The 208,188-nt window shown below is 45.1% G+C and overlaps 10 protein-coding genes across 17 annotated transcripts; 4 read left to right on the forward strand and 6 right to left on the reverse strand.

The window, feature by feature from the left end:
• The first annotated feature begins 43,404 nt into the window (after positions 1–43,404).
• On the forward strand, positions 43,405–57,001 carry ptpn23a (protein tyrosine phosphatase, non-receptor type 23, a). Of its 3 annotated transcripts, none has more exons than XM_029505339.1 (25): positions 43,405–43,633; positions 45,569–45,643; positions 46,376–46,503; positions 46,952–47,028; positions 47,224–47,273; positions 47,370–47,501; positions 47,581–47,661; positions 47,746–47,877; positions 47,993–48,040; positions 48,701–48,757; positions 48,845–48,903; positions 48,994–49,073; positions 49,634–49,748; positions 49,830–49,895; positions 50,464–50,609; positions 50,689–51,009; positions 51,095–51,249; positions 51,337–51,668; positions 51,769–54,283; positions 54,363–54,547; positions 54,634–54,738; positions 54,824–54,962; positions 55,050–55,163; positions 55,722–55,748; positions 55,865–57,001. In XM_029505339.1, the coding sequence occupies exons 1-25, from the start codon at positions 43,550–43,552 to the stop codon at positions 56,423–56,425; spliced, it is 5,784 nt and encodes a 1,927-aa protein (XP_029361199.1). In that variant the 5' UTR covers positions 43,405–43,549; the 3' UTR covers positions 56,426–57,001. The 3 variants fall into 3 exon arrangements, with proteins under 3 accessions (XP_029361199.1, XP_029361200.1, XP_029361201.1); XM_029505341.1 differs by having other exon boundaries at positions 43,492–45,479; XM_029505340.1 differs by lacking the exon at positions 55,722–55,748.
• A 9-nt stretch (positions 57,002–57,010) lies between these two features.
• Positions 57,011–80,714, reverse strand: scap (SREBF chaperone). Of its 2 annotated transcripts, XM_029505342.1 has the most exons (23): positions 80,534–80,714; positions 75,179–75,379; positions 72,204–72,324; positions 71,720–71,877; positions 70,016–70,236; positions 68,827–68,932; positions 68,542–68,714; positions 67,637–67,763; positions 66,265–66,377; positions 66,014–66,108; positions 65,697–65,795; positions 65,095–65,307; positions 64,622–65,007; positions 64,380–64,529; positions 61,994–62,195; positions 61,788–61,903; positions 60,859–61,405; positions 60,578–60,663; positions 60,402–60,484; positions 60,148–60,314; positions 59,816–59,896; positions 59,529–59,735; positions 57,011–59,346 (listed from the first exon to the last, which is right to left on the reverse strand). In XM_029505342.1, the coding sequence occupies exons 2-23, from the start codon at positions 75,298–75,300 to the stop codon at positions 59,101–59,103; spliced, it is 3,819 nt and encodes a 1,272-aa protein (XP_029361202.1). In that variant the 5' UTR covers positions 75,301–75,379; positions 80,534–80,714; the 3' UTR covers positions 57,011–59,100. The 2 variants fall into 2 exon arrangements, with proteins under 2 accessions (XP_029361202.1, XP_029361203.1); XM_029505343.1 differs by lacking the exon at positions 80,534–80,714 and having other exon boundaries at positions 70,016–70,227; positions 75,179–75,375.
• Positions 80,715–81,007: 293 nt separating this feature from the next.
• Positions 81,008–84,186, reverse strand: elp6 (elongator acetyltransferase complex subunit 6). Its single transcript, XM_029504991.1, has 7 exons — positions 83,925–84,186; positions 83,704–83,782; positions 83,553–83,623; positions 83,123–83,247; positions 82,642–82,852; positions 82,343–82,504; positions 81,008–81,845 (listed from the first exon to the last, which is right to left on the reverse strand). The coding sequence occupies exons 1-7, from the start codon at positions 83,976–83,978 to the stop codon at positions 81,720–81,722; spliced, it is 828 nt and encodes a 275-aa protein (XP_029360851.1). The 5' UTR covers positions 83,979–84,186; the 3' UTR covers positions 81,008–81,719.
• An 8,188-nt stretch (positions 84,187–92,374) lies between these two features.
• Positions 92,375–121,186, reverse strand: cspg5a (chondroitin sulfate proteoglycan 5a). Of its 3 annotated transcripts, XM_029504793.1 has the most exons (6): positions 120,779–121,186; positions 111,194–112,154; positions 102,094–102,282; positions 98,713–98,869; positions 96,470–96,526; positions 92,375–93,446 (listed from the first exon to the last, which is right to left on the reverse strand). In XM_029504793.1, the coding sequence occupies exons 1-6, from the start codon at positions 120,873–120,875 to the stop codon at positions 93,279–93,281; spliced, it is 1,629 nt and encodes a 542-aa protein (XP_029360653.1). In that variant the 5' UTR covers positions 120,876–121,186; the 3' UTR covers positions 92,375–93,278. The 3 variants fall into 3 exon arrangements, with proteins under 3 accessions (XP_029360653.1, XP_029360655.1, XP_029360654.1); XM_029504795.1 differs by lacking the exon at positions 96,470–96,526 and having other exon boundaries at positions 98,791–98,866; XM_029504794.1 differs by lacking the exon at positions 96,470–96,526 and having other exon boundaries at positions 98,791–98,869.
• A 6,807-nt stretch (positions 121,187–127,993) lies between these two features.
• Positions 127,994–148,810, reverse strand: smarcc1a (SWI/SNF related BAF chromatin remodeling complex subunit C1a). 3 transcript variants are annotated; one of them, XM_029503481.1, is made up of 28 exons: positions 148,557–148,810; positions 146,980–147,099; positions 146,758–146,843; positions 146,528–146,609; positions 146,073–146,165; positions 145,871–145,940; positions 145,701–145,770; positions 145,286–145,361; positions 144,155–144,280; positions 143,230–143,345; positions 142,564–142,694; positions 141,306–141,365; positions 141,170–141,207; positions 140,636–140,757; positions 140,351–140,422; positions 140,113–140,226; positions 139,823–139,976; positions 138,985–139,092; positions 138,746–138,805; positions 138,234–138,492; positions 137,559–137,720; positions 135,872–135,927; positions 134,180–134,333; positions 133,423–133,601; positions 133,176–133,310; positions 131,229–131,589; positions 130,929–131,054; positions 127,994–130,772 (listed from the first exon to the last, which is right to left on the reverse strand). In XM_029503481.1, exons 1-28 carry the CDS (start codon positions 148,740–148,742, stop codon positions 130,681–130,683), a joined length of 3,408 nt encoding a protein of 1,135 aa, XP_029359341.1. In that variant the 5' UTR covers positions 148,743–148,810; the 3' UTR covers positions 127,994–130,680. The 3 variants fall into 3 exon arrangements, with proteins under 3 accessions (XP_029359341.1, XP_029359342.1, XP_029359343.1); XM_029503482.1 differs by having other exon boundaries at positions 130,631–130,772; positions 141,306–141,362; XM_029503483.1 differs by lacking the exon at positions 141,306–141,365 and having other exon boundaries at positions 130,631–130,772.
• Positions 148,811–149,016: 206 nt separating this feature from the next.
• Positions 149,017–154,962, reverse strand: LOC115044467 (NLR family CARD domain-containing protein 3-like). Its single transcript, XM_029503484.1, has 10 exons — positions 154,948–154,962; positions 154,284–154,374; positions 154,013–154,120; positions 153,684–153,773; positions 153,386–153,438; positions 151,360–153,151; positions 151,113–151,286; positions 150,788–150,940; positions 150,556–150,602; positions 149,017–150,229 (listed from the first exon to the last, which is right to left on the reverse strand). Exons 2-10 carry the CDS (start codon positions 154,358–154,360, stop codon positions 149,706–149,708), a joined length of 3,018 nt encoding a protein of 1,005 aa, XP_029359344.1. The 5' UTR covers positions 154,361–154,374; positions 154,948–154,962; the 3' UTR covers positions 149,017–149,705.
• A 4,640-nt stretch (positions 154,963–159,602) lies between these two features.
• On the reverse strand, positions 159,603–160,533 carry gbp (glycogen synthase kinase binding protein). The gene has a single exon (XM_029504650.1). The coding sequence runs from the start codon at positions 160,425–160,427 to the stop codon at positions 159,933–159,935; it is 495 nt and encodes a 164-aa protein (XP_029360510.1). The 5' UTR covers positions 160,428–160,533; the 3' UTR covers positions 159,603–159,932.
• Positions 160,534–175,589: 15,056 nt separating this feature from the next.
• Positions 175,590–176,357, forward strand: LOC115044695 (vegetative cell wall protein gp1-like; the record flags this gene model as incomplete). The annotated part of the gene is made up of 1 exon (XM_029503852.1): positions 175,590–176,357. A coding segment is annotated over one exon (768 nt), but the record flags the coding sequence as incomplete, so codon positions are not given.
• A 4,434-nt stretch (positions 176,358–180,791) lies between these two features.
• On the forward strand, positions 180,792–190,441 carry LOC115044696 (uncharacterized). The gene is made up of 6 exons (XM_029503853.1): positions 180,792–182,512; positions 185,117–185,198; positions 185,270–185,490; positions 185,596–185,726; positions 186,920–187,009; positions 187,070–190,441. The coding sequence occupies exons 1-6, from the start codon at positions 180,841–180,843 to the stop codon at positions 188,873–188,875; spliced, it is 4,002 nt and encodes a 1,333-aa protein (XP_029359713.1). The 5' UTR covers positions 180,792–180,840; the 3' UTR covers positions 188,876–190,441.
• Positions 190,442–192,184: 1,743 nt separating this feature from the next.
• LOC115045129 (tripartite motif-containing protein 16-like) lies at positions 192,185–195,693 on the forward strand. Its single transcript, XM_029504648.1, has one exon. The coding sequence runs from the start codon at positions 192,212–192,214 to the stop codon at positions 193,895–193,897; it is 1,686 nt and encodes a 561-aa protein (XP_029360508.1). The 5' UTR covers positions 192,185–192,211; the 3' UTR covers positions 193,898–195,693.
• Positions 195,694–208,188: the final 12,495 nt, after the last annotated feature.

Consider the following 208,188-nt stretch of genomic DNA (forward strand, 5'->3'; position numbering starts at 1 on the left):
TAAATGGTAAACCTGACAGGTTCCAGTTGTTGTAATCAGATTACTTTAATCTCATTACGTGTCTTGTGTCGGTGTGGAGCTCCACCCAGCTGGCAGACAGGGAGGGTGACCCCACCTGATGGATGAAGCGCCTCAGTCCTAAATGCTGGAGGTGTACAGAGGATTTGTCTACGATGTGAACACTCACACACGCACACACACAGACACACAAACACAGTTAAATAACAACCTCTTAAGTATCTCTAACTTCCCCTTTCACGCACATTCATTTGTTTTTCCAAAACCGAGTGGAAAAACTTTAATTTGCCAACGGAGAGGACGGAGAAAAATGGGAAAAATGTGACATGGAAACACTGAGACATCAGAGATCCTCTGGAAAACATGTGGGTTTTTTTTATCTCTGAGGTTTCTACATTAAATTATATACACTTATGGAACTGGAGGTTTTCTGCAGCTCTCTCTCCGAGTACGTTCATGTGTAGAGGAATATTCACACTGCTGAGCCAAACTGCCTCTAAAAGGGACCATCGAGCCGCCGATCTTTTTTTTTTATTTCACCTTTATTTAGCCAGACAAAAGACACAATGAGATCAAGACACTGCCAAGATGTGTTGTGTTGGAGGCCAATGCATTTAAAAATGTCTGATAAATGCATTTTATTTATCATGAATAAAGACAACAATGATGGTGTCAGCTTTAGGCAGTGTGGATTTGGTGCAGGTGAGGTGGAATTCAATTTTGCTGCTGTTTAATTTTATGAAGTTTGAGGTGAACCAGGATTCTATTTCAGATATACAGAAGGTGAGGGAGGAAGGAGGAGACGGGACTCCGGTTTGCAGGATAAGCAGAGCTGGGTGTCATCTGCGAAGCCATGGAAAAGAATAACCCTAACCCATGTGATGAAGGGAAGGGGCAGCAGGACAGAACCCTGGGGCGCACCTGAAGTGACAGGACAGCGGTTGGATTTGAGTGACAGAACGTTGTCGTATGTTATGATCAGTCACTTCCTGTAAAAAGAAATCGTGGTGATTGTGCATGTCTGCAGCTGCATGAACGTAATTTATCGCCTTCCGGTCAGTCTGGTTGCAAAATCTCCCAACTTCCTGATTCAGTTTGACGTTATGAAATAAAAAAAAAAAAAAAGTTGTGATTTAACACAAAATAGTTTGGATTATGTGAGTGATCAGTTATGAGCTGTTCTTTTTCCCCCTCAAAGTGAAAGTCAGACGTTCCCATGATGAAGATGGAGTTTGTGTGGGAAAATGACCCCTCGTGGGATCTGCAGCTTCGATGTGACCTGGCGTGTCAGATGACTTCTACTGTGACCACAAAGATATGACTTATCAGCCCAACGTTGTGTTTCATGAACAATGAAGTTTCTGATAAGTGGGACTCATTAAAGTGGGTTCGCTGTGAGTCAGAAGGGAACGAAATCTAAAGTTTGACTGGAAAATGAACAGAATCAGAGCAGGAAACTGGAAACTGGAAAAGACACAAACCAATTCATAAAATACATTCATCATTCATCATGTGTGTATTTGTGTGTCTGTTCAGTTTAAGTGCAGCCATTTTGGCTTTTGTGTGTGTGTGTGTGCGTCCTCTGGCACTTTCCTGCTCCGTTCTGATCCGTGACCAGCTAACTTTCCCTTCTGAGGCACGACGATCTGTGAACTCTTCACCTGACTGTGAAGGAAGACACACAAAAACACACACCTGCTCTGAACCATCACACACAAACGCACACAGTGTCTCACACTCCAAGGCCAAACCGGCTGTAAATCTAGCCTGACATAGCACTGCATGCCACACACACACACACACACACACACAAACACCCAATCTGGCATCAGCATGTCTGTACAAAGGCAAAGCTGCAGAAGAGAAGAGTTTTATTTCTGTCTCTTTGTCTTCTTGACCTCTTTTGTTTCTGCCTCTCAGCATTTCTCCAGCTGCCGCGCTCGAATGAAATGAAATCTTATTTAAATGTTGTTTACATGCTGAAATACACAATTAAGTCATAAACACACAAAACAGGAGCGAACAAATCTCAGAGATGGACGTGATGTGCCATCATGCAGATAATCGAGGTGATGGGACGAAGGCTGGGTGAGAAATTACACTTTGCAGGTTTCGTGCTGAGGAAACACACAACTCCAAGGAACGGTGTCAGGAGAGTGTTAGCTGTTAGCCGCGGTGCTAACTCATCCTGCAGGTTGTCACTTCCTGTAACACTGTCAGAGCCTCCAGGTGAGACATTTCACCTGCTGGTCTGTAAGCTGCCATTTTTAGGCCTTCAGTTTGGTGATGCATTTTTTCTCTATCCTCACTGGGTGGTCCAGTCTGTCAGTCACACAGTAGCACAGTAGGAGGGACATTTTCCCATAGACTTCAAGGCAATCTGACTTCTTTTGAAGCAGGAGAAGTGGAAAAGGTTTTGTGTTTGCATGAACAGGAACAACAAATCTTGCAACGACTTGAACGGACGCCAGAAGCAGAATGCTGATTGACAGCTGAACCAGGAAGGACCTGAAACTATTTCACACTCCGTACAGTCGTCACGCATCATCGACGCCGGCGAAGAAGAAAGTTCGGTCCAGCAGGCGTCGAGGAAACGTTTGTGTTTCATTTAACAGCAGCCGAGCCGTCAGTTTGTGTGGCTGTGAAAACAGTAACACAGCAGCCGCAACAGGACGACACTGTTGTGCCTCATCAGAGCTGCCACACACAAACGAGACGACAATGACACCAAAGTGACATGTTGCTACAAAAGGGCCTGCTGTCGCCGGCAGGGTGGCCTCCGGGTTGGGCCGAGGGTCGCGTGGTAGGGAGGAGGCGGTCTGATGTGATCTCGCTGTGTGTTGTGTTGATGTAGAGCCGGACACACACGGTGAAACAGAACTGGGGATGTTTTAACATGCAGAACGAATCCAATTCAAAGAGACCCGTGGTCTCCTCAGGGAGCCCGTTTAAAGCTGGCAGAATCAGATCCTGAGCTGACACCGCATTTCTGATTGATTTCTGCTAATAATTTCATTGTTTTTTCCAAATCCTGTCCTTTCTGTCTCCTCGAAGTTTCAAGAAATCCCCTCAAAGAAAGTTCAAAAATTGCACTTAACTGTTTTTTATGATAAACACTGAGCTGATTTTAGTCACCACCACGTTGGGAAAATTTCACAATGTGCCATGAGGACATTGGGGTGACTGGGTTTATGGGTTTGCCTTAAAGTTCTGATTTGTTATTAGTATTATTTGTGTCCTTCATCCCAGTTTATGTTCTTTCCTGTAGAGCTCCAGAGTTGTCAGATCCAAATACACGATCCTAAAAAGTGCTCCAAATATTAATTTAGAAATAATGAGATTTGAACACGTGTTGCTGGGTCAGGTCGGGGGGTCGCTGGTCTTTCTGATGAGGCCTGTGGAAACTGTGCTGTTATGATCGTGTTTCCTCTGGAACAAATCTGACACACACAGTTTTATGGTTTATTTTCCTCTAAATTAAAAAAAATGGACATCATGTTGTATTGTAGACTTGAAACTAGAGACTGAGAACATAAACTCATCAGGAAAACGTTTACTGACACACGCAGACGCTCAAAATAGACTTCAGTCCAGCAGTTGCATCTTTCATGATTTGACGTTTTTCTTTCAAAACGCTGAAGCTGGAATGCCCCCCCTCCTCCCCCCCGCTTGGCGGCGGTGGGCAGATGTCATGACGATAATCGTCCCATGAAAGACGGCCTTCGTGTCGTGGGCCTTAAAAGCGTAAATCATCAGCCAGTCGTCTTCTCTCCTCGACAACTGCGCTCCAGCCCGACACCGAGCTCGGCCTGTCCGGACATTCCTGACATTGTGGAGAGGGACGAGGTAGAATGTCCCGGCCGTCTCCTCGTCTTGCTGTCCCACCTGGAGTCTTCTGCAGCTTTGAGGGCTTAAGCAGCAGAAACACACACCGGCTCTTTAAAATAGGCTCCGACTCGTCCCTGCTGTCTGTGTTATGATAAGGCGTGTGTCTAAGATGTCCCGACAGACACACACTCCACAAGGTGTGGAGCGGCGGCCTGAATAAGCAGAGTGTGGAGGGCCGACCGATCAGGAATGTCGGCATGTCATTTACAGTAACACACACAAAGACACGCACGGCAACCTGAACCGGCATTGTCCCGTAACAGTGACGAGACACTGACAGCTGGAGGAGGGAAAACAAAAGGAGAGGAAGAAGAAGAAGAAAGATGTGAAACTGGAGACACCCACTGATTCCACGCCAATTTAGGAAATGGACTCAAACAAAAGACACAACATCCATTTATGGAAACTTTATTTATTGAAACTTCAGAGACAAAATTATACGGTGCCATATCTGACTCTTCTTCTGTGTTCCCCCTTCCTGATTGATGTCATAAAGAAATCTAGCAGATCTCAGGAAAACACTCAAAGAAGCCAAATGGAATCCTGCAGGGTTTGGATGGTGGGTCCAGGTGTGAGCGGCTGAGGGCGGAGTCTGTTTTGTTGTGACATCACAAAGTTCCAGAAGTCCTGACGGCTGGTTTTCAGGTTCAGCTTCTGAATCCACATAGAGGTCTACCTGTAGACCATCTGGAACTTTAAAGTAACTATAAAAATCTAACATTTTGAGTTGAACAAACAAAAGAGAAAAGAGTTTATTTTTATTTGTTCTTATCATCATTCTTTCTAAAGCTTCTCTAAAAATGGACAGATGAACACTTCTGAATTCTAATGTTGGTTTTGGATTGAAGGGGAAGTGACAGTGTGCAGAGGTTTGTATGAAGGAGATCTGGAGCCCAGACTTGACCCTGAGACCTCTTCCAGCAGCCAGCAACAGGAAGTGACCCGTAAATTTGAGAGTGAACCAACGCAGTTTATTGTTTTGCTTCTTTTTTCAGATGACTGAGTGTTATTATTATTATTATTATAATTATTGCACAGATCCAAATGTTAAAGCTCAGTTTTGGAAAGAGAGAGGGGGATTAACACTGAGGAGGAGGACGAGGGCACGCAGTTTCACAGCTCGAGGTGTCAGCTGTGAATATTTCGTTTCACGCCGTCGTCAGCTCCGTTTACACTGAAAGGCCACACACAGCAGCGGAGTCACAGTCGAGTGTGACGGCATCATTTTGGGATTAGAGCTGAGGAACAGGTTATTGAAAATGTGGAGTAGCATCGATGTGTTTATGTTGTTTCCTGTTTCCTAGGCAGCAGGCGTCACCGTGCATCTCTCTGGTTCCACCTTAAAAAGAAGTCCTATCGGTTATTGTGTTGGCCTCAAATCTACTTTTTCTGTACACACACACAGACACACACAGACACACACAGACATACAAGCCCTGTTGAAGAGCATCTTTGAAGTGACAGCTTCCTGAATCTCATGTGAGATCATCACTGAGCTGACTGAAGTCACACACACACACTCTGAAAGACTAACAAGCATCAAATACGTTTGTGTGTGTGATTTCTGTGTGCATAAATACAACCCTGTCTCAGGCACGCACGTACACACACACACAGACACACACATCGCTGACAATGGCTGCAGTTTGAGCGAATCTCATGTTTCACTGAAGCCTTTTATCTGACACCCAGAGCGAGAGTATCGGGAGCATCGTCCTGGTAACAGACAGAAGAGATGACAGAGTGTGTGTGTGTGTGTGTGTGTGTGTGTGTGTGTGCGTGGGTAAAAGGAGACATTCATTCATTTACAGATCATTAAACAGAGAGTTTGTATTATTATTATCGAGTATTGTGCTAAATAAAAAAAAAACGCATCAGTAATAATAATTTGTGTGCATCAGAAAAATGTTGCATTGATTGTTGAGTTTGTTTTTACTTTTGCGTGTGTGTATCTTTTACAATGGACTGCAGGCTCAGAGGTCAAAGTTCACGCTCCACAATGAGCACCTGGTCAGACCAGGTTTTACCATCCGCCTCAGTTCAGGTGTGGACCAACCAAAGATGTGTTCAGGACAAATTAGACATTCCATCACTGCGGCCCCATTCAGCGAACAAAGCGACGGGTTTTTATACGTTGGGCTCGAAACACATCAGGAGCTTCATGGCGACGCATCCTGCTGAAAGTTTGGAAAGCTTCTTTTTCCGTCGCTGCGCTGACAGATTTTCCTGAAAAGTCCAGAACTGAAGGCCTTTTCAGCTCTCGAGCTCTTTCCAAACTGCAGATTTTCAGTCCAGTTTGACTCACAGCCAGCTCATCAGATGTGTTCGGGGACTTTTGTTAAAGTCGCATCGCCGGTCCTGCAGGAAAAAACTGACCAGCAGCAGAGAAGAAGAAATGGTAACACATAATGGTCATGTGTGTGTTAAACTGCTATATTGGGGCTGAGACACTGTTTTCAGTTCCCTGCTGGATGGTGGACACGTGCACAGACGCCCACATGCTCACACATTTCTAACACTAAAATTAGGTAAGACAAACTTTCAGCTGTTTCCCAATAATGGACCACAACACATACAAGCATGTCACATGTAAACACACATCCACTACAGTGTGACGTCCGTTATTCTTTGAGAGCACACACAGTGTAAGCTCTGTGTGTCGGTATTTTTTCGAGTGATGAAGTAAGACGTGTGCATGTTGAGTGATGACAGAGTGCACGGTGACGGGCGTCAGCGGTAGATGTGGTACTTTCCTGTTCTATATATTAGTCAATCTGACCTACGAAAAAAAAGACAGAAGTGAGCTTGTGTTTGTGGGTCACCGCTTGTGTGTTTGTTTGTGTTTGTTAGTCACCAGCTGACCGGCTCATCCTGGAACAGTACATGCAAAATAAAATAAAATAATCATAAAGAAAAATGTAAAAATCCAAATGTCGACATGAGCTGTTTATTTGATCATACGTGCCGTGTCATCGGCTGGCAGAGTGAATGATGGGAACCGAGCGGTGTGCATTATACAATATTTGATGTGATGAGTCAGATGATGTGGAAATGAAAAGCTGAAACTCATTCACTTATCTCATTCCCTCTTACCGACATCCTGCTCACTCATTATTTTGCAGTAAATGAAAGTTAAGTTAACTTAATTTAGAATTTCTGCTTTCGATAAACGGCATCAAAGACAAAGATTAAATAAGAAAAATTAAGGAAAATGTAAGAAAATTAAGCAAAGGATTTATAGGCAAATATGGAAATATTTTAACCCCTTTAGAGCCACAATAAGGCTCCTCTGTCTTTTCATCCTTTTGTGTTTTTCTCTGCAAACTCAGAATCAGCTTAACCTCAGCTAATTATTTCAGTGACTCAGTAGAGTTCAGCCTGATGGGGGATAGAAGCTCAGAAAACAGAAAACACACATCTTTCTTTATTTTCTAGATAAACCAAAGAAAAGTTCATCTCATGTGTTTGGCTGGTTTCTATCTTTATCTGATCAGGAGTTCTGCTCATTAACAATGAAGCATCAGCTCCAAATGTCTGATTGTCAACACAATAAACTCACAAACACACAGGTTTCAGTCAGACGCAGCCGTCAGGACGGACAAAGGATTTCCAATATGAAGTCCAACTGAAACATCACAGAAGATATTTAAGGTTTTTTTTTTTTCCTATATTGTGAAATCAGTATCCGCACTTAGATTTGCATGAAGTGTCCATTTCACAGACACGATGTGGGAAATCAGCTGCAGCTTTTCATTTCCTGCTAATTTTGGTGTAGAAAACTGGCCTGATTCTAACAGAGAGCAGAAAATTAATGCTCATTTTCTCTCTATATATATTCTGCATGTCGTTTTTTGTTAGTTTGTTTATTTTTGTTGTAAATAATGAATCAAAACTAGTGAACATAAAATAAACACAAAATTTAAGAAGGGGCTTCAGCTTCCGACCAGCACGCCTCCTCAGATCTACACCTACACACTGTACTGGATACAATGACCACAACAGATGGGACCCACACACACACACACACACACACACACACACAGTCATACTAACGACACTAGCACATGTTACTTCTTTTTATCAGGGTGGCTTTAGACCTTCAGTCAATTAGGCCATCTGACTGGAATAATCACACACACACACACAAAAGGACCGTTACGTAAGTCCTGTGGTACCAAGAGAAGGCCCGCTGCATGAGCAGAAGCTGATTTATGTTCGTTTGTGTACATGAAAAGGAAAATCAAAGTGTGACGTCTCCGTCAGCGCACACGTCCTTAACGTCCTGGTGGTGCAGGAACACATGGAGGCAGAAGAGGAAGTGGGATTATTGGAGCAAAAAAACCTGAAACACATATGTGACGATCCGGCTATTAAAGCTGGATATAAATAACTGCAGCCCTTTTCAGGCTGAAATCTGATGCTCATTATCGTGCAGGTGCACAAAGACGGAGCAGCTCAAGGTGTGTTCAGCATTTACAGATTAAAATGAGAAGAGATCAACAACTTTACAGGATTTTTAAACATAGTAATAATTGATATTTAACTCCCACTTTACTTTATGAAGCTTTGAAGTTACTCCTGTTTCCAATGTGGTCAACTTCCTGTGCATTGTTTGAATTAACTTCACATAAAGTGAAGTTTTCTTTTAGTCATTGGTTGTTGTGTTTTTCTTAATTTCCTTAATATCTGTGACTTCGTCATCAAACTGTCGAGACAAGCTGATTTCAGTTTGACTGAGAAAAGGAAATTTGTCGACAGAGTTAAATGAGAATAGAACTCCTCCCTCTTCATCAGCACTGTGATTGTTATCAGCTGCTGACGGGCCTTTACACGCTCCATCCAGCCTCAGATCGGCAGCAGCGCTACCAACCAGACCCAGATCTGTTCCTCCTGGTCTTTTTTCAGAGAGAGAGAGAGAGATTCTCCTGGAGGGAAAATGGTTTTGGCCCATCAGGCTGCTCAGTCTTTGTCACTTAGTGTCTGAATCAGTGAGGGCAGCGGAGCGACTCCCTGAAACGCTGACGACATCTTCCCATCCGTCCGCTGCGTCCCGTTTTGTCAGAAAACTCATCGACAGCATCAAACTGCAGCTTCACGTGTCGCCTCCTCGGAGACTCAGCTTTATCAGCGTTTCATGCATCTGCTTGTGTTAATCTTGCAAACCCACATGAGGCAATGAGTGTTGTTTAATTTACAGTTTTTCAAACATGTTACACAACATAACGTTTTAGTGTTGAAACGTTCCTGAAGTCTATTGAAGCTCTGTTAAAAAGATCTCCACCCACATTTTTATAAAAGCAACACACTGAGCTGTTTCTAATCAGGTTTAGCCACCGCAGCCTGTAAAGTGGCTCAGTCTCAGTGAAAGGGCTCAGTCAGCACTCAGACCACACACACACAACGACCTGACTTCCTCTGTCTCTCTCGGCTTCCTATGTGTCTGACAGCACAAGTGAAAAACATTCACTTTCAACACACTTTCACTTCGTCTTCCTGCCGGCTCGTGTGCTGATATGGGAGGCAGTGAGAGGGGGCCTGGGAAAGAGGAATAACCAGAGCGGACAATTCATCGACACCCAAACAACAATTCCTCATACTGACCTGAGACGAGTTCAAGCTCAGCTCTGTTTGTGTTTGTGTCCACGGATTCTCTTCAGTGAAGGAATGACTGAATTATACTGATGATAATCTAATAATCTTTTTATTGAGAGCCCTGTCGGTTTCACAAGCTTTTATTGTGAAATGCTCAAACTTACCATCCCGTTGGTCTGCAAGGACGATGTTCATCTTCATAAATTGGCTTTTACAACATCATATATAAATTCAGATCCCATCGTGTTCGTACGAGCAGATCAGAATCCATCCAGTCTGGTCTCGTCCTGTCAAATCTGCCAGCTCACATTAAAAGCTTAAAATTTAAGAATAAAAACCTCAAAAAGTCAAATGAACCCGTTGGCTTCTTTTTCACAGCTGTGAATGGTTCTTTGACTTTTAGGAAAGTTGTCACCAGTGTGTGTGCATCGTGTGTGTTTTGTCATGACGGCACTGTCAGTGTGCTTGAACTTGATGTAGCCCACCAAAAGGACTGCGCCGGGTAGATTTGCATATAATCTGAGGCAGAAACAAAAAAAATAACAACTTATGTACACAAAGGGGTGTATTTTTGGTGTCGATTTCATCCTCCTTCTGAAACGCAGCTGATGTTTTTAATTTAGTTTTTTTTTTTTTTTATGATGATACATTTTTGTGATCATGAAACACTATCTGTTTGTGCAACCCGAGTTTGATTCCCGACTGAAGCATCATATTTGGCAAGAAGATGAGGGAGTGACGGTGTTCCTCTTTTGTTCGGGTGTCATTGCATTCATTTGTTGGCCTTTGTGTTTTATTGCAATAGGAACATGGGGGGGGGGTAAGGCAGGAAACCTGGGAGATGGGATGACATGCAGGCCGGCTCTGCAGTCAGAGCTGCATGCATTTTAATTTTCTGAAACTCAGTCTGCATTATCAATATTTCATCCTGAGTTTTAAGGATCTGGTTTAACGCCGACACCGAACTGAGATACATGGCAGCCTCTCTCTGAGATCTAATTATCCATAGATCAAATCCAGCCAGCTCCATGAGGTGTGCGACAGCGAGCACGTGCAGCACGACGGCGGGACCCCACACTCAGAGCTAAATGACAGTGCAGCACATAACACACAGAGAAGACTATACATACATGTACAAACATATGTTGGAAGGCGTCAGCGAGCGAGGCAGCGAGGCTGGTAAACAGCCGGAGGAACAATGAGAGCGACTGCAACCGCCCGACCACACGGTTGTTGTCACAATGAGATCCATATGACTCCGACATGCCACTCATGATCAGCCCAAAGAAAAGAGGAAAGAAAATAATGCAACATCTTTTTTCCAGTGTTGGTTTGATCGTCGAGGTTTTCTGCACATCCAGCGTGACTTCGGCTGGTTCTCTTTAATGATTTCCAAGAAAGTGCTTCTGTGTTTTCAGTTTGTTTTTAGTTTTACTAAAAATTTTAGAAGTTTTGCAAAAAACAAAAAACAAAAAAAAGAGCAAGTTGACCGTTGATTGGATGAAAACAATGATTTTTAGAAATCAGCTGAAATGACCGAATATTTAGAATCTGGACTTTAATTTTAGTGTTAATGTTCATAAGATGATTAATTTTTTGGACATTTTACACATTTTGTCTGATTGTGTAAAGAGTTTCCCCGGCTGGGACTCAAACTAGGAGAACTTTGGCATCCACGCGGCGCATCAGGAAAATCAGGCAGATCTTTCAGTCCTGACGGCTCGTCTGTCTTTGGACCAACCCTAACCCACTGTTGGGCATTAAAAAGAAGTGAGGCCCCGGACTTGATTTACAGATCAACCAAACGGCACCTTTAACGTGTTGCACAAATGGATCAGCAGACATTTGCATTGAGGAAAATCGTTTCACTTTGTCATGATCTGGGTAAAACACGCAGCAACAGTTGGTAATGAAACTGCTCCTGGGCAGCAAACAAAGGCCCTGAGGGGAAGTGATTGGCAAACGTTATGCAAAAGTGAAAAGTGTTGGATTGCAGGTCTGTGAGGCTGCAGGTTGGCCAACAGTGTGTTGAAAGTGAATGAAGACACAACGAGAAGGACGTGTGAAAGACAACACAACCTGGACTACATCGTTGACACACACAGAGTCCACTTACACAAACATCATTTGATTCCTCGGTGCTTCCTGCTCAAGGCGCTCAGGAAGTGGTTCGCTCGTCTGCTTTTGCGTGAGAAGAAGAGGGAACTATTTTCGGTGACGTTATTCTCATGCAGACAAACTGAAATAACTCAGTTTGTATTTTTGCCTTTTTCTCGTTCTCACACTCCCATGTCCTCCTCAAACTGCAGAAGAAAAAAAAAAGCAGAAGTGTTTTTAAGAAGGTTGATGGTGACTCAACGGCTGTTAGCGTCTAGAAAATCTGCTTTGATTAGTCAGAGAGCGTTATTGTTATTTTCATATTTTGCTGTTTCTACGGAAAACTAATGACCACAGAGGAGCAAGAATAGAGAACACTAGCTCCAAAGCTCCTTGTCCATATTGTACGGGGGGGAAACGTGGATTTTAAGATTATGAAGCACCAAATGTGACCTCATCTGTGCAGCAGTTAAAGCTTTGCTAATTTTGCTAACAGGGCTGAATGCTAAACTTATGCTAATCCATGGTTTATGAGTCACTGCTCAGATTGATGCTCTGCTAGCTGCTAATCGAGCTAACTCGTGCTAATCCCCGTGCAGTGAGTCATTAGGGCAGCTTATGCCTCGCTAATTGCTAATTGAGCTAAATGCTAAATTAATGCTAATCCTCATCAGAAAGCTCAATGAGTCATCGTGAGACGCTTCATACAGGCAGCTTCGCTCATCTGCCATAAGCAAAGTAAGAAATTTCTCCGAAGCTGTTCTGTGAATCTTAGTTTGTCTTTGTGTTGTGAAATTATCAACGAATGATTCATGTCATCGATGGTTGACATGAATCATTTTCAGCGCTGATCAGCGTCAGATTCTTTCCCATCACTGTGAAAATGGGTTAGGGTTAGGGCCAGATGGTCCGGTCCAAACGCGACACGCCTCAGTGACAGCAGCGCCGAGGAAGACTTCTCTGGAGCGCCGGCATCGTAATCCTGATGCTCAGGAGATTCACTGATGTCATCATGACAGCGACCAAGAAGACGACACTCTGTCTGTAAGGGGACCTGGACTGTGCTGAGGTCTGCACAGTGAAATCAAAAAAAGACTGCGTTGAAATCTATGGGAAAATATCCCTGCTCCTCCTCAGTAAACGTTTTCCTGATGAGTTTCTGGTCTCAGTCTGAAATACAACATGATGTTCATTTTTTAAATGATGCTCCATTTAGAGGGAAAGGGGAGGGGTTAGGGGGCGGGGCTACTGAGTGATCGATAGACCACTATCACCACCAATCAGGAGAGAGAACAGAGCATCTTCTCCTCCGAAGATGCTTTGTACTGGTTCGAAAAAACAAAGATGGCTGACAGACTGATTCCGAACCTGAGCCAGCTCGGTGTGACGGCAGATTTCTGTTCGGCCTCTCCGACCGACTGAAGTCAGTTCCTCCTCAAACAAACACACAACGATTTGCAGCTTTGTTGTCTGTGTGGTTTTATTCAGCCGGAAAGTTTCTCACCTCCAACATTTCTCCTTGAACACAGATGTGTCGGTGTTGTGGGGTCAAAGCTGTAATGTGTGACACAGATGTCCGGTGTTCGGTTCATTCTGCGTTGGCGACAAAGTTTAAAAAATGAACCGAAATAGTTTCAGAAAAGTTTGGATCAGGACGATGATTATGATTTATATTGTTCTTATGAAAGAGCAGAGACACCGTGTGTGTTATCATTTCTGCCACTTTTTATCTGCAACACACACACATACACACAAAAAACACGACAGAGTAGATAGATGATGATTTAAACTTTCATTTTGCAGATTCTCAAGAACCTGAACGGCCTCTGTGTTCTTCTTTCTTTTGAATTTTTTTTTCCAACGTACATCCTTTTATCTTCTTTCATTCTTCCTGTCTGTCTCTCTCTCTCACTCTCTCTCCCTCTGTCTCTCTCTCTCCCCCTGTCTGTCTCTCTCTCTCTGTCTCTCTCCCCCTGTCTGTCTCTCTCCCTCTGTCTGTCTCTCTCTCTCTCTCTCTCTCCCTCTCTCTCTCTCTCTCCCCCTGTCTGTCTCTCTCCCTCTGTCTGTCTCTCTCTCTCGCTCTCTCTCCCTCTGTCTCTCTCTCTCCCCCTGTCTGTCTCTCTCTCTCTCTCTGTCTCTCTCCCCCTGTCTGTCTCTCTCCCTCTGTCTGTCTCTCTCTTCTCCTCTCTCTCCCTCTGTCTCTCTCTCTCCCCCTGTCTGTCTCTCTCCCTCTGTCTCTCTCCCTCTGTCTGTCTGTCTCTCTCTCTCTCTCTCTCCCCCTGTCTGTCTCTCTCCCCCTGTCTGTCTCTCTCTCTCTCTCTCTCTCTCTCTCTCCCCTGTCTGTCTGTCTCTCTCTCTCGCTCTCTCTCCCCCTGTCTGTCTCTCTCTCTTTCTCTCTCTCTCTCTCCCCTGTCTCTCTCTCTCTCTGTCTCTCTCTCCCTCTCTCTCTCTCTCTCTCTCTCTCTCTCTCTCCCCCTGTCTGTCTCTCTCTCTGTCTTTCTCTCTCTCCTCTGTCTGTCTCTCTCTCTCTCTCTCTCCTCCTCTGTCTCTCTCTCTCTCTCTCCCCCTGTCTGTCTCTCCTCTCTCTCTCTCCTCCCCTGTCTCTGTCTCTCTCTCTCTCTCTCTCCCCCTGTCTGTCTCTCTCCCTCTGCTTCTCTCTCTCTCCCTCTCCCCCCGTCTGTCTCTCTCTCTCTCTCTCTCTCTCTCTCCCCCTGTCTGTCTGTCTCTCTCTCTCGCTCTCTCTCCCCCTGTCTGTCTCTCTCTCTCTCTCCTCTCCTCCCCCCTGTCCTGTCTCCATCTCTCTCCACTCCTCCTCCCCCCCTGGTCTGTCTGTCTCTCTCTCTCCTCTGTCTCTCCTGGTACCCCCTGTGTCCTCTGCTCTCTTTCTCTCTCTCTCTCTCTCCCCCTGTCTGTCTCTCTCCCCCTGTCTGTCTCTCTCTCTCGCTCTCTCTCTCCCCCTGTCTGTCTCTCTCCCCCTGTCTGTCTCTCTCCCCCTGTCTGTCTCTCTCCCTCTGTCTGTCTCTCTCCCCCTGTCTGTCTCTCCCTCTCTCTCTGTCTGTCTCTCTCTCTCGCTCTCTCTCCCCCTGTCTCTCTCTCTCTCTCTCTGTCTCTCTCCCTCTGTCTGTCTCTCTCTGGGTGGTCTGTGGTCGAGCAGCCTCCTCTTCTCCCTCCGGTGGTTGTGTGAGGGTGTTTTTAAAGGAGGGGCTTCAGGGTACGGGGGTACATGTTGGGTATTGGAGGGGGCTGTTACTTCCTCACCCACCCCCCTCATCTGCCCCTCACTTCCGCCCCTCCTGGTTGTTCCTGGCTCATAAAGAACACAACATGCCCACACACCAGAGCTGATATTCAGATGCCATCATGACCCCCCCACCCTGACCAATCTCCAACTCCTCCAAAAAATAAAAAGTTTAGGGTTAACCACTTAAACCCAATGACTGCTGACACCCCTGGCCCCCTCACACACAGACACACACAGACACACACAGTGCCACCCTGCTCAGTTTTGTGTATGTAAACAGCGGTCGCTCACGGGCAGAATGACAGACAACAAGGCGTGCAAACACACACACGTATACAATATGGTCACACTCACCCACACGGATGCACGCACACGCGCACACACACACACACACACACACACACAGACAGACATATACATGCCACACGCAGAGACTCTCCTCAGCACCGCCATCACAGAGCGACACGCCGCTTCCTCTCCTCTCCGGTCTGCCAGCCATTTTACCATCAAATGTTAAAAGCTGGATTTTCCCCCCGCCACCCTTCAGATCTGGCAACCACAGCAGCCAAGGAGAAAGTAGTGAGTGATTGGCAGGTTGTGTGTGCAACACTGCTTCGTTCCTTTCTGAAATGCAGATTACAACACAGCCAGCAGTTAAATCACTCTCACACGGCTCACTGTCAGCTCCTTGTTGACTCTAATCTCGCGCTAAGAGATGGCTGAAGGCGAAGTCTCACCTGTTCGGATTTGCTGCAGCACCAGTTCATCCTGATCTTTGTCACACTGCAGTCACAAATGTAGAATAGTTTCACATTTTGGCTGGTGTGAAAGGAAACGTTAGCAAAAGAGCAAAACATGAAGATTTAGAATGTGCTATGAGTTATTAACCACAGAAGAGAAACAGCTCATTTATAACCAGAAAAGTTTATTAACGTGCACAAATACTGAAAAACTTCACCCAGACTGAAGCTGCAGGTGGAGAAATGTTGCACCAAAGCTAATCTGGCTCGGTCCTGATCTGGGTTTGGGCCGGGTTCAGGTTTGGGCCGGCCTTGCAGCCCTTCGCAAACATGCAAACAAAAGTTATTACAACATCCAAAAGTTAACTCAACAAGTTGTCACTTAAAGTAAGATTCAAAACAAGATGTTCTTGAATGTTACCAACTGAGAAGGAAGAATAAAGAAAAAGAAATTATTTAAAAGACAAAGAGACAGAAATCAGACGGACAAACAGGCTGTCAGGTTGAATCAATGAATCAGTGCTGCTCGTCCCAGGAGGGGGGGCAAAAAAAAACTCCACGCTGTTGTCTTTTATTTCAAACATGTCAGGAAACAATAGAGGTCTGTCTGTCCGCCGGGGCCTGTTTTCATTCCCGGCTCGTTCCGGACAAGAGCTTCGATTCAGAGACCAGACAGAAGTTCAGGAAGGAGGAAGAGACGAGTGCAGGAACTTTGCATCATTTAATAACGAGCATTAAAGGGCCACTTCACATTCAGGCTCGCTCGTTTTGCTCCACCGGCAGCGCGGCGATGACGTCATGAGGATAGTTCAGTTTTATTTATTTCATAGGAAATAAATATTTAGTCGGACAAAGAGTTTCTATATATTCTATATTTGTGTGTTCATGTGTGCATGAAAGGCCCCCTTGTTGTCTGTGTGAGACTGTATATAGACATCAGGGCACACAAGAACCGCAGCCATGTACATTCAGTGTCGATGCAGTGTGCGTATATAAGGTTGTGTGTGGGCAGATGACAGAGTTTTGTGTTCACCACATCAGTGATGGTTGTGTGTGTGTGGTTTCCTTCACCTCACCGCTGCCTCCTCCTCCTCGCAGCGTCGCTGCTGCTCTCCTCTCTGTCTCGTGCTCTGACAGTGTCAGAGCCATTTTGTTGTTGTTGTTGTTGTTGTGTTGTTTTGTTGGTGAACTTTCTGAAGGTCGGACTTTGTCTGACGATGTGTTTTAAATCCAGGTGTGCTAAAATGCTCACATTAAAAATTCCTCCATTTCTGGTCCATAAACCAGAAACTCTCCAGGCGTGTGGAGTCCAACAGCTTTGTGAGAACTTCAGTGCTTCACAGGTTTTAAGAGCTGTTTGTGAAGAAACACATTTTTTTACATCTTTTTCTTTATCGATGGAAGCATTTTGCAAAACTTAAAGTAACGGCTCGATCACAAAATATATTCCCGAAACACAGCCGCAATACTTCAGTTTGTGACACACACACGCTTTGTCATGCAGCAACACTCACATCCAACTGTGGATGTGCAGACGACACACTGACGTTTCCCAGGAACATGATCAACCGCTTTGTGCAACTTTTTTTCCTGACAACAGAATGATGTGAGTGGCAGAAAATGATTCGTGCTCTTGAATGTGTTATGACACCTAAAGTTGGTGCCAGCTGCGTGTTTCAGTCGTGCTTCCTCCAAATCAGACCCCAAAAAGGCCCCACAAGAAGAATCTTCTTCTCTGCATGCTTTAATTGTATTGATGTCATTTGGTGAACTTTTTTTTCAAAAATATTTGGAGAAAGTCCTTTGCCCCTCTCTGCTGCAGTTCAACAGACTTGATGGGGTCTGAACTTTGGGTACAAGACCTGATTTGATCATCATGAACACTCGACCTGCCTGAAGAGGCAGAAAAGGTGACTTCTTTTAAATCTCATTTTTATAGACTTAATTTTTTGTGATGCTGCCTTTTTATAGTTTTTATCTGTGTGTGTGTATATATATGTATATATGAAGGTCTTTGAAAAAGGTTTTATATGAATAGAGTTAATATCATTATTACTTGTCTTTGGCATTGTGGCTTTTGAAGATACAGCCGAGGTTTTAGGGGTAAAATTGGACATATTTGAGGACATGTAGGGAACTTTAGAAGTGAGTCACAGAACAGAAATAAGGTAGGATGTGTTTGATCAAGGTTTTTTTTTTCTTCTTTTTTCTTGCAGATTGTTTCCAGATGGAAAAAAAAATCATATTCAAATGGAAAAAAGTCAAATTTTTTGAGGCAATTAAAAATGGCAAACAACAACAACAAAAAAAAAAAAACAAGAACACACAAATCATGGAAAACTCTCAGCCTTAGCTTAGACGTCTTAACACCTTTTCCCAACTTTCGTCTCACTCTTCCCTGTCAGACGTGCAGAAAGCAGAAATGTTTTTTCTTTGTATTTCTTATTTTTTCCCCAGAGAAGAAGGAGGAAGAATTGAGGGAGAAAAAGGAGAGGTGGAAAGTCCCTCTTTAGATCCAGGTCAGTTACTTCCACATGTCCATCTGTCTGGCTGACTGAGTCATGTTGTGATCATACCAGTCAAGTGATGCACATGGCTGTAAAACGTATGGAACCATATTCTGGGGTTTTCCTGCTGCCTCCCTCCCCGCCGACGGGTCAGCAGAACGAAGCAGACTTTCGCTGTGCAGCTCCGACTCTCTGACTCCTTCTGTGTGTTCATCCGTCCAGTCTCATCCTCCATCTTTGATAGTGACGTCCAGAGTCACGTCTGTACGTCAGACGCTCTCATTGGCTGCGCTGGGTGATGTCACAGCCAATCAGAGCGTCTCCGGATCAGTCCTGTGAGTTTCTGGGTTTATTGTGTTGACAGAATAAAGAGCTGATTTTTCATCATTGATGAGCAGAACTCCTGATCAGATAAAGATAGAAACGACCCAAACACGAGGTCATTCTGATTTATTCAGTTTTTATCAGGAGCAGAAGGAAACATTCGCTCTACTTCTTTTTTACTTTGTACTTTGAGTCTGTAGAGTCTGAACTGAGTCACAGATCCAATCAACTGAATATTTGGAGCAGTTTGTGTGGAAAAACATTCCGACATGAAAAAAACAGAAATCAACACCATCAACTGTGAACAATTCTGAACGATTTGTCTTTGACAGACTCAGCAGGTGACGGAGTATAACAGATGTGTTAAATGAAACTGCTCCGGGCTGCTGCGATCAAAGATTCCCTTCGGTGAAGGTCGGGTCATAATTCCTGATACATGTGGTCAAATTCCCAGTTGAGGTTTTTTTCTGGTCATGATGGCGGATTCTGTCATTATTTGGACTTTGTTGCATTATGATGATGAGTTTGCATTGTGAGTGCACATTAGCTTTAACGTGGGAAAACATCTCAGCCGCAGATTTAAAGGCCAAGGCCCGCTTTTAAGGTAGGTGTCTACTGTCTTGGTTTTAGAGTTAAAATGAACTTTTTGATTAAGGGGCTCGGACATGCACGAGAACAAGTGTCGTCCCCAAAAGTAGGACAAAAATGTGTGTGCTTTTGTTTGTACGTGTGTGTTGATGAGGTTATGGGTGTGTTTCTCTTCCTGTGTATATACGTGTGTGTGTCTGTGGTTTTTCTGACTGTGTGGGCTGGAAGTCACCGTTGCTGTGACGGAGACATCAACTCTCTCTGCTCCTTTCAGCTCCTCTTTAATTTGGTTTCTGCTTTTGCTGAACATTTCAGCAGTCGGGGATGAAGACCTCGCTTCTCTCAGATGATATCAGCTGGATTTTCTTACAGACACTTCGTTCTGCCCCAGTCGGCGGGCTGCCAACATGGCATCTGATGGTTTGGTGTGTTTTTGATGTGTTGCGTGCTGAGACATTGATGCACCGCTCTGTCACCAGCTGTGGTCCCCAACAGACATAATTAATGGAGACCAGCAAAGGGAAGAAGAAGAAGAAGAGGAAGAAGGGGGGGGTTCACATCAATCCTTCTTGGATTGTGCAGACTGTGATTATTTCGGGTCAAGATGAATGTGCAGGGACTTTGATGTGTTTAGATATTTCTCCAGATTAAGCAGAAAATGGCAGTTTGTGGACTTTGATAATTGCCTCCAGGTTGGTCATAATGATGTTTAAAAGTTGAATTTGAGGTTCCGGCTCTTATTCTTCTGGTTGATGTTGTTTTTCTCCTTCCTGCTTCACGCTGTTGTATCAGAAATTCTGAGGTTGTGCATTCTTGACGTGCAAAGAAACACAGATTGGAGCCTTTAGGTTCGATAAAAATCCTTCCTGGGGGCAGGAGGTCTTTAACTCCATTGACATGAATGAGAAACCATAAAATGGCATAAAATTGATTAAAAAAAAGTTCATATCTTCGGGTAGCTCTGGTGGCGCAGTGGTTAGAGAACACCCACAACAGGAAGTCCCAGGTTTGAGTCCCGACTGTTTATCTCTCCTGTCTTAGAGGAAATAAAGATGTGAAATGAGCAGACAGCTGTAAGACATCGACCTGTCGATCATGCTGTGATCTTGATGAGCCTGGTCTGTGTCCTGAATTCAGGCCCTCTTTGACAACGTAACGTTTCTTGTTTTTGTCCACAGAACGCTGCAGTTATATAATTAGATTTAAAGGTTTAATCTTCATTGGTAGCTTTTGCTGCCATTACGGATCCACCTGCTGGCTCCGTGGTCTCCCAGGAAAAGGAGGATGCATTTGCCCACCGCGTGCGAAGGAGTCCTTGAAATGGGAAAGCTGAGTCACAGTTTGATGTCTGGTATTTTTAATCTGTCTGCTGCTTCCTCTTGATCAGCGTTGCTGTCTGTTGCACGTGTTGTATGTTCTTAATGATGCTTTTTTAGAGACAGCTCAAAGTGTCCGTTTGTGATCAGGAGGCAGAAGATAAACCGTGACTTTGTCGGGGACGTTGTGTTGTTGGTGGTGTTTTGTTTTTGTTTTTTTTGTTCAGACCTCATTTTGTTTTTAAATGAAATGGTGGTTGGCAAAAGTTGGCAGCAAGTTTCTGAAGTGTTGACTGATCAGATTTCATATCAGTTGCTGCACAGTCTGTGTGTGTGTGGCATGTTTGTGTACATTTGTCTCAGTCAGTGTGTGTTAGCTTGTCTTTGCCTGTCTGTCTGAATCTGTTTTTCCTCTTATGTTCTTAACACCAACACACACACAGACACACACACACACACACCTACTCAGGGTGTGTGCGCTCTGTTCTGTTTGTCCTTACTCATTCCATTTCTCCCTCTCCGCTGTATGTCAGTCAGTGTGTGTCTGTGTGTGTGTGTGTAGGCTGGAGATCAGGTTATTGGCGTTGAATCCCCTCTTGCTTTCAATTGTGTCTGTCTGAGTGTGAGTCACGGCTGTACCCGGCTAATCGCTGCAGCATTAACTGTCATTAGGGCCCATTGTTGCTCTGGTTGGGTAACAGACGATGGTTTTGATAGGGAAAGGAGAGGCAGAGAGCCAGACAGTTGGCTGCCGGGCTGAGGTCATAGAAAAAAATTCATTTTTTTGTTTTTGTAACCTCGTCTGACTCTCGTCTCAATATTTCCCAACCAGTCTGCAGACTTGCTCAGGTGTGATGGGTGCCGTCACGTACTGTACGCCCACAGCAGGTGGAAAGAGCTGAGAGAGAGAGAGAGAAGGAGACTTTGTTTTAGTATAAATAGTTTGAGTCGTTGTCGTTATTCGTGGTTTCTAACGATTTTAGCACAAAGAGAACATTTCAAGCTTTAAGAAATGCGAGCCGTCCAACTTCAGCTTCAGTCTTCGTCCATGCGGGACTTTCTGGACAACCAGAGGGAATAAAAATACAGCAAACCAAATGCTCCTGCGATCTTATCACAGTTCGACATTGACTGAACATACTCGCCGTCACTCATCCATCTGAGTCTTCAGTCGCTGATTGTTTCAGATGTTGTAGAAATAAAGTTACTGTCAGAAAAACAAAAAGAAACAACATGTTAAACACACAGAATTCACCATCAGCGTTTAACTTGTCATTTTCTGGGGGTGAAACATTGTGGGAGTTCCCCCATAATTTAGATTTGACTTCTTGGTTGTGCAGCAGAAACTAGAAGGATTAGAGATGAGCAGCGTGTGTGTCTGTTTGGTGTCTAAAACAACAGCAGGGATTTGATGAGGTGGATGAAGAAGAGGGGGATCTGCCTGAAGGGAGCGTCTGAGTGACACAGCACAGTTTATATTTCCAGGAGGATTAATTCCACATTAACACAGCTCCCACACCCAAACATGGAGCAAGATTCACGTGTGTGGAGGCAAGTTTGTTTGTCTGGTGTTCATCTGAAATTTAGCCGGAACAAACCAACAAAACAACAACTTTCTGGAGTGGCTTGTTTTTTGTTTTTTTCTTTATTCTCTTTATTTCTTCATCATCAAACACAAGACGAACAAGTTTGTTGTCTGTTTTTTGCTCCAATTTTGTGTTTTTGATGTCGAAGCTGGAGCTTCGGAGGTCCTGATGAATGGCAAAAGATTCTCCACATTATAAAACATTCAGTCCTGTGCGTTTGTGAGTTTGTTGTGTTGACAGAATAAAGAGCTGAATTTTCATCCTTCCTGAGCCGAACTCCTGATCAGATAAAGACAGAAACGATCCAAACAGAGAGGAACTTTTCTTTGGAGAAGAAGGAAACATTCACAGCGAGTTTTTAGTGTTTTGAGTTTTAACTGAGTCGGACAGAATCAGCTGATTCTGAATATTTGAAATAAAACACACACACACAGGAGATCCAGGTCTTCCTGTTATTTTCGAACATCGATCTTTTCTCCTGTCTTCCGATTTTCATTTCCTTCCGTTCTTCTTTCTTTCAGTTCCGCCCCCCCTTTCTGTCTTTGTGTCTCTCCGTCTCTGTTTTGTCTTCCTGGTTCGTCCTTTCATCTGTAAAGTGGGTGAAGAGGAGGAAGACGACGGCGAAGGCCTGTTTGAAGTTGGCGTCTGTCCCAAAAATCAGTGGGCACACCTGGAGGCCAAATTGGTGGTGTTGTCCTGCAGTGACACACACACACACACACACAGAAAGCACCACACTCATTTTCTCACACGCTCTCTGACACACACACACATTTCCATCCTCACATCAAAGGTTTGTGACTACAGGGCTGAAAAAGGCTAAACACCGTTTACCTTCAACTCCACTGACTGATCGGCTTCCTCCGCACGCACACACCACCGGAAAAACACACACACACAGACAGACATACGCAGTGCACTTGTTTCTCATGGCTGGAAGAATTTGTGCGTGTTTGTGTGTGTTTACACCTGTCTCAGGGTCACCTCACGCAGCAGGGTGTCCAGTTCCTGAGGTCAAAGGTCAGACTGTAGGTGTTGTGTACCTCCGACTGCGCTCAGCTCACCTTTGTTAACACGAGTGTGTCTGATCCTTCACTTCACAAACACAATGAGTGACACAAAAAAAAAACACAACAACAACAACACAATCACACCAGAGAGCAAACAGACTGAACTCCACAACATCGTGATTATTGATCCTGATTACAGTGAAAGCACAATTTATTTTAAAAATGACGAGATAAATTCAATGTGTTTCATATTTTCGGGCTTTAACGTTGCGTGACGTGAATACGGCGCCTCACAAAGGAATAATGAAGCTCTGATAATATTCAGAATGACTGAATCACCTGCGAGCAAAGTTAAGGTGTGGTCATTTAACTTTAATGAAGAACTGATTATGGGGGAAAAATAATTGTGTAATTATAAATGATAATTATTGAGTTATTCGTGCGATGGCCAAATATGAATTAGGAATCAAACTGCATCACCAGAACCAGCAGTTTGTCTGTTGTGTAGATTCAGTTTTCTAAGATGTGTGTTGTGTGTCCCGGGGGCCTCGCCTGTCATCTCTTTGTGATCGAGTTTGATTTCTGGGAACAACCAGCTGCTGTTTGAACATGTGTGTGTCTGTCTATGTGTGTGTGTGGCTCACGGTGTGTATATTTGTAAATATGAAATATTAGAATGGGCTGACAGATTTGTGTTCAGGTCAGCAAACGTTTGTATGTGCCATTTTATTTGTCTTTATTATTGTGTATGTGTGTTGGTGTGTGTGTGCGACACTATACCAAGAAAGGACTTGCCTGTGTGTATGTGACAGTGATATTCCTGCACTCTGATTGGACGGTGGAACGTCAACGTGTTTACAAAATAAAAGTCAGTCAGTAGCCATTTCCTACAGCGCTGTCTGTTCTCAGTGTGTCTGTCTGGTTGTGTGTGTGTGTGTAGAGACACTCAACAGACACAAACATCCCATGTGACTCACAGCATACACACTTCGCTGTCTGCGTTTTAATGCGACGTCACGTGTCTTCTGGCAGCCATGTTGGACGTCTTTGTCTCTGATCTTTTTATCACATCCGGTCTGTTTGGAAGCTCCCACACAGGAAATGAACCGCTGTTACACCAAAATAGCTTTAAAAACACACAATCACCCATCAACACTTCTGCAGGAGCTGCTGGAGGTTTTAGTTGTTTCTAACTGTGACTAAAAACATTTCTGCCATCAGCTGGTTGATGTTCGCTTCGCTTTCGTCAGCTTTCATCCTCAGGGTTCAAATTCAGGCCACAATTAAATTTCTCTTTTCACTGATACAAATTGAATCGCTGAATTTGTATGTGAATGAATGAATGGTTCATCCCATCTGTGCATTTTCATATGATTGAGAGAGAAAGTGAAAGAGAGAGGGATGATGGGAAACGCTCTGGAATGTGACAGAGGTCATGAGTTAGACACAAACTTGTGACGATGTGGTGAAACTGAGTGACTGTAATCCACGATGATGTTGACGGCGGTGGAGCCGGCCTCACGGTCTGTGGGTTCACCGAGTCCAGGTCATGTGACCCGCAGCAGCACTGTGACACAACAGAGGTGTGAGTCTGTACTTCAAATGATGAACCGATCAAAGGTGGTGAGACTTTTGACCTGTTGAATTCACCAGATTCAAATAATAAAGATAATAATAATAATAAATACCCAGAAAATTCACTGATGAGCACTACAATGTAATTATAAATACATTGAGTCTTATATAATATTATATAGAAATATTACGCTTCATCATTTTAGTGCAATTCATAATAATATTTAATTCCCATTAAAGTCAGAATGAATGCAGAATGACTTTGGCTTCATTATCTGGGTCAGTCAGACTGAAAACCTTTTAATTATTGTAATTATTTTATTTCAGGGTGCCATTTTTTAACTTTTGTAATTAATGTCTGCAGACACTCTCAACGCATTGAGTTAAAAATGTTCTAACTTCAGTAACTACCGTTGTTATTTTTAGAGTTCTGAGGAAGGAGTTGAACTTCAATCAAAGAAGTTTTATTGTCTGGTGTGAACCAAAATAAAAACATTTCTCAACAACCCACACCAACGACTTCCTCTACGGCTCCATGGTGATGTTATCCCCTGTAAACCTGTGTGTGTGTGTGTGTGTGTTACCGCCCTTCTGTACCTGTAAATTATAGGGAACGTGTGTGTCTGCCATAACAAACAGCACACCGGTGTGTCATGTGTTGTTATGTAAGTGGTTTCGCCTTGTTGGTTCTCGGCTCCTCGGGCCTGTTCGGGTTCTCCGGTTCTTCTTCACGACTCAGGTTATCAGATGTTCAAAGCTTTAATCTTCTCAGCACCTTCTCCTCTTTTCTGTGTGCTGTTCATCTTGTCAGAGTGACAAGTCGGACATATAAATGATTTACTGTTTAACCTTTTCGTTTCTTTTTTTTTCTTTCCTGTTTTCTTGCGGTGGAAACGACACCGACGTGTCATCATCAGCAGAAAACCATTTACACAACTATATATATATATATAAACAACATATGTGGAGCCTCTCCGTCCATTTAATGAATCTGAGGCCATTCCTCTCTCACAGCTCTGTTTTTGGTCTCCTCCACCTCCTTGGAGAAATATTAGACTTTTCAGCTGCTAAATGCTCAGCTATGTTCGCTTTTTTTATTGAATCCTTGAAACCTTGAATCCTTCCCTGCAGTTTGCCTGACGTCTTTTGTGTGTATCTCCTTGTGTGCGATTGCGTTACTTAATTTGGTGTTTGTGGATTTGTGTGTGTGTCAGATTGAGTTGTGTCACAGCAGAGAGTTATGTCCGTCAGTGTGTGTCCTTGGTGGGTGATGAGTTGTGTGAAAAGGGGGATTTCAGCCCAATCCTGCTCATGACCAGCAACCCTTAAATCACTCGGCCGTTTTGGCCCCCGGGGTCACGGTGAGATGTGGACGGCCAGATTAGATGCCCCCCCCCCCCCTCGCTCTCTCTCTTTCTCAGCATCTGATTGGACACAGAGGAGATGGGCGAGTGAGAGAGGGAGAGAGAAGAACAAACTGAAGATAAAATAATACAAAAATAATCCTTCATTAGTCCCTCAAATGTGGAAATTCACATTTACATGTTGCAGCCAAACTTAAAAGAAAAATAAGGACACAATAAACGAAATAAAGCAAAATAAAGTGTGACTGATGAAACTGACCAGGAAGTAATTACAGTATGACAGAGAAGAAGAAGAAGAAGGTGAAGAATAACAGAGTCGACGTGGAGGACCTTTATTCTCATCTAAACCTGAAACCAACAGTGAAGCTTGGTATTAATATCCTCATTCTGCACGCAGAGTCGGCTGCAGTAACAACTGACGGGCTGATTTAGCATCGGAGCATTTTTTAAGTTGAAATAAAATCATTTATTCAGCGCTCGCTCCAAAATCATCACTTTGTTTTTGGTTGTTTGGACGCTGCTGAACCTGCCAATCTTAAATTGGTGCATGAAATCATAAACTCAAATAAAGAACTTAAAAGTAAACACAGAAATGTTAAATGCAGAGTTATAAAGGGATGAACTTCCGTTGGGGATCTTCTGATGGCGGACCAGCAGCTCAGTTCAGTTCAGTTAGTTTTTTGTGTTTTTCTGTCAGATGTTTCAGTTCGACCTGATCGACGGAGCTTAGGCGTTCTCCTGCTGGTGGCTTGTTTACACCTTCAGCCGTCGGTGTGTCTCCAGGTGTGGCGAGCGGGGAAAGCTCCATTGATGGCTGTAGCCCGTGGCGGTCAATATCAGCTGTCAGACTGGCTGACTCACCTGATGCATGTCTGGCTATTAATGACTCACACACACTCGTACAGAACACACACCGCTGCACCCACACATTATTAGCTAATTGTATTATGCTGAAGGACGCACACACGGTGGGATCGAAGGCCTTCCCACATGTGAGTGACTCAGCGTCTGTGATCGACAGACATAGACTGAGAAATGGAGCTGCTGGTTCAAATCCCTGCAGAATGTGGGAGGGTTGTGGCTTTCACCATGTGTGCACACGCTCCTGTTTACGCTTCGATCACCTCGTGACCTCGCTTTAACGCCAAACAACAACCAATCAGGTGTGAATGCAACTCTGTTTTACAGAGTTTGTGGTTTCCTGGAAAGACCCGGAGTGTATAAATTGGAAAATACACACAATACCCCAACAGAGTGTGCCTATGCAATGAACTCACACTTATTAATTTGTGTTCTTTAGAAAGAGGAAGTTATGTAGTCAGGACAACAAACATTAAGGAGGAGCCTGGAGTGCTGCTGACCATCTTAGTCATGCTCAGTTGTTTTCAAAAACAGCTTCAGCCACTTCTTCTTCACAGTGAATGTGAAATATTACATGCAAAGGGACCTTTGTAAGGTGAATTCCAGACAAGTGAAGCAGGAACTTGGTTAAAAAGTATTCACACAGATTGCATCTGCTACAGCAGCAACTTCCAGTGAAGTGTGCAGGTAACGCAGAACTGAATTCATCTGATAGGACGAAGGAAACGAGATGTTCTTCATGAGTAAAAGTCAAAGTTTTGAACTTTCCCTTAAAAACAGAACTCACGTCTGAGCTGGGAATCCTGGGAAATTTTACAAAGCATTGATAGATAGTTTGTTTTGTTTTGGGCTTCTTTTTTTTTGCCACTTAATTTCCATGTATATTTTTATTGTAAGATTTATTGTAAAAATAATCTACATCAAATAAAACTAATCGTAAACAATGTTCAACTAAATGGAATTATGTGGGAAGTTGAAAATAAAAAAATAAATAAAATCAGTCATCCAATGAACATCCTGAAATCTAAATATAAAAATATGTAGGTCACCCGTCGGCGCCGTCATGGTTACAACAATAAGTGTGGTTTATGTTGTGGTTTGGTTTGGTTTCGATACAAAAACAAAGTGATTAAGTTCAGGAAAAGGTTTGGCTTTGTGTTACAGAACATCTTTTATTGTCGTTGATTTTCTCATGTTTTGCCTTTTAAATCTGTTTTATTGCATCTCATTGTCAGTTTTTCGAAGGTCGGCGGTTCGATTCCTGACTGTTCTTTCCTCCACTGAGCACCAGGGGGAGCTATGAACGGATCGAGAGTCAAGAAAAAAATCAGGTTTGGTCGATCGTGGAAAAGAAGCAGCAACAGTTTTCAACTCTTCGGGGTCAAAGTTCATAATTTGGAGGGAATAACATTGTAAAAATAAATGTACAAATCTTTGTTCTCTTCTGCAACGAAACTCACCCTGAACTGTGTGAGCGTCGCAGTAAAAAGTGTGAATGTGACGAGACGCTCTCCTGGAGTTCTCCTTCTCTTTAATCTCATCCGTCGTGTGTGAAGCATTATAAGGGTAGTTCACTGTGTTGGAGCTGAACAGGAGTAACAACAGTATCTTTCATGTGGGGGGGGGCAGCTTAATTGTTTTGGCCCAGTTCCTGCCTGTTTATAGCCAAACACCTGTGTGTGTGTGTGTGTGTGTGTGTGTGTTCCCACTCACTCACTCATTCATCCATTCATCCAGCTGCTGCAGGTGCTTCAGCAGCCCCCGAGCCTCATTCATAAAAACGGGGTTAGGCTTGGGAGGAAAAACAAAGGGAAGGATGTCGCACTCCAGCCGGCCAAAGAATGGACGCATTGTTGTCGTCACGGCTCCACATCCACCGCACATTTCTCACACTTTTCATTTTTTAAAGTGGGCTGGAGGTGCGAGCGCACAATGTTGGGAAACGATGGCGGAGCTCATTTCCACGTCAGCAGCTGGAGACGGATGAGCCGTCCAGTTTTCACTCCAGTTTTCATTGTTGTCGTTGTGTTGCGTCGACTTCTGATGAGTGTGAGTTTCATTACGTAACCCAAAAAAATGGTTATGAAGTGACAGTTTGTGGGTCAGTGCAAACGTAAAACAGGTCAACATCCTGAACAACTGACACCAACACAGCTGATCTTTTTAGTTTCCAAAGTTTGTTTTCCTTCCAATCAGCAGAGCGCTGAAACCTCCTTTCCTTTCGCTTCAACACTCTTTTTAAATTCATTATTTTTTCTGATGATCGAAATATGGGCCGATGGTCGGAGGTTTTAATATCCTCTTCAATATTAACCAGTTTCATGGCAGAGCAACGACAAACAGACAGCAAAAGGAGAAATATGTCTAAATACAAAAGGACACCGACGATGTATTCGCTATGTTGTTGAAAAGGACAAAAATCATTGTTCGCTCTAAGAGACGCGGAGCTGCACGATAATTTATCTTTTCACATCAAAACAGAGACATTTATGTAACATGTGCATGTCCGTCCACGCCCGGATCTGTTGGGAAAGACGTGGTGGCGAACAGAAAACAGCTCTGTGGGCTTTAAGTGTTAATGTGTCAGTAATGACTCCGACATTGAGCCACACAGAGGGATACGGCTGACTCACAAACACACACAGTGCAGCACTTACCTAAGAAGACCTGAGTATATTTACCTTCACCCTCCATTCTGAAGAAATGACTCGCTAATGCCCCAATCGGAGTCTAATCCCCGTCCGGCCCGGCTCCGTCCACACGGTCCGGGACAGTCATGACCACCGGCCTGAGTCAGCTCGCCCTGCACCGACCACCTACAGCCACATGCATGCCAACCTAATCTGCGCTAAGCTAACCACAGCCCCGGGCATTACGCTGTGATGAAACTGTGGTTTGAGGGGGGTATTAGGGCATTTCTGCTGTATTTACCCACCCCTTTCTTTTTGATCCTGCAGGATTGTTTTGGCATGACGGTGTGCAGACAGCACTATCTGGGCCTTTTTTTTGTTGTTGTTGTTGTCCTTGTTGTTGTTGTCATTGCTTGAGTCTTGTCTCGGCGGTGTGGTGTGTGTTTGTATCTGTGCACGTCTGACGAGCACAGATACAAACACAAAGATTATATTCTTCGTGCGGTATTTAAAGAAGCAGTCGGTCGGCAGGATTTTCTGGTCGCTCGTCACATTTTACAGACGATTCAGCACCTTGTTACCACGGCAACTGAACGCCAGCACAAGCTGAAAGATACTGAGAATGTTTAAAACTTTATTTCCTATTATATGCATGTATTATTAAGTTTTTATATCATATTTGATATTTTTATATTATTTATATTTTATATAAAAAAGTTTTCTGCCATCACGGTCTCTTGAACACACGTTGTGATTTTATTGAAATTCTTTCAAAGCTTTGTTATTAAGTTGATGTTTCAGGTATCTTTATTACAAATCTCATTTTATTCAATATGATATGAATAAATAATAAACACAAATACAGCCAAATATAAATGAAATGCTAAGATTTGTATAGAATTTGTAGATTGGGTTTCATTTAGTTATATCTTCATATTTACATTTATTTATGTATTTTTTCAGTCATTGCTCCATCAAAAGTTCATTTTAGGTGAAAGTGAACGATCTGATATTTTTTCCCTTTTACATGAAAAATCTGATTCCCTTCAGTTATGTCACCACTTCAACATTGTTCAAACTTCCAGTGAATTCAAATGTGATGATCCCTCAATGATTCATGTAAATGCACATTTGAGCCGAATGATTTACGGTGACATAAATCTGAGAAGGCTGACAGATGTGTGGAAGGATGGACACAGACACACACAGCAGGTCTGTGTAATGACAGAGCAGTTGGTAACCAGGATCTTTCCTGTCCGGCCCGACATTTTTAGAACGGAACGACATTTAGTCCGGTCCTGGTCTCTTCAAAGAACCCGTCTGAGCACTCAGACCTGGTCCTCGGGGGTTAAGGGCACAGTTATGGGGGAGGTCAAGGCACAAATGTGTTTCCGTGTCGTGCGGCGGGAAGTCTGATTTTTGCTTTCTACTTTTTGGCTTTGAAGTTTCAGTAAAATTATCCCAACAACACACACACACACACACACGTTGTGAATATCCTCATTCAAAAAACATGCATACACAGACACACACATACATGCACAAAACTCATCCAACGTGTAATAGGAGACACACACAGACACACACAACAGAAACTGTGTGTGTGTTTCTAATAAACAGACCTATAAATAACATGAGAGGAGGAGACACTGCATTTCTGTTGTGGTTTGATGTTTTGTCGCTGGAGGATCCTGCAGACACACAAACATCCCCAGCAGTAATTACCGTCTCTGCGGACACTGACGACTGATGGGACGCACTCTCAGCCAATCACAGGCCGGGGATCCTCTTCCTCTTCCTGCCAGCTGTGGAGCGGCATCCTGAACAGTCTTTGGGCCGCTGGTGAAGTCAGGTGAGAGTCGAGTCCGTAGCCATGACAACAAGACGTGATTCCCACTTTGAATCCGTCATCTTGATGTTGGTCCCACAAACACAACAAATCAAAATCCTCCTTTCAAATGAACCAGATCAGCTTTTGGTCTGAAGTGGTCCACATTTCACTCTCCAGTCTTTCATTTTGAATTGTTGAGCTCCATTAGAGGAAATATTTCTGGTTTTACATCTCCTCTCTCAGGCTTCTCTCTGGAGCTCCAGTGACATCAGGTGGACCTTCAACATCCACCTTCAGACCTTCAGACCTTCAGACCTTCAGACTGTTTGGACCTTCAGACCTTCAGACCGTTTGGACCTTCAGACCTTCAGACTATCTGGACCTTCAGACCTTCAGACCTTCAGACCATTTGGACCTTCAGACCTTCAGACCTTCAGATCTTTTGGACCTTCAGACCTTCAGACCTTCAGACCATTTGGACCTTCAGACCTTCAGACCTTCAGACCTTCAGACCATTTGGACCTTCAGACCTTCAGACCTTCAGACCTTCAGACTTTCAGACCATTTGGACCTTCAGACCTTCAGACCTTCAGACCTTCAGACCTTCAGACCATTTGGACCTTCAGACCTTCAGACTGTCTGGACCTTCAGACCTTCAGATCTTTTGGACCTTGAAAGTCCACCTCTTCATACCTTCCTTCCACTTTGTTTTAGGGGGCGGAGTCAGGCAATGCCACGATGACAACAACGGAGCAGTCAACTTTTTGACTCTTTGGAGGTTCTTTGTCGTGGAGGCCACGCCGCGGAGCTTCAAAAACAGAACGTGGGCCCATCGTCCAATCATCATGGCAACAAACAAGGAAAACAAACATCGCCTGCCTGTTTGCACTCACATGCGAACAATAAAACGAGGGCCGGGCCGCAAATCTGTGACTAACAACAAACCAACGATTTCAATATTTCGACACCAGAAGATATTTAAAACAAACATATCTGAGGAGAATGACTCAGAACAGATGTGACCTGTCCCTGAGGGTCTCCAAACAGGACTGGGTTTATTTTAGAGTGCATGTTTGATGCTGAAGAAATCGGCCCTTAATGAACTGACGTCAGCGCCCCTGAAACCCTCTGATTCTGTCCCAGAAGGTGGACCCAGGAGGGCTGGATGATGGTGGCCGAGGCCTCATATTGTTGGTCTGTGTGAAGGGGAGAGTGACCCTGGGACGGGGGAGGTGGGGGGGCAAACAGGAAACGCACACACAATCCTTTTGACTGTCTGTGAGAAAAATCTGGCTTTGAGTTTGTGTGCGTGTCGTGGTCGGCGCCGTGAGACACCTGCTGCTTTTCCTCAATTCCAGCGTCGTTTTGATTATTTAAATTTTCGTGTGATGACACAGACGCATGAGGAGGATGAGGAGGAGGAAGCGGCGATCATGGACACAGATTTACGAGACTGTGAATGTACGTGTGTGAGTGTGTGTCTGTGCTCTGAATAGCTTCGGAAAGGAAGTCTAAATTCAGCCTGGACCAGGAAGAAAAGTGTGTGAGAGGAGCAAACAATCAGGAAATCCTCCCCGAGCCGCCACATCACACACACACACACATTTCATGGATACACACTAAACCCATCTCTGCTCACGTTTACCTCACCCTTCGTTGATTTAGTGTTTTTTAAAACTAAAACTCAGCGAGATAAAAAAAAGCAAAAACAAAAGAGGCCAAAAACATGTTGCTGCAATTTGGGATTTATCATGTGCGCGTTAACGTTTTGTTATTTCCTCCCTTTGTTCCCCGCTAAAAGTCAACTGTAATTTTTTTTATCATGATTGGTGAAAGCAGATTTGGAATTAATCATCATGCCGTCACACGTTGCTGACCTTCATTCACAGTAATGATCTATATTTCATGATTACAGCATATGATAGCTGGTTGTTTTTAATCTTAGCTGCCGTCACGTTACTGCATATCTACCTGTGCAAAGCTGTCTACGTAACCCAGAGTGGCGTTCCTACCTCCGTTGCCATGGTTACTGTCATAACAGTTGTGTCAGTTTGGTTTGGGAGAAGTTTATGGAAACACCAGCTCATCCTCAACGCTGATTGACATTTGTTGTCGTGGTGACGATGGATAATATAATTGGATAACAGAAGCAACAACTCTTCCGACCTCGTCACTACGCCCACTAGATGTCGCCTGGCAACAGGAGGACCTGGCAATGATGTCATTGGAACGGACGAGCCAATGGGCTTGTTTCTTACTGGCTGTTCATCGGTGCAATTTAAAGCCAAGGGGCATTGTGTTGTGTAGAGTCTACACAACGTGATGATGTTTTGTGTTTCTCTGATATAAGCAGTTAAATAAAACCGACTTGACTGTTTGTTGTGTTTTTTTTCCTCATTAGGTGAAAATCTAACCCACAAACTCGCTCGATTTGTTTGACAAAGACTAACACAAATTATACAACTCCAGCGAGTTTTAGGAGTCAGCAAACATGTTTGTGTTTGGCAGAGAACTGAATAATAAACTACAGCGAACGGATCACAGATATGAACAATAATGAGCCACATCTGGACTCAACTAACTTTGAATTTCATTTCACCATCAGATACTCAAAAAATAATGTTGTTGATAAAAGAAAAACTATTGTGACCTTGTTTTCATTCCATCACACACACACAGGTTTAAGAATCTAATCATTATAGTTGACAGATAGAGAAGATTTATTATTTTTGTGTGCTGTACAAAAACATTTGTCAGATCAACCTGACGCTCTAATGTGTGAGTCATTGATGAGATGTGTTGTGTTGTGACACACACACCTGCTGGTAAAAGCACACACACACACACACAAATGCAGACTTCCTCAGTGAAAAACTGAACCCTACTTCCTCCTGTGTGTGTGACAGGTTCTCAGGGTAGCCGGTACTTCCTCCTCTTCCTCCTCCTCCTCTTCTTTTGTCATTTGTTCCTCCTCCAGCTGGACCCCAGACAGGAAACAGATGCTCTCTCTCCCTTTTCTCTTCCTCCTCTCCTTTTTCATGACCCTTCCTCCCTTTCTCTCCTCTCCTTCTCGCCCCCTTCCTTCCCTTCCTTCTTCCCTCCCCTACCTGTTGTTGTTGTTATGAAGATACATTAATTCTGTACAAAATAAAGCACAGTCAGTCCTGTTGATGATATTATATAAAACTAAATGAAAAACTTCTACAGGAAAGCGTGCAGTGAAATGTCTTAATGTGTTAGTTCTGATGGTGATGCAGCTGGACCGAGAACACGGAGTTGAGTTAAAAACAACATAAAAATGTGTGTGTGTCACAGACACAGTTTCTGGCATTGTGTCTCCACCTAGTGTTGATGCTCAAACTGCTCTGGTGTCAGTTCACTTCACTTCATACCGTCTCCTGCTCTTGTCATGATTTAGTGCTGCATGAAGTTCATAGAAATGATGCTGTATGGAGTTCAGAGTCCTCCGTCTGTCCAAAGACAGACCTGTCCGTAGGTCTGAATGAGAGCGTGAGTGGTTGTTTGTCTCTGTGTGTCTTTGTGTGTTGGCCCTGTGATGGACGGCGACCTGTTCAGCCCGGAACGGCGGCTGGGATTGACTCCAGTGGTAGAAGATGGACGGACGGAGCTCACAGACTTCAATGCAGTCTGACTGCCTTTGACAACCACAGAGTCCAGGCCCAGTTTTAAATAAAGGCGCGAAAACAGCAGCTGCAGTGTTTGAAGACTTTTTGCTCTTTAAATCAAAAATGGAGAAGAACTTTCTCCACATCCAGATCTGTGCTGATGAGCCAGGCAGCCTTTCTCCCTCCGAGAAGGTAAACTGAGGTCAGGTAATCTCTGTTTGTTTACAGCTGCACGTTGCCTGAAGTGAACACAGAACACAGAGTTCAGCGATGTTCTGAGATGTGGGGGGTGATTTCTGGTTTTATGGCGCCGTGTAATCCTTCCAGTAAAACCGGTCCACTCTAACTACTACAGCCCAGCTTAAACTGAGTGAATCAGAGTTTCCAAGCATCCTGCTGCAAATGACCCCCCCCCCCAACCCCCACACCCTCCGACTTACTGCTCTCACACACATATACAGAGTCACGTCCTCTCCTGAAGCCACCGTCGCTTTTTCAAAGGAAGCGGCCCGGAGCTGGAGGCTGCAGAAAATTATCATCCGGCTCTCTGCAGGGATGTTGCTCTGCTTCTGTCTCCCCAAACTTTCCTCTACCTTTAATTAATATTTTCCATTTTCCCCCCACCTCTCCCTCATTGCACCACATTTTCCATTTCATAATATTAAATCTCTGCAGGAATCAAGCAAAAGCCCCCTTGCTGCCGCTAAATCTTGTTGCAGACGCATCAACACAAAAAACACGAGAATGAGAGGGAGAAAAGAAAAGAGAAAAAACAAAACAACAAAACTTCAGTCTCACCGTCATCTGGTCTTCTTGTAAGACATTCAGCCCTTCTGTGTTCCTGTTGTCTGGTTTCACGTTGCACCGGTTCAGTTAAAGGACACGAAGCAAACGAAGAAGCCTCGAGCCGTTTACCTTCATTAGCTGCAGGTTAGAGCAGGACCTCAGGACTCACTGGGGTCGAGGTTCACTTTAAACTTTTTATTTTGAATTGGATTCAATAACCCAAAAATTCACCTCAGTGTGGTTTCATACCTCTCTGAACGACAGCTCAGCCTGATCCTCTCTTCTGATTGCGTCTGAGGGCGGTGTCTTCTTTGTTGTGACATCACAGCGGCTCGTTTTCTGAATACAAGCTGTGAGTATTTCTTTGTTTACTGAGAGACTGTCAGGATTCATGACCACGTCCTGTGGACCTCAGATATATTTTGAATTTATCGTCCACCGATGAGATGAGGTTTTCTCTCTGTGTCCTGGTGTCGGGGTTACCTGCTGGTCATCACAGCGCTCATACATCACGTCTTTATTAGGAGGAAGTCATTAGGTTCCCACTGCGACCCAGCCTTGACCCTGCCCAGGCCGCATTAAAAACCCAGAGCCAGGGGTCAGGACGGGGAGCTCCAGGCTTCAGCCAATCACAGCTGACCTGGGCACCCAGCCAGCGCCACGGGACAGGTTCCAAGGTCTGGTGTGTGTGTGTTGTCGTCCTCTGCAGCTGCATTATTGCTGTGATGTTATGTCATAAAAGTTGAACTAATTGCAGTTATTTTGTTTTCTCTGCCAGTAAAAACTGCCAGTCACAACATTCTGCCCACAAAAACACCCCGTCTGTGCCCACTGCGCCGCTTTGATCACACAATAAAACAATCACTTTTCAACATGCTCATGCTGAGCTGGAATAAGGTCTGAACCAGGTTTAGGTCCGCATTGTGCCTCGACCAGCTGGTCTTCCTCCCATAATGCACCCTGGTGCCGTGTCTTCCTCGGGTCAGAGAAGCACACACACACCAAACCGTCATGAAAACCCGACCCATCCACCGTTCAGTTCGGTGGTGGACAGCATAGGGAGCTGAGACTGACCCTCTCTGGACCCTGACCTTTGACCTCTGGGCTCCTCAGTGGACCGTTGATGTTGAACGGCGCTCACTTTCAGCCAGTGATGCGGCTGGGCGTCTCACCCGTTGGTGTCCGTTTGACTGACGGGCAGCATAATGTGGCGCCAGGCGTCCCCCTTACCCTCCATGTCCCCTCTTCACCTCCCCTTTCAACTTCCTCTGCCCAGATCCCCTTTCTGGAGTTCAAAGGTCGTTCATTAGGATGCCCCCTTCCATTGCAGATAATACACACATGCAGACGCACAGAGTGTGTGTGTGTGTGTGTGTGTGTGAGGGTCATAACCCACACAGGACTGTGCCGGAGGTTGAGAGGGCCGGAGAGGGCTGACAGCTCCCATCAGTCTTTATGCAGCCCCCCGCCACCCCAAAACCATCTCTGTCCCACACATACACATTTCACCCCCAGGGGCATTAGTGTCCTCATTTTGCCCTGATAGAGAGTTCCACTGACCGGTCACAGCGACGACAGAAAAGGTGCCGCACCAATCAGCTGTTTCAGAAACAGGACGTTAGATTATTGTCACAGTAAAAATCAATTATTGATCTTTTGTTATGAAATATATCAGCGATAGTTGATGTTTTAATTCATTCATTTATCTTTCACTTCGTATCAGGTTTAACAGCCTCAGACGTGTTTTTCCTGTTTAATCGTGAATGTGAGCTCCGGCTGCCGCTTGGTGGCACCGTGCCGCTCCAAGTAAGAACAACGGAGGGCATTCACCGTTTGCCCTCCGTGATAGCAGCCTCGAAAAAAATGCTGATTTACTTCCAGAAAGGGTCCTAAAAAACGCTTTCCTGCGAAACTGGTCTGTGGACCACACACCCACACCGGCCACACAGCTTTCTTCAGAATTGCACACGCAATTCACAGACTAAATGAAATCAGGTAAAGGTTTCATTATTGGTGTTTTCTCTGAAGGGGAGGAACATCAGGAAACCATACAGACAAATATTTTCAGATTGACAAAAACTGACTCAGTCTCTACTTTCAAGCATGCTCAAAGAAAGATGAATGTTTTCAAATTTTATTCATTTATTTACTTATTTTCCAAATTCAAAAATCTTTGAAAAAACTTTCCCAGATCATAATGACTCATCACATCCCGCCTTACTTCCTGTCCACTTCCAGTCCCGGATGACTCTTTGGTTACGCCTGGTGTAATTTTCCGTGAATTGGTTCGGGATCTAAAAATCATCGCTCGTCCCGTCATCAGAGGATGGTTTGTGCTTTTATTGACAAACACAGATTGGCGTTCGTGTCCGTCTGGCTTAACGCTCAAAGTGTCCTCGAAGAGGGATGGAAACTGTTTATGCCTATCTCGTTTACATCGAGTAAACATTTCAATGAGCCCACACACAAACAACACGTACACTGCTGTTTGGATCAGTACTCAGATTGAAACTTTCTCTTTCGTATGCACACAAACACAAATCTATTTATAATGAGGACATTCACTGGAATAAGTCCCAGTTTAAGTTCCAGCGAAAATCCATCCACTTCATGACTTTTGTCTGAACTTAAAGAGCAAAAATATGAAAAGCAATTCCGCAGAAGTCTGACCAGGTGTCATCTTGGTTTTCGTGTACGAAAAGGAAATTGAAAGTGTTAACGTTCAGGCACTCAAAGAGTTGTTGGTGCTTCTCAAAACCTTCCACTAGTTGTGCTTTTTATTGGCCTTAGATAAACACTCACACACATTAATCACAGGACATGTACAGGTTGTCTGGTTGTGCAACCCTGAGTGCCGTCCCACATCCGACACTTAAAGTATAGCCTTCCTGCTTGTGTCGTCCTCTCTGCCTGTGGCTGTGCAGAGCTTTGTGCATTGTCTGGGAGCAGCGTGACAGTTTGATGAGCCATTAGTTGATATAATTTATCTGTGTGTTCGCTCTGCCTGCAGACTCTCTGTCTGCTGTGGGACGACATGCCTTTGTCCTGACTGCTGCGCGGGGCAGGGCCGGGGATGATGCAGACAAACACTGAGGCGCACATGCGTACATGTCATGTGCTGCTGACGCTGAAATGTGTTACCTTGTTTTGTAAGAAGGATGAGCGGCGGAGTTGCAAAGCACTGAAAGTTCACAGATGATGAAAGGTGATGAGGAGTCAGGTCTGTCAAACGTGCATCAGCGTTAACATGAAGTCTGACTGAAACAGGCGGGGCAGTAACTTCATTTTTGTTCTTTAGATCTGGGTCTGAATCACCGAATAAAAAGAAAATAAATTACAGACATACGACTGCTACAATAAGATTTATATATACACCTCTATTTTTTATGGACTCATTTATGAAAATAGGCCATAACAAACAGCAACATTTACTTTAAGTTGTGCTTGTGGCTTCCTGAATGATGAATGATAGACTGAATGACAAACACACACTCACGCACACACTCTTTACACCGTGATTTGGTCTCCACCAACTCCTGAGAAGAGTGGAGGATTAATTTGTCCGCTGCTTGGTGGTGAAGTTTTATGATGTAAATACAAAAACAGTTATTTTGAAGATGCAGAACACTGGATGGGAACTTCTCCTTCTACATCCACAGTATAAAGAGCGAGTTGTGATGAAAGACAGAAGGCAGCAGTGAGTTTTGTGCCTGACCTCTGACCTTTAGGGGGATACCAAGCAGGGTTCACGGCGACGATAGGTTGTATCTCCTCCAAAATGTGGCGGCAGCTGTCTTCTACCCAAAGTGGAAAAAAAGGGACCACAAGATTCTGTGGTGTTTGTAAATCTTCACTGTTCGCCTCTGCTGAGCTGAGATGAATGATGAAGGCGAAATACGCCGTATTGACTGTTTCTCTGTTTGAAAGAAGAAAGGAAGAGGGACGCCGAAGTCAGAGGAGATAACAGGCATTCAGTCGGTGGTAGTTGGGTTGCTAACTCATTAACTCCTCCAACTAACTCTAACTAAGGTTAACGGGCAGCAACATAATGTTCAATCCTTCAAGTTCATAACACACATTCCTCCACAGGTGTTGCCCTTTAGTCTGCCCTCCGTCTGCCGGGGAATTAAACCAAACGCCATCTTGTGGTTTTGCGGTTTCGGCTCTCACTTTGCTGCTGTTGTAACTGGCGTGTTGCTCAACAGCTGAAGAGAAGGGGGGAAACAAGTACTTTCTGTCTGCGCGGAGGGCAAACCCTCCAGCTCGATAAGAAAGGTGAGAGGTAAACATTGACCCGGGTTCTATCGCCGCTTGTGCAGGTCCATCTTTCACTGCAGAAACTATGCAAACAGCAGGGATGCACTGATAACTCTCTTTCACTCCAAGCAGTAAACTTTAAGTATCGTCTGATAACACGGACCAGAGAGCAGGCGCCACAGTTTCTACCTTCGTTTAACGTTGTGAGGTTGAAAATTATCCACATGGAACATTTTCTTTTAGATTTTATTATCAAACATTAAATCAAGTCGAGGTTTAAATCCTCCGCGCAGACGCTGGAGACAGTTTGCGTCTCGTCCCATCACTCAGTCAGTGATGTTTCCTTGAGCAATAACTTTGGCTTCCTTACCAACAGGATTTTTTGGCAGCAGCTCAGCTTGACTGACTTTTGGTACCTGATACTTCCGCTGCAGTTTCTGCCTCTTCAATGCTGAGCTGTAACTTCAGCATGAAGCTGTCATAACATTATTTTTAACGCAACATGTGCAATGAATTATGGGGGATATCAAAGGGATAGCAACCATAGAAACATCTGCATCTTCTCAAGTGACCAATGTTTTCCTCAGCACAGTAACAGAAATCTGAAAGGCTGCAGGGAGCCGGTTTGTTCACAACATTTCCCTCTGATGGCCTGAAATGATGATCAGTAGTTCCAGCTCTAAATTTAGTCCAACAGAAAACCAAAAAACTGTTGTGTTGATTCAACACTGCAGACCGATCAGACCGCAAGAAGTCATTAATCTAAATCCAGGAATAGTGACGCTCACGGCACATCTGCCAAATTTCAGATGAATCCTCGTCACTTCGGGGATTTTTATTCTCTTTTATTTGCTAAACGGGTTCACTGTGCTTCCAAACTACACTTTGAGGGGACTCTTTTAAACAGCGTGTCTGAAACAGACGATCTGACCTTCACGTCCGCTCGCTGCACTTGGTGACCGGCCAGCAGTGAGAGAGAAGTCAGGCCTTTTTTTTATTTGCTCACTACTATTTATTATTATTTTTACAGTCAGGACAGACCGTCCTCAGACCTCTCCAGATCTCCATGCATCACTCTCACTGCTGCCTGTCATGGGGAATAAAACGAACAGCCCGGAGCTGGAGCTGGTTTCTTCCCAGAAAAGCAGCGAGCAGGGAGTGGGGAAACAAAGACGAGAGTTTGGAGCAGTAAAACCACAGAATAAGGTTTTACTTCATTTCAAACAAAAGAGGGGAGGTAATACAAACTGACCTGATGGCTCTGTTAATGGCTAACTGGATCAGTACACATGTACACACCCACTTACCCCCCTACGTGGGCTTCATGTAAACCTGTAAGCAAACACACGGATGTGCACATAAAAAGACATTTGTACACAAAATGTTACTAGCAGAGCATCAATTGCGTCTGCTGACATTTCTTCCGAACAAAAAAACCTTTCCTCGAAGACGACAGATTGCATCTCAGCACTCACATTTTCCAGATGACATTTGATTTATTTCCGCAAACAGAAACAACTAGACCAAAAAATGGACAGAATTGGTGTTTAAGTATGCGTGTAGGTAATGTTTACAGCCTTGTTACAAGCCTCATGGTTGGTTTCACATACACACACACACACACAACTCTTTAAATAAGACTTTATTACGCCGTGATGTCGACCACACACTCATGCATGCGTGTGTAAACACTTTTCAGCAACTGCTGAAAGCTCCAAACAGAAAGTCAGGATATTGAATTTCTCTGTGACTCTCACTGTTAATAAGACCCATACAACACATTTCCTGTCCGTCTCAGATGTAAACAGGCTGTTATCCTGGTAACATGTGGCACCGTAATGTTTGACAAGGAGGCACATGATGCCAGCTGTTTGGTTTAAAGACGTGAAACAAACAGGGAGAGACGGACAGCGTTTAACAGAAATGAGAATCATGTGGGGGCTGAGAGCTGGTCAGGACTGGGGGGCATGAAGACGGGTGCAGAAATGAATCTGATGCGTGAAAGAAAAACTTGTGAAAAAGGGAATGTTGATGTTAACAAAGCTATCAGATGGACGTTAATGTAATTTATCCAGAAAGCCAAATGAAGAGAACATGTTGAATTTATTCAGGCAAGAGAAAGACAATGTTTCTGCAATTAAACTGAACGTTATTTTTAGTTTAGTTTGAGGAAGATGGAATTTTATTTCATCACGTCTCCGTCTCTGCCTTTGTTTGTCGCCTGCCCAATCCTGGTGGTGGATCTACGTGGATGCTCTTCCCCCAGACCTGTCTCCTGAAGCCAGACCTTTGTTCCCCAGCTCCATGTCACTTCATTCACTGGGGGCTTTAGCTCACCTTCTACCTCAGGGCACAAATTGCTGGAGGGATGACGTATCCCATCTGGCCTGAGATCTTCTTCGAGTCCCAGAGGAGGAACTGGAAAGTGTTGCTAGAGATGTTGAGATTTCCCTTCTTGGAAGATGGATGGATGTTTTCCGATGGGAAAGGATCCCTGTCTTATCTGTCTTAATATAACTGGAAATGTTTTGGTTTTCTTTGTGCATGTGTGTTGGTGTCATTAATGATTTGAGAGGAATGATTTCTGTTTAGTGATGATTTGTATGTTTTTTGTTGATCAGCGTCATTTATTCCTATGTGATCCTGTGTGATCACAGTGATAACTGGGAGGCAGGTCACATGGATCTGAGTGATGACACTAAAAGTTCTTCAACTCAGTTTAAACCAACAGTGAATATTTTTTGGTGAGTAAACCATATTAGATATTATATTGCATAAAAAAAGCTGCACCCCTGTCCATGTTCAGGACAAAGGACCAAGATTAGCTGTGGCAACATCATTACCTTAATTGTCCATGAGAGGGAACTGGTCCAAATATTCAGTGTGGATAGACAGAATGATCTACATGAACCTGCATCCATCAAAATAAATAAATAAATCAAATAAATAAAAAAATAAACCAGCAGATTCAGATTCAGGCTTCGGGCAGAAACAGGCTTTCATTGTTGAGTCTGCACCTCCATCTGCTGGTCAGTTGTTGTTCTGCACACAATATCCAATTCTGGTCATCAGCAAACCTTTATGTGGCCTTTATTTATGGAGAAATAACAAAACAAAATTTAATGCACTTTAATAGTTTTATTCAACTGACTTAAAATATATATGTATTCAGGGATTGTGTCATGTGTAAAAAAAGAGTATCAAGCAGCACTTTGTAGTTAGAAGTCTTAATAGAAACTCTGCTCCATGTTGGTATGACTGCATCACATTATTTCCTATCATATTTCTTTATTTATATATTACTATTACACAGTTAGTTACTAACAAACTTTATATTTTAATCTTAGTTCTATATTTTTATGTATTTTTATTATTTTGCTGTTTTTATTTTTTATCATTATTTACTTATATACTGAGAGCTGATATCAATGGCAGATAAAAGTAATCTGTTTTCATTTTAATAATTTCTTATCAATTAAAAAAACACACACGCTGTTTTCGCGTTATAGACTACATTTCCCACAAGCCCGGGCGGCACGTAAGCGTCTACGTCACGACGGCCCCGAACTTCCGGTTGGAGTGTAAATGGATCCATGACGCGGTTGTTTGGAAGAAAAAGGCTTCTCCGGTAAAATCCGTTAACGTCCCCGGAAAACCACCGACGACCTCTGGACACCAGAGCCCCCGACAGCGCGGCGCACAGCCGGCCAGGATGGAGGCCGTGCCCCGGATGCCGATGATCTGGCTGGACCTGAAGGAGGCAGGGGAGTTCCAGTTCAGCCCGTCCGTCCGCCAGGTGAGCTGGGCGGGGAAAGGAAGGCGACGGGAGCTGGGGTCGAAAGTCAGCCGCGGAGGGATCACGGAGCACCGGGCGGATCGGCCGGTGGCCGCCGTTAGCCGCCGTTAGCCGCCTCACTCCGGCCGGCAGCCGCCGCCGTGTCCCCGGGGAGGCGGAATGTTCCAGAACGGGTCGGACCGTAAATCCCTTTTGTTTGCTAACGTTAGCTCGCTGCTAGCTCCGTAACGAGCCCGGAGCTCGGCTTAAAGTTTCTCCTTTTGTCCCGTCGGCCGACCGATTATCTCCGTTAAACCAGCCAAAGCCGGAGGTTCTGACGGTGTTTGTCAGAAACACAGCCGGATCTTCAGGGCCCGTCGGCCCGGTACAGACCTCACTGTCACAGGCACCTGAACGGAAGTAAAACACTTGAAATGAAGTTCGGGACACACACCCTGAACGGCTGAAATGTGGAAACGGGAACAGAAACTACAGCTTTTCCTTCACACTTCAGTCTGTCAGGTTTGAGCAGTAATAACATCACATTGGATCAGAAGATAAAAACAGCTATATTTGGTATATTCTTCCTTCATTCACGAGAAATTCTTCACCCATAAATGGAAAATTCATTAAAATTCCTTAAGTCAGGAATTGTTCTGAGAGAACCAGCCTGTACTGCAAATCTGAAAGAAAGCAAGAAAACCTCCAAAATAATTAAAGCGTCACTTATTAAAATGTCTCCTCTATTGTTTGTTGTCTGAAGAGCCTTGTGTTCATATTTAAACTGTGTAGCTGTACTTGTTTCAAAAAACCAAACTACAGGAAGTACCTTTACTTTGGTACTGTACCTATGTGATGCATCTTAAACAAACGCTTTCAGAAAACACACTCTGGACACAACATCTGTACAACTCATGACTTGAAGTCACTGAGGAAATTAAAATGCTGTCATAAGGTCTGAGCTGAATTAGTAAAAGCTGGTATTTAATAGAAAACATGCAGAAGTATAAAGTGTACATAGAAGTTAGCAGTACACATGAGGAGGATAATTAAGTGAATTGTATTGAATGCAGTCAGGTGTAAATCAAACCAATTAGGTTTCTGTCATGAATAAAAACACCACCCTTTTCCCAAAGCGCATGTCCGATGTTCCTAAGGACAACTTGGATAATTCAAACCCTTCTTAGTTTTTATTGATTTGCACTTTTTAATCTGATGACCTAGTTCCCAGCTCCGCCCTGAAGCAGATAAAAACAGATCTTTGCCCTCCTGTGTTACTGTAAATCTCCTCAGTAATTATTTTATTTTTCGTTGGACCGTCAACATCAGCATCTTACTTCGAAAAGTCGCTTTTCTTGGGTGAAAAATGTTTTAGGGAGCAATTTGTCTCACTGACTCCTAATCCTAATAGTGACCTTCAGTCCACCACACAACAATATGTTAAGATAAAATATGCTGAAAATCAGATTACTATCTAAGACTGTGTCTAACCTGCCATTTACCTTCTGATAAAAAGAAGAACAGCATGTATTTGTCTAGTGGAGGACGAAGCCCGTTCTGCTGCTGCGTCACTGGGCGTCTTATACTTCGATTTCACTATAAAGGAGTCGGAGAGGCATTTGTAGGATAGTCAGCATCTCTGCAGGGATTTCTACCTCCTGGCCGGTTCGATGATGAGGTCACTTGCTAAAACGTATATATTTTTTGGGTATTTATCTTGTATGTTAAATGTGATGCTGATATTTAAGCCAAAACCTAAAAACGTCCAGCATTCCAGTCCGATTTCCTTCAGATCCAAATAGAGTTCTATCATCTGACGTGGTGAAGGAATCATTATCCATCCATGAAGCATCTGCTCCGATTGTTGGTGTGTGTCTTCACAGAGTCAGGGAACAAGTCTGATTTTTAAAACGCACCACATTTACCTGCTTGTTCTCTCCACCTCTGCTCATCTAGTTCATCTTGAAGAACTATGGAGAGAATCCAGACAACTACAACGAACAGCTGAAGAAACTGGAAACGCTGCGGCAGGTAGGTCCTCCTTTGGGTTCCTTTTTAAAGCTGCTTGGGAATGTAACTAAATCTGAAGCAGCTTTATTGGTCACGTACGCTCACACATACAGGATGCATCGTTCTCAGCTACTTATGTATTAAGTGACATAAAATGAATTAAATTAATATAATAATATTAATATAATAATATAATAATTAATATAATAATATATGCTGTCTGGCTAATAATAGCCAGACAGCATATAATGATTACAAGATTTCTTCATTAATTCCACCGTCTACCATCCATCAGAACAACAAAGCAGCTCCATTCATTCCTGTCAACACGACTTCAAATATATATATAACAGGAAATGCTATACATTTTCTAAATGTCTTTTAAATCGATGTTTGGTTTAGTTGGTTTTGGAAAAGATGAGAAAATCAGATAACACAACAGATAACACAAGATGCTAACTGAGAAAACAAGGTTTTCAAACAGCGGAGAACCTTCAGAGCTGGACAGAACTGTACAGACCGGACAGCCGCTCTAAATGAAACAGAATCTAGCTTTACCGCTACAGAGCGCACTCACAGATGATGTGATGATGATGATGTGGTTTGTCTGTTTCCCATGGGACGCTCTAAAAAGTCCAATCTAACAGCTGTTGATCCGATCCAGGTTCACACTCTGCCCAGAAATGAGCGTTTAAGGAACCTTGCAGGTCCAGATGAGTTCAGTCACGGTTAACCCCAGAGTCTGTTCCACAGAGTGCGGTGAACGTGACCAGGGACTTCGAGGGATGCAGCACCCTGAGGAAGTACTTCGGCCAGCTGCATTACCTCCAGAGCCGAGTGCCCATGGGGGTGAGCCAGGAGGCCGCCGTGCCCATCTCATGGTAATACAATAAACACAAGATAACAATCCGTCAGGTTTCATGAACAGAACAGGACTAAACTGTACAATATGGCTTTTTTAAAGAAAGTTATTTAGTATCAGTGCAGTGTACATTTACATTTTGTTCCCTTGAACAAACACATCACACTGCTTTAAAAGTCACTTGACATTTTAAAGTATCAATACCTCAAGTTTGATGTAACCGACAAATGAATACAACGGAAGCACAAGTCAAGAGTTCTAAGTTTATTCAATTTTGGTAAGACTGAAGCCGTGTAGTTTTGTGTTTCTCAGTGTGACGCCAGAGGGAGGACTTTATTAATGAAGATTTTATTTTCAGATCAGATCCTACAGCTTCAGAGAAGACAGGAAATGGATTGGAGAGAAGTCCTGATGTGGTTGCTCTATGTCCTTTATTTTGATCAGATACAATACTTGTTTTTGCACAGGACTGAAATTTTCTCTGGGAAAACAGTCACCCACGATGACATCAGCTATGAGCAAGCCTGCATCCTCTACAATCTTGGTGAGCGAAGTCATGTGGAGCCATTTATAGACGCTGATTTAAGCAGCACGGCTGCGTTAGCTTGACAGGACGCTTTGTGAAATTATGTGACAGGTCAGACTGACATCCATCAGCTGTTCTATCAGTTCTGTCTCAGTGAAAAGTTCATTTATAAGGAAGCTGTAAATCCCACTGACTGCTCTGTGGACTCTGTAGGGGCCCTGCATTCCATGTTGGGAGCTATGGACAACAGGGTGTCTGAGGAGGTGAGAGACACACACACACACACACACACAAAACCAGGATGAACACAAAGTGTGTGTGTTGGAAACTGTCCTCCTGACGCTCTGCTCTGCGTTCAGGGGATGAAGGTGTCGTGCACACACTTCCAGTGCTCGGCCGGGGCCTTCTCCTACCTGAGAGATCACTTCAGCCACAACTTCAGCGTGGACATGAGCCACCAGATCCTCAACCTCAACATCAACCTGATGCTGGTAGGTTCTGCAAGTGTGGAAACACAAACACAGACACACTCAGGGGAAAATGTCTGATCAGCCCGTGTCTCCCTCCCAGGGCCAGGCTCAGGAGTGTCTGCTGGAAAAGTCCATGTTGGACAACAGGAAGAGTTTCCTGGTTGCCCGTATCAGCGCTCAGGTCAGTTCCTATGAAATATTCATGATGTGTAATAAAATCTCACCAGTCCACATCAGAGGGGAATAACTGGCTGTGGCGCTGCAGGTGGTGGATTATTACAAAGAGGCCTGCAGGGCTCTGGAGAACTCAGAGACTGCCTCCATGCTGGGAAAGATCCAGAAGGACTGGAAGAAACTGGTCCAGATGAAGATCTACTACTTTGCTGCCATTGCACATGTGAGTGTAACGGCACAGAGGGAGTGCTTTTGTGTGTCTTTGTGTGTGTAGTAATTGAGTGCATGTGTGTTTGTTGGCCTCTGGTTACTCTGATGATGGTTCTTTCCCTCCACAGCTTCATATGGGGAAACAGGCTGAGGAGCAGCAGAAGTACGGAGAGCGGGTAGGGCCACATTTCACGGTGAACTGTCCGTCAGCTGGAGTTTTTACTGCAACAGTCCAAATAGTTACTGAAGTCATAGCAGCGTTCATGCAGCGTCTTCAGCTGCAGTTAAGGTTTCTACGTCAGAAATAATCGGCTGACTTTAGAGAGGAATGTGGACGGAGCTAACAGTTAGCCAACAGGTAGCCTATCAAAAGATATCAACAGGAAGGGATGAGTTTTATTATGACATCATGGCCATGACCGGCACTTGTGGTGCATTCAATGACGTCTGGATGGTGTTTGTGAGCGGCCTGCTGTCACACAAAGAGGGGATTAAAGTGCACACTGTTTTATTTTAGGACCTTGGTTCGAGTCACAGTTTGTCGGATTCTTTGTTGCCCTGCTTTTCTAATTTAGTATTTCCTGATTAGTAGATGACTTAAATGAAACGTATAATAATACTACGTTCAGTGATATTTCGCAGTAGCTTCGCCTTCCCGTCCAAATGTGGCGGAGGGCCAAATTACACCATGCTGTCATCTCAATCTTTGCAGCACAGAGAAGGGCAAATTTGACCTTTTAGACCAAAGTCTGGGTTATTAGAACGAGGCAGTCCCCAGTTTTGCTTCCGCTAAATGTGTGAAATGTCTCCACCTCAGTCTGTTCCTTCTGTTTCAGCTGGCGTATCTGCAGAGCTCCCTGGATAAACTCAGCGAGGCCATCAAGCTGGCCAAGGTAGATCAGAGCACATGATCCAGATCTTCCTCCAGCATCAGTATGTGTTCACTGAATCATCTCTCCTTTTTGTCTCGGTACAATCAGGGTCAACCTGACAGCGTGCAGGAGGCCTTGAGGTTCACCATGGATGTTATTGGTGGAAAGTGAGTGACACAGTTGTTGCTGTTTTCATGTAGCTGCCTCAGGTGATCGAATCTTACGTCAATGTTTTCTTTTTTTTTTTTCACGTCCAGGTTTAATTCAGCCAAAAAGGACAACGACTTCATCTACCATGAGACAGTTCCTTCTCTGGAGACTCTGGCCTCGGTCAAAGGTAACAAGAGGCTTCGCTGTGTCCGCTCACTTTGTTTATGCAAAGTTACATTTACATGTGTGTCTGCTGATGGATGATTAACACCTGCATGCACCTGCAGGAGTCACATCATGTTCCGAGCTGAACTTTTTTGGTGTTACTAAATAACAATAACTAATTATGATTAAGGTCAGAATATTTAAATTATCTTTAAGCTCCATATGGTCTAAAGGTAGACCTCTAGGTTCTATATTCAGTCTCAGTTCAGAAACTGAACCTTAAAACCAGCCATCAGGACTTCTGGAACTTTGTGATGTCACGTTGTGTATAATTTTATTCACAATTTCACCATGACCAATATATTCAAAATGTATATCCACTTATGGACGTGAACACTGAAAATAAAACCACAGAAGAAGAGTCAAGATAATTTTGGAATGAATTCGTCTGTTACCAAAACGACTGATCATCTCAGCTGTTGAATCGACTCCCTCTGAGTATTTTGCCGCCTCACATCAAACGAGCTGCTGTTGACACGAATCTTGTTTTTCTGTTTGTGTTGTTGTCACTTACCCCTCCAGGTGCACCGCTGGTGAAAGCTCTACCCGTCAACCCCACCGACCCCAGTGTCACCGGACCAGACCTGTTCGCCAAGCTGGTGCCGATGGCCGCCCATGAAGCCTCTTCTCTGTACAGGTAGGAATCCTCGGTGAAGCGTCCGGTCGGCATTTCGTGCTTAAAGACGCCTCATTAATTCCTGTTTGTGTTTCTGTCCAGTGAGGAGAAAGCCAAACTGCTGAGGGACGTCATGGCCAAGATCGAAAGCAAGAACGAAACACTAGAGTGAGTACGAGATCCAGATTTACTGATAGTTATGATAAATCAAAGTTCTGAATATACGTGGACGAAAAATCTCTACATGCAAAACCAGGAATTCCTAAAAACACACGGATGACTAAACGTTTTTGTCGTTCCTGTCTGCCACCACTAGCCTGTGCTGTTCCCTCGTTATGAGGATGAATGTGCATGTGACTTTTTTCAAGCTGCTGCTTTTTAAAGCATGAACACATAAATAAAGACAAACAAATTAAACTACAGATCAAGTTAGAGATTTGCATTTAGTTTTGTCTTTAAGTGGCTCAAACTTCACAAACCTACACACTGCAAACGAACGGAGAACACAAATCAGAGGCCATATTTGGACCTGGACCTGGACCTGGGAGTACAGAGCAGCTCAGATTCTCCTCAGCTCCACCTTCTCTGTTTCTGGTTTCAGGTCACAGAGACCAACTGAAGCTAATTCAGAAACCAAATACATGTGCAGCTGCGGTGCGTTGACTGCTCAGGGTCACTGTAGTACTGAGAGGAGAAGATCTGTGCTTTACCAAGCTGATGGTTTCTCACCCTGTAGGCAGTTCATGGACTCTCTTGGTTTGGAGCCAGAGTCTGTGGACAACCTGGACATGTACAGTCACATCCCTCCGGTCCTGATGGAGAAATGTGCTGCGCTCAGCGTCCGGCCTGACACCGTGAAGAGCCTCATCCAGTCCATGCAAGGTAAACAGAGTTTGTTTGCTTTGGGAACTTCCTGTGTGTGTCCATGTAAATGACACCCAGCGCATCCCGGCCCATGCAGTGCTTTCTGGTGTCTTCACCGACGTGGAGTCCTCGCTGAAGGAGATCAGAGACGTTCTGGAGGCCGACGAGGCAAGTGAGAGAGCCCTCCAGGAAGTTATTGGTGCGGCGGCTGCAGGTGAGCCGCACCTCGCAGCGCAGAGCCAGGCTTTGGCCGAGATCCGCAGGGACCTGGAGAAGTACATGGAGGCCCACGAGAAGGCCAGTTTCACCAACACGGAGCTCCACCGAGCCATGAACCTACACATCAGCAACCTGCGTCTGCTGGGGGGGCCGCTGGAGAGCCTGAGAGAGGCCCTGCCCCGGCCCCAGCTCTCTGAAGGTAAAGGGCGTGTTTCACAAACAAATTCATTTTATCCCATTATGTTTTCGAGCGTAACCTACCGTGTGTGCTCACTTTCACGCAGAGGAAGTAGCGGGGCTGCAGTGTATGAAGCGGATCCTGGGGAAGGTGCAGGAAATGAGGGAACAGAGAGGCTCTTTGGAGAAGCAGCTCCGGGACCTGATCCAACAGGACGACATCACCTCCACCCTCGTCACCACAGACCGGGCTGACATGAAGGTAACTTATATTTAGGATCTTCCCTGTGTGTTTTGTGATATCTTGTGGTTGAATTCTCTATCGTTGCTTTAACTTGTGTCCTTCCAGCATATATTCGAGGACCAGCTGAAGAAGTACGAGCAGGTGAAGGTCTATATTGACCAGAATCTGGCAGCTCAGGAGAACATCCTGAAGGCGCTGACCGAGGCTAACGTTCAGTACGCCACGATTCGCAAAGGCCTGACCCAGACGGAGCAGCAGTGGAACAGCACTGTCCAGGGACTGGTGGGCTCGTATGAGGCCTATGAGGATCTGATGAAGAAGTCGCAGGAGGGGAAGGAATTCTACGATGACCTGGAGGCAAAGGCGTCCCGTCTGCTGGAGAGAGCAAAGGCCCTGTGTCAGACGAGGGCCGAGGAGAGAAGGCCCGTCCTGGAAAAGTAAGGGAGGTATTTAAAAGGTGAAGGTTCATTAACTGCAGGAACTATGTTTGGTTTGAGTCCTTAACGTTTTTCGTGTTCTACTTTCCTTCTTCCTCAGGGAGACGCAGAAAAAGCCGCCAGCACGGCCAACAGCAGCCAAGCCCTCCCTGAAGCCAAAGGCTCCAGATGCAGACTCTGCCTGCTCCAGCTTGGAGGACCCAGAGTTGGCTCAGCTCAGTGCGGCCATCTTGGCCTTGGGGGGAGACCTCCCAGAGGATCTCCGCAGCCTCCCCCCTGACATGTCTGCACTCCCTGCTGCCCGTCAGCCTGGCCCTGAAGCTTTTCTGCCTCCTGGTGCGAACCGAGGAGGCAGCAGCTCACTGCCTTGGCCTGGTGCTCCAGCTGCTGGTCTTCCTCGCTTCCCTGCCAACCTGCCACCACCAGAACTTTTGGCACGGATAGCTCAGTTTCCTGTTGCAGGGGGTCTCGCAGCACAGGGCCCCCTGCCTCGTGGGCCCCTCCCTCAGATCACTCCACAGATGCCTCCACAAATGCCAGCTCAGGCAACAGTGTCAGGTTATGGGCCACCCCCACCTCAGGCTCCCCACCCCGGCCCTGTTGCCCCTACACCGGTTCGGCCCTCGACCACCACTGTGGACAGCATCCAAGCCCCGATCCCCAGCTACGCCCCCACTCCTCACCAGCCTGTCCTGCCTCCAGCCTCAACAGGCTATTCTGTACCCCCACAGATAGGGTCCTATCCTCATTTTATGCCTCAACCAGGGATGCCCATTCAAGGCCCAGGGCAGCCTGCTGCACCCCAACCACAGCAGCAGAAACATCTGCAGCCGTACCCCCATCCTATTGGGCAGCCTCTGCCTCAAGGTTACCAGCCTGGCCCCCACCCTCCTCTCCAGACACAACAATCCTACCCACATGGATATATGCCCCCGCGGCCTGGTGTTCCTCCCCAGTACCAGCAGCCGTTCCCAGGTCAGCTGCAGCCACATCAGCAGAATGGCTTCCAGCCCCAGCCTCAGATACCCCAGGGCTATCAGACTTCACGGGGGTTTGCACCCCAGCAGCACTCTCAGATGATGCCAAGGGCTCCTCAGCCCCAGATACCACCTCAAGCTGCACACCCTCAAATGCCCTCAACGTCTCAGCCAGGCCCCCCTGTATCTCAGCCCTACCTGCCCCATTCCAACCAACAGATGCCCCCTCGCCTTCCCCACCCACACATGTTACCACCACAGCAACAGATCTCAATGGCCCCCCAGCAGATTCCACCCCACCCACAGATGCAGATACCAGGTTGTCCTAGAGGGCAGATGCCTCCCACAAGTCAGCCAATGCCACCGGTTTCACAGAACTACTTGCCCCCCGCTAGCCAGCCCATTCACCCCACCCTTCAGCCCCAGGTGCCTCCTGCATCTCAACCTCATATGGTTCCTGGTCCTCAGGTCCACATGGCAAGGGGCCCTGTGCCTCAAATACCCCCCAGTGCACTTCCCCAACAGCATCACTCACATCCTGGGCAGCCGGCTGTACCAAACATTCCTCAGCAGCCCGTGCGGATGCCGAGCCAACCTTCGGCTCAACCCCCTCATTCTGGGGGAGTGTGCTACCCGGGGGGGCCTCCGATGCTGCCTCAGCAGACCCTGGCACCGCAGCCCCCAGCTCCCCAACAGCCCCAGGCACCTCTGCCCATGACCCATCCACAGTCTGCCACAATGTACCCCCCCACACCAGGACCTAATGTACCCCCAAGTGCCCCGCAGCAGCAGCAGCCCACTCCGATTGGCCCACATGGTTCGCACATTTCACCGGCTCAGCACATGATCCAGCCCCCTTCTGGCGGTCCTTCAACACCTCAGCCGCCAAACGCCGTCCCACCTTCCGCTTCTCCTTCCCCCTCTCCTGCCCCCTCCCCGGGGCTGATCCCCCAACAGAGACCCACGCCAACCCCCACTCCTGGAGGCACAGCCCCACCCACTGTTCCCTCTCCCTCCGCTGTGTCTCCCTCCACATCACTTTTTCAACGCCAGAACTCGAGCACAGACGACCTCCTCTCCTCAAGCCCAGAGAGTCAACCTGGAGGCACCAAGGCCCCCACCAATGTCCTCCAACCCACTAAAGCTGACCCTCAGGATGGGGAACGTCGAAAGAAGAGCTCCCAGGGAGTTCTCCTGATCCAGGGTGACCCATACCAAGCTCCTGAGCGCGTTGCCCGGCTGCACAGTGAACTGGGTCGTTACAGAGCCCAGGTCGACTCTCTGGAGCACCCCTCAGAGACGGAGGGCGGCCTGTCGGTGCTGGACGCCCGCTGGAAAGAGCTTCAGGATCAGCAAGAGAAGGACGCCCGCCAGCTCTCCATCGCCATCGCCCGCTGCTACACCATGAAGAACCGGCATCAGGATGTGATGCCCTACGACCTCAACCGTGTGGTACTGCAATCAGGCAAAGACGACTACATCAACGCCAGCTACGTGGAGGACCTGTCGCCATATTGCCCGCGCCTCATCGCCACACAGGCTCCGCTCACTGGCACAGCGGCAGACTTCTGGCTGATGGTGTACGAGCAGAAGGTGTCACTCATCGTCATGCTGGTTTCAGAGCTGGAACTAGACAAGGTACCGAATCGGGACATACTGAAGCCCGCCACGGCTGAAAAGATTTTGTCTTTAACTGTGTCATCTCATTGCCTCTCAGGGAAAAGTTCTGCGCTACTTTCCTACTGAGCGTGGCCAGCAACTCTCTCAGGGACCAATCACACTCAGCCTGACCACACAGAAGACCACGCCCACACACGTGGAGCACATGATCAGCCTGCAGTACCGCGACCAAAGCCTGAAGCGGACTGTTGTACACCTCCAGTTCACCTCCTGGCCCGAGCTGTGAGTCGCCTCTTTTTACTCCAAATGCAAACGATTCTGAGTGTTTCACAATGAGGAGTTGTCATTTCTCCGTTTTTTCCCATCAGGGGTCTTCCTGACAGCAAGAGCAACCTGCTGCGGTTCATTCAGGAGGTTCATGGACACTACCTCCACCAGAGGCCCTTACACACACCTGTCGTGGTGCACTGCAGGTGAGTGTGTGAGTGATTGAAACGCTCTGGTCTTCGGTATTAAGGGTCAGTGTGGTTGAATCAGTGTGTCTGCTTCCCGCCTCAGCTCGGGAGTCGGACGCACCGGCGCCTTCTGTCTGCTGTACGCCGCCTTGCAGGAGCTGGAGGCAGGAAATGGGATCCCAGATCTGCCGCTGCTGGTGAAGAAGATGAGGCAGCAGAGGAAGAACATGCTGCAGGAGAAGGTCAGACAGACATCTGCACTTCCTGTTTCCTGTCCGTTTCACAGATGTCCTGTCATACTAACGTCCTCTTCTGCGTCTCGTCTCCAGCTCCACCTGAAGTTCTGCTACGAGGCCGTGTTGAAACACGCCGAGCACGTCCTCCAGCGCCACGGCATCACTACTGCCACCTGCAGCAAGAACACCAACGCTGCAGCCACCAAGGTTTGTCCCCAGTCCAGGTCCACTGGACAGGAACAGTCCTCGCAAGGACTCACCCAGTCCCGGTGACTCGTCTGAAATGGATATATGGACATTTATTGAAATACATTTTCCCATATTTGATTTATTGGTTTATTTGGTTAAGTCCGTCTGTCCATCCATGAACATGACATCTCAGCGATACCTCGGGTTGTTTGGTCGCCCACTGCTGGGCGACTCGACCTCGGGGTCAGGTCCAGACTCAGGAGTTTGTTGTGACAGAAGTTTGTGTAGTTGGTTTTGTTGTTTGTTCTAGCAGGTGTTTCATTTTAAAAAGTCCACAGTTGTTATATTTCTCACCTGCAGTCAGATTCAGACTTAACACAAACTAAAGGTTACAGACGTTCTGTTGTCATGGTAACCCAATGAAAAAAATGGGGATCATCAGGTTTGTGTGAACTGACCCTTTAATGCCATTTATACTTGTTCATCACTGTCGTGTCGTGTTTGAGAGCTCCAGTTTGTTTGTTGTTTTCATCTGAGTTTTAATGTTTACTTCGTTTTTCTCTGATTGTTCCAAAGGAGTTCCACGAGTCCTGGTCTGACGAGGTACTGGTGTCACTTGAGTAGAAAAAGGCTCTTTCATTTGCCCGAATGTCGCCTCTGGTCTCCGTCTCACCTCTCTTCTCTCTCTCTCTCTCTCTCTCTGAACTTTGTCCCTGCAGCCTTACTCCAGACAGGAGTCCCAGCAGGACATCGTCCTCGGCGGCGACATGCCAATCAGCTCCATCCAAGCCACCATCGCCAAGCTCAGCATCCGGCCCCCCAGTGCCACGGACCCGGCCATGGAGGCCCAGTGTGGCGTGGAGGAGCAGGCGGGCACCTTCCCACCAGACCTGGACTCTCTGGGAGACATTCAGCCGCTCCAGGACGCCTCCTTCAGCCCTCCTGTGTCCTCCCCCGCACATTCCCCACCCCCACCCAACGGCCTGGAGGCCTTGTCCCCCTCCCCTCCGGCGGCCAACCACCAGCCGGTCCAAGACGCCACGTTCAGCGCGAGTCTGCCGCCTGATTCGTCCGCTCCGGCTCCTTCATCCCTCGAGCTGTTGGCCTCGCTGACACCCGAGGCCTTCTCCATGGAGGGAGGGGGGCGGGGCAAGCAGCGAGTAACAAAGCAGAGCTTCCTGCAGCCGGCTGAGGGTCAGGGTCTCCACGGGACTCGAGAGAACCAAGCCGACGACCCGCTCAGCAGCCTGGACCCGCTCTGGAGCCTCAACAAGCGCTGAGGCGAGCCGGCAGGTCGCCGCCTTTCTCTCACAGAGGCCTGTAGCTTTCTAATCCTGCTTTTAAGAAAAAAGATCACACTGAGTCCTGGGAGCGGCCGAGACGTGACACCTGAAACGCTTCTGGGAGCAGATCACTATGCACTCGTCTTGTATCTGTTCATTCCTTCTGTCGCTCTTCGCTGCTCTTCTTTACACCTTTGTGATGGAAGGAACCTGCTCCGCACTTCCTGTACAAGATCTGGGCACAACAACTCCCAGCATGCACTCCATTTTCAAAGCCTCGTCCAGGCATCATCAGGCTGCGACTCTGCTGGTGCATGGAGGTGAAGCTGAAGCTGGGTGGAGCTATTTTTAAATAACACCGAGCCCCCTCCACCAATTCAATCAGTACGCACACTCAGTTGTCATGGTAACACAGAGCATCATACCAATCAGCACGTCTTAACAAGTTTGATTATTTTTCTTCTTCTGTAACACTGTAAATATCTTAATAAATAAAATTAGATTATTCAAAAACCAACCAAAACATCACTAACCGTCGATTGTAAAAATCGAAAATAAACGCAGTAGACAGACTGTCTGGTATCAAAGCCTCTTTATTTCAAAATTAGTACAAAGTCTTGCGTTTTTGTTTTGTGTTACAAAATAGGAAATAAGTTACCTCCACTACTACAGCCTGTGTAGATTGTAGCCAGCCAGGAGGGTGGGGGCTGCTGAGGTCTAAACCCTGAGAACAGATGATCACACCAGACTACGTTTCCACTTCGACAGACTCGAAGGACAAACGAGCTGAGTTCAGCTGCTGTGAAGTAAACTGAGTCAGTTCATCCATCTCCTAAAGAATCACCGCCAACCAGCTCAGAAACTTTGACCTTTTGGATGTTTAAAGACTGAAAAAGGTGCCAAGTACTCAATTGTTGCTCAGAACTAATAAGGTGGACTAAATGATTTAAAATGAGTTTTAGGTGAATGAAGTGATTCAGTTTAGCTTGTTGAACTGAATCAACCAGAAAGTGAAAAAAATTTTATTTCTCCAAAGAGTCAAAATTTAGTCATTTTTAAAATAAAATGTTTTTCAATGTTTTTGCATTTTAAAGGTTGTCAACTGCCGTTAGTAAGAAGAGACACGAAGCTAAAGCATGAGCACAGTTAAAGGTCAAAGGGTGTAAATACTGACTGGTGGTGGTTTTGGACCTGGAGTCTGGGCTGATCATGGTGTTGGTGTCAGACCGGACCAAGGCGTTTGGTTCCGTTACAGAAACTGTTCAAACATTCATAATGTTATTACATTTATTAATTACACAGCTCCTTCTGGTGGACTGAAGAGTGTCACCACCAATGGAACTCACTGAAAATCCCAATTTTCCTGATAAATATATTTGGAAGACGATTCATGATCGAAGGCGGTTTTATTTTTAATAAAGAAAAAAAAAACGGTGCTCATAATGTTTGCTGGCTGCTCTGTAGTCAGTTTGAAGGCATCACATTGAAAAACAATCACTATAAGCAGTTATCTCCTTCACACATAAAAAAAAACTGCTTATTGTCATCGTTTTTAATGAGTTTGACGTTTCCCCTGAAATAAATCAGACAGATCTACGTTATCATCATCCACTCATCAGCTGATGATGACCAACAACAGAGCAGGTCAACAAACATTCTGAGTCGGTTCTTCACGTCTTCACTGTCTGACAGCGCCGCACAAGTCTGCACCAACAACACGACAACAATCAGAAAACGCTCGCAAGGTCCGACTGGACATGATGTCCGAAATGGAAACTGTCAAAGTCGATCCAGTTAACTGTGTTTTTTTAAAGGTTTATTAAAAATACAGTGGCTCATGTAAACACGTCGCCATCAGTAACCCCACAGTCAGAGGCCAAGGCTGCCCCTTCAGCCCCCGGCCCCCCAACAACAAATACCCCACTGCGATGAATCATCATCTGATACCCAGAGCCCGACCAGGACAATCAGCCGCCACCTCGCGTTTCTCTCCACGTTAATAAAAGAGCCAGAATTAGAATTCATAAACAAACTGTTACTCAAAAATGTACCGCTAATAAATAATAGATTTATACATATAAAAACAGGTTTGTACAGTAATCACCGCCCTCAAGCACACACACACACACACTTTTTTTGCTCTCAGCAGTGTTTCACCATAAAAAGCGTCCAGATTCATTCATCTCTCACACACACACACACACACACACACACACACACACACACACACACACAGCTCACCGTTGCTGCATTCGTGCCAACGAGGCAGCAGGAATATTAAAAAATAAGGAGACAGTTTTATCTTCCTCTCTGGGCGGGTGGGGGTTGGGGTCACCGTGAAGCCCCACCCGTGTCAGCAGCATAGAGGGCAGAGCCACAAAAACAAACGTGCCTGCTCACACACACAGGAAAAAAAAAAAAAAAAAGCACAAACCGGTGAGAAACATCCAGCTTTTCTTGAATAAAGTTCATGACCCTCGTAAGCGTTGGGGGGGCGCAGCAGGTTGCACAGTGTTCAGCTTTTACATCCAGGCGTGACTTCAGAGCATCTCACTCTCATATAGAGTCTGAATTGAGAAGCCGGTCTAAGAATCAGGTCTCGTTCTGGAGTCAGAAACAACTACCAAAAAAAAATAAAACACGATGTTGTGACTGCGGCGCGGTCGACTCCATCAGTCCAGTTTCTCCAGCACTGACGGCACGTAGACCAAGCTGAGCTCGCTGCCGAAGTCGCAGACGATGGCGGCGTTGTCCAGCACCAGCAGCTGCCGGACTCCTTGGCCGTCGCTGCTCTGGCCCAGGTAGACCGTCTGCAGCAGGTCCCCAAAGTTCAGGTCCCAGAAGGAGACGCAGCCCTGGCCCCCCGTCACCAGGAGGGACTCAGAGATCACCCCAAGGCTGGCCCCACAGCCCACCTCCTGTTGAGGAAGAGGAAACATCATTACTGATGGGCACAGACGTCTGTCCGTCTCTTCTTCTCTAAAAGTTTTAAATGGTTTGTGGATTGAAGTCAGAACAAACATGGCTGCTTTTCTTTTTCAGTCAATGACCTGCACAGAGAAATAAATCAGCAGCTGGACAACAGAGGCGAAAACAGAACCTGCTGGATGGAGTAGAGTTTGATCCCCGTGCTGCGGTCCCAGATACAGATGAGGTCGTCCAGTCCGGAGCTGATGACGCAGGAGTTGGTGCAGACCAGCGAGGTGACGTCGCCACGGTGACCGTAAACGTGGCTGACCCGGCTCCCTGTCAGGACGTCCCACAGGCAGATGGCGCCATCCTGACCGCCACTCGCCAGAACCATCGTCTGAGGGAGGTCCAGAGAAAAGTGGAGCTAACAGGAAGCTGGGGGGGACAACAGGAAGGGCTTGGGGGGTAAATACTGACCTGGTCTATGTAGATGGCTGTGATCCCTCCAGAGTGACCCTGCAGGGTGAAGAGGCAGCACGAGTCCTCCAGACGATAAACCTGATGGAGCAGCACACTGAATTAAACTCTCCTGTTCTGGTCGTTGTGGCCGAAACAAAATAAAAGTTCATATCGGTGATTGACTTTGATCTGGCAACACTTTTTTCTAAAGCGTTTAAAGATCTTTTTTTAATTTTAAATGCATTAGCTGATCAAAAACAGTTTGGACTGTAGGGAGCCTGGAGGTTGGACACCACTGACCTCGGCATGAATGAAATGTGTGTGTTGTTGTAATAAAAGCAGTCTGTTACCCGGACTGTGTGGTCCTGGCTGCCGGTGACGACCCGCCCGGCGGCGGCCCGCAGCACCGTGATGGGCTTCTGGTGGGCGCACTGTATGGAGCGTGTGAGCTGGAGGCTGATCACGTCCTCACTGCTGTAACAGGGAGACGGGGGCATGCTGCCTCGGCCGGGGGGGCCTGCAGGAGGACAGATTCCATCAGGAATATTCATGTCTGACTTAAATTCAGTGGAATCGTCTGGGTTAATGAGATGTGCAGTCTCACCTCTGTACTGCAGCAGGCCCAGAGGTTTCTTTATCTCAACAGTGAAGAAGTCTAGAGACCCGTTCAGTCGAGCCGCCACGATCCTGAAGAGGAGGAGAAACATGAGACGGAGCTGCCCCCCTTGGACCCATCACAGAAAAGGTCAATTTCATCCCAGGTGCATTTGTGCGTCTAACCTGTTGTTAAGAAAAGCCAGAGCTGTGATCCCCGAGACGCCATCTTCGTTTCTGCAGCGCAGCGACCCCTCCACGGCGTCCCACAGCTGAAAACACAACAGACTCAGCTAGCAGATGGAAAGTTAAGATGAACACGATCATTTTTGCATTTTAATTTTATTATTAGTCATCTCTCTCCCACAGGAAAATATTTTTCTGTTTTTGGCAAGTAACCATCAAATCGGAGCCCCATCAGTGAAAAACATCAGGTTATTTGAATGTAAGCTGCTTCTGTTCCTCACCTCCAGTTTCCCGCTGCTCCTCCCCGCAGCTATCAGATTTCCTCTCAGCTCCATCGCCCAGACTGAGCTTTCCCAGTCTGCCGCCGCCTGCCCCCCCGCCGCAGAGGCCCTGTCCTGGATCAAGGGGCCAGCTGCATCCCCTAAGCTGGGGCTTCTTTGGAGTTTAGCTCCTGAGGGTGGCGAGGATGAGGCTGAGGAAGGGGCGGGGTATGCGGAGGGCGAGGGGGGCTCGTGCTCCATGTAGGCGCGCTCCACCAGACCGCCGAAGTCAAACCCACCCCTGGGTGGGGTGGAGAGGTGGGAGGGCGGCTGGCAGGTGAAGTTGGTGTCGATGAGCGGGGTGAGGTCGGGCTGGTCGGTGAACAGAGTGGGCCAGGGGAGAGCTGTGCGCCGCCTCACCGGGTAGGCCTCGTCCTCCGACAGGCTGTCGCGGCCGATGGCACAGTCGCAGCCCTCGGAGCCGAAACCTTCTGGCTCCGTGGCGCTGCTCATGCCGTCCCAGCCGTCCCGCTGCTCCCAGCAGCCACTGCTGCTGCTCCGCCTCAATCTGGAAGCAACAACAACAATAACAAAAAAAAAAAAAATCTCATATGACATGAACATCAGATAACGCTGACAGGTTTATTTTTTTTACATATAAAGTCCCACTCAGTTCAGATCTAAATGAAAAAACTCAACAAATATAATATCATCTGATTTATTTTAAAAATGAGAACAGATGACAACGGTCCAGTATGTGCTTCAGTTTTTGTCTTATGTCTCTTAATTTCTCCACCCTGTAGTTATATCGTTTGTCTTTCTGTAACGCTCTGAAACATCAGTATTCCTGAAAATATAAAAACCTATAAAACAATATGATGTGGAGGGAATCAGCAGCCAAAATGAGCTTTAGCGTTCCCTTTGGTTTGTACGATGACAGGCGCTCTCACCCGTGGTTTGGGATGACGGTCAGGCAGTCCCCAGTCTGGGCGTCCCAGACTCGGATCTGTCCGGCCAGGCAGCAGCTCGCCAGCAGCATGCCGTCACTGGCCAAACACTCGATATCCTGCGGGACAAAACAGGCCCCTCCGGTGAAACATTCACACAAGTGCACAACTGGACACAAAGCGGTGTGTTCTTGCTTTTCTGTTCTCACCATACTGTGGCCCCTCAGCAGCAGCGGAGAGATCTCGCTGATGGGGGGGGAGTAGCCGTAGTCGTCGCAGGGCAGGTCGCCTCGCCGCCGGCGCCCGTGAGCTACACCGTTCTGTCCGTAGTTACGTGGGCAGAGGACGCGGTAGAGGCAGAAGAGCAGCAGAACCAGGAGGACTCCGGCCGCCAGCCCCAGAGCCGCCACCCTGGATAGGGAAGAGGAGGAGGACAACCCTAACCTTTTAAACCAACATTCAGCATTGGAGCTAAAGAAAAGAGACTTTCGGATTCTGGTTGGAAACTGAACGCCGTCTCCGACTGTCCGGACTTTGGCTCTCCGTTCATTCGCCCTCATGATTTTTCGGGCCGTTCTCTCTGGTTGTGGTCGCGACTCCTCTTGCCTCTCTTTGGTTTTAACTAAAACTCTTCTAGGAAAAATAAACCTTCATACACATTTGAACTCGTTCTCTCTCACAGTGTTGCAACCCAGTTTATCACACCAACCTGATCTGTGTTTCAGGGTCAAAACCTGATTCGCTGCAGTGGTCATGACCCTGACCTCCAGCTGATAACCTTGGTATCTGCTGTTCAAGGCAAGGCAAAGAACTCCGCCTTCAACTTGGCGGTCATGGTGACAACAATCAGCACTTGCACAACGCTGATGTGGTGATAAATGTGTTAAAATCCTGCACTCAGATGAATTTCCTCCTGAAGTGAATACAGAATGTTCTGCTGGTTCACGAGCTTTTTACAGGAAATAACAATTAAATCAAAACTGAAACAGCAGTCACACTTTTTATTTTCCATTGTATTGTATTGCAGCTTTGCATTGTCTGAAGACGTTTTTATGTTTTGTTGTGACGTTGCTGAAATGTGCTACATAAATAAACTTTCCTAGCAATACCTGTCATTGAAACTAACAAGGACATGTTATGGTGCATTAACGGGCCAATCGGGCCGGACTGTGTCCACCTGAGGATGTTTGGCCTCAGCAACAAAAGAATAAAACTTGTTCAGCAGCTGATATTTATCTCCACAGGATTAACCCTCTTCCTCTCCTTTGTGAAGCCAAAGGTTGCTGGTGTTTTTAGAAGAAACCGGCCCGTCAGGCCGGTCCAGTCGGTGAGGCTTTGACGTCGCTGAAGCCCCTCCCCATTCCGTCTTAGTTGGTTCAGATAACACAAAAATCCCAACAATGACACTTCATGTCACCTCTGAGGCTGAACATATTGATGTTTAAAACCATGTTGAATTGAGAAAAACATTTTAGACTAAAAATGCAATCAAAGAAAAGAAATGCAAGTTTCCAACAAATTCTGTAGAAATGTAATGAAAGTAGAAAACTGGGGACAAATTAGGAACAAACGTCCTTGATAATGATGATAATGAGTCCTTCAGTCTGCGCTGGTTATAAACGTGACCTTGGACTATACTTGACTTTACTACTCCGGCTCCAGCTGTGGATCTGACTTCAATGTCCTCTGTGTTCTGTGCCTGGTGTCCCATCAATTCCAACAGTTCCCCGTCTCTAATCTTTACACTTTGGAAAGGAGGACTCCTGGTCCACTATAAACAGTTTAGCAAACCCTGAGCAACTTGTAACTGTCAATCCAAGGTCTTCTCTTATCGACTACCAACATCCACAGAAAGCCACAGCTGTTACTGGTGAGCCACCAGTAATTCCTTCCACAGGACTTTCACTGACCTTTGACCTGATGTCCCTCAATCACTTACAATCTTACAATCAGTTTGGCAACACCCTGCTGAGTCCTGACACCAAAGTCTCTGGCCTTTTTACAAACAATAAAACCAGGTTGTAAAGATACATTTTCAATTCAACATAGTTTTGATTTGATATTGTAACATCAGATTAGATAATTTATTGTCATTGTAAAAGCAAATAACTAATACGGAGGTGCAACTCAAGTTGTTGCATGAAAAGAGAATTCCATAATAGACTCAGAACAAACTATTCAAATTGAATGAGTTTATAACAGTTATAAAAACTGTGCCGACCCATCGCTACTTCGCTGCCACAGCAAACAGATCACTACAGAAGTGACATTTCAATGCCTGCCTTATGCAACTATTAGATTCATCCAGGACAAGAAGGTCTGCACCTCCTCCTGTTTGGAAAGCACCTTACAACCAAGTCAAGTAAATCATTCTCAAAAGGAGTTATCTCACGGCACTTTCCAAAGGGAGCAGAGAAGGAGAGCTGATAATAATACCAGCAACAATAACAACTGTGATACTGAAACACACAAACAAATCCTTTTCAGCAGGATTTGTTGGGAACTGGTGCAAACAAAAACGTCAGCTCGAAGGCAGTTTGACCTTCTTTGAAAGGTCACATCCAAAAACTTGTTTGTGTGTGTGTGAACACTAACTTGTAGAGAGTGAGGTCAGTCTGTAGATCTGCAGACACTTTGGGAACAGGTAGCGGAGGATGTCTCGTGTCCTGAGGGTGACGGGTCTCGATGGCCTCCTGGGGGCTCAGGTGAACAGTGACGGGGATGACAGGCAGGATGCTGATGTACCTGATGATGACACGGACATACAGGATATAAAGTCACATGACAGCGGCTTCCTGTTCAAAAGTGGCCGAACCACTTCGGAGTAGTTAACTCACCTCTTGGCTAAAGTGATGTTGTAGTAGCTGAAGAGTGAAGGCCAGTGCCGGAAGGACAGCCTCCTCCAGCCCTCCTCGTCCTCCGCCCCCCAGGTGATCTGAGGGACCGCAGGCGGGGCCTGGGGGAGGGGCCCTGACCTCCCTGAGCCATGGTGGCCCTGTGATTGGTTCTCGGGTAGAGGAGTTGGATCCGGAGCTGCGTGGATACTGAGGGTGCTGGTGGGATCTCCACCGCGGAAGACGGGGGCCACGGCCAGGTGAGGAGGCAGGCCAGCCCCTCCCGAGTCTCCCAGAGGGCTTTGCTCAGATACCTGTGCAGCCAGGTAGGTACGGATCCCGGCTGGGTCGGTATAGACGAGGATGCCGATCCAGATCACCGTGCCCGCCTGGAAATGGAGCAAATGAATGTTGATGATTAGATTGTGATTCATCTGAGGTGAGATTTCTAACCGGATTTGAAGCCGTCCTCTCACCATGATGATCCGCTGAGCCAGCCGCGTGCGAGCCAGGAAGTAGACCACGCGCAGCCTCTTGGGGAGCCTCAGGTTCCTGAAGGCCGGCGTCTGCAGGGTGATTGTGTGGGGGGAGGGTCGTGGCGGAGGGGGGACCTCCCGTGGACGCAGCGGGCCCGGTTTGGGAGGGGGCAATCCCGCCTCAGCGGGCAGGCGGCGGTTCAAGTCAGCCAGCTGGAGGCAAATAAAAAAGGTTTGGTCTTTTGTTTACACTCAGGCAGTGTAAACACTTTGTAAACACTTTGATCAGCGGTTCAACTGTGGGTGGAGTTTGATTCCTGCCAAAAACAGCAGCAGCTGATTTCCCTGATTTAACCTACTACCCACATTCCTCTGCCCTTATGGGATCCCTCTGTATCTTTCCCCAGGAGGGTCACTTTTTAAAAATGTCTCCAAGTCTCTGCATATTCAGAGTCAGCTAATTAAATATGTCACACAATTAAGACTCTTTTCTAGATAAAAACTGTGTAAAGCAGAATAACCAAAGAAAAGTTCTTCTCACGTTGTTGTTCTAGTGCTGATCTGAAGTTTCTATTGTGTGTATTCTTTGTGTGTGTTGTTACCTCCATGCGGCGGATGTCTATGGACAGGACTGTGGTGAAGAAGAACATCTGCAGGAAGAAGTCAGACACCAGCCCCACAACAGCAAACAAACAGAACTCCTGCAGAAACACAGAGAACAGGGGAGACTTCAGACAGCTGCACAAGCTAGCAGGCTAATCAGGTATTTGCATGGAGGCATGGCAACCAGCTAGACGTAGCAAACCCCAAACTTATCATAAAAGAAATTTTATAGACGCGTCAATAAAAATGAAGAGCCTTCTTTTTAATAGTTCAGTCGTGTCTCTTTATTTCCCATCGTTGTTTCTGGTGATGTTACCTGGATAGCTGGCACCAGAGTGAAATATCCAATCAGGATGATGCACAGTTCAGTGGCCATGTTCTTCATGATAGACCAGCTCTCATTGCTAAGGCCTGCAGGGCAACCATTAAAAAAAATGTTTATTATGTGTGCCAGTATCAACAGTACCATGCTCTGAAGATACAGGAAGCCAAGTTCACTAATATTTGACTGATAAAAAACAAAGACAAGGTGAGCTGAAAAAAAAAAAAAGCACACACTATCCTCACCCTGAGCGATGCGGAGTTTGACCTCGAGGTCAACAGGCGTGGAGACCACAGACTTGGTGAGGACCAGCACGTTCTCCAGGCCGATCACCACCACCAGGTAAGGAAATATCTCCCTGCAGAGAGCAGACAGCTTCAAACCTAAACTCAACTGCACAGCTGAGCTCATTTTAAGTAATCTTCCTTTCTGTCTCATTTGTTGTTGTTTTTTCACTGCCTCCAATTGTGCAGATAATTTTTCAATGAACTCAAAAGGTCGAGTGAACTTTCTCTTTTCTTTGAATAAAACAATGGCTGCTCAGTTCAGATGATGAATATGAGCTATGTGGCCTGAACCAGAGCAGAAGATTCATGAATATTGTGATAATTATGAATTCATCTGTGGTAACCGCGTGCTGGGAAAGTGGCTGTGATGAGGTGTAGAGAGATTAGTCAGAGGAGAGATAAGCTCGTGCTTTAAAAGTGAGTGTATAACTGGGTCAGAGAGGAGTCGGCAGCTCTGCAGGTTACATCAGATGCACTCAGTAACACACACACACACTTTTATACAAACACGTGTGGACTTGTGTGGATCTCAGTCAATGGTTAAACAGTTTGCCGTTATCACGCCACGATGTCTGCTTTCCAGTAGTCCTAAATGATTGGACGACCATCAAATGTCAACACAGTTATGTCCCCACCCCCCTTGTACAGCCCCTCTCACATCCACACCGCACTCACTGACTTTTTGTCAAATTGCTGTACACATTGACGCAAATGGAATTAAGTCGATGCAAAGGGAATGTGCTTGTGTGTGTGTCTATGTCCTGGCCTGTCTGTGAATGAGATAAGAGGTAAAACACTGACCACCTATTGGGGCTGTAAATATTAACAGGATACATTTGAATGCCAACTAAATAGTACACAGTGGTGTCGACATAGAAGCGTCAGAAACCTTTACAGGAAACTGCATTGTCACGGTGGCTTCACCATCTAAAACACGGCATAACAAGCACGTCAAATATAATTAAAAATAGCAGTCATGGCATGCAAAATAAAAATAAAAAACAATGTGCAGCGGTAGTCATGAGCTGACACAAAAGCCTAAAAATATCAAGTCTGAGTCACCAAAGTCACCGTGCAAGCCACGCTGCTGACAAGGAAGATAAGTTCAGACGTTACACCTAACTACACATCATCTCTCTCACTCTCACTGATTTCTTTGTGTTTTTAAGATGGGAAGCAAAAAATAATGATCAATCTAACAAGCCAACTTTCAGTATTTTTCAGCTGCTTCAAAGGTTTTACAGCTGACAGTCTAAGAAACTCATGAACAACCGGGACTTCAAATTTCTCAAGTTATGGACCAAAATGTGGGAACAGTGTGGAGTCCTACCCTCCGTTGAGTGTTGGTGTGAGTCCAAACAGTGTGCACAGTCCCACAGACATGAGCAGAGAGCTGAGGACGGTGACCACAGCAGCCAGAGCCAGGCCCCACTTCGACTTCACCATGTCAATTTTACCTGCAGGAAGCAAAGGAGCCACATGGTGAGCAAGACAATGTGATTCTACGTACATTACTGTTGAATTAACTACAGGAAGAATCACAACACTGTCTTTTTTACCACAAACACATAAAGGCCCAATGATCTCCCACTAAGCTGGACATCCTTGGACTCTTTATTTGTTGAAAGAGCAACTAAAACCCATCTTTTAGGCAGAAAGGGACACTTCTCTTTATATTTTATTTGTTAGTTTGTTTTCAACTCTTCATTTTGTGAATACACTTTACTTTGCTATGTGACCATTCATTATTAAATATTTTAACAAATCCTGCATCCACCAAAAAGTCTGAGAATATTTTGCATTCTGATTTAAATCCGATAATCTCTGCATTGCAAACAAAGTCGAGCTAAACAATGGTCTTTACAGCCGATTAACATGAGGGGATTGTGATTTATATCTGTGGAGGGGGGAAAGGAGAGAAAGTTTTGTTTTTGCTATTTTAGAAAGTTACAAATGTCCTGAAGTTGGTGCCAAATGTAAATTGACTAATCAGCTTTACTGTGAATGTGAATTTTGTGGACTTGCGTGTGTGGCAGGCTGCATTCTTGCAGCGGAGTACAATGTTCCAGTGTGAGGATTATCCCTGCACCAGACTGGATCAACCTTGGCACACTAACACACATGGACGCACAAAAGGTGCAGCGGAGCCGGCCTTTGATGAGTTGGAGAAAGAAGAAAGAGAGTAATAGGCAAAGAGTGGAAGAGGTGGAAGAGCAAAATGAGATCTGGACTGACGTGTGGAGAAGTAGATGTAGGCAAAGAGGATGATGTATGTGGTGACGAGGGGGATGAGCTCAGCGATGCCGATCTCCTCCTTGAAGTGGACGTGAACCATGTGGTCATCTCTGAGGCTGCAGTTGGCTGACGGGTGGAGCTGCTTCAGACGCGCCCGCAGGCTGCCCAGGAACCTGGACGCACAGCCGACCAATCAGACTTCATTTCTATTGCACTTTTTATTTTATTCTCTTTTCATTCAAATAAAAATATTAAAACTGAACTTTTGTTGCGTGCGTAACTCACCTGGCATCGTAGCTGGACAACACTACAGTGATTGTGTATGTCACCACCCTCTTCCTGTTGTAATGACTGACGCCGGTGTACTTCCCAGGGACGCCAAACAATAAGTCTGAAACACACAAACACAACTGGTTACCAACTGACCACAACATTTTTTGCTTTTCATCAGCAGCCGTTCCTGCAGTGGCTCCTGTTGGGGAGTGACCTTAATGTGTTTAATTTTCTTTAATTTTATATTTACAAAAACCTTAAATCCAGCTGTTGGAGGACACACTTGCCGGCTGCTTGTGAGTGAACCTTCAAACTGGTTGCACCAGCTGTGACGGAACAGGAGAGCGTCCCTGAGGTGGTTATAGCTTGGACTTATCTACTTTTGGTACTTTTGGTACATTTTTGCTCTGACATCAGGTAAACTGTAAAAACAATGTGTGTGTGTGTTCACACCCACACCCAAAAAAAAAAAACCTCAGTATGACTCACACTGGGCACCCTGTTGAGGTTTTGCTGTACTCTGTTGCTTTCCCATGGCAATGTGATGGCCCTGACTGGCCCTCCATCAGCTCAGTGCGAACAAGAGCACCGGCCTGACAGTATCTGGCAGCCCGGCTCCAGAATAAGCCTCCCACATCTAAATCACTGTGGGGTGGGGGCGGAGGGCAAAAATGCTGAGCTGGCTTTGTGCAGCCACGGACATGGACTTGGTTCAGTGTGTCAGTGGGTAAAGTTTTTAAGGGACTTCAATAAGTTCCCAAGGAATCAACCTGCATGTTCTCCGTTAACATGAAAACCTCGTAGTTTGCTGATACCACTATTCTGTCATCTCTGTTTTTTACAATAACTCTCTTCCAGTTCTGGCCAGTTCAGGCCAGATTTTTATTTTTATTTTGGGGTGGGGTGGGGGGACTTCTGGCACAAGACAGAAAGAAAGCCGCAGAATTTCTAGAAATTAAAAATAAGAATAAAAATAAAAATAATAAGAACACTTGAATTGGACAGTGAAAGAAATGCACCTTTATATTTATTTATTTATTTATTTTTAAATGGAAGCACAAAAACATCAACTTCACTTTTCTGAAATTCAATTCATTATTGACTGTGGTTGTTTTTGAGAAAAAGAAATCACATTGAATCAATATCCCAGAATGCTTTGTTTTGTGCATTAGCATGCGCGCAGACTCGTGTTCGTCCGTACCTCGTAGTGTGGCCGAGGTGTGCAGGCCTTTGGGCTCATGTTTCTGGATGGTCTTGAGGAGGTCGGGGTCCGAGTCAAACAGCTCTCGCTGGTTCTGCCAGTAGTTGCCAGGAGAGACAAGCAGGCAGCCGTGCTCTGGAAGCACCGACTGCATCCGCCGTAACCCTGGAAACAGGCCCGTCACCTGGAGACACAACGATTCCAGACTGCGACTCCCGGAGCTGAGAGGGGAGACACACGGGGGAGACGGAGGTGAGAATGAGTTGTTATCAACAGAGCTCACAGATAGCAAAAGTAATTATCGCCTGAGCATGAGGCAACGTTGCTAATTAAGTTTCAATTTTAATTCGGGCTGCACAATTTATCGAAATAGCAACATAACCTGTGAGATGTTTGGTTGGGACATTCCCAGCCCCCACCATAACATTCAACACAAAAGCATCACATACCCAGATTCCACATTTAGAAATGGAGGGTTTATATTTATAGAAGACAAAAATGACCATTTCAATTGACTTTCTAAAGCACAGTTTAATGATAATTTCACAGGAAGTAGCAAAATAGTAATCTGAGATTCTTTCACAGCTCGGTGCAGAACAGAGCAGCTGCTGCACACCACGTGCTCAACAGAGTCACGGACCTTTAGGATTTACAATATTTACAGTCAATATTTGCTGGAAGTCCACTTTTCTTTCTAATAACTCAAGGTCATGGATGTTTTCCTTTTTTTCTTCTCCTCACACACAAAACAGTTGTGGGTTCATGGGTTCACTCGTGATGGAGGACAGACACCAATTGGTCTTCAGAAACAATTTATTTTATGTCTCCAATAATGGTAATTAATGAATTTGATAATTAACTTATTTTATATTCTTTTCGCAGATTTTCTGCATGAACAGTAGATTAAAACGCAAAATTATATCAGCAGATTATTGTCATAACATAAAAACAAACTCACATCTCTTTTAATGTTGACAAACCAAATGAAAATGGCACTGGGATCAGTATATAAATGAGACGACAACAAAAAAAAGCAGCTGAGATGGATAGAGACAGAGAAAGTGGAGTTGTTTGCAGGAAATTAATCAAACATAGATTGATTTGTATCATTAATTTTTTTTGTCTTTACACAACTTAGGAACTCAGACTCTGAAAATACAATGTCACGGGAGCTCTCGGTCTTACTGTGTATCCGATATCACTGGCTTATCTTTGCAACATACACTTACAATTAAAACACAAAGAAAAAAGAGGAAAAAAAAGATTCCAAATAAATGTGACACATTAAGGCAAAATCAAGTATTCAGAAACAGACTCATCTGGGTTATGGATGAAAATTTTGTTGAGCCTTCAGCTTGACAATGCAGGATTTTAAATATATTTAAATATGTCACCGAGGAGGTAAAACTGAGCACATTTACAGGGTATTTTCTGGAATTTTGTACAATCATGATGTATTAACCTAGAATTTCCACTGACTTACTAATTGCCTCTAATATTTTTTTATATAGAAAACATAAGATTTGAATATGTAGTTTTTACAAATAAATAAATCAGTGATAAGATGAATTAGTCACAAAACTTTTTTTTTTTTTTTTCCACTTGTACATATCCCTTATACTTAAAGTGGATTCTGTTGATAAACTGATGAGCTCAGTCATTCCATCTACCACTGTGTGTGTGTGTGTGTGTGTGTGTACACACCTGTCAGAGTGGACATGGTTACGGATCTCCTCCAGCAGGCTAAAGACTCGGCCCAAAGGTGAGCGAAACACGTCCACCGGCACCAGGCTGCTGTCCCACGGAGACACCGCTGCCTTGACCAAGACCTGCTGGATGTAGGCCACCGGAGGGCCGCGGTACTGCAGCATGCCAACAGACACACAACATTGTTCAATTACTATTTTTATTGTGCAATGTCGTCCTGCCTCAAAAATACAGCTGTTAGCTAAATGAGCTGCTCCTTCCTTTTCACCTTCAGCTTCCATTCTCTATGAGCCACCATCTCTAAAGTGAGACTTGTCTGCACCTGAAACAGTTTTAGACTCTCAGACTGAGGCCAATTTTTCGTCAGATGTCAGGATGAAAATTTTAGGATCAGAATCAGGATTCAAGTTGTCAAAAAAAAATTGTCAGCAAAAATAACTGGGATGTGTGTTAATGTGCACATCATTTTCTCTCATCCTACCCAGTCTGGCCGTTCTCCGAGGTCTCCATGGGGCTCATGGGAAGGGACGCTGTAGTCTCGCACCCCTGTGGTGAACTCCACAGGACCCGTCCCAGGGAGGGGAAGCCTCAATAACGGATAGCTGGAGGGGAGGGGGCAGAGTAAAACAGAGCAAAAAAAATTTTACATTGAAGGGTGACACTGATTGAGAGTGTTGGTCTGTTTTGTTTTTTTTTTTTTAAACTGCTGTGTACATTCATGACGTTTCATACCTAAATTAATATATTACACATTACAGCCTCAAAATATGAGGCATAGAAGAACAAAGGACATCTGAAGCTTGGAGCAAAAATAGATGCTTTTCAATAAAAACTAATATTGTGCATATTAACTTTTATGAGGGACTATCAATGTCAAATAAAAATGAATGCTTGTATTCAAAGAAATAAGGAGAAATACCTGACACACTAGCTACTGCTTGGTTATACAATGATGTGGGAGGTGGGTGTTTCAGATTGAGCAATCACTGCTACGTATGTGGTTTGCAACATATCTGAGAACTTGAAACTGGAGCCTCCGGCTTTTCTTGCCACATCGAGTGCTACCTGGAGAGAGGCCCGCTGTGACTTTCTCCTGGAAATGGGCAGGTCTTCATTGTAACAAGTTAAGCACTTGTGCCCTTACAACCTTTTGTGCACTTGTGTGATTCATACACGGTGTTCCCACGCTTCTGGGTGCTGACTGAACAAGTATAACTCCATTGCAGATTAACAAAAACATAGATTATTCCAGACAAAACCAACAATGGGAGAGAAAACTTTTAGCGCTCAAGCATCACTAAGCCCACAGGTCAGACTGAAACTATCGAGGTATGACTCCATACTGGCCTTTATAGCCGGCATTCGAGATGGGACAGAGAACCTCAAGAAAAGCTGAGGGAGACAAGTCAAAGAGAGAGCAGCATGAACGGTCCGCCGACAGTCCGCTGCAGGGTGCTGTGGGAAAACCAAGCAAGGTTTTCCACCGTGTACAACTTTTGGAGCAATCCAACATGACATCATCTGGCAAGGCACCATCTTGTCCAAAAGAAAAACATGGTGCTTTGAATCAGTTACACAAACTCACATTGTACCACTGAGGTACAATAGTTAAATTACCAGGAAAAACTTGGGTGACAAAAATCCCAAGTAGTTTGGGCACACCTGGGAATTTTAGGGAATTTTAGGAGACTAAGACCATAAACTCATCAGGAAAATGTGCAACGAAAACGAGTAACATCAGAAAGGAAAAGATGGTGATGCAAACTGAAAACCCTTCATGAATCAGACCAGGTGGTCTACAGCAGTTTCAAAGAACCACACCTTGTTGACCCGTGTGTCGACCCATTCAGGCTTTGACGAATAACAGACATCTGGCATCCACCAGGAAGTGACATGACAAAACAATGGGAGAGATATTGGAGCTCTTTGTGCCCCCCCCAAGAGGAGCCAGCTTTAGGTTGTCTGTTTGTTGTCTGTTGTCAGTGGCAGCAGTAAATGACCAAACCTGGAAACTGCATTGGTCCACTTACATCACAGCACAGAGAGTGGACACTGACAAAAAAGAGCTTTTGTGTATTGTGTGATGTGACAGTGAATTAATCCCTGAACTGGGGAGGAGGGGGGGGGTCACTGGGTGTAGCACGAAAACAAAACGGTGTGGATGAATTTATGCAGATAAAGATGATAGTGAAATGATCGAGTATTTGTACACAGCAGTCATTGGTGTTGATCAATAACTTTATCAGGGCACAGTGTGACATTACTGATTTCCCTTTTGGAAATTTGCTGGTCATTGTTTGGATAGAAAACTACTTTCCCTTTGCTTTTCTCTTCCTCCCACCGCCTCACCCTCTCCTCCAAGGTCACTGTACCGCCACAAAGGCTTCTTTTGTGCAGCGCCAGCCCCCCTCCTGACGGACAGATGGAGGGACAGGCCTCCCATTCTCACAGGGCCATTTTCTCACAGCCCTTTGCTCCTGCCTTTGACATCCCTGCTCTCCGGCTCTTTTCTTTCACATCGCCCTTCAGGTGGCGGTGGCTCACCCGCTTGTCCTGCGTCCCCGCTGTACAATACTCTGAGAACGGCACGCAGCAGGTGCACCAATGTGCTTCACAGCCAGGCCAACTCTCCGACCTCTGTTCTCTCTTTTGACCGGCGGTCTAGCGAGAGTGGATGTGTGCGTGTTTGGAAAGTGTTTGTGTGCTGGGTTCGGCAGGGGGGCTGTTGTGTGAGTGCAGATGGTCAGTTCAAATAAGTTGAGCCTGACCGCAAAACTTTCTACGATTCAAAAAGTGGCTCTAAAGCTGCAGTCACACCAGTTTCAGCAGATTTCTTGGTGCCAGATTATGCTACAATAGGAAAAGACGCTTGCTTGAATAACAGTGACACTTGAAAGAGAAGCTTTCTTTTGAAAGTGGGGATAATTTGCACATTTTTAGGCTTTCCTCGGGGATATTCAGTGTGTTGTGAACAGAAAAAAAATGCTAATTCTTACAAACAAACTGAGGAGAAAAATAAAGCTTTAGTGAGTAGGTCACCTCTGCATAGGTGGCCATTCCGGATGTGAATGTTTTCTACTAAAATTAGGTCTTCCTGGATCTGCCATACCTGATACTAAGAGACCATATGATCATTCTGTTCAAACTGAGGACACACAACGAGGTGTCATTGAACTTAGAGACACACAGACACAGTGTAGAAAGAGTGAGCTGCTGTGCAAACTGATAAAGCGTCTCATCTCAGGTGGGTTGTGTGATGGTGGATTGTAAAACTTTGTAGCCTCAGCTCACTGAGAGATGTTACAGCAGAAAAAGGGAAAAAATATCAGTGTGCTCAGTCCAGCCTGGATATTTATGCACTTCTGATTAAGTCGCAGAGAAACTTTGTTAGTTTTTAATCATGACTAAAATCCACATTTTGAGAAACACAAACACAAAGCCTCAGATGCCACCTACCAGCAGGTGAGGATGCTGGCGGAGGTGAAGAGGATTATGGGTACTGGGTAGGAGGCACACAGCAGCCCGTGGCGGTAGAAGGCTGCCGAGATCTTCTCTCTTAGCTGCTCTCGCAGCGTCATCCTGGTGGGCGGGGTCAACTTCCAGCCATCAGGAAGCACTGGGCGGCGGAGGGTGGTGCGCCGCGGGGCATCCAGGGACCTGGAGTGAGACAACACATTGAACCAAACATCACATACAAATGGGCAGCAAGCGAGCTGGCGTAATGTTGTGTTCTTACAGTGACTGAAAAAATAATGATTTCTTTGTATTTATCTTAAATTTAAGTCTAATAATTTTTTTAAGAGATATTTTTTGATGGTCATTAAATTCAGCAATCAATAAATTAAAGAAGTATCAATCAATAGCTGAAACAGAAAATTTTTCTGCAACTGTTCACAGTCACTCTGATCACAATCCATTTATTTCAAGTGTCATTTATCTTGATCTGCAATAAAAACATACAATGACCCACAACATTGTTGTGCCCTGAAGCATAATAAGCATTACAGTGCTACAGAGATGTCCTGGTCTGCAGAGGGGAACAGTGTTTATGGAAAAAAAAATAAATAAAAACTCCTTTTTTTGCTCTTGGAAACAAAATGAAAAAACAATTAAAAGCCAAATAAATTTAGAATTGCCAAAATAATCAAAATCTGTGCATCTGCATAATGTGCAGCCCTACTTTTGATTATTTGAAAGAGCAGATGTTTTAAATGAACATCCAATAAAAAAAAAAAAAAAGAACGCTGGCCTTTAATAGATGTCATTTTTGCAACAGCCACGAAGAGAAACACAGACGCCGCTCTGTCCTAAAACACCCAATTAGCTGCACACGCTGAGCTTTGGTACACGTGTTGTCAAATACAGAGCATAAATGTGTGTTTTTCCTTCAGCTCATACGGAGGGTCACGTGATAGTCAGCACTTAAAACACACAGTTCATTCACTAGTCAGGAAGGTGTGGATACATTCCTCTTGCTAGAAAACATGTAACTCTGGCTGAGCAGCCAGAGCTGTTAAACCGATGTACAAGACTGCAATCGCACCTGGACAAAAAGGAATAAAACCCAGATAAAGGCCTTTTTTCAGAGGACAATGGGTAGACTCTACTTTAATTCAGGTGGAAAGACAAGAAGGAAGAGCAGCAAAAGGAAGAAGACCAAAGAATTTCCTTGTGCTGAAATCCTTTGTTTTTTATTGAATAAAGCAGCCAACTTCAACACTGAACGCGTAATTCAGTAACATGAGTATTTACACAGCTAGTAGGAACTGAAGAAACCAGATGCTACAAGGATATTAATTTTAAATGAGGATGCCCGGAAGTAAAGCTAATAACACTTGTCCCATTTCCTCATCAACAGGAACACCTGAGTGACAACAGTCCCCTACAGTCACAATTTAAATACTAAGAGACCATGGTCCATTCAGGGATGTACTAATTCCTGATGGGTCAACACCAAACCAAACCCATATGTCATCACCCCTCAAGGTATTGCAGACACCACTTAGATCAGCTTTCAAATGATCTTTGATTTTAGCTCCCTCTGTGCTACATTAGCTCGTCTTCTGGCAAAATTTATCAGAGTTTAATGGCAACTGATGTGGAACACCCACATACACAAATGTCATTAGTCATTAGAGTCATTAGAGGCAGGGTTGATCATCATCACTTCATAAAAACCCAGGGTCCATCCATCCAACATAAACAGCCGTTATGTTAATGTTCACATTTCACAGTCACCAGTGAACCTAATGATGATGTCTTTGGGGTATGAGAGGAAGCTGGAGAACCTGGAGGGAACCAACGCCGCCAAATGAGAAAATGCCAATTTCAAATAAAAAGTCATCACTAGAGATAAGCACAAATATTCAAATATTTTGAGCTGGAACTGATTATCAATATATCCACCTATTGTCCAAAGGAGAATGATTTATTGAATATTTATTACTATCTGGGAAATGTACACAAAATCAGACCTGTAAAAACACAATTTATGTTGGTTTTTAATTCTTAAAATGAATAAATGCAAATGTATTTCTAATAATTTCATGTGAGCACAAGCAGAAGAAATGTGTCAAGCCTTTGCCCCATGGGTGGTACACCTCCCTTCAACAGAGTCGACTCGGTTTCTCATCGACCTGCCGGCTCAATCTCGGCTTGTCTCTGTGTTTGCTCAGCACAGGTTCGGCTCTGTCCATCCTGTTTTCATAGTTCCACGCTGCTCTGTTACAATATTTAACTAGTGGCCCCAGCAAATATATGAATAGCCTGAGCTTATTGCATCATGTGCATATGTGCAGCACTGTATAGCTTGTTCACAACATCAAAACACAATATCCCAGTTCTGCCATTCCACCTTTTACCACACTGGGTCCACCACACAAGCCAGGCACACTCTGGAGACCGTACCTGCTAATGGGCGACCAGGTTATCTCTCTGGCTTGCGTCCGTTTGTGTCCAGGTTTTTTTAGCTTAAGTGACGCCTTGTGGTTAATGCAGTGACTCTTTCTTGATTCAGGCAGAGTGTGTGGCTGCTCGCCTCGGCCCCCTGGGAGCCACGGAAACATTCCCCGGGAGGAATTCTCCTGAAGAGTCCCTTGATCTGCTGTTATAAATACACTATACTGTAAACACAGCAATGTCCCAGCAAGCTTGCACAATGGGTTGTGTAGAGGTCAAAAGAGAGCTCTGAAGTGAAGCCTCTCTGCTTTCGAGTCTCTGACACGTTCTGATCCTGTTCGGTGTCTCGCAAGGGGAACATTTCAGCAAATTCCTCCATTTCTCAGCTGTCTGTCCAGTTCGCTGCATGCTGTGGAGTTATGTGGGTGTAGCAGCGAGGACTGAATAGGCAAAGGCTCAGCAACATCTCCGTCAGTGAACTAATCCGGGATTTAGCCGATCGGAAACTCAACAAGCAGGGCTCAGGGCCTATGGCCACCCCTCCTCTGCTTCCCTTCTTCTCTAGTCACAGCCCATCCAGCAGTGTAATACAGACTTTGTGGCATACTGGAAGATTCACATCCCATAAGCATGTAAATAATGGAGGCAGGCTTTAAAACCAAATGTTCTCATCCTGGGCAGAAAGTTAATACCCGCTGCTGTTGGACTGCTGGTAAACTTCAGTCACTTTGGCAGGTGACCAGCAATTGTTTGAAAATCCTATTCTGTCTGGTGTTGATCGGGCTACTCCAGCTACTATGGCCGAGGGAAAAAAAAATACCATCCGACTAAAATCCAGCAAACCTTAAATAACTGTTCGTGACAAGCCCATGGAAAGCGTGTCAGTTCAAGAAGCCCTTGTATTCCCACATATGTGCTAGGCAACTAACAATCTAACAAAGAACAGTCTATATAGCTCCCACGTGAGAAGCCAGCACACTTCTCAAAACAAAAACACAGCTATGGACATGACAGAGGCACAGTGTTTCACATTGCAATCGCAAATTCAGTTAGGCAGATCATTGTGGGTCTCTGCAGATTAATTGGGTGGCTTGCAGATTAAAATAGATTTAAAAAGCCACATGCCAACAGTATTACTGTGAGTAAAGTAGTTCCAAACTTTATCAAAGGCATTTCACTACTAACTTGCACATTCAAACTCACACTTGCTATGAAAGATTTGGTGAACATCTTACCTCTTCTCAACACTTCCTAAAATGCCCATCTTGAAGGCATCGCTGGGGTTTACCGACTCCAGTGACATGATAAGCATCTGCCTGTTTCATGCAATATATTTACACACTTTTGTCTATATCCACATGTGAACACCAAATAACCACAAACATTCCAGAAAGCTTCAGGCTCCATTGGCTCCCCCGAAGATGACCGTTTTCTGTGACATGATTGCATAACGCTGAAGCGTTCTCCTCTGATCAGAGAAGCCCATCAGTTTGCACTCGACAGGGATGAGCAAATTACTGCACCACAGCCTTTTACAACCAGAGCTGATGGTAAAAAAAGGAACTGCCCTGTCAATCAGTAACCATACTGTAACAGGTTGAGATGTGCAACAAACTCTTCAATTTCCTTTTCAAATAAAACTCTTCTGAGAAAGATGATGAGATTGGGGCAGCTGGAGTTTATTGTCCACATGTTGGTGTCACAGATTTCAAACACTCGTACAGTTTCGCAAGTCTTTTTTTTTTTTTTCTTTTTCCCTGTCACATGTAACTGCCTTTACAGTCTTGAGCCCAACTATCCAAAATGGTGAAATAGCTATCACAACACAATGAAACCAAGGCTGGTGGGGCTGATGCAACCATGTGGCAACATAAACTGCCAGGAAAAACTGTAGCCCTAAACCAGGGGCCAAGGAAGCCCCAGGGTCCCAAACAAGGCTTTGGGATGCTCCTAACTAATTCATGTGTGATTTGAGCTTTAAAAAGTGGGTGAGAATTGTGTTACAGAACAAACCATCCAGGCTTACGCATTATCGGAAATTCAGTAAGTGTACATTATGTAGCCCAAAAAATGTTTGTAACTGAATCTCTTTCCAATGTACCTGCTGTCAGACTTGTTACAAATATCTATAAGGAGGTCCTCAACTTTCGCAACACCAATCTCATGCAAACCTTCTTGTTAATATTATCCGAGATAAGATGTTAATATCACAGATTTCCACATCTGTAAATAAATTTTATTTAACAGTACAACCTGACGACAAACACACCAATCCTTGTGTGCTAACGTTAGCTCAACAGCCTGATCTTTTTCACAACGCATTAAAAAAAATAGGAAGCCAAATATCAAAAATATTTTACAATTTCTCGTGTTTACCGTGTTAACACAACCAAGCATCCCGTTTCTACAAACTGTTACAGCCTGCGTTAGCCTCAAGCTAAATGCTAACAAGGCTAGCAAGCGGCTAGCTATAAGAGAACCCAGTGAACCCGAGTCCCGAATGAATTTCACGACATAAATCAGCCAGGAAAGTTTTTGATGAAGACAAATATAGTTGTAAATTTCATAAGGAGCTTACGTTACCAACACCTGACTTACATGGCTGTCACGGTGAACGTGTGGGAGTAGTTTGAAGCTAACGCTAACAACGCAGCCCCAAAAACAAACATACATAAATACATAAAAACAAATTAGCGCTAAAATTAGCTTGAGTTCAACTGTGAAGTTCGGGACCTTCAGGTCTTCACAAAACCCGAATTTGTGTGTTTGTGAGCTCATGGTGCTGTGACAGTCATCATGGAGGGGATTACACCTTCCTGCAGCTCCCATGCTTTCCACCATCGGAAAGCTAACTTATCACGTCGCTAATTTGCTAACGCTAGCTGTTTAAAGCGCGAGTGTTCGCCTACTTGCCTTCACAAAGTTCGGAAATCCTCAAGTGCAGCTCTTTCCTGGATCCTCCCGAGCAAACCGACGAGCGACCACCCGGTTCTTCCCGTTTCGGCTACCTCGCATTCCCCGGACCTGACGCTGACATGCAAGGTGCAGCGTTTCCAAACTGCCGGTTGTCAAGTCCGGTCTCGACCTCTGCACTTCGACCTCTGACCCCGGCAGCCGGAAGAGCGGAGTGGAGGCGCCCTCTAGCGTGGGCTCACGCGTGGCTACAGGTGAGTGGCTTCCGTTGACGTGACCAGGAGACACTTGGACGGCCTCCATTATGTTATTAACGTGTAAGTTTATGGATTTTAATCAGAACAAACAGAATAAAACTGCTCATTTCCCTGGACTGTTAGGAGGAGTCACCCAGCTCTGTGATAACCTCTCATTCACCTCAGAGGAATCTTTTACTGTCAATGTACACACAACAGAATTAATTACACTCTGACATACACATTTATATATATACAGGCCCCTAAACACACACAGGGGACCCATATTAAGCAAACGTGGAGAGGTTCCAGAGCGAAGGTGTACCTGGAGGTGGATCCATCCACCAGTCCACATTCCAGATTTCGTTGTCGCTGAGATGTGAACCGGTGACCCTCTGGTCATGTGCAATAATTGTCTTGTGTCTTTTGTGACGTGTTTCATAATGCATCTTCAGTTGTGGCTCTGGTGTCTGTACAATGATAATAAAGACCTGTTTTATCTCTTCAACTTATGAACAACATATGTTGTGTTTACATACAATTAGCGAATGAATCAGTGCAGATGGACAGAAACAGTAAATATTACTGTGTTATCCTAAAATCGGTTTTTGGGAATAGTGCTGCATTACAATCTGTAATCAGATTGGGATAAATTACTAAATTCTCTGTAATATTACAGCAGAGTATCAAAATGTCATCACACAAATACTGATTCATCCACTTCTTTTATTTGAATGACCAGCTCTCAGCTGAGGGCATCACTTCGCCCTCCACACAGCCTGGAGACCAGCCGGAGTCACTGACACCGACACCAAACCTGAAGCTTGGCTACAGGCATGTAAATTTGTCTGCCTCACCAACTGCTTGGGCAGCTCACCAGCAAATATTTGTTTGGTCTGGTGGCATCAAAACATGACAGTCTTTTGTCCAAAAGTACAGTAAGGTAGTAGCTAGAGAACAGCGCTGGATGTCCCTCGAGCAAAGAAGGAAGCTCCTTTATCGTTGACCTTGTACTGGAAGAGTTTTCTCTGTGTGTTCTGCGCATCACCTTGTCTCCTCCTCCAACACACCTCCACCTGAAAACAGAGGAATTTACAATAGAATTTCATTGTGTTATGTACATGTAGCAATTTTTATACCCTGTGCCGTGTGTGTTGATTTTATTAAAGGAACTGCCCCCCCACCAAATCTGTCGTAGGGTACAGCAAAACTCTCAAAAGCGAATCATTTCCAGCTTTTCAAATGTTACTTTTCAGTCTTCTTTTCATCTTCTTCTATAGTAAACAGATTCAGTTTGAAATGTGAGCTAAACTTGGTTCAAAAAATAAAAAACATATTATGGATTTGAGAAATAATCACCCTATTTGAAAAAGTGCTGCAAAACTTTAAACTGAAATGGTTTTAGTTCCAGACTTGTGAATTTGAAACATAAATCAAATACAGGTGAAATATAGATAATACACTAGATAGACTAAAACATTAACTGAAAAAATACTTTCCAGTCAGTCTCAGTCTCATTCTACAATATTTATATACTGTTGCACACTATAACACTATAGGAACACACACACACCTGTCCGTGTATGTCCCTGCAGTAGCCAGTTGGGAGACCCTGAACATGAAGAGTGAGACTACACCGATGGGTCAGGCCTCTCAGGAGCCGCTCTGAGCCTTCATCATCTCCATCATCCACCTCTTCTTCCTCACTGCAGCGAACCAGCATCACCATGTTACCCTGCAGCCAAAGTCAAAGGGACACACTTTTTTTTGTTAAACTCTGTCAATGGTTCAACAATAAACAATGTGTTAGTGCGCTAAGCCATTCCAACTTTGCATGGTTTAAACCCAGCAGCTGATAACAAATACACAAACCTGTAACTGGGAGCAGACTGTCGCGTGGCAGTAGTGGCTGAAGTCAAGCACTGCCCCAGTGCTCACCCCCAGGCTCAGCAGCACACTGAGGTCATCCACCATCAGCACCGGGGGTCCCCATTCCTCCGCCCCTCCCTCTCCACCACCACCAGAGCTGCTCACGCTTGTCCGAATGAACTCGTACAAATGTCGAAGGCTGACTGTCGGATCCCTGGAGACAGAGAAATGTGGGAGATGGAGATAATGAGAAACTGGTAACAAGCTGTCAGACGGTTGACTGATTTGTTGATGCCTCTGAGTTTGGATTAATTTGATTATTGCTTTTATCTTTCTTTATAGTACTCTCTATTGAGTCAGTTTTTATGTTATTTGCTATTTTTTAGAATAAACTGTTTTTATGTTTTAACTAACTAAATGTGACAATGTAAAGATCATTGAAACCGCACTGTATCATAACAAAGAAAAGTGATCTTTTTTGTACCTGAGGAAGTCCATGGCTTGACTTTCTGTGCTGGTTTCTTGAGGAATCAGAAATGACAATGACTCTGTCAGTCCTTCCAGGAATATCAGCTGACCTTTCTCCTTCGCTTGTGCGAGACTTACACCCTAGGAACACACAACACACACACACAAATTCCCTCAAATGAAAAGTATATGAAAAGTAGTTTCTGCCACCATTCAATGGTTGATAAGCGAAAATAAAGATATTATTTGACTGAATGTGGTGCAAACAATTGAAGTGATTCAAAACAATATTTCTTTTTGTCTGCAGAATTAGGAACATCCCACAGAACTGCAGTGACAATATAACCTTAAGATGAGAAACCCTGGTAGTACTGGGGGAGAAAATATGAAGTAATTGTGAAGGTAGACGGATTATTGAAACAACTCTGGGTCCAGTGAAGACTCACCAGTCTCTGGCTCACTGCATTGTAGTGACTGAAGGACTGAACCAGGCCCAGGAAACACACTCTGCATCGGGCTAAATAAAGAAAACACACCGGTCAGTGACGTGTTCCTCCTGTGGTGACGACACTGACAGGTGACACAGGTGATGCTCACCTCGCAGGTAAAAAGACAGAAAGTGGTGGATGAGGAATGAGGCATCACTCTGTCTGTCTGACACCAGGATGAATTCCCCCTGTGGATCCAAACATTACAGGCGTGATCAGAAAAAGAGGCTGCTAACCCGCGTTAGCACACACAACAGGAAGCAGCACATATTATGTTAGCATGGAGCCCACAGCAGGATTTGGTGACTTTTATTAAAATGATATTATTACCTGAGTGAAACTGTCCGGAGTGGAGCTTAGGATGCTGTTCAGCTCAGTATACATAGCTAACCTAGCTAACACACGCTAGCCTGCTTTAGACCTCACGGGCAGCAAGCTTTTGTTGTTGTTGTTGTTGTTAGTGAAAGTTTTTGGATTGTAAATAAACATGTGTAACAGAAACATAAAATCCCACTTTAATCGCTGATTCGGCAGCTTTTACATCAGTTAGCTGCTGAGCTAACGCCAGGGAACATGCTACAAACGAAGAGGGAAAAGCGAAGAAGAACACTCACTCTGCGCTTACTTCCTGCTTCCGGTTACAGAGCAGCTGCAGCTAGCTCCGTTAGCCGTTAGCGTTGTTTCCGGTTGGTGACGCTCCAGAAGAATTTGTGTGAATTTTTATATTATATTTCAGGACAAAATAACAGTTTTTTTTTTTAAAGCAACCAACAAAAAAGAGATCAGTGATTTAACCGTCTCCATGGCAACGAGTGCAGTCGCGTCTCCATAGACGATCTTTGATTTCTTCTTCGTCGTTTCCGCCCTCGTTGAGTTCCCAGCAGCGCCTCCTGCAGGTGAGGCTGCGGCACAGCGGCAGTTTCCATTCAAATAGTTCAATTAATTATAATTAATTAACATTTAATTTGTGTCAAATGTAAAATAAAAACATATGAATAGTGGAGGGGTTTTTATGGGGGGGTTAACGTTTAACAGCACTAACAATGTTGAATAAAGTCTTCTGGTGGTTGATCCATTGAAATGGATATTATCATTTATTTTTTATAATCACCCACATTTTTCCATTTTTATTTTCATCGTTTCATGTAACGAGTCATGTCTCAGCCAGTTCATGTTCCTTTCCTGTCAAAGGTCTTGATAAATTATCTAATATGGTGACGTAACAAAGCGGAAAATCTCATCTTTGAATCTATCTGTCTATTGTTAGCACAGGAGCATCTGCAGATCAAAATTTTAAATGCAGGATGTTTCTGCACCACAATTTCTTTTACCTGCTTCAAACTAAGATAAAAATCTATATTACACTCTGCTTTCTTCAGTCTAGATGTGCTCATAGTCCAAATTTTTTAAACTGAATAAAGGAATATTTTCCAGACGGTTGTTAACCATCAATATTAGTTGTTAAATTAAGCAAAAAAGAACAAACTTACAGGAAATAGTGATTAAACTCAAAGCAGAGTTTTGGTTCCTGATTTTCTGTTCCAGTGAACAAATGTTCATAATCAGGTAAAGCTGCAAATTAAACATATGTTTTGTTTTTATTCATCGAGCGTATGAGGCAGAATATTTGGCTCTGTCTGCAGTGGAATCAGACACATCTTGGGCCAAGGCCAGTGCCTCAGACGCAGCCATGCAGATGCCTGTTGTCATATAAACACTCAGATCATTCCCGACACCGTGTGTGTGTTTGAGATGCACAAACCCTGCATGGAATCTAATGTGGTCGAATGCAGTCTGCTTCATGTACGTCATCCATCTTGCACACACGGTTCACACTGACACAGTAAAATGGGAGATAAAGCAGGACCATCAGATCATGTCTGGAATCAGCAGATGGCAGTGTGTCGCTCCCAAACACAGTCAATCTGCATTTTACTCCAACATGTTGAACATTACCTCCATATTGCACTTCTTCCTCAAGGTCCCAGACAAAGGAGCTGGCCCAGAGAAGCTCAGGTCCCACTTTGGAACCTGATTACATCCCGTCTCTGCTGTCTCTGCTGCAGTTGTTTTCAAACCTCACGTTTACTCTTTTCTGTCAGCCTTCTGGATTTGTGTCTGTTTTAGAGAGTCAGTCATCTGTTAGTTGCTTTAAATTCCACTAACCTGGAGCGCAGTAAAAGTAAAGTTAGATTCAGAATTCTATTAAAATTTTATTTATTTATTTATTTATCTGATCACATGTGGCCTTTTGAACAAGCTGCATATGTTATCATGTCATCATCAAGAAACCGTGATGGGAGAACGGGGAGTGAACTGTTAGCGCTCTGTGGCGCCACGTCAGTTTGTCCGTCAGCCATCTTGGTTTATTGAGACCAGAAGAAACCGTACATGGAGATTTTCCTCTAAATGGGAGCATCATTTAAAATAATGGACATCATCAAAGTAGAGAGTGAGACAATAAACTCATCAGGAAAACATTTACTGAGCTAATAAATCAGGGACATTTTCATCTTCCAGGTTAGGATACATACTTTGCTCCACGTTGTTTTCTTCGATGTTCACAACCATCAGCACCATGAAGAATCAGGTCAGGGGCAAAGACCTGCTAAATGTGGAGCAGAACCCCTGAACTCTAAAAATACATCAATGAAGTATCGCGTCATTTATATTCCGCACATGCACTTCACTATGATTTTACGCTGCTGAGTCACACGCCATCGGCTTGATGGCCGTACAAACACCGTGTCACGTGACAGGAGTAAAACAGAGCAATCCATTGGGAGCTCATTGACTCGGCATTTGGCAAACTGCCGGCCCATTTTGGTGTAACTGCTGGCACAGATATATAAATAAAGCAGCGTGCTCCGGCCTCTGTGGACGCTGTACCCAAAAGTTCACAGGGTTCGAGTCCTATTGTCACAACACAGGATGATGCAATGATGTTACAAATGCATTAAAAGGGGACTTTATTTTCTAGACATACAACATGTAAGAAGTTTTAAAAGAATAAACTTTTTTTGTTGTTTTTTACAGTTTTTATGTGAACATCTGTAAACTCCTTCAACATTGGTTAGATAATTGCCATACAAATGAATCAGGTGTGTAATTTTTAGGATTATTCTGTTAATAATCTAAAGAAGTTTACTGCTGCCATGAAAAAAAAGATGATAAATATTATTATTCACATGTGGGCTCAGAATAGCAACAACAAATGAAGTTAAACTGAGAAGAATCACCGTTAGTTTTCAGTTTAACAGCTAATTTGGTATTTACTTTATCAGACACATTTTCTAATATTTCTTATTTTCTTTATATTTTCCCGTTGATGGCATTCGCTGATGTTTAGGAAGGCAGAATTTTTCGCTGGAGGAAGCTGATGGTCGTCCTCAACAAAACAGAAGTAAGCATCAATCTCCTGTGAGTCACGTTTCACGTCCACGACGAACGCTTTCGATTCCTCCGACCTGTTTCGGCCTGAGACACATTCGGTGAACTTTGGGTGAGTGTGAGGTTCCCTGAATTAGAGCTTCGGCTGACAACGACGAACCGTAGACGTACATTCACAGAACCATTTCCAAGATGGTTGTCGGGACAGTGAGGTGTATCGGGGGGCAGGGGCTGTTGGTCAGGGGGTGTGGGGGCTCAGAGTCCACAGCTCCGGCTGCTGAAGCCCGTTCATCATGGAGGCGGGAAGCGAGCGGGTGCTGCTGGGGCTGCAGATGGAGCACGGGGGAGAAGGCGGGTAATTGTCGTCCTCCCAGCGCAGGACTCGGTCCTTGGCTCTGCCGGGGCCGTTAGGAGTCTTAGCTCGGGGCCCGTTGGGGGTTCGGGGTTTGGCTTTGGGCACCCTGTAGAGATAGATGTCGTAGTGGGCTAAAGGGCTTTTGGAAGGCTTCAACTTGGGCTTCTTGGCGAGGTGGAGCTCCAAGTCGATGGTCACCTTTCAACGCAGGAAGAGACCGGTTATCAACACAAAGACAAGGAAGCCAACAGAAACAGGAAGAAACACACAAACAAATCATCATCAGAGCGAGTTCCTGTTGTGCCGTCATAACACACAACTACGGCCTTCTGTCGTCGGGTGTCCAGACACATTTCAGAAAATGCTCCATAATCACACGATGGTCAGATGAGGACGAGACAGTTTGGCTTCTCTGTGACATCACATTCAGACCTGCCAGTTTGTCTCACCAAAATAAAGCTCAGGCCTTTTGGCTCAGGAACCTCAACAAGGCGACGAACACGTGACGTGCTGGATGTGTTCTGATTGGACCTGGACCTGGACTCTGGGTCTGAACAGTGAAGCTTTAAACCTTCATTCAGACTCTGCTGGTTGTAGAAAGAAGTCAGAGTGAACTGAAGTGTGGGGGGTTAATCTGCTGTATAACCGGTAATGCATTGCCAGATTTCCATCAGAAAAGAAGCCAAAGGGTCGTTCTGATCGGCAGCATTCCTCAGAGCCTCATTAGTAAACTAGACGGTGCCAGAGTGATTCATTTAGACCCCCGACCCCCCCACGCTGCTCTACTCTTTCCTTTAGGTTTCAATCCCTTCTTTTCAGGCTGCTTTGTAAAGCACACTGTGCGCTCATGTGTGTGCATGTAGATATAATTTAAGTGCCGCTGTGCAGTTTTTCTTCGAGTGAGTACATATGTGCATTTGTTGTGTGTGTGTGTGTGTAAATTATGTGTTCATCCATGCATGTGTGTCTCTCCATACATGAATTCATGTGTGTGCTCGTGTGTGTGCCTGCGTCGGCCAATCGGGACGGCCCCTTCAGGATCCTAACACCATCATTCCACCGCACCGCAGCCAATCACAGGCCGCTGATGAATCCCAAGTCCCAGCAGGTTTGACTTGGAACAGCAGAGACAGAAAAAAAAGCCAGAAAATCTTCACATGTTGTCTGTTTTCAGTATTTTTGAGCCTGAGTGCCCTCCGCTGGACCCCGGAGAGGTTTTCCTCCTCCGCTGTGAGCTGCTCAGACAACAGGACTGCTAAACTAGGACAAATTTAAAGTAACTCAGCGACTGTGAAACACTCATCTGAGGTTTTTGTGGTTTACTGCTCGTGCTTTCTACGTCAGCTGCGCCACCAAACTCCTGAGGGGAAAGCTTTTACTCCGACAAAATCTGTCCTTTGCTGTTATTTGAATCTAAATCCATTTGTACATAAATGTTGGCACGTCATCATCACGTTATGGGCAGCTGTCAACCCTCCATGATGTCACCTGTCAGTCTGGGAGTTGCTGGTTTCAAGCCTCCAGTTTGTCATTTTGCCAGCAGCCATCTTGTTTTTTTGAGACCAGAAAAAAATAAAGACACATTTTGAAATTTTCCCTCATCATCTAAAAAATGAGCTTCATGTTGTATTTCAGACTGAAACATTATACTCATTTTCCCATAGACTTCAATACTTTGACTTCTTTACAAATGGTCAGAAAGAGAAAGCTGAGCGAGCTCAGACTGAAACACAACTGTTTTAGTCTGCTGGTGCAAAAGTATGAAACTGAAGTGCGAGTAATACTGTGGTAGGTGTGTGTGTCTTTTTTGTGTGCACAGATGTTAGGAGACAACTGAAAGTGACAGCTGGACGGCTGTGTGGGCGAGGATTAGGGTCGACAGTGACCTCCGACCTGCAGCGGCGTTTTAATGCTCTGATATTCTACAGTTCATCTACTCAACGGCAGCAAGAGTCACTTAATCCACCTCATCCATCCACCCGCCTCTTTCTGTGTGTGTGTGTGTGTGTGTGAGACTGCAGATGAGGTCACTGAGTTTGGATTTCGAAAACGGCGGCATCAGAACAAGTTTCCATGGCAACGACGCTCTCCCTGTCTGAAGATGCGGCAGAAAAGTGTGATAGAGACAGAGAGGCATGAAGTGAGAGTGTTACAAAGGTCAGGCTACGGATATCTCACACACACACACACACACACACACACACACACACACACACAGGTGGTTAATTTGCCCTTTTAACTGATGTGACAAATAAAGATCAAGCGTTTTCTTGGAGGCGTCAGACGTCGCTCTCGCCGTCAAACTGAAATTCCTGTTCTTTTAATAATTTAATAATTATTATCTGACCTTTGACCTCGTTATCTAACAGCGTGTAAAACTACATTTGCATATTACCTAATATCACAGTGGAAAAAATATTTGTAAGTTCTGAGCCAAAGTGATTTATTTACCATCGTTTCATACTGAAGTATTTTATTAATGTAGAAAAAAATTTAATTTATTGCTGCTATATAAATAGACATGTAATTATGAATACACAATTACATGAATATTATCAATAAATTATATAAAATATACAATTGTAATTTAATGAAGAATAATTTATTATAATTATTTTAGTTGCTCTAGTAAATAAAGTTTCCTTTTCTCACAGTTGAACAGAGAAATCATGAAATAAGAATTCAGTTTGAGTGATTTTCTTATAGAATAATGAGAAAAATGTGTTTCCTGGCTGACTGATTAAACTGCCTCCCCCACGCTCCTTCAGTCGCCTCTAATGCGATGCCCACTTGTTGCCATGACGTCGGCTGGTACTTCTGGCTTTGCTTCATGCGACCGTCCTTTGCTGCGTATGTGTGTCTGAGTGTGTGCTGACGTCCACAAGTGTGATAATCGCTGCTGCTGTTTTTGTAGCTCACCAAATCCTGTTTGTTACTCTGGATTTTTAAAAAGTCCTTTCTTCTACCTTTCAGGGGTGGAGGTGTTGGGGGGTGAAACGCTCCCTCGCCCCCACCCGCTCTTTATTTATTCAAAGAAAGAGAAGGGCACCCAGACCTTCCCCCACCCGTCAGCGGCCCTCCTTCCTGGGAAGGATCCCCCACAATGCCGCTGTTTAACCCGCCGCCTTCTCAGGATCCAAAGGAGATGCCCAACAAAGGGCCGGCGGCGGTGTGGCCTCATCTGAGCCCCATTCAGGCCTGTTCATCACACGGCTGAGAGTGTGTGTCTGTGTGTGCCGTGTTGTACTTCCCTCCTTGTGGGAACCCATTTGAGCTTCGTCCTTATGAAGGCCCACAAAAAGGGCTCAGAGAATTAGAGCTGTGGAAACCGGGAATGCAGACTTAACTGTAAATTTAAACCTGACCTGGATTTGGATTTTTGACTCGCCTTCGAATAAATCCAGACTTTTCTCAAATATCTTCAAACATCTATCGAGCTAATCTGTGACGCCTCCACAGAACAGGACTGACCAGCTGACCTGGACTCATGTCAGAGGACTTTAGACTCGCCTGAGACTCGATTATTCATTCAGAATTCTGGATTTAGCTCAAAGGCCTGATTTACTCAAGACAAAACTTGAATGTGTCCAAATCTTGGGATCAGTCTTTGCTCTAAATATCTGTTTGGACAGTTACTTGAATCACTCAAGAAAAGACCTGAACGTGTCCAAGTCTTAAGATTGGACTTGTGCTTTAGTCTCAAATAACTTGGAATGTAACATAAATTAATTTAGCTCGACTCCAAAGTTAAACGACGACTTGAGACTTGAGCAAAGACGACTCTTGAAAAATTAAAATTGGGGTTTGAATTAGTTTTGAACCACTTGAACTCATCACGACTGACCTGAAGGTGAACTCCCAAGTCAACACTTGATTTTGCCCCAGAAAGCTTTTTAAAAAAAAAAAAAAAAAAAAAAAAAAAAAAACTGCCCCGGTTTGGAGTTAACAAGTTTGCAAGTTAATGCAATACCAGTTTGGGTCTTCACAAGTGTGGAGGTAAAAATGTGCATCAGAGAGGAAGAGTGGGAGTGAGCATGGGAAGCTGACAGATGCTTTGTGCGCATATGAATGTAAGTGTGTGTGTGTGTTTGTGTGTGTGTGTGCGATCTTTTGTGCCTGTTGAGCCTGAATGGAACAAAACGCTGCTCAGAGCGGAGCTGCAGTGTGTGTGTGTGTGTGTGTGTGTGTGTGTGTGAGCTGGATGTAAATATGAGCTCTCCACGATGTGTTTGTGTCGTCCCCTCTGAGGATGTTTGCAGCTAAACTTTGTGTCGTTGTGTGTCTCTGTAAGCGGCATTCATGTGTATTCATGCGCAGGTGTGTGTCCAGTTGGAAGGGGAAGGGTGTTCCTTTATGCTCAGCTTCCAGGCCACCGTACAGTCCGGCCCGGTTACCTTCTGGATGTATGACGGCTGAAATCCTCCGGTGGTGACCGTCGTCTTTATGGGCCGAAACACAAAAATCATCCAAATCTTTGACTTTTGGCCGCCGCCGACTTTCAAAGTTGAAGTTGAAAATGTTATTTTAGTTTTAGACCCATTTTTATCACTTCTTACCAAATATTCTTGAAGCTGCAGATTATTTATTTTAAGATCAGCGTAAACTAACGTCTGTTTGTTTTTGTCTGAGTTTGATCAGCAGTGATGTCACCAACTGTTGCCACAGTAACTGCGGGGCCATTTTCTGACCTCACACAAACCGGGCCCTTCGTCATGGGAAGTCAAGAAGAGTCAATTATCTCCATGGCAACAGAGCCAGGTCCATCTGCAGATGAAGGCCATTAGACGCGGCTGAAAGCTCCGGGGAAAATGGATCCAGGTGAAGGACGCAGCGAAAAACTAAGCCCGATTGCATTTGTGCGTTTTTTTGTGTGTCAGCAGGGAGCCACATGTGTGACAAGGATTTATGAAGCTGCATTCAAAGCCATGCAGAGCATTAGAGTTCGAGGTGAAGGGGTGGGGGGACAGGGGGTATGGGGGGGGGTGACGCTGAGGAAAACACCGGATCCACAGAGGTTCATGTTAAAAAGGTTTATTTCAACAACTGTCTGAATCTTATTTGTTTGTTTTTCTGTTCGAAGTCCCAGAAAAGTACAAAAAAAAAAGAAAACATAAAAAAACAAGTACATCAGAGGATTAGAAATCACATCAATGAAAACCAAGACACATCGTGTTTCTGCTTTTTAAATCAATCCAAGCAGTTTTTTCCCAATATTTATACATACTCACTGGATTAGTCAGACAAACATCAAAACCTCTCAGTAGCTTTAAATTCACGTTTTTCTTTTCTGTTTTCTTTTAGTTTTTTGTTTTTTTGTACAATGACGTTTTACGTACGTTTTAAACTTCTGTATGATTTTCTTTCTTTTTACAAAATACACCAATGCAGGCAGGGGAAGGTGTGTGTGTGTGTGTGTGTTTACATATAAATGTGTTTTCATCTTTTCACTGTGTGTATGTTCACTATGTGTGTGTGTGTGCAGGTAAGAGATAAGGGAGAGTGACAGCAACGCAGCAACGAGGGGGCAGGTTTTGGGGGAGTGAGTGGATGTCAGAAGGGGGCGGGGCGGTTCGAGGCGGCAGCGGGGGGCGGGGTCTCAGCTTGGGCAGTGGCGGCGGTTGGTGGTGTAAGTTTTTTTTTTTCTTTTTTTGTTTTCCTCTTTTTTTGCGGCGGCCTGAGCCGCTTGGTGGCAGTGTCGCCGTGTCAGAGACGGTTGCAGACTGTTGATTGGTTGGCTGGTATGTTGACAGGCTGGTTGGTTGGTTGGTTGGTTGGTCGGTTGGTCGCGCTCGGCAGCGGGTTGGTTGGTTGGTTGGAGAGCAGGGAGGGGATTGGTTGGTTGGGGTCGGGGAGGTGGGGGATCCCATTGCCGGCGCGCCTTGTGGGTTTCTTTGTGGTGTTGTTGTCGGGTTGCTGGAGTGTTGTGTTGTTTTTGTTTTTCACATCATGTTGTTCTGCAGTGAGTTTACCTCCGAGGAGTTGTCCTCGCCCAGGACTTTGTGGTTCTCGTGTTTGGGGGTCAGGGAGTTGTGGATGTTGAGGGAGTCGTCCTCTTTGGGCGAGGCCTTCACCGGGTCCTCCAGCTTGTTCTGGGAGTTAGGATCGTCCTGCCCGGGGGGGGGGGGTGAAAAAAATAATGTTAGAACCACAACGACACACGTCAGCTTTATCATTCAGTCGTCACTTCGACTTTTAAAAATGGATTTTATCTCCTCGGAGCCAAATTCTGACCAAACCACAAAGACTGAAGCTCCTCAGAGACAAAGTTCATCTTCACTGAAATCGGAGACAAAGACGTCTCCAAAATTCAGGGTCAGTTCAGGAAGTAGTGTCCTTTATGTGGGAATTTGTGTTGTTGCTAACATTAATTTCAGCCGGGCCCGGGAATCAAACTTCCAGACTCTTATGATTGAACAGTATACGATGCTGTCGCCTATCGGGGGTTATTATCTTCACACCTCTGAATCCACTGAATATATGAAGTTTATAACATAGTCAAGACATTCGCACTAAAATCTGTAGAATAACACTGAGGATTGATGGAGGAGACTAAAATTAGTTTTTCCATGAAATTGGTTTCATTTGGAATCTGTAGCATAAATTTCCATAACGTTACCACGATATTTCCCTTCGTTTCCAACGTCCAGTGTTTCAGATTAACCCAAACTGAGTCTGTAAAAAGTGATTTGAATTCAGCAGAATTGTTCAGTCTCTGAAAAACTCTCCCATTTACATGCAAGGCGAAAGATTTCACTTTAAAGAACCAAACCAGCAGACTTTTAGCTCCATAACTACAAATCTTTACAATTTCTTTTTTTTTTTCATCAAATTTCTTTCCGCTCATTTCTGTTTAACGTAAAAAAAAAAAAATGTTGTATCGTCCGTTACAGTGAAGATCAGTAAGAGGCAGCTGATAGATTTTCAAAAGGCACACAAATGAATAGAAACTAATGAACGTTTTCCTGGTTTATCTCCATAAAGTACTTTAGATCTGAAGCAAAAGAGCTAAAATATGTCAAATAAAGACATTTAAAAAAACTGGATTGATCCTTTAGAGTCTGCTCGGCATCATCCTGCTCACTGTTTGACTGCAGTCATGCTCGGCTGGCATGTTGTGTTTGGTTGAGGAGACAATGAGGTGAACTGCATGAGCGATGCTTCCCCCCCCCCCAACCCCCCACACACCTTCAGGCCAACCCAGGAAGCACATGCACATGCAACCCCCCCCCAAAAAAGATAGCTGCTCATTAGTCGCTCATGCAGAATGTCACATCTCCTCCAACGTTTTTGTCCCAAATCGAAACAAAAAAAGAACACAAATGAGCGCTCCATCTGTGTGTACCACCGTCACACCTGCCAACACAAACTCGTTTATTCAATGTGGACTTCATTCAGCTCGGGGGGGGGGAGCGGGGGTTGATGGAAGCCTCCATTTTGGTTGTGTTTGCTCATCCCCATTAACATAGCACGGCGACTTCCGTCTTCCGTCAGCGCTGTCTTTGTCCACACATCACGTTCCTCACACACACACACACACACACACACTTCAGATTCCAGACCCTGAGGCCCATGTTGTGTACAAACACACCCTGATGTGTTTGTGTTGGTGAGCAGTGAGACATTTACCGGCTGGCCGTTGGCCTAGATAGTAACTTCGGGCAGGACGTGTGGATACGTCACTTCCATGGTTACGGGAAACGGGCCGTCTGTCCTCCCGTCAGCGTGAAACTGGAAAATGTTTGTGTTTTGGTTTGTCTTTGGAGTTGATTGTTGTTGATGTTGTTGCGTATGGGGAAGGGTTGTGGGGGGGGGGGGGACTTTAGAGGGGTTGTTGTTTTGGGGGAACAGAGATAAACAGGGTTCTGATGATGATGACGACGGTGATGATGAGGATGATGGACGTGGACCGTGATGTCGCTGATTAATCCTCCGTTTTATTGTCATCATCACTTTTACATTATTGTGTTGTTTTTCTTTTCTCTTTGTCAGAATGAAACATTTTTGACTCTAAGGACGTCATTGTGTTGATCTCTTCACTTCTGTGAGAAGCGTTAGCACGAGCAGCTTCCCTCCAGAGGGGGTTGATGGGAAATGTGGTCCTAAATCTGAGGTTCACAGTTCATAGAAATGATATTGCAGTGCATAAACTACAGGTTGAACATTGGTGTTATTTATGTTTGTGTTCTGTGTGTGTGTTTGTGCGATGCACAGGAGCAAGAAGATGCTGCATATCTTTTTTTTTTATCCTGCAGTAATCTACAGACGCTGTTTTCTTTTTCACCTGATTATTTTTTGAATGAAACACAAAACGCATGTGTGTGTGTCCGTTTTGGTTGTATCTTGAGTGTCTGTGTGCGTGTGTGGTTCAATTTCTCTGTAAATTCAATGTTAGTTGAAGAGCTTATTCTTCAGTCTGTGCTTGCGTGTGTGTTTTTGTGCGTTGTCACTGCTGCTTGGTGTGACAAGGTGACCTCACCATGTCGGAGCATTTCTGCAGAAGGACCAGAGAAGTTTCCGTGTCTGTGTGTGATTGGATTTTGGGTTCTTCGCTCCGGGCTCTGAAGCTTTAAAGGGCGAATTCACACACTTTTCAGGACTTTAACTCTGCAGGCCGCGACACGACAAACAGGAGACCGATCAGCTGCCCGGCTCGTTCTAAAAGAAGGTTTAATCCCCGATAGTCATTCTGTCCCTCCACTCCTGCAGCTCACAGGTATAAAATTAATTTGTTGATTAAATTCATCCTCCTTTATATTTGTGGCGCCTGTTTTATGTTGTGTGAACTTTTATTATGGTCATGCTTTATAATCGGGAATATTTTGAGTGAGGAATGAAAACTGGATGAAACTAAAAATCACACCAAGGCTGGTTCTGATATTTGTCGTTCTTTTTGTGCTCTGATAAAATGTCAGTGTGTTTTCAGTGAAGGTGAGTTAATACGAGTTCCACGCCGTGTTCCACTTTAGGATGTTTGTCTCCAGATGGGGAGGCGGGGGGGTACGATTTGGATCAGTCCACTGAAGCCTTAGGTGGGAAGGGGGGGTGACTGACAGGGCCACAGTAACAATGAGAGAGAGGTGGGGCGGGGGCTAATCTGACATTTGGGGCACAGGGGGTGTTTTGGGCTTACCTCGCAGTCGGACTCCTCTTTGGTCTTACACTCCCAGGTGTATCTGCTCATGGTTTTCTGAGGGGAGGGGGATGGGGCAAAGGGTTATACTCCTCAAAAAGCACTCAAGGCCATCCTCAGAGAAAAGACAAGATCGAGACGGAGAAGACAGAACAGGAAGGGAGATCGATCGGAGCGGACAGAGAGAAGAAGAGATGGTACAGACAGATCAGGTGTCAGGAAAGATGGAGGGAGGAAGAAGAGATAGTATCCGATCCGATAGTCCCGGCTGGCGCTCCGATTCTGCGGCCGCAGCAGAAACAGAGCTGGATATTTGTGGTGACGCTGGGCTGTTAGTCTGGAAGGTGATTGGTTTGGTTCCTGAACGGAGGGTTTGGGCTCTGGAGGGGAGGGCCCCGAGTCGTGGTTGGAAAAGGTGTTAGAAAAAAAACAGCCTGGGTTGAATAGTAGTTGGAAATATTTCCGTCCTGCTTGTTTCCGTCTGAAGGGACGAAGAGGAAGGCAGAGAAAAATCCCAGCTGGAGGAAAAGTCCTCACTTCCTCCAACACTGAATCTGGCCTGGATTTAACGCACAGAGCATTCCAGTTTTCTCATTTTAAACCTTTCCAATACAGATTCCAACGCTTGCGTTTCATCATCTTTATATTTTATGTTTTAAAGTTTCCTGGCATCATTTTTTTGGTACACTTTTATCTGTTTGATTGTAAATAGTTGTTTTATTATCTTCATGCAGGTCTCAGTTCAAATGGGAATAAATAAAGTTTAATAAATAAAATCTATTTTATGAAATCCAAAGACCTTATTGAACGTATTAAAGTGTACTAAATAAAGTTATATATAGTCTGCGAACACACAAGCCAACCCTGTTTCAGGAAACAAACATTTACCAACCACTTTTCTTCTTCTCTGCCTTTCCTTTAACATTTCCAGATTGCATTACCAATCTCCATAATAAAGTACATGTATGATGGAAACAATAAAGGCAGCTGAAATATTTAGAAACACTATTCAATCCGGGCGATGAGCAGGATTTTAGGGGTCATGGTTTGTGGGAGTTCGACATTTATAGATGTTAGGAGGTGATGATGTATGTTTTGTTTTACTGTTTTGTGACTTCTTGTATGTCAGAGGAGTGAAAATGGGATTTGTTTTGTGGTGCAGATGGCAGATGAGGATTTTCCTCTAAAGCCGGCTATGGAGGAAGAAACTGTCGTTTGGAAACGAGCAGAGCTACGGATGGAGTTGTTAGAAGGTGGTACCACATCGTGAACACAACACACCTCAGTTGAAGCACACTACAGCTACCCATGCTGCTTCTAAGCTACCCACCATGCTTCAGTTAGTGCGCCGCCATGTTGGAGGCGTTGCATCTCAGATGTTTATCCTGACGGGCCCCGACCATTTCACACAGATCTCCCGTTTTCTCTTTAGCTTACCTGGCAGCAGATCGATCGATCGATCGATCCAAACACACCCCCAACCCATTTTCAGGATAAACAAGTAAAGCGGAAAACAGTTTTGGGTTAAAACTACAGACCTGTGAAGAAACAGCAAAGCAGAGCTGCGACGGCGTGTCACCGAAAAAGCACACATGCCGTGACACGCCGACGCACGAGGTGGTCAGAGAGAGAGCCAGGTGGAAGGAGACGGGGTGGGGGGGCAGCAAAGCACCATGGGAGTTTTCTCTCAGAGGGGTCGGGTTCGCTACCAGATTGGACAGAATCTTCCTGTCGTGTCCTCGTGTGTCTGTGTGCACCATCATAACAGAATCAATAAGCAATAAACCGGGGGGCGAAATCAATGAACTGCGAGCCTCCACGACCGCCGCGTTGCCATGGCAACAGGCTCCGACAATCTGACTTCCTGTCGGCGTCATTAAAACATTTCTTTAAACACACTCATCTCCTGTGTTGTGTGTGCAGTTACACAAAGAGGTTTTTTGTGTTTTTGCATTCATGAATCGAACCTTTCTGCTGTTCTTCGTGTTATCGGTCATTGTTACGGTCAGAAAAAGGGATTTTTTCATCCCGTCCTTCTGATTAATGGAGCCGTGAATCTTTAAATGTGAACGGAGGTTCTAAGCTTTTTAAGTTGCTGAAACGAACCCAGTCAGACGTCGGAGAAAACTCCCACCGCCCCCTCACCTCGGAGTATCGGACAGACTCATGCCCATGCGTTAGAGGGGGGAGTCGGGGGGGGGGGTGCAGAAAAAGGGGTGAGAGAGAGGCGAGAACCACGTTACCTGACAGATAATGTTATCATAGTAAGCCAATGCACGGGCATGAGGGACGTTAGGAGGGGTGTCGCACAGTTTCCTTACATTTGGGTGGGAGCCCTCAGCGATGGTGGACAGCGAGAAATTATCATTGTGCTGCTCCGATGAAGGCCGGTACTTACTGCTGGGCATCGGGGGAGGAGGGGGGGTGAACATGGCGCAGTGAGGAATCAGGAATCAGAAGGAGAAAGAAGAGCAGAGACGAATTCAGGAGAAAAGTTAGATTGTTGAAGAAGAGAGAAGAGGAAGAGGACAATGGGGGGGGGGGGGGGGGCAAGACAGCAGCATTAGTTTGACAGCAGATCTACGTCTTCTGTTTGTCCACCGACAAACAGAACAAAATACAGACACACAAACATTTAATCTGTGATGCAACAAACAACACAATGTTTCAGTTACCTGGGTTTTTACCAAAGTCAGACTCGCTAACGGATGTTTTATTTTAAGCTAATTCAGGGTGAAAGTGAAGAAGAGAGTTTCTGTGATGATGAAAACCAGTCAGTTGTTGTTGTCGTCTCAAAGCGTCCAATCTGCAGTTTCAAACTGTGTGTCAGTTCAGGGTCACGTGTCGTTTCGTAGTTTTATTGGACTCGCTGACCTTCATCCATCAGTTAGCATTTAGCCTGCTACCTAACCGCTGAGCGGAGGCCGGAGATCAGCCAGATTCTCAGATACGACTGAGCAACAACTTCCTGTCTCTCAGATGTCCTGCTGAAAACTTTGAAACCGACGCAGACAGAAACACACGCTTTCTTTTCATCCTCGGGACTTTGGGAGTTCCCTTCTGACCGACGTCGACTTGGCTCTTTGAACTCCGTCTCCTCAAAGAGACGAGATGTTTCTCTGGAGGATTGAACGAGAAGACAACGTTGACAGGAGTGTCAGATTTGTCTCGCCTCTCTTTTCCAAATCTTCCCTCTCATACAGGAAACGGCGGTGAACCACTGCGCTGTTCGTTTAAGACGCTGCGTTTCTCCGCCTCAGCCTCCCGCCACATCTCCAAGTGAAGATGGTGCGATTGGCTTCCTGTCAACATTTAGTCTGATCTCTTCCTTCTGATTTATTTTACCTCCAAAGATTTTTATTCTATCCATTTTTTTATTTTACAGTCTAAATTGCTTTTGTCTTTGCTGCGTGATTGAAGCTTGATGATTGATCGGCTGATTGGTCTGCGTCGATCAGGTCAAAGTTCAGCAGCCTGGTCTATGTGGCGTCTTTTCATAAACCAACAAACGGTGCATCAGTTCTGAGCTGGAGGCGACGCCGGCCGCGGTGCAGATTCTGAAACATCTCGTAACAAGGATGCATCCATCTCCTCCCTCCTTCCTTCCTTTCCTTCCTCCCTCCCTCCTCCCTCCCTCCTCCTCCATCTTGGACCAGGATGTTCGGTCTAATCTTGACTGCGGCAGAGAAACACTGCAACTGCAATTACCGACAGCAGATGGGGGAGTGTGGGAGTCTCATGTATTCATGAGGCTTGTCAGCAGTGCGCACACACAGACACACACACACACACACACACACACACACACTCCATTGAATGTCATGCTGAGCTTTTACTCTCGCTTTCACTTTCTCTTTCCTTTTCTGCTGCAGCAGTCTCTCCATAAGTTCTCCCTCTTTTTTTTTTTTAAATGAGGTGGCCACTTGATGCGGTTGTGTTGTCTCTCTGATGTCGTACCGACCACTGCACACAAACAGGCACACACCCCTCAGGTCGCACAGCTGTATGTAGGTCAACCCCCCCCCCCCCCCCATTCAGACTGCCCTACTTTCAGCTGGATGCAGAGAACCAATGACATCACCCTCTCGCTGCTTCTTTTTCACATTTCTGCTCGCTGGCTCCTCCGCTTTCCCTCCTCACCATCGTCTTCATCACCATCACCCCCCACCTCCCCCTCTCACCGCCGCCCCCCCCTCCCCCAATGTCTCTCTTGCGCCTGGCAGCTTTGCAGTGAGAGACTCGGTCCTTCGCTTCACATTTGCATCCACGGCGCTCGATGGCAGAGCTGCTGCTCCTCCGACAACCAACAACAGCCCTGTTGCCGGGGAGACTGCAGCTAAAACACCAGGACTGGCAAAGCCACCCCCCCCCCACCCACACCACCCTTTTTATATTCAATCCAGTCCCTTCATCTGCCTGTCACTCCCGTACTCCCCCAACAGACCTCAGCTCCTTCAGCGTCGCCTGTTTTGACTCAAACGCATTTTGAGAATCGGTGGTTTTAATTCTGCACGTGTTGTTTCTCTTTCTCACCGTGAAAGTTCTGTTCTGATTTTCAGTCCTCAAACCTGAATGACCTCCAGGCTGAGCAGAAGGCCGAGCCAAGTTGTGTTTACGTTGGCACAGTGAATCGCACACTCCTTTTAGTTTTAGCTTTGCTTTGTTCTCCTCCACCAACTAAAAGCGTGTTGCATCCAGGAAAAGTCAAAGAGAAGACAGCCGGCAGCAGAACGTGCTAAAACACTCCAGGTTTCATTTTGTCTTCATTTCAGAAGGCGTGGCTGTAAAAAGCAGATAATTGGCGCTGTGAGCTCTTTATCCCGTTTTGTCGTTCTGGTTTTCTGCCAGCTGATTTCCAATAGACTTCAATCAAACCTGATAAGTATCTATTGGTAATACATATTCCTGCTGAAGTGGATGAATTGAGCACATTTAAGCACTCTGAACCTTCAGGGCTGTTTTCTGTCTGACTCGTTTCTTATTTCCAGATATTTCTGACGCGGACTTAAAGCTGTTCATTCTGTCGGCTGCAGGTTTGACTTCTTCCTCCTCTCGTCTGCTGTCTCTCTCTCCATCGACCTGTCTGTCTCTGTCCTTCTCTCAGCTTCACTCTAAACACAGCCACAGGAGACGGCTGACGAACCGCCTGACCTGGGCCTGATGATAATGCTGCTGCTCCAGGACACCTTAGAGCAAGGCATTAAAAACTCAAATTTTCAGGTTAGTTTGATTGATTTCAGGCTTAAACTTCAAATTAATCCAGATTCCCTGACGAGGACGGAGGCTGCAGGTCGCGCTGAAGGGAAATCTCACGCTGCTGCATCTTAATTTCAAAATGACACACAGCCTCCATCCAATCTGTCAATCTGCATCCACGCTGAGGCGGCTGACCAAACAGGAAGCAGAACGCTTTCAAAGAAAATACCACCGATGACGAACAGCAAAGTCAGCTGCAGAGTGAAGATAAAGACGAGGCCACGCGATCGCTTCAGGACGAGAGGAGGAAACGTTACGAAGAGATGAGTTTTGGAATGAACTTTAGTTTTAATGAACTTCGACGAATAACAGCTGCAAATATTTTCACGTGTTTCTTCTCCAGCTGCCGTCGCTCGGCTCAGCCTCACCTGCGTTTACGCAGCTTCTTGTTCTCCGTCTTGAGCACGTGCAGCTTCTTGGCAAAGCAGACGACGATCATGAAGAGCAGCAGGACCACCAGAGCCGAGGCGCCCACGGCCAGACACATCACCTGGAACTCCGTCACCACCGACTCACAGCGAGAGCCTTTGTGCCAGATGTAGTCCTGGACGTTACATCTGAGAGGAGAAGAAGAGACGTCAGCGTGAGTCAGTCAGTCAGTGAGGTCGACAGAAGGAGATGTGACAGAGTGCCAGGGCCAAGTGTGGCACAGACCAGACCGGACCGGACCGGACCAGAGCGGAGCAGACCAAAACAGACTGGACCGGACCTGACTGGACTGGACCAGACTGGACTGGACCAGAGCGGACCAGACCAGACCGGACCAGAGCGGAGCAGACCAAAACAGACTGGACCGGACCTGACTGGACTGGACCAGACTGGACTGGACCAGAGCGGACCAGACCAAAACAGACTGGACCGGACCAGACTGGACTGGACCAGAGCGGTCCAGACCAGACCGGACCAGAGCGGAGCAGACCAAAACAGACTGGACCGGACCAGACTGGACTGGACCAGAGCGGTCCAGACCAGACCGGACCAGAGCGGAGCAGACCAAAACAGACTGGACCGGACCTGACTGGACTGGACCAGACTGGACTGGACCAGAGCGGACCAGACCAAAACAGACTGGACCGGACCAGACTGGACTGGACCAGAGCGGTCCAGACCAGACCGGACCAGAGCGGAGCAGACCAAAACAGACTGGACCGGACCTGACTGGACTGGACCAGACTGGACTGGACCAGAGCGGAGCGGAGCAGACCAAAACAGACTGGACTGGACCAGACTGGACTGGACCAGACTGGACTGGACCAGAGCGGACCAGACCAGAGCGGACCAGACCAGAGCGGAGCAGACCAAAACAGACTGGACTGGACCAGAGCGGACCAGACCAGAGCGGAGCAGACCAAAACAGACCAGACCAGACTGGACCGGACCAGACTGGACAGGACTGGACTGGACCAGAGTGGAGCAGACCAAAACAGACCAGACCAGACTGGACCGGACTGGACCAGAGCAGACCAGACCAGACCGGACTGGACCAGACCAGAGCGGAGCAGACAAAAAACAGACTGGACCGGACCAGACTGGACTGGACCAGAGCGGACCAGACTGGAACAGAGCGGACCAGACCAGACCGGACCAGACCAAAACAGACCGGACTGGACGGGACCAGAGCGGACCAGACCAGACCAGATTGGACAGGACTGGACCAGACCAGACCAGACTGGACCAGAGCAAAACAGAGCAGACCAGATTGGACAGGACTGGACCAGACCAGACCAGACTGGACCAGACCAAAACAGAGCAGACCAGACCGGACCGGATCGGACCAGACATTTCACCAACCTCATTGTTTAACTCTCATCTTGACGTTTTGGTCTGTTCAGGATTCTTCTCTCTTTGTGAAGCTGATTAAAAAATGTTTGAATGTTTCAGAACGTGCTGCGTTTCATAAATCTGTCTGAAAATAGAGAGTGGAAGAAAAAGCCTGGAGTGACACACACACACACACACACACACACACACACTCTTCATCCATGTGTGGATGTACATTGTGATCACACACAGAGTCCTCTGGTTTGGCAGATGGCCTCGTCTACAGACTGTTTGAGCAAAACGGAAAATCCATTTCACTCCACGAGTCCACGGCGTTGCCGAGCGACGCAGGACGAGCCAACGTTCTCGAGGTGTCCATGAAAGATTGAGTTCAGATTTAGAAGCTGTTTGGATTAAATTAAAGGCTTTCACTGATCATGATAAATGAAATGACCCGCAGGAGGTTCAGTCGTGGGGAGGCGGAGCCAATCCCATCTGATGATACAGAAATGATTCATTCTGATTAGAATCTGCCTTCGGCCTGGGGGAGGAGCCTGGAGGATTGGAGGGCGTGGCCACTCTGAGCGACAGAACGCCATTAACTAAAGTGCTGCGCAAGGTCCGCCCCTCTTTGGCCATTTTTAGTTTGGTCATGAAGCACATCCTGGAAGAAGACAGGAATGAAATAACTCTTTCAGTAAATACAGATGTGCAGCTGAGCAGATGTTCCGCACACACACACACACACACACACACACACACACACACGCACACACACACAGATGGAGAAGCGCTCAGTGAATGGCGGTGTCGCTCCTCCAGGCCACACAGGAGCCTTTCACCGTCCAACTTCCTGAATTCTTCCTGAACCTTTGACGCTTTTATTTTGCCAGCTGAAGGGAAACGCTGGCAACAAGCCATCAGGCATTATGTGTGTGTGTGTGTGTGTGTGTGTGTGTGTGTGTGTGAGTGAGAGAGAGAGAGAGTGATGTAACCTAATATGACATTTTCTCAGGAGACACTCTCAACCTCCGAGCGTCTCTGTGTTCCTACAAAGAGGTTTATGTAAGTCTGGGTCCGACGGAGGGACGAGGATGGGGGAGGGATGTGAAGGGAAGAGATGCAATGAAGGATGCGCTGGTCGTCATGGCAACCCAGCTGAGCAGCAGAGCGCAGCAGATGCCATTCCATCACACGGTGCCGTCCACGGGGACACAGCCGCCATCTCCTTTCTTCCCTCACTCCTGCTGCTTCTCTCTTCCTGAAAGTCTCCATCTTCCCTTCCTCCTCCGGCTGCATGGCGTCTCTGTTTTCAGGGCCGTCAGCAGTCCGAGCTGGATTCAGCAAAAGGACGTAGAAGAAAAGCCCAAACCGGAGCTGACGAGTCTCACCTGCTGCGAATCTACCTGAAAGCTCTCCGCTGTGGAGCTGCACTGCTGTCAACAAGACGAAGAGCCCGATCTGAAAACTGGAGCTGAATCTGCAGCCATTTGGTCATTCATCTGGACACCATGAACGAAGCTTCAGCCAGAAACCACACGGTCACACCGAACGCCATTTTCATTCCATTTCATGAACACACTGCAGTTTACTTTGACTGAATATCAAATTCAAACAAAGCTGACGGACTCTCTGCTGCCCGAGAACGCCTTCGACTTCACTGTGTCAGACCAATAAAAGCAGAAACACATACGTTCGTAGAAAATAGCTGCAAGTAAAAGTGCTGAAAAAGTGTTTTCAAATAAAGTTGGGACGGACTCAGAGACAGTTTTTAACTCCCTGACTCGTCATTATCTCCGTCCTGGTGGCTCAGCGGGAACAATCAGCACCAGGGAGGCCACAAAACGATGACCCGACAAATCCTCTCAATATTTACCTGATTAGAGCGGCCCGCTGGGGCGAGAGAGGGAGAGAGAGACGGCTTTAATTCAATCTGTCCTTTAATCGGACCCCATGGTGGTTCAGATGAGGAGTAATGGAGGGTGAAGAAGGGGGAGGTCCAGTTTAATGGCAGACGGGTCAGGGGAGTCGCTCAATCCACTGACCATCAGAGAGCAACTGGATGTAACAAAGAAGTCAGACTGTGTTGGAGTCTATGGGAAAATGTCCCTCCTCTTCCCTGATGAGTTTCATTTAGAGGAGAGGGGCTAGGGGGCGGGGCTACTGTGTGACTGACAGACTGGGGTCGGATCTACCTTCTCCCTGCCGTTTCCTCTTTAAATGTCTAATAAATGTTCAGTCTGCATCAAAATGTGGGACAAAATGAATTCGTGTTTTTCAGCTTTGATTCTTTCTGTTGAAGATGAAAAACATTCAAAATGATTTAACGGCATCAGATCTGATTCTTTATGTCTGCTGTGCTGCTTATTTCACTCACATGTCTGGCACTCTTTTAAATTTGTTTCTTGATTGTATGTTGCCGACTTAAACCCAACCAGAGAGCTCAGATAGTCGAGCCTTCGGGCCAACGTTTTATTCATATTCATCGTCGCTGACAAATAAAATACGATTTAAAAGTTCTGGGTTTTTTCCACCCAAATCGTCGTTTTAGAGGGAAGTCATGTCAAAGTGAGGCGATCCTGTGTGATCACGTCTCCTTGTAACTCGTCTTTTGCCATCTGGACGGAGAACAGGCCGAGAGGAGCAACAAGGTCTTTGGAAAACAGAAGGCCGGACTCGAAATGAGCCGGATCCGGAGTGACAGCAGAGGGCAGGCCGGCTGCGTGCTGCATATTTTAGTATAGCTTTGTATAAATTTGCATTAAAAGGAGCTATTTTTGAACATTTCCTCCTTGAAGCGGAGTTTATTTTTTATGCAGCAGCAGAGACGTGGCTCTGATGAGGCGGCGAGGCCGGCGGAGGACAAGACAAGAAAAAGACAACTTCTTTCTCTCTGCTCTTCGTCTCTCGGGGCTTTTTGGGAGGAGAGGAGAAGTAGAAGTTGACACTGAAGGCAGGATTTAAAAACTGGATGAGGAGGAGGAGGACATAGAGCTTCAGCTTATCTGATCAAACGGCTTTATGGGAACTCTAACAAAGGAGGACAGAGGATAAAAGTTTACAGTCCTTTTGTTTTAACAAGAAAAACATGGCTGACTCGCTTCACATGAGAACGCGGTGTGACTTCGCGGGCAGCCTGGATTTATTTCCTGATTAGATATGAATTATGTTTTTGTGTTTGGTTCTCCCAAAGCTGCTTCTCCTTTTTTTTTTACTTCCATTTGTGAAGCAGCAGATAGTGTGAGCTCATTAAGTCTCATTAAATCAGAAGAGAACAGGAACACTGTGCCCTCTGTGGCTGATCTGCTCATCAGGGCTTCAAAAGGATCCAAATTTTAAATTCTGCCGGGCCTCGCTGTGGTTTCAAACCGGGACAGCAGTCTGGCGTCTTTGGCGGTGTTAAAGAGTCAGAAAAGCTGGTCCACTCGTGAGTCAACCCTCCCTCACATCACCTGCTGGTTTGTGAGTCGGCCATCTTGGTTTGTTGGAACCAGAAGAAGCCACACTTGGAGAAAGGTCGAGCTTCTCTGGACTCCGTGCACTCCGTCAATCACAGAGTAGCCACACCCCTCTAATCCAGCATCATCTAAAAAATGAACTTCATGTTGTTTTTCAGACTGAGAGCATAAATCAGGGAGGAGGAGGGACATTTTCCCACAGACTTCAATAAAAAAGTCTACATCCACTGTTATCCACAGCATTTGGTACGTTTCCTGTTAAAGTTAATGCTGTAAACGTTTCGGGGCTGCTGCTGACGGTCCATTTAACCTCGCTGTGGAAAAATAAACAGACAGGAGCTTCGAGGAAAACAATCAAACGGATAAATGACGTAAACCTAAACACTTCTCCTTGTGTTGGGTCTCGTCGGCTATCCCCGAGACATCCAGTCCTCTGCAGCTGACCCCCAACAAACCAGCTTAAATAAAACATCCTCCATTATGTGGATGGAGCCATTAGAACCTTATTAGCAATGCTGCTCCGTTCAATCAGTAAAATGGTAAATCCCTTGATTTTAAAACTGCCGGGGGGGGGGGCACAATCTGTTCTCTCTGTTTGGCTTCGGCAGAATCTGACCAATCCAAGCCACATTCTGTGACCTGAGGAAGTTTTTGTTTCAGAGATCAGCCTTCACATCGACCATCACGTACCGAGAGGAGCTGCTTAACGCTGCGAATGATTCATCCAGCATGAATCTGTGTGACTAAAAGCTATTTAAATACGTCCCCAGAGAGAGAAAACGCACAACACCATAAACTGCTAAACCAATTACGGGCACGCAGATGTTGCCCAGTGGCCGCAGTTACCACAACCATGAGCCGCCGCTGGGATGAAAGCGCCTCACAGTTCAGCAGAAAAGAAAGATGGCCGACGCACGGACTGTCACAGAACTGGATCCAGAGAAACGGATCCTCCCTCCACTGCTAAAGCGCAGCAGGTTGACAGAATTATTGAGCCCGTGTGAGATGACGCTATCTTTTTATTGTTTTACTGTCGGCTGGAGTGCCTGAAATGATATGGAACTACATTGTTTCTGTCTGTAACTGCAGTTCATTTCTGTCACATATAAAAAGAAAATGGATTTCATTCAGTGAAGAGTCCAAAAATGAGGATAACCAGAGTTAACGGATGAACTGAGCTCCTGATTTTTGATTTTTTTTTCCAATCAAATCTGATTCTGACATCTTTTAGAACTTTTGCTTTCAGCCCTAAAATGTGTTTTTGTTCAGATTGAAGGAAAATAAAGCAGGAAATCAGCTGTATTTGATCGAGCTGTCTGTTTTTATACATCTGAATGCAGGTAGGCCTCATCTGGGATTGGCCCCGCCCCCCTCGCTCCTGATTCTGCACCAATAACTGGTCCAGATGATGGAACCTGGAATCTGCATCCGGAGTCCAGAGTTTATGTTCAGGAACATTCAGATGGTGACGCTGTAAACATCTCCGGTCAGCTCAGAAAAAATCCTTCTGGCTCTGATTATTTCTTCTCTGCTGTTCTTTCAGAATAAAAGCACAGGGGTCTCTCTGATCCAGGAGGTCCAGTCAGCCCACATGAGGATCCGTAAAAATCCCTAAGGCCTCTTACATTGTGTGCATGTGTGTGTGTGCATGCTGATGATTTTCTGTTAATGTGCTGTGAACGGTCAAAACTGTGTTATTCTGCAGGACGACAACTCCTGCCAAAAAAAATGTGTGTGTGTGTGTGTGTGTGTGGAGTCATCGACTGAGTACATCAGGCCACAACAAAGGAGTGGGCGTTTTTGTGTGCGTTTGAATGTGTGTCTTTTGTCGTGGCTGTCGTAAATCTCCAGCGTGTTGGACCTCTGGCCTGATTCCACGACCCCACGATCTTTGACTTAAAAGTGATCTTTAATGTGTGTGTGTGTGTGTGTGTGTGTGTGTGTGTGAGTGTGAGTGAGTAGGAGGTTCTGCTTTTGTGTGTTTTCGAGTGTGTTTCCATGATGTGATCATGAAATCTAAAGTGGATACAAACTGTTGTTGGTTCTCAAAGCCTCACTTAATTATATCAAGCTGGAGGACACACACACACACACACACACACACACACACACACACACACACCCATAAATTCGACCTGGCTCGCCCGAGTCGTTTCCATCCTGGCAGCAGCGATGAAGTTCTGACTCATTCTCGTGCTCTGCTCTTCTTCTCCTTCATTCCTTGCCGACAGTTGTTGGATTTCTTTTCTCTTCTTAGCTTTTTAATTTCCCACCTTTTTATTTTTATGTGTATTTATTTTATTTTATTTTATTTTTTGTCCTCCTCTCTTTTCTTTTCTTGTAAACAGCTGGAATGTAAACACTGCGTTGCCTTTGTGTGTCCCTCATTCCCTCCCTCCTTTATGCTCCTCTCTTTCTCCGAATATGGTCCTCAGTCCTGCAGCTCCAACGGGAACAGTTTACGATGTCAGCTTCAGAAAAGGACATTGCATTGCAGCGGAGCGCTGAAGTCCCTCAGAATCATTTCAGACGTACACGTGTTTTCCAACTGATGACAGAAAACTCCCAGATTGTGTTTTGTTTTTTTTCCTCCTGTTGTTTTGGTGCGATCGCTTCAGTCAACTCGTCTCTCTTCTGTTCCCTCGGAGTGAAACTCAAGCTCCAGCTCATCTTCCACAAAGTTGCAAGAAAAAGACGTGACACAGCAGCAGCAACAGCGGCGGCTGTGATGAGACCTTCTGGCTCTCATGCCTACATTTCCCATCATTCAACCCAACAACCAAACAACAGTCTCACCACATTCCAGCCTCAGAACCGGAGACGGTCTACATGTATGAAAGCAATTCATACGAAATTAGCAATGTTAGCATATTCCTGTTCGTGCCATTGTTTTCCATTTACATTACACACACACACACACACACACACACACACACACAGAGGGGGGAACATGTTGCTTCTGATCCGTGCCGGCGCTCCACTGACCCATATTGGGCCTTCGCCCAGCCAGTTTCTCTGCAGCCTCCCAGGAGCTTCGACGATCTGCTGACTGACTAAATCTGCTCCACGTCTCTAAAGCCGGCTGGATTTATTCTGCTTCCTGCTCACTCACTTGTTTTTTGAAGGAGGTAAATTATGTGACATGCAGACTGTTTTTCTTGATCTCTTGTCATTCTGTAATATTCACTGACCGCTGCACATAAATCTGCATGTTGGAGTGTGCAGCTGTGCGCTCTCCTCACTGATTGGTCGGCCCGTTGGTTTGATGAATATGAGGAGATGCATGCATCATCTCAGCGTCGCACACGAAACCAGCTGACCTTACATCTCGTCAGTCTGAGGCGTTCACAGTATGTAGACAGAGAAATGAGATTCAAGCTTTTTACTGCATGAAGTGATGCAGTTCAGGGACATCGGGACGTTCACCGGTTAAATCCAAGGAGTCTGGCCCCTTCACATCTGCAGCAGCGCTAATCCTGAACCCAACACCGTTCTTCGCAGATCAGGACGCTTTAATCCACAAATGTGCAGCGTTTGTCAACTTTCAGACGTAAAGGACTCTGATCTGAAACGGCTCTTTGGCTCACTCCACATTTTATACCTCTTATCTTTTTAATCTGTTCAACCTTTGACCTGCAGCCAGATTCAGCACCGGCCGAAGTCATTAGTGCAGAGAGCTCAGCGGTATCGGAATGGGCCGGACTCGTGTTCATAAGTAGAAATGAAAATATCTGCAGTTTGTCAGCGTGTTCCTGCATTAGCTCAAATCATGGTGTGTCTGTGACTCCAGCTCTCACAAGGGGTCTCATAAAGGTCTCCTGGTTTCTACTGGCACTGAGCTTTTCCACATGAATGGAAGGTTTTCTCCACCCTGGTCTCAGCTGAAGCCGCCCACCGATCCTGTCCATCATCGGATCAGGCAGCTTGTTCCACCACTATGGTACGAACCGTCATTACCTCCTGAGGATTAGGACCCGAGATCAACCGCGACTTCAAAGTTTAGATTCACCAAAAGCTGCAAAACTAATTATGACTGAATGAAAAGAGCAGTTCTGTTTTTCTGAAGGGGCTCTGCAGGCCTGACTGGTCAATTGACATCAGTGAGCTCCAGCTGAACAGGCTGCTGAATCAGTTGTCAAGGATACGATGGATGGAAATGACCTGAGAAATATGTGAGAATGATGAAGCAAACTCTGGAGTTGGCCTTCATAAGTCCTGATTGTGCGTTTGTGTTCGTGCGGTGCCGTACCTGCAGAAGACGCCTATTCCCTCCAGCAGGTAGCACTGCCCGCCGTTGAAGCAGTAGTTGGGCACCGCGTCGCAGGGCGAACGGCAGCTTCCATTCACCATCTGGTAGCCCACGCGGCACCCGCCCAGCCCGTCCGAGCCGTCCACCGGCACCGCAGCAGGAGGAGCCGCCACAGGGTTGTTTGGCGCCGGTGCTCCAACACCAGGAAGTGACGCCCCTGGGATCCTGGGCTTGGGGCGGGACCCGACAGACAAGCGGAGGTCTTCGTCGCTCTCGTAGGCGTCGGTTGTGGTGCTGTAGGTGTACTCGTCAGGTGTGGGGGACACGCCGTCCTCGTAGGGCGTGAGGTAGTCGTAGTTGTCCGGCATCGCCCAGGAGGTCGGGTCACCACCCTGCAGCTCGTGGGCCAGTGAGGAAGGAGAGGGCGGGGCCAGGTCGAGGTTGCGCCCACGAGAGGAGGGGTCAAAGAAGTCCACATGAAGGACGTCGGGGTTAGAAGGGTTGGCTGGGGGCGGGGCAGTGGTGGTGAAAAGGTGGTCCAGATCAAACATGGCTGTGTCCTTGGCGTGGATCCATGGCGGGTCGGTGTGCGGCAGATGCTCTTCGTCCTCGGTCTCCTCATCCTCACCTCCCACGATGTCCACCTTACGCGGGTTGCTGAGCAGCAGGTCCTCCGTCTCGGCCGAATCGGGGCTGAGCTGTGGCGGAGCAGCCACGCCTACTTCCTCCACCGCCGGAACCAATGATTCACCAAACATGCCGCTGCTCTGCTCCTCCTGGTCGCCGCCGCCGCGGGCGACACGGCCCGCCCTCAGGGTCACAGAGCTGGCTGTGTCGGGAGTGGCTGAGCTGCTCATCCCGATGACCTCATTGACCTTGGCAGGTCCTTCCTCCTCGCTGAGAGCGGAGGTGAGGTTGACCGAGGTGTCTGGCACCGTGATGTTGGTCCCAACAACATTTCCTGTAAACACACAAAAACAGGGTGTGATGAAGCGTAAACAACAAACCTGCAGGACAGACACACACACACACACCTCCTCATTTTGGATAAATCCAAACAATCAAAACAAACTCAAATTCAATTTTGGTAAGTTTTGGTTGAATTAGCTCAGAATTTATTCAGTCATACAACTTCAGTACTGCAGATTAGACAAGAAGCTGTTTGTGTGAATTTAAAAAAGAGACGACACTCAAATAAAATGGTCCAAAATATATGGTGATAAATACAAAACTGAGATATGACCATCAGCACCCCGTGTGTGTGTGTGTGTGTGTGTGTAGCAGTGACAGTCTCGCACTGTTTTGGTCAGTTTGCTGAAATGGACTCACTCATTACTGAATTAACATTGTGTGTGAATTTTACACTCTGATGGTTAATGATCATATAGATTCCCTCTGAGCGCTGATTCACTCCACCGCTGAATGAATGAAGCCAAAAAAAATAAAAACCCAGACAAACATTTCAGGGCAGAGCAGTCAGTAAACAGGAGCAGACGTAATGAGGTGAAAATGCGACTAAACGGTCTAAAAGCAGCACGGATTCTATCGATCGGCCTTCAGTGGGCCCGTTACTGCAGCTCAGGGCTTCATCAGGGACGGAAACAGCTGGAAACATCTGCCTTCACAGCATCAGCAGCTACGGCTAACTGCAAAACCTGAATCTGCTCCGTCAGCCAAGAAGAACGGAACGTTTCAGACAAAGTCGACAAAAAGGAGGAAACACAAAGAAGTCCGGCGACCTTTACAAATCAGCCGCAGCTACGAAACACCGAGCTGGAATATCTGCCAAGAAATCAGCTAACATCAGCTGCTGTTTGTGTCTTCACACCAAACAAAGACACACACAGTGACATCACAACCTGAAGTCCTTCTACACAATGGGACGGACTGAGTACAGACCAGACGTGATTGGTCGTCTGCTTGTTCTCCGTTCGATCACTTAGTCTGACACACACACACACACACACACACACATGGGATTACAGGAATAATTCACTAATGTACTTGGATGGCGAGGACCTGGGATTAGGGATTATGTGATTGGAGAAGAGTTGGGGGATCTGGGGACTTTGGGGAGCCCTGTGAGGTTCATGGGGGGGGCAAGAAAAGACATCAGCGATTGTGAGAAAGCTGAAGATCACACATCTGAGTCACACATCAACATATTCAGAACGCAGCCGTACGAGCTGAGCTGAGTCGGGATGACGCCTTCAATTCCAATGAGCAAGACATTCAGAGTTTTAAAGGTCTGGTAGATGTTTGAACTCCATAGAAATAGAAATGACACTCACAGATTCTCCTTCTATCGAGTTCATCAAAGTTAGCTTTGTTCTTTAATATTTCTGTGTGTGTGTTGTTGTTGCTCTGGTCTCGACCTTCTGGATTTTTAATCTGTGAATGTCTCTGTGGAGCTCCACTAACACGAGCGGTGGTTTATTTTTTAGGTTTTATGGCTCCAGCATGACGTGACATCTCAAAGAGAAACAAAAAGAGGGGGACAATTTAGGACAGCACCGAGTCACAAGCTAATCACCAGACCTGCTTTAATTCTACTTAAATAATTAACTAGTTGGCTTTTAATCTTATTAGAAAAAATGCTTTTTTTTCCAAGTAGTCCTGGAAAATGACCCACAACGTTTCCAGGAATACAAGACGTATTTTCAAACTGGAGATATTTTTGCAGGAGTTAATTAGCTCACAGGACTTTAATGGACTGTAAAGCTTGGTGTGTTCAGATGTGAACCTGGAAACTGTCAGACTGACACTGATGGATTTCTGTTTGAATGTTGGAAACTGCTTCAGGAACAGAAGCAGCCCAGAGAGTCCAGATCCAGCTCTGTGGACTGAGATAAACAAGAAGTCTGCAGGGGAAGAACCGGCCCGCCACGACAACGACAGTGTTGCTCCCCACAATCCCTCCACGAAGAGCATCGCCGCTTGTACAGTTGTGAACACGCGAGCAGGACGTCACAACATCTGTCTGCGCAGGAATCAACAAACCGTCTGACATTTGAGGTTTGGTGTTCTGGCGCCTTTGAAGCCGGGGTCATTCTGGGGATAATCCTTCCAGCATGCCCACAATCCACCACTGTTTAACACGGCAACACAACACCCGGGATAACACAACAAAAAACACACAGGCTTCACTGTGACCGCACAAAAACATCTTTCACGCTAAATGTTTGAAGTTCATTTCGGATTTCAGACCACAAACGTCCTTCTTGCTCTTTTGGGCGCACACAAGCAATCATGCTCACTTTTGTGTTATCTTTGTCAACAACACACACACGCACACAATCGCTCATCAAGTGACACTTTGTCCAGCTGAGAGCTGCATTTAGGTGAACATAACCAACTCCTCAGGACATCAGGACGCTGTTCTGGCCTTCTGATTTGGATCCTTCCGTTGGAGTTTTCCTGTTGTGTCCAACACGAAGGGGACTCGATGGAACGACTACATTTCCCATCTGGCCCTGGGAAAACTTGGAATCCCTTAATATGAGCTAATGAGTTTTCCTGGATGGAGGGAGGTCTCATGTGTCAACACGTGCTCTCAGGAGCCTCAGCGGTGTCAGTCCTCACTGTGCGTCTCTGGACTGACAGCCAATTAAGTAGAGATGTCTGCTTTCACTGCCTCGTCAGTCTAATTGGACTAACGAGGAAGAACCTCCTGACAGACAGCCGGTTTGGGATCAGCTCCACGACAGCTTTGTCTCCTCAGACGTCTCGTGCAAAAGGAGGTCGGATTTGGTCTAAACGGTGAATCAGCAGCGAGGACGAGCTGCAACAGAAACTCTGAAACCAGACGTGGACCCGGGGGGGGGTTCGGAGTCGGGTCAGGACAAGTTTGGGTCGGCGCTTCAGACTCTGGAGCCACAACAGAAGAAGTGAGACCAAACAGAGAGAATAAAGAAGTCTCAGTTTGTTTCGCTCTTAAATGAGATGAGATAATGAGACAGGATTACATAAGGAGGGTTTCTCTGGTAACTGGGGGGCTTCCAGGGTGGATGGTCATCATGAGTTTGTGTGTCAGACTGTTTGTTTGGGGGGGCGGCGCCTTTTGTTTCACCCAGATCAGTTAGGAGAGGGGAAGCCACTGAAGCACCCACAGACCGAGGAGTCTGATTGGCTGTGACAGACTTTAAAGAGAAAGCTGATTGGCTCTGACATGTAGATGCCCGCCAGCCAGCTTGGTGACCCAGACTGGAAGGACTGGGGGGACAAACAAAAGCTGACAGGCTCCCGTAGGAACGACGCGTTCACCCCCATCGATCGAATCTCTAAACATGTTTTAACGGCGTTAATTACACAACATGTGACCCACAACTCACAGTCTTCACTGCGGAGCTGCAGAACGCACAACCACAAACACACATGGAAGGAGATGGTGCGACAACAAAGAATCGCTCTGCTGACGACAGATTGATTTCAGTTTTCCCCGAATGAGTTCAGCCACGCTGACGCTCAACGGGACCGCCACGACGGTCTGAGCCCTGAACAGATTCGAGGAAAGGACGTTTAAGATAAGCAGTCACTTTTCCAATCTACAAAATATCGACGGTCCGAAGGTCCAAAGGCTTCCTTCTCTCCGACTCGTTGAATGTTTTAGATTCTTTAACGCTTTCTTAGTCGGGAAAACAAAATAAAAAGTGTGTGTCTGGGAAGAGGGAGAACAAAGATGGCCGACGGACGAAGGCTGCAGAGCGAGAAGCTCTTTAAGTCGTTCTCATTGATTTCAGTAAAATACCTGAAGCTCCACACACACACACACACACACACACACACCCTCTCTCTCTCTTCTCGTTCCCACACTCACGCGCTCACTCTAATGAATTAGACATGAGGCTTATTTTATCTTCACTCAACTCGAGTCAGCTCATTAATATCGATATAAAGAGGAAACGCTCACGTCCACATTCGCCTCTAATTGAAAGCCTCGGCATTGATTTTCCTTTTTTTTGTTCCCTTTATTGTTCACTCCTCGTCTCCTCCTCCCATAATTCTCTCTTTCTCTGACTTTTTCTCCTCTCCTTCTTACATCACATAAATCCGTTCACTTATGACTCCACAGGTGGTGGGATGGAGGGAGGATGTGTTGCCATGGAAACGGCCATCACTAGGGTTGCTGCAGCGCACATTAAACGCACACTGGAACACACACACACACTCATATTTTGAGTTTTTAAGACATAAGAGTCCTTAATAAACAAGTAGATAGTAAATAATTCATAAAACAGATAAGGAGGTCGATAATGAGCCCGTATTTCTTCCTGAGCTTCTTCATCGCCCCCCCCGGTGCTGAACCACATTGACCAAACTGTTCCAATACGATAATGTGGTTGATTTGCTCTCAGGCCCCGCCCCCAATTGTAACCACCAATCAGAGCGGGACATTTGACCTCACACGTGTCTGCGTCCCACTTTTCCACATCTGTATGAGAAACGACAGCCGCATCAGATATTTGACTTCTCATTTCAGACTGACTTTCTGCTGATAGGTGGTAAAAATACGTCATATCAGATTATTAGTAATTAGAATTAACTTCATCTCACTGATGAATGAATCGATGTCTGAAAAATTACAAAGCATTTAGAATAATAAATGTAGTTTTACTGTGAAGACTTTCGTGTCTGAGAATAAATTGTGTAAATTGAAGTGCAATGTGTTTATTTTTCATTTTGTCGTTTGCTTCAACTTCAGCATCGCACAAATCAAATAAACACACTAATTGTCTGTCTTCCTGCTGAACACATGACAGGTGTGTGTCTGTGTGACGGTTGCACTGAATGCTGATGTGACAGTCTGCAGCGGAGGAAACGAGGAGCACGCTCAGTCTGACGGCGAGGAGAGGGAGAGCTCGAGCATGAACCCGATGACTCGCTCCAGCAAGGACACACAAGACAGACTCACACCTACGCAACACCCGCCAACAAACACACTATCACAAAGCTGAAGCACTGGAGCATACAATACAACAAGGAGACACACACAAGATTCAGTCTCCATCTTCCATCTTTTTTCTGTAACACACACACACACACACGTGCACCACCTACATGAACACACACTCACACATGTAAATTACTGTTCAAGGGCATCCAGAGTTTGAGAACAACGCCAACTCAGCACTGATTAAAAAAAAAACCTCACATACTGTCTCCTTCTTGTTGTGTCTTTGAGCAGAAAGGACAAAGCACACGGACACAAACTTTGTCGGGTTGTTTGACAACATGAAACACAAACTTCTGGACTCTCCACCGCCAACAACATGGAGACGATACACAACAACCACCACACCTGTGAGTCAGCTGAACTGACCCTTCAGGGAGGAGGCTCCCCAGTCCGGATGGTTTGTAGGCTCAATCTGCTGCTGCTGGAATTGGAAAAGTGGAGCAGCGGTTAGTGGTTTGAATCCTGCACATTGTGCGAGTTCCCCAAAAGTGGAAGGCCGTCAGCATTCAGGAGAGAAATCACAACAGTGTTTTTATTTTGATGTTTTTTTATATTAACAGGTCGCACAACAGATTGCTCATTGCTCATTTTAAGAAAAGAATAATATTCAGCTTTGGCTTTAAAAAAAGAGCTTCAAACTCACAAACTCAAATTTAATTATTGCTTAAATTTTCACCTGCAGCACTAAAAATGCTTTCCATTTTACAGTTGTTTTCTAAAATCGGGTGGATTTGGGTCAAAATGTGAACACAGACCAACAACACGCACACAAACACAACTCAGTAATGCAGAGAGCAGCAGCTGGCAGGGTCAAGGCCGCAGCCGCCCTACAAACGCTAACGTCAGCCCGCCGGCGGTTCCAGGTGGGAGGAGTCAACAAACGGGATTATCTGGGTGAGCTCATCCTCGTTCTCCAGGAAGAGCAGAGGAAGGAAAACTACTTCAGGCCACCAAACTGCTAAAAACCAGAAAGAACCGTTTGTTTGGTTTGACTGATTCAGGAAAGTGGAAACTGTCAGTATCGCTCATCAGCCATCTTTGTCCACCAAACGCAGCAGACGCTAAAATTTAAACATGCAGTGGATTATATGTGTGCTTAAATATACATCCAGCATATTTATTTTATTTTGTTGGAAGATAAGATAAAGATTACAATGAACAAGAAAAAAAATGGAGAAATGTTGATTTGTTTGGATGCAAATGAATACTAAACATGATAAACCTTTAAAAATCACCATATATTATGAATCTAAATGCACATTTTATAATATTAATTTAAGATGTGATGTGACGCTGATAAAAGGACCTGATATTTCTCTGAAACTATAAATTTAATTGACAAAAGTAAAACACAAGAAGCTGCCGGCATCTTTGACCTTTGTCCACTTTCACCTTTTAAAGTTGTGTTAAAAGGTTTTGCTCTATTTCTTCTCCAGACGCTGTTTGAACCAAACGTTACTCTGAAATAACGAGCACAACCCTGCAGACGATGATATCATCTCCACGTTAGAGCTGCTACACCCAAAGCCAGCAGCTTTGGACGCACACAGACACACACAGACACACACAGCAGCAGGCGTTGAGCCACCAAGACTGGCCTAAAAAACCATTTTAGCCTTGATCAAAGCATGGAGGCATCACGGCCACGATGTGAACACACTGCTCTGCCGTCCGGCGGGGCTATGTGTGGTTGCCATGGAGACGGAGATGGAGGAGGAAGATGCAAGAGGGGAGAGCGGGTGCAGAGCCATTGTTCGCGCCGCCAACAATCAAAACATATAGATAGATTTTGACCGGAGGGAGGGGTAGGATGGAGTAAGAGGAGTCGTGGTGGAGGGAGGATTTGGCTCCAACACCAACCCGCCGCACATTAAGGACAATCTGTCAGATGTGTGTCAACGGGGCAGGAGGTCGACGGGACGAGAACCACCAACCTACTGGGGGAGGGGGGGGGGGGGGGGGGCAGCCATGGATCGACTGTATTAAACACACAGAAGGAGGAGGAGGAGGAAGAGGAAGGTGATGGAGGGGGAGGAAGAGGAAGGTGATGGAGGAGGAGGAGGAAGAGGAAGGTGATGGAGGGGGAAGAAGAGGAAGGTGATGGAGGAGGAGGAGGAAGAGGAAGAGGAAGGTGATGGAGGAGGAGGAGGAAGAGGAAGAGGAAGGTGATGGAGGAGGAGGAAGAGGAAGGTGAAGGAGGAGGAGGAGGAGGAGGAAGAGGAAGGTGATGGAGGGGGAGGAAGAGGAAGGTGAAGGAGGAGGAGGAAGAGGAAGGTGATGGAGGGGGAGGAAGAGGAAGGTGACGGAGGAGGAGGTTTGGAAATGGCCACTGGGGGAAAACATGGAGAGCAGATGACTGACAGTTCCAGGAGGTGGAGGTGGAGCGAAGCTGCCACCTCCACCTCCACACTTCACTGGCAGAGCGGGAAAATGTGTGTGTGTCTGCTTCAGCTTCATTTGCGTTTCTTTTCACATCCCATAATAATCCCTTCACAGACTTTACTGAAGTCTATGGGAAAATGTCCCTGATCTGGTCTCAGTCTCTAGTTTACAGTATTCAACACAACATGATGTTTTTTTTTTTAGCAGGTTGGAGCAGAAAATAGCCAAGGGGTTAGGGGGCGGGGCTACTGGGTGACTGACAGACCATTCATCCAATCAGGACAGAGCACTGGGCAGGTCAGCTCCACCTTCTCCTCCAAAGATGGCTTTTGCTGGTTGTGTAAATTAATTGATAATCAGTCTGAACAGTTTTTACGGAGATTCAGCCCCTCATCTTTCTTTCTGCAGCCAAATATTCCAGCTGCCTTCTTAATAATAATAATAATAATAATAATAATAATAATAATAATAATAATAATAATAATAATAATAATAATCAAACATGGCAGACTGAATCAACCTGCTACAGAAAAATATCCAGATTATTTGATGGTGACATTTTCTTTCCTCTTTTAAAAACCTGCCACACTAAAAAAAAAATAAATGATGTATATTAAATATTTTTTAAATAAATGTTTATGATTTTTACTGTCAGTTGGATTTGTCTGTCTCCTGCCGACACAAAGACACTAACAGTGTTTACTGTCTGTCTGTATCAGAATGTCCGTTCGGATCATGAATTCATGAATTACCCCCCCCCCCCCCCACAAACCCCTAATCCTGCCTTTGTGTAGCTCCAGTCCGCCTCCAGGGACCCGGACCCGGACTGTCACTGTCACAGAGTCCATAAAGGATCCATGTCTTCATTCTGCACGCCAATAAAACGTCCATCAGTCCTGATATCTCGTCTTTAATCCCCCCATTTTTTCCACACACTCATTTATTGTCTAATCTTTACTGTGACCTCATTTTGGGCTTTCTGTCCTGCGGTGGATACTCAGGCTGTTAGGGAGAGACAATCCGGATCAGATGGGAGAATTCCTGACAATTCCTGCAGCGGAATTTGGGAATTTATGCGTTAAAATAAAATTAGCAGCTGATCGGGACTTCCTCACCCACAATCCGAGGCTCACTGACCTGCTTTCTGCTGCCCGGGGTGGTTGGAGGTTCCGGGAGTCACCGCTGCAGCTGCTGCTGCACGGTGTGCACGGTGTGCACGGTTAAATACCCCGCTGAGGGCAGTTTCTTACCGTGCACGGCCGCCGGGATCAAGTGCAGAGCCAGGACGCACGACAGCAGCGTCGGAGTCCAGCATCCCGGACAGGTGCCCGAGTCCTTCCTCTGCATCCTGGATGGTCGGGGTGGGGGGGGGGGGTAGGGAGGGAGAGGGGGGAGGGGGGGTCTAAAGTCCCTGTCTAACTGAAGGCAGCAGAGTGAAAGAAGTAATCCGGACAGGAGGCGCGTCGCTCGGCTGCAGGTCTACACTCCAGCCCGCTCCATAGCCGCCTGGTGTCCGCTGCTGCTCACGCTCCGCTCGGCTCCGCACTGAGGAGAGCTACGGCTCCATCGCTCCACACAGAGGGAGGGGTGAGGTGGAGGAGGCGGGGGGAGGAGGGGGAGGAGGCCTGGCTCGGCTCGGCTCGGTTTGGTTTGCTTTGGCTCGGAAAGGTTCGGCGCTTTGGGCACTTCAGTGGAGCGCGCTCGGCAGCCTTCTCTTCGTCTTCATCATCCTCATCTGGGGAGGGACAGACTGTTTATGCCCCCTCCTCCTCCTCCTCTTCATCCCTCCTCCCCTCTGCTCCCCCTCCCCTTCCTCTCTCCAGCCTTCCTAAAACTTTTCCGACTGTTTTGTCCTTCAGAGCTTCCTCACTTTCTCCTTCTTCCAAAACTTGAACCTACTTTTCCTTTTTCCTTCCTTTCCTTCCTTTTAATGTCACTTCCTCCTTTACTTCCTTAACCTGCCTGCCTCCTTCTGTTCTCTCCAACTTCTTCCTTCTGACCTCCTTCCATTTTCTGCTCTAAATGCTTCCTTCTTTTCCACTTTTCTTTCCTTCCTTGCTTCCTCTCTTCCATCCTTTTCCTCCCTTCTTCCTCACCTGCTTCACACATTTTAAACCTTCCTTCCCTCTCTCCACATCTGTCTTCCCCAAAATATTCCAGATGTCTCTCCTTCTCCTCCGCTCTAAAAACCATTTTCCTTTTTTTTTAATTTCCATTTGAAATTTCACAACTTTTTTGTCGTCTCTCTTCCTCAGTTTTCCTCCTTTCAGTTAAACCTTTTCCTCCCATATTTCCTGTCGTGTCGTCCACCTTCCATTTTTCCTAAAACTGTGCTGCTCCTCCTCCTCCTCTCTGAAAGCTTTCCATCATGTGCTATTCATCTGAGAGTGTTGGAGACACTTTGGACACGTCTCTGTTTGTCCATCTGAGAGTGTTGGAGACACTTTGGACACGTCTCTGTTTGTCCATCTGAGAGTGTTGGAGACACTTTGGACACGTCTCTGTTTGTTGTTCTTGTTGTTGTTGTTTGATGGAGTTTAACTTCTCTCCATCTTTGAGAAGGAAAAAAAAAACAAGCAGCTTAGTTTAATGGTGCGACACAGAGGAGCAAACAAAAGGGGGTGGAGGGGGGGGGGCATGGTGGGAGGGTGTCTAGATGAAAGAGGGTGCACATGGGGGGGCTGTTTGAGGGGTAAATGTGGGGGAGCACGGTGATGAATGCCCAAAGGCCCCCCGGGGTAAAAATGGTGGTGGTGGGGGTCGAGGACATTCTTCCACAAACACACAATAGCATAAAGGAAGAGAGAGAGCGAGGCCGGGCGACAGAGGATGTTTTGTGTGTCTGCTGCAGTTTGTTGTTTGTGTACTTGTACACACAGAGGAAGCAAATATATCAATCTACATATTTAAAAACCCAGAAGGGCTCAGCGGACTGTGGGAAGTCAGTCCGTGTCTCTAAATAATATTAAAAACTTCCTGTTCAAACAGCCACCCCCATAAAAAAAACAAAACTGCATGAACTTTCCTGATTTTCCATCAAAAAACAGGAATCCAAAGTTGAGTTTATAAAATATTCAAAAGAAATTCAAAAATAAAATGACTTCTGTCTGACTTGCAGCTTAAAAATTTAGCTCAGCTCAAATTTAGAACATTTTCACATTTAACAGTTTAATCCGTCACTGGAATTATTGTGGAACACGTCTCAAATAAACATCAGATTCAGATGTGACTTTGGGTCTCTTATTGTGGTTGGACCCCCCCACAGGGAGTACGGGGGGGCATCCTGTATGATTCAGGGTCATGTGCTGTTGTTGTTGATATCAGTGAAGACCAAAAGCTTCACTGATATCAAATCGGGGCCAGAACTCATCAACACAGATTAAGGCCGTTCCATCTCACTGGTTCACCCCTAAAAACACGACCCCCCCACGGCCCTGCAGTGCTGGGGAAGTAAATTATGATATCACACTCTGAGTTTATTAACAGCCCCCCCGGCTCAGCTCATCTCCTCGGGCAGCTCTCTGCTCTCATTTTAAAGCAACATAATAAAAAATCCTTTCCAATAAAGTTGAGCAAACAGAGAAAAACCGTGTGATCCGTCAGTCAGGACGCCGTTTCTGATTTATTACATCTGAAATAATGTGAATTCGTTTTTAAAGTCCCCATCGCAGGTTTAAAAAGAAGAAAACTGTTGGTGGTCCTTAAAGCTGGACTGACAGTCAGACCTGAGGTGCTTTCATGACCTGGATCAGGTCTCATTAGTTAATGAGCACTTCAGCAGCCGAACATCTGGAGATCAGACGCTCCGTTTTAATGTGCTGGTGACCACGTCAGACCTGCTGACCCGGACTCCTTTCTTTTGCTGTTCTGTTTTTATTTGCCTGTTTATTCATCAGTTAGTGTGCCGCCTTTTCAGCTTTTGGTTGATTGGAACATATTCGGAGGAGAAGCTGAAGAGTTTGTATTGATATTTCATAAACACAGTAAATCTCACTCACTAAAGGCTGTTGGTCATTTTCAGATTTGAGGTCAGAGGTCATAGACTTTTAAGGAGGATCTTTGGTTTTGAAATTATTAAATTATGTAGCCAGATTATTTTGATCACTCACCATGTCGTATTCACAGCTTCCAGAGTACAGAACATGGACCCAAGATCAGCTGTGGACACCTGAACGGGACGTGAACCAGCATCAAATCAAATCAAAGGAGGAAATCAGCTTCAGAGACCAAAACAGGAGTCTTCGGGGCGGACTGCAGGCTTTGGCAAGAAACACAAACAGAAGCTTTTATTTAAGGATCAGCATCAGCTTCAATTTCCTGCTTTGGAAAGGAGAATTTGGTCTAATGGAGGATCAGGAATCTGATTTAGGACACTGAAGAGCAAGGAAGCAGACAGAAAAGGAGACACAAGAGGAAGGAAAGGATGAGGACAAAGAGGAAAGGAAGGGAGGAGGCTCCTTCACCCTCAAGTCCCCGTGGTGTTGACAACTGCTGGCCTACTTTAGGCTTCTCCATTTTTTATGACTTTCGCACACACACAAACACACCAATGAGGTGCCAGCCCCAGAAACACACAACCTGAGAGTTAAATCAGTGTTTTTCCAAATCACCACGTTGGAAACAGACGTTCTCTGAGTCAGTTAGATATTCTAGTGGAAACAGACTCACATGTGCAGAACGAGCTGCAGCCCGGCAGGGTGAAGAAAGAAAGACAGGAGGCCTTCATTGCAGGTTTGAGACTCCTTCTGCCACATGAACTGCAAAACAAAAGTAAAAAAAAAGAAAGAAAAAGATGTAAGATGAGAATAAAAGATGAGCAGGATCAGGTGGAGCTGTTAGAAGTCTGTGAAGGTAATTTAGAACATTTTAATGAAGATGGTGTCACAACAAGAAGAAGACGAATAATCATGCTGTGACCATCTTTATGTATCCTCAGTGACACTGAAAACCGTTTACTGAGCTAATCAATCAGAGTAAGAAGAGACATTTTCCCATAGACTTCAATACAATCTGACTTCTTGCCTTTGGACAGAGTGCAGGTTCACTTTCCATTAAAATACGTCGTCTGATATCTTAAAAAAAAAAAAAGAGTAACTGATAAAAAAAACTAAGCAGCTAATAAACAATATTTCTGAGCTGGCAGTTCTCGAAGCAGGAAGCATGTTGGATGTTTAAATGTTCAGACAGACCGCTGAAATCTTTTTTTTAAAATCAGATTAACTGGCTGCTGAAACGTCACCTGCCACCAAAACTCCCATAATCCACCTTGATGCTGCGGGCGTTTGGTAACTGTCATGCACCAACACTGGGCGCCACGGGCTCATCCTCTGTAACTATGGAGACATCGCTATAGCAACAGTCTCCTCCGACAAAAGAGCAAGCACCTGCAGCAAACACACACACACACACACACACACACACACACACACTTGGAGACTAAGCCGTTCACAATTTCTGGAAACCACCAAATTCAGATGTGAAGTTTATGAACAGAGGGGATTAAAAAAAAAACATTTTATTCATTTAGCATCTTAATATTTTAATAATTCGTAGTTTCCTAATTGCTGAGAGAAAAAACACACTTAAGAGTTTAATGACCTCCATTTGGTCTTTGGATCTGTCCAGAATCTGGACCGGAAGGACAGCAGGACAGAATCCAGGAGAAGAACGGCTGAGCTGTGAAATGTAAAGCTCATCGGGGTGGCAGATACAGTGCAGATGTGTGAGGCTGGGGGGGCTGTTAATTATGAAACATCCTGGGGAACACGTGTGTTCATATGAGAACACACACTGACTGAAGGAGGTGAATATATACATACAAATAAATATATTTTATATCGCAGCAACAGTGGGGGTTCAAAGTGTAAAGAAAAGAAATGACCACAGCAACACACGTCAACACAAACATGCACAACCTGGCTGTGAACTGAAAGAAGGGAACAGGAAACCGGCAGCTGAATCATCACACACAGTGTGTGTGCGTTTTGTGACATCTGTCCAGTTAATTAACTCGTCTCTCAGCTACGAGGTGGATCTTTTCTCTTCTTTCATCAGCAGCTCGTTTGGCAGAACGTCTGCAGACTTCAGTCGGACTTTTTATCCTTTAAGATCGTCCAACCAGAGCTCAGTTGGTGAAATCAACGAGGGGCGGATCGGGTCTCTGCTGCTTTTTAAATCCAGTGTTCCTTTAAACCGTCGTCCACCGAACCTCGGCCCGAAGCTTCGTCCTCTTCGGGGTCATTGTCTCTGCAGGAAGACGACAGTGATCAGAATGCCCTGACTCACATGTTCTCTACACAACTACACAACATCTGGACACGAGACCGCGGTTTATCTTTCTTCTTCACTCTGGATGATAAATCTAATACAGAAATCCATTTGGCCCGATGACAGCTCAGATTTGAGGCCTCAGTATGTTTCATACGGAATAAAAAAGGTTTTTAAAATGTGTCCAGATGAACGTGGAGATGAGACGCACACAGTCATCCCACCATTTCCTTTTTTCTGACACCAACAGCAAAACTCCTCAAACTGAGACCAAGCTGAATGAATCAGCAGCATCAGAGACGGACATCCTGCAGCTGGAAGGTCAAAGTTTGACCTCGTGTGTCAAGTAAAAAAAAAAAAATACAAAAACAAACATACTGTCAGATATTTTCATCGGAGCGTCAGCAAAATGGAAATCTGTGAGTTTTTGTGTTTGGTGGAAAGAGCTGATCCATCCAGGACGGCAGCAGCTCAGATCCAGACGGAGGACTGGACGGGGGCCCGTTTGCATTCCTGCTTGTGTGCAAAATAATCAAACACACATTCCTCATGACAACTTAAGACCCCCCCACACACACATTTGATCAAATTCAAGTTGTTTTTTTTTTTTGTTTTTACTGTGAAAGACAGAAATGCAAATCATCTTTATCTGTTTGAGAGCAACAAACAATTTTCCATCATCGTTCCATTCTGACAAAAACAAAGTTCAGTTTTCAGAAAGTATTTTTCTTCAGATTTAAACTTAAACAGGCAGACAGCTCAGTTCAACATCCGAGTCTCAGTGACACTTCCTCCTTTCTGCGTGTTCTCGATTTGACCTTCAGTTTTCCAGATCGGAGCTGAACTGGAGTCAGACTGATTTGGAACTGAAATCCTGAAGCAGCTGATGAAAAGAAGCTTCATGAACAGAATCATATTTTCTGCTGAGCTTCGGGCATTAAGCCCCCCAGTAATCACCGTCCGGCCCCCCCACCCCTCTCAGTAACATCCTCATGGTCAATCTGCTGGACACAGAAATCCCCCTCTCGCCAGATTACAGCAACGACCAACTGGGATTAGTTTTAAATTGACACAGGACACGTGCACACACACACACACACACCAGAAAATTAGACCAAAAAAAAAAAAAACCAAACAGACCAAAGAACACGATCGTCATCACGTGTCCCTGAAGACGGACAGCTGATCACAGCTATGAGGCTGCAGCAGCAGAAAACACTGATGTGAGACTGTTGGTCCATATTAACATCAAATCTGTCATTAATGTGACATTTCCCAAAAACCTTCCTACGAATCTCCACTGGTTTGGTTAGTTCTAAATAAATACACACATTTACAAAACATTTATCTGACCTGAAATAACATGGATGGATGGAAGAAATATTCATTTTTACTTCAATAAAAACACCCAAAAAAAAGTCCTGTAGTGAAAATATCACTTTGATCAGTTAAAATGTTGAAGTACTTCCTTCAGAATGTGTCCGGAGCCGACGCTCATCTTATATATTATAATAACTGAATATTAATGTTGTAGCTGTTTGGCCAGTTTATTTCAGCACTTCAACCAACCAACACTTTTAATTGTTTGGTATGAAAAGTGAAAACTGGAAAAAACGTTTTGTTTTTGTTTTTTTTTTTTTTAAATAAAAAAAAATTATTTACCAACAATCAATTATTCAGCTAATCGTTTCAGCTGCAATCGTGGCTTCATTCATAAAAACATGTTATTTTCTCTTCTGAAGCTAAAACAAATGAACTCTAAACGTGTAGAATACAATAAAAGTAGGTCAATAATATTTTCATCTGGTGCATTGTTATTTATCTATATTGCAAATGAGTTCATTTCATATGTTGTTTCCACAATATAAAAAGTAGGTTACTGCTTTTCTAAATTATTTCCAAGTGTGAAAACGCTCGTGCACATGCTTTGTGTGTTTGTCTATAATCCCAACACAAAGGCGACACACACACACAGATAATCCAGTTTGTTAAAAACAAAGCAGTGACAGGAAGTGGAGAAAACAAACAAACCCTCCTCCATCTGTTGAATTAGTGTTTTTGCTTTTTTAAATAGCTTTAAAATTCTTGTTTACTTACAGATGAGTCGTTCTCTCTCCCTGAGTGTGTTGGAGGTCTGAATATTATTGACTGTGATTAACAGGAAAAGTGAAGTTGGATCAGGAAAGTGAGACATCAGGCTCATACAAAACACAGTTTATTCGACAGTGTCTAGGTCCAAGTACCAACAGACCCCTTACAAAATAAAAATAAAAAAAAACAAACAAAAGGAAAACAAATGCTACAAACTTCCAAATAACAGATAACGTCCATCTACACAAAACTTCTCCTTAAAAATACATTACCATTAACACAAAAAGTATATAAGATATATATGTGAGGGGGGTCCCGTCATATTTAAGTGATTTTACATAACGAGCCTGGTGAGATGAGCAAACCGACCGGACGAGTGTGGGCGTGTTTTTCCTTCTGACGGACCGGGGAGACGAGGGCAACGGTCGGTGACGCAGCAGTCATGTGGGCGGGAAATTAAAACGGAAAAGAAATGGAAAAGAGGACATTAAAACGAAAAAGAAGAAGGCAGGAACGAGAGGTAGCGAAGGGGGCGCGCAGAGAGGTAGCAGAGAGCGAAGAGGAAGATTTCTAGAAGAGGTAGCTAGCGGATGAAGGAGGAAGAGGTAGCAGAGATACGAAGAGGGGCGGGGCCTGGTCGGGAGGGGGCGGGGCAGAACGCCCAGCTCCGTGGATGTTAAAGTCGATGTAAGTGAAGGCAGCAGGTCATTCAGCAGCTGGAAATAAAAAAAACTAAGAAAGGCAGCAGACAGTGAATGGACCTACCCAGCTGCTTTCTGTTTAAACTCAATCTAAATTAAATCGGCTCAAGATGTCAATTTTCTATATTTTTGGGGCATTTTATTGTCCTATCTTCCTGCGTGTCATGATAATTAACAGGATTTATTTATGGAGTATTTTGGTCAGGAAGTCATGGCCTTAAAGGCCAAAATGGCGTGGAACAGATATAAACTTTAACATATGACACAGAAGATGACGGAGCAGGCCTGCCAGTAGTTTCCTGGAGGGGAAAAAAAAAAAAGGCGTGGCTCCAAATTAACTGATTTCAGCCGGATGAATAAACGCTCAGTGGTTGTTCCCTTTGTTTTCTGTTTTCGCACCATTTTTCTCTACATCACGGGGTGAAGGAATAAATGGTGAAATCATAATTGCTTCTCGTGGGTTTCCCAGAATTCCTGGCTGACACGCAGGAACTGGGCTATTGCTGTTTTACCGTGGCAGATAAGCAAAGACGCGTGAGGCGGGGTTAGAGAGGTAGGCGGCACAGGCGTGAGGAAGGTCAGGGCAGAGGGGCGGGGTTAGTTAGCTACAGCATCAGCACCTAAAGTCATCTAGAAGCCCACCGAGCCGCATCACAGCGTCTCCCTCTCTGTAAAGGCTGTGTGAAGGTCAGCAGGAGATTTTATATATATGGAGGTGTGTGTGAGTGTGTGTGTCTGTTTGTCCAGTGCTTTGTGGCGGGGTCTGGCCAAGTCGGTGTGTGCACGCAGCCTCCAGTGTGAGCCTCAGCTTAGCTTAAGTTTCTCTGTGTGTGTGTGTTACAGAGCGGCGGATGGCGGGACAAGAGGCGTGATCGGCGGCGTGTTTACCCATCGGCCCGTCCTCTGACACGTCATCTCTCAAGTCCTCAGATCTGCATTAATGCTTTTACCTCTTTGTCGACAAAACTTAAGAAATCGATTTATTTTTTGGTCCTGCAGCTGGAAACACTCGTTACTGGTGTGTTTTCCTCATCAGAAAACAGTCCCATCACAGTCACCATTCCTTACAAATGGTCAGTATGTTCTGTCCCGGTGTTGAAAAGACACACACAGGACCGAACAGGAAATGAAGACGGGTTAACACGGTTGGTTTTGGTCTTTAGATAAGACAAAAAGGTCAGACTCATTAAGGTTGTAGCCTTTTAACGCCCCCGTCCCTGGACGCAGAGTTGGTTAGGCTGTTTAACAGACGCCATCTTTGTTTGGGTTTCTTATCATCGACACACATTTCCGGATTTGCAGCTGCCCTTTTTACTTTTCCAACCTTTTAAACATTTCCAGTCATTACAAATGAATCATGAGACGGTCAGAAGACAGACGGACAAACCACCATCGAACGAGCCTCCATCTTGAGCTCACACAAACACACACATACAGAGAACTACAGTGTATCGAATAGAGAGGAGCGAGAGGTAGATACTCGACGAGACAAGAGCGAGGGAGGGAGGGCAGGAAGGCGGCCAAGCTGCCCCCTCCACCTTTTGCGTGTGTTTTATTCATATTTTTGTTTGAATCATCTGTGTTGTGTTTCAAGCACACACACATTAACACACAATCCCCTGGACGTCTGGTCTCACCAGTTCCCCCTACTGTTTGGCTTGGAGAAAGAGGCACCAGGCCAGAGGAAGAGTGTGTGTGTGTGTGTGTGTGTGAGAAAAAGACGGGAGCAGAGGGTTACAGTGTCATTTAAAAGAGGAAAGAGAAAAGGTTGGGTTACGCTCTGTTTTCTGTACAGTCTCATTCTCTCCAGCCTCCGTCAGGCTCAGAGCAGAAAACAGTGTTGATCACCAGACGACCCTTTGCCGCTGTGCCCTGAGAGGAAGTCTGGATGTGTGTGTGTAAAATTGGGTTACCCTCGCCACTGAACCCTGAGTGTGTGTGTGTGTGTGTGTGTGTGTGTGTGTGTGTGTGTGTGTGTGTGTGGTACTTTTGAGTGTGAAGGAAAAAACAGAGCCAGTAGCAAAGGCCAGGAAAAGGGGGCTGAGGTTCAAAGATACAGTTAATTGTGTATGTGCTTTGTGTGTGTGTCGGTCTTAGTTGTCAGCCACTCGTCCACTCGGGGGCGCTGCAGGGCCCACAGGGGCTGGGGGCATGGCCTCAGGCTGTGCAGGAGCTGGACCAGGGTCTGCAGAGAGATGCTGGTTTTAGAGCGACACAGAAACAGGTTCGGGGGTAAAGGTCACTTGGCAGGAAAAAACCTCTGAGTGGGTCAACGTAACCTTGTCCCACAATCCTTTTCCTTAAAGGACACAGCGCCCAAATCTGAGCCACACAAACTCACACATGCCGTTGGGCGCTCCAGGGTGGCGTGGGGGCATCATGGGAGGCATCCCACCAGGAGGGGGGCCAGCAGAGGGCGGGCCGGGCATCATTCTCCCAGGCATGGGCTGGCCCGGTCCCATCGGTCCTGAAGGTCACAAAGTCAGACGGAACATTTTCAAACTTTCAGTTTCAACAAAAGCAATTTTGGAAAAATGATTAATCATCACTCAACATAAATGGCCAAAATGTATCCCCAAGGTTTGTTTTTTTGTGGGGGGTGTTAATATTTGTGTGTGTTTTCACTGGTCATGTCCTTCACCTGTCTGTCCTGGGTGGTGTGGGGCCATGGGGTGGTGGCCCATTGGTGGGTAGCCCGGGTGCATGGCGGCGCCAGGTGGTGGCCCTCCGTGGTGAGGCGGCGGTGCTCCATGGTGAGGTGGTGGTCCACCGTGGTGCGGCAGGGGTCCTCCAGGGTGCATACCTGGCTGAGGGAGCCCGGTGTGGGGTCCAGATCCAGGAGCCTGTCCTTGTCCTTGGGCTTGAGCTGCTGCGGCAGCGGCGGCGGCAGCTGCTGCAGCTTGCTGCTCCATCTGCTGCCTCGCCTTCATCTCTGCGTATTTGAGCTGCTCCATGTGGAACGCCTGGCGCTCGGTCAGCAGCTGCTGCCGCTGAAGCTCCAGCTGCAGAGAGACGGAGAGATCTATTATTGTCGACACCAGGAACGAGCAGCAGCCACATCATGAAGTTAGATCAAATGACAGAGGGCGACTATTTCATCCTTTGACATTTGGTGTAATTGGTTGCAATTACCCCACTGACAGACAAGAAAAGGAAAACAGCAAGGAACAAGCTTCAAAATTACTCTTTTCTAAATCAGCAGCCCACAAACTGCGAGGCCAAACTCCCTGATTGGGCGCCAGACAACTTCTAGAAAGTGTTACAGAAAAACCACTAAAAAAATAAGTCAATCACTCAACGGTGTAGGATTGATTGATTTTAGTAGTTAGACAAATATAAAAATAGAGGAAGTACAATCCACGTTCCCTCATGATGCAGGACTCAGTGTTGTGTGTTACAACACAGGCTGAAGATGTTTGGCTGAATTAGGTCAATCGTGAAAATCGCTCAGTAAAGGCCAGAGGTTTGTTTGAAATATGTTTCCTCAGGGACAACGGCATGAACACAACAGATTGAGCTGCAAAATAAGTTTTAAAAATGTCCTGTCTCATATCGAAGCGTCTCACATGGAGGCTCAGACACTAACGGAACGTCAAACTACCTCCAGATGAGAGATCTTTCACCAGCATCTTGTGCTTGCAGCTGCATGTGTCCTCAGTCCGAAACAGAAAGACAAACTCAACTGGTGTTTTCCCAAGTTTAAAAAAAGAAAAGCTGTTTATTCCTGTTCATTTTGACGGGAAAAGGTCTCAGCAGGTTCTGTTGCCTGCAGGTTTGCGGTGCACAGGCTGTGCGAAACTGTCAGTGTCTTTGTTGTTCTGTTTTGGATTGTTGTGAGTTTTTTCTTTTAGCAGCTCAGAGTTTTACGGCCGATGGCAGCAGCAGCAGCAGAGGTTTGGTTTCTCTCCAGTCCTCAGAAAGCTTATGCAAACCAGAGTCTTTTTCATACACTATTTACAGCTGTGAAACTGGGCAACGCTCCCAATGCTGCCGCTGCCAAAACGCAGTTTTTCATTCTCACTCGCATCTCCAGGGGATTGTCCATGGAGCAGGACACACACAAACACACACAGCTCAGGGCCTTTTATTTGCCCTGTAGAGGCAGGTAACAGTTTCATTTGCCTACTGCTGCTTTTGCTTTGGAAAATGTTTTACTTGCAATTCAGCTCCTGCACAAAAAAAGATTCCATGTTGCCTCTTTAGACTCTGTGGAGGACATGGATCAAAATGAAGAACTGGGTTGCTGAGAATAATCATCTTTCTGACAGCCATAACACAAGCGGGCCTACCCCTTAAAAATGCTGGGCTGATGATCATAATGTTACACTTAATAATTTATTCATGTTTGAAGTCCTGAGATAGGACTTTATGATCATCACATGATGTGGGAGGTCCCAACTGTTTTTATATTTAAAGTTGGACTTTATGGTTCAAGCTGGAGGGAGCAGACCACCTCCATTATTGATAACCAGAGCTGAGAACCCCCGTTGAGTTTTAGAGCACACAAGTGCAGGAAGTAATTCCAAAGAGCCGTTCAGGGGTCACAAACATCCCGACTTTCAGAGAACACAGCATCTTTTTCACTCACAGCCTCTTTCTCTCGGTCCATGATGGTCTCAAGTTCCTCGAAGTGCCTCAGTTTGATCTCCAGCTTCTTCATCTGGGTCTCTACCAGCAGAGCGACCAGAGACTTGATCTTCCTCTCCTCCACCGCTGCCAAGTGCTAAAACAACAGATGAAATAAATTACTAAACAAGTGTGTAAATAACTGGTAAACATCAGGAACTTCCTGAGGAGCAGCTGCTGTGGTTCAGTCTGCTCTCCTGCAGTCTCACCTTGGCCTTGGTGGCAGCAGAAGCCAAAGCAGCTGCAGCGGCGGTGGCGATGTTTCCTTCTCCGATGTCGTGCTCCAGCTTCTTCCTCTTGTCCTCTCCCTCCTCTGTAACCGCCTTCTCCTCTTTATCCTTCTCCTGCTCCGTGGACGACGTCTCCATGGCCTCCTCCTTTTCCTTGTCTGTCAATGTTGAGAGAAATGAGAGAAATTTCACAGCTGTTGGTTGATTGTCAGCAAAAATACATAATTTTTAAAAATAATTTCCAGAATAAGTTTTTTAGATGTCTGTACATTTTCATGACATCAGTAATGTCCCCCCTCACAAAAACAGAAATGTGATCAATAAATGATTTGCTCACCTGTTGTGACACATTTTACCTTAGTCACAAAAGTGAAGCTTCTGTGATTTAGTTATGACACTTATTCTTTATTTCACCAATATAAAATGATTGATCGAGCTTTATTATTTAAAGGATTGTATGGCTATTTTTAAAGTCATTGTTAATTAGTTTTTAGGTTCTTGTGTTGTCATGAAATCTAAAATAAAATGAATCTGTCATGGAATGTTGATTGAATGTGACTTTATGATCATCTTGACTTCAGCAAATTGTGATTTGACAATTTCCTGATGAAGAAATAACTGCTTAATGAGGCAAATAATTATGAAGTTGGTTGCAGCTTAAATTTGGAGGCAGTTTTCAATTAGTGTAGGAAGTTGTGTTGCAACACATTTTCTTCTTCGTGACTCTCTGCGTTACCTGCTGGAGACGTTTTGGCCTCTCCTCCTTCCTCAGTCTCCTCCTCACGCTCTGATGTCTCCGTTCCCTCTTTCTTCACCTTTTCTGTGGCTTCTGTCTTGTCACTCTTCTCTGCAGACTCACTGGGTTTCTCTGCTTCGTCCTTCAACTCCGCCTGAAGGATTCAGACACAGTAAAGTCAGAACAGAGCCATGTAGAAAAACCTTAAATTCGACGCCTCATCTTGTGTCACATGTTGCTTAAATAGCCTTTTTAAAACATAAGAACATATTTAAAATAAAAAACTACTAATTAACTCTTTACAATCCAAAAATAAAAACAGTCACCACAGCAGGTAGATGTAGCTGCTCAGTTGGTTCATGTCGTGACGGATTAGGGTATGTCGAACAATAGATCCTGTCTGGGCCCACTTAAGTTTTTGGGAACAATCACTGATCTGGTTAATGGATGCTAATGAGGAAGCCATCAAGCTCTGAGCAGGTCCAACAGAGCAGGGTCAATGTGTGAAAAAGTCATTAAAATCTTCTGCCAGGCCTGTCCAGGCCAAGAGACATGGGGCAAATGTAAAGGGTGGAAAAAATTTACTTTGAACACTGAGTGGGAGAAAGCTGAATACCAATGAAATATAGAAATATTATTTTATTTCTAAAAAATTTAATACAAAGTTCTCCACCTTGTTTTTTCTAGCTGATGAACCACACAGTTAAAATTTTAACCCACTAAGACCAGATGAAACATAACATAATAAATGATTAAGACATGACCGATAAAATAGATAGATCCTTTGTAATTCCCACCAAGCAAACAAATCATGGAAAATGTATTTTAACTCAATTAAGCTGCAAAAATTTGCAGTTCATACAGCAGCTACTGACCAGAACAAGATGAGCTGATGATGCTGAAAAATAATAACTTCTTATTATATGGTTTTATTTCACATCTGTCTTTCGAAAAGGATCTGGTTTAACAGGTTGTTTCCAAACAGGCCTTAAAAGAGCTGCAGATCTCAAAAGGGATATATTAAGATATTCTGAGGGTTCAAGTCTCGACATGTTTTAGCTGTATTAGCATTTGCACTTGTTTTACTGGTTCTGTAGCACAGAATATTTCTAAGTTTGTCATTAAACTGATAGACTTGGCCAGGTCTGCTGGTACTTTTTCTATTTGTCAACAAAATCGGTGGAAACGTACTGTGGCTGTAAAACCAAAGCCTCAAACTGCTGACTGTTAAAACACTTGTTGTGCTGAGAGCCTGTTCACTGAAGGAAATGTTGGGTCTCTATGTAAATATAAAGACTTGAGGAGAGACCACCTCCGTACGAAAGGTGACGTGAAACTTGTCCCTTCATTAGCATAAACACACATACGCTGCTGCTGTAAAAATTAAAAATGTAGAATAATCGACCACAGAAAACAGTGCCCAGAAAATGCAAAACGCATCTGTTTGAATAAGGTTTTTCTAAAAATTATGTTTGAGGAACTTTATTAGTGAATACATTTGTGGCCTATTTTTTTTACAGACTTCTGTCTTCAGTTGGAATCCAGAAAATGTCCTGCTGGACTCGTGTACATGAATCTCAACAGAAGATTTCTTGACGGAGAGGAAAAACTACATTTAGTGTTGGTTATGAGGTTTTCATTCCGAAACGAATGCTAACGAAAGACACACAAAGAAAGAAAAGGCAGTCTTACCTTGTCAGCCTGCTGGGAGTCTGTGTCGGTGTCCATTTTTTCTGGCTCTGCGGTTTCTGCAAGTGACAGTGATGGAGAATAAGTATCATGCAAACAAACATATAAATAATAAACTGAACAGAGAAGGTCTGCGATCGTCGTGCCAAAGCCACAATTTTCAGCCTAATTAATTCTCCCTGCTGCCAAAGTAGACTGACCTGAGCGCAACGCTACTATGGTTCATCATACTATCATCAACATCTCACTACAGAATAATCAAGCAACAACGTCGTAATTATATCACCTTCCACCATTCTGAGTTATATTATTTATTTTACAGTCTAATTTTATATTTTGAGATTATCATTCTATATACATTCATCCTTCCATCTACAAATACAGGTGTATTTCAAACAGAATATGATTGATCAGGATTTATTACTTTTTGTATAAAATTATTTTAAATCCATTTTTTGGTGAGGACATGCGGACATAAAGCCTTTTACTCCTAAACCCTCAGACTGACATCTAAACAGGTTTGAAAAGAAGAAGGGAGGGCAAATTGAAAGACACCCACACATTCTCACATTGTGTTAATTTATGTGTCTCCATAATAGTTTCTGCTGTGATTTAAATGTCCATTAATGCACAGCATCTATCAAGCTTGCTCTAATTCTGAAGAGACATTATTTAAGAATAAAGAGTCTTTCTGACACAGAGAATAGGTGAGAGAATGTGCACAAATGTACAGTCACACAAATTTGATGTCTGCTTGAAACAAAAATCATTTGCTGATTCTCTGAGTTTAACACCATTTGAGCGAGGGACATCTGACGAGAAAATTAAGGTCAACAGTATTTTAAGCAAACAGGCCCACAGGGACGGGCGTAAAGGGTTCACAAGATTTTGACAGACACTCACAAAATGACCAAGTGCACATGTGACTGGGGGGAATACACACGTGTACGGTTGAGTGTTAAACCGTGTCAGCAGTGCACTTGAGCGTGCGCTAAAGGTTTGAATATTGATCGTGTGTGTCGGTTGAGCGCTTCCGGACTCAGACGAAGCATTAAAGCTGATCGAGTGTAACAATGGCTCTTAATTCGAGGATAATAAATGATTATTTGTGTGTGTGGGGGAGGAAGAGAAGAGAAAAAGAGCAGTCAGAAGAGAGGAATTTTAGAGAAAGCACAGAAAACAACGGTGAGAGAAAGATGAGCACGTGTTGGAGTGTGATGACCCAGTTTTCTGCTCCCCCTCCTCTCCTGCCCCATCTGCCACCAATGTTTTAATCCACTGGTTACCACGGCAGCACGCTCGCTCGCTCACACACACGCCAATATTACTGTGCCCATCACATCCCTGATGGTCAAGAGCAAAGTGTCTGTTGTCATTAAACGTCAGCACAGATCGATCATCCTCCAACTCAGGTGATTTGTGGATGCGTAAAGGATGAATTTATGACACTGTTCACTCCTTCGTTTGTGTACACACACGTGCACACACACACACACACACACACACAATCTGCCATCCACTTGCCTCTCCCAGTCTGAAGCTTGCTTATGCTGCCCTCAAGTGGCAGTAGAAAAGACTACCAAACCTCACCTGCACAATTTTCCAAAAATCTCATTCTATCCAGCTTTTACACATTTCAACACTTTCATTCATTGGTAGTTGACTTTCTGCTACATCATACACAACTCACCAGTCTTTTCTGGCTCCTCGGGGGCGGTGCCAGCGATGCCGCTGCTCTCCAAGCCGAAGGCGGGGTCGACTTTCCCCGTGCTCCTCGCTGCCTCCTGCACCTTCTTCACATGAGCCTCCACCAGCTCAGCTGGCACCTCTTCACGCACACGGGAGAACTCCTCTGTGGACCGACAGAGCTTCACATTCAAACAAACTCAACAAAAAGAAAAGGCTTCATGTTCATGGTATCGTACCATTTAACAGAAACCGGTAAGTATTGTCAGTGTGGTCTTGGTTAAAACTGAGTAATAACATTTCATGAATCCATCTTCTATTGTTTATCCGGATGACATCGCAATTGCTGGGATAAATGTAATCATACAGAAGTGAATTGTCAAACCAAAAATTATTCAATAAATCCAAGGTATTCATCCATTTATCTTTTTTAGATTCAAAAGGCTTTCCTGTTTCAGTCTCTGCTTTTCCCTAGAAGATTGTCATGTTCCATCAGCTTATTATTTGTCACTTAGTTAAGACACTGTTTACTGAAATTGGGGAGAGTGGCTTATAAAATAAGGAAAACCAAAAATCTGACATTGATTTTTGAAAGTGTATACCTTTCTGTAAAGTTTTTACATCGACAGTTCTAAAAGATGTGAAGCTTCAGTTTTTGCTTTCACTCCCCAGTCCTCACCTAGAGCAGCCTTGGCAGCAGCAGATGCTACCCTGGGGTCAACCACAGAGGCCAGGAAGGCAACCGTACTCATGACGGGGTTTCCAGACTGGCTGAAGGGAATCGGCTGGTAGGCCAGAGGGCCGAGGGAGGCCTCGGTGCTCTCCAGGTACGGATCCTCGATGGGCAGCCGCAGGAAGTGCAGGATGCACTCGTCCTGGGTGCGCGAGCCCACGTGCTCCGACACTTTGTTCCAGTCGTCTTTGTACATCTCCAGCGCCTGGAGGAAGGAGGAGGGAGTGAAAATACAAACTTCAGTGTCAGAGAAGCAACGTAACAAAAGGAGTAGGAATACTGAAGTTCAGACTGAAGGGTTGTCAGATGCACCCTGATGGGATTAAAAGAGAGCAGGATGGGTCGAAAACTATGGAAGGGAGGCAAGTTGAAACTGGGAAAGAAAGTAAGTCAGCGTTCAGAAAGAATAAGAAGGACGAGTGGGGAACAGCTGACAGGAAATGTCCTGTAGGACTCACCTCTAGCAGCAGCAGAGTCTCCTGCTCAGTCCACTCCCTGGTGGAGGTGACGGCTTTACCCTGAGATGTACCACAACAAAGTTCAACAAGTCAGGACAAAGTGAAAAAATTACTTCTCAATAAAGATATTTCATGAACTTCTCCATTTCACATAGTCGATAACTTTAGGTACCCCCCATTCAGAGAATCAAGTCTTAAATGTTGAAAACATCATCAGGATGTAGAGGTTGTGTGCTGACCTTTTGGTTCTTCTTGTAGAGGTCGGTGCGAAGACCAAAGTTCTGCAGGTCGATGGGCTTGTCTTTGCCTTTGTCTGCAAAGTTGGGCATCGGCTGTGGAGGAGGAATCTAGAGCAAAGCAATGCAGCACATGAGCAATTAAAATGTTTAGCGCCTGTAAAGATACGCATTAATATCCATTTTACTCTTTCAGCATCTTTGACAGCTTGTTTTGTACTACAGTTTCACGCCAACAGTTGTGCACACAACAAGAAACACAACTGAAGAAAGAAAATTTATCACAATTTCATACCGTTAATTTCAACTAATTGTTTAATTAATGTTAGGATGTCAAATTGCTACTTTTTCGGTCCTTATCACAATACCATTTGAGTTAGTGTTGGTTTCCCATTTCTTCAATTGACATCAGTTGAGTTGGATTTTATATAAAACAGATCTAATGGATGGTTCAATAATAATAATAATAATAATAATAATAATAATAATAATAATAGATCATTATCAGTTAAAAACTAATGTAATCTAATTATCATCAGGAGTCATCCTTTTCTTTTTTCTTGTATAACAATCATAAAAATAGCCTCATAGTGGAAATATTGTGGAAAGATGACATGGAAACAAGAAAAAAACTAAACTGAAGGTGGACCGTTGGTGAGTGTCAGTCATGTTTATCGTTATGTCCTTGTTGCGTTTAGGAAACAGCACAGTCACATGAACATGTCTGAAATACCATCTTGTATAAATGGCTGTGCAGTTTTGTGACATTTGACATCAGACTCACTCATTAATAACTCAAACTTCCTGACAGTTTCCCTCAGTTTACCGAAGTTGTTCTTACTGGTGGGGGCCGGTGGTTTAAGGGCATTAGGCCGGAGGGCGTGTCAGCAAGCACAGTGAAGTGGGGTGTCGGTGGGGGGCCCATGGGCAACGGACGACTCTCTGCATCCACCTGGTAGTTGACCAACCCCCACTGCTCCAAGAACGCATGAACCCTGTAAAGTTAAAGACATTGTTGTTTCACTACCTTCTGTAGTTTTTTTTTTTTTAATCTCCAGACATATCCTTCATTGATAGTTTGTGCCAGATAACGAGGCGGTCCAAGCTATCACTACCATGTGGTCAGCTCACCTCATGATGGCACAGACGTCTCCAGTCAAGTTCCTGCGGCAGGAGGTGGAGGTGAGATACTCCTGAGGGTTGAGCCGATACGTGTCAATCATGAAGTTGCGGTAGGCCAAGTATCTGTTCAGGAGTGAAGAAGAAGCACAGAGACCAGTGCAACAGGAAAGGTCAAACTTCCATCTCTGCAGCAGCAGGTGTGGTGGTTTTATCAATCAATGGCATGTGTGAAGGTAAATACACTTACATCTCCGGAGTTTTGGATTTGTTCTTTCCATTGAAGAACTCTGGCAAAGCTCTTCTCTCAATCTCATGGATGCTAAAAAGAACAAACAGGGAAAAAAAAAAAAAAAAAAAAAAAAAAAGCTGTAAAAACCAGATGGAATGGAAATTTAAGAGAAACACACCAACTTAAATCTTCCCACTTACTCCTGGACGCTTGTATATTAAAATCGCAGGCAAAAACAAAAAAATGTGCCCGACAGCCACATTAAAGCTCGTTTTTCATCCGTCTTTGTTCACAGGATCTCACCAGTTGTAGTCGAACCAGGCCGCATAGCTGGGGATGATGATGTGATGAGTTTGCTCGGTCACGTTGTCCTCACCAGCGTCGATCAGCCGGTTGATTTCAGCTTTGCCTTGTTCCTCGTCGTCCTGAAGACAGACAAAGATAGACAGGTCGTTGATACTTAAGGGTGAAGTTAGTCCAGACTGTTCTGGTCTAGGGTTCCCTGACCTCTTCCTGAAGTCTAAAGAAATGCAGAGTTTAATATTTACACCCAGGTCTACTGCCTTGGTTAGAAGCATCTTATAGATGAATAAACATAAATGTTATTTATATATTTTGGCTGGAACCAAATCTGGAATCATCTTTATATGATGCACCACCTTTGGGCTTTTTTTTTTTTTTGATTTTTTTTTTTTTTTTTTAATTGACAGCATCACATTGGTCTGCAAGTATCTATTGCAATTTTGTACATTAAAAATGATTAATCAGAAAATGTATTTAAGTCCTTTTTCCCTCTGTCTCACTGACACACATCAACAGTGTTGGATCTGATCTTACCTTTCCACCAGACAGCACAGAGTCATCCTCCATGTCATCTGGGAGAAATAAGCACATTTCAGCTGTGATGAGTAAGGGTTGAACAGGATGGAATTAATACACAACCAAACCGATAAACTCTATCACAGATACACACCCAGGTCGGCCACATTCCCTCCTTTCACCGGAGTATTTTCACTGTCTTTCTTTGAACCTGCTGAGTGTGGAGGGAAAGAGAAAAAGACTCAAAGGTGAAAAGAAGGAAACAGAGTAATTCAGCCCTGGGCCTGGAGGCATTAACCAGCACCACTGACTAAAATAGAGGGAGTGAGAGAGAATGTGAGTCTGTTGGAGTGAAAGAAGAGGAGGAGGTTTCTGTAAAAGTGGGACATTGCAGATGGGACTTGGTCTGCAGACAGTTTCAAGTCTTGTTGCACGGGGAAGAGGGAACTGAATTCATTTCTGGTTGTTGCAGTAAAAAAAAAAAAACCCACAATACACCCTCAGGCTGTATTCCTGCTTTTATATGTGCGTCTCTTCAGACAAGGATTTTTCTTGTCCCTCTTGTGCCCCATTGCACAAAACCATCCAGGAAAAAAAAACAAAAAACCAAGGATTGTCAATCTTAAAAATATGAAAACATCTTGAATGAATGTTTTTATAACAGAAAGATCCAAATACAATAAAAGGAACAGAAGAGAAAAGGAAAGAAACCCGTTAATGACAGAAAGACTGACAGAAATTTAGGAAATGAACAAAATCCAACAAATGGAATGAATTCTGCAGGAAAAATGCAGGCCGAGTTGTGTGTTTTCGGTCTCTGTAAGAGGGCGCACAATGTTAGTGGTAATGATGGAGTCACTTCATGTCCTCAACCGCCGGTAGTCTGTCAGGAAATTAGTTAAAAATCTCTGTTTCATGTCAGAGCCTGAGAGTGACCACCTTGTGTTGTTTTCAATATTCAATCAACTCATACGAATTCAAACACTGCGGTTTAACTGTGTGTTTTACAGTGTTGTGGGACTCTTTGTAACTGACAGTTCATCATCTGACGCTTTATTGAGAACACCACTTAACCTCTAAAGCATGATCTGAGCTAATCACTGAATAGCTAACTGAGTGGATAAGGTGCTCATCTCATTATTCCAAGATTCTAATTTGGTTCTGATGCCCTGTCAGTTGCTTCACCATTCCACTCTCATTTCCTGTTTTTGTCACCGATCTATCAAATACAGACTCCACAGTACAAAAACCATATTCAAACTGTCCACAACACTACTGACGTAGAATCCCTGTTGGTTTCAGGGATGGTAATCTCCGTAAAAGAAGATTGTCACACCAGTTAAGCATGTTCCTTTAACCTCTTGCTGAAACAAACTCAGTCATGTTATACATGTTATAAGTACGATACATACCGTTCTTAGACATGCTTCCTTCCTCTAAGCTGGCTCCAGCTGAAGAGTCGTCCATGTCCTTGGTCAAGTCCTCCTCCGTGTCCTCTTCCTCACCTCTGTGGCCCCGTCTCTTCCAATGAAGCCCCGGGTTCCTGACACCAAGCAAAGTCATAATTCAGTTACACAGAACGAATCTGGCCCATCTCAGATGTAGCTGCTCATAACATCCAAATATGTGAAGAGATCAGACAGCTATGTGAAGGTGCATCAGGTCCGTCTTCTTCAGTCATATCACACGTTTTTTTCTCCCTCAGTGGTCAAGTAATTTTTCCTCTAACTCTCACTGTCATTCTGGAAATACTCACTAGACCAACAGAGGTGAAACTGGAAATAACCCCCAACTGTTACACCCCCTCATAGGTGACGGTCAGGCCTCAACCCTGAATACTCCTTCAAGCTTATTGGCTGGCCCAGGGGACCAGCAGGTAATTGAACTGAAATTGAGTATATTGTTTAACAAAGTCTGCTGTGCAGCCCTTTGGACAGTACAGACAAGTAATAAAAGTAATGCATCTTACATAAAAACTATTGGGTAACATCAGCTGCGTTTCCTCAATCTTGCTTTCATTTTACAAACTGAATCTTTGCTTTGCCTCCAGCAGTATAGAGTAATGTTAAAGTCCTTACCCCTTCTTCCCTCCTTTCTTGCGTGACTCGGCAGGAGTGCTGGGTGGCGAGGGCGAACGCCTCCTCTTCTTCCCGGAGTTGGCCTTACGCTCCTTGCGATCGGGTGTACGGGAAGACTGATCAGACATAACCCCGTGCAGCGCATGGAGCGAGGGATGGAGGATGAGAGAAAGAGCCGCAGAATGAGAGGATGGAACGGTTGCACACACAAGGAGGGGAAGCGCTGGGACAAGGACGATCGGGAGGGGGGGATGCCGTGGTGGTGGAGGAGACAATCAGGGTTCCTGCACACTGTGCTCTTAAAACAAACCTTCACTTGGGTTGTTGCCCCCCCCCCCTTCCCCCTCCCCCCAATTAAGTAAAACATTTCATCCTAAAAGGTTCCACAATTGTTGATCATTTTAAAATAAGGGGGTTAGACCTAAATACTTGCAGTTAGCCACTTCATTCTGTTTTGTCATGTCTTTGTTTTCTTTATAAAATCGTCACTTTTTAAAAAAAGTCTCCAAGTCTTCACAAAGTCACACACTTCACACTAATAGGGAACAGTTCGGAAAACAAGAGGGAGGGAAAAAAAACCCTCCCCACATTTAATTTTTTCTCAATTTCAATATAAAAAACACCATGTGTTTAAATTTTGGTAAATGTTGAATGCGTGGACAGAAACCCTGAGATATACTAGAAGGAGACTAAGAGAGAGGAAAGGATTGGAAAGGATGGGCAGCAAAGAAAGAGGCGACACAAAGACAAAGGAGGACGACAACAAACAGTCCACATCCAACAGAACACAGTGTCCATACAGTACAGAACCCATGAGCTGTATTTTACTGATGTTTTTGTTGGTTGGTTCTAACGTACAACTTTGGCCTCAATGAGGAAACTGTACTGATGCACCACAGCTGAGAATTCACAACACAATACCTACCTCCTCCTCCTTGGGGAAGATCCTCTGGCGGAAGCTGACTGGCTTCTTGTTCTCGTCTACCTCATAGTCCTCTTCATTCATCCACTCGTTGAAGGCGTCTGTGTCCAACACCCACTTGGCGTGGACCTGATGGGGAGAAGGAATGAAAAAGAGGCTGTAGTTTAACCTACAAGAATCCAATCATGCCTTTAAACTGATGCCCTGATTTCTCCTCATCACGTCCCAGTGGGATTGACTCACTGAAGCATAAAAACCTGAGACCTAGTACCAAAATATCAAATCAATTTAGTTAGAAAAAACATGCAGACTAAATGTCAAAGACAGCAACACAAAGGCTGTGGCCACATTTCTCCGGTGATTGGAGGGTTGTTTTTTTTTTTTTTTGTTTTTTGTTTTTTGAATGCTCCAGAGTTGAGCCATCAACAGGAACGAACATCCCTTCAGAAACGCTGAGCCAGCTGACAGCTTAGACTACAACACTGAGTTTTAATTGAAGTGTGACTGACTTTGTTGTTTTGTAGCATCTATCTTTCAGTTAAATGTTGTAGTCTAAACACCACAACAACTGTATTTATGGGTAATTTTTGCATTTAATCAACGGACAGGATGCACATTCTGCCAGACAGCCAAACCACTGCGATGTCACCTGCTGCTTTGAGCTGATATCCCATAGACTTCAAAACAATTACTTTTTTTTTTTTTTTTTTTTTTTTAAACAACTGGTGGAAGGGCCCCATGTGTTCAGTGCTGCTGGATGTGGGGCCAGCTTGTTTTTCCTGCAGGAACCCTGAACCTCCTTGCAATAAGTAAATGCAATAAACCACTCAGATTTTGGCAAGTGTGATTCTTTTAGTCTGAATAAGTCTGTAAACAATAAATGTTACGCATTACAAAACAAAAATGTAACTTAACTCCTTTTCTCTGCCACTAAAATTATAATTTAATCCTGTGTATTTCTGAATGAAGCTGTTTTAACAAGACAACAGAAAACATCTGTGCATCTCTCTTAAGAGCTAAACGCCAATTAAAAACATTGTAGTAAATAAAATACAGATGACCTGACTTATATCAGCCATCTTTGATGCCTACTAACATTTTAAAGCTGCTCACTTCAACTCTCCTTTTGCTCACCTTCCAGGGTCTGTCACTGCTCGGAGGATCCTCCACATCACCATCCACCTCGCTGGCTGAAACCCAGGTGTCATAGCTAACAGAAGAAATGAAAAACCATGAGTCTGTGTTGACTGTATCAATAAAATAATCTGCTGTGGAATATCAACAACTCCTCAGGGTTAATCTTTTAATTTTAATGTCCAATCTCTTTGACTTCTCTCTTAGGTGTTAACTGTCAAAACACATTTTTGGAGAATATAGAATTCAATTTAGTGACTTTTTAACTATTTAAAAAGTAAAAGGCAATTGTTTTGTGCAACATATAGAAAAGTAAGGGACAAACTAAGGAATATGCATCAAGCTGGTTAATCATAAACAATGACATATAAACAGAGGGGCTGTGTTTGAGGCCCTCCACGTTCCTCCTGCTCACCTGTCTGGGTAGAGACCCCAGTGCACCAGCACCTGTTTGTCTTTCCTCATTACAGGACGAAGCCACTCCTCTGCAACACATAAATCATTGATGCACACGCTGATAAATACACCTTCCTTGAATATTATTTTAATCACTGAATGTGTAAGTTCCAGATAATTCAACGCTACCTTCTTCTTGATGAGATGATGAGGGGTAAATGTGGTGGGTGGCTTTTGATTTATCGTCAGTGATGGAGCCCTGAAAAGGAGAGAAGGAAAAAAATAAACAACTAAGGCAAAAGATACAACAGAGTTTGACAGTAGAAACAAAACTCTCTCTGTTGTGCTTTTTTGGGGGGTGTGGGGGTTGGTGTGTGAAGCTGGAGCTCACCTGGTGCCTTTTGATGATGTCTTTGAGCTTACTGGCCTGTTTCTGCTCGATGTCCGGTGACAGGAAGACAGTTGGTCGAGTCAAGCAGTTATTCTGGAAGTACAGACACATTAAGTTAGAAAATAAATAAATAAAATCAGTGACCTACTGTGTAAACACTGAACTGTCAATCTCATCCTCCGTCTTGGACACTTCCAATTTGTGATTCTGTGTTTTTAAAATTTGTCGGGACTCTGGGTCACTCTAATCCCAGAGCTCATCAGCAACATCATGTTGCTGGGCAGGTGAAAGCTGCCCACAGTGTATGTGTTATTGTACAAATCCGCGCTGAAAGGATGAGGAGCCTTAAAATCAGTTGAAACCAATAAATAAAGAAAAACATCTAAAGAAAACATCTAAAATAAGGGCACTGCACTGTTTAATCAGTCAACAGCTACTGACTATATAGTTAATACCTGGACCAGGTTCTTCTCTACATTGAGGAACATTTCCACATTCCTGTCCATCCGGGAAGGATTCTGCAGGTCAAATCGACGCCTGGAATAGAGGAAAGAAAAAACACATCACACTGTGCATTGTTCCCACGTAGTACTCAAGCAACTTGAATTCAATTTGTGCAGCTGTTAAGTGACTAACTCAGCGATCAATAGCAGTTTTATCTGTGCAGTTTAACAAGTCAACTCACCAGCCCTGCTCGCTCTTAAACTTGTAGACCGACCCCAAGATGTGACAGAGAGCACCCCCTGCTTTGAAATCCAGGAAACATTTGGCCTGAAAATAGGAGGAGGAAACAGTGCATGACCTTTCAGAATTTAGCATCGCTGTGACAATCAAAAGTTTGAATATCAGGCACTTTGAAAATGTGATTTGAATGCAACTTTTATGTTTTTATGAGTGCTATATTTACAGGAAGCTTGGTGAGAGCAGGATTATTGACTCTGCGTCCAAATGCATCCTCCTGGAACTGCAGCAGCTGGACAACCAGACCCGCCAAGGATTTACTGGTGGGGGAGTCATTCTGGACATACTGGGATCAGACAGAGAAAAGCATTTAATAATGCACACCAATGAAAAATTATAAAATACACCCATACACACACATCTGAGGCTGTACAAAATGTCACTAACACAATGACAATTATTATGCTAATTACAGGGGAAAACAGAGGGCTGCAAATGTGGCAGCAATTAATTACTTTCATTAGATGTATCTGTTGATTATATTTTTTCTTAATACAGTCATTGTTTAATCAACCTTTTGGCCAAAATAAGTATCAAAACATTATCTCAAAACAATGATGACTAGAACCTTTAAGTTTTCAGTATGAGATCCAAATCTGAATGTGGAGAACACATGTAATATTGCCATTATTGCTTGTGAGGATTCATTTTAAGTGGACACATGTACATGTTTTTCATTAGCAGCCATCAAAAGGTCATACTGTCAGGCCATTAACACCAAAATAGAACAGAGCAGATCAGAGCTGGTCCCTCCATTAATCAAGTCTCAAACACACATTTAAATGAATCCAGGCTCTCACTCCTACAGAGAGACACAGTCTATTTACACTTTCTGCTCAAAACAAATTTCAGTCTTAAGCACGCCTAACGAAGCTGTACCAGGTACAGCGATCAGGTGTAAACAAGCTCAATCAAAATTCATGTGTCCATAAACAACCCCCTCCTGTAACCTCATGTAAGCCGAGATATTTCTGTTTCCTTCAGTCTGACCTGCTCAGGCAGATCAGGGGGTTGGATGGAGGCATAAGGTGACAGGCAGACCTCCTTTTGTTTGGCTAACTAGGTGGGCGAGTGCAGCCAGCACAGTGAGGTCTGCTGGTGGTGTTGACAAACCCCAACACTGTAAATTTCTCCAGCAGGACACAGCAAGGCAATGATGCAAAATGTACACAGAGATCTGGGCATTATTTGCCAACTATAACGTCGTTTGAGCGGGAATGAAGAATGAAGGCATGCTATGTCTTATCTTGCTAGCAGCGGCAGTTGCTCGGCTGCATGGCGTCCCGTGACTAACATTTGATAAGCTGCTGAGTCGTAATAAATGATACGTGATAAATGATACGAATTTTAAAAAACAACGTGAAAGTGAGCTGAAGAGCTGCTGTGGCTTCACCATCCACCTGTCTGTAAACACTTCCCTCCGGGTGTCAGAGCCGTTACTGAGCGGGCGGTTAGCTGGCTAACGGCGAGCTAGCCGGCTAGTTAGCCGACTAACGGCTTGTTAAAAATCTAACTAACTAACTAAATAAATAAATAAAACAGAGCCTCCACGTTTCGTGGTGCACTTTTGTAAGAACTGAGTTTTAACTGGCAGCCACGCACACGGGAAGCGTTTATATAAACAGATAATGCACCCCGCGGCGTTAGCTTGGAGAGGCCGCAAACCAAGCGGGGATGTCCGGGCTCCATTGTGCCAGCGGGCCTTTGTAGAAATCAATGGAGGAGCGGAGCCGCTAGCTTTACCTTCTTGTAGTGCTTCCCGATCCACAGCCGCACCGTCTCGAGTTGGGATATCGTCTCCGAGCTGTCCCAGAACTTCGCGGAAGGGCCGCCGTCCTTTTTTCGTCCCACCGCGGTTCCGCAGCCTGCCAGGCCGGTAGCCGGTCCGCCTGAGCCCGCTCCGCCAGCCGTCGTCGCCGCGGTCGCCATTGTTGTGTTTTGTTCGCTGCGTCGTCTTTCTCCTCCGCGGCGTCGCTCCGCGTGCACGTTTTACAATGGCACTGCGCAGCCGCAAACGGGTGGGCACTTTTCAAGTCTCGCGAGCCTTGAGAAAACAACGGGATTATGGGAAATGTATGCGGAAAACGTACCCGTCTGTGTGTTTGTCACCTCTTCTGGTGAGAAAATAAAATTAGTCAAATTTAACATATTCTTAGACCAGTAAAACATCAATTTCATTTACTGTGTTCGTAGTTAGATACATATCAGACCATACAACAAGCAATGTGCTGTTTATTTTAGAAAAAAGACAATAATTTACCTTAAAAAAGTGCACATAAACATGCACTATGCACTGCATGACGAAACAGACAGGACAGACAGGTTGGAAATGGTTTCAAATGCTCGTCTAAAGTTATATTTAGTAAAAGTACATTCAGCAGAAAAATTATATATGATCTGTGGTTGAAAAACTGTTTAAATTGTAATTGAAAACAATTATTTTTAGAAAATGTACATTGTGCAGAAAAATTAATCGGCCCAGATTGATAAATTGACACCTCATGTCAGAGTTCCTAAAATAATCCGGCTCCAGTAGGACGGTACAGAACCAGGAACCTGGATCTGGTGGAACCTGTATGAGGATCAACAGGTCAACATCAGAGCGATGCTGCGTTGTTTGCTTCAACGTGAACTACAGATGTCCAACATCAGCTTCTGTCAGGATGTCTGTCTGTGATAAATCCTGAAGAATCAGGGGAAGCCATCTTTTAGTTGTTTATAAACTACTGACACTATAAAATAACTTTATGTATGAATGGATAACTGCAAAACAAATGTACCTGCAGGTACGAATAAAGTCACCTAACCTGACTGAATCAAACTGCTTTCAACTTTATTGGTGCCATCAAAAAGCATCAAAAGGTAAAAAAGGGAAACTGAGCTTTCACAAATCTACACTAAATACACAAAGGAGCTAAGAGGTTCTATCCTGACCCTGAAAGCAGGATAGACCGGCTCTGTGAACGTGGTGTGGTAAGTGTGGATGTGGGTCAGTTTGTCAGAAACATCGTAGAAAGACAGTGTGCCAGCAGGCCAGTCCAGGTACACCCCGACTCTCCTGGACTTCGGTCTCCAGAGAGACTCTTGTCTTTCCCTGTGCAGGACAGAGTAATATTTATCAGAGCAGCCCAGACTCCAGGACTGATCGTTCATCCCGAGGCAGCAGTCTGTGCCATCTCCTTTTCTTGCGATTCCTTTGTAGGTGACTGCGATGTAAACCTGCCCTTCCCACTCCACCTCCCAGTAACAGCGACCAGACAAACCCTCTTTAGAGAGCACCTGCCTCCAGTAGTCAAAACTGTCGGCATCACAAGGATATTTCTGCTTCTCTTTCCCCACTGACACTTTTCTGTTCCCGTCTGATAGGATGAGGCTTTTGTGGGCTGTTTTGATGTCCAGATTGAGTTCACAGGCATCTGATGGAGAGAAAATATATCAGCTGTTTTATATCTGACAGATAAGACTTCACCGGCGATTTATATCTTTAATCACTCACAGTCTTCTAACAGTCTTCTCTTTGGAGCTCATTTGAAAATAAAAATTTTATTCAAATGTATTAATTTGTCAGACACTTTTATGAGAGGCATGTCAGTCCAGCTTCAGGAGGTCAATATGAAATACTACATCTATAGAATGAATTAAGCATTAAGAACAACTGCTCACCAGCTTTGTGGGTTTGAAAGGCTGCTGACTGTTTTAAGGTTGAAAGAGATGAAGAAAGAAAGAAAGAGAGCACACTTACACTTCCTCAGACCAGATTTCATTGATTGAGATCCACCATGGTCCATCCTGGTTTAAAGGCAAAGATCAGAACTTAACAACTTCATATCGTGGCCCATTAAGAACTTTGAACATTATTGTTTTTGCCCAGATTGTGTTTTTATTTGATACATATCATGAGCGAAATGAGTTGTCATTGACATTAGTAAGCTGTTATTGACAGTCAAACTGAGGACCAACTCTTCCGTCCATACCTGAGTCTCTCTGGTCCTTTGGAGAAAAATTCATTTGCAGAATCTCCTGGATGATTGTAGCTCAGATCCAGTTCGCTCAGATGGGTGGGGTTGGATCTCAGAGCTGAGGTCAAGGTGGCAATGCCTTTCTTTGTGATCAGGCAGCCGGACAGTCTACACACAGACAGACACACTAACATGTTAGTTATTTTTTGTAGACCTGCCCTGAGCTTGGAGACCTGGAGTCCTTTAAACCATTTATTTATTCACCTTTATCATTCCTGGGAAAAAAGAACAATAGCTCTGTCCAGTTGTGTATTAGCTCTCAGAATGAATGAATCCTGACCTGAGAGTCTCCAGAGTACAGTGTGGACTCTGTAGTCCAGCACAGAGCAGCTCCACTCCTGAATCCTGCAGGTCGTTGTTGCTCAGGTCCAGGTGCCTTAGTCTGGAGGACGGGGAGCTCAGGATGGAGGCCAGAGCTTCACAGCTTCTCTCTGACAGATTACAGCAGCTCAACCTGAAAAACCATCAGCAACATTAAAACGCAGATGTTTTGACACCAGGTAATTGATGCAGCTTCTTGAACCTACACAGCTTCAGTAGAGGCTTTGACCACTGGCAGCAGCCTCAGAAGAGTTTCGTCTGAAGCAGAGTATTTCTTCAGGTCAAACACGTCCAGCTCTTTTTCTGATAACAGTAAGATGAAGACCAGAGCTGACCATTGAGCAGGAGACAGTTTATCTGTGGAGAGACGTCCTGATCTCAGGGACTGTTGGACCTCCTCCTCCAGAGATGAGTCCCTCAGTTCATTCAGACAGTGAAACAGATTGATGCTTCTCTCCACAGAAAGATTCTCACTGATCTTGGTCTTGATGTACTTGATTGTTTCCTGATTGGTCTGAGGGTCGTTTACAGTCTTTGTAAGGCCTCGTAAGAGAGTCTGATTGTCCTCCAGTGAAAGACCCAGCAGGAAGCGGAGAAAGAGGTCCAAGTGTCCATTTGGACTCTGTAAGGTCTTGTCAATAGCTGTCTGGTGGAGATGTAGGCGTTTGTCTCCAAACAGTCTGGACCACAAAGTTGTTCTGTCTCCTGACAACAGATTGACTCCAGAGCTGATGAAGGTCAGATGGACATGAAGAGCAGCCAGAAACTCCTGAACACTCAGATGGACGAAGCAGAACACCTTGTCCTGGTACAGTCCTGTCTCCTCTTTGAAGATCTGTGTGAACACTCCTGAGTAAACTGAGGCTGCTCTGATATCGATGCCACACTCTGTCAGGTCTGATTCATAGAAGATCAGGTTTCCTTTCTGCAGCTGCTCAAAAGCCAGTTTTCCCAGAGACTTCAACATCTTCCTGGTCTCTGGACTCCAGTGTGGATCTGACTCAGCTCCTCCATCGTACTTGACGTTCTTCAGTTTGGACTGAACCACCAGGAAGTGGACGTACATCTCAGTCAGGGTCTTGGGCAGCTCTCCTCCCTCTCTGGTCTTCAACACCCCCTCCAGAACTGTAGCAGTGATCCAGCAGAAGACTGGGATGTGGCACATGATGTGGAGGCTTCGTGAGGTCTTGATGTGGGAGATGATCCTGCTGGCCTGCTCCTCATGTCTGAACCTCTTCCTGAAGTACTCCTCCTTCTGGGAGTCATTGAACCCTCTGACCTCTGTCACCATGTCAACACACTGAGGAGGGATCTGATTGGCTGCTGCAGGTCGTGTGGTTATCCAGAGGCGAGCAGAGGGAAGCAGTTTCCCCCTGATGAGGTTTGTCAGCAGCACGTCCACTGAGGTGGACTCTGTAGGATCAGTCAGGACCTCAGTGTTGTGGAAGTCCAGAGGAAGTCGACACTCATCCAGACCGTCAAAGATGAACACAACCTGGAAGTGATCAAAGCTGCAGATTCCTGCTTCTTTGGTTTCAGTGAAGAAGAGATGAACAAGTTCCACCAAGCTGAACTTCTTCTCTTTCAGCACATTCAGCTCTCTGAAGGTGAAGGGGAATGTGAACTCTATGTCCTGGTTGGTTTTGTCTTCAGCCCAGTCCAGAGTGAACTTCTGTGTTAAGACGGTTTTCCCAATGCCAGCCACTCCCTTTGTCATCACTGTTCTGATTGGTTGGTCTCTTCCAGGTGGGGGTTTAAAGATGTCTTCTTGTCTGATGGTTGTTTCTGCTCTGTCCTGTTTCCTGGATGCTGTTTCAATCTGTCTGACCTCATGTTCCTCATTGACCTCTCCAGTTCCTCCCTCTGTGATGTAGAGCTCTGTGTAGATCTGATTCAGAAGGGTTCTGTTTCCTGCTTTAGGGATCCCCTCAAACACACACTGGAACTTCTTCTTCAGGTTAGATTTGAGTCCAAGGTGACAGACTGAAAGCTGTGATCCTTCAAGGACAAATGACTTTGTATTAGATTACATTACATCTGGCCTTCTCCACGTATGAAAAGAGACAGTGCTAACTGATAGCATTGCTGCTGAACATGTCAAGACAAAGCTAGCACAGCCTCATGTTTGTATTTATACTGCTGTTTTTTTGTTGTGTTTCTCAGACACCGTGTCCTGCTTCAGCCTCCTCAGGAAAGGAACGCTGGAACACTTCATGGGAGTTTTAAACTTGCCTGGTAGTACAGGCTCCAGGTGTGTTTGGCCATCAGACACCTCCAGGTCAACTCTGAGGAGAAAACATGATCCATTACAGATGAAGAATGGAGTGATTCCAGCTGTAACTGAATTAACTGTGGAAATAAAGAAGAGCGTGAAGAGTGGAGGTAGGAAATCCACACAAACTAGTATGAGTGCTCACCCAGCTGGTAAACCTGCCTAATATATAGAGAGAGATTAGATTTGTATGATTTGCCGTCTTTATTCCCCTCTCACACTGTATTTGTACCAAACCACACATTTCTGTTGACTTACTTTGACACAGAACCTTGTTTTTGAAAACCAATCGGTCGATCCATGGACCAGCCACTCTCCAGGGACACACAGGTTAGTGAAGGATCAGACCTGAAATAAAGAATTAACCAACGAAAATGGTGTCTACAGTTTAAAGTACAAAGGTACATTATTATGATATTTAACTGATGGTCTTTCAATGACACATACTGTACACATGAATTTACATTTTCTTTTGCCGTTTTACAAGAAATCTGGAAGAAGTCAGTGACGTTTTTGGATGGAAACCAGACTACAGAGTCTGAGCTCTATGAAGTGTTGAGGAAAACAAAAGAAATCTGTTGACTTACACTGACAATGAAGTTTCATTGTTAAAACCAATCGGTCGATCCATTGACCAGCTGCTCTTCTGGGACACACAGGATGGTGAAGGAGACTCTGCTCTTTTCTGATCAGACCTGAAATATAAAAGAAAAGAGAATTTCAGTCTCATCAGCAAGTATATCAAGTATTCATGTGAGATTTGCCTGCTGTTCTGTTTGAGGCAACAACTTAAACCCTGAAATATAAACCAAAGTTGTTCTTTCCTCTAACAGGGCCACTCAGAGAAACCGGTCTCACCTTTGAGGTCTGGTCTGGGTCTCAGGTCCTCGGTCTGGTCCCTCCACCCCCCCACCTTTCTTCTCAGACTCACTCATGGCTGAATTTAAACCTTGACCCCAACAAAGCAAAACACAGTTATTGTTAATGATTAACTAACTGACTAGAGGGACTCAAAGTCTCTGACAACAACAACACACAAAGCCTTCAGCGTCTCTCAGCTTGTTTCCTCATAATCATTTTATCTCACCCTTCACCCTTATTGCTTGTTCAACAGTTTTGAGCTCACAACAATGTGAGGTGAAGTTTAAGATAAGTTCTCTGTAGAAACTATAACGAACGGATCATAAGGAAACACAAATAGTTTGAATCTGAAAGCAAACATCCTGAGCTGGTATTCCTGTTTCCCTGTTCTGTAGGGCAACAGATCAGAGAGGTCCAACCAGTTTCAGATATTTAGAAAACCTTGAGTTGACTGTATGACTTTTATTCTACGGTCTAACTTACTCTGTCAACACATTCAGGGTAATTTAAGTGTAATTCTTCTTTGTCAAAATAAACCTTTCAAACAGTCCCCAAAGAAACTGCAGCCGATGTAGAAGACATCAGCACTGTGAGCAAGGACTGCTGATATTTTTCTTTAAATCTCTTGGAATATAAAAACATAAAAACTGTAAAAACTTACCGTTTGACTGCACCACCAGCTGGAAAAGAAAGAGGAACTGGAACAGAGAGATATGAAAACAGAGAATTTAAGCTCCGCCCATGGACGAGGGGAGAAACACTGACTGTATTGTCGGGTGTCACTCTCTGTGTGCAGGAAACACAAACTAGTGATGAGGAATACTACACTTTTAAGATCATTTCTTAATGGGTTGTTTTTTTCTTAATCATAATATTAGTACCTTCAGAACAAATTACATCAAATACTGGCCATGTAACAACTGCAGTGTGCACAGTTCAAAATATAAAAGTTAAACAAACTAACAGAAATATTAATTAAAAAAGCACATGTGAGCTTTCTTTGAACTTTTGATAAGCAGCATTATTTTTAAAACAACGAAATGATTCATATTGATAAAATAAAATTGTAAAAAATTAAAAAGCGCACAATTGAACTTTGATTTTGTCAAACTAACCACTTTTGTTGACCAGCATAGTTTGGACCTAACAGTGATGTCAGTGAACATTTTTGTTCACCATTTCTCAAAGAATCTGCTTCTCTTTCTGTCCAACACTTCTACATTTTCTCCGCTCCGTCAGGAAGCATCGCCGTAGCAGGATGTGAACACATGGACATTATTATTTTTTACACATGGACATTGTAGAGTAAACTGCCTATTTGCACTGACATCGTGGGGCCGCCATCTTGGACCGGTCACTCCACTCAGTGTAATCTGTTTGGCAGGCTCAATGAACTTTCGGCGCATTTAATCAACCATAAGTGGCTGAATACTAAATAGATTTTCATGCATTTTTTTATTTCCTGCAAACATCATACATGTAGCTGTGATACAGGACACCCGGCGTATTTTAATATTCATAGTGGGGTTAACAGTAATAGAATATTCTGATATATGACATGTGATGTATGGGTTAGGGTTAGGATTATATATTTATATATATGGTCGGGCGGTTTCCTGTCCTTGTCTCAGTAAACATACGGACTGAAATCGATTTATTTCTTGAAGTCATGCTGCCTCCGCTTCGATAGGTGGCGATCTGCCCTCTTTCGGGTGGTCGGTAACGGGCCACTACTGATTGACCTGTGACGTCACAGACCACAACAGCCGTGGAAACAAAACAAGACCGGATTTCTTAATATTTGGGAAGGAATTCAAACAATACATCAGCACAATCTCCCGATATAAAAATAAAAAATGCAATCGAAACGTGTACGATGTCTGTGTGAACTAATTTGACATCTTTGGTGTACAATCTGAACCCCTGGCATCGTTACACATTCCTGTTATTGTTTCTCATCTGAAACATTGTAATGTCCAGAAAAAGACTGTAGAGCTAACAAGTCTGTATCTGTATCCGTCCAAAAATGAGCTTTTGCTGCAGACTTTGTCAGGTTCGATGCGTTAGCAGTTAGCCGGCTTCTTCTGTCTGACCACCGCTGTTTACCTTTTAAATGCAGTTCAACTTCCGGGTCATAGTTCAGCGTAAAACTTTAGCTCATGTGCAGATTACCTCCTCCAGCTCCAGTCCGACTGTCCATAAACACACAGCCGCAGATCGACTTTCAGTCGCATTCTCTGGGTGTGTTATTCCGACTATTGTAAACTGGACTTCAGTCGAGCTCATGTGTTTATGTGTATTTTAAAAGTCCAGTTTTGGTCGGACTAGAGCAATAATTCGGGTTTGTAGGTGTCAAGTAAACGTAGTGAGTGTGTTGAGCTCTCTGGGCCACCATCCAAGAAAAAATTATTATTATATTAAAATAAAATCTTTGTCTGCATTTTTATGAATAAAGACATTGCAAGTGGTTCATATTAATTCATTTGATGCATAAAAACATAAAATGACTGTTAATATATCGTAGATATTAGGCTGACCCGTCCACTTTTTAGGGGTTTTCTATGAATTGATGATAATGTCTGGTTTTCCTTCTGTGTGTGTATATTTGTGTAGATGTGTGTCCCCCCCCCCCCAGTTGTCATTGTTTGGGTTAGTGTGTGACGTCATCCCCGAGAGGCTGTCCTGTGAGCGGTGCAGCTGCAGTTCAAGATGAACTGCATTAAAAATTCCCAGTTTACCGACCCGGTCGGGACAAATATATATATATATATATATATATATATATATATATATAATATATATTATATATTATATATATATATATATATATATATATATATTATAAATATATATTATATATATTATATATTATAAGTAATAGCTCTCTTTTCCTAGGGGGCATAATACAGAATGTGCAGTAACCTCTGAGAAGTCTATCTGAATTTCTGTCTTTGAGAGATATTATTTTGTAATAGAACAAAATATTCTATTCATACATACAAACTTTAAATGTATTAAAATTGTAAGGAATCTTTGGGTAAACTACGAGTATCATTTAAGGAGTCACCCTGTTAGATATAAAACAGTCACGGTGTCCTCACACTGCGCTTCAGTCGTGTCGTTAAAGTTCACACATCTGTGATTGTGTTACACTGAGCACTAGATGTCGCACTGATCACATGAAGCTTCTCTAAAAAAACAGACCCTGTTGGACTGTTGATTTCTTCTTCTTCTCCTGCAGATTGAAGTGTAATCAATGATTTGTGACGGTTAGTTGCAGGAAAAAACAGCCAGTCTTCTCCTCCAGCATTAAAAGCATTGGGATATTGCAGCGAGATTGACCTTTGACCTTATGGATATCAAATGTCATTTCATTCTCGCCAATATTTGAGGTAAATTCACAGGACCATGACCTTTGACCATTAAACTTGATGTGAGGCTCAGACCAGGAGCTGGTTCATCTGGGGACAGATTTTACTTGCGTTTCCACCTAATGATGTCATTGAATTAGACGACAGATGGAGAAAAAGGCGGTATTGCTGGTTAAGCTTACATAAAATGTCAGTTTTGCTATTTTAACCCATTTGTGTGTCAGTTGCTCCAGAGCTGCAGAGGGGGTCGACCTGAAGGATGAAGCTCTCGTCAACCAGACATGAGTTCGTTCACACTGGAAGTCTGTTAGCACCAGATTTACAGTCCGAGTCCAGTCCTTCACTGAGCAGCTTGAGTTCACTCACGGTCCAGACGGTCTCCTCATATTTAAATGAGTTTGACAAACATGAAATTGAAGTGCACTTTCCAGTAATAACAGATTTTCATTCAGGTCAAATTTATTAATAAATTTAAATAGGCTTTTTGCAAACATAAAATGAGTTATAATGTAAAAGATTAATCAGAGAATACTTACTGAGTCAAACAAAAGTAAAAAAATATACATCTATAATCAGATGGTGGTAAAGAAGTGATCTGACTGTAGAGCAAACGTGTCAGAACGGCTCTCTCACTTCTGAGTTTTTAGTTGTTTTACATCACAATATAGAAATATTTTGTCCTCTCAATCTACTTCTGTCTGTGGAGGAAGCTCTGACATTATTCAGTTGATTATTGGAAGAACTTCTGTGATTTGCAGAAGGGAGCTCCGATGTGTGTTTGTGTGAGACACCAGTTGAGTGTTGTTGTGTGTTATGTCCCAACCTGAGAACTTTATGTGGATCAGTCAAATCTTTGAGCTAACTCGGAGAATCCCAAACACAGTGTGAGGGATGACGACACACTCCCTCAGTAACCGAGTGGTGACAGCAGAGGGAGCCTCCACAAACAATGTGTGGGGCCTTGACTGGCTCAGAGATCAGCGAGGCCACCGGAGCAAAACATGTTTTTGACCGCTGGTGTCATGCCTGCCTGCTGTGATCCACCAGAGGGGGAGGGGGGTATTTATAGGCCGATAATGAGCATGTGTCCTTCAAGACCACGTTTGTCCACGCTCACTGGGCCCAGAGGAAGCCAAATGTAGGACAAGCCCAAATAACTAAACAAGTGAGAGCTGTTTCAGGTGAGGCTGCAGCTCCACCAAGAAAACTGTCCAGAGGTTTGGAAAAACAAAACTGTGTTTATTAAGACAACAAAAAAGGCCCTGAAAACTCAGGAACATTATCAGATACTTCGTTACGAAGCAGTCATTGTGATTTTTCTTTACACAGAGAAGAAACAAATAAAAAAAAAAACAAAACAAAACAATCTGAATCCCCTCACAGGAATTAAAAAAAAAAAAAAAAAACAGTATAAAGAAGGTGAAAGCACCACAAAAGTGTCGTCATGTGATGGCTGCCCACTTCCCCTATTCATACAAAACACAGTTACACATCACCCGAAGCCCTGCGTGAGAGAAGGGCGTATTTCTCTTCTTTCCCATGACCGCCTGCTTCTCCTCCACATGTCTGGAGTCCACGTTGATATTTGGAGGATAACAGAGGAACATCTCTGCAGCTCAGCCCCACAATGAGGCTGAAGGACAAACCCACCGAACAGAGGGGGTCTTTTTCCCCTCTGTGCGTTAGACTGTAAACAAAATGGACTAACCCCCAATATAATTATCATTACCACGGCCAGTGAATGGCCATTTTACACCCCCTCCCTCCAAAGAAGCAGTGTGTAAATAAAGAAAGAAGCCATCAGACAGAAGAGAGGAGCCATTGTTCACACAAACACGCTCCATGTGACACTTCAGACCCAAATCAGCCGGTTAAAGCGACGAAAGGATGAAAACTCCTTCATCCTGTCGGTGGGTGAAGTGTTTGGTCTGTTTGTGTGTGTGTGTTTTTTTTTTTTTTTTTGGTGCTGTGACCCCCCCCCCCCCCCCCCCCGCCGCTTCGGACGTCTGACCCAAATGAGACATTCAAACATAAACAACACGGCTCATTAGCCGGCGGCTAACTAGCAAGCTAGGCTAACTAGCTGGCCAACGTAGCGTAACAAACGTTACACCGAAATCGATGAAAAAACAAAGAAACAAACAAAAACCTTTGAAATTAGAAAACATAGCTACCAGTCCTGTGAAATTTCATTCGAAACAGTCCGTGTGTACAGTCTGGGGGCCGGCCGATCCGCCGCCCCCCTCCCCGGTCGGTCGGTCCGTCCGTGTCGGCATCAGCACGGCACGTTGTCCGCCGCCTTGGGGAAGTCTCCGCAGTCCGCGGCGGAGAACTGCAGCCTCCTCACGGCCTCTTTAATCAGATTCCCCGATAAAATTAACTCCTGCAGCAGCCGGTGCGGGTCGTCCTCCTCCACGCCGATCCTCTTTTTGTTCCACGGTTTGATTTGGTCCCAGTCCTGGTCGCCGTTGGACCCGGGGATGCTGTACGGGCTCGCCCTGCTGCTCCCCCGGCGTCCCCGGCTCCGGAGCCGCACGCAGCAGCCGTTTCGCTTCTGAGAGGCCGGAGCCCCCGAGCCGATGGCCGCCGGCTTGACCCCGCCGGACCCGTGCAGGCAGGACATGGACACGGACACCGTCTTCTGGTGTCCGCCGCTGTTGTTGTGGAGCTGCAGCGCCTCGCCGATCTTCGTCACCAGCGCGTCCACCTCCTTGGAGCCGACGGTGACCGCCTGCTCCAGGAAGATGTAGTTCTCCTTCCGGCACGGCATGGCGGCTGTTCGGCGGCTGGTCGGGTCACGGTGTTCCGTCTCTCGGATGAATGGACCGGGGCCGCTGCTCGCTCTCCGCACGCCGCTCGGCACTAACCAACAACTGGAGTCGATTTGTAAACAATGGGTGACGCGTCGTGGGCTGTTCCATCTCCCCTGCAGGAGGGGGGGGGTAAGTTTGCAAATCAACAATAAATAAAATCAGAATACCTCACATGTCGCTCACACAGAAATCTAATCAGTAACATTGAACCCGGTTAAAACACCACGAACAGTTTGACACCGCAGTAAATGGACTTAAACGGCCGGACGCGTTGAACCCATTCCCGGTGTCCACCTCCGGACGCTCCGGCTGTGGACTCTCCCTCCAAATGGACATTACATAACTCCGAACAGTCTGCTGCTGTCCGTCCGCACAAAACAAACAAAAGCACGATTTTTATGAAGCAAACAGACAATAGAAAGGAAAGCCGATGAAACCACAAACGGGCCCTGAGTGTGTGCTGCACATCTGCAGAAGATGTTGTGTTGCACCAAAAATCTGTGACCCCTTCAGAGACATGACCCCCAGAAGAGACTGCAGGCACACACTTTATTTTAATCAGGGTCCTCCCCGGTGCAAAAAAAGAGCCACACGGCTTTTAATAGGACATAAAGTGACTTAAAACACCGAAGTCTAAAAGGGACAATAAAACTATTAAATTAATTTATTTCATTTAAGAATTTAATCTAATAGATAATCAAGTAACAGGAAGTGACTGTGTGTGCAACATTTGTGTGTCCCTCCTTTGTCATTTTAATCATCAGCTCATTCAAACCAGACACATGCACTGAATACATACAGCATAACGTAATAAAATCCCCCACAGGTACCCTGAAAATCTACCAATCTGTAGCTTTAAGGCCATAACCCAAACACAAGTAGCTGAAATAGTTGGCTGTGAACTGCTTGAGTAATGTAGGATCAGCCTTTTGGCATCTAGCCCTTTACAGTGACAATAGGAGGGAGGGAGGGTGTGTGTGTCTGCGGAGAACATGGTGTACATTTCTGTTTCTGAGAAACAGCAGCCGGGCTAAACCTGATGCTCCAGTCAAAGACAGAGCCCTCGTGACCATAAAAGGAGCCACTATCACTCCCACCACGTGGTACGCCGGCCAATCAGAGGGGCCGGTTGGGGCTTCCTGTGTGTCTCAATGGCAGCGGCCGCAGCAGGAGTCCAATCATGAAGGAATCCAGTGAGGTTGGAGCAGTTAAGTGTGACAACAAAGATAAACCGTCAACACTTCCTGAAACAGAAACCAACAATACGAAGAGTGACTCACTCTGAGGTCAAAATACAGGAAGTTGTTCATGACAGTTGAGGGAAAGCTGTTTGAATTGTTTTATTTATTTCAGAAACATACGCGTGTGCTAAACGGAGGATGCTAATAAAATACAGAGAGGCCAGTCAGTTCTTCAGTTCTTCCACTGATAGTTGGTCCAGACATTTTGGAGAACCTACTTCAGTTCTTCAGTTTGTCTCTGTGGGGGGTCAGAGCTCGAGTGGAGATGGATCTTTATGACTAACTATCTAAACATCTAAACTTTCAGTTCATCTGGAGTGCAGCTCCGATTAGAATCAAATAATAAATAAGGCCCTTTTCTTTTCATCTGCCGGCAAAATAACTTTTGCCGGCAGATGAAAAGAAACTTTGACTTTATTGCACCCGTAAATGGCTTGAAAAGAAACTTTGACTTTTCAAGCCATTTACGGGGGCAATAAAGAAATATTTTCAATGCTGCTGAGCCTGCTGATTATTTCATCTATTAATTAATCATAAGTTTTGGCCCTAAAATGTCCGACAGCAAAATGAAACATCATCTACTAAACACCCCAGTTTTATGGGCCCCACCCGGGCAGATTCAGCTGTTTTCGAGGAGTTTCTGATGTGGAAGTAACTCATGAATCACGGGCAGATCTGGGCCGTGGAACCAGGTCAGAAGTATGAGCTGGGTGTGTCTGCCTGTGGCCCATAATCACAAACAACAAAGAAAAATCCAAAATCAACACATCTGGAAGGAGCAGATGTTTGGTATCCGTGCCGAACAAATGGAAGAAGCAGAGACACCAGACAAACTGGACCGTAGTTGCTGTTTGTGTGTCCACGTCCTGCACTGTGAGTGTTATTGCTTCTTATTGTAACAATGACTTGAAACCAGACGCATTCCCAAAGTCCCAGATGTGGGATTTAGAAATCAGCCAAAATATTTTCACACCGTCCGTGTAAACAAGATTATGAGGAGAAGTCCATGAGTCAGTTGAGTCATGTTTTAAACGTCTCTCCCTCTGTCCCTCCCCCACCCACTGCTGGATTCTTTGTCTTTACTCTGAGAAGTCGCTGCACAACAAGAGGAAGTGAGCTGGCAGTAAACTGGGTCACACACTTCCTGTCTTTCTCGTCTTCCTGTACGTGAGTCAGCGGCAGCGTAAACAGCCTCGCCGCTCTGGAAGAATGACTCCTGTTTGCCTGCAGGAACAGCTGCTGCTCCCTCACACATTCCCTGTGACCTCATCCTGCATCCCTGTTTGTGAGACAAACAGCAGATCGGGCCTCACCTCAGACTGTCACATTCACAGCTGTGGAGGTTGCTCTGTATTTAGAGGTGGGAGGTAAAAATAAAGATGTAGATGACATCTCACACCAACAATAGCCGTCCAGCTGGCGTTGACACACAAACCAACAAGTCCAGTTTTGAAGCCTCACCGGGCAGATCTGAGGCTTTAAACCGGACGAAGACGCTCCAAAACATCTCATTCATTCAGAGTTTTGGGAGCGCTGATGGAGACATTTTAGTCACCGTCCAGAGATGGCCGATCGGTTCTTATCAGCTGAGAGAATGAATTCATTTTAATGCTACAGCTTCCTTTGTTGTATGTTGTGCTACAAATCAAAAGCAGTTTCCACTGAAAGGCCGTACGGACTGTGTTCTCATGTGTGGACGCAGACTACAGGTTTGAAAAGCCACTGCTCCACTGGTGGTAGTAAAAGCAGTAAGACTGTGTTGAAGTCTATGGGAAAATGTCCCTCCTCCTCCTCACTAAACGTTTTCCTGGTGAATTGATGGTCTCAGTCTGAAATACAACATGATGTAAATGTTTTTAAATGATGTTCCATGTAGGGGGAAACAGACCATGGGGGGGTTAGGGACAGGCAAACTCTTTAAACATGTTTTTGATTATGTTTGGATAATTGTCATGAAGGATCAGTCTGGTGATGTTTGTTATTGCTCCTGAAAAAGACCAAACTAAGCACTGTGTGTGCATCAAAGCCCGATAAAACACAAAAACACATCAGTGAGTCACTCTTGCAGTGAGTGTCATGTTCCTTCATCACCATGAATACACACACTGTAGTTTATTTAGACACACACTCTGATACTCCGGAGGGCACCAAATGTGGATTGATCCGCCACTGAAAATAGTCCCCAACAAATCCGTGACCAGAAAAGTCCGGAGAGGTGGACACAGCGCTGGTTTGGTTCTTTGGGCGAAAACTAGGAGGTTTCCAAAGCGGATTCCTGGAGCTCCTGGCAGCTGAGAGAGCTGCTGGGGGTTTGTGACTAATTTTGGGAATGTGTCTGCTTTAAATCCCTTAAACGCTCTGTTCTGTGATGGTTGTTTTGGCTGTCGGTGCTGCACTTTACGGCGGTGCCACCGGAGCTGACTGAGCTGAATGGAGAGGGAGCAGAAAAGAAAACAGGCCTTTCAGCCAGAGGATCAACTTTGATAGCAGTTGGAGCGCCGCCACCAGCTCGGGTTCACTGAGTTTATTTCCTCCATTCAAGGGGAGAGAGAGCGAGAGAGAGACAGAAACCATTTTTATATCACCGCACCGCCCGCCCCCTTTCTCTCTTAGACACACCTCTCTCTCTCTCAGAGGAATGTGAGGGGGTTGCACATGGCAGGAAGTCATATCAAAGGATTTATTTGTTGCTGAACCTGCAGGCCTGTGGGGGTTGAGTAGTAAACAGACGCAGAAACATCATCACAGTCTCAGTTATAAACAGCACATTGAATAGAAACGTTAGTGAATGTGCCATTAGACCAAATCCCTGTGGCCATCTGACGGCGTCACACCACACCGTGATCTGTCATGTGCTTCCTTCCACATGCTACACGCTAACTCCAAAGAATTACTGCCGACAGCTTTGTGCTTGTCATTTTCTGTCTTTGGAGAAATGGTCTGCGCAGGTCTCAGACATCGACCCCATTAAAGGCCTTTGGAGCTTTGTCACAGTTCAGAGGACGGGCTGTTGGTGGTTTTTGCTTCCATTTTATAATTGTTATCAGTGTGCAATGAATCATGGGATATGTGACACTGTGAGCGTTAACTGCGTTAACACATACTTTTGGCAGCAGTTTGTCATTAGCAACATGTCAGGGGCGTTGTTGGTCATTTTTATGAAACATACCTGTAGATCAGATGCCTGGAGTCGATGTGATTGTGTTTAAGTCAGAATAAAGTTCAGATCAGATTTCCTGAACTTAAAGAATGTCAGACTTTTGCTCCTCGCTGCTTTATTGTTGTGTGTGGTTTCTGCATGAGGATGTAAAAGAAACATCACAGCAGCAGCTAACATTCCTACAGGCCTCCACAAATCTGCTTGTTTATCTGTACTTTATTTTTTCTGCCCCTCGTGGTTGAATCTTGAGTGTGAATCTAAAAACACAGCAGACATGTGAAGTGCTGCAGCAACACTTTACATTTCAACATTACATAATCAAACGTGTGTCCAAGTCACAGCAACAGTAACGGACACCATGTGCTTTTTTTCTCCGCCCCGTAGCATTGTGGGTATGATAAACAGAGGCTGGCTGTAAAACTCCTGCTGTGGGAACCTGATCACCTCATGATACCGATCTGTAAATGTACAGTCTGACTGCAGTTACATAACACTGTTATGGTGTGTGTGAGTGTGTGTGTGTTTAAAGTTGCTGACAGAAGTGTTTTTTGATCAGATTTCTATCAAGTGGCTGCTTCTCTGACAAACCAACATGGTTCCTTTATCCCCTGACGTTACCATGGAGGCCCGTCAGTCCTGAAGACAGAAGGACATCCCTGCCGAGAGGCTGGACTCAGATGGTTCATCCCAAATCTCTGAACCCTTTTTGATCATCTGTGAGCTGATTTTTGGGATCTTGTATAAAGAGAAGTGACCAAAGGAACCAGAGAATGACTCGTGAATTTTCCTGCTTCCTTCCGCTGAAGTTGGCTGCGTATAGCTGCCAATAATTGGACTTGGGGAGACTGAGTACCCAGAGAGGTCAGACTGAAACCAAGACCGTCGTGTTGGACAGTCCAGATATCAGGAAGTCTGAGTTCACCTGAATTGGGAACTGAAATGCTGCTTCACATGTAATCAAAACATCATGAAAAAGTCACTTTGACCTTTAATTGTTTATGTCAAAGCCATTTTATTGACAGAATGTTTCCATAGCAGGTTCCTGTTCCTTTTCTCCATATTGTAAAAACCAAAACTCAAGATGATTCTTCTCATCTCTCGGTCCTCTTGTCAAAACCTCGAAGAATCTGTGTGAAGCCTTTTAAAATTTAAAGATGACAACAGTGTGTTGTGTAACTCGACTTCCTCCAGCACAATCATACCTGTCGAGCTGTTTTCCAGCCCGACAACTTTTAGTTCCCAGCGTTGGCGTCAGTCAAGCGACATGTTTGACTGTTGCACCACTGAATGTTCTCACATCTGACTCACATCTTTGTTCCAGGCGGACATAACACCTGACGCAAACTGTTTGTGGGAGAGTGGAGGCGTAGTCGGATCCTGGACTGGATCCAGAGTTCTTAAACAGGTTAACACAAAGACTTTCTAAGAGTGAGAAAAGTGAAAGGTTTGTTTTAAACCTTCCTCAACGGTTGACTCAAAGTATCCCACAATGCATCAGGCAACACAGTGAACATTCAATACTCAGTGTCCAAGTGATGTTTACCATCATCCTTCATCAGCGTCTCTAAGTTGATGCAATAAAATTGTGAAATCTGGGTTTTAAATTTTGTGTTTCTCAAACAGAGTTTTGTAAATATCGTTTTCAACATTTAATCAAATTCACTTCCTCTTCCACTTCTTCCTCCTCCCTTTTATGAAACTGTTGCCAGGTCATGGTGAAGTTCACAACAAAAAACGCTGGGACAGTAGCTGTTTCCCTGAGAGTTAAATTCTGTCCAAGCTGATGACAGGTCGGCTTTAGTTTTACTGATGAAATGCTGTTTCCCTCTTTCATTCACACTTTTGAAGCCGTTTCTGCTGAAATCATATTTTTGGGGCCGTGTGATTCAACCTTTGCAGGAAAACCTCAGACTCCACTTCTGCTTTCATTTCTTGGTTATTCTCCAACACTGGGGGAGAAAGCAGTCATTACAATAGTAGTTAATATTTCACAGGTGGGGCCTTGAAGTAGAAACCAGAGTTAACGTAGTTTCACTCTGAGCTCAGAAGTGACACAGTGACACAAACAGAGATAACCAAGAGTTTCATTATAACATGTGAGGCGTCTGAGGTCAGAGAGAAGTTGTGAAGATCGATCTGAATCACATCAGTGGAGTGAGAGTGCATCGTTAGCTGGGAAGATTCAGGTGGAGCACCAAAAAACACCAAAGCACCTGCAGTTTGGCCTGATGAAGCTCATTCAGGACGTGCTGCATAGAGCTGGACGCACACAGACACACACACCAAACAAACTCACACTGATCAGCTCCTTTAAAACTGGGACTCTGGTTTTAATGATGTGACTCATCTGTATGTTTAGAATGAGATGAAACGCAACTTTACATTCAAACACAATCTTTGTGGTTTAGTGTGTATGTTTTAAATGTTCGGGGTCACCCCAAAGTGCTGACTGACTAGAAAAGACTCCTACGATTCACTGAGCAACAAACCAAAACCCTCCGTGATGTCATGTGTCGGTATGTCTGTCAGCCATCTTGGTTTTTGAGGCCGTGTTAACAGATTAGCTTCACATGATCTCCAGTCGACATTTTGCCACAATGTCGCACATTTCAGAGACATTTTTTGTGTGACCTGCTCTGTTCTCTCTCCTGATTGGCTGGTATAGCCCCGCCGCCGCAACCCCTCCCCTTCTTCCTGGTCTGTTTCCCTTTAAATGGAGCATCATGTTGTGTTGAAGACTAAACTAGAAACTGTTCCAGCTGCAAAACTCAGTTAATTAAAAAAGTTACTTTTATCTAAAAACAACGATAATCGGATATTTGAGTTCTGTGTTCATTCCAAGAAAAATCCTAAAATCAAACTGAAGTCTACATGTCAGAGTTTGTAACTAGGTGAGACAGTGAAACATGTTCACACACAAAAGCTGCATTTTTCCAACCACAATATTTGATCCTCGTTGTCAAAACACACAGCAGGTATCCTGGGAGATAATCCTGCACACACACTCTTCAGGGACTGTTTAAATTCAACTTCCGATGTTCTCAGGTTTCCCTGAAAATCAGCACGAAGACAAAACTTTTCAAAAGTGCAGAAGGACAAACGTTTCCAGACTCAGTGACTTTTCATTTCACTGAAACAAACAAGCTATTTTTTTCATTTCAGGCTCTTGTCCAGGAAACAAAATGTGATTGTATAAATATGTTGCCACGGGGGGGCGGAGTCAACTCTGCCAAGATGGCGGCAGTGGAGAAACCCACTGTGAGCTTCAGAAAATGGCGGGTGACATCACAGATGCTACGTCCATGTTTATTTACAGTCTGGTTTTTATCTGTGGACATCTTATTATGATTCTGGAGCCAACAACAGCCAGACGGATGTGAACGCAGGAAGAGACGCTGATCAATAAACAACCAACCGTTAGATTGATGAATCAAACTGATTTTGGATTAAAATAGAAGGAAGAGGATCATCACGTACGACGATAACACTTACAGTTGAATTGATGATTTCATTTTCCAGACAAACAGCATTGAAAAATATTGTCGTGAGTCCTTTCCTGTTTCCTTTCTGTTTGTGTTTTTGCTGCTGCATCTACTGATCCCTGTGTGTGTGTGTGTGTGTGTGTGTGTGTCACAGTGGATCAGGATCACAGCACTGTGCAGCTCGTTGCCATTAAATCAAAACTGTGAGTCTGGAAATGAACCAGCTACTTTACCAGCCAATCAGATGGCAGGTGCAGCTGAAGAAGCCTTTTGGATGAGAGGCGGGACGCCGTCATACTCGATAAGAAGTCCATAGACACTCCAGTCGACTCAGTGCAGACTCAGCAAGGGATCATGGGAAATACTCAGGGGGGAGAGATATTAATACTCTGATGTGTCCACAAATACTGCCCCCCGATGTTATTGTTTTATGGAGCTCAGGTCACAGCGTGTGTGTGTGTGTGTGTGCTTTCTCTGCAGCTCGGTGTCTCTGACCTGCAGTTCTGGACTTCGTCTTTATTTGCCTGCTGCTGGACGATGCACTTGGTGGCCAGTTACTATTTCTGGGAATATGCCCCCCCCCCACCAACACACCCCTCACTCCCTCCCTACTGACGAATCCAAAGAGCCTCGTGTTGTTGTTGTTGCTGAGTCTGAAAGAAACAGCATGTGTGTCTCTGTGTGTATGGGGGGTTAGTGTCTGATTGAAGAGGAGGATGATGATGATGAAGATGTGCAGAGTAAATTTTGTTTTGCTTTAAAGATGTGTGTGGTCCTGTTTGAAACCACAGAAGAAGAAGCGGAGTCGGCCTGGTTGCTCAGCGGTTTGGACCACATTCCACCTCTGAGCAAGAGTCACAGGTTTGATTCCTGGTTGTCTGGACTCTCCCCTTCTTCTGTGTGCTTCCTCCCTCTCCCAGTCACACTTTGTCAGCATATGTAATGATCATTGTCCTGTTGGATTAAAAAAACTAATTTATCTTATTTGTATGGAAATGAGAAAGAGAGAGATTACAGACATCACTCCACCAGGAGGAATCAGGACAGTCACCTCACAAATGTTTTCTTCTGGGTTCATTCTCAGAATCAGGGCGGTGCTAATGAACCATCCTGGAACTGAATCAAACATGTGGCGGTGAAACATGGACACAGACATTAAACTCCAGATTCACCTGCTCTTCTCTCTGCAGACGGGTTCACGGGACTTTCGATTTAAGTGAACGTGAATCCATCCGGCAGGCGAAGCGACCTTTAGATCTACCTTCATCGACTTTCTGTGGATCAACGATCTCAAAAAGGCAGCGGCCAAACGCCATAGAGCAAACAGTGACCGAGCACGAGCCGCCATCGACCCGTCTGGTTTCCACGCAGTGTACCTGGTCTGATGCTATTTCTGTCCCTCAGCCTGTCGGCTCGTCCCGGCTGAAACTTCACACTCACTGTTTGGACTCTGGATTTAGAAGCTGAGCACATTCACAACGTAACGCTGCAAAGTCCGGCCTCTTGTTTGTTGAGCTGCGTAGTGGTAAAATCTGGTTCCTGACCGCGAGAGTGAGAGAGTAAACTTCAATGTCCTCTCAGACACAGACCTACATAAAAAAAAAAAAAAAACATCACGGTTAAAACATCTTCACAAAAACAGCGGCATCACGTGGAATATCCTAAAAAGTAAAAACAAATCGGCCGCTCATCTTACTATTTTATTACTATTAAACTGTGAAATGGAGGCTGGAATGGATGAACTGCAGCGGATTATTTTATATTTTGTCATTTGAAAGAAAGAAAGAAGTTTGTGATCTGGAAACACAATGAGGAGTCTGCAGAGATTATTGTTGCTCATTTCACGGCTGCCGGATGGAAATGCGGTTGGCCCTCGGGGGGTCGGCCCTTTACAGCTCAGCTCCAAACTGCTAACAGCATAACGTCCATAAACACGATGAGAGGAAATGACATCATGCTCGGAAAAGATGGTTACAAAACAACGTGTTTACCTTCAGCCCCCAATGACTGCTCCTTCCACACGGGAATCGAACACAGCTCCCCTGTGTTATTCTTCCTGAACTGGACATTACTATTATTTTTTATTATTATTGTTGTTGCTGTTGTTTTCTAAAGTTTTAAATGTAACACAAACAGCCTGCTCAGTGGAGTGTTACATTAAGTTACGCAGTATTACGTGTGTGTGTGAAGGCATTGATGTATAGCTGCAGCAGAAATGTTCACTATGTTTGGTATGTCAGTGAACTAGATCAGCGCTCCTCAACCTTTTTTGGGCCACGGACCGGTTTAATGTCACAATATTTCTGTTGACCGGCCTTTATGGTGTGGCAGATAAATGCAACAAAATAAAATGATACGATTGGCATAAAAACTGCTATTTTCTAAATTTCATGATAAACATGAATCCACTGTGCACTCGTATGGAACTTTATTAGCAGTGTCCTCGTAACATCCTCTCGGACCCCTGACCCCTGACCCCTGACCCCGAACCTAAATGCAGCTTTCTCAGGCTCTTCTGCTGTCTCCTCACTGGGCCTTTTCCCCTCCACAAAGAAACTTTCCTTTTGTAATCATTTCGCTAGCTTGTGGGTTTAATTGTAGCGGTGACGTATCACGTGACTGAGACAAGCAGCCCGGGGGTTGGGGGCCGCTGAACTAGATGACCTGCTGCCAGAGGAATCACACACACACACACACACACACAGAGATGGTCATCGTGTTGTGGTTACAAACACAGATTGCCACAACCTGCAATCAAAACCAGTCCAAAGATGAACCTGGACGTGTTTGACCATTCATTCATTCATCCTCCACCTCTGATCTGTTTCCAGGCCATGGGGGTTCTGGAGCCAATCCCAGCTCACCCTGGACAGGTTTCCAGTCCCTCAAAGAGACAGACAGACCGACGGACAGTTTAGAGTCACCCATGAACCCAAACAGGATGTCTTTGGAAGCCCCGGTAACAGAACCAGGACCTTCAGAGAGAACCGCTGTGACACCGTGCTGCCCATGGTTGGTCACAGCAGCAGATAAATATGTATATTTTTAAGTCCCATACAGTTTACAGGTAGATTTTTAAGACAGACAGTCTGAAGGTTTAAAGGTCCAGTCTACAATATCACCCATTGTTTTGTTGGCCATCTTGATTCTTTTGAAACCAGAAGGCGGCTCTGTGCCTCTCTTCTGATTGGCTGGAGCCGATCGCAGCTGGAGGAAGCAAACACAGAGCTTTGATGTTTGAACAGGTCAAAGCTCTGTGGATCCAGATCTAAAGATCTCTTATCACACTGACTGAAGAGGGTTTGTTGTTATTTTGGGTGAACTGACCCTTTAAACTCTGAGCAGCATTACAGCGCTTCAGCTGAAGCACTGCAGCAGGTGTGTTCACACTGAGGAACACACACACACACACACACACAGGTCCATATCTATAGCTGGAGGCAGTTACAGTATGTACTGTACCACACGCTTTTATTTCTTATCTAATCTTGTGCTGTCTGAATGAACCCGGAGCCCTTTAAGGGACCTGCACCTCCTGTGTGTTTTAGCACAACACAACCAGTAGCTTTTTATGACCAACAAAGAAACCATGACTGAGCAGACGGCCAGCAGCTGCTGTGTCCGATCAATGTCATATTTTTGTACCATAAATCAGTTAAAAATCATTAAACGTGGAGAGATCTGATCTGATCTCCCCACGGAGCCGCCTTAAAGGGCCGATTGTTCGCTTCTCCTGCAGCTGAATGTGGCTTACTGAACTAACAAATCAAAGAAGTAGGAACATTTTCCCATAGACTTCAATACAATTAAGGCTTCAGTTTACAGACAGACCCTGTAGTCCACAGTGCCCCCAGAGGCAGGAGGAGTAAAGAACAAACAAGACAAGCAGAAAAAATAAAGTAACAACTGGAAGCAGCACTGAGTTTAAAAAGTGGCTCCAGTCCAAAAACAGTCTTTGTTTTGTGCCTGAGCACATGAGCAGCGTATTTTTATAGCTCATCTCCAGATAAATGTATTAATTATTAATAACACCAAAACATTACAGAGCTCCTCCTCAATCAAACTGTTCAAAATACAAACCATAAAAAAATAAAACAGCAGACACCATCAGCAGAAACTACAACAAAACTAAACAGCTTAATCATCTGTTCACCTTTACACACACACACACACACACACACACACCCACCCCTCTGATGATCTACTCTGATTCACATAAACACACACTTCACAGTTCCAGGATCTCATCCAGGCTGCGCTCTGATTGGCTCATCCCTTCCTCCAACACGATTGGCTGGAAGTAGCAGCAGGAGTGAAAGTGTGCTGCTGCATGTGCTGTGGTCACACACACTCGTGCTGAAGGGCACCCCTCTCATAATTATTTATAGGAAAATAAAGCTTGTGTACATTAACTACGACTGAATTTACGACAACAACCAGAATCAACAACAAACTTAATGAAAAAATAAAAACTAAAAGAAACCACTCCACTGAGCAGAACTGACTTCAGCTTTATGAGCAAAATCCATTATGAGTGCAGAAGTTAAAGATTTGAAAAGTACAGACATTATGAGAATGATGACAATGATGTAACTGTTACTGATATGTAATAATAATATAACAGTGTGTGACTCGGCAGCACCATCTTCTTCCACATGAGGTCAGCAAAAGTACATACAATAAAAAGAGACCAGAGCCCAGAGGTCTGTTTCACACAGTCTAACCCTGAACTCTGAGATAGGAAACTCTGAGTTTTCGGTTCCAGAACAGCAGATCTGAGTTAGTCTGACCAACTCGCAGTAGTTTCACCCGAAGTTAACCTGAAGCAACACAACTCTAAAAAGACAGCATCAATGGAGCCCCGATTCTGATTGTGTTTCTATCTGCCTGGTGGAGCCCCCTCACACCACAACAGACCTTGTAACTGTAAGTAGGCAATACGTCAAAGATTTTGTTTAAATATACGGAAACATATCACTCATGTAGGATGAAGAGCACGAGGAAACTGTGTCTGCTGCCTTTACAGAGTACACGTACTGTACACGTCACACTGGGGTTTGATTCCGTGACGGGGTCCTGCTTTTCATTTTTTAGATTAGATTTAAATGTGTACCGGACGGAAGGCCGGATCAGCTGTAAACATAGACGGTCTCCGGACCTGGACCCGGTTTGAAAAAAAGTCTCTTTTTGTGGTTTCTTGTCCTCCTCTGAAGTGGTATCAGAGACTGGACCCAGACTGAGGACACCCCTCTGTACCAATGAAGGTCTGAGGGCGTCCAGTAGACGTACACACACACATTTGTCCTCTATGTCTTTAACCAAGTGCAGCATAGCTGGTGCTGCCCCAAAACAAGGAGGTCCTGGTTGGGTTCCTGGCCTGGGGCTTCCAAAGACATCATGTTTGGGTTCATGGGTGACTCTAAACTGTCCATAGGCCTGTCTGTCTCTGTGACGGACTGGTGACCTGGCCAGGGTGAGCTGGGATTGGCTCCAGAACCCCCAGTGACCCGGAAACAGATAATCAGCTGGACAACAACAGGAGACAATGTTGAGACTCAAACATTCACTGCTCACTTTGTGTCAGCAGGGGGAGCTGCTGCCTCAAACCTTCATCCTCCACACACAGTCCCTGAAACTGATGTGACAAAGCCCTGATGGTGTAAACACCATAACCCTGATCTGTGAGCCGCCAGCAGCTGTTCACACCACACGACAACACAATGCAACACAACATACTACAGCATAACACAAAACAACATAGCACAAATCACATCAGAACCAATTTATCTAAAAAAGCTCCAAGTTATACAGACTTCCATCAGGTCTCTTTGATGATCCAGACCAAGAGACGACAAATAAAACTCCACCCGGAGAGGGAAGTGACCTCCTGGGACAATCAGGAAGTCTGAGCTCTCTGAAATCTGATGACTTTGGTCTTTCAAAGCGTCGTATTTTAAATCCTACTCTGAATTTTACCGGGAACTGATGAACAGAAGCTAGCAGGAGAAATGTGATATCTGTTTCCGTCACGTGTCTCCTGGTTCCCTCCCCCTCAGATCTACAGTCTGAAGGGGGTGGAGACATTTTTACAGCAGAGATCAAACTAGTTTCACTTTTGAATAACAGAAACTCAGACGGCCGTCACTGAGAGGAGAAATGGAGCAGAAAGGAGTTCAGCTGGACCACGAAATCATCTCCTGTTCCATCTGTCTGGATCTACTGAAGGATCCGGTGACGACTACCTGTGGACACAGCTACTGTATGAACTGTATTAAATCCCACTGGGACGGAGAGGATGAGAAGAAAATCTACAGCTGCCCTCAGTGTAGGAAGGCCTTCATACCGAGGCCTGTTCTGGAGAAAAACACCATGTTAGCAGTTTTAGTGGAGCAGCTGAAGAAGACTGGACTCCAAGCTGCTCCTGCTGATCACTGCTATGCTGGACCTGAAGATGTGGCCTGTGATTTCTGCACCGGGAGAAAACTGAAAGCTGTCAAGTCCTGTTTGGTTTGTCTGGTCTCTTACTGTGAGAAACACCTGCAGCCTCATTATAAATCAGATAAATTCAAGAAACACAAGCTGGTGGAGCCCTCTGAGAAGCTCCAGGAGAACATCTGCTCTCGTCATGATGAGGTGATGAAGATGTTCTGCCGTACTGATCAGCAGTGTATCTGTTTTCTCTGTTCTCTGGAGGAACATAAAAGCCACGACACAGTCTCAGCTGCAGCAGAAAGGACTGAGAGGCAGAGAGAGCTGGAGCTGAGTCGACAACAAATCCAGCAGAGAATCCAGGACAGAGACAAAGATGTGAAGCTGCTTCAACAGGAGGTGGAGGCCATCAACGGCTCTGCTGATAAAGCAGTGGAGGACACTGAGAAGATCTTCACTCAGCTGATCTGTCTCATGGAGAGAAGAAGGTCTGATGTGAAGCAGCAGATCAGATCTCAGCAGGAAACTGAAGTGAGTCGAGTCAAAGAGCTTCAGGAGAAGCTGGAGCAGGAGATCACTGAGCTGAAGAGGAAAGACGCTGAGCTGAAGCTGCTCTCACACACAGAGGATCACACCCAGTTTCTACACAACTACCCCTCAGTGTCAGCTCTCAGTGAAGCTACAGACTCATCCAGCATCAACATCCGTCCTCTGAGATACTTTGAGGATGTGACAGCAGCTGTGTCAGAGCTCAGAGATCAGCTACAGGACGTTCTGACACAGAAATGGACAAACGTCTCACTGACAGTGACTGAAGTGGAGGTTTTACTGTCAGAACCAGAACCAGAACCAAAGACCAGAACTGAGTTCTTAAGATATTCAAACACAGCACACAGACGTTTGTTATTATCTGAAGGAAAAAGAAAAGTTACAGTAACTAGAAAATTCGAGGGAAATTTTGTGCCGCAGGTCGGCGTCCCCTCGCCCGTCGTCCCCTCGCCCGTCAACCCCTCGCACGTCAAACCCTTGCCCGTCGTCCCCTCGCCCATCGTCGCCTTGCCCGTCAACCCCTCGCCCGTCAACCCCTGGCCCGTCAACCCCTCGCACGTCAAACCCTTGCCCGTCAACCCCTCGCCCGTCGTCCCCTGGCCCGTCAACCCCTCGCACGTCAAACCCTCGCACGTCAAACCCTCGCCCGTCAACCCCTGGCCCGTCAACCCCTCGCACGTCAAACCCTCGCACGTCAAACCCTTGCCCGTCAACCCCTGGCCCGTCAACCCCTCGCACGTCAAACCCTCGCCCGTCGTCCCCTGGCCCGTCAACCCCTCGCACGTCAAACCCTTGCCCGTCGTCCCCTCGCCCGTCAAACCCTCGCCCGTCGTCCTCTCGCCCGTCGTCGCCTCGCCCGTCGTCGCCTCGCCCGTCAAACCCTCGCCCGTCAAACCCTCGCCCGTCAAACCCTCGCCCGTCGTCCCCTCGCCCGTCAAACCCTCGCCCGTCAAACCCTCGCCCGTCGTCCCCTCGCCCAGACGAGCAACCAATGTACCGTCATGCTGTCGAAAGCCTTCCTGGTGAAATGTAGTTTCGGAGAACCGATTGAGCTTGATTCAATGAGTGTGTCTGTATATATGTCTCTGTGTATGTCTGTGTATATGTGTCAGTGCGTGTCTATATCTGTCTCTGTGTGTGTCTGTGTATATGTGTGAGTGTTCCAGGTCAGAGGTCAAGGTCTTGTGAGCCGTTTAAACTTTGAACGGCGTTTCTGTGACAAAGTATGACGAAGCAGTGAGGCTCCAAAGTGAGGTGGGTCTGATCCACAGACCTGAGCTGAGGGACCTGCGGTTGCCACGGTGATTTGAGAATTCAGTCTGGTCAGAGCTGAGACTCCCTCCAAAACTCTCCCAAAAGTGGCTTTTGACCACCTCCCGAACTACTTCGAATTACGAGCAAACCGTAGCTCCGGTCCGAAAAGCGAAAACACCGCGAGAGACAGAAGAGTCTGGGGATTCCATCAGTCTTTGTTTGATTTGAAAAGTCCTTAAAATGAGTGTGTAGGGACAGTGCGAAGTCAGAGTGAAATTGTGTTGAGGGAAAGCTTGATTTGCATTGCAGTCAATTGGGGCAAAAGCAGGTGTTGCTGGCGCTCTGAGCGCTCCTGTTTAAATTTGGTGAGGAGCTGAGCTGTCAAACTTAGATTTTCTGAATCCCAAGACCTGTGTCTACGTTTTGTCAAAAAATCATTAGTCTCCCTTTCACAGTTTGGCTGTGAGCTCGAGTTAAAAATGAAAATGTGGGTGAGTTTTTCACAGTGCTCTCACTCTAGTTAACGAGCGTCTCCACTCTAACTTGGAGGAAAAAGAATCGGACTGCTCCTTTGAACGCTCGTAGTTCGAAAACCGTACCATTTAGGAGAAAACGGTTCGATGTTCTGGAAAGAGCACAAGATTTCCTACGTTTCTAGGTGCACGCATGACTGAGTTACGCAACTGAGAAAATAGGTGAAATTCTGAGGCTATTTTTCTTCGGATCCCATTCATTCCTATGGAGAATTTTTGCTGGTTTTTTGGGAATAACTTTGGGAAAAATCTGAAAATCTACTCCCCAGAATTTAGCACACTATTCCCGATCGAGACGCACGTTTTTTGATATATATATTGTTTTGCTCCGTCAAGCGGTACGGCCTGCATTAACGGACAAAAAAGTGACGGAATAATAATAATAAGAAGAAAAATAAGAATAATAAGTATGGAGAAGATTAAGTAGTGCCTCGTGCTATGCACAGAGGCCACTAGCCTCTGTGCATATAGCCCGTGGCACTAAATGAGTAAAGATCAGTGTTATTCTGATCATCCAGACAGATTCACTGGCTGCTGGCAGGTCCTGAGCAGAGAGAGTCTGACTGGACGTTGTTACTGGGAGGTGGAGAAAAGAGGAGGAGGAGTTTATGTAGGAGTCACATACAAGAATATCAGCAGAGCAGGGAGGTCTAAAGAATGTGGATTTGGATTCAATAACAATTCTTGGGCTTTATTCTGTAAACGAGACAGTTTCACATCTCTGAAACCATGACTCTCCTCCACAGAGTCCAGACCACATTCACTCAGCCTCTACATGCTGGACTCAGGTTTTACACGTCTGTTGGAGCTACAGCTGAGTTTTGTAAACTGGAATAGAGTTAAATGTGTCTTTTAGTTCCTAAATGTATTCAGTGTGTCTGTGTGTTGCTGAATCATTGTCAGCACTTTAACCTGCTCTCATCTCTTGTTGTGTTGATGTCTGAGTGTGTTCAGGTGGAGCTGGAGCCGTGGAGGAGATCACTGCTCCTCATGCTGTTAGTTTGACCTAAACTCACGTGTGTCACCATGAAAACACAAACTTGTTTTTGGTGGAGCTCGGTGGAGCTCGGACTGTGAACTGTAAATGTGAACCTTTATGGAGCGTTTCTGCTGTAAAACTGGCTGTTGTTGCTGTTTTCACTTCTATTCAGTTGATTTGTTCTGGATAGACGCACAAATCAGCTGATCAGAAGAGAAATGAGTGGAAGTTCAGAACTGATCTGCATTTTTCTGTGAAGACTATTTGTGATCCAGAATAAAAATAAATTAGCTCAAAGCAGTCTGTCAATAGATCATATCAGTAAAAAATAATGTTCAATGTTGTTGACATTTTTTCTGTCTATTAAAGGACTTAAAGACACACACATTTTTAAAGCTGTGGGCATTTGAATGCTTATGAACGTAATGTTTAAAGTTTAGTTACACAGATCTGCTCAGAGGTCACCTTTGACCTTCTCAACTAGACTGAAACTTTTTTCTGTTTTTTTTGTTTTGGTTTTTTTTTTTTTTTCTTTTTGCTGACGAATCAAAATCTGGACCATCAGGAAAAAGAGAAAACTGGTCTGTCTTTTACTTCCTAAATGTATTCAGTGTGTCTGTGTGTTGCTGAATCATTGTCAGCACTTTGACCTGCTCTCATCTCTTGTTGTGTTGATGTCTGAGTGTGTTCAGGTGGAGCTGGAGCCGTGGAGGAGATCACTGCTCCTCATGCTGTTAGTTTGACCTAAACTCACGTGTGTCACCATGAAAACACAAACTTCTCTGTGTCCTGAATGTGTGTTGACGTGCAGACAAAGAAATCTCTTGTTATATTTACAGCGATGTGTTTGTCCCAACAGACCAACGTAGAAAAACGGTCTATGAGCTTTAATCAAACTGTGATTATGAACTGATTGTGTGGATGAAGTGAACGGGCCTTTTGTTGGTGGAGGGGGGCTGCACAGATTCACTGAGTCTGGTTGGAGGGGCAGTGAAAACTGATTTCTGATGAATATCTGGATAAACATTTCTGTGCACTGATTAAATGGAGGTTAAAAGGAGTGAAATGTGGCTGTCTGTACCTGATTCCACTGCGGACATGAAGCTAACGGCTTCCTTTCTCCCGCTCTCAGACTGAAGGCGGCCATCTTTGTTAGAGAAGAGCCGGGTCACATCCTGACCTCCTTTCCTTCTCCTCTCCTCTCCTCTCCTCTCCTCTCCTCTCTCTCCTTTCTGTCTTTTCCTTTTAAAAACTCATTTTCCTTTAACGTTAGCAGCATGCTAACCGGAGCTAACTTCTCCTTCCTGATTGCTAGCAGCGCGCATAAGGACCGAACCATTTCATGAAATACAGCAGGGGGGCAATATGGACTACTCCTCTTTGGTCAGTCTGGATATCTCACTTTTACTGACAAAAACGGGTAAAAACAAAGATATCATTGAATTTTTGTGTTATATTAGAAAAATATTGTCTGTACAATGAAGGTTTGATGCTTTAATATTAATTCTTACCTGTTTGAATTGTCCTAACTGCCCCCCCACGGCGACGCTAACGAAGCTGAAGTTACAAACCCTACCCCATTAAGTCCCGCCCTCCTCCACCTCTGATTGACCAGTGATATTGGTTGGGTTGAGAGCGGGAGCAGCATTCCTCTAATCCTATTGGTTGGCAAACTCAACTCCAGGAAGTATCTGAACCGGTTCTGGCCGTATTTTAAAAACATCTTATTCTGACAGTTATCTGCAGTAAGACGAAATTAGTGACGGGAAGCTGGATTCTTTTAAAGACCGGAGTTTCGATGAGTCACTCACCGAACTGGATCTGGTTTCTGAGTCCGTCAGCCAAAGTGGGCGGAAAGCCACCTTCAAACAAGCCACGCCCACTCCCCGCTGATCCATCCTGATTTGAATCGGAAAATGATTCATTTTATTTTGAGAAAAAAGAGTGAACGATCAACAATTCACAAAGGTTAAACATTTATTTTATATCTCTGAATAGCACCAAACAAAGGCAATAAACCAGGCAAAAAAATCCAACTGTGCTAAATTCAATTCAATTTAAAGTGTTTACTGTCATAAAGAAACACGTTTCTCTGTACAATTAAATCCTTTTTGTTGTCCACAGTGAAGGACAAACATATATAGAAAATAGATACACAAAAAAATAGGACATTCTCAAAACAACAACAGAAACAGAGAACATGGAACAAGCTGACATAGAAGCTATCAGCTGTGTGTAAAATGAAGAATAAACAGCTGCTGACTGTTACAGGAGGTAGCTGATGGTTATTAACTCCTGTTTAGGAGTCTGATGGCAGCGGGAGAGGAAGAGTTTTTATTCTGCTAGTTCCACATTTCACACTTCTGGTTTGCAAATGTAATATTTCTTTATTTTATCATCCCGGCAAAGTGAGCTGTTGGTCCGTCTTGTGAGCAGGACAGGATGACTGACAGGGAGTGAATGGTTGGTTCACAGCTCACAGCAGGGAGAAAGAAGGGGCATGGAAACAAGGAGGCAGAGCTGTTGTCCACAGGACTAAAACAGCAATTAACTTCATATATTTATACAGATGAAGGAATATTATGTTGGACTGAGTCTTCTTCCTGCTCTGATCACGTGTCTCCTGGTTCCCTCCCCATCAGATCTACAGTCTGAAGGAGGGTGGAGACATTTTTACAGCAGAGATCAAACTAGTTTCACTTCTGACTAACAGAAACTCGGACAGCCGTCACTGAGAGGAGAAATGGAGCAGAAAGGAGTTCAGCTGGACCAGGAAACCTTCTCCTGTTCCATCTGTCTGGATCTACTGAAGGATCCGGTGACGACTACCTGTGGACACAGCTACTGTATGAACTGTATTAAATCCCACTGGGACGGAGAGGATGAGAAGAAAATCTACAGCTGCCCTCAGTGTAGGAAGTCCTTCATACCAAGGCCTGTTCTGGAGAAAAACACCATGTTAGCAGTTTTAGTGGAGCAGCTGAAGAAGACTGGACTCCAAGCTGCTCCTGCTGATCACTGCTATGCTGGACCTGAAGATGTGGCCTGTGATGTCTGCACCGGGAGAAAACTGAAAGCTGTCAAGTCCTGTTTGGTTTGTCTGGTCTCTTACTGTGAGAAACACCTGCAGCCTCATTATGATGTAGCTCCACTGAAGAAACACAAGCTGGTGGAGCCCTCTGAGAAGCTCCGGGAGAACATCTGCTCTCGTCATGATGAGGTGATGAAGATGTTCTGCCGTACTGATCAGCAGTGTATCTGTTTTCTCTGCTCTGTGGATGAACATAAAGGCCACGACACAGTCTCAGCTGCAGCAGAAAGGACTGAGAGGCAGAGAGAGCTGGAGCTGAGTCGACAACAAATCCAGCAGAGAATCCAGGACAGAGACAAAGATGTGAAGCTGCTTCAACAGGAGGTGGAGGCCATCAACAGCTCTGCTGATAAAGCAGTGGAGGACACTGAGAAGATCTTCACTCAGCTGATCCGTCTCATGGAGAGAAGAAGGTCTGATGTGAAGCAGCAGATCAGATCTCAGCAGGAAACTGAAGTGAGTCGAGTCAAAGAGCTTCAGGAGAAGCTGGAGCAGGAGATCACTGAGCTGAAGAGGAAAGACGCTGAGCTGAAGCTGCTCTCACACACAGAGGATCACACCCAGTTTCTACACAACTACCCCTCAGTGTCAGCTCTCAGTGAAGCTACAGACTCATCCAGCATCAACATCCGTCCTCTGAGATACTTTGAGGATGTGACAGCAGCTGTGTCAGAGCTCAGAGATCAGCTACAGGACGTTCTGACACAGAAATGGACAAACGTCTCACTGACAGTGACTGAAGTGGATGTTTTACTGTCAGAACCAGAACCAAAGACCAGAACTCAGTTCTTAAGATATTCACAGGAAATCACTCTGGATCCAAATACAGCACACAGACAGCTGTTATTATCTGAAGGAAACAGAAAAGCTACACTGAGTAAAGTTCAATCTTATTCCGATCATCCAGACAGATTCAGTGGCTGGGGACAGGTCCTGAGCAGAGAGAGTCTGACTGGACGTTGTTACTGGGAGGTGGAGAAAAGAGGAGGAGGAGTTTATGTAGCAGTCGCATACAAGAATATCAGCAGAGCAGGGAGGTCTAAAGAATGTGGATTTGGATACAATAACAAATCTTGGGCTTTATTCTGTGACCAAAACAGTTTTAAATTCTGGTTCAACAACATCCAGACTCCAGTCTCAGGTCCTCCGTCCTCCAGAGTCGGAGTGTACCTGGATCACAGAGCAGGTATTCTGTCCTTCTACAGTGTCTCTGAAACCATGACTCTCCTCCACAGAGTCCAGACCACATTCAGTCAGCCTCTACATGCTGGACTTGGACTTTACAGTTTTGGAGCTACAGCTGCTGAGTTTTGTAAACTGAAATAGACGTTAGTGAGTTAAATGTCTTTTACTTCCTAAATGTATTCAGTGTGTCTGTGTGTTGCTGAATCATTGTCAGCACTTTGACCTGCTCTCATCTCTTGTTGTGTTGATGTCTGAGTGTGTTCAGGTGGAGCTGGAGCCGTGGAGGAGATCACTGCTCCTCATGCTGTTAGTTTGACCTAAACTCACGTGTGTCACCATGAAAACACAAACTTCTCTGTGTCCTGAATGTGTGTTGACGTGCAGACAAAGAAATCTCTTGTTATATTTACAGCGATGTGTTTGTCCCAACAGACCAACGTAGAAAAACGGTCTATGAGCTTTAATCAAACTGTGATTATGAACTGATTGTGTGGATGAAGTGAACGGGCCTTTTGTTGGTGGAGGGGGGCTGCACAGATTCACTGAGTCTGGTTGGAGGGGCAGTGAAAACTGATTTCTGATGAATATCTGGATAAACATTTCTGTGCACTGATTAAATGGAGGTTAAAGGGAGTGAAATGTGGCTGTCTGTACCTGATTCCACTGCGGACATGAAGCTAACGGCTTCCTTTCTCCCGCTCTCAGACTGAAGGCGGCCATCTTTGTTAGAGAAGAGCCGGGTCACATCCTGACCTCCTTTCCTTCTCCTCTCCTCTCTCTCCTTTCTGTCTTTTCCTTTTAAAAACTCATTTTCCTTTAACGTTAGCAGCATGCTAACCGGAGCTAACTTCTCCTTCCTGATTGCTAGCAGCGCGCATAAGGACCGAACCATTTCATGAAATACAGCAGGGGGGCAATATGGACTACTCCTCTTTGGTCAGTGTGGATATCTCACTTTTACTGACAAAAACGGGTAAAAACAAAGATATCATTGAATTTTTGTGTTATATTAGAAAAATATTGTCTGTACAATGAAGGTTTGATGCTTTAATATTAATTCTTACCTGTTTGAATTGTCCTAACTGCCCCCCCACGGCGACGCTAACGAAGCTGAAGTTACAAACCCTACCCCATTAGGTCCCGCCCTCCTCCACCTCTGATTGACCAGTGATATTGGTTGGGTTGAGAGCGGGAGCAGCATTCCTCTAATCCTATTGGTTGGCAAACTCAACTCCAGGAAGTATCTGAACCGGTTCTGGGCGGATTTTAAAAACATTTTATTCTGACAGTTATCTGCAGTAAAACGAAATTAGTGACGGGAAGCTGGATTCTTTTAAAGACCGGAGTTTCGATGAGTCACTCACCGAACTGGATCTGGTTTCTGAGTCCGTCAGCCAAAGTGGGCGGAAAGCCACCTTCAAACAAGCCACGCCCACTCCCCGCTGATCCATCCTGATTTGAAACGGAAAATGATTCATTTTATTTTGAGAAAAAAGAGTGAACGATCAACAATTCACAAAGGTTAAACATTTATTTTATATCTCTGAATAGCACCAAACAAAGGCAATAAACCAGGCAAAAAAATCCAACTGTGCTAAATTCAATTCAATTTAAAGTGTTTACTGTCATAAAGAAACACGTTTCTCTGTACAAATAAATCATTTTTGTTGTCCACAGTGAAGGACAAATATATATAGAAAATAGATACACAAAAAATAGGACATTCTCAAAACAACAATAGAAACAGAGAACATGGAACAAGCTGACATAGAAGCTATCAGCTGTGTGTAAAATGAAGAATAAACAGCTGCTGACTGTTACAGGAGGTAGCTGATGGTTATTAACTCCTGTTTAGGAGTCTGATGGCAGCGGGAGAGAAAGAGTTTTTATTATGCAAGTTCCACATTTCACACTTCTGTAAATTACATTGAATGAATTCATAGAGTCAGTAAAATTACTTCAGTTTTCGACATTTCATTCAGGAGTCACACATCAAGAACAGAAATTCGGTTCGGAGCAGGAATCTTTCTGAATAAATCTAATTTAATAGACTTTACTGAACCATCTAAAGGCAGATTCAGTCGGAGCTCTGATGTGGACCTTGAAAGAGTTTTAACATGGAGACACAGAGCTCTGCTTTCTCTACGTCAAGCTGCTCATTTCTGCCTTCACACGCTGAGTCATGAAAACTGGAAACACCAGTCCTGAAAGCAGTTCAGCCTCAGACCAGAGAGGCCTCCAGGTCTGACAGATCTCTGTCACTGTCTCATTCAGCTCATCCTCTGTGGCTTCAGAATTAGAATCACAATCAGAAATGCTTTATTGATCCCCAAGGGAAAATTGCCTTCAGCTGCATGTGCTCCCATTCAAAAGTCTTAAAGAACTGGAAAGTATAAAATTATAAAATATATCAGTAAAGTTTAAATATAAGCACTAAAATAAAATAAATCTAAACACTAAAATATAAGTGTACATTTGTTCCTGTATCTACAAGTGATAAATAAAACAACAGTTTACCAACATTTGAATATAGAATATTGCACATAATAACTAGTCCCGAGTAAACCAACTGACTCAGAGTGTCTGACAGCCAGAGTGAGGAGTTGCACAGTCTGATGGCAGCGGGCAGGAATGATTTCCGGTGACCCTCAGTGGTACATTCAGGTGTAGTGAATTTGTACTGAATAAATATCTGACTTAATTCTCCACGTTTAATCACATCAAACCTTTTGCTCTGTATCAGACATGGAGCCGGACTCCCCACTGTGTGAGCTCCTGAGGCGACATGGAGGAACACCCGCTGTGGTAAGCGAGTCGGCGCAAAAGTGAGAGAGAGGACAAAGAGAGACAGGAAATTCAAGCTCTTCTTGCATTCGGTCATTGTGGGGAATGTAAGGTCACTCGCCAACAAAATGGACAAGTTTGCAGCACTCATTAAGAACCTGCATGCATACAAGGAGTGCAGCATGCTCTGTTTCACTGAGACCTGGCTGCATGGGAATATACCGGACAGCGTTATGGACCTGCCCCGCTATACGCTGGTCTGCACGGACCGCCGGAGGCAGAGCGACAAGAAGAGAGGAGGGGGGCTTGCTGTCTTTGTCAGCACTAAATGCTGTAACCAGGAAGGACTCTGAGTAGTCCTGATGTGGAGCTCATGGTGGTGGGACTGCATCTACTACCTTCTGATCATCATGGTGGTTGTTTACATTCCTCTGTCAGCAGCTGGCGTCAGTGACGACATCCACTCTGTGATCCCAGGATTCCAGATGCAGCATCTCAGTGCTCTCATCCTGATCAGCGGGGACTTCAACCTGTCGCTCTCTCTCTCCTGTTCTCACCAACTTCACCCAGTACGTAGACTCTGCAATGAGAGGGAATAAAACCCTGGACCTCCTGTAAGTCAACGTGAAGAATGCATACAAGTCTTCTCTCCCTCTACAGCAGGCTGCCAGCACCAGGACTGTAAAGGTCTGGTCCAGGGGTCACAACCCACGGCTCTGGAGCCACATGTTGTTCTCCCATCCCTCTGCTGCGGCTCCCTGCGGCGTTGGAAAATAAATAATTCACATTTTATTTCTATTTATTTTAGTTGTTATTTTTTATGTAATTCAAAATTTTGCTTTTCGATCAAGAAAGACATTAAAGGCCTTCTCAACAGGAAGAAGAGAGCTTTCATAGCCAGGGATTTTGAGGATCTCAGGGCTGTTCAAAAGGAGCTGAAGAGGCAACTGAGAAGCCAGCAGCAGCTACAGAGAGAGGACTGAGGCCAAGACAGGACAGAACAACACAAAAGAGGTCTGGAACGAGATGAAGATGATAGCATCTGGAGTCGAGTGTCGAGGAGTGTCAAACTTATTCTTCAGTCGGTTTGACACTACCCCTGTGAGCTCTGACTGTGGATCTGGGCTGCCAGTGGACAGCCCCCCTTCACTCCTCTTTGGGACTGACACAACCACAGCCCCCCCCCCCCACCCAGCCAGGTACAGAGGGAGTTTTCCAGGCTGAGGCAGAACAAAGCCAGACGGCGGGACAACATCAAATCCAATCAGATTTATTTGTATAGCGCCAAATCATAACAAAGTTACATCAAGGCACTTTACATATAGAGCAGGTCTAGACCAAACTCTTTATAAATTTATTTAAAAAGACCCAACAGATCCCCGATGAGCAAGCACTTGGTGACAGTGGCAAGGAAAAACTTCCTTTAAGAGGCAGAAACCTCGAGCAGAACCAGACTCGGGGAAGCCGGCCATCTGCCCGGTTGGGTTGAGAGAACCGGCTTGAGAGAACATCAGCTCCAGGGTCCTCAGCGTGTGTGCCGGCAGCTTGCTGGAGTCTTTCAGCACCTCTTTAACCTCTCTCAGAGATTGTTGAAGGTACCTGACCTCTGGAAGACTTCATGCATTGTTCCATTACCGAAGATCGGATGTCTCTCAATGACTACCGGCCGGGAGCATTAACATCACATATCATTAAGACATTTGAGAGGTTTGTTCTCCATCACCTGAGGAAACTGCTGTCTGTTTTTCTGGACCTCCTGCAGTTAGCTTACCAGCAGCAAAGTGGTGTGGAGGACGTGATCATCTTCCTCACACACAAGGCCCTGTCTCACCTGGAGAGTGGAGGAAGCACTGTGAGAGTCACTTTCTTTGACTTCTCCTCCTGATAACCCTCCATCTTCTTCCTGCTCTGATCATGTGTCTCCTGGTTCCCTCCCCCTCAGATCTACAGTCTGAAAGGGGGGTGGAGACATTCTTACATCAGAGATCAAACTAGTTTCACTTATAACGGAAACTCAGACGGGCGTTGTCACAGAGGAGAAATGGCGCAAAAAGGAGCTCAGTTGAACCACGAAATCATCTCCTGTTCCATCTGTCTGGATCTACTGAAGGATCCGGTGACGACTACCTGTGGACACAGCTACTGTATGAACTGTATTAAATCCCACTGGGACGGAGAGGATGAGAAGAAAATCTACAGCTGCCCTCAGTGTAGGAAGGCCTTCACACCGAGGCCTGTTCTGGAGAAAAACACCATGTTAGCAGTTTTAGTGGAGCAGCTGAAGAAGACTGGACTCCAAGCTGCTCCTGCTGATCACTGCTATGCTGGACCTGAAGATGTGGCCTGTGATTTCTGCACCGGGAGAAAACTGAAAGCTGTCAAGTCCTGTTTGGTTTGTCTGTTTTCTTACTGTGAGAAACACCTGCAGCCTCATTATGATGTAGCTCCACTGAAGAAACACAAGCTGGTGGAGCCCTCTGAGAAGCTCCGGGAGAACATCTGCTCTCGTCATGATGAGGTGATGAAGATGTTCTGCCGTACTGATCAGCAGTGTATCTGTTATCTCTGCTCTGTGGAGGAACATAAAGGCCACGACACAGTCTCAGCTGCAGCAGAAAGGACTGAGAGGCAGAGAGAGCTGGAGCTGAGTCGACAACAAATCCAGCAGAGAATCCAGGACAGAGACAAAGATGTGGAGCTGCTTCAACAGGAGGTGGAGGCCATCAACGGCTCTGCTGATAAAGCAGTGGAGGACACTGAGAAGATCTTCACTCAGCTGATCTGTCTCATGGAGAGAAGAAGGTCTGATGTGAAGCAGCAGATCAGATCCCAGCAGGAAACTGAAGTGAGTCGAGTCAAAGAGCTTCAGGAGAAGCTGGAGCAGGAGATCACTGAGCTGAAGAGGAAAGACGCTGAGCTGAAGCTGCTCTCACACACAGAGGATCACACCCAGTTTCTACACAACTACCCCTCAGTGTCAGCTCTCAGTGAAGCTACAGACTCATCCAGCATCAACATCCGTCCTCTGAGATACTTTGAGGATGTGACAGCAGCTGTGTCAGAGCTCAGAGATCAGCTACAGGACGTTCTGACACAGAAATGGACAAACGTCTCACTGACAGTGACTGAAGTGGAGGTTTTACTGTCAGAACCAGAACCAGAACCAAAGACCAGAACTCAGTTCTTAAGATATTCACAGGAAATCACTCTGGATCCAAACACAGCACACAGCCGTCTCTTATTATCTGAAGGTAACAGAAAAGCTACACTCAGTAAAGTTCAGTCTTATTCTGATCATCCAGACAGATTCATTGGCTGGTGTCAGGTCCTGAGCAGAGAGAGTCTGACTGGACGTTGTTACTGGGAGGTGGAGTGGGGAGGAAGAGTTTATGTAGGAGTCACATACAAGAATATCAGCAGAGCAGGGAGGTCTAAAGAATGTGTGTTTGGATACAATAACAATTCTTGGGCTTTAGTCTGTGACCAAAACAGTTTTACATTCTGCCTCAATGACATAGAAACTCCAGTCTCAGGTCCTCCGTCCTCCAGAGTCGGAGTGTACCTGGATCACAGAGCAGGTATTCTGTCCTTCTACAGCGTCTCTGAAACCATGACTCTCCTCCACAGAGTCCAGACCACATTCAGTCAGCCTCTACATGCTGGACTTGGTGTTTATGGGTCTCTTGGAGCTACAGCTGAGTTTTGTAAACTGGAATAGAGTTAAATGTGTCTTTTACTTCCTAAATGTATTGTGTGTCTGTGTGTTGCTGAATCATTGTCAGCACTTTGACCTGCTCTCATCTCTTGTTGTGTTGATGTCTGAGTGTGTTCAGGTGGAGCTGGAGCCGTGGAGGAGATCACTGCTCCTCATGCTGTTAGTTTGACCTAAACTCACGTGTCACCATGAAAACACAAACTTCTCTGTGTCCTGAATGTGTGTTGACGTGCAGACAAAGAAATCTCTTGTTATATTTACAGCGATGTGTTTGTCCCAACAGACCAACGTAGAAAAACGGTCTGCTGTAAAACTGGCTGTTGTTGCGGTTTTCACTTCTATTCAGTTGATTTGTTCTGGATAGACGAACAAATCAGCGGATCAGAAGAGAAATGAGTGGAAGTTCAGAACTGATCTGCATTTTTCTGTGAAGACTATTTGTGATCCAGAATAAAAATAAATTAGCTCAAAGCAGTCTGTCAATAGATCATATCAGATATTAACTGGCACTAGATTGTGAGTTGTCCCTCCAATGGACCGGAGACCTGTCCAGGGTGACCCCATCCTCACTCAGAGTGAGCTGGGATTGTCTCCAGCACCCTGCATGACCTGGAAATGGAAAAGCAATAGAAGATAGATGGATGAATTAATTAATAACATCTTTCACAACAGGAGACAATGGACTCAAACTTCACTGTTCACTTTGTGTCAGCAGGTGGAGCTGCTGCTTTATCTCTCACACACACACTCTGAAACTGATGTGAGAAAGCCCTGATGGTGTAAACACCATCACCCTGATCTGTAAGGAGCTGTTCGCTGTTCACACCACATGACACAACACCATGCAACACAACATACTACAGCCAAACGCAACACAACACAAATCACATCAAAACTAAGTAATCTATAAAGCTCCAAGTCATACAGACTTTCATCAGGTCTCTTTGCACAGAGCTGGTCTAGACCAGGAGACCTGCCACATATCTAACTGTTACTGCTAAGGAGCACAAAATATATTGATTACTACTGAAAATATACCCATTATCATGTTTAAAATGGACTAGGAAAAACAGAAATTACTAGGATCGACAGAGGAGCCTGGATGAAGCCAAAAATGCACCAGAATCAACACTGACACAATTTCTCCTTTGGAAGTAAAGACTTCTTCCTTTTAATGAAAGGTTGTGCAGCAAAGTAGGAAAGTAAAATGCATATAAAACATGAATATTACCAGAGTAATCAAAGAAGTACACACAATTCAAATTGGCCAGTACTCAAGTTTCAATAAGATTTCAATCACCTTCAGTCACTTTAGTTACTTATATGATCTCAGTCCTTGTGTGCCACACATCTTACCAGAACCATTAGATAGCTCTGTTCATACCACTGTGGAGCGGCACCACACTGTGTGTGAAGACGCTGTACTTGGAGTCCAGGATTTAATCTTCGAGTGTCACTCCATCAGGCTGTAGGTCGCCATCAGACGTCCAGAAAACCTGACCTATAACGAGGAAGGTTAGAAATCTCATTCAAGCTTCTATCTAACTGGTGGACCAAAATAAAGCTGGAATATGTTCAGTCAAAATCTGTCATTGTAATCTATATTATCTAAAGAGTAAAAATGATAACTAATGAACATCAATTGTTAGAAAATATCAACAACACAATAATCTCAGGCTTCACAGACTATGGGTACTAAAATAACCTCACTCAGTTGAAAATATGAAAATATTCCCTTTCACATGAAGAAAAGCCTGAAATGCCGACAGCAACTCCAAAAATCTCTGCTGACATACCAACACCTGAACAGGGCAGTTTGGTGTGCTAACAGGCGCTCTAAACTATTCAAACAAACAATAAATGAGCTGAAAACGTCACAGAAAAACTTTTGTAGTGTGTAACAAATGCACTAAACTGAAATATGTCAGCTGAACACAGCCTCCTGTTCCTGCTGCACCTGGCGCAGCGGACAGGTCGAGATTAGCGTTAGCGGCTAACGGCTAGCTCTTTTCTGCTTCCTGATTTCTCACCAATGCGGAAGTCCCTCCGCAGACAGCGAACAGCTGGCTCCCTCTGTCGAACCCCACAGGATTATCAAAGCTGCTTTGTCCGTCCCTGGTCCACTTCTATTGGGTTTTAAACAGTTCTATGATCACTACGTGCTGCGGCGGCTGCTCTCCTGCCGGCCGCAGACTTCCGCAGGTCACATGATGTAAACTGAACCTGATTGGTCGGCTGAATTAACCCCTTCAGGTCGAATCTGTATTTCTTTAACACAACTAGAAACGAACACCAATAAAAGTAAAACAATGAATGAACACATATTCAAATGGTTACTTATCTATTTCAGATTAAGTTATTTGTCTGCTTTCCTCTCGATGTGTCTTTTTTTCTTCTGTGTGTATTCATCACATATTCTTATCTCATATCATTTCCTAATATGATTAAACAGCTTCAATTCTGCAGGCATACGTTATCTAACCTGAGTTACACACAGGCCAGGTCGAGCACATCTGCCTTCTGATTTACTCTTGGAGACTGAACCAACCACAAATAAACGTCCATCCAGAGAGGGAAGGGACCTCCTGGGACAATCAGGAAGTCTGATCTCTCTGAGATCTGATGACTTTGGTCATTCAGAGCTTGGTATTTTAAATCCTACTCTGGATTTTACTGGGAGCTGATGAACAGAAGCTAGCAGGAGAAATGTGATCTCTGTTCTGGTTCCTGTTGATATTCAGCAGCGTGCTGGATCAGCTGAAGCCTTTTCACTGAATATTTGGGACTTCTTGATAGTGATGAATTACGGTAGTCCAGTCTGGAGGGAACAAACATATGGACTTGTTCTTCTGCTTCTTCTTCAGACGTCCCACAGACTTGTTTTATGTGAGGGACAAAGGACATGTCCTGGTCCGAAATGACTCCAACATCACATCTGATCTGTATGTGTTGCTACACAGCTAACTTTAGCATTAGCAGCTAAAACCAGGTTCTGATCCAGACCGGTCTGAAGCTCCACCTGTCTCTGCTCTCATTCGGACATTTGTTTGGTCCACAGCTGCATCCAGAGGGATCAGTTCTTTGTCCTGTTGTTGTCTGTGTGTGCTGAGGAAGTCTGCAGAGCTCCACTGTTATTGGTCACATTGTGAACTTTGTGCTGTCAGAGCGTTCCTCCTCCTGATGAACCTCCCTCTTCTTCCTGCTCTGATCACGTGTCTCCTGGTTCCCTCCCCCTCAGATCTACAGTCTGAAGGGGGGTGGAGATATTTTTACAGCCGACAGCAAACTAGTTTCACTTCTGACTCACAGAAACTCAGACGGCCGTCACTGAGAGGAGAAATGGAGCAAAAAGGAATTCAGCTGGACCAGGAAACCTTCTCCTGTTCCATCTGTCTGGATTTACTGAAGGATCCGGGGACTATTCCCTGTGGACACAGCTACTGTATGAACTGTATTAAATCCCACTGGGACGGAGAGGATGAGAAGAAAATCTACAGCTGCCCTCAGTGTAGGAAGGCCTTCATACCGAGGCCTGTTCTGGAGAAAAACACCATGTTAGCAGTTTTAGTGGAGCAGCTGAAGAAGACTGGACTCCAAGCTGCTCCTGCTGATCACTGCTATGCTGGACCTGAAGATGTGGCCTGTGATTTCTGCACCGGGAGAAAACTGAAAGCTGTCAAGTCCTGTTTGGTTTGTCTGGTCTCTTACTGTGAGAAACACCTGCAGCCTCATTATGATGTAGCTCCACTGAAGAAACACAAGCTGGTGGAGCCCTCTGAGAAGCTCCAGGAGAACATCTGCTCTCGTCATGATGAGGTGATGAAGATGTTCTGCCGTACTGATCAGCAGTGTATCTGTTATCTCTGCTCTGTGGATGAACATAAAGGCCACGACACAGTCTCAGCTGCAGCAGAAAGGACTGAGAGGCAGAGAGAGCTGGAGCTGAGTCGACAACAAATCCAGCAGAGAATCCAGGACAGAGACAAAGATGTGGAGCTGCTTCAACAGGAGGTGGAGGCCATCAACGGCTCTGCTGATAAAGCAGTGGAGGACACTGAGAAGATCTTCACTCAGCTGATCCGTCTCATGGAGAGAAGAAGGTCTGATGTGAAGCAGCAGATCAGATCCCAGCAGGAAACTGAAGTGAGTCGAGTCAAAGAGCTTCAGGAGAAGCTGGAGCAGGAGATCACTGAGCTGAAGAGGAAAGACGCTGAGCTGAAGCTGCTCTCACACACAGAGGATCAGACCCAGTTTCTACACAACTACCCCTCAGTGTCAGCTCTCAGTGAAGCTGCAGACTCATCCAGCATCAACATCCGTCCTCTGAGATACTTTGAGGATGTGACAGCAGCTGTGTCAGAGCTCAGAGATCAGCTACAGGACGTTCTGAGACAGGAATGGACAAACGTCTCACTGACAGTGACTGAAGTGGATGTTTTACTGTCAGAACCAGAACCAGAACCAAAGACCAGAACTCAGTTCTTAAGATATTCACAGGAAATCACTCTGGATCCAAACACAGCATACAGCCGTCTGTTATTATCTGAAGGAAACAGAAAAGTTACAGTAATGAGTAATGATCAGTATTATTCTGATCATCCAGACAGATTCACTGACTGCTGGCAGGTCCTGAGCAGAGAGAGTCTGACTGGACGTTGTTACTGGGAGGTGGAGAAAAGAGGAGGAGGAGTTTATGTAGCAGTCGCATACAAGAATATCAGCAGAGCAGGGTTCTCAAATGAATGTGTGTTTGGATACAATAACAATTCTTGGGCTTTATTCTGTGACCAAAACAGTTTTACATTTCGATTCAACAACATCCAGACTCCAGTCTCAGGTCCTCCGTCCTCCAGAGTCGGAGTGTACCTGGATCACAGAGCAGGTATTCTGTCCTTCTACAGCGTCTCTGAAACCATGACTCTCCTCCACAGAGTCCAGACCACATTCACTCAGCCTCTACATGCTGGACTTGGTGTTTATGGGTCTCTTGGAGCTACAGCTGCTGAGTTTTGTAAACTGAAATAGACGTTAGTGAGTTAAATGTCTTTTAGTTCCTAAATGTATTCAGTGTGTCTGTGTGTTGCTGAATCATTGTCAGCACTTTGACCTGCTCTCATCTCTTGTTGTGTTGATGTCTGAGTGTGTTCAGGTGGAGCTGGAGCCGTGGAGGAGATCACTGCTCCTCATGCTGTTAGTTTGACCTAAACTCACGTGTGTCACCATGAAAACACAAACTTGTTTTTGGTGGAGCTCGGTGGAGCTCGGACTGTGAACTGTAAATGTGAACCTTTATGGAGCGTTTCTGCTGTAAAACTGGCTGTTGTTGCTGTTTTCACTTCTATTCAGTTGATTTGTTCTGGATAGACGCACAAATCAGCTGATCAGAAGAGAAATGAGTGGAAGTTCAGAACTGATCTGCATTTTTCTGTGAAGACTATTTGTGATCCAGAATAAAAATAAATTAGCTCAAAGCAGTCTGTCAATAGATCATATCAGTAAAAAATAATGTACAATGTTGTTGACATTTTTTCTGTCTATTAAAGGACTTAAAGACACACACATTTTTAAAGCTGTGGACATTTGAATGTCCACGTAAATGAACATAATGTTTAAAGTTTAGTTACACAGATCTGCTCAGAGGTCACGTTTGACCTTCTCAACTAGACTGAAACTTTTTTCTGTTTTTTTTGTTTTGTTTTGTTTTTTTTCTTTTTGCTGACGAATCAAAATCTGGACCATCAGGAAAAAGAGAAAACTGGTCCTGTTAATGTTTTTAAACACATTACTTTCCGAGGCACATGGCTGTTTCTGTTTCTGGGTTTTAATTTAGTTTAATCTGTCATATTATTGTTACATATTGTTTTTGTTATGTGAGGAACAGAGTCTGGACCGAAGAGCAGACACGGAAAGCTCAGCAAATGGTCACTCAAAAAAAAAAACAACAACAATAATGGGGCGGTGGCTGAGCCTGAGGTGGCAAAGAGACTCTGGAGGTCATAGACGACAACACGAGCAGCAGGGCGTAGGAGAGTCCCGGGGTAATTAGGCTCAGCACACCTGCACCACATCCAGCCCTGGAACAGAAAGGAAACAGAATGTAACAGAACTTCAAAATAAAAGCTAGATCCGGAACCATGACAGCCCTCAGACCTCCTCCAGAGCTCAGCTCAGATAGCCGTGTGGTCGATGCTCGGAGAGAGCACCCGTGTGAAAGCTCTTCCATCTCATGGGGTCCCATTAACCTCACCTGGCTCACCTGCCTGATGTAAAAATAGAGACGCAGCCGCTCTCAGAGAGAAAACAGCTGATCCCTCTGACTCAGGGATTCTTCAAAAAGATCGCAGTAAGAATCTCTCTGCAGTCCAGCCATGCATACCTGAGTGTGTGTTTGGTCTCCCCGCTTCTCAGTTGACAAGCTCCTGAGATCATTAAGTCCAGTTCAGTTCACTTCAGTTCATCATCCACACGTCCCCACCTATCCTGCTCAGGGTCACAAGAAACTAGGGCCCGTCCCAGAATGCACTGGGAGGGGGGGTGACATTTACATCGCAGCAGGTGGTTTAAACGTCCTCGATGCGACGCAGCAGTGGTGGTGATATTTAAACTTGTTGGTTGTGTCTGTGTGTCCAGCGTCGTGTCTGTTTTCTGAATTTATTTTCTCTCCACCTTCGACTCCTCTGTTGCTGCTGCACTGATGTGTCTCTGGTGTCTTATTGTACGGATTAAAACTGACACCAGGAATCAAACTGTGTCTTTGGTTTTTACTGGAGAAATGAAGAAAATACACAAATCGCTGTATATATCTAGTTCACCTGTCAGTGGTCATAATGTTCTGGTTCATCGGGGTCACTGATGGTCACTGCTTTTTGCCTGAAATGCTGAATATTCAGTCAGTAACTGCGTTCATCTCTTCATTGTGTGACTTCCATTTGAATGTTATTACTCAACTGCTCCTGCTGCTAATAGTAATAATAATAAATTAATCAAAAAGGCACAATATTATTTATATGGCTCCTTTTGAAATATTTACTGAAGTTCAAATATGTCGTGAGTGTAACAGAAACCAAATTAGACCTGAATAAACCACAACTCCTGTTTTTATCCATTTTAAAGATGACCTGTGACCGTGTTTCTTCTGTTAGAACAGAATATGAAACTGTTTTTATTGACTGTTTTACAGTTGTATTGTGTGTTTGCGCTTTTGTTATTTCTACTTTTCCTCTGAAGCTGTCCTGGTAAAAGAAATACATCACTAAATCATTAAAAATAAATATTCATTTTTAAATAGCTCTGAACTAATTGGTGCATTTAGCATTATCCCTTTTTAATAATGCATGTGAAAGGATTAATAGCTTCTAATCAATGCTTCACATTCGCCTTCATCATGCAGCAGAACTCAGATTCCTTCATGTGCCAGCTCTTGTTGGATTTCAAGTGAAATTTCAAAAACCTGCTGAAGTTTAAAGAGGTAAAGATGTTTGTTATGCAGCATAATTGAAGTAAAATAAGATAAAATACCTAAAACTTTCTTTTTTTACTGACACTGAGAGGATGAGGTTGTTTTCTGACTAAAAGCTCTTTGTATTATATAACTTTAAAGATGCAGGGACCCAATTTCCCCTCAGGGATCATTAAAGTTTCATCTCATCTTGAGTCATTGTGGCAGCAGCAAAGGAGACGCTCCCGATAAAAATACAATAAATGGAGAAACGAAGACTTTAGCAGCACTACATGATGAGTTTTTTTCTCCATATTCTAGTTGAAGTTTGAAAACTTTCATGAAGTTGTTTTGGAGCTTGTTAGTGCATTAAAACAAAAACTATTTACAGAATCTGGACTGAAGTTCTGACTCAGTGATGGCTCACAGTTAGCATTAGCACAACCGCTAAACGCTGTGTCAGCAGTGGCCGATATGAGCTTCAGTTTCAGCACCAGATGGCCGAACGCACAAATGAGACGAAACGTTTCAGTTGGAGCTGAAAACACAGAAGGTTTGAGCGGTTTAATGACCTTTGACCTCTCAGTGCAGCTGCAGAGCACAGCAGTGTGATGCTAAGCTAAGCTAACGTTATCCTCCTCCTCCTCAAGTGGAACATCTTAGTCTTCTTCATGCATGTGCAGAAAATGCACAGGTTTATTTCAGCACTAAACAAGCTTTGTGTGTCTATCTGTGTGTGTGTGTGTGTGTGTGTGTGTGTGTGTGTGTTGTGAAGGAGTCACAGTGAGGAAGAGCAGATAGACGACTCCGGCTGTAAATCCTCATCTGCTGCTGCCACTGCTTTAATATTTCAGCGTAAAGGAGTCACTTATAAGCCTTGTCATGTGTCAGTGTGTGTTTGTGTGTGTCATGATGTGTGGACTGTGAGTCAAAAACTGTTCTAAGCATCATGCATATGTGTGTGTGTGTGATAATAATAATCCCCTTTTGTATGCAGGTGATGTGTGCTTATACATGCGTGTGTGTGTGTGTGTGTGTGTGTGTGTGTGTTGTTTCCCTCCTGCAGGCACAGTTTGTGGAGAAAAATCCCTCGTATCATATTAACATATTAACTTTCTGTGGATGTGCATTTACATTTTGGGACATCGTGTGTGTGTGTTCCCTCCTTGTTGGGGAATCTGAGCTGGAAAATCCAAGTTTATGATGACGGGAAGCAGCAGACACATCACAGACCAAAATAATAAGGAGGACGAAGTCTGAGTAGCTCGTCTGACCAAAGGAAGGTTGAAGGTTTATCTGCAGGGGGCAGCTCCACGGGTCAGACTGTATTGAAGTCTATGGGAAAATACCACCTCCTGGTTCACGGTGTGTTTTCCTCTGAATGGTCTGTTCGGAGCAGAATCAGAGACGAGCTTCCTGTCAGCGTCAGTCACTTCCTGCCTCCTTTTAGTGAGGCCGAACGGGCCTGACGCAGCTTCGACGGAGTGTGCCTGAGTGCTGCAGGGCGGGGGTGAGGAGGGGGTGGGGTGGGGGCTTGTAGAATAAAAAGCTGGGGGACGTTTTCTGACAGAGATCTGACAGCTGCTGCAGGTTCACATCAACCATCTGCAGAAACACACTTCTGCAGAGTCTGCACACCTCCTGTCACATCAAGTCAGCTTTTTACCCACACAACCCAAAAGTTCAGGACAGCTGTGTGTGTGTGTGCGTGTGTGTGTCTTCAAAAGAGAGCTAATGTGTGTGTTTGAGGTATTACTTTATGCAGTATCTCAAGTGTGTGTGTGCGCAAGAGACTAAGAAGGAAATTGAGAGTGTGTGTGTGTGTGAGCTGTCGTCCAGGATTTACCCTCATTGGGAGTTAATCTGAGTGTCGGCAGGATTCTCTAAAGGTTAGAAAGACGGAGGAGTGTGTTGAAAACACTGCAGCTGACCTCATTTCCAGCACACACACACACACACACGCCTCCTTCAGTTGTCTTGAACGCTGCGTTTGATGGTGAGTTCGGTTTGTAGATGTGTGTCTGTAAGCACAAAACAAAACTTCTCCTCCTTTTTGTTCTTCGGTGAAATTGTTGAAGTTGCATTTGGAGCCGCTTTGGGCTCAACCTGCAAAAACAAAATGTCTCCTCCTTCATTCTGTTACCTGCGTTTGCCTCCGGAGGGAAACAAACGCTGACTTCAGTTATGGATCATCACTCGTTCATGCAGTTTTTCTTTAATTGTCAGCTCAGACAGATGTCAGAAAACAACCATCCAGAAGAGCTGAAGACTTCATCTGTGCCCTCCATAAACAGTTTCATCAAAAACAGCCTAAAAATCTGAAATTAAAAATTCCTTGAAGCAATTTTGAACTTCAAAGTTCCGATCTAACTCTCCTTCAATCGTCACATCTTCTCTCATCATCCCATTTTTTAATTTTTCATTTTCAGTCCTCTCAAATTTGGGGAAGAAGATTTGAATCTTTGATTCTCTGTGTTTACGTTTGACTGTCAGATATGAAATATTATTGATCAAACAATCTGTTTGATACATCTGAACCGCGTCTTCTGTCCTCTGATACATTAGATCATTAAAATACTACATTTCAAATTTTCATTTCATTTCAAAATTTGACATTTTCTAAAACACCATGTGTTGGCTAAATGAAATACAACTGGATTAGACTGACATAATTGTCGCTCTTCTTCTTTGCCCAACAAAGATGAGGAACAAAATCAAACAATCTGCTCTCGAGAGCATTAGCACCTCACCTGCTTTTACTGAAGTGGAATTCATGAAGTGAGAAGAGGGGACATTTTAAGATCAAAATTATTTTTTCTTCCTCATTTCTAAAATGCTAAAAGCTGTTAAAAACCAATTCTGATGTCTTTCAACAGCTGCCCCCTGCTGGCGCTTAGACAGAGTGAAGGTTTAAGTCTCTTCAATTTTCAGAATCACAGTCCAGATCTGATAAATCCTCACATTTTCCTTTCTCTTTTTTTTTTTGCCGTATTAGTAGCATTGAATCTTGGATAGATTGAAGGATCCACCAGCCAGAGGTTGGATTGGAAGGAGTCTTCAACAGCTAACGTGATAATCCAGCAGGCTCATTTTGGGATAAATGTAACTTTGACCCTTTACATAAATGAAACCAGCGTCTCCGGGCGGATTCAATCTGAGAGCAAACGGACCGACGGCCTTCAGGTGAGGCTCCAGTCCACGCCCTTCATCCGCCCGCTGCTTTGAAGGGAAGCCAAATGGCTCAGCTCCACCGTGCTGAGCTCATCCACTCTGCAAACTCTCAATATTAAAGCACATAATGCATGCTGTTTCCTCTCTCTGGTGTTCTTTCCCCCCGTACTTCTTTGTCGTGTACCGGTGCTTAACGTGTTGATTTAGATGTTGGGTGTCAGCCAAGTGGCCCTCCGGCGGTTTTACCCTCTGCGACCCAGTTTATTGGAGCTCCCGCTTTCCCCTCTGTCAGCCCGATGCCGAGCCGACCGCAGAGCAGTCAGGTGGCCGAGCCCCCAAATTATGCCGTCCTCCAAAGTGCTCCATTTAAGGCAGGAGCGGTCAAAGAAAATGTCTGAAAACACAAAGATCAAGGTTCAGTCTCATTCAGTCAACTGAAGGCTGATGTTATTAGTGATTCTTCAGCTGTTACTCCCACAAAACGTACACCAATGCAGACATTAAAAATCAATACCAGCCCCCCACACACAGCAGAACTCAGGTTTCACTGTTTCATTCGCTCTTAATTTGTTTATTAATCCTTAATCATTCAAGGTACTCGAGGTCCGTCTGGTCAACAGGTGGACGTTGTTATATTAACACAGTGAAAGTATCAGGAGACGCGGCTCAGATTGTTTGATCGATAATAGTTTATTTCTGACAGCCAAACAGAAACACACCGAGAATCAAAGAATCAAATCTTCTTCCTCAAATTTGAGACGACTGAAAATGAAAAGAAAAAAAAAGATGATGAGAGAAGATGTGACGTCTGCCATGATTTTATCTGTGTGTGTGTGAGACTTGGTGGTATCTGGAGAGTTCAGGGTTTCTGGGCTGAAGTGTGGAGGACGGGTGCTGATGTGTTCAGGGACCCCTGGGTTTCAATGTCACCCAGTCTGTCGGCTGCATTCAGGCCTGCAGCAGAGATGAAAGACCGAGCTCTGATAAAACAGACTGCCTGAGTGTCAGAACGCACACACACACACACACACACACTTCTATACTTACCCTGATCAGCATAATACATCCCCTTAATGCTAACCTTAAGCTAAGCTAACCAGGCCCTGAAGAATCCCTTTGAAATAAATGTCCTCATTTTCACACAATGTCTAAAACTCAAAATGGCCTTGGTGAAGATAAAAGACCACACAAACGCACACAAACACACACACACACACACACACCACGTTGGTCATGTGGGTGTTTTTTTGTGTACTGAATCGTACTGGAATAACACAAAGCCTGAGACGTCACCTTTAACTGACCTCTTTATTCTTCAGTCATTACTTTTGCTGTTTCGTTACCAAATTAATTTTTAAAATCAGGTTCTTCTTTTAGAAACGAGACAAAAACAGCTTCTTGACTTTTTTTTCTGGCTGAGACCATAAATATTGATATCGGATATTATCGGCTCTACTGTGACATAAATAATTGAGACAGAGATTCAGGTGAGAATGAAACCAAGCCGGCAGAGACCTGCTGAGCTTTTTAACTTCTTCCTTCATTCTTTCCCTCATTTCCTTTCCTTTTCCACTGACTGGCTTCCTGACTGAACTCATCCACAGTCTTCAATCTGAGACTGTTGATGAATCCGTCCCCCTTCTTCCTTCTGTGCAGAGGAGGCGCTCCGCTTTCTGCTCTCAGATAACACATCGGAATAAACCGGGAAAAGAAAAACAATTATAAAACCAATGAAATCATCAGTTTTTGTATTTTATATATCCGTATCATGTGACGTCACAGCCGGCTGACCAATCAGTGGCTGCAGCAGAGTGTTGACGTCCCGGATGGAAAACAGCTGATCATCTCCCCGCCGGGGAATCGAACCCCGGTCTTCTACTGTCCACTATACTAACGAGGAGGAGGCGGCAGAGTGACGTCCGCCGGGTCACCTGACCGTCAGCAGCCTCCTCGGTAGTATAGTGGACAGGAGAAGACCGGGGTTCGATTCCCTGACGGGGAGAGTCCAGCTTTATTTATTCAGATCAGCTGTAAACAGGACGTCTCTGGACCTGGACCCGGTTAAGACCAGACAGGCTGTGTTTGTTTTTGTGGTATAAGTTATAATTACTCTGTATATAAAAGTTCCTGAAATATAAACAGTGTTGTGCATCATGTTGTGTTTGTTTTTGGCTCATTCCATTACAACATCAGTCTGCAGTCTTTAAGTTCTGTACGTAACCCAATCGGGGCTACGTACAGAGCGGGACGGACCCGTTCCTCACCCTCACAAAAATCCAAGATGGCTGACAGAAGAGTTTTCCACCTGTGGAGACGGAAGTTGGTGAGTCAAGGATGCTGATGTTTGATGCTAATGCTAACAAAACAACAAAACGGTCGAGTTTTCTGCCCTTCAGTTTTCCTCCCACTCCTCAGAACTGTTGAATTGTCTCGTCTCACTTCTGGTTGGGCCGTAAAACACACTGCTGTTGTGTGCGGCAGAGGGCGACGTCTTCCTGGTGTTCCTGCTGAATATTGGTCGTCATCGGCTCGCTGCTAATTCCCGCCCAAACACAGACATGAATGTGTGGCCGGCGTCGGGAGACATTATGTTTGTTCTGGAGGGGAACGGATTCACGGGAGGAAACAACAATGTTGTGAGATGGAATTTCAGCCGTAAAGACGGCGGTGGATCTTGTGTATAATGTTTGCGTGATGTTTGCATGGAGCTGGTATCCTGTGTGTGTGTTTGTACCAGCGCCGATGGCCCTGGATAAATGTTCGCAGGCCAGTGCATCGCCGTGACAACAGGTATTAGGCTATAATTTAAGCGTAAAGCTTAATGGAGCTCGAGTAACGAGGCCCAGAGCTGGTGTCCCGCCTGTCGCTCCCTTCACGTCAGCCGGGCCGGTGGCCTGGGCGGCTCCGTCACCCGCCAACTCCTACAGTGTCTTCATAATGTGAAGAAAGCGCCTCCGCTCTTCCACCTGGCTGCTTCAGAACAATAGGGCACATTTTAACTCGTGCACATTACGGGAACAACACCACAGAGGGCAATTTTTAATGCGATTATGGCCGTTTGATGGCGATGAAGCAGCAGCGCTGCTGTAATCTGCCCCGAGAATGTCTGGGCGGGTTTATGGTTTGGTATAAAAGGGAGAGCAGGTGAAAAAAGCTATCTGGAGGGTAATGTACATCGGTTCATTCTGTGTTGGCTTTACGGAAGCTCTGAGGAAGACAAGGAGATTAAAGATGGCACAGTGAAGCTAAAGGGGAAACACTTTAGACATCTCTGATCAAGATTTTGATCATGACAACGATAATAATGTGCTGCCGCGCTGCCACCAAACCCCCCAGGAACAGACTGATGCCTCCACATTAATCCACCTGTGGAGCCGCTCAGATCGGTGGAAATGTCAGACGTCTTTCCAGGAGACTGACAGAAGAAAAGCTTAAAGCCACCAAAAAAATGTGTGTTTTGATTTCATTTCCCACCTCCCACCTTCTGCTCATCCCGTGTTCAAATCTGAATCGTACATCACCCACAGAGGAGGAACTGTCGGTTGTTACTTTGGCTGCAGAATACATGAACATCAGATTGATTGTGTGTCACGTCAGACAACACCAACATGGAAGGACAGGATTAATCAGGACGCTGAAATAATCCGTCACACTCTGGTTCTGCTACAGATGAAGAGAATAGATGATTTCTAGTCTGATCGAAGACAGCGAGACACTTTTTTACCAAAAATCCTTCAACAATAGAGCTCCTGTTCTCTTCTGCAACATGTGGACTCACGCTGTGTGCGGACTGAGTGACAGGATCGTTTCACATCATCCAGCTGAACACGTGCTGATCGTTAAACTCTGATTATTTACAGCTGTTGACCATTTAGCCTGACGGAGGAAGAGCCGACAGAATTCATGTGAGAGAGGAGATGAAAGAGGATGAAAGAAAGGAGAAGAAGAGCGAAGGAGGAACGATAAACCAGCTGAAGATGGAAAAACGAGAACAAACAGAACGTAGACGATCCGTCAGTGAGTGTCAAGAGAGAAGAAACACAAGTTTGAATAAAGTGATGACAAAGTTATGACCAAAAGAAAACGTTACAGATGTTTAATGTCGGAGGAGGAGGAGAGTGAAGGTGGAAGGGTGGAGGAGGTGAAAGATTAACAGTGTGTCAGTCAGTCAGTCAGGTCGCACATGTGTTGGTGATTCACACACAGACACACACATTAAACGCACACTAACAATCAGGAAACAGACTGACAGTCTGAGTTCACCAGTTCAAGCTGTGTGTGTGTGTGTGTGTGTAGATATTTGTGTTGAAAGTGTGTCTGCACCAGTGAGTGACACACAAAGAGACAGAACATATGCCAAATGAGAGAGTGTGTGTGTGTGTGTGTGTGTGTGTGTGTGTGTGTGTGTGTGTGTGTGTGAGAGACAATAGTTGGAGCTTCAGACAATCTGACCGTTGGAAAAAGTGAGAGGGATAAAGAGGGTGACAGTTTCTCTCACACACACACACACACACACACACACACACACACGCTCACACACACACACGCTCACACGCACACACACTCACACACACACACACGCTCACACGCACACACACACACTCACACACACACACACACACACTCACACACACACACACACACACTCACACACACACACACACACACACACACACACACACACACACTGGCTCCTGTTTGCATATGAAGTGATTTTTCCACCTGATCACAGACGGTGTAACGGTCAGTTCTGCCCCCCCCACCATGAAAAGCCAGAGGAGACCGGCCCACTTTAATCATTAAAGGCCCGTTCATATGGAGTTTCCATCAACAAGAATAAAACAATAAGAGCATGAACTCGGACATTATTATTATTAATATTATTATTATTGCTGTTAATGTTCTCCAGTTTTTCTTTGTCATGATGAATCTGCATTTTGTGTTCATTTGGTGGAATCTGAACACTGCTGAGGTGGAATATAGTTTATTTATTTTTAATTGGTTTTAGGCACTAAAACGGCTCCATGTGGATGTTGGTGGATACTTCAGCTCCTGTTCAGTCTGATGATGATGATGATCTGATGAAGATGAATCCGCAGTCTGTTCAGGATTAATACAACAAGACTGGACGAAACGCTCCACGACAAATTCCCCTCAATTACTCTCATGTGCCATTTAAGAAGGAATCTGTTTGTCTGAGTGGATTTTGTGCGCGGGCCAATGTTCCTCTAATCACATTAACAGCTGCCGCACAAACACACAGAACTACGTGAAACATTTTCCCTCTGAGACTTGCACGCAGACGCACAAATGTGTGTTGTTGTGGAGTGAAGCTCTCGGTTTAATCCCTTTACATGTAATTGAAGTTCTTGATTTAACAGGCTGGGATTGAGGACATCAAATACATTTATAGTAAAACTCACAACAACCCATTTGGCAATATGATTGTGCGATCCTTCTTATTGTCCAACGGCCTACAAGGTGTTTTTAAATTCAGGCCTCTAATACCCGCCCGCCCACTCCGCTGTGACGGATAAAGCGAACAAACGCTGCGGATATGAGACAGGAACATTAATCCTCGACTGGTTTGTCGAGAGTCATTGATGGAACGAGTGCTTGTCGAGTGTGTGACGTTCATCATTTCCATTACAGCTGCACGGACACACAAGAGGACGAGAGCACGAGCTTTCCCGAAGTCCTCACCCCGACTGACGGGTCGAAAGAGAAACTGGGAGTGGTTCAAACCGGTCCAGGTCCAGATCCAGGTCCAAACGGTTCAGACTGTTTCAAACCGGTTCAAACCGGTCCAGCTCCAGATCCAGGTCCAAACGGTTCAGACTGTTTCAAACCGGTTCAAACTGTTTCAAACTGGTTCAAACCGGTCCAGGTCCAGATCCAGGTCCAAACGGTTCAGATTGTTTCAAACCAGTTCAAACCGGCCCAGGTCCAGATTCAGGTCCAAACGGTTCAGACTGTTTCAAACCGGTTCAAACCGGTCCAGGTCTTTCATACGGGTTCAAACTGGTTCAAACCGGTCCAGGTCCAGATCCAGGTCCAAACGGTTCAGACTGTTTCAAACCGGTTCAAACCGGTCCAGGTCTTTCATACCAGTTCAAACTGGTTCAAACCGGTCCAGGTCTAGATTCAGGTCCAAACGGTTCAGACTGTTTCAAACCGGTTCAAACCGGTCCAGGTCCAGATCCACGTCCAAACGGTTCAGATTGTTTCAAACCGGTTCAAACCGGTCCAGGTCCAGATTCAGGTCCAAACGGTTCAGACTGTTTCAAACCGGTTCAAACTGGTTCAGGTCTTTCATACCGGTTCAAACTGGTTCAAACCGGTCCAGGTCCAGATTCAGGTCCAAACGGTTCAGACTGTTTCAAACCGGTTCAAACTGGTTCAGGTCTTTCATACCGGTTCAAACTGGTTCAAACCGGTCCAGGTCTAGATTCAGGTCCAAACGGTTCAGACTGTTTCAAACCGGTTCAAACGGGTTCAAACCGGTCCAGGTCTAGATCCAGGTGCAGAACTCCATAGGAATGTCTTCAACACACATATATATTTATATGAACATAAACGGGCCATATTGACGGAAGCGTTCTACAGAGTTTCTGTCCTGATGATCCTGGTTCTGACGGCTGTTACGGGAATGTTGTCACGTGACCGTCAAAGTACAGAAGTGTTTTGTATTTGAGCCCCAAACTGGCCAGAGTAAGAATATAAGAGGACTTTAGTCCAAACCAGAATATGACCGGGAGGCACTGCGGACATTTCATAGAATTCATTTTTTACTTTGATTTCTTCTGCTGTTTGGCGGCGACTCTTCTTCTGTGGTGCTGTGACTCATCGGGGGTCTGAGAGTCGAGGCTCAGAATCATGAAATTAAAGTAAGAGCGCCTTAAAAACAGCCATGAGCCTGATGTCTCGGCCCGTCCTCGGGTTGACAGCAGCAGGACTGTCGGAGGAGAAGATCTTAATATAGAATCTACTCACTCTGCCCCCCCCCAAAAAAAGAGCAGTGACGGAGCCTGCAGTCAGGATGGCTGCACGCTTCAGCTGATGATCCCTCCATCTGACGAACTGCACGACCTTCACACCATCAAAAGAGGAGGACTGAACCCGACCCCCCCACAAAAAACAGCGTTAAAGGTGTTTTATTCTGAAGGGAAGACCAGGTGGACCTTTATTAACCAATGAACGGAAAACACACTCAACCAAACCAAACCGATGAGTTGGACTCAATTTTAGAAACAACTGAACAACTCAGGAGCAAAATAAACTTTTTCATTCCCTTCATTCCAAAGTGTCCCGACAGGGAAACCTCCATCTGTTTGGTTTCATTTCTGCACTGAGAAGTTTTTGGAGACACTGAAAACATATTTTTACACTTTTATTATTATTTCCACTGAGTCCATCTAAACAAAGTTATTTTTGTGTGGGAATCTCACTTCCTGTTCCGTGTGCGTCTGGAGGTGCAGCACAGGCACTGGGTGATTGACAGCTCTTTGAAAACTCAATTATTAGAGATAGAGTGGAAAGAAATAGCTTCAGAGATACACAGAGTGTGTGTGTGTGTGTGTGTCTGTGTATGTGTGGGTGTGTGCGCGTCACTTTTACAACACTACAGACTTCAGTGTCCATCAAGTGTGTTACTCTGTTGGTTTTATCCTTCTTCATTCATCCGTTGGGCGTAATTATTGTTGCCTTCCCTGGTTGTTAAGTGTGTGTGTGTGAGTGTGTGAGTGTGTGAGTGTGTGTGTGTGTGTGTGTGTGTGTGTGTGTGGTAATCACACAGTTTGTGTCTGTCAGAAACACATCAGTTATGTGAGATTCAGCTTTGTAGTTAAAGGGAAATACCATTCAATTTAAAATGTCATTTGGAGCTTGTTATTCACACGCACACACACACACACACACACGCACACACACACACACACACACACACACACTGTTTAAACACTGCTCTTCTGTCTTCAGTTAAGTTGATAGTTCTCAGATTGCTGCATGACATTTTGGACAGATGGAAGGTGGAGGGAAGCTGTCGCTCACCCTCCCCCTCCTCCCCCTCCTCCCCCTCCTCCCCCCCCCCCTCCTTCCCCTCCTCCTCCTCCTCCTCCTCCTCCTTCCCCTCCTCCCCCTCCTGCTCCTTCTCCTCCCCCTCCTCCCCCTCCTCCTCCTCCTTCCCCTCCTCCCCCTCCTGCTCCTTCTCCTCCCCCTCCTCCCCCTCCTCCTCCTCCTTCCCCTCCTCCCCCTCCTGCTCCTTCTCCTCCCCCTCCTTCCCCTCCTCCTCCTCCTCCTCCTCCTCCTTCCCCTCCTCCCCCTCCTGCTCCTTCTCCTCCCCCTCCTCCCCCTCCTCCTCCTCCTTCCCTCCTCCTCCTCCTCCTCCTTCTCCTCCCCCTCCTCCCCCTCCTCCCCCTCCTTCCCCTCCTCCTCCTCCTCTCCCTCCTCCTCCTTCTCCTCCCCCTCCTCCCCCTCCTCCCCCTCCTCCCCCTCCTCCTCCTCCTCTCCCTCCTCCTCCTTCTCCTCCCCCTCCTCCCCCTCCTCCCCCTCCTTCCCCTCCTCCTCCTCCTCTCCCTCCTCCTCCTTCTCCTCCCCCTCCCCCTCCTCCTTCCCTTCCTCCTCCTCCTTCTCCTCCCCCTCCCCCTCCTCCTTCCCCTCCTCCTCCTCCCCCTCCTCCTCCTCCTCCTCACCTTTCTCCTCCCCCCTC

The sequence above is a fragment of the Echeneis naucrates genome, chromosome 6, assembly GCF_900963305.1.
Source record: "Echeneis naucrates chromosome 6, fEcheNa1.1, whole genome shotgun sequence".
Classification (NCBI taxonomy): Eukaryota; Metazoa; Chordata; class Actinopteri; order Carangiformes; family Echeneidae; genus Echeneis; species Echeneis naucrates.

Bases quoted from the DNA above. Each gene is read 5' to 3' on its own strand.
- LOC115044696 (XM_029503853.1), top strand. From the start codon at position 180,841: ATGGAGCAGAAAGGAGTTCAGCTGGACCAGGAAACCTTCTCCTGTTCC. The intron at 185,727-186,919 runs GTACGTAGACTC...GACCTCCTGCAG, and splicing joins GTTCTCACCAACTTCACCCA to TTAGCTTACCAGCAGCAAAG. The intron at 187,010-187,069 runs GTGAGAGTCACT...TTCCTGCTCTGA, and splicing joins TGGAGAGTGGAGGAAGCACT to TCATGTGTCTCCTGGTTCCC.
- gbp (XM_029504650.1), bottom strand. From the start codon at position 160,427: ATGCCGTGCCGGAAGGAGAACTACATCTTCCTGGAGCAGGCGGTCACC.
- scap (XM_029505342.1), bottom strand. From the start codon at position 75,300: ATGACGCTGCGAGAGCAGCTAAGAGAGAAGATCTCGGCAGCCTTCTAC. The intron at 62,196-64,379 runs GTTAGTGTTCAC...TTCCCTATCCAG, and splicing joins ACTGACCTCACTCTCTACAA to GGTGGCGGCTCTGGGGCTGG. The intron at 61,406-61,787 runs GTGAGAGCGCCT...TGTTGCTTCCAG, and splicing joins ACCGTCATCCCAAACCACGG to ATTGAGGCGGAGCAGCAGCA.
- LOC115045129 (XM_029504648.1), top strand. From the start codon at position 192,212: ATGGAGCAAAAAGGAATTCAGCTGGACCAGGAAACCTTCTCCTGTTCC.
- ptpn23a (XM_029505339.1), top strand. From the start codon at position 43,550: ATGGAGGCCGTGCCCCGGATGCCGATGATCTGGCTGGACCTGAAGGAG. The intron at 46,504-46,951 runs GTAATACAATAA...GTTTTTGCACAG, and splicing joins GCCGCCGTGCCCATCTCATG to GACTGAAATTTTCTCTGGGA. The intron at 55,749-55,864 runs GTACTGGTGTCA...TTGTCCCTGCAG, and splicing joins ACGAGTCCTGGTCTGACGAG to CCTTACTCCAGACAGGAGTC.
- LOC115044467 (XM_029503484.1), bottom strand. From the start codon at position 154,360: ATGAGTGAGTCTGAGAAGAAAGGTGGGGGGGTGGAGGGACCAGACCGA. The intron at 153,774-154,012 runs GTAAGTCAACAG...TCTTTATTTCAG, and splicing joins AATGAAACTTCATTGTCAGT to GTCTGATCCTTCACTAACCT. The intron at 150,230-150,555 runs GTAAGTGTGCTC...TCTCTCCATCAG, and splicing joins GAAATCTGGTCTGAGGAAGT to ATGCCTGTGAACTCAATCTG.
- smarcc1a (XM_029503481.1), bottom strand. From the start codon at position 148,742: ATGGCGACCGCGGCGACGACGGCTGGCGGAGCGGGCTCAGGCGGACCG. The intron at 145,771-145,870 runs GTAGCGTTGAAT...TATGTGTTGCAG, and splicing joins ATCATCTCATCAAGAAGAAG to AGGAGTGGCTTCGTCCTGTA. The intron at 143,346-144,154 runs GTAGGTATTGTG...ATGTCTGATCAG, and splicing joins TCTTCCCCAAGGAGGAGGAG to TCTTCCCGTACACCCGATCG.
- elp6 (XM_029504991.1), bottom strand. From the start codon at position 83,978: ATGTATACTGAGCTGAACAGCATCCTAAGCTCCACTCCGGACAGTTTC. The intron at 83,248-83,552 runs GTGAGTCTTCAC...GTGTGTTCCTAG, and splicing joins ATGCAGTGAGCCAGAGACTG to GGTGTAAGTCTCGCACAAGC. The intron at 81,846-82,342 runs GTGTGTGTGTGT...CTCTGTTTTCAG, and splicing joins GCAGGGACATACACGGACAG to GTGGAGGTGTGTTGGAGGAG.
- cspg5a (XM_029504793.1), bottom strand. From the start codon at position 120,875: ATGCAGAGGAAGGACTCGGGCACCTGTCCGGGATGCTGGACTCCGACG. The intron at 98,870-102,093 runs GTGAGGCTGAGC...CCCGATGCCCAG, and splicing joins AAGAAGCTGCGTAAACGCAG to CAGTAAGTACCGGCCTTCAT. The intron at 96,527-98,712 runs GTAACGTGGTTC...CCCTCCCCTCAG, and splicing joins ATGATAACATTATCTGTCAG to AAAACCATGAGCAGATACAC.